The 288,358-nt window shown below is 39.1% G+C and overlaps 4 protein-coding genes and 1 long non-coding RNA gene across 12 annotated transcripts; 3 read left to right on the forward strand and 2 right to left on the reverse strand.

The window, feature by feature from the left end:
- Positions 1-13,980: 13,980 nt before the first annotated feature.
- Positions 13,981-32,811, forward strand: PLCXD1 (phosphatidylinositol specific phospholipase C X domain containing 1). 4 transcript variants are annotated; one of them, XM_053971301.1, is made up of 8 exons: positions 13,981-14,087; positions 18,600-18,742; positions 22,048-22,184; positions 25,429-25,557; positions 26,085-26,240; positions 29,642-29,825; positions 31,133-31,175; positions 31,699-32,811. In XM_053971301.1, the coding sequence occupies exons 2-8, from the start codon at positions 18,631-18,633 to the stop codon at positions 31,736-31,738; spliced, it is 801 nt and encodes a 266-aa protein (XP_053827276.1). In that variant the 5' UTR covers positions 13,981-14,087; positions 18,600-18,630; the 3' UTR covers positions 31,739-32,811. The 4 variants fall into 4 exon arrangements, with proteins under 4 accessions (XP_053827276.1, XP_053827274.1, XP_053827275.1 ...); XM_053971299.1 differs by having other exon boundaries at positions 31,133-32,811; XM_053971300.1 differs by lacking the exon at positions 13,981-14,087 and adding an exon at positions 18,036-18,137 and having other exon boundaries at positions 31,133-32,811.
- GTPBP6 (GTP binding protein 6 (putative)) lies at positions 32,799-44,109 on the reverse strand. 2 transcript variants are annotated; one of them, XM_053971296.1, is made up of 10 exons: positions 43,770-44,109; positions 40,844-40,981; positions 40,347-40,417; positions 38,704-38,834; positions 37,929-37,999; positions 37,321-37,479; positions 35,750-35,958; positions 34,277-34,425; positions 33,813-33,965; positions 32,799-33,512 (listed from the first exon to the last, which is right to left on the reverse strand). In XM_053971296.1, the coding sequence occupies exons 1-10, from the start codon at positions 44,107-44,109 to the stop codon at positions 33,371-33,373; spliced, it is 1,563 nt and encodes a 520-aa protein (XP_053827271.1). In that variant the 3' UTR covers positions 32,799-33,370. The 2 variants fall into 2 exon arrangements, with proteins under 2 accessions (XP_053827271.1, XP_053827272.1); XM_053971297.1 differs by having other exon boundaries at positions 40,844-40,970; positions 43,770-43,980.
- A 95-nt stretch (positions 44,110-44,204) lies between these two features.
- LOC128803341 (cohesin subunit SA-2-like) lies at positions 44,205-103,017 on the forward strand. 2 transcript variants are annotated; one of them, XM_053970211.1, is made up of 33 exons: positions 44,205-44,299; positions 44,423-44,591; positions 48,781-48,865; positions 49,501-49,647; positions 51,097-51,193; positions 52,202-52,278; positions 56,242-56,313; positions 58,029-58,233; positions 59,301-59,452; positions 60,710-60,783; positions 61,216-61,339; positions 65,400-65,498; positions 67,542-67,621; positions 74,969-75,076; positions 77,018-77,126; positions 77,943-78,060; positions 78,932-79,035; positions 79,474-79,566; positions 79,652-79,741; positions 80,757-80,960; positions 82,506-82,582; positions 83,581-83,668; positions 84,697-84,774; positions 86,501-86,593; positions 87,253-87,421; positions 89,921-90,066; positions 90,951-91,052; positions 92,372-92,526; positions 92,629-92,757; positions 96,609-96,799; positions 97,889-98,048; positions 99,040-99,124; positions 100,666-103,017. In XM_053970211.1, the coding sequence occupies exons 2-33, from the start codon at positions 44,548-44,550 to the stop codon at positions 100,672-100,674; spliced, it is 3,564 nt and encodes a 1,187-aa protein (XP_053826186.1). In that variant the 5' UTR covers positions 44,205-44,299; positions 44,423-44,547; the 3' UTR covers positions 100,675-103,017. The 2 variants fall into 2 exon arrangements, with proteins under 2 accessions (XP_053826186.1, XP_053826188.1); XM_053970213.1 differs by lacking the exons at positions 96,609-96,799; positions 99,040-99,124; positions 100,666-103,017 and having other exon boundaries at positions 97,889-97,999.
- Positions 103,018-103,849: 832 nt separating this feature from the next.
- PPP2R3B (protein phosphatase 2 regulatory subunit B''beta) lies at positions 103,850-148,170 on the reverse strand. 2 transcript variants are annotated; one of them, XM_053970214.1, is made up of 14 exons: positions 148,024-148,170; positions 146,518-146,880; positions 118,543-118,728; positions 116,789-116,892; positions 116,153-116,255; positions 115,328-115,402; positions 111,780-111,866; positions 111,201-111,357; positions 109,783-109,831; positions 108,597-108,686; positions 107,724-107,899; positions 105,682-105,800; positions 105,464-105,570; positions 103,850-104,159 (listed from the first exon to the last, which is right to left on the reverse strand). In XM_053970214.1, the coding sequence occupies exons 2-14, from the start codon at positions 146,863-146,865 to the stop codon at positions 104,015-104,017; spliced, it is 1,746 nt and encodes a 581-aa protein (XP_053826189.1). In that variant the 5' UTR covers positions 146,866-146,880; positions 148,024-148,170; the 3' UTR covers positions 103,850-104,014. The 2 variants fall into 2 exon arrangements, with proteins under 2 accessions (XP_053826189.1, XP_053826190.1); XM_053970215.1 differs by lacking the exon at positions 148,024-148,170 and adding an exon at positions 147,579-147,599.
- A 355-nt stretch (positions 148,171-148,525) lies between these two features.
- LOC128803647 (uncharacterized) lies at positions 148,526-164,087 on the forward strand. Of its 2 annotated transcripts, none has more exons than XR_008435797.1 (5): positions 148,526-148,596; positions 154,335-154,417; positions 161,730-161,802; positions 163,426-163,501; positions 163,595-164,087. It is a non-coding gene; the product is annotated as an uncharacterized LOC128803647 (long non-coding RNA). The 2 variants fall into 2 exon arrangements; XR_008435796.1 differs by having other exon boundaries at positions 148,536-149,030.
- Positions 164,088-288,358: the final 124,271 nt, after the last annotated feature.

Here is a 288,358-nt window from a genome sequence, read left to right on the forward strand (position 1 = left end):
AGTAAAGTGAGTGAGTAAAGGAGAGATTTTTGTGTATTCATTGACAATTGTGAGGAATGGATGAGAATTTGAGGCTGGAAGGTCCATTGAAGAGTGGCCATTAGAAAAATGATTCATGATTATTCCAGTACAAGATGGAGGAATAACAGCTGAGTGACACAAGATAGACTTCAATAAAAGCTGTTGAAGAGTTAGTGCTTTACAAAAAATACACACAATAACACAATATCCATCCACAGGCATATACTACCCCACTGTGAAAAAGAGAGAAAGTACGGTAAGAGATCAGCTTGATTAAAGAATGAACTGTGCATGAACCTTAAACATAAGAAAGGATCAAGCTGGAAGCAGAAACTAGGTCAGGCTACTGAGGATGAGTGATAAATATAACATGAAGATAGAGGAACAAACTCTTACAAAATAAAAGCTCAAAACAAGATGCATCTGCCAAGAGGTATAATAACATAATTTTTTTAACAGAGGGAAGGTGAAGGCAAGGATGGATTAGTCAGCTTTTCAGAAGAGAGGAAAAGATATTTCTAGATGATACTCAGATAGTAAAATTCTGTAATAACATTTTTTTGCCTCTGTCTTTAGTAGAATGATCAATTTCAATTGAAGGATATTATAGTCCATATCAGTGATATAAGTAAAGATGTTAACTTTGAACAGGAAAAGAAAAATTTAGAGTTTTTCAAGTCAAGTCAGCAAGGGATTATGAGTTTCCTCATGAAGATATTAAAGAAGTTCACAAGGAATATTGGATATTAATGTTTTAGCTGAGAACCTGTTATAGGCAGGTAATGTCTTGAAAGGTTCAGGAAGAAAAAGATAGCAATTGTCTTTAAATAAGGAGAAAGGAAGATTAGGGTATGATTTAGCCACTAGCTTAATTTCTGTATTCAGAAAATGTTTTAAAAACTGAGAAAACAAATTATTTGTTACTACTGAAAGAAAACAAGGATGTGAGCAGCAGCCAATAAGAAGTTATCAAATCTATGTAATTTCTTCCTACAGCAGAACTAGATTAGAACTGTGCCATGCCATGTCATGTCAGCGAGGCAGCTACCTCTTTATTCTGCCATGGACTTGTTCATCCCCAGTAGGTACCATTTGAAAGAGCTGCAGATTAAATTTATCTAAGATTGTAGCTTGTTTGAGCTGCATAAAGCACCAGTTTATTGAGTTTGTTTGTGTAGTGTGCTGCAGTATTGACAACCTGAAAGTCAAAGAAACAGTTGGTGTTGATGTTGTATTCTCCTCCTGCACCAAAACAAGACTCATGTAAGCTTTAAATGGGTGGGTGGGTTTTGGGCTACCTCCCAAATGCTTTGCCAGATTCTGCACAGCAGGGAACAGGCAGATTAACTTTGGCTGTAAAAAAGAGTACTATGGACACACTTGACTGTGCTATCTTGTATATTTGCTGGCCTCGAACAATTTGGCATCTGGAATTGTGTCTTCCAGTCTGGGATCTCTTAATACTTTGCAGACACTTCTCCTGGGGTGACTACCCACAGCAGTGTGCTCTTGTTGAAGACTCTGCCAGTCTGCAACCTGGGCCAGAGCTCTTTTCACTGGAAGACACAGTTCCAAATCTCAGTAACCTTCAATAAAAGGTTATTGCTTTGAAACCAACAAATTCTTCACTATATGGTCAAGAGAAACAGGCAGCTTTAGGGTGCAACTCAGCAGACTGATTTTAGAGGTTGATGAACTGCACATTTTTGATTAATTACTCCCTTTGGTTGCAAAAGGAATCTTAACTGTGTAGTGCTTAGCTGGGTAGTGCATCAGTAGATGTCTCTGCTGCAGGTACCTGGGAAGCTTATTGAGCTGAATCCCACTTCTGTGTTCTGGTGACCTGGACGTGTCCCTCAAATGTTGGTAGCACTGGTCAAAAGATCAAAATGTTACCTGGGAGATCACTGAGTGATGTCATAGGCTTGTGCCTTTGGGTGGTGAGGCTGTCTAGTGGCAGTGGTCACTTCCACCTTCCCAGTGCCTGGAGGGTTCTCCAAGCTCTGTTCTCAGAAGGAAATTTATGTAGTTTGGCACAGGAATAATCTCTGTTAAGGGATGATGGAGCCTGACATTGCTCCATTTGTTTCCCCTCATTTGAGAAGAGCTTTCTTTTTCACACTTAATAACCCTCTCTGCATCTTGTTATGTCCATTACACTGCTGGTATGAGAGTGGGGTGTAAAGGATACCAAGGACACTTGATAAGAGAATCATTAAAGGGTTTGGGTTGAAAAGGACCTTAAAGATCATCTAGTTCCACATCTCCTGCCATGGGCAGGGACACTTCCCAGCAGACCAGGTTATTCCAAGCCTCACCCAGCCTGGCCTTGAACACTGCAAGGGATGGGGCAACCACAATTTACCACAGGACAATAGAATGTTAATGGTTGGTTAATGGTTAAAAATAATCTAATCTGACCCCCTCCTGCCATGAGCAGGAACACCTTCCACTAAACCAGGTTGCCCAAGGCTTTATCCAACTTGGATTTGAGCACTGACAGTGTTGGGGCATTCACAGTCTCCCTGGGCAACCTGTTTCACCATGCTCATGGTAAAGAATTTCTTCTTAATATCTAACCTAATTTTTCCCTCTTTCAATTTGTACCCCTTATTCCTTGTCCTATCATCACAACTTCCTTGAGCATACCCTTTTAGAGAAAACTTTGTACAGAGACACAAGGAGCCTCTTCCTGGAAGAGCTGGAGAGGCATCAGCATTATCATCTCGACACTCTTGGGTAGCTGGTGCACACACAAGATTGTTTAAGAACTCTTTAGCAGATTTGAAGAGCCCCAGCAGAGCCCCATCTGCTGTCTCCTACTTCAGGAACACCTGATGGGTTTTGGTGACTGGGGACTGCAGTAATTGGAATTAATGAGAGTAAGTGCTGAGAGAGGGGAAGGTAAAAGTTAGTGCCCAGGAAAGCTGATAGCAAGCCCTTCAGACTCCATCCTTCCTGCTCGGGCTGCTGCTGATGTTGCTGCACTCTCCTACTCTCTGCCAATGCCAATGAGGTCTGTTTGCATCCACTTTCACAAGAGTGAGTGGGAGTAACATGAGTCAGCTCCTTACCACCTCTTCACTGTAGGTGATCTCTGCTTGGCATGCAGGCATCAAAGCTGCCAGAGTGGTTTTAGGGTAGCTATCCTAGGAATTTGCTCTTGGTTTTCCTTAAGAAGCAGGTTACTGAGAACAAGTTGCTATTTTCTACAATTTGTTACTAGGGACTTTCCAATAGGGCAGATAGCAAACTTTCTGTTTAACAATGGTTTTATCCATTTCAACCACTCATTTCCACGTACAGTTGATTGTTGATGCAAAGACAGTGTCTTAGGGTGAACTGTAGTTCATAAGGTGTATTTCCTGTCATGTTAGTGACTTTTCTCATAATTAAATCCACATAGGATAATTTTATAAACTTCTCATTTATTTTTAGCATCTGCTTTAAATGTTTGTGTAGTTGAGGGGTGAGGAAAAAACTGATGTCAGTAAGTGCTAGATTCATAAAAGTTCTTTCTTCTTTTTTTTTTTTTTTTTTAAGTAGGGAGTTTTTATTGTTCATTCTTCCTCTATCATAATTCTCAGGATGAGCTAGTGACTAGGATGATTCCTCTTCAAACATGTCACTTATAAATATTTTTAAAATCACTTCCCCATTAAAAAAGCTTCATAATCTGCAAGTTGAACTTTTTTATCAGGTAAGATAAAAGAGGTTGAGTACGGTGATGTACTGACCTCTGCTGGCATCATCCTTTCTTACTGAAACTCCTTTTAAATGCTGAATTTGATACTACAGAAAATAGATTATACATCTGAGACAAGACCTGAGGCATTCAGGTAGGCAGAATCAATTAATGATGAAGCTAAATTCTAATGCTACATTAAATCTAGCACTGTGACTCTTCGACCAACCCAAAGTTCTTGGGCATAATGACACACGATGTTGATTTCCTAAAGAAACTCTCAATCTTATGTTTTAAATATGCCATAAGAGCTGGATGATTTCTTTTGTACCAGGAGGCTCCGAGTTGGACCAGGTATTGGCTGTCTGTCCATCTGTGGCAACATAACGCTGGGATGTAAAGAAAAAGTGTGTGCAATGTCTCTGTCAGATGCTCTGGCTCGTGATGAACTGTGTGCCCCTGCCTGACTCCAGCCTGCTCTGTACTGCCACGTCACCCGGAGCCAATAGGAGCCATCAGGCACATCTGTTCATGCACTGCTGGCCTGTGTCAGCGACCTTCTCTGCAACGCCCTGAAGCAACTGCGACCAATTTGCTCCCATTAGAGCTGTTTCTCTCCTGGAGACGGGGTGCTAGCTGCCAGAAGAATTAAAGGAAGCTGGTGGAGAGAAGTGGCAATTTCAAGGCTGTCATCCCTCTGATTTTAGTTTGGGATGGAATGACTTACTCTCTAGAAATTGCTCTCTACTGTAATTTCTGCTCTGTGGCTCTGATCCTCCTCTGGTGGGAATGACTTCCAGGTGCAAGCCAGGTTTGGTTCAGATGAAACTCCAGGTGATACAAAGAGCTGATGGGTAAAGCAATCAAAATGCTGCTGGGGAGCATAATACCCTCAGGAAACTGAAGACTGTGTGCAGGGAGGAATGACAGTGGGACACGATTATGTGAACTATGGCTGTCCTAGTACAAGGAGCCTTTCCTTTGCTATTTGCCCACACAAGGACTAAATACCTCAGAATTTACTGTCTAGAAGATATCTTTACTCCTTTCCAGTCTCCTGGGGGGCACCTGCAAAACTTGTGTGTATTTAAGAAATTCCCTAAACACTTCTAACTGAATAACTGTAGGAAAATCCATATTTTATTAGTACACCTGTCAATCTGCACACATTTCAAAGTGAAGCTGTGCCTGTTGCCTGTGAGCTAACCTTTGGAGATAAGTTTTAAAGTAGAGTGGAGAAAGAAACAAGTTCCCCAGCCCTTGTTTCTTATGCAGTGAGCAACATGGTTGGCTTTTGTTTTGGAAGGAGACCTACCTAATTGAGCTGAGAGGGACAGGAATGAAGGGACATGAAGGCACTGCTCAAAGTGGAGGCTGAGCCTCAGCTGCTCTGTCAGAATATGAGTCATGCTTTTATTTGTGTTTTTCTGACCCTCAATTGAGAAAGCTTGTATAAGAAATTTTACAGCCCTTGACATCACTCTGCACTTTTGCAAGACAATAGCCTGACATTTTGCCTTAGGTGTTGGATTAAATAGTAACTGGAGATTGTGCAAATACTTCTCTTAGCCGCTATTATCATGCCAAGATCTTGTGCAAACTGGGGACTTCTGTGGCTGGGGTGGTTACTCTAACGTGTGACATTAAGATAGCAGCTCTGTATGTCTGTCTGTCTGTCTGCATAACTGTTGGCTGGCTTTTCTTTGAAAACACCAGTAGAAAGCCCACACAGGATGACCTGAGGGAAGAACCACATCCTGACCAGCAATGCTTGCCATCAGGGTGAATCTGGGTGATACACAGGGCCCATAGTGAGCAAAGGTAAGCTGCAAGCACACCACCCTCCTGCTGTACACCAGCATTTTGACATAAGCATATCACTGATTTTGGTTCTCTAGGGTGTCACACTCCAGTAAGCAAGGCAATGAAAAAGAACATAGACTTCTGCATAAATGTGCTTGCACAGTTGTATCCTATATTTCCTTTAAATTACCCTCTCCTAAACTCTGTCTGTAAGAGCAAAGGGAGTTGAGACTGTAAGAGCAAACAAACTTGCATTTCTCAACCTTGTGCTAATAGCTGTAAGCCTGAAATAATTTGGGGATTTTTTTGCTTACACAACAGCTGAAGTCTGTGGGGTGAAGAATGAGTTTCACATGTTTTGATGCCTTATGGATATGCTCTCAGAAAAAAAAATATCCTTTTAGGACCATTGTTTTTCCCTTCACACAGCCCTGCAGTGGTTTATTAGCTTTAATGAAATAATCTCACCATCTCTTTTCAAGCTGCAATAGTAGGAATGTGGCACCAGCAGTACACTTAGTGGGTAAAATATGAATGCAGAGACAGCAGAACTGTGTTCCCCTTTTAGCTGCCCACTTGCTCTCCAGCTGCTAACTTTTGGTTCTTGCGTGGTGGTATCTTGTGATCTCTTTTCCTCACAGTTGCCTTACAGTGCTAATGTGAGCCACTGTAGGTGACCGTTTCAAATTTATCATACTTCCTCTCACAGGCAAAAAAAATGTTCAATGTCTTTGCCTCTGAGCTGAGGTTCTTCTCTTCTGGTTGCCCACACTGGGGGACCTGCTCAAGCCCCTTGTACAGAAATGAGAAGCACAGAGATCTGTGTGCATGAGACAGATCTGGAACACTCCTGACTGTGCTCCTCAACACCAGAGCTGAGAGACAGCTCTGTGCCCCAAGCAGAAGGCATGGTCCTTGCAGATCACAGGATTCAGCGGGAGAGAGCAGGTTTGGAAAGGAGCAACCTGACATGTAGGAGGCTCAGCTTTCTGCATCCCTTGGTTGACTGTGTTAAGGAAAGCAGGTGTTTTGAAAGGTGACTGAATTTCCCTGCTGAGATGATCATCAATGAAAAGGAAAGGGACAAGCAGCAGGAAGAAAAGGGGGTTGGAGACTATGGTCATACCACTGAAAAAGTAAGGGCACTTGAAATGTGAGTCTTTAGTAATGTGGTGTCCTTAGGAAGGAGGTCGAAATCAACCAGAAAACTTTGGTAGCAGTATGTGTCTGTTTGAGCAAATCTGAAGAAGGTTAGATTGTGGGCATGCTAGATGTGCTCCTTTACCCCTGTTGACTTTAGAGGGTTTTTAGCTTGTATCCAGAAGCAGCTGGGAAGAAAGAGAAGATATGATGGCAGTAGGAGTGGGTATACAACAGTGTGGCTGCATACACCCTACCTGCTAGAAAGAAACCCCATTTTAAAAATCATGTTAGTCTGGCTAACTGTATGTCCCATGAAGCTAGGACTATTTGATTCTAACTGTGTTGGCCTCCTTCTAATTCTGTTTTTCTGGTCACATCTCCTGGCCTGGAACGTGGCTGCAGCCTCAAAGCACTGCTGGGGCTGCAAGAGCCCCTGCAGGGGTCTCCTTCTCAACCTCCTGCCAAAGCCAGGCAGCTCTGGGATGGGATGGGCTGCTCAGGGCATGGTCCACTTGGTGCTGCAACACTACATGAGGAGATGCAGCAGAGTTTTAGATGTAAAGGCCTACTGATGTTTAAAGGTGAATCACCAGGACCCTCTTAGACAAGGTACCAGCAGCAAGTACACCCTACAGTGTACAGCCCTCTGCAAGGGTATCTGCCTCTACCTATGACAGTAGGAAGAAAGTGAAAAAAATCCCCTTTCTTGAACCTTCTGCCCTCTTGGTCTGTGGATATGGCACTTGAGGACATGGGTTGCTGGGCTAAAGGCTGGACTCAATGATCTTAGAGGTCACTTCCCCAACCTTAATGATTTTAGGATTCTATGTGACCTCCACAAGAGGCAAGCAATGTCCGTTCCTTTCCATTTGGCCTAAAACCCAAGGGTCTGTTAGTCAGGTTATCAAAACATTGAAGAGAAGCTTTCAAGAACCTCATGATATAGTTGATAAGATTTTGCATCAATTTAGCTTGTGGTTTAAAAAACGCTGTGGGTAAGAAAATAGGAAGAAAAACTGTACCAGATTAGGCAACTGCATAAATCTTATTTCCCTAAAAAAAAAAAATTCCCTTCCCCTCCTAAAAACCCCAAACCCAAACCTAACAAGGAAAAACCATACCAAAAAAGAAATAACTCTCCTAGTTGCCAGGTTCTATTTCCTATAAACCATAAATTGTTTGGTTTTGTGTTAATCTCCTTTCCCCCCTAGTTAAGCCCTGACCTTCCTTTCAATAGGGTGCAGAGACTGAAAATGTGGGTCAAACCCTGCAGGCCGATACGAAGTTTTGTCTACATCAGAGGACCTGAGGACCATTTCAGGATCAGAAATGGTCCAAATATATTTAGAGCAATGTCTGAATTTTTAGTTGATGGTTCTTATCACACCCATGAACTTAGTGAAATTCTTTCATCTTTCTAGCACAGCTGTTCATATAAAAAAGTCAATAAGTGCAACAATGAGCAATGGGTGTGACATCATGTTCTTCACTTGTAACCAGAGAACAGGAAAAACTTGCATTTCAACTTGCCAAAAATGTCCTTGCTTCCTGTAGTTTTTAACATGTGTGCTGTAAAAAAATGTGTTTATATTCTTCTGTAAGGGAGATTTATTGCTCAGCTTTATTAATATATACTGATTAGTTCCCTTGCCATGATAATACCTCCATAATAGATATGGAGGTATCTAACTGAAAGAAAAAAATCCAGCTTTTACAGAAAAACCTGTCAATCAGGAACACCCTAATCCATGGAAAAGCCAATTGTGAAAACAGTCTTGACATTTAAGTCTTGTATAGGATTTATTTTTTTTTTTATAAGAGGCAGTGGATTTTTTCCCTGGTAAGGCATGGTGTGGTTACAAGAGTCTCACTGCATCTGCAGTCCAACAGAAAGAAAATTGCCATGGAAAATGAAACATGAACACAACTATAGTCAGGTAGGGATTGGTCACTGCTAGAGCTTCTCTGTGTCTTGCTTGTGACATTCATGCAGACAGCTGCTGAGCTTCCAGTGCATTGGAATGGATTCTTAGTACTGCTTTTAGTGGAAGGTGGTTTGTTAACATTTTGAGGCTTGGCAAATCTGTTTTTATGGCCAGACAACATTGCAGGCTGCATGTTCTACACAGTGATAGCAACACCCCCTAACTAAAAATGCTATGTGACAACTTGAAGGGTACTTATTATACTATTACAGAGTTTTAAGATGGGCATATTTAGTGTATGTCTGAATACCGATTAATTAGCTCAGGCACAAAAAAACCCATAACACAAACTTGGTGGGAAATGTTAACTGGAATATTTGTATGAACCCTTCCAGCAAAACTGCTATCCTGGGTGTGCAGGAGTGGGACTACCCTGGTAGCTGCAGCCCTTGTGCAATTTTTCACCTCCACATTCCTGACACAAGTACCACTGGAAAACTACCAATGGACAGTGGAATTTAGGAGATATGTATAGGGAAAAAAAAAAAAAAAGGGCCCAGTAATATGTATCAAGTAGTTTATAAATGACTATGCTATTAATTACTGCCCTGTGGTAGTGTGGGAGGTCAGCATGGTGCTTTGTTACCCTGCAATAAAATAAGTAAATGTAATAAGAGATGAAGTACTTAGGTTATCTGTCCCCTTGGGAAACATATATCATTTTTCTGTTGTAGATTTTAGCATCTAATAATAGCAATGTTTGACCCAGACTAAGCTCAGCTTCTACCAGCCCTGCACCTAAATCCTCTGCCATGGATGACTTGTGCTGTTTGCAGAGTGAAGTTCTGTTGGAAGATGAACATTTACTGCAGATCACTGCAGATCATGCCTGCACACTGCCTGAGACATCCATCCTTGCCTGCTTTTGCTATTGTGCCCCAATAGGTGTGAAAAGCAGGCAGAGACCAAAAAGAAGCACCAAGTCTATGAAACTGCAACAGATGCAGCTCTGCAGGGCACAGAACAGGATTGGCTCTTTACTGAGGATCCAGTTTATCTGATCTGTATCTGTAGCTTGTGAGTCATCTTTGTTGCTGAAGCGTGGACTTTAAAAGGTCTTGCTCCATGGCAGGTTATGGTTGACAGTACAAATCAGCAATGCACGGGAGAAAAAGAACTCACCAACTTTAGAAGAATATTCAGTTATTTCCCAGCAATCCACTATCAACCCGAGGTCACCAAGATTTAACTAACATGAGAACCACAGGAGTTAAAGTCTGCATGGCTTAAAGACCCAGACATTGTTACCTCCAACCTTTGCCCAGTACTGGAAATTTGTCCTGAAGGAAATGGGAGCCTAATTTTCACAGCTGATCAAGGGAAGAAAGTGGCGCTGAAGGACACATGACTCACTGCCTCAGCTTCATCAAAGTGATGAATTTGAGCACAGAGTCCTTCCTCCTCCTCCCCATTGTTGCCACCAAGTTAGAAGCTGCACACAGGAAAGACATGGACATGGAACAGTGTCTTGATGGTCCTGCTTTTCCCAGGGCAATGCTTCAGCTTCATCCTGCCCAGGCAGCTGCCTCTGATGCTGAACTGAGAGCTGCTTTTGTGGATGAAAAGTGTGAGTCTATAGTCACTTCAGCTTCTCCAGGGATTGGGACATCAGAGTAGAGGGCTTTGTTTCTGACCTGTTCCAATTAGGAAAAAAAGACAGGGATTCATGCAGGACAGGGAGTTCCCACAAGTTTGAAGGGTTAGGTAACAAACTAATGGCAAAGGGAGGAATGAGGAGGTTTCCTTTCTACCTGTAACTTGAAATCCCTTCTAGTGGACGGGAATGCATTTAATTTTTTGTGTCTCCCCAGCTTATCTGTTAGGTTCTAGCAACAGCTCTTTTCTAGCCCAGTTCTCTTCTTGCTCATGTTTTCTCAGATGCTGAGGAAAGAGTTTTGTTTATCTCCCTCTTAAGTTTCTCTTCCTAGTAGAACATTATGAGCAGCCCTCCTGTGGATGTTGGAAGGGCTTTTCTTATCTTGTTTTAAACACTGTTAGTACCAGACATGAAGTAAGCTGGCTGGACCAAAAGTATTTTCGGGCATTTTAACTCTTCTTTTCAATAATGATGTAGTTAAGTTGAAATTAAAATCTCACTTGCTTCTGTTTGAGAGGAAGGTTATTTTGCCTGCACCGTGATCCATGCCCACTGAAGCCTCTCTCATATTGGTAGGAATGGATCACAAAGGAAGAATTTGAGGATTTTTTTCCCCATGGTTTTTTTTTTTTTTGTTTTAAAAATTTCAATTAAAGTTTTTGCTAATAAAATTCAACTCTATTTTTTCCTCTCAGCAACACTGTACCCCATGTCTAACCACCCCAGTAGCATTTTTACCAGCCACCGAATTTTATCACTGGCTTTGCCTGTTGCAAATAAAGCCAGGGCTGTTTCTTCATGGTGGAATTGGCATGCTGCAATGTGTTTGGGCGACCTAAATCCCACCCCCAATGCTTCTGCCTAAGGTTTCCTGCCAGCTGGTGCCAGATTATCAGAGGCACATCACTGATAGCCAGCACTGTGCACAAGAAGGGTTCCAGACCGCCTCCCATCCGTATCATATCCTGCTCACAGCATTGCAAGCTTGAGTAGCCATTGTGGTCTCATAACTCTAGAAGCAAACACAGACAAGCAGTTTCAAACTCTCAGCAGGTCTGGGCTGCATTTTTCATCCCAGGTCTTTTTATTACCCAGAGTGACCTCTCTGGCGCTGCAAGCTGCCTCCTCAATGATTCCCCCGCTCTTAGGAAACATTGTGGCTGCTGCCCCTAGATATACAGCCTCCTCTCAGAAATATTAAGCTGCATGTTTGTTCCAAAGCCAGAAATTAGGTGAAGGTTGAGAGGACTTATCAGTAAGTCAGGACAGGGAGAAATACACACATTGCCCAGGGCGTTGCAAACGTCCTCAGAACAAACACCTCAAATCCAGGCAATTCAGTTAAAGCTGTTCAAATGCTGAGTGGTATTTCTGTACATTACAGCATGGAGTAAAGGTGATCCATATCTGAAAATAAAAAACTGTGTTGGAAGACAAAAGTCTCATGCAACATCTCAAATACTGTACATTTTCAAAAAAAAAAATTCATAAACCTCTAATTCATCTGAACAAATCAACTGATTTCTCTCAGACTGAGAACATCATATTTTGGTATTGTAAAGTGTTTAAATATATAAAGTCCAGTTTAAGGCTGTATGACTGCTACCTCTGTGACAAACTAACCAGAAATTTCACTCTGATCCACAGCTGTAAATCAGACCTGCACTTCCATCAGTCCCCACATTGATGAATATACCTGTTTTGACTCAGATGCTACCAACTTCAAACTTCTTCAGTACTGAATACTTCAAAACGGATAAGCTCCTTCTGGGTAAGTTCTTTTCTTTTGAGGTCTGTCCCATCATTTTAATGCAGACATTTATTTTGTGAGGAGGGTAAATCTTGGGCTTTTTCATGTCCCTGCTTCCTCATCTTGAAATTTGTTTATCGTTATTTCTGCAAATACTGCTAAAAGTTATCCTTGCCTTGACTGCTCCTCAGAAGACATGCTTATTCAGGGCTTTAATAATTTGCTGATTAACTTCCTGTCATTCATTGGTTTATGGAATTCCTAAATCCCTCCTGAGAGATTGTGATCTCAGAACTAAACCAAAAGCAACTGTCTTGACATCTCTAGTAATTCCAGTGCAAACAAAGAACTGAGACACAAATTCAGACTTGAAAGGGTAGGTATTAGAAGGGTTTGGACAGGGCTAGAGATTTCCTGATAGAGTATTTCTGTTGAAGTGAGACCTGCAAGATCATATCCACATCACTCAGCAGACACTTCACATTACAAGGGTGTAAAGTCCTGTGTTAAGGCCCTCAGAATAAAATGTGGGACTTCAGTTTCATGGTTCTTTTTGTGTTTTCTGTTACTCATTTCAAATCCACACCACAAAAGCTTTTAATTTTTTTTTTCACAGTCATGTTTTGTTTTTTAGTCCAAGCAATTTCACAAGACTGGAAAATGTCTGGCTGTACTGTATTCATCATGGTAGTATTCAGAGACTGCCTGACTGTTGTTTTGTCACACCTTCATAGTCTTAACTTTTTAAGAAAATGAAGAATTAAAGTTGACTTTGATTTTTATTCTTAGCCTTTTCTGATTGAAATACTTTCCTATTTATTTTATTCCATGAAGGGCACAATAATACTTCTCTGTAACTGTTCTCAGCTATTTTCTGTCATGGTGTTGCAAAACCACATAGCCGTCAAAGAGTGTCTTTTCTTTCCTACCTTCTCCTTTGCTTAAATTCATTCCTTTCGGTGTTTCATCCTTTTTGTGCCTAGTGCTACACCTTGGTGCACATCTATTCTGCATCTACTGGCAGCTAGTTTTGTGATACTCTGTAAGACCTGATATATAAACAAGCAGCCTGGACTGATATAATGTAAGCATCACCCTGAAGCCCAGGCAGCCCTGCTGTCCTGGGATTCCCCCATGGAAATGACTCATTTGGCTGACTGTTAACCTGATTGTGCCACTGTTGGTACCACAGCAAGTTTTGTCTGTACATATACACTGATCTGCCTCATGTAAAAATGAGTTCGTGAAAAAGGCCTATCTGGAAAATACATCCTTGCATTAAGAAGCATAACACTGCAGCAACCTGAAGTATTGCTAATCCCGACTGCAGTATGATCCCAGAGCACTTAGATCACAGTTCCATTGTAGATGAGCCTCTAGGAATGCTGCCCTGTGGAGAAAGGGCAGCTAATCTTCTCTATCCATTCTTTCAGTTGGAGTTTCATCTCATCATTCTTTACTTAGGGAACTGTGGGTTTTAGTGTGCTTTTGGAACACTAAGGGGTAGGTGAGATCCTTTCTCCATCTCTCAGAGAAGGCTGAGAACACACCCTGCTTCAAGAACAGCACACAGGATTCGCATGTTTGCCTCTACATGCCATTCACTCATCTATTTACCTCCTGCCTCTTTACACAGAAAAGCTTTTTGAAGAGCTTGCCAAGATTTCTGCCAGGTGGCATCATAAGTGAATTTCACCACAGCTGAGGGCCTGACAAGCTTTGCTGGACAGGAAAGTAAGGTACTTTTAACATATATATATATATATATATATATATATAGTAAGCTTTCTTGCATGAATAGATTTCAAATGCAGCAGCAGGATGGCATACCTGGCACTTCCCCCGCCTGTCCCTGCCCGCAGGCTCCTCCTGGAGCAATGCCCCGTCGGTCCAGAGAGCGGCTCTGCGCTCCGGGCAGCGCCACTCCACCAGAACCACTTCCCCTCCTCTTCTTCATCCCTCCCACCCCTTCACCTTCCTCAAACCTGCGGCCACTTGAGCCGGGCGGGGCAACTCCGCCCCGCCTAGGTGCCGGGCCCCGGGCGAGCTGGGGTGCGCACGGCTTCCCGAGGAGCCGACATGGAAGCGGAATCGTTCCTCGGAGTGAGTAAAGCAGTGGTGAGGGGCAGGCAGGGAGGGAGGGAGGGAGGGATGCGGCTCCTCGGAGGGTCCGGCCGCGGGAGGCGGGGGCAGCGCGGAGCCCTGGTCCCCAGCGCCCCTGAGGGGCTGGCGGCCCCCTCCTCGCCGGGGTGCTCGGGTACTGCTCCTCACAGGGTTTCCTATAACTCCCGTGAAGGATTTTTTAGCTTCTGGGTCGGCTGCAGCATATGTTTTACTGATGTCATCATGAATCGTTCTTTAATTATATCTGCCTCCCGGAACTGCGTTGGCCGGGGTTTGGCCGTGTCCCAGCGCTCGGGGCCGGCGGGGCGCAGCTCCTCCGGGCGAGGGACAATCAACCCGATGCTCTCGGTGTCCTGGGGCTGGAGGATGGTGATCTCTAGCGGCTTTACACGTCTGCATGTTTTATTGCTTGTTTATTGCATGTGTCCCGGTAAAGTCCTCAGAATGTAATTGCTGCCTGTATGCAGAACACCCAGGGAAGGTCAGACAGCTGATGTGAACAGGGGAAGCGAGGGTAGTTAGGGTGGACTGCTCCTGACTGGAAGCCAAGTGTCCACCAAGAGTCTCTCTATTACTCTCCTGCTCAGCAAGAGGAGAGAAAAATGTAATGAAAGGCTCATAGGCCAAGATAAGGACAGGGAGAGATCACTCACCAGGTATCATCACAAAAAAAGGCAAAGCAGACTCAGCTTGAGGAAAATATTGAATTCATTACCGATGAAATCAGAGTAAGGTAATGAGAAATAACCAGCAAATCTTAGAACACCTACTCCCCACCCCTCCATTCTTCCAAGTGCAACTTCACTTCTGATTTCTGGATTTCCTCTACCTGCAGTGGCACAGGGGGGTGTGGAATGGGGGCTGAGGTCAGTTCATCAAGTATTATCTCTGCTAATCCTTCCTCCTCAGGGGGAGGACCCCTCACACTCTTCTGCTCCAGCATGGGGTCCCTCCTATGGGAGACAGTCCTCCACAAATTTCTCCAATATCAGTCATTTCCAATAGCTGCAGTCCTTTGTGATCTGCTCCATGGGGTCACAAGTCCTGCCAGCAAACTTGCTCCATCGTGGGCTTCTCTCTCCATGAGACCACAGGTCTTACCAGAAGCCTGCTCCCACATGGGCTTCCCATGGGGTCACAGTCTCCTCTGGGCATTCACCAGTTCTAGTGTGGGACCCTCCACAGGCTGCAGGTGGAGGACTCTGCTCCAGAATGGATCTCCGTGGGCTGCAGGGGCACAGGTGCCTTACCATGGTCTTCACCGTGGGCTGCAGGTGAATCTCTGCTCCAGTGCCTGGAGCACCTCCTGCTCTTTCTTCTGCACTGGCTCTGGTGTCTGCAGAGTTGTCTCTCTCACATATTCATACCTGTCTTTTCCAGGCTGCTGGTGCACAGCAATGTTTTTCCCTTTCGTGAATCTGTTACCCCAGAGGCACTACCACTGTTGTTGATGGGCTCAACCTTGGCCAGCATCAGGCCCGCCTTGGAGCCAGCTGGCATTGGCTCTGTTCTACTTGGGGAGACTTTCTGGCAGCTTCTCGCAGAAATCAGCTCTGTAGACTCCTCCACTACCAAATTCTTGCCATGCAAACCCAACGCAGTAGTTTATCACGGTACTGTGTGTAGGGGGGACTTACTTGTCTGGAAGAAGGGAATAAAGAAGGAGTTCTCATTTGTGAAGTTTAGGATTTAGTCATGGGGGGCAGCAGCTAATGGTTGCAGTTTCATTTCTCCAAGTAAGACTTGGTTTCTCCCTAAAGGTTGCCCCTCAAAGACAAGGCAGCAGCTGAGTTTAGAGGTGGCAGTGTGAACATCTAGGGCTTTGCATTGCGTGGGGAAGCAGGACAAAACCTGGTCCAGTCACTTTTGTATTGGACTTGATCAGCAGATGGCCATGGTGCAGTTCCTGCCATGCACTGCCAGTGGCTGCCATCCCCAGTCTCAGGGTACTGTGGAAGAAGAGGAGAGTGAGATGTGCATCTCATCTCATGCTTGCAGGACTGCAGTGTGTCTTGGTCTTGCTGTTTCTGCTCTCTGCTGGCTTTCCTCAGGCCCAGCAGGACGCTCTTTATGAAGTGTCCTGATCCTGCAGAGGCTGGGGCATTGATGGCAGCTGTGCTGCCCGTGGGCTCTGGCTGGACAATGCCAAGGGATCTTTTGTACAGCTCAGTAAAGGCAATTGCAGGGCTGATGCCTCTGCAGGAACTTCCTCAGAAGCTGCTATCCTGTCTCCGTGGTGAGCTGGAGAAAGGGACCAGCATGGCAGAAACCCAGCTTTATTCTGTCAGCTGTGAGGCTACGCCTGCATTAGCCCAAGCAAGGCAGTGAGAGCACGTGGCAGGAGGAGAGTGTCAGCAGGCAAACCTGCACCCTTGGATGCATCCCAGGGGTGCTGTAAGTGCAAAGGAGCCTGGGCCAGGACAAGGTGTGACTGCCTGGCAGGGTTTAAGGGTCTTGCTATGGGTCCCTGGGGTGATGGGTGCCTGCTCTGGGGGAGTGTGGGTGGCTTTGGGGCATTGGAGAGCCCCAAAGGCTCTGGAAAGGGAGCTGCAAATCTCCCCGCTCAAAAGAGGAAAAACAATGCTTATAATCAGGTCTCTAGTCTGCATACAGGACCTGCATAAGTGCTGCCATATGCTGGGGTGTTGCAACCTTACAGCTCCCATCAGCTTACATCCATCCTTACAGCTCCAGAGCTGGAGAAGAAGAGAGACCATCCAGTTTTTATAAACAGAAATGCTGTTTTAAGCACCTGCTGCCCCTGTCCACACTGATGCTACTTGGTACAGAGACCAGAGGAGAGCAGCTGTGGGTGAGCAGTGGTGTGCAGTGTGATGAAGCATGAAACAGCAAAAGGTGACAAAATGAACTACAGACATCTGTTGTCTGAACAAGGGTCTGTGGGGGACAGAAGCTCATAATTTTAAAGTGCAGAGCCAGAGAATGTGTGAGTTGATCTGCCCAAGAGCTGAATATTTTTCCAAGAATAAGAATAGCTGACATGGCCTGTAGAGACCATATGTTTCTTTCAACTCAAAAGATGCACCAAAGGCACAGCAAGGCAGGCTAGGCAGGTAATGCTTTGTGCCTTGGCTGGTATAAAAGCAGATTGTATCTTTTTGTGTAGTATGGGCATAAAACTTTGGAATGCAATTCCTAAAATTGCCTTTCAGATGACCCTATGTGACTGTCAAAAGAAAAAAATAATGTTGCACCATGTTTAAGGAAATGTTCTTCATATAAGCACTGTGGCTCTCCAGTATATGAGGAAAAAAAAAAACAAACAACAATCTCCTAGGAGAAACAATCTTGAATTAATATGCTAAGATACATCAAAAGGGACCAGGGACCAGTGAGGGTGCTTGCAGAGTACAAAACCTCAAAAATACATATCTGACTGAGATTGCTGTAGCAGACAAGAAGGAATCATTTACATTAGCAGCTTTTAAAAACAGCATTAAAAAGGAAGCTGTGATGCTGGTAATTTATTGGTATTGGTAATCACTGTGCCAGAAGAAACTCTCACACTAGCTGTGACAAAATAAGCCTTGAAAGCAGTGAAAAGAAGGAAGGCTCTAATTCCCAGACCACCACCTGAACTAGGAACATCCTAGGAAAAAAAAAAACCCAAAACACGGAGAGCTTATTTTTGTGTTCTGCACAATCCAGGAGATCATAAAATGAAAAATGAACAGGATAACTCTAGTAGGTCCTGGTGATGCCATGATTTCTCATCTGGGTTTCCTCCTCTGGCACTCCTGCATGACCACTGTAAATTTTGCAGAAGATTCCAGAGAAGAAGAGTTCCAGAGTAGTTTTGGGAAGGTCAGACCAAACTGAAATACTTATGGTCATGGACTCGTAGGGGTGATAAAAACATCTTTGGTGTTCTCCAAAGCAGGAATAAGGAGAGGAAAGTTTTCTTCTTTGACCCCAGATGCTGGCATGACCTGCAAATCCAGTGCCCTGACACCTTTGTAAAGGCTTTTCATAGAGGTACTCCTGTGGCACCTGATTTGATCCTTCAAGGTAAGTGTTCTGTAGGGACCTGAGGGTAGCAGACCCAGCCCCTTGTCCCAGCCTTGCCATCTGTCCCATTGCTATGCTCCTGGGACTGCAAAGGGTAAAGGAATGGATGCAGTTCCACACTGGAGGGAGGCAGTCCTTGTGATTTTGCAATACCAATATGGACAGCGATTTCTCCATACCAATGAAACTGTGTATATTTGTCTTGGCTTGGTTTTTTCTTTCACTTGGTCAGTTTGCAAACCTGAAGCTGGAATCCACCCTTTGGCATTGTTCTGGGAGACAGTGTTATCAAAAGCAGCATATGTTGTGGCTGACAAGCTCTTGACATTTTTCTGTAACTACTTGAGAGAAGGGTTGGCATTTTTTAACATCTATAAATTCTTCCTATGCAGGTGCAATGTTATTAATTCAACTGCAGTATATAGAATTGTTTATTGCTTTTCTTTTCTTTTTCCCTCCCAGAACACCCTATGAAGTTCCAGAGCACATACCAATGGAAGGCCCTTTGCAAACCTTTGTTCATGTGTGCCATCAAAATGGTCAGTGGATGTCACGGTTACCAGAGAAGCTGTGGGATATTCCCCTGTATAACTTAGCTCTTCCAGGTAAAGATTAACTTTTGTTCACCACTGTTGTGTTAGCTTGCCATTTAAGCATTGGAATATCCTGTTTGTCCCATTTCAGGATGTCTGTGTTTATTATTTGGGTCAGTGTGTGGGGGAGGGTTTGTGTGATGTTATGTGAATAATGTTGGTCTGTAATGTTTGAGGTTTCTTAGAGGGGAGGGGTAACAAAGGAATTTTTTATTGTTTTTAGAAATGAAAAGAAAGAAGCACTTTGCATGATCTTGTCAGATACTATTAATAATCTAAGGATTAATTTATTTGGGCAATGATAAAATTTCCCTAATTAATTCTTGTGATTTCCTATATAATAAAATGTTTCCAGGAGAGGAGAATGAATATTTTACCTTATTATTTGTTCTTTGTACTGCCTAAAAGAGGCTGTGAAGTTGCAGCAAAAGGAGAAATGAGACTTGTAATTAGCATGTTTTTATTAAAGTAGACTGTTATTTTTCTACATGATCCAGCTTATAAAAACCATATTCATTGTGTTATGTGTAAATGCATTTAAACTATACCTGTGTATTATTAACGTTTCTTTGGTCCTATTATTGCTTCTTTCTGCTGCCTTGATTTTTTTCCCCCTCTCATTCTGTCCAAAAAATTTATTGTATAATATGATTTCACTGACACGTGGGGAGGCACTGAAGGACCATCAGCTCTTGAGTGATTCCCTTTGCCTCCACATCAAAAATGTCACTAAAGAAAAGTCTAGCCTGTGTTTTCTGTCACACCTGTAGATGTGACAGGTAGCTTGTGGGGAAAGCAGCACAGTGTGTAGATGAATGTTTTATGTAGGCCACAGGATCATAGGTTAATTTTAGGGAAGGCATATATTTAGAGATAGCTGTCTTCACCAGGTAGAGCCTTGAGAGAATCCAAGAATTGTAGTGTTTTGGCTTTTTTCTGCCTGTTGTAAACTAATGGAGTGTGGAGTTCCCATTAAGATTGAAACCCAGAAACTTATTTCATGGAGGCTTCTTAGATAATGTAATTTGAATTGATGTTAACTTAAAAACAAGCACATCTCTGTTTAGGATAAAGCCTATGTAAGAGGACTAGGACAGGTGCTATTAAAGAAACCCCTCTAGATTTCTTATGTAACCATCAAGAGAGAAAAAAAGAAAATACATATCTGTCTTATGACTGAAGAAAGAAGGCAATAGTCTTCTCTTTTTCTATTTTTGTTCCTATTGCAAAAATCATTCAATGCTCAATGGGATTTTGTTTTGCTGGAAAAGGAGCCATGTTGTTTCTATAAGACTTTTACTTGGTGTTTCTTGGCCATCATAGAAAGTGGAGAACCTGCTGATGGGTTTGTTTGCCTTCCTGGCTCTCCTCCTAAGGGTGACCTTGTTATTCTTGAAAATGTTTGTTGTTCTTGTGAATATGCCTGCAGGGAGAACAGGCATGAAGAACAGTCGAAGGCAGGTCCATTTCAGCAAACCTTAGAGGACTTTTACAGAGCATTGCAGGCTATTGGCTTGGAATATTTTGGTGTCTGTCCAGCTGACCTACAAAGCTGATCTAGTCCAAGTCAGAACACAAACAGATCAAGACCAACCAGGTCAAGACAGCTTTGGCAGGTTTCCAGAGGGAGGAAACCCAGTTTGGAAGTGGAAGCTTATCTAATAGAAGGCATGCAAGAAACATGACAGAGTGGATTCTGAAAGCGTGATGATGAGACAGTGGCAAATCTCATTAATTAGTGTTGTGCTTGCACCAGATTCAGTACAGTGCTGCTGGGGAGGTGTGGATTCAAGGTCTGGAGCTACTTGGCTTGGTGCTAGCTCACTATCTTTGCATCATATATGTTGTGTCATGGATGTACCCATCTTCCTTTCATTACTGTTACTCATGACATCACAAAAGACTCACGAGTAAAAGATTACTATCCGTTTGCTGGTTGGCATCCATGGATGCAATACCCATCAATGGAATCCTGCTCATCTCTCTCAGACTTGGATTTGGTCCATGGATTAGTTTGACTCTTACATCTTCTAGCACATACTTCTTTTATTGCCTGCCCTCAATACTGATCTTCCATCTGCAGTGAGTGTGTTTTGGGTGTTTAAAGCAGTAAAATAAATAAAAAATGGCTTTTAGAAGGTGAAAAAAATTGATTGAGACGTCAAACTATTATTGACAGTTCCAAATAATTTTTACTTCCAAACCAATAATTTTTACTGTGTTTACTAGAAATATTACTGCTGGCACCAGTAAGACTGACAATTCAAGAAAGCAGTTCCTAGCACCAATGAACAATTAATTTGACAGAAGACTTAAACCCCAAAATGATAAGCAAATTCTTTGCAGATACTCTGTTAAGATCCAAGCACGTCACTTCACTGAGTTGTTAGCTTTTCTTATTGATGCTTTATAAAACTGAAGGAAATAACAGAACAGAAAAGCTAGCAAAGTCACTGGTTCCCTGTCCTGATGAAATTGTGAGTTGCAATAGTTTCATCTAAACACGATACAAGAGATGTGTCAGATTTATTAAGACTTCAAGGAAATAAAATATTTGGGCAGATTAGTCTTGGCTCCGATGCCTGCATAATTCCCTGTGCTGGAAACAGTCAGGTAACTTTTGAAGTCCATTAAATGAGGATCTTGTTCATCTTTCACTCTTAAACTTAAGACTTGGATTTGCCTCAGAAACCTTCAAGCACCCACCTTGTTTGTTGTTTTTGTAGGGGAGGTGGGGTTGAGTTCAGGAGGACATTTTTAGCAGATATTTAAGATATAAGTAGTTAAAGTGCCAAGTTAAGTGTTGGTCCAGTCAAAGGTGTAAGAAGATTAATTTCTTCTTTCAGTCATATTTTCCCGTGCAGAGATGAGGGTATTGGACAATGAAATCCTGCATTTGCACAACTCTGAAAACAGGACAATTTCTAGATAAATTCAGCCTTCAGCTGAATTTTTTCCCTGAAAAAAAAATGTTTTCACATCAAGATAATTATTTTGAGGGAAGATGCCATTTGAAACAGACCATTTTATTGTGGTTTGGGGCAAACAACAGCGATATGTAATTTAGATGGTTTATTGAAAAGTGTCAATGCCTTCCCTTCACAAGGATTTCACACTAAGCTTATTAATATTAAGTGAACAACCTCTGTAGACAATTCTACCTTTTTGCCATAACTACAGAGGCTCTCAGACAATATAGGTGTGTGGCTTGCAAATATGGTGGCCTATCAGGTGTGCACATGAAATGTAGCCATGGAATGTGGTCTTGAGTAGTTAAGAAATGAGATTTTCTGTACATTCGTTTTTGTATTCTACAGGGAGTCACGACACTATGACCTACTGTTTGGATAAAAGCTCTGCTGTTAGTGGCAATGAGTCCAAGCTGGTGAAGTTTTTAAACAAATGTCTGCCCTGCATTGTGCACCCCATTATCATGAAGTGGTCGGTAACACAGGTAACCGTCGTCTGGCATTCTCTTCTTGCCTTGGCAAAGTTAAAGCTTGTGCTGCAGGGCTGAGAGTGTACAATGACAGAATAGCCCGCTGCCCAGAAATATGTGCTCTCATGAGATGCCATGCTTGGGTGTTGTGGTTTAAGTCCAGCTAGCAGCTCAGCCCTGCACTGCTGCTTCTCGCTGTCCCTGGGTGAGCTAGGGGAGGGAATTGAAGGGTAAAAGCTGGAGAACTTGTGGGTTGAGATAAAGACCTTTTAATAGGTAAAACAAAAGCCACATGTGCAAGTAAAGCAAAATAAGGAATTAATTCACCACTTCCCATGGACATGTATGTGTTCACTCATCTCCAAGAAAGCCAGGCTCCATGACATGTAACAGTGTCTTAACAGGACAAACACCATCGCTCTGAACATTCCCCCTCTTCTTCCCCCAGCTTTATGACTCCTTATGATGTGGGATATCCCTGTGGTCAGTTAGGGTCAGCTGTCCTGGCTGTGTCCCCTCTCAACTTCTTGTGCACCCCCAGCCTCCTTGCTGGTGGGGTGGGGTGAGAGGCAGAAAAGGCCCTGACTTCATGTAAGCACTTCTCAGCAACAGCAAAAACGTCCCTGTGTAATCAACGCTGTTTCCAACACAAATCCAAACCACAGTTCCATTCCAGCAAATATGAAGAAAATTACTCTTTCTAAATCAGCACTTTGGAGTATGAGATAGGAGCCATACACATCTGATCATCTTTTCTGGGGAAAAAGCATGCAGGTGAGGCAGGGATGATACTTAAAGTTGTTGTTTAAAGCTGATCACTTGGTACTAGAAACCATTTTTCATATGTTTATTGTGGTGGTCAATAACATTTAATATTAATGTAAGTTACAGAGGTTTTTTTTCTCTTGAACTTTGTTCATGAACTTTGTTTGTCATTTTTGCTATCACTGTTCTGTGAGATGTCAGTTGTTCTCCCCACCTACACTGGGTATTTCACCAGCATCAGAAATAGAAGAATCCCTTGTTGAAGGGATTTTTTCCCATAAAGATTAAGAGAGTGAAAGTGTGGTCCATCACATAAGGTTTAGTTAACTTTTTAAAATGTGCAAATATTAAGCTAGTAGTTATCTCTTTACATTTACCTCATAAATGTATGTTAAAGACAAAATTGCGGATCATGATTTAAGCTACAGCTTTTGAAGATTCTTCCAAAGAATAGACTTTCCTGAAGTCAAAGAGGTACCAAAAATCTTTCTGGTTTTGTTCTTATTGAAGGAGTAGTTCATGATTAGACAATTAAACGGAATAATTGATAAACAGCAATAAGCATGCTAAGGTTTCTTTATTTATTTGAGCAGCTCTGGCAAAGTGGAATCTTAGACACTACCAGGTATCAAATATGAGCCGGTAATCATGAGCTGATGTTGAAGGACACTTGCTTAGCCCAGATCTTTGTTTATTTTGAGCTGCTTTTTTGGGGGGGGGACTTCAGCCAATGAAAGATTTAGAAACCTCCTAATGTGTGGGTTTCTGGCTGGCAAAGTGACCATGTTGGTGACAAACAATCTCTTAACATCATTATAATAATTTCCTGGTCCAAACCCAGTGTGACAAGCAGGAAGTGGCCCAGTGCTGATAGGGAAGAGGCACAGCTACAATCCTGCCCCTCCTTAGTTCTGCTGTGCTCCAGTTATCTGTGTGGGGAGATGACTCCACCCATTGGAATGCAGAACAGACACCATGGAGCCCTTCTGATGGTAGGATCCACAAGTTCCTGGACGGTCCAGTGCCTGGGAGTTGCCTGCTTGACAGTTGCTGTGGCTGTCACTCTAGAGGGCCAAATGTTTCCCGTGTAATGGCTGTGTAGCTTCCAGTCATGCCCTGGATGCCTGGTGTGAGATTGAATCACTGAGCAGCATTGCTCCTCAGGGCTTCCTTTTGAATTTTGCCCTTTATGGGGCAATGTTCACACTGCCTAATTCAGTATCCAAACCCAGGTCACTAATTAGAGTGTCTAATTTGTTTTGTTTTCCTGTGTAGCCAACAGATAAGAAATGAATTAATCTGAAGGGCAGTTCAGAACAGCATTTTCATTTGGTCCTTTTTCTGGCCACAGAGGTTATAAATGACCTACAGCCATGTACACTCCCATCTCCAACATACTCCAAGCAAAGGGGTGTGGATCATCCCTTCAACTGCTTCAGCCTGGTGGAGACCAAGCAGGCCCAGGAGGAGCTGTTGGCCAGACCCAGTGCACCCACTGGAACCTGCGGCACATGGAGCTGCTCTGTCCTAGCTCAGTCCCTCAGGCACAGCTTGGGGAAGCAAAATTCATGCCCAAAGAACAGGAAGTTAGGGGGTTAAACTAAGCAAGGTGAGCATCCTGTCATGTGTCTTAAGCTCAGCCACAGTGCTAAAGCTACAAATTAGGATATTCAAGAGCAATGCCTTGTACTGATTTAGCTTTCACTGAATTCTTTCTGACTTAAATCAGTATAATGTATGGTTTTTGAAGCCTAAATTTTTATCCCTAGCCGGTTGAACTAAGATGAACTAGTGTTTAAACATATCTAATTAAATTGATTCTATTTTCTTTTGCTAAGAGAGTCTTGATATAAGGAAAAGACATATCATTTGGAACTTCATGCCTCAGAAGCAGCTTTATCACCTGTTCTATTCAGCCCTCAAATCCTGTGGAAGTGCTCTGAGAGAAATGGATCTAGAGGAGTGCCTCTGTTTTGTAGGACTTCTACAGGTTAATTCAAACTTCATAAGAAACTATATCTTGAAAAAGAACAATAGCCAGTAGTTTTTTCTATTTTTGTTTTGTCTTCTGTTGAGGATGTGTGAGGTCCGCAGAGACAACCATGGTAAAGTCTTTGATCTAATAAGATAAATACGGCATTTCTAACTTGCTGATCCTGCAATTGTTTTTTAAATGAATAGTTGTGTGAAGAGCAATCATGTATTTATGCACAGGTTAATTGATCTTTAACTTTTAGAACACAACAAGGGCAACTGTCTGAATCTAATCTAATCTGTACTTGCAGTTTATGCTGCAGGGAAATTGGAATCCCTCTTGTCAGAGAGCAAAATGCTTCCAAGTTGCAATTTGGTGCCATACAGTGACATTTTAAAGATGAAAGACCTGTGAAAAATGCCATAGGGCTAACTTTGTAGCCCCCTGTTAGATTTCTAAACTAAAGAAACAAATTTCTTTCAAGCTCTCAGGACCTTTGTCTTCTGTTTCACCTTTCAGGTCCTGACTGTGACGGAGCAACTTGAGGCTGGAGTTAGATACCTGGACTTCAGGATCGCCCACAAGGCTAATGATCCTTCTATGAATTTGTACTTCGTGCATATGGTTTACACAACTGTTACTGTGCAGGTATTTTCCTTAGCTTTGTGATGGCTATAAAATCAGTGCCATTTTTTCCTTTAAGGGCCATCATAATCCAGAAATGCTGGCTCAAGGTCTTCTGAGTAGGTTATTTGTTTTTCTTTTGTGAGGACTTAAAACTAGAGAAAATGAGCAGGGCTGGAAGATAGTTTCAGCAGCTGCATGTGATACTAGAGCATGAATCTTTTCTTCACCCCCAAACTAGACTCTTTGTGCCTGCTTTCCACTGCCTATTCCCTACCACATGCCCGATGGTCTGGGGTTTATCATGTGTTGTCCCAGGAAGATACACAGGGCATTCCTGTTTCCCTGGTAAGGAGAGAAGTTGTTAAAGGGAAGAAGACATTAAAAGCCCTATAGAATTACAGAAACTTTTTTTTTTTTTTTTTGAGAAAACACAGTTTTTCATTATTGTGATTCTGAGTCTGCTCCACCATCACTACTCTGTTGATTGTATGCCCTTTCCCCTGCATAGCACAGATAACTTTCTAAGCTGACATATCTCCTTCTTGTAGGATATTCTGTGGGAAATATTGAGGTGGTTAGAAACTCATCCTCAGGAAGTTGTTATCATAGCCTGCAGGAATTTTGATGGATTAACCAAAAGACTTCATAATCATCTTGTTGCCTGTATAAAAGAGATTTTCCAGTGTAAACTGTGTCCTAGAAATGTAAGTATGAAATCCATTTTTTCTCATTTTAAAATAATGATACACCACAGTGAGATCTTTGATTGCAAATTCTTAGATATATTCTACTTTCACTGTGTTTTTAACCTCAGAAAGGTACTGTTTGCTGCATCAGACATAGGTCATTACCTAATAGAACTGAGGAGATAAAGCAAACCTACATTCCACAGTGTGGAGGAGGGAATTAAATTTGACTGTTATGTCTGTTGAATTGTGGGATAATAGTAGAGACAACTGTCATCCATTGTCCTGTCTGAGTTTTGTTAGAAAGGAAAAGGAAAAAAAGAGAGAAAAGAGAGGAAAACGAAAGAAAAAAGAAAGGAAAATAAAAGTTGTGCATCTTACATATTTATAGAATTTAAAGAATCCATTTTCTGCCTTTTCACAGCAATAATTATAATTAATTTTTAAATTAAATTTTCTATTTAAAACAGTTTAGATTGGAAGTGACCTCTGGAGGTCATCTGGTCCAACACCACCATGCAAAGTAGGACCAGCTTCCAAGTTATGCTGGGCTGCGCCCTGTTCATTCTTGATTATCTCCAAGGATGGAGATTTCACAACCTTTCTATGCAAAATTTGAACACTCTCACAGTAACCGTGTTTTCTTTCTCTATCTGATCAGAATCTCTCTTGTGTCTGCTGACTTCCATCCTTTGCTGTGCATATCTGAGGGGTCTTCTCTACATTTTCCCGTTGCATATTTGCAGATGGCAGTAAAAGCTGTCCAGTCTTCTCTTTTCATGCTGGACAGACACAGCCTGTCCTTGTGTGTCATGCTCCAGCCTCCGCTCGCTCTGGTTGTGTGCTGCTGGATTCACTCCAGCTTGTCAGTGATTTCTTTGTACTGGGGAAGCCCTAGCTGGAAACAATACTTGAGTTGCAGTCCCACAACTGCTGAATAGAAGGGAAGATCCCCTTTTCTTGATTTGCTATCTGTGCCTTTGCTAATACAGCCCAGTTCACAGTTGACCTTTGCCAGGTGAGCACTAGTGGCTCATGTGCAACTCGATGTCTATGAGAATCTTTAGATCTTTTTCTGCAAAGCAAGTTCCTTGCCAGCTTCCACCAGTCTGTCCTGGTGTGTGAGGTTAGTCTGTTCAGGACTGTGCATTTGCTTTTGTTGAGCTTCATGAGGCTTCTGTCAACTTGTTGAGATCCCTCTCTGCCCTCAGTGTCTTTCTCATGGCATTGACTTTCCTGGTGCTGACCTCCTAACCAGTCTTACAGTTACCCATACCTCCAGAAAAGCCTTAATTTAAATAATCAGAAAATATTTGATTGCTAGATTTTAGAAGTTGAGACTTTTAGCTCCCTCTGTTTTTTACAAGGTGTTGGAGATTTTAGTAGTTAAACAATTAGCATTTCAAAGATGCAGAGGAAGAGAGGGTTTTCTCTGGAGATGTGAGTGGTACAGGAGAATGATGACCCTGTTTGTGATTCAAATTCAGCCTTTGAAGCTGGTGTATCAGTAACATGTGAATATTACCACTTCAAAGCAATTTGTACAGCAGAGTTAAAATAGAACAATTCTCAGCAAAACTAGGGGATTCTGAGTATTCAGGCCTCAGCTGAATAACTGAAGACCTGAGTGACACTGTTTTATTGTTTCCCCAAATAACTTGAGCGTGCAAGTTGTGGATAAGCAGAGATACTGGAGAAAGTGGTCAGATTTACTTTCAGACACATGGCCAGCTCTTAAACAGAAGAAAGTTATTAACTGCAAAAGGGGCAAGTTGCTGATGACAATTTGTTGAATGAAAGTATTGAAAGAATAGTCTAAGATCACTTCACGGAAGAAACAACATTTCTGAGTTGCGTCCAGGAGGATGGAGGAAAAGAACTGGAGAAAAGACAAACCAAGTACTTCTCTTGAGTAGGAAAACTTTGTATCTGTGGGGTCTGTGACCAGCACAATGGATCTCACTATTTTTGCTAGTGGTACCATTGCAGGTTAGGCATCTGTGGGATTTTTCAGGATCACAGATTTAGATTTGCCATCAAATATCCAAGTGCTTGCTGACTCATTAAAAAATAAACAGCTACCTACTGTCTTTCAAGACCACATCTCTGTTGTCATACAGAATTAAGTGTCAAAGTGTTTATGAAGCAGCTGCTCAGCAAGGTCTGTATGTAGTACTGGCACAGGCCACAGCGTGACAATATTACACTGCATTTAAAATTTTAATTGTCTTAACTATTCGAGGTGTCTTCCTTTGATCTGGATTACTAGGGTTTAAAAATCCCTTGTTAGACTTTAATTTCTGCTGTGTTTGCAAAATATGCACCTGTGTTCAAATACACATCTCTGGTAGCTTTTTTTTTTGGCTTTTATTGCACATCTTTGTTTGTTTAAGAAGTTCCAGCTTTAGAAAGGCAGCTGGAGTAAAGCAAAGGCTTCAGTCAACCGCAAAGTTTTGTAGCTTAAGAAGCTCGTGCCTCAATTTTGCAATATTTTCTGACCTAATGGAAGCTTGCATTCTCTCTTTTGTGGATGAACTGAGAGGGATTAATTCAACCCTCAGCTTTCTTCAAATATTTACATTATTAATTTTCAAGTGCCTTTGGCTTTTATTTAAGTTAATAACATAATAGGAACATCAAAAAGCCACCATTTCTTTTTCATAAGCAGCAAATGTAGTTTTTAACCACAACATTCTTAGAAAAAAAAGTGCCTGTTAAATATGTTGGTTTTGCAAATAAAACTAATCAGAGGGCCTCAGTTCTCTCCAAGGGTAACTTCTGAGGCTAGAAAATGTAATTTCATATTGAGACACCTAAATTTAACAGCTATTTTAGCCCATCTATTCTCTGATAGAGAATATGTCTGACTCAGGTCTTCCTCTCTCTCAATTAAAAATGTCTGGAGCATCCCAATTTCATAAACTTTCCACTTAGAGAAACGAGAATTAATGTAGCTCTTGGTGACTCACATTTAGTCTTACCAAGTTTTAAGCAGTTCAGTTTTCTTTGGTGGTTACTGTGCTAAATTTGCATCAATATGCAGAATCTGCCAAAATGATTCCTCCTTTCTCTCTCTCTGCATTCCTGCAGCAGATGGTCTCTATCTTCCTCCCCTAACAAACTTTCAGCAGTGGCTTGTGCATGAGGGCTGACACAGGGATGGTTTCCTATTACACAGGTGTAAGACCTTGAGTTATGTACATGATCACAGTTGTATTGTTTGAGGAAAGGAGGAATTTACTGAAGCTCCTAGAGTCCTATTTCTCTGCAGCTTGTAAACCAGCCCATCACCTACTGGGCTGCTATTTTAAAAGTTTTATCTAAACTGAATCTGTGCCAAGGTGATGTCACACATCAGTATTTGGACTTTGGGAACACTGCTGTATTGCTGACTTCAATGTGGGCATGCTTCCTTTTAGGTGGTGCCAACACTGCGGACCATGTGGCACCTCGGCCATCAGGTTATAGTCTCGTACGAAGAGGAGGTGGAACTGGAGAAGCACTGTGAGCTGTGGCCCCCCATCCCATACTGGTGGGGAAACAAAACGTCCACTCGTGCTCTTATCCGGTATTTGGAGCACATGAAGCGGATGGGCCGGCCAGGTAGGCACAGGGAGTTCACTCGGAGGAGAGAAGGGGCACTTACAGCAATGCAAAACAAGTAGGAAGCTGGGCAATTGTTGCCTTATGGGATATAACCTCTGTGGTTATATGGTTATTGTTGCCTTATGGGATATAACCACTCTGTGCTTATATGGTTATACTATGTGGTTATGTGCCCATGGCTACTGAGTGCTCTGCCCACCCCTGGGCGAGTGCAACGCTGTCCTTGGTGGTGTGGATCCTGTCAGTGTACGTGCATGCACAGACTACAGAGATTGTGGCAGCCACCTCGCTGGTGTGACCCACAGAAAGGGAGCCCTCAGTGCAGACCTGCTCACTGGCACAGTTGTGCCCACCTCATGGGCAGGAGGCTGCTTCCTCAGTCCAGTGCTTGTTGCTTTAGGCAGCACAGATGGTGAGAGAGGTGCATTCCACTAGCCTTGTTGTTAAAGGAAGCCCCTCCAGGGTTTCTCTCAGGGGAGACATTATTACTCTCTACAGCTACTTGAAAGGAAGCTGTAGCAAGGTGGATATTGGCCTCTTCTCGCAGGCAACCAGAAGAGGGAAAGCTGAGGTTGGAAATCAAGAAGAATTTCTTCACTGAAAGGGTGATTAAGCATTGGAATGGGCTGCCCAGGGAGGTGGTCTAGTCACTATCCCTGGAATGTTAAAGAATCAATGGGATGTGGCACTTAGTTGTTGTGGTGGTGTTTGGTCAAATGTTGGACTCTATGATCTTGGAGGCCTTTTCCAACCTTAATGTGATGTAAGAGCAGTACGAGAAGGGTGTAGCTGCACATTGAACAGCAGCGCTCAAGCATGCTGGTGTAGTGTAATCTGACAGAGGTTCAGTTCAGAACCTCTGGCACACATTTGAAGTGAATGCACAGGGTGGTGACGGGGGAGCTGCTTCAGAAGCGCGCTCCCCAGCCGAACGGTGCACCCTGTGCTCCCATCCACTGCGGGGGAAGGCTAAGCGTTTGGAAGCAACCCTCACAGAAACAAACAGAGGAGTAATTACAGAGGAGGACTAGTCAGTGGAGAATCTTTAGACTGCAATGATTAACTAGACAAATTTAGCTAAACTGGAATGTTTGGATAACCGAGCGTGGCTCAGGAATTATTTACTACAGCATGCAGCTGCAACAAGGGGACAGTTGTAGGGACATGAAACAATACAGAAAGAGTAAGAAATTAATATTCTAATGATCCCCAATGGAATGAGATGTGAAGATAATGCAATACTGAGAAGTTTCTCTTCTCCTCAAAAGAATCTTTAATGTGTCACTTTCTGATTTTTGTTTCAGGAAAATTCTTTGTGGCAGGGATTAACCTTACTGAAAATTTAAGGTATATTCTTGTACACCCATTTGGATCATTGAAGAAAATGACACTCCAGAGTCTTCCATGTTTGAAAATCTGGATAAAGCAGCAGTATCCAGGACCAAAAAAAAAAAGTATTAACATCATTGCTGGAGACTTTATAGGAAACAATGATTTTGTCAAAGATGTGATAGAACTTAACACAAAAATTAATTCTCCATTGCACTGTCAAAGTGAACTGGAACAAATAACATTTAGTTCTCAGCTTCTTAATCTATAAAAGTTGAAAAGGCTTTGTCTGCATTTATTGTGCCCTGCTGTAAACATCCTGAATCCCATAAAGGTCCAATTAACTAAAACCAGAAATGCTTTCAGGGCTTAGGAGGAAAAGGTCTCAACATCATCAGGGTTTTGAGGCCTTTGGACAGAAAAGAGGGCAGGTACCTTGCTGAAGTCTCTAGAGAACTATGGCATAGGTGTAATTTTTTTGGAGATTCTGTAGCAGCTGTCAATACTGAAAGTCCCAAGAACTCAACCTTATTTTACGTAGGACTAAGGAAGAGGAAAACGTCAGTAGTTGCATGATTTAGTGGTAAGATTTTATCATTCTGACAATTGTAAGAATATTCTGCGCTACTTGCCACCCAAATTCTTACTCTTTTATATCAGTCTGAAATTGACTTGTTGGTTTTTGTAGTTTCCGTTAAATAAACAAAAGGAACAGTTAAAAATATTTTTGATATATCAGAGATGCTGCACTGACAATCAAGTTTGAAATTATTTTATATATACACACCAATGTGCTGAGTATCAGTTGTGAGCTATCTTAAGAACAAAATTATTTGGAATTTTTAAGAGGTAATTGAATTTGCACTTAGTCATGCCAGTTCTGCAGGGATAAAGATAGCAAAATGAGGCCCTTACACAGTTTGTCTATGGCAGTTAAACATTTTACTAGGTGTTGCCTAAGTGTGCCTTACAATGAAAATAAACAAGAGGAAACAAATTCCTGATCTTAACTTAAACTGCCCTAGAAATACAGATTCTTGGCTTCTATCATGCTCATTTGGGGTTTCACACCTGGTCTTTTATTTAGCTGTTTTAGTAGCTCTGTAATTACTTTTCATCTCACTAAGTAGTTTTTGCGCATGTCAAAACTAAGAGGTTTATGCTATTTCCCATCACATACTAATTCTGTTTTTCTAAATGAACTGTGTAATAGCAGATCATCATGAAGGCAAGAGAAATGTCAAGCATCACGACTAAAATAAAACCAATTATTGTGTAAAGTTCACTATGCAACTTCATCCATATACCTCACTTTTTAGATGCACTTTATATACAAAAGCTAAATTCAGATGTCTGCTAATGTTTGCAGTTTTTCTGCCTATCTTTTGTGCCCTTGTTATTCTCAATAAAACTTGATTGCTCTCTGTAATATGGAGTGAAATAGTTTGGTTTCTCCTTTCTGTAATATTGTTTCATTGGTTCTTAGTAGTAATTAATAACTTAAGAAATGGATCTGTTGTGATTGTGGGTTTTTTCCTTTTGTTTTCCTCTGTGAAAAGTTTTGCTGTACCTTAAATGTTTTCTCCAAGAACTGACATAGTAATAGGTATTGTGGATAAATTACTGTAGGGAAGAAAACTGTACGGGTAAAAGATGTTCACAGCTAACTTTATTTAATGCCTTAATTGATTTTTTTTTCTTCACTGCAATAAGACATCGCAGTTATTTTACTTACATTCATGCATTCTGCTTGAACACATATTTATCTTCACTATTTATATACAATCAACAGTATTTTCTTCACTAACTTTCATTTTCCAAAGACCATCTGAAACACCTGAACTATAATAAATATGATTTTATTCTGAAAAAGGCAATAAAAAACTTTATTTATGTGATATAAGAAATTTGGTACTTTTCTGAAGGTTAAGTCAGATGCCATTCCATGCGTTTGAGGTTCACAGCTTATAGCCAGCAGAAGGTTTAACGTAAAAAATTTAGTGCTGTCCTGGTACTTGCTGACAAAATTAAGCTCAAAGCTCTTATTGTTTCCATACAGAAGTTTTCTGAAACAGCGTCCATTTCTAAAATGCGCCAAAAACATCAAGTGGGGAAGAAAAATAAACTATTCAGCAGTGAGACTAACAGGTCATTCGCTTAATTTCATATCCTCCTGAGGAGATCAGTTTCTTCTCCTAGAACAGGATGCAGTTTCATGGCATGAAAATCTTACTGTTGGGAAAGAGGTTTTTGTATCTGCCAAAAGCAGAACTGCCGATTATCACCTTCACCCTGGCTCTGCCGTCTTCAGGCATGACCTCTACTTCCTGAACTGTTGCTTCTTTATAGAGCCAACTGTAAATGTAAAAGCATATTAGCATCTTAAAAGTATGACACACTGTACAAAATGTGATCCTTGCTCTAGGTCAGAAGGTTCCTATCTAGGTAACACTTTAAAAGATTAAGTGCTTCTCTTCACTTCTCTAATGGGGCTATTTTTTGTCAATAGGTCACAAAACATTGATAATTATATCTGTTACTCTTAACAGAGGTAGCAGATTAAAATCAGTATGATATGATTTGAAAAGCTTCAGACATGAATGATTAAGTGTTTCATATTTCTCCAACTCCTTCACAGGATTCAAAATTATTTACCTTAGCTGAGGTCCCTCTAAGTTGATATTAACTGTTAGAATCTTCTTCCCTGTTGCTGTCAGTATTTTTTTCTCTATTTCTTGTTTCAGTTCTTCTAAACCATGCCCATGCAGAGCAGAAACAGCTAAAGCATTTTCTTCAGCAGGTTTATACCTGAAAGAAAATTAATTGCTAGCACATTTCTTCATGAAGATTAGGTTGTGAGAATATTCCAAGCACGGACAATTTAACTGAGTTACTTTGTACTGACACCTTCTACAGAGGCCACTTCTTGTATGACTCAAGTGATTTCTTTGTAATTAAGAGATAATTAATTCTTTTTCAGACCACAGTTACATATGTAAAAGACTGAGAAACACTATTAAATATATTCTGAAGTGTGGGATCTCTTTTCTACACTTAAGAATTAAAAAAAATTCCAGAACATAAGACATGTTTAAGTACACTTAGCATCTCTTGCTTACCTTTCTATCAAATCCACTTTGTTATGAACTTCTACCATTGAGTCCAGTAAATGGCTAGGAAGATTGAGATTCCTCAGAACTGACAGAACAGTTGCTTTCTGGAGGATGGTTTCTGGATGAGTAATATCCCTCACATGAACTATCAGATCCTAGCAAAGATCAATATACAACACCAGTGACCAGGTTGTAGAGACTGTACCATTTTTGCATTGCTAATTTTTGTAAAATAATTTCTTATCCATTTGGTAATACACTGGCAGATTAGCAATGCAAAATTAACTACTAAAACAGTATTAAACTGTTTCTTAGACCATGATGGAAGAAAATCTGCAGCAGCTTAGTCTTCCACCTCTAGTGAGTTCAAATTGCCTCCCACAAACCTGTAGCAAATGTTGTCAGTCAAGCTAGTTACAGAATCAGAGTTCAAATAATAACCGATACATTTTTTTTCAAAGTCAAGGCTTTGAAACAATAAGGCTTCAAAACCACTGGAGATTAAAAAGAGCTATCTCTAAAAAAAAGCTTTCAGAAGAGTAATGACTGCAAAACTGTTTCAAAAACAGAGGGGAAAAACCCTCCATTTAACCTGTAATTCGATTTTTACATTCAAAATATAGAATATTATCCTTATGCTTAGCTCTTGGGATACTCTTATTGATGCTTCTCTAAAAAGCTTTATACAAAATTTACCAGTTTCAAGTATATATACGTTTGCCATGATAAAAATCAAGCAACCAAACTCAACATTTGCATTCAAATTGTTTCATCATCTTTGCTCAAGACATTGCTTTATACTTTTGAAAAATAATTAGAAGTTAGTGACAAACAGGATGGTTTCAGCCAGCTTTTGAAAGCCCTGCTATTACATGGTTAAGTCTAATCTTTAGCACCATTTTGATATCTAGCTACCACTGAATTTCATTACTTTTCATAATACAGGGTTTTTGTTTAAATGTGTGTATGTATGCAGCTTTACACTTTGTTATAGCACAATAAAACAACTTTAATGAGAAAGTAATTGCTAAAGTACATTTATATTTATTACATGCTGCCTGCATCACATCACAATCACCCACTTCTAGTTCTACAGGAAACCTTAAGTTAAAACCAGGTAATTTCAGATGCTTTATTTCATTTTTAACTTCCAGGAAAGCTAGCCTTGACTCACTTGGATGCACTGTTCAGATATTTTATCAGAAAAATCTGGTTTATCTGGTTTAGGTATCATGGAGATGGACATATATACTTCAAATAATCTCTTTCTGAAATCCCTTCATAGTTGTATGTTCTGCATAAATAAAGTATCAGAAAATTAGTTTAAGATATTTACATCATTATTTCAGGTGTATACTATAGGCAGCCAGATACTTTGCTAAGAACAGCACACCAATTAACTTCCCCTGTTTTGAAGGGGTGAGGATTACCTAAAAGCAAATTAATTTGATTTCTCAATTTTTATAGTTGACTACTTACTGAGTAAGCCACTTCTTCTAGTGTAGCTGAAAATGACTCAACCAGATTATGTGGAAGATCAGTCAGAAACCCAATGGTGTCAACATAAATAACTGCCATATGTGAGGGAAGAAAGCCAGCATGAGCTGTAATATCCAGAGTGGCAAACAGCTGATCCCTGGGTTGAAGTCCTGCTTCCCCAGTCAAGGCTTTGATCAAAGTAGTTTTTCCTAATTAAATAAAAAAGGACAATATTTTAATGGCTTGTTCCAAGTAAAATTTATTTTGCAAGGGTCAGGTGAAATGTATGATGTAACATATATTTTTACATCTATTTGAGTTGTTTAACTGTAGCTTGTGATCAGTTACCTATATGATGTTAGGAAATCCAAAGACAGTCTTACATTTTATAACTTGGAATTGGATTTAAGGTCATGTAGGTAATCACATACTGGTATCTACAGCTGTGCTGTGAAATCACAAGATGATCAAAAACTCATTTGACCTGCAAAGTGACCTACCTACATCTCTCACCTGTATGACTCTCTGAAGAGCACTACCATGACAGCATTAGGAAGCATGCACTTACACACTCCTCAGCGCTTCTGTTGTGAAATGAAATAATTTACTTGCTAAATAAAAAAAAAAAAAAAAAAAAAAAAAAAAAAAAAAAAGAGAAGTGCTAATACTGCATAACTTATTAGGCTGAGGCCTTTATTGGGCATTTCCTCACAAACATAATACTACAGACATTTATTTGACTCAATGAATATTTCACATAATTAGCCTTAAAATGCTCAGTATATAGCCTAATTAAAGTATTTCAATTATGTGTATGCCAAACTGTTTTATATCTATATCTATCTTCAGCTGGAAAGTGTGGAAGTATGGCATTTAAGAAAAACATACAGTATAATCCAAATCTTTGAGTGCACAAGTCATAACAAAATTAGTGCAAGACAGGTTTGTTTTTTTTAAAGAGGTTGAATAAGAAAATGAAATTGTCTTAAGATAATCCAACCTCAAAAAAGTGTCTAGTCCAAAGTCTATTTATGCCTTGAGTAAGAATTCACTTGTGTAAGCTAAAAAACCAAACCAAACCAAACAGGAAAAAAACCTTTAGCTTTATTTAGATTCTCCTAGGAACACATCTCTGAGTGCTACACATAATCCATGAAAAGCTACAGTGTTCCTCAAGCAGGTTTCTCAGATCAATAGCCAACTCTTAATTGTCTTCCTATGCCTCAAGTCTTCATGGTGATCTAAACACCTGGGTACTTTTCTGTACCCATTCTGATCAAGTAGTAGAGATTCATATAAAGGGACATTAACATTGCAGTCTTCAGCACTGTGTTTTAGCACAATAGGTGCTAGGCTTTTTTCCAAAACATGTCTTGGAAACTGAAAATCCAAGCAGCTTAATTTGCTTTTCCTAACTACATCCTAACTGACAAATATTCATTACACAATTAAAGAAACTAATTAAAATACGAAGCCTGTACACACACAAATGAGAATCTGGCTAGAGTTTCTAATTAAAAATTAGACAATATATGCTCTTTTGTGTTATGATTTCAGGTGGTTTTGCTTACCACAGTTGGTATAGCCCATTACTGAGACCATCGGGAACTCGCATTTTCTGCGCTGAACTCTAAGTAAAGCTCTTTTTCTCCTTAGTTTCTCCAGGGCATTCCTAATTTTAAGTTCCCTTTCTTTTAAGACACGATTCTGTGTTTCTAGAAATGTTTCACCTGAAAAATACGAATGAGTAATTGGCAGAATAGTTTACAAGAGAAACTGTAAAGTGAGTGATGTATTTGGAAATCAAGTGAGTTAGCACTAGGGATTGTGAAGTTAAAAATAAATCACTAAACCTATGTATTCTTGCCTGAAAAAGTGAGTAAGCAATTATAAAACATATGCTAACCACTCTAAAGTATCCATGTGCACTTATGAAAAATCCCTGGTGCAAGCAAATAGTTTATACTTCACCACTTACTGACCAAAAAACTTGACCAGTACAGACCCAAACCTTATCATTTAACTTACTTTCCAATAGATTTTTGTACATTTGTTTAATTAGATGCAGAACACTGTTTTTCCTCCTGACCTCCTCCAAATAAAATAAGATGCAACTAAATTTGTTTAAAAGCCATGGAGAAAAAAAATCTTCTAAATCATGAGAATATTTAGACTTTACCTGAGCCCATGATGTATCTTGAACCACCTCTCTGCTGATCTCGCTGAGACAGCTCATTTTTCAGATTTGACCTGGCAGCAGAGTAACAGTTAATTAGAAGCAATTTTTTAATCCAGTTATACAAAAATACCTAAACATTGTGAAGTAGTAGTGTTATACTCATAGCACATATAAAACCACTAAATTATTGAGTTGTAAATAAAACCTGCTCATGACAAGAAGCCTGGAGAAAAAACCTAGATTTTTTCTGGCTCAACTGCAGCTTGAAAAAGCATACAACTCTCTTGTTAAATTATAATTGCTATTCTGAAATTTCAGAGAGCCAAATATACCTCAAAAACATCCACATAACTCACACCAACTGCCATGTACACATTTCTATGCCACAGAATGCAGAAATACAGAAAATTTAAATACAAATTAATCTTCCTTGTTTATAGCTTTCCTTATTAAACTCAACAATTTTATATATGGGATATACATATCCAATTCCTACATATTCTTGCAATCCATCTTGTGTTTTAGAAAGAACTGGGACCTTTTCATGAAAAATACATTTTGCAAGATTATTGAACACATTCTGGTTTTGCCTGTCAGCACTGCAGAAGCTTAAAATAATGACATTATAGTAAATAATTCTGTGCTCTAATCAATCATTGAACACCCTACGTATTTTTTCTTTATAGTAAGTAAACATTGCTGGGTTTTGTTACTGTAAAGAAACAGTCACTAAAACATGTAAATAGGAGTATGTGATTTACACAGCCCGAGGTACCTGAGAAGTGGAATTTCAGCCAGTGCTACCTGCAGTTTTGCTTCTTTTGTCCGGGCGTTACAGCGAAAAATGTGAAGAACCACGGTGTATCTGTCAAAGACTGGCACGCCCCAGGCACCTTCTAGTTCTTTCTTTAACCATGTAAGACAAAATAATTGAGATGTCTTCTGTCTCCCACAGTATCACTAGATCAATTCCTACACAGCAAGTACAGTTAGTTAGCTGATGGACACTTGAACTCACAGGATCTCAGGATTCCACTGCAACGGACAGGCAATCATTATGAGCATGCAAAGTAAAAATCTGGTTGACCAGAAAGAGAGGAGTTAGAGAGCTTAGAGAGTAGAACTTTATGTCTAGACCCATCAAATTCAGTGAGAATCCTTCCACTGCCCTTTATGGATTCTTGCAACAAGTCTTCCATCATATCTCAGAATCAAGAATGTCAGTAGATAAATCCTTGTAAAACATAATTATGAAATATTGGAATGGGAAAGACTAGGGATAACACAGGAAAAGAAAAAAGATTACTAAAACTTGCAAACAAATAGATATGAATGCAGGAAAATTATTTAATAGCAAGCTTTTAATGAAACACTATAAATAAACCCTAAATCCCTCATCCTTGCTCTAATTCAGCAAAAGACACTTAAAATATGCAGTAGTTCCCTTATGCCATCTCTAAAATACAGAATGCTTGTATACATGTTCTCAAATACTTTCTTGAATCAACCCTATTTAATTGCTCTTAAGATCTATATTTGTGAAAACAATTTTTAGCAAAACTAGTACTAAAAGAAGAACTCATACTATAAAATAGTTTTCCTAAAAACTAGGAAATTGAAATGAAACATTTTCAACTTCCCTTTCATCAACAAATGGAAGCACTTGAATATCCATCTGTTAGAGATATTTGTCATCTCTTCATTTTATAATCAGAGAAAGCATTCAAAACTACCAGGAAAGCATTAATGTTTGCTTGCAGAGTTTGCATACACTTTACACCTCACATGATGCTGCACATAATAAAAACCCAAAAAAAGTTTTTATTTCAGTTTGCCCATGAATATCTGTAGTTCATGTACCAGTTGTTTACATTGTTAAAATACTGGAGTATTCTGCAGCCGTCAATGCTTCTTTTAAGAGTTAGGAATGAAAGTTTAAGTGTTTGAAACATTCAACTATAAGCTTGCTCTGAATTTACACCTCATATTCAAAATACAATTCAGCATCCACAGCATACGGAAAAAATATGCTATCCATTATAAATATCGAAACTTGAGCACATAGCTAATCCAAAATATTGACATTCTTCATAACAAAAGCTGTGTTAACACCATCATTTTGTAAAAAACACCTTGAGTAATGTTTTCAACATTTTAAATAGGGCCAGTGTCAAGTGTGGGAGCAGAGTCTATAATAAATTATACTAAGCTGCTGGAAAATTTCATGCACAAGCTGGAAACATTTATCAACTGGACAAATGCAATAGGTATTAAGATTCTTTTCAAGAAAACTCAGTCCTGGTGCTTCATATATTAACATGTGCAAATACAGAATTTTAAGTGACCACTTCTCCTAACATCAATAGCTTTCAAACAATACTGATGCAAAGAATATGATTTGATATTATATTTAATTACCTTTGTTAGTGAAGATATTCTTTCCACATTCAAGAAGACAGCTGTCACATGGGGCAATTTTTTAATCTTTTCTAAAAGATGGATAATGATTGCAAAATACAGTGTTAAATGTCAATTCTCTTTTTAAAATGCCCAGACTATAAACCATTTTGCACTGAGCAGAATGCTCATAAAACATCAAATGACACCATATTCTTTGTTCATAGAGCAGTTGTAATTGCTACTTTAGTACTGTGCCAAGAGCAGCATCAGTTTCAGTTACGTCAATCCCATAAGTTTACAGACTAAGTTGCCTCACACATTTTCAGTGACCAGGGGTTATGTCTATTCTGCATTGCTTTTGTAACCTTAAAAATTCTTTCAAGTTTGCCTGCAAACCTGCATGATGGATAAACATAATTCTCCCTCTCTTCAGCTTTCATACCTATCCTTGAACTTTTTGGCTGCAAAAGTCTTCCATTTTGAGTGATGCAGTGCTGAAAGATCTCAGTCCTTACCTGTCAAAACCTGAAAGTTTCCTTTGCCAAAAACAAACTTCTTGTTGGGGTTTTTTGTAGGAATAATTATTTTATCTAAAACTGTCCAGTTCTGAAGAGTATCTACAAGAGCAACGGCTTCAGCAATCTGTAATTCAGCTTCAGAAACATAACAGAAAAAAAAAAAGTATTACAATGTACCATCATAAGTCTTCTCAGATAGCAAATAACTACAGTACATGCATGAATATGGAAAGACTATGCTACACTGTAATTCTTTTAATCTCTAGCACAAGGAGCAAAGTGTCTTACCTCTAATCAGAGTAATTGAACAGTTTGATGCAAATTTATCACACAAAGCATCTTTCTGACAGTATAAATTATTTCTGTGGTTGTTGGCTTAGGAGAATTTTTAATCGTATTGTCAGCTTTTTTCCTCAGTAAGTGAAATGAATAACCAGCTGGAAAATCTATTATTTCAGATGAGCACAAAGCTATACAATTAACACTTTGGTGTTTTGCAGCAATAATTTGGGAATTACTCATACAGCTATATCCTGCTGTAACTTCACAGCCACTTATTCTTAAAGGACCTAAACTGGTTTGTGACTTGCTAAAACCAGCAGATTTGAATCCTGTATTCTGGTTCATCAATTACTTTTGAGTTTTTAACATCTACATTGCAAAGCAATGATTTTTAAGGACTTTGTGAAATCACAAAGACTACACAAAAATATGAGATTAGCAATTCTAGTCTTGGTATGCCAAACTTTTCCTCTTCAGAACAAATTTGTGAAGTTTCTCTAGACAGCAAAATATAATTTATATACTAAATAGGTTAAATTGGTCCAAAAGATAACATATTTTTAAAGAAAATCATGATCCACTCTTTCCTCATATTGTTCATGTTATTTTTGTAAAATACACAGATATCCTGTTGTATCTGTGGTGCTTCAAAAATCATTCCTAAACATTTGTTCAGACTACAGGCTCTTCATCTAGAGGGCCTAAATAAATGGAAAGGGACCATTGCTATTCTTCTGTATGTTTGGACAGAAAGGTGCCTTCTTATTTTACCTACTTTTCAGTTGAAAAAATATGTCATGTCAATTCTGAAAAGGTTAAAAACTTTACTCTGCAATGTGACAGTTTGTTGGAAATAGCAGCACTAATAAAACTAAACAAGATTTAGGTTCATCACATAACAAATTGGAATAAAAGAATAAGTACATACAAACTGTCTCTTGCCATCCAGAAGAACATGGACAGGCTCAAGAAATGGGCCCATGGAAAATTAGGGAAAACATGGATCAACAAGGGCAAGGTCCTGCAGCTGGGTTAGGGCAACCCCCTAGGATATTGATGCAGGCTGGGGGATGGACAGATGACAGCAACCCTGCCGAGAAGGACTCGGGGGTGTTGGTGGATGAGAAGCTGGACATGACCCAGCACTCTGTGTTTGCAGCCCAGAGAGCCACATGTGTCCTGGGCTGCATCCAAAGCAGCGTGGCCAGCAGGGCAAGGGAGGGGATTCTGCCCCTCTGCTCTGCTCTGGTGTGACCCCACCTGCAGTGCTGCATCCAGCTCTGGGGTCCCCAGCACAAGGTAGTCATGGACCTGTTAGAGCAGGTCCAGAGGAGTGTCCCAAAGATGATCAGACAGGTAGAACCTCTCCTGTGAGAAAAGTCTGGGAGAGTCGGTGTTGTCCAGCTTGGAGAAGGCTCCTGGGAAAGCCTTTTTACAGCCTTTTAGTACGTAAAAGGGGCTTATAAGAAAAATGGGGACAGACTTTTTAGCAAAACCTGTTTCAATAAAATGGGGCAGTGGTTTTAAACCAAGAGATTTGATTTAGATTTGATATAAATCTAAATTTACATATAAAGAAATTTTTTACAATGAGAGTGGTGAAACATTGGAACAGATTGCCCAGAGAGGTGGAGGTCCTGTAAACACTCCCCGTGAACATTCACAGCCAGATTAGACAGAGCTCTGAACAAGCTCATCCAGTGGAAGACATCCTGGATCACTGCAGGGAGTCAGACTGGATGACCTTCAGAGGTTCCCTCCAAGCCAACCCATTCTATGATTCTATTCATAAAAAGCCAACTTACAAGATGCTTTAATCCTTTACATTGCAACCTTCTAATTAGAGAGGTGTTCAAAGAGGAGCATCAAGTTCATAATGTATCTTAATTGTGTGTGATTAATGCTTATACATTAGCTAGTTACAATGATTTCTGAGAGAAAGCTAATAGTAGTCCTACAAAAAGGTCCTTACGGAGGAATTATTGGTGCATCACTAAGTAGCTGCACAAAAGAACTTAAGTCCCCGAGAGGATTTATACAGGACTTCACTGCACTCTCTTCTCTGGACAGGAGGGTATTGCTGCTCTCCAGCCAACTTCTGGGCAACCATAAGGCCAAAGGACTCCAGCCCACCTGTGCAGGCAGCACGGCTGAGGGCAATTAACATTGTGCTAATAAGGGGGACACTGACTGTTTCCCTGACCAACCTGCACTGAGGCGCTCTGCCGTCCAAAATACAGTCAGCACGGTATGCAAGTCAAAGCACAGACCTGCCAACACTCACTAACACCTCCCTGTCTTTTAAAAAGCTGTCAAAGATGGAAAGAACGACCGAGACCTTCCATCCAAGCTTGTACTTTGCAAGCTGCACGTCGCGGTCTCACCGCTGTAACAGCGGCTCTGCTTCAGACAAGCGGCACAGGCACAGAATCAGCTGGGTTGGGAAAGACCTCTGAGATCATCGAGTCCAAGCTGCAACCGAACACCACCATGTCAACAGCCCCCGGCATTCAGCGCTACTATCAGTCTTTTCTTACACACGTTCAAGAACAGTGACTCCACCGCCTCCCGGGGCAGTCCATTCCGGACCCCCTGGATGTAAAGCTCCCTGGGATCCCGCCCGCCTCCCGCAGCCCCGCACCCGTGGTGAGCGGCGACTTCTGCGGGCCCCACTTGACCGCGGGGTGCACGATGGCAACGCGCTGGGCGCCAGGCCCCGGGGCCAGCGGAGACTGGCCCAGCAGCTCCTCCAGAGCTGCCTCATCCTCCTCCTCCTCTTCTTCTTCTTCATCGCCGCCAGCGCCCGCCGTCCCGTTCCGCGGCGCTCCTCCGCCCGCGCCCGGCGGGCGCAGGGGGGCCCGGAGCGGGGCGGCGGCGCTGAGCGGGCGGGCGGGCAGCGGGCGGCACCGGGGCGCGCCCAGGGCCGCCGCCGCCCGCCGGCAGCGCAGCAGCAGCGACCACGAGAGGCGGCCGGGCCCCATCGGCACCGCCGAGCCCGGGCCGGTGGGCAGGGACCGTCACCGGTCGCGTCTTTCCGGCCGCTGCGGAAGCGCCGCCGCCGCCCATGTGACAGCGCTCCCCGCCCCTGCTGGGCCCAGCGGCCGCCGTGATTGACGCCAGGCCCGGGCCGGCCGCGCTGGGCAGCGCCCGGGAGGGACTGCGGGGTTGTCGGTAGGTTTAATTTCATTCTGTTTAATCCTCTTCTGAGGCCGTGGGGGGAGGGGGGATGGAGGGGGGGCTGTTTCTGCCCTGGTTTGCTTGGAATTAAGTCTCTTTGTGTGCCTTTCTTGACAGTTTTCGGCCTCTGCTCCGCCCGCAAAAGCCGAAGGGTTGTTAAGTTTTTAACACTCTCGATTTCGGTGAAGTTTCCTCGGAAGGTCGTGACAGCTTGTTTATGCTGCTGAAATAATGTAGCGGAAATGATAGCCGAGCCCAACGCAGCCAGTAACCTTCCCAGCCAAAAGTAAGACCTGGCACAGGTTGCCTGTAAAATCTGTTGGCGAATTCGGGTGCTGTCCCTTGGATTTGTGCTGTGCCAGATACCGTGGCAGTCTGTAGTGTGTCATCTTGGGGAGAAAGGGGAAAAAAGGGTTTGCTGTGCATTGTGCTTTGTTACTAATATCTTCATTTTATTTCCTTTCATGTACTATTTACCATCTTCTTAATGTAGCATTTTATGCTGTTTGACAGGGGCCTTGGCTTTGTAAGCTTTTCTGCCTTATTCACCACAGTGCACCTTACAAAAAAAGGGGCAGATCAGATTCATTGTCAGTGCAGGTGTTCCCTTTATTGGAGAATTTGGGGATGCTGAGGGAGAAGAGTGCTAAATAATATGCTAGCTCCCTGTAGGCGTTGATGGGGGCATTGCTTCTATATATTTTGTATTGTTTTTATCATGTCTTCTTCCTTTTATTTGTTAGTCATCTGTTGAGATGAGATAAAGTATTCATATAATTGTTTACACAATGGCAACTAGAAGTTCTACTAGAATATATATAAATAAATGTAAAGTTAAAGCATTTGTGTATTTCTTGTTTGGTTTCAAAGAGTGAAACTTCTTAGGTGTCCACTGTTGTGTGCTTTGAACTCACTGCAGCCTAGTCTTTTCTGATCCTGTCACGTTCCTGGCCTGTTTACTCCCTGTGTTTTGCTTCATTATGCTCTAATGAAAGCTGAGAGTTGTAGCCCATGATGACATGAATAGCTTCCCATATATTCCAGTATGTTTCATCTGAAACCAGCCTTTTACCTTCAAAAGTGTTAGGCAGGCAGATGGCAGTTGCTTAGTGGAGCTTCTTGTGTTGCTTCTAAAAGATGAACCAGTTATTTTGAAATTTATAAATTTAAAAATTTACAGGTAGGATTCTTTCAGTAGCATAGATTAATTGTTCCTTTTACATAGCAAAAGGAATATATTGCCTCCTTGGTAAAGGGGTACTTTTGTTTTCAAGTGTGAGTCACCAAATCTCTTCTAAATGTTTATTAGGATAAGAAAACTGAATTCAGATGTTCTCACAGTAGTATTGTGTCCGAGCATTAGATGTGGGACTTGGCTTCCTTCGTACTTCAGGTGTTTTATCTTATCAGTAATACTTCAAGTGCTGGTGAAAGGATAATACTGTGGCAGGAACATAAGGTAAAAATGAGTCTCTGAGCCATACATAGCAGGGTATAAAGGTGGAAATAGAAATGGCATTTTGCTTATGCTTTCTTACTGGTTGCTGATGGAAGCAACTAACTGGCTGAGAGCTGTTTCTTCCAGTGCATGAAGCAGTGAATGTATGCATGCAGAAGTGCTCAACGTGGTGTAAAATAACAAAGGGAGGAAAAAAAACCCCAGCTAGTTCAAAATTTGTCACCCTACCATTGCACTCCTATAGTTGAGAAGATGTTAAATGGAGATCTGTATAGGGGTTGCTGCAGAAGTGACCCCCGTGTCTTCCCCAACTAGGTACAGTAATACCTATGTTTTGCTTAAGAAGATATGAGAATGTCTTAATTCTTTTAATAGTTTCTTCAACAGAAATGTAGTTGTGCAAATGCAAGTTCCATTTAAATATCCCATTTAATTGCTCATTGGTTTCATGGGGTTCAGTTTCTAGGTGCTGGTCTAGTGGTCTAGTTTCTGCAAATGTTTGTACTTGCCTTATGAATAGCCTCACTGGAAGCTTCAAAAAAAAAAAGTGAAACACTTCAGAATCTAAATGGCTTATTAGTATTTAGTGCTTAGTTAAATTTGGCAAATGCTTAAGATAGATGTTTAGTTGCATGTGTAACAGGTACTCTAACAGGTTTTACCCCAGATATGTTTTATTTGGCTCAGCATGAGGGATCTGTAGATCTGTGGTCTTCCCACTGTTGGAGGTTTGGCTGAGCTTTGCTAACATGCTGTTCCATATGCTAGGCATTTCTTTACTTTGTTGGGCCCCTTTTGCTACAAGTACATTTTGTCTGGCATAAGAGACTAAACAAGTAGCACGAGGCCAGTAGATACTGTCCAGAGTGCTGTCCTTCAGGATATTCTTGGGAAAGAGAAGCGTGAATTAAACCTTCAAAGAAGTATGTTCTAGACGGAGATACTAAAAGCAGTACATGATCAGACAAGTCCTTCGTGGAGCTGTCCTGTGGCAGTTCTGATTTTTGAATTATTTAAGTGTTTTAAATAATAATGGACTCAAATATAGTTGCTATAATCAAATGCAGTGCATTAACCTTCATTATGGGATGGAGTAAGTTGCTAACTAGTACTTGTAAACAATTCAGAAAAGGTTTTGAAGGTGTGTTGAGTGTTATGTTGAGGTACAGTGCAGAAACTAGTAACCCATGTTACTGTGGTGTTGGCTGGCACGTGAGTTGTTGTTTCTGTGAAACAGTGCAAGTAAGAACCTGTTAGTCCAGCCCCACAGTGATGCATTCTGCTTTGAAATCAAGAGTGAAAGGCTTTAATCACATAGGAGAAACAGCTCCTTGCCAAACATGTTTGGATTCTTTTTGGTTTTGTGGTCTGTAGAAGGATCTGAGAAGAGCAAACTGGCATCAGAAAAGCAATACATATTGTTGTCCCTTGCTGTTTGTTCTTTTCAGCTGGGAAGTCTCTGGTAGTACTTGGGATACTTAATATCTGTGGCTTGCAATTTTAAATCAAAGAAGACAATTGAAAACTTTTGTGAATGATTGCTTATGGAATGCTGACTCAGCTGGGAGCTATAGTTTATCCCACTCTTCACATGCAGAAGTCCAGACAGCTGGTATAAGGATTGGTTCATCCTGAATTATTTTCTTTCCTTTTGTCTATCAAACACTGTGGCATGTTTTGAACTTTTCTATAAGTAGTAATTAATGGAGTTTAACTTCCATGGGACATTTCTCTGTAAGGAAGGTAAGCGTATGCATAATTGTATTTAGAAATTTTATACATTTTTGTGCAATTATATATTTATATAGAATTTTTATAGGAGTCTTTGGAAGCGTCATTCTACATCACTTCTTGAAGTGTCTCAGTAGATCAAAAATGTAAACAGAGACGTGTTTAAATAAAACCTGTCTGCTCTTACCAACAAAATAATGTCGGGTCCTTGGTCCTGCAGTTGATGCTATTCAGTCTCAGAATTTGCTTTGCAAAACAGTTGTGGGAAGAAAAACGATAAAACTGCTTATCTGGCATTGATAAACCTAGGTGGAGTTGAGCTTCCTCTGCATTCATAGAACAGTTAATTCTCCATCTGTGTTAGCCAACACTGGGTACTGGAGAGTTGACTGTATCTGATAGTGTAACATGCTGGTTTTTTTTGTTTGTAAAGTGGTCACTTGTGTTAGTACACTCTCTTGTTGCAGTAGTATCACAAAAATAGAAGTAATTGTACACTCTCATATTTACTTTCTTTCTGTGCCTTCCTGTAGTACAAGTCAACTGGCTTCATGTCCTGGCCACTGTAGTTTAAAGGAGGCCATTGCAGCCAGCTTCCAGTACTGGACCTGCTGCACAAGTGGGATCCAGCTCGTCTACTCAAACATGACCTTTGGCAAAGCACATTGTTAGCATTGGGAATGATGAAAGATGGCACGGTTTCATTGCAGATAAATGTATGGCTCCAGATCTCCCAGAAGGTGCATCTTTCTTTATAAAATTGTTCCTCCATGATATTAGCAATGACCTGAAAATGAAATTTTTTATGTATCTTTTTTCTTCAGCATGTTTTATAAACAAAGTAAACCAATTTCTTCCTCCCAGTTTAAAATGTAGACCCGTGAAATGTTACTGCGTTGTTTAGCTTAGGGCACCCACAGAGTGAATGCCTACTTGTGTTATTGGTTCACGGTGCAAAGCTCTTAAGTCAACAAAGGCTGCATTAAGTCAACATCAACTTTCTTTTTCATATACTTACTTTATACTTCCTTGATACCTTTGATAGCTTTGCTGGTTTTCCAATTATCTGCATATCAAGCCAGTAGCTTGAAAAAGGCCCCAAATTTCTGTTGTACTTTTAAAGTTAGCTGTTTGGCTTTTAGTGACAAAATGTCACCACTTTCAAAGAATTAATTAAAAATACTAAAATACGCATATTTGCTTTTATTTTCTTCTGGTTTTGTCCTGAAGTGTGTAGTTCTGAGTGCTCACTGCTAACCCCTTCAACGTGTTTGTTACACCTTAGAGAGAATGCTGTCTATGATGAGACTGTTCCCGAGTCTGCTACGCAGAATGGCACCTGTGTGAGAAATGGCAACCTGAAAACACCAGTAAGTCAATTTTGTACCACTTCATTCAAGCTTTTAAAAGTTTTAATTCTTTTAAGTTGTGGAGTTTATTTTGTGTCTCATTCAGTTGTTGCAAAATTGAGTATTGCATGCAGCAATCACACTGCATCTAAAAGTTGGACACTGGATACAGCTTGACTCTCAAATTCCATTGGCAGCAGAGCCTCAATGCTGGACTTTGAATGGTCAGTTCATTTCAGCATTGCTCTTCCTTTCTGTGCTTTGTGTGCAGCTGCTGTTAATTTGCAGGTAGTGAGTTTAACCTGTGAGTGAAAAGATGTAAAAGAGCTTCTGTGCTTGCTTTCTATTCTTCAGAAATGACAGCTGCCACTGAAAACTGCCTTCTGGGTAGTGTGCAACTGTACAAAAACTTCTTTCCTGTTATATTTTCCTATGCTTATGACTCATTGTTAAAGAGTAAAATTCAAACTGGTAAATGTTTTCTTTCATCCCCTTTTAGTATGGTCGTATTTGGTAAGGCATTGTTGGGATCCTTGGGGCATAAAACTGAGCAGCCTGAGGAAGTGATTATAATAAGAGCAAAATAAACTTGTATCTGTGAATGTCTGTTGTCTGTTGTGTTTTCTCACATACTTTGTTTACTTGACTCGTTTCAGAGAGAGAAGAGAAAGGTCCGAGAGCAGTGTGAAAACATAAGGAGGAATTCTACTGCTAGCAGAAGAGTGAGCCAGCTGCAGAATGGAGAAGTGGTTGAGGCAGTTACCTTGTTTGAAGTGGTTAGCATGGGGAAGCAGGCCATGCAGGTATTCCCAGCACTGAGTTCTGAAAGCACTTGGTGGAGGGAAGGTGAATAAACAGTAGTCATTTCCATTATTTGTACTATGGAACATTTAAATTTTGGGTTAGCTGGGGAAGAAACATGTTTGATTGGAAAACTGCTGTGAGCGTGGCTCTTGGAAAGCTTCAAGAAATTAGTGAAGAGGTAGCTGTCAGATATTTAAAAAGAGGAACAAAATTGTACCTAAACAGGTCTACAATGCCTTAATATACAATGAGATAATTATTTAAAAAAATGTGGAAAAGATTCATCAATAGCAAATTTTAGTTGTTCAGAATTCTGAAAAATCAGGCTTTTCTTTTTTTTTTTTTAATTTTTTTTCTTCCCCCCCTCCCTGTGCTTGCCTTGTACCATTAATCTTTTTCCTTCATTCCAATGCAGTTTGCCAGCAGCTTGTATAATAGCCAGGTTCCCTGTTCATCTATATAGTTAGCAATTTTCTTCAATGTGAGGAAGCCCACCTCCTCATAGTCTGTGAGCACATGTGTATATTATCTTTGTATATGTGTATGAAAATCTGGAGCCCCAAATATTTTTATGTAGAGTTATAGATATGTCTCTGGTGTCTAGTGATTGTAAGCAGTGTGTGTGTGTGTGCACATCTGCATGAAAAGTACATTTATATTTTGGATATGAAACCTTTGTGCTATAGCTGGGGTAACTTCAGTAGAGCTCCCTGAAGAGCTTGGCTTCTGCTGTGCCAACGATCATGGGAAGGTCGTGGAAAGGATGCTTTTGTTTCTTGACAAAAAGAAACAAAAGCTTGAATTCTGTTGCTGCTAGAATTTATTAAAACTGCTGTGTGGAACTACTAGTGGGTTGAAGCCTGGATGGCCTGTCCCAGGAGACCCATGTCACTTAGAGGCTGTAGGCTGTACTGCCCTAGAAATGAAATTTGGAGTTGTTTTTTGCCTTATGTTAGTATGTGAACTGTTTCAAACCTTCTGCACAAATCAAGTGCTAGAAGAAAAGAGAACTTCCAGGGTAAATTGCTAGTAGAATTTAATACTAATTATTAAATGGTGCAGAGGTTAAATGTATGTGTGGGGTTTTTTTGTTGTTTGTGTTTATTTCTTTGTTTTTAAATTAAATGGTTACCTCAGTGCAATCAAGAACTCAGGAGGACAACTTTTTTTTTTTTTTTATATTACATTTATTAAAACGGTGGTAATTTTCCGTGTTAACAGGAAGGAAAGCATCTGTGAAAAGCAGCATTGTCTAAAGCAGTTTAAGACTTGAAAGAGTCTTTTAGAACTACTAGAAATGGAAGAGAATTGCTTGGAGTTTATTCTTGGTTTTGTAATTTAATGGAGTTGGAGCAGTGTTAGTTTTTGTCTTTATTGTGGGTATCTTCAGTGGAGTGCAGCAAACTGTGTTCATCTCCTGACTAATGAGCTTCTTTAATCTGTTCTAGTCGGTGGTAGTTGACTGGGTTGAAGCTTATAAACAAGACAGGAATGTGGCACTTCTGGATCTCATCAACTTCTTCATTCAGTGCTCAGGCTGTCAAGGTAATTTACCTTCTTCACAGCCCATTCCAGTGTCTGTGTGTGAGAGGAGTCTGATGTGTGCTTTTTGAAATGGAGTTTTTCTCTCCAGTAAATCATGAACTTCTGATCTATACAGTTCGTTAAGACGAACTCCAGATGGGCAGGCAAAATAGAAAAGAATGCTGCTGGTTAAATTCTTTGTGCTAGCAGCATTCCAGCTCTGAGAGCTGTATTTGAACATGGTTTGCAGGGTCAGGTTTCTGAAGTGGCATGTCACATTGCTTTGGAGAATCCTCACATAGGGACAGTGCTTTTGATGAATGTTCTAATTAAAATCCAGTGTTTCAGTTGCCATTTGTTTTATATTTCCTGGTATCTTTTGTTTTGCTAGTATCCTTGTTTGAAAATAAGCAGCTAGCAAATTCAGCTCCCTGCTTTGGTGGCTAGAAAAGCAATGTCTTGCCTCATTGCAGTTGCTTTTGCTAGAGTGTTGTGAAGCTGTCTGTTTCATAACAAACATTGAAGCCTTCTGGGAAGAGTCTGCTAGTGAAATGCTTCAGGATGGCAAGTAAGAGTTTTAAGAAGACTGTCCTGTTAGTTTGAAACTTCTGAGTGTATTTAAGCAGCTAGAAATGTACTTTTTATGTGTCTTTTTTTTTCCCTAGGTCTTTGACTGATATGCCTTCTCTTATGAGAAATACTTTGGGGTTTTTGACTAGTTTTGACCTATGGGCAAAATTTTAGTCAGTCTTTGAAGTAAATGAATGAACAGAGAAAATATCCTTTTCATACAGCACAGAGCAGACTTCTCTAATGGGAATTTCAGTTTTGGTTCATCAGTACTTTTTCCTATCAATTTATTTACTTGTTTCTTTATATATATATTACCTGTACCAGTGTACAGACATAAAACAGAATTACCCTGTCTTTGGTGTGTCTAAATTTAATGAAGTCCTTACTGTGGTTTGGACTTGATTAATGTTGTAGAGTTGTCAGTAATTCTTTCTAAAACACTATCTTTTTTTTTAGGCATGGTAACAGCAGAGATGTTTCAAAGTTTGTACAAGAAGGATGTCATGCAAAAAATGACAGAGACCTTTGATAAGGTAGGTACAACTTTGATTTTGCATGTCTTTTTAATATAAACAATAGGCTCTACTTTAATAGCCAACCTGGATGGAATTCCTGTTGCTTATCAGGAGCTCTGTACCACTTCATTTATTTAGTAAAATAAACCTGTTTTTTTTTTGCAAGAGAAATTTGTTGTCATAATGACCCATTTTAGCAGCAGCAAGATATGTTTTTTTTGAAGTTACTTTTATTTTGAGAGTTTTATTAGGACTGTCTGACTGCAGCCTTCATGAATCTTTCTCTTAGGAATTCTTTTGATAATGACTTTATAGACGTAGATATAAACCAGCACTGCAGCAGGTAAATGGTTCCTTTGGTATTTGGTTGATAGGTCATTTAAAAATACTAATATGGATTACTGATTAATTATTTCAAAGATGTTTTTAGCTGATATTTTATTTGAATATGTTATTTCTGCTTTACTGACAATTAGGATTTTTAATAACTGTATTATGTCATATGGAAGAAGAAAAATGCATTTCAGATTGTTAGATAATTTTGAAAACAGTAGTGAGTATTTCATTTCTTGTGAATTGTTAAGAAAAGCACATAGCTTTACAATGCTGTTTCACTGCTTGACTGCTCCGTGACTAATTATGCCAACATGAAATTTTCTGCAGTGCTCTCACAGTTGCTTCCATGCTTTTTTTTTTCCCTATATTTGTCACTTCTGAATTGATTTGTCAAGCAGCAGCCATCAGCCTTATTTTAATTGAGCATCTTTCAAAGACCAGCTGCTGTAGAAATTCCCACAGAGGGTGAATTTGCCAGCATGGTTTTCTTAATTTTAGAAGTGTAGTAGCACTTGGGCTAATTTTTTGACAGAAATGAACCTATATGTGTCTGGTCATATGAATTAGTACTCTGGCAGTTCTTTGCCAACTAAATTAGCCCTGAATAACACTCATGATAGTGCAGGCACTCTGGCAGATACAAAGATGTGATTATTTTTACCATCAGCCTAGAAATATTACAGCTCTGTAACCATTTCACCTGTCCTGGGCAAAAAGGCAGGTTCTGCAGTTGCCTTAGAAGCTGTATTTTCCATGCTCTAGGAAGAAAGTAAGTTCTTTCTTACCTTTTTCATAAATAAGATGGAATTATAAGTTACTGGCTTAAGTTAGTTGAGAAGGAGTGCCATATGGGACTACTGTGATTTCAAAAGCATTTTTTGAAAACTAGTGGCAATAATAGTGAAAGTAGTAATGAGAGTTGAAAATATTGCCCAATATTTGCTCAATATCATCTTGCCTTTGAATTTTTGCTGTTTGTTTCTAGCATCCAGGGAATTCATTCACGATCATTTCAGTGATTCAACCATGGCATTGCTGTTCAGTTAATTGCAGCATTATATCCTTGTACCAATGCTTCCTCCTAGAATTCTTCCTAATGTTAGTGGGAAATATTGATAGAGTTCAGTATGGCAAGAAAAGAAATCCTAATATCCTCATTGACATGGTGGTGAAGTATGAGTTAGTGGTCAGTGACGTGGACTGAAAACTGGTGGAATATCCAGGCCTGTAGGTGGCAAAAAGTCCAGTTGGAGGCTAGTCACTAGTGCTGTACCCCAGTTTGATACTGGGGCCAGTGCTGTTTTACATATTTAATAATGACCTGGACACCAAGGAAGAGTTTACTCTCAGCAGATTTTCAGATGATGCAAAACGGGGAGGATTAGCTGTCAAATCAGGTGGTTGTTCTGCTGTTCAGAGGGACCCTCAACAGACTGGAGAGTTTGGCAGAGGGGAACCTCATGAAGTTCTACAACAGGAAGCCCTAGGAACCTGGGAGTGAATCCCTGTGCACCACTACACACTGGGGACTGGTTGACTGGCAAGCAGTTCTTCAGAGTAGGATCTTGGTGTGGGTGACAAAAATGAACATGATCCAACAATGCACCCTTGCTGCAAAGTTGACCAACAACCTCCTGGCCTGCATTAGGCAGAGCATTGCCAGCAGATCATAGGGGATGATCTTTCCTCTCTGCTCATACTACTGAGACTTGTCTGGAGTGCTGAGTCAAGTTCTGGACCTTATAGAACAAGAGAGAGATGGGTTTACTGGAGTGAGGTCAGTGAAGGGCCACAAAGATGATTTATGATCTTTGATATGAGGAGAGAGAGGCTGAGGGAATTGAGCTTGTTCAGTCTGGAAAGAAGCTGGCTCAAAGGAGTCTCACTCATGTGTTAAAATACCTGATGTGACAGAAGGAAGCACAGCTCCACTCAGTGGTGTGCAGTGAGATGGTGAGTGCAAAGGCAAGCCAAGATGGGCAGTGGTTCAAACTAAAATGGACAAAATTTTACCTGAACACAAGAAAACTTATACTGAGAGAATGGTCAAACAGTGGAGCAGATTGCCAAGAGAGTCTCTGAAGATAGTATTTGACTGCTCATGGCATCACCTGACAGTGAGGGAAAAGACGTGTACTTTGAGGGATCCTTGACAGAATGATGATGGCATCAATTGTAGTTAAAATTAAAGCTTTATTTCTTAACCATGTGTTATTATTAGTATAGAGCAGAATTTATTATTAAAATGGCACAGGATTTCTATAAGCAGAATCAATATAATAGCATAATATAGAATTTATAATATAGCTCAGGTCTCACTGTCCAGCATGAGCTCTGGTCAGAGTTCACCACTTAGACCTTGCAGTACCTTGATTTTGTCGACAGTGCTCTGGGTGCTGTGATGCTTCCCTGTTCTCTGACTGGGTCATTGCCACTCCCTGCCTGGCCGAATGCCTGGGACCTACAGGGTTGGTAAGGAAGGGAGTAATTGGTCTGGCACCCAGGAACCATGAGACTATGAGGGAGAGAAGTTAATCTGTTTCATTTGTCTGCTTGGTTCACAGGACCTTCAGGGCCTGGTAAGGACGTAATGAATGTGTGACCTGCTTGGTCACAGAGAAGGGCTGCTTGCCTCTTAAAATTGCATTAGTTATGGTAACTACATTTCCAGGAGTTGAGAGCATAGGTGCTGGTTGCACAGTGCACTGGGCAGCCTTTGCTGACTGACCTTGCTTGAGCAGGTGGGGTTGGATTAGATGATGTCAAAGAATCCCTCTCAATTTCAGTCTTTCTGTAATTCTGTGAAAACTTGTACTGATGTTGGAAGCAGAGAATAGCTTTAATATGGTCATTGAGGCATTTATTTCATCTTTGTGAGCCATGGTATTCCTCAGTGATGAGACAGTCTTGTCTTCACACTGTTCTTTGTTTTTCTTCTATTTTAAGATAACCTGTTTCTTCTGCTTTTGTTCCTGTTTGTGACATTTACTTCTTGCAGTTCTTTGTTCTTACAGAGTTTTTCTTTTCTTTCCTGTTTTGTTGCTCAGACATTTAGGAAGGGAAGAGTTAACTTTGGTGCTTAGCTGTACAGCTAGATGGGGATAGAAATACTTGTGCTTCGCTGAACCTGATAAAGAGCTCTATATTTAATGCCTTTTGTTTTGGAATAATTGCAGAGTTGAGAAAACATCTTTGAATTAAGTCACACTGGTGATGAAAACATTTCTCTCTTAATTTGAAAAGCTCAGAATGTTTTTTTTTTAAGGTTTAGATGTTTTACATCTAGGTACCAAATGTTGAAAATGGTTTTACATACTTAGACTTGCTGAGGAGCCTTATCTTGGAGTTAATAATGAGGGTTATACTTTGTATATGTTTGCTTATAAATTATGGAAACAAGGATTTTATACAAAAGTGTCTTTCTTCTGTCATTGGTTAAAAAAAAAAAAAACAAACAACAAAACCCAGATGAGAAGGATTTAGGTTTTTTGTAGTATTTTGGCTTGTGTGGGTCACCTGTAATGCACATTGGTTGCAGTTCTAATGGCCTTTAAAATATGTTGCGTGTTTTGTAATTCTTTTGTCTATGAATTATCTGTGCCATTTCATTAACAAGCTTTCAAAATTTTGTCTCCTGCATTACAGGAAACTGGGTTGCAGTATAAGAAATTCATGGCGTATCCTTGGATCCTAACAGTTACTTGGCCGGTGGACATGGTAGGGCTGTTGTAGCTTTCCACAACTGTAGTATAGCTTTTTCTGTGGGGAATTTATCTGAACTCCTTGTTGGCACTTCATTTTGACTTTCCTCTCTTTCTGTAGACTCTGTAGGAAAGAAGGAAACATTTCCTGGTTGAGTCAGAACAGGAGCTCACATCACTCTGGAAGAACCTGTGTTAAGGGCTTAATCTGACTTGATTTCTGGAAGCAGAGTTATTTCTCTAGTGGTTATGAAAAGAATCTAAGGGAATCCTAAGTTAGGTGCCTAAATTTAGGTGGTGTGCCCTTCATGTTGCGTATATGGTTACAGCGTGCATGCTACCATTGAAGAGTATCCTACTGTGATAAACATGGGCAGTAGAAATGCTCTTAAAAAGTGAGAAGTCTTTGTATATTTTGTACTGCTTTTCAGATTGAGGTGCAAGCTATGGTGATAAAGTAGATATTTCCTGAACTATGGCCTTTCTTCTGTCCCTGTCATGATCAAGGAGCATTAAATAAGACTTGCTGGAAACTTCCCTTTCTGTTTTGGCACTTGCTGCTACTGTTAGGCTCTGAACTGACTCTTACAGCCTGGTCAGGAGCATATTCCAAATTCCTGATGTGCTTTGGGTTGCAGCCAGCCCTGTGATCATCCTGTATTTGCATTTATCATTAAAGAAGGAGCAGCCCCTCTGCATTGGAGACATAGTTACAAGAGAAAAGCATGAAGTGTACTTTATAATACTTTATAAGCACTGAGTGTGATGCTGTGTTAGAATGTGGCTGAGAAGGTGTTTGCCCCCTGGTTGAAGGACCAGCTGAGCAGTGGCCAGCCTTTAGGAAGAGGTTTTCCACAGTGAGTGAAGTTTTGGAGTTCCTTGACTCCACTCACACATGGAAACTCTGAAGATGCAAATTAATATTCTGAGCCATTCCTGGAATCTGTGAGGTGTACATGAAATAAGTGTTCACACTTGAGGCTGCCATTTGCAAAGTCTGTCTAGTGTGCTTTCCACTACTTTGTATGAGAAGTCATTTCACCTTCCCTCTGTCTGCTTTCCTCCTGGCAGTATCAGCCATACTGTGGACACTTACATTTTTATTGTAACTTGCATGATGTCAAAGGTATTGCCCACTTACTGTTTCTGTGGGGGTCTTTGGAGACTCAAGTGCAGGTCATATAGGTGAATGACCAAGTATTTGGCATTAAGCTTTAGCCTGGTAAACTGCTCAAGCTGGCAGTGCTGCTGAAGAGAACAGTCCTGTCCTGTTCACACCACAGTTGTTTGTCTCCACTTTTCACTTCATTTTTTGCCTGGATTTTACCATACTTTTGCAGGAAGAGGAAGGATAGAAAAGTGGGGAAGCACTGCTACCTGTGTGAAAGTAGAGTAAGCCAGGAGTGCTCATGGTTTATGCCAGTGAAAGTTACTTATTCTGCTCTGCCTTTACACACTTTCTCCCCCTGTCTGTTTACAGCTGCTTTGCATACATTGTTTTCAAATGTGAGCTATTATTATGTGTAGCTTGAATAAAGCTATTTCGTCTCTCTGCTTGCTTGTATCCTAGTTGCTTGTTGCTACTTTGGAATACTAATAATGAAAAAAGTTATAGCGGATGAAATGAAACTCTCTGTCAGCAAAACTGTCTCTGATGTTCAGTGGGAGAGATGGGAATGCAGAAGCTGAGCTAAGTAGTGTGTTTTCTCTCAACTTGTCTTTCTTGTGCAGGACAATGAAGACTACCCACTGATCAGAACAGGACCCTATTGGAAGAAGTTCAAGGCCAATTTCTGTGAATTCATTGCAGTGCTTGTCCAGCAGTGCCAGTGTAGCATCCTGTATGATAACTACTTGATGGACACCATCATCTCGCTGCTTACAGGGTTAGCAGATTCCATGGTCAGAGCATTCAGGCACACAAGCACTTTGGCAGGTAAAATCACTTGCAGAGTTGCTATAGAGGTGTTGAGTTTTATTGACTTGTGTACTAACAAAACAGTTTTAAATTGAAAAACTATTTACTGGAGCAGTTCTCTTATGCACTGAGAGTACCTTCCTCCTAGTGTATGTTGTATGAATGTCTGTAATATAAACTGTTCCCACATGTATCTAAATAGAATTTGAATTTGAATGCTTTAGATATGATAGATCTAACACAATTTTTTCTTTATAAAGAAATCTTTAATGTGTGACATGACTGACTTCAGAATTTTGATGTTCTGAGTATTATATTTTTCAGTAACTGATTTTTCACTGTTTTCTGTTTTGTTGTTTTTCTCCCTCCACTAACTAATGTGATGAGGTTGCAGTAGATGCTTCACCTTAAGAAGCTTCCCTTGGAGAACGGCTGTTCTTGTGGCCTCTGTACTAAAAAGAATGTTGCTTGTTGCACATTTTTGTTTCATGCAGCGTGATGATACTAAATCTACTACTTTTTTCCCCTAAAGCCAGTAAATACCCTCTTTGTCATGCAAAGAGCACTTAAAGTGTAATTTATTCTAAAGTATGCTGTTTGCTTTGAGGGCTCAAAAAACTGACTTGAAATCTGTTCAAACCATCCAACAATCCTTAGAGGAATGTGAATTATTGTCCATTCCAGTAGTATATTAAGATTCCCAGCCATTTCTGAGCCAGCTTTTCAATTTTTTTTTTTTTTGGTTACCAACAATCAGCTGTTCCACAATTCTAGATTCTTTTGCAGAAAAATCAGAATTACATAAATATACAAGAGAGTTGCCCAGTAAAAGACTTCTCTGACCAGAACTCTGACCAAAAGTTTTAAATCACCAGAAATAGAAATTAATTTTCCCTTTTTGATCATTGTCTGCCTTTAAAATAAGCACTGTATTTTAAAGCAAATTACTATAATCTAGTAGTGTTCATATTTTCAATATAAACTGGATTTGGCTAACTATTCCCTTTTTGTGGTAAAGTAGTGACTATATTTATGCTGCATATCTCTGAGCTAAGCTAACTGTGCTGGGTTTGTTTCTTTTTTAGCAATGAAACTTCTGACAGCAGTTGTAAGCGTCCATCTGAACCTTGACGTCAACAAACACAATGCTCAAAGATTGTATGAGGTGGAGAAGAAGAGGCTAAGTGGCAAGAGGACCAGTTACAGACTTGATCAGCTAGAGAGAAAAAGGAAAGAGGTTAGGGAAGTATCTTGTATGGGAGATTTGTGAAAGTGTAAAAGGATTGCTGGCTGCTTGCTTTTGGGTCCGTGCAGTTCTTTGAGGTTTGTATGTTTATCTAATGCATGGTGCAGAGCAGGTGTGACTGGCTGGATTAAGTGGTACAGACATGACTAAGGTAAAAACTACCCTATGTACTGTTAACCTGTGATGTCTGTCCTACTGGTTGCTTTTCTAAATTGGTGTCATTAGCCTTTGATCTTCACACAAATACGGATTTACTCACAAATTTAATTGTCTCAGTAGCTCTGGTGTTGTGGAAGTGCAGTTTTGTATATGTTTGTACAAATTACAAGCCCAAATTTTAGTGATGAATCAAAAGGGACACAGGCTAAGTGTCATCTCTGTGTAAGTCATGCTTTATAAAAATGAATTGAACTTCAGGGATGTCCTGTGTCATTTTTGCTTTTCAGTTTCTGTTGTTTCTTCCCTGCTCAAAGACAACTCCTTTTCAACTCCCAGAGGCAGAGCTATAGCTGTAAATAATAATAACTCTGGCTTAAGGGAGAAGGTGACTTGATGAATGAACATCAGGTATAGTTCCTTGTCTCCTGACCTTAGAATCGCTTATCTCTGTTCTGAGTTTTAGATGTCTGTGGGATTCTCTGTTACAGAGACAATACCCTTTTTGTGGGGAGGAGTGTTTGGATGAGACGGGATATTTTAGTATCATTTTAAGTCTGATCTTATGGGAAAGACAGAGGAAATGAGTGTGTTGGAGGGAAAACCAAAACTTGTCACTCTTCTGATGTTGTTGATGAGAGAATATTTTTATTAGGTGACTTGGATTTTGAGAAATTCCTACCTACATTTTCAGGATTCAGTTTTTAATGCACTTGTGTATTTTGAAAATTCCTTTGTCTGCCTTTTTTCCATCTCTGTTCGAGTACATGAAAAGAGAATTTGAATCTGTATGTGAAGATCGCTTAATACTTGTGCTGTATCTTTGTGTGATTTCTGATAGATCAAAATTCACTGTATCACACTAGTAGCTTGTTTCCCAAGGCTAGTAGTTATCCAATAAATCTTTCCTCAAGATGTAGCCACAAAAAGGCCAGCTGCTAGTGCAGATACAGACCCCTCATTTTATGTTGGTACCATGTTTAAACACCAGCAGTTTGCATCACAGTAGTATTCCAAGGGCCCTGATGAAAATTTTTCATGTGTAGCGTATTGTGGGACCAATATTAACATTCAGTTCTTTTTGTATTTCAGTATGAGCATAAGCTTCTAGAGATACAGAACATGATGAATGCTATTTTCAAAGGGACATTTCTAAACCGTTACCGGTAAGAGTGAAAACAAAGCTGTGACGTGTATCTGCATTCCCCAGGAACTCTTGCTCGGATTGTACAGATATGAGAATCAAGTTAAACATCCTGGAGACACTGTGGTGTCAAGGAAGGTGTAACAGTTAAATTATTTTTAAGAATCTGGGCTTCCAAAAGAACCTCTCTAGTGTGTTCTTTCAATTCTTCCTGCTGGCTGTAGAGCAGTGTGTTTGTGAATGAGAAGATACCCAGAATTGCAAAATAGTTTGTGGCTAAAAGTAGCCGTAGTATTGATTGAAGAATAACTTATAATATTAATATAAAGATACTTGGAATATTTTGAATTATACATGCTTTTGAAATTCCAGAACTTAAAAATATTGCAAATAATAGAATTTGTTTTAAAATTAATTTTTAATGTATTAATATTATGATTTTATAATTTCACAGTGATGTTATCCCTGAGATCAGAGCAACTTGCATTGAAGAAATTGGCAGCTGGATTAAAACATACCCAGATGCTTTTTTGAATGATAGCTACTTAAAATATGTTGGGTGGATGCTGTATGATAAGGTAAAGTTTAATTTTTTTTTTTTACTTAGTCCATTAGGTTTTTAATGTACTTAGTACATTAATTTTTTTTTACTTAGTACATTAGGTTTTTTGTTTTAAATTTTTGAAAGAATCCTAGCATTTAAATTCTTGAGAGTAGATCTTTAAGACTGTGGTGGTACAATAGGAATTTACTTTCTTCCCCATTTCAGGTTTTATTTTAAAAGCAATTTTAATACTAAATAACAGAACATTTTTCCAGTCTGTGTGAATCCCTGTATGTGCAGTTATATTTATGTTACTGAATTAGGAATTATTTCTGGACTGTAAAATGGCTTATATCCTTTCAGAGGGTTAAATATTGACTGAAATTCTGCTTTTAGGCTTGATTGACATTTAAAATTTTGTTTAGATTTATAAAAAATGAACAAATAAATATTGCCTACTACAATTCTATTGTAGTAGAATAGTCTTCAATGTTGCATTTCTCATGGGCAGTTAGATTTAGAAAATTTTTACAGGAAGTCCAGCCATTTCCCAAAGGGTTTTTTCCTTTTACTTATAATTGAGTTGTTTTTTTTTTTTTGTTTTTTTTTTTTTTTTTTGAGTAGAGGCACTTTTAAATACAAATACCACCAAAACAGACAAGCAAAAAAACCCAAAATAAGTCAGTAAGTCCAAAACATCAAGCAGTAGAACAATAGGCAGTGGGTAAAATCTGATACTTGAGAAGTTGCACTGGAACATGAGGAAGAATTTCTTTACTGTGTGGGTGACTGTTCCCTAGAGGAGATTGCCCAGAGAGGTTGTGGAGTCTCCCTCACTGGAGATGTTCAGAGCTGTCCGGATGCAATCCTGTGCTGGGATGACGCTGCTTGAGCAGGGAGGTTGGACCAGACGGACCAATCAGATGGACCAGATGCACCAACCACTTCGGTCCCTTCCAACCTGACCTGTTCTGTACTTCTGTGAAAATATACTTTTTCTCTTGCTTCGAAGACACATGAGAGACTTCAGGGGGATAGGAATATTTATCAGGAGCGGCTTATTAGCAAAATCGACACGTTATAGTCCTGCAGGCCGCCTTTGAAGGTGTCTGTAGCTCCTGTGTAGATCCTGAAGCCTGCCGGGATCCGTGTCAGCTCTGGGCGATGTGTTGTGTAACCAGGTTGTACTCTGCCAGGCGGCCAGGAGGGGGCGCGCGAGGCTCCTGCTTCCCGGCCTCGCGCCGTCCCTCTGAAGGTGGCATTTGGGTTTTTAGGACGGCAAATCTATCAAGAACCGTCGTTTGTTCGTGCATACATTTTATCTGATCACAATATGTTTCTAGTACATGTTCAGTTTGGAGAATTCTCAAAAGAAAATGGTTTTTTTGGAAGATGATGTGTCTTCACTTGCAGTGCTCTGCAGTGAAGATTAACAGCTGGTGTCTAATTAATGCACACAGCTCCCCCAGTGCTATTTACTGGAAACTGGAAATAGTTGTTTTTTTCTAAAGCTGTTTTCATCTGAAAGCAATGCAGATACAAGGAGAGTGAGATAAAGTGAGGTGTCTTCCATATTCTGCATTTGGCTGAGACCTGGTAGTGTGCCACTACTGGTGGCTTCAGTCTTGGCTGTGCTTTGTGATTTGCAGCCAGTGTCAAATTGCCTGATTTTAAAACGGGGGCACCAACAGGGCAGCAGTATTTTTTATATATTGTCATGGATTTTTTTTGGGGGGTCTGGGGAGGGAGAGCAGTTTTTAAAATTGTTTTGCCTTGGAAGACAGTTGGGTTGTCTTTGCTATCCAGCAGTAACTCAGAAGTAGACCTTCCCAGTTCATAATCTGGGAAGTGTTGACTCAGCAGTCCTATCAAACCATCCAGGTCCCAGCCTGTATCTGTAAGGTTTTATTGAACAGCCCCATCTCTGTGATAGTGGTGGGGCTGAAATCTCATAACTGAATATGTTCAAGCAGTGCTGGAGCCTGTGCAGAGCACTCTGAGGTCACTAGAGCTGCCCACCACTTAACTTAGGTTTTCTGTCATCAGGTCAGGGTCAAAATGTGCTATGATACAGCTGAGGGACAGTGTATGTGTTCAGAGTATCCTGAAAATGTGCTTACATAATTCCCCTTCAATCTGTCACAGCTTCAAAGGACCAAACAGGGAGTTTTTTTGTCGAGATTAGAATGGTAGTTGTGATGAGGGGAGTAAGTGGTTGGATGTTTGTGTTTGCTGATGCTGCTGTTGAAAGAACCTGAAGGTATTGAGATATTCTTGATAATTCAACATTACTTCACGTCCTTCCAAAACTATGGGAAATGTTGAATTTAGAAAAGGGGAGGTGGTTGAGAAGGGGATGCAAGGAAAATGCAGATGAAAACTTAGGAAAAATAACAGAAGTAGTCATACAAGTAGTTATATGTTTCTATTTACTGGAGTTAATTTTCTCAGCGCTTAACGAAACATATATATGTGGGGGTGTGACGGAGAGGTTTTGGGTGGGAACAGGATAGCTCAGAAGGGGGATGGTACGCTTTAATATGTTACACTTTTGAAGGTGTATGCTTGACTCCACCTGGCTGAGAAATGACATTACCAGGCATGTGCCAAGAGCTATGTGACCATTCAGCAAACCAGCGCACACTGGTGTCGCTTTCCCCACACAAAAATTCAGTCCCTGTTCCCTAAGAAGAATGTTGTGACAAAGAACCAAGGGCATCTGAAAGAACCAAGAGAACCAAAGAACCAAGCCAGTTTTGCAGTACATTGGCTGAGCTGAGTTTGTGCCAGTGTGCAGTGATGGATGCCACCTTGGGACTGTCTGTGAGTGAGTTCTGTGCCGGTAGGAAGCAGCAGGTGTGGGCAACAGTCTCTTCCTCAGAGACTTCATAATTAAAGTACAATATAGAATAAGTACTGCTGGTGTGACATGGACAGATTAGAGAGCACTGTACATTGTTACCTGTTGATCTTTCATTTGTATTTCTAGCCAAAAGCTGTCTTAAAGCAAACTGTTAGTCAAAGCCTGCCATTGGGTATCATCCTTGGCTTTCCATCTAAGCAGGTGAACAGGAACTTGTAGCAATGGATAGCCTGTGTGTAGGTGGTCTCCTTTCTTGGATTTCCATGTTTATTCTTACTGCTATTGTTAGCAAGAGGAATTAAGAAAGAAATATGAAGAGTGATTCAAAGCCTGCAGTTCATCTTAGGGTCTCTGCTGATAAGCTTAACATTATAAATTTACAGAACACATGATTTTTCTATGTTGGATCATCAAAATAATTTTCCTAATGCCATTTAAAGCTTTGTCCCTTGAATGATGTAACAATATACATGAGCTAATTGAAAAGCTGGCTAAGGAAAAGACTTCTTTTTGAGGCATCTGTGAAGCAGCAGTACTAATAGTATGAAATAACACCTTGTATGGACAAATATATTTTGCCTAAATTAACTAATTAGGCTGAATTCAACCCTTTTCCTACAATTCTTAAAATAACTATGTTCTAGTGTAAAACAGAAATAGGGAGAAAGCATGATGCTTAACTCCGTAAGAATCCACAGTGATAAGGCAGTGCATTTCTAAGTTGTACCTCTTCCTCTGGGAATCTAGAGAAATCTGTAATTTCTTGGACTCCTTGTCTGTTTTTAACAATTGTCCCAGTCAGCTGTTGACAAGAAGCAAGCAAAGTCTGATGTATGGGAGAGTGCTGGTTGTATACTAAGTAGGTCATCCATACACCTGTCTTTGTATCTTTAACATGAATAGCACAATCCTTGTATCTCTTGCATTCTGTTGCTTTTATTAACTGTGGTCTGTGAGAGTTTCTTCGGCTCTTAGGGAGCCTAACACAAACTTTGATGTTACCTTTGAGTTTGGCTCGCTGCAGGCTTCCTCTGTGTATGAGGGAGAGAGATGAGTGTGTGTACACACAAACAAACTGGTACTGGTGTCACTAATAAAGAAGATGAGGCAGCATTTGGATAGTCTGCTGTAGGCACTCACAAAGAGCTCTTATTTACATGATATAAATGCTTATAGTGACTAAGAAAGATGCATGTATTTTACTGTTAGCCAATTTCTCTTTGTCTTACAGCAAGCTGAAGTGCGGTTGAAGTGTCTTCTGGGACTGCAGGGAATTTACAGCAGAAAAGAACTTGTTTCCAGGATGGATCTCTTTACTAACAGATTCAAGGTAAATAGATTACGGTTTGCTGGTTTTTTAAGTCTAGGTTGGATGTATACACAGGGCCTGATGTTTTGATCAGAACTGATCTCCCCATTCTCTACACTGAGAGGATCTTAGACTCCTGCAGAAACAGCCTTATTGACTGAATAGATGGCGTATTGCAGAGAGGGATGTTTCTATGAACTCTTCCATTTCACTTCAGTTCACACAAAATGGTGTTAACATGCACTGTGGTCGGTTATCTCCACCATTTATCCAGATTGGCCCAGGTTTTTTTACAGGATCTTCGGCAGATGACAAAGAATTTCCTATGCTAAAGATCCTCTTTTTGCTGCCCCTGATAATGGGTTAACCTTATAGATAGTGGACTGGCTGTCCATGTATCACACTGATGTGGGAATGGCTCTCTCTTGATCTACCATGTCAGTATGGATCTTGAAGAAGGATCCCTTATCTCCTTTCTGAAAAAATCAAGTGATACACTGTAGTTTTGAGAGCTTGTTTTGTGGCTTCACTGACCCTGTACTCTGCCTTTATCATATTCCAATATCCCGACTAATTTAAGAAGTAAGCCCTTACTTTTTTTAACCTTGGCCTTGCTAAGGATTTTGTCAGCTGCTCTTACCCTAGCAGGGTTGCACCTTCTCAGTATTTGAGTAAGAAAGCTCAAGATTATGTGATTGATATCTCAGTCCCTGTGAATGAGGACATGATTCATTGTCAGGACAAATCAATGCCTGCATATGGTGGCAAACCCATGGCCTTTTTGCAAAAGGTGTAGGGCTTACCTGTGTGTCGAAGCAATTCCTAGTAGTGAAAAATACCTATTACATATCCTCAAAGAACACGAAATGGATTGATACTGGTATCTTAGTAATAAATTATTCAGGATTAAACTCAGCTAACTAAGATTGACCCCTGTTTTAAATGATTATCTGGTAGTCCCTTATCTTTCTGATTACTGTAAGGTCTGTAACCAAATGCAGGATTGGTGTTCAGTAAAGAGTGATGAAATAGCTCCAGGCTGTTTGTGCTGCCATCTCCCTGTGTGGAGGATGCAGTATAAATGGATTATTGCTAACTCCATCCCCCACTCAATAAACCCCCACCGAAAATCAACTCCTTCCCCTCTAAACAAAAGAAATCCAAACAGCTACACACAAAATACCAGTTTCAAAGTTTAAAGCAAGCTTTCTCAGTGGTAGGGAGTGTAATCATATAACCATCAATCCATTTCCTTCAAACGGGAGTTACACAAGCTCCCTCTATTACCCTTGAATATTCAGACTCAGGATTTTTGGATTTAGACACCTTCCAACGGGATTGTGAGAAAAAGGAAGGTGCAAAGGAAAATGAATGTAGAGATTTAGAAACCATGTGTTAAATGGGGAAACTAAAATAGTTCCAAATCAAGCAAGTCTAAAGGTGTAATATATCTTAAAGATATAGGCCACTCTGAGGTGTGCAAGTTCCTGGTTTCATGGGATTGGAAGTTTTTCAGTTTTTTGAGCTGTTTGCATGTGTACTAGTTAAAATATTGTGAATTCTGGAGGTCAGCAGTATTGCTGCTATGCCATGAGGTATCTTTATGACTTTAACTGTCTTTTCAGCAAGGCACTGACTTCTGTAATGTGTAGGTGCAGGCACTTTACTGTTAGTGGGAGAAACTGATTAGATAATGCTTGTAATTTGAGGCTTACCTTCATTTAACATACTGAAGTGCTAGTAGTAACATCTTAGAAACAAGTTGTCAGTCACTTTTAATTTGTAGTGTGTAGTTAATTTCTTGTGAATGCATACAGTACATGTATAAAAAATATCATATTACTGCATGATTAATTCAGTTAAAAAATTAACATGCTGTTAATTTTCAGGGGCTGGGGAACTACTTGGTAGTAATCAAGTTGCCTTATGTCTCTTAGGAAATAGCTGCTGAAATAAAAATAAATCTCTGCTGTACTAGTGTAGATGATCTAGCTGTAGCAAAAATACATGTTTATTGAGAACAAACCATGTTACATCTTTTTATTGTCATTTTACATCCATTAGGATCGAATTGTGTCCATGCCTCTGGACAAGGACCATGAAGTAGCAGTTCAAGCCATGAAACTCTTGATGCTTATGTCACAGTAAATAATTTCTTTTTTAATTTACTGTATTGTTTTAATGGCAACAAGATCCAGGTACAAACCTGATGAATCTTCCTGTAATCACTTACTTGTTGGGAAACAGTTGCTTCTGGCAGGATATGAGTTACAGTTAAAGCTGCTCAAGACATGACATTTTCTTTCTGTGGGAAATGCCAGTGTTAAGAAAACCCTTGTGCTGAGATTCACTCTGAAAACTACGTTTTTATATCTTTACATTTCCCTCTGAAAGGAAATTCCACCTTTTTTAATTCTGGCTTTTCTCAAAAGGAGCATTTGACTTGGGGGAAGTTCCCACTGAAGATGGGATCCCCACCCCATCTTCTGTCCCAGGATTGCCAGGCTTTGACCAGGAGCTTGGAGAGCTCTGCCCTCTTCCCTGTCTCTGCAACTGATGCAGGAAGCTTTGAGCTTTGAGGCTGTTGCTAGAATTTGGACTTTCAGATTCTTGGCTCCAGGGCAGAGAATCTGGTAACCTTTGAGCCCATAGCACACTGATTGACAGGAAATGAGCAAGTGTGTGATTTTTCTGAGGTAGAAGACTAACAGAAGAGTTGTTTCCTTGGGAAATTTACCTGCCAGCCATAGATTTGGTAGGATAATGGCAAGCTGGAAGTGTGGGAAAGAATGACACTTAGTATTACAGAAGTATATAAATCTTATTCTGATACATCCTTGAGCAGCATGTTTATTTTAGAAATGTCTTCATTTGCAAAATATGTGTAGAGTAAATTTTCTGTCCCTCTTTTTCAAAGCAAAAGGGGAATAAAAACTTCACTGCATTCCATTGATAATACAGTTGAGATGTTAGGACTCAGTGTCTCCTCTATCTGAGAGTGTAAGTTGAATTTTGGTGATGCAGATGCTTATTTCCATGTACAGCATGAGACGTTATCCAATAGCCTTGTGGGATCTGCTTCTCTATTTAAGCCAGAAGTATTATTCATTGCTAGAGGAGCATGTAGGCTGTAGTGGTCCAACTAATATTGTGCTGTAGATAATTAACATTAAATTTCAAGTATGTTTGTATATTGAGGTGCTGCTTTATTGTCTCCTGTCTCACTGCACATTCCACTGGTTTGAATGGCATTTTTTCCAGGCCTCCTTCAATAGGCACAGCAGAACAGCATATGATGCTGTGAGCACTGCACCCTCTTCTGAAGGTAGTGCTGTTGTTTGGGCCTCACTAGTAGTAGGGAGGGCTGTATTGTTTCTGTGTTCACAATGTCCATTTCTACATCCCTTGGTTCCCCATGGTGCCTAGCTGTTGGGACAAAGCACAATGCTGTGTCCATGGATAACATGTCCCTGTGCTAGGAGGAGCAGCTCACCATTGTTGAAGTACAAAGATTCCATACACCAGTTATGGCTGCACTTGTTCCGTATCTGAATTAACAAGAGCTATATTGGCACTGCAGCTGTTTATCATCTCTGGCTTTATTATAAGGGATCACGTTCTCATTAATGCAAGCTGCAGCTATAAAAGTTTGATCAATGTTTCTTTTTCCCTGAAGCAATTTTTTCTGAATTTTGCTTAAATATGGTTTCCAGTGTGAATAAATGCCATCTAAATTTTTCTGAATATTTTTCCATCATAAGATGCAACTTTCATAAGTAAAATTAGCACATTATGAAATTGTTTTTAATTAAGCCATGTAGAGACTTAGCGAATACATTCTTTTCTTTATTTTTGCTCATCTGTTGCATAGCCATCCTCCTTTCTTCCACTGTACCCCCCCCAGTTGTTCTGAGCCCTGCTGATTTGGCATAATTATTGGAGTGGTGAAAGTGTGCACTGGAGACTCAAATAAGCAAATTCAACAACAACTCTTCTCTTTGATAAGAATAGTCCTGACCAGTCTATAACTTTGTGTGAAGAGAATGCATACAATATAGCCAGTCACATGTACAGGCTTCTTAATAAGAGCCTCCATCAAGATCCTTTTCTAGCAGGGGAAAAGCTGATGCCTTAGTACCTGCAATAGTGGCAGAAAGGACTTGCTGCTGGCACTGCAGAAACAAAGACCTGCAGGGCTGATGTGTCTCAAATAGGTGTGTCTCATAGCTCAAAAGCTGTGTCTGGATATTGAGCAGTAGTGCTGCTTGTTACATGCAGTAAAGCATGAAATTGATTTGGGGACAGCAACTCCCCTGCCTCAAAGGGGATGATAAAGTAATAAATGACAGCTTGTATAAATGGCATGGCTACTAGTATGCATTGGTGTAATAAAATTTTTGCCACTTTTGTCATGCTGTCTTGGCCTCTCTTTTAACGACTAATTTTTGTCATCTGCAAATTTGGCAACTGAATTCAAGTGGGCCAACTTGGGTTTTTAGTGAGATGTGAGAGACCTTTCAGATCAAGATTCTGAAAGCTATTTTTAAAGCTGCTGGAAAGAATCTCTGTCTGAATTCTCTCTATTTCATCTGGAATCATTAATTTTTTAAAAAACATATAGTCTTCCCTGGTGAGGTACAGACCTTCAGAACATTTCTCTAATCTTGGAGTAGATATTTTGTTATATCGTGACATGAGTCATCCAGTAATAGCTTTTTTTTCTTCCAATTACTCAGTTGGGTAATTTTTCTTGGGAAAAATACATTATGTCAGTAACTTTCTTTGACTGACTTCCACAGTTGTCTTGCGTCGGCACAGCAGCAAGACCTTGTTGCTAATTGACCGTTTTTGTGATATTTCACAGTGGCAGCAGAGCTGTGTGCCATGTATGGTAGTAACAGGTCTGAGCATCTCTCAACCATGACTGCATTCCAGTTCTGTGGAATATACACTGACTGCTCTGTGTACTACTGCCCATAAAGCTGCTCTGCCTTTACATTCTCTCTCTTGATAGCTAGAGAGGCAGTGAAAACACTTATCTTTTCAATTCACTTATATGTGTTACATTATTAAAAAAAATTCCAGTGATGATTCAGAACTCTCTTGCTATGCATATACTTAGTTTTTTTCAAATTCATATTTGTATTTTATTCTTGTGTATCTCTGTGAGCTGAGATTTTTTCCTTCTTGTTTGTTCCATGTTGTCTCAATTGAATGCCAGTCTTTGGGCTAGTAGATTTCTGTTTTTACACAGCATGATGTGATCCTGAGATGGAAATGAGCCTATGAGGTTTAGCATAATAGAAATTATTAATGGTACTGAATTATGCATAATTGTTAGCATTAATGTTGCAAAGGATCTGACAGGGAATAGAACTAGGAAGGAAATAAAGGGAAGAAAACATGAGTGACAATGAGAGACCAAGGTAAAAAAAGCGTTGCCTTTTAGGAGGCAAATTAGTTCAGTGTGCCTACTGCTAGACAATTCTGTTCATTTTTGTGAGCTTAACTACCAAAAAGCGTAGAGGGATTTTGGAAAAGAGCAGCAAAAGTAATTAGTTAACCACAGTAGATTCATGGGGAAAGGTTACAGGTGGTGTGGGTAGGGGCACAAATCTACAATTAGCTTGAATATGTAAATAGCCCAGGGGAAAATGACTTTGATTTACTTTAGTTAAACATAACTAGAAATTAAACTGAGTTTTAAACACAAAACACATCGGTCTGCCACAGCATAATCACAGTGTATTGCAACATGCTAATCCCATTGTACAGTGGGTGGGAAAGGACTATTGTTACATTTTAGTGGCAACTGTATTGTCGTTTTGCTAATCACCAAAGTGTGTCTTGAAATAACCTGCAATGAGAGCAGAGAGCGTAAAACTCTGTAAAGTGTGTCAGGTGTGTTTTTATTTTACTCTTGTGATTTTGATGGTTGTCCTTGGTGTGAGCAACAGCGTAGACCAAGTCAAGTAACTCCAGCAGTCATACCTCTTGCATGCAGCAGAATGAAACAAAAAGGAAGATACGAAATCTTTCAACTCGTGCCATATGCAGAACAAAATGGGTCTGTGATCTCCCTCTAGAATATCCCAGTTTCTTCTGGGACATGAAGACTGGGACATGTTCACACTGAAGTGCAAAGAAAATGGTATGTCATGAGATTGGTATGTGGAAGGCCATGCCTGTTTATTTTTAGGCACCTAAACGCTGGCAGGCACTTCTGGCTTAACCTTTATCTGTTGCTTGGCAGTCTGAGGGCTGTAAATTTGCAGCAGTATTACTGCTGTATTTGAAATATTCTTTATGTGGTTAATGATTATCTGATGGATGTGAAAAAGAAAGGCACCCATTTAGTATGGTAGTGTTAGTGCTGATGGTTGCAGGTGTGTAATCAAGTGCTGCTGCTTGCAGAGGCAGGTAAAATGCCTGAGCACTCATTTCAGTGGGAGTTACAAGCCTAAACCTCATCATGGTCAGAGAGTAGTGGTTGAACAGTAATATTAGTAGTAGTGCACACAGGTATTCCCTCCCACTCAAGAAAGGAAAAAGCAGAAGATCAGGTGCTCAAGTGGTGTCAGGAGTGTCTGTCAGCTTGTGTTGCAAAGGAAGTGGATTCTTCTCCCTTCCTTTGCTTCGCTGCTGTTTGGGGGTGCTTCATTTGCAGCTGGAGCAGCATCTTACCTACTTATGTCTTGAGGAGGGAGGAAATACTACTGCACTAGATTAATGTAATGGGTAAATCCCCAACCTCTTAGAAGACAAAGTTAAAAATGGAGAGGTTGGGATTTTGGAAATCACAGAATGGCTGAAGTTAGGAGGGTTGTCTGGTCCAGCCCTGACAAGAGGGCTGAAGAAGAGCCATGTAGAGCGCATTGCCCAGGACTGCAGCTGTATGGTTTTTGAGTATGTCCAGCCTCCCTTGGCAGCCTGTGCCAGTTCTCTGTCACCCTCACAGTAAAAATGTTTTTCCCAGTGTTCAATAGGAGCCTCCTGTGTTTCTGTTTGTGCCTGTTGCTTCTGGTCCTGGGTACCAGGAGAAGAAGCCTGTATCTGTCTTCTTACTCCCACCACCAATTACTTACAGACATTGCTAAGATCCCCCTGAACCTTATTTCTTCCAGGCTGATCAGTCCCAGCTCCCTTGACCTTTCCTCAAAGGAGAGATGATCCAGATCATCCTTGTGATGCTTTCTTGGTCTCTCTCCAGTCTGTCTCTTGTCTGTCCCAGCCCTGGACACAGCACTCCAGGTGTGGCTTCACCAGTGCTGTGTAGAGGGGAAGGATCACCTCTCCAAACCTGCTGGTAAAGCTTAATGCAGATTGAGATACCATTCACCTAATTTTCAGCAAGAAAACATTGGTGGCTCATGTTCAACTTGGTGTCCACCAGCATTCCCAGGTTCTTTTCTAAGGATAGAAAATACTTATGGAAAAGCAGTTTCAATAGTACTGGAAAGGAATGGTCCTTAATTTCTGTCCAGAGAGATAGGTATTGCTGAGCTCTTCAAGCTATCTGAGCAATTTAGTCAAGTAACTCTTTTAAAATACTGGAACACATTGCCAGAGATGTTGTAGAGTCCTTGACTTCATGGATTGGACACATCAGCCTGCTGTAGCTGATCCTCTTGTGAGCAGGGGGTTGGAGCAGATGATCTGCAGAGGTGCTGACCATCCTCAATGCTCTATGATTCTGTATTAATTCAGTCTAGATCACTGTATGCTTGTGAAATTTCTTATAATCCCAGCTCTCCACTGGTTTTGAAAAAAAAATATATAGAGAAAAAATGAGAAAGACATCTTCATGGAAACTAGTGCTTTAAAAGAACTCAATAATAGATTGACATTAAAAAGAATGAAAGAAACATTGTCAGACTGCTATTTTTTTTCTGTAAATTCCCCATAGCATTTTAATATTTATTATATCATGTCTTTTTATTCCTGTAAGTGCTCTTTGTTGTCATTCTTTGTTTTACTCTCACTTGTTAAACTTGTAGAAGTTTAATAAATTTGATCATTCATGGCTTCACAGGACACACCACTGCTTATTCGTATGCTCTAATGCACCATAAAACCATATTACTTCTTTCATTTTTTTACTGTTTAACATCAATAAACACATTTTTACTCTACTCTTCCAGTTCTGTAGATAGTTAAATGAGTGACATAAATATTTCTCTTTATGGCGATTTCTTGGTATGTATTCCTTTACACTTCCTATATGTTCTATTACTGCAAATATATTCTCAAGGTAATTGCATGTTTAAAGAGTCCACCACAACATGCCTTAAGTGTGTAAGGCAGCTTTTATTTCACATTATCCTGTGAGACTGATTCATCACTTTTGGAGACATACCATTAGCACTTTCATTTAAAGATCTTTTTAATGGATGCTCCAGTGATAATCTCACCTAATGTGAGCTCACTTCTTCTCAGTCAGGTTGGAGGCTATTTTGGGGCTTTGTGACTTGTGAGGATGCTAAAGGATGCAATGGGTTGGAGACAAATGGGCAAGCATAGGAAGGAGTGCTGATTTTTTGTAGACATTACTATTAGCAGGAGAATAGCATGAATCTTCAGTTGTAGGGAGGATGTTGGACCACAGCTATAGATGGTTTTAAAATGTTACTACTCAAGGATTGAATGCAGTGATCCGTAAAAACCCTTTCCTCTTGCCTGGGTGTAGTAAGTGTAAGGATCTCATATGTTGCTCTTGCATTCTCTGGAGTAGCCTAATCCAGTGACATTGCTGTGGCAGCAAGAAGCAGGTATTTGGAAACTGTAATCCTGGTTTTGGACTTCACTGCTCTGGTATCTCTTCATTGGGTTATTCTGCCTTGATGCTTCAGTTTCTTTTTTGTAAATATTTGATATGAATACCATTTCTACCTCTCAGAGAATGTTCTAGGTGTACTATTTGGCATGTGGTGTTCTCAAGATGTGTAGCTGAATGAAAAAAGTCATGACTTTGAATGTGTTTGTGCAGAGAGGTCACAGCCATAAGCGTGCCATCAAGAATATGTTTTGATTTCTTTTTGCACGGGATTCTAGTGTAATAGAATATAGGTTATAAAATACGGGAATAAATAGCTTAAAATAATTTATACTACAGAATGAAGGTTTCTAATTGTTATCTTCTATAGTGAACATCTAAGCATAAAGGCATGATTTTCCTGTTTTATTGCTATTACTCTTTTTACCATGATCACTAATAATCTGTAATTATACTTTAAATTAATGTTCGTGTCTATGCAGTGGGCCTGATTTGTCATGGCTTACACAGACCTCTGTTTCTCTACACAGTGAGTAAAAGAACGCTACCAATTTTGTTTGAGAGCATTCTTAGAAATGCCCTACAAAAATTTACACGTAGCTGTGTAAACAAGTTGCACGGTTATGGAGAATCAAGTCTAGTAAAAGCTGGACATAACATTCATGCTATTCTTTGCCGATAAACCTGGACTATAACTTCCGTTGTTATTTTTGCCTAGGAACTGTGAGGATGTGTTATCAGCTGAAGACTGTGAAATGTTATACCAGTTTGTTTATACCACTCACCGTCCGCTTGCAGTAGCAGCTGGGGAATTCCTTTATAAAAGGTATCTCTGCCTGCCTACTTCTTGCATATTCTCATTTGTTTTGGAATGAAGGTGGATTTATTTAAGGGGGACATTAAGCATTATTTTTTCTGCTGAAAGTGTGTGTCATCTTTCTTCTGGTAATCAGAAGAAAAATGCTGTCTGGGGGTGATTGCATGTTTTCCTGCACAGCCCTGAAACAATAGGCGTGAGAAAAGTTGTAAGACTAACACAGGGAATATGAAACCAGTTGATCCACAAGTGCCATGCTATGTTGAGAACATGCCCTCTTTCTCTCTACTTTCCCATTGCTTTGCTTCTTAGAAGCTAATCTGTCACCTGACATCTGCTGGATTTTCATAGTTTGGTGATTAATCACAAAAATGGCCTCCTCTCTTCAGAAGTTGCCTTATACATTGTAAAGGTTTTGAATAATGAGAGATGCAGCAGATTAAAAAGACCTCCCAGTTTCCTGTCAGATTAATGAAATACAGGGTTTATCTTCCCCAGGAGTAACTCTTATAAATGGGCTTCTTATAACAATGGTTGCATGAAGTTGTATGGAATTAGCATGCTAAAAAGGGAAGAGACAAATATTCTGTCTTTACTGCTGAGAGAAATAATCTTGACTTACAAAAATAAATGAAAATAAAAATATTTAGGCAAGGATTTTGTGGGGGAACGTTCAGAAATAATAATTGTGTTTCCAGACATACAGAATCTTTTCCTAGTTGTCTTTTCCTGTCTAACTGAAATGTTGGCATTCTGGAATATGTGGAGCTAAGTCCAACAGAAAGACAAATGAAGAGAAACTTCTGTTTTGATGAATCTGCTGTTACATTTACTAGACTTGTAGTTTGTGTTGTTCCTAATATGCTCTCATAAATTAGATGTTTCTTCTCTCAGAACTCTGCTGCATTTTGCTACCAGAGTGATTGCCCTGATAACGTCACTTTTTCTACCCAGCTCAACAGTGCCTTGTGGACATCTTGACCCTGTAAATCTCATCCTTGCTCTTGTTTGCCCAGTGCTTCTCTCCAGCACTTTTTCCAGTATAGAATGTTCATTTTGGTGTGATAAGAGATGTTAGTGACCCCTCCTTTTCCTGGTTATACTGCTAAGTTTTAGTATAAATGCTTATACTTTCCACCCCTGTTGCTCCTTCTTCTCGGTTTGCAGAAAATCTCCTCCATGTGTGCATATTTTAACTTAGGTTACTTAATTACTAAGCTTAATTACTTAGCTGGCATAAATTATACCAGCAGAAACTCTTCCTGAATGCACAAGCTTTTGCTGACATTTAGTAGAGTGGTCCAGCTCTTAAATCCAAGCTGTTTGGGCCTTAGATTAATCAGCATGGATGGCCTTCCTGTATTTATCTTGGGATTAGCACTTTTTGTGGGTAGTCAGAGTCATTTTGGATAAAAGGGGGAAATGGAAGTGTCATACTGTGCTTCATACCTCAGACAGAAGAGGAAGAACAGAGTTTCCATTGTATTTGTGACGTTAATTGCCTTTTATAATTACAAGATACTGTGCTTTCCTTAAGAAGCTGCAGTTCCAAGATGCACTGTGATGTGAATAGTGGCTGTGTGGTAATATCTCTCCTGTGTTGTTAAGGTTTTAAATTTGGCCAAGAGCAAGCCTCTTTTCAAGCATGAGCAAATGCCTACGTCGTATGATCAATTTGTGGAATCTGCATCCATCATCCAGAAGGGGGGCAGGGTACCTGTGAAACTATCAGAAATAGTCTCTGCATCCACAGGGATAGCATATCTCTCATAATGGCAAACAATCTTTTTTCCTTTCATCTTATAAAAAAGTCTAATGAGATTTGGGGTAAATAAGTAGACACTTAAGGGAAGTACAGTCCTTGTGATCTTGACAGAAGTAGTGTTACATTGGTAAATGAGTGTAAGGAGAATGTGGCAGAACTGGACTGACTTACTTTTCTTTTGGCAGGCTTCTTAGTCATGAGGGAGATAAGAAAGTTCAGCCCAAAGGAGGAGGAAAGTTTGGGGCGAGCACTGACCAGTTGAAAAGATTAATACACTTTTTCCTGGAGAGTGAGGTGAGAACTGCCCCTGCAGTAAGCCTTTTAAATCCAGTGTTGCATGTTAAATCAATTATCTTCTTGCTTTTGAAAGTAATTTCTGTTGGTGAGCTCTGAAATATGTGGTGTTAGAAATGTTTTTAGTCTCTAGGTTAAGTTTTTAGTGAAGCAATTTCTGTTCTGCTGTATTAAACCTATTTTACAAGTGTGCTAATGGAGAGAATCAGTGCTGAGGCAGTTTCTGGAAAGAGCCTGAAAGACTAATGCCATTGAGTGAGGGTTTTTTGGTACATGCCCATGTCTTTCTCGAGGCAGATGTGGGTTGCTGTACCACGGCTCCATGCTGAGCAAAAACTGTAATTTTATGAGAGTTTTATCAGCTTAAGTGCTGATAAACAGTTCACGGTTTAGCTGTTGCAGTGGTGCAGACCTCTATCTGGCCAAAGTGTCTCAGACATAGCAGTTTTGAATCTTTCTGCAAAGAATTGGATAGATGACTTGTTTCTAGTCCTGTGACTGGATTTTTGGTTGTTACAATCAGCAATATAAACCAATACAGAAACTAGTTTCAGATATTATTTAATTTAAATTCCTATTAAAAGAGAAAATTAAATTTTTATTGCCGGCTTTTCCTGACTTTTCGCCCCACTTTCCTGCTTTGTATCAGATTGTTTAAATGTTCATTGGCCTTGAACTAAATATGTTGAAATACTGCATGTGAATATATATGTGAATGACAGAGCTTTGTCATTGGACAAAGGGAGAGGAACATATGAAGCTGTATTTCTTCTACTGATGTGTTTGCTTCTGTAAGCTTGTGTTTTTAATCCCTAGCTACACAAACATGTTACATACCTAGTAGACAGCTTGTGGGACTGGGCAGGCAAATTCCTGAAGGACTGGGAGTGCATGACCACTCTTCTATTAAAAAATGCTGAAGAAGCTGGAGAAGGTGGGTAAGCAAAAAATTTAGTTTTGTCTGAATGAATCTCCCCATGCTATTTTTTGAACCTTGCCTTAGCTAGTTTAGGATCATTTCATATTGCAGTACCATTTGGTCCCGAATTGAGGTCCACAACTGCTACAAAGCAGATGCAACTCAATGCTAGTGTAATATTTATATCAACATACTTGTTTTATTCAGTATTCTGTATTTATGTAATGTTCGTTTAGAACCTATGCAATAAATACTTGTAATTAAGCCATAGTGCTTACGTAGTGTTCACTTTGTTTGTCCAAAACTTTTAAATCTAAAAGTATTAATAGATTGAAATGCAGTTTTTGTCAGACTTTTAATCCTTCTTCAAAAGAAAATGAGTAATGTATTGAGTTCACTGACATCTAACACTAGAGGGATTTTTTTTGGTAGAATTATTTTGAAGTAAATGTAAATAAATCTTTAAAGTCCCTTCCAACCCAAACCATTATATGATTCTATGGATGGTTGTTGTAGACCTGGAGTTGGTTGTGTGATTAAAATCAGTTTGTAGACCCAGTGAGTTATAGCATTTTGGTACTCAAAGAAGATTTGTCCTAAATGAGACACTAGTCAGTAGAAGATCTTATTAAAACGGCTTGTGTTTTTGCAAGCCCAACTTCCCCAAAAAGTTTAGCCATTAAGGAACTAATGGTACTCAGTAAATATAGAAAATAATTTCCTTCAAATGAAGTCAAACACTCTCTAGCTGTTTATTTAGAAACACTGCATCTCCCGTTCTTTAGTGTCCTTCCACAGTTCTTCACGTAAATGAATAGGCTTTACATCAGTTGTTGCTACATCTTCACTTTTCTCTTGTGTGATGCTGAGACTGATTTACTTCCAGCACTGAGCGATGCCCAGGAAAGTGCTCTCATCGAAATCATCCTCGCAACAGTCAGAGAAGCAGCTGAAGGTCATCCTCCAGTGGGCAGAGGTGCAGCCAAAAAAGTCAGTGCATCTTAGTCTTATTTATTGTCCTGTCATCACGTTATCTTTGCCTTATGTACTTTGCCAGACAGCTTGTTCCTAGTTGCAGATGTATCCTAGGAAATAAAATAGCTTATTTTTCTAAAATGCATTTCTTTTCACCTCTAGATCTTATTAGAAGTGGATGTTGAAGGAGATGAGCATTAGAGAAGAGCCAATTGAAGCATGTTATTGACAAATGATGAGCATTTTATCCATGACATGTAGCTGTTCAGCAATTTGCATCTAATTTAAAGTTTAAAAAAAAAACAAAAACATGTGGTTTTCTTTGTGGAAGAGTGTCTCTATCTTAGCTTGATATGCTTGAGACAATGCAATATGAGTTAAGCTTGGGTTATATGTAAGATTCCACTCAAATCCCAGAGATTTTATAATTGAAACCAAATGCTTTGTCTGCAGATTTTGTCAGTAAAAGAGAAGAAAATTCAATTGGAAGATTGCACAAAAATTACTGAACACTTTATTACGGTGCTTCCTCAGCTCTTGGCAAAGGTAACTAACAGCTGCTCTATGAATGTATGTTAAATATTTCATTAAATTCCTGCAATGTACTCATATCCTGTTTTTTTCTCTGCAGTATTCAACAGATGCACAAAAGGTGGCAAATCTTCTGCAGATTCCTCAGTATTATAATTTAGATGTTTACAGTACAGGACATCTAGAGAAGGTGAATAGGAATTGGGGCAATTGGTTCATGTGGAATGTACTAAATTTATGTGACAGTGGAGGGAGTTTAATGGGATTTGGAACAATCAGAAAATTGTTGAACAAATGAAATGGTATTATACCTTAAGGAAAGTGGTCTTATCCAGGATTTACTTTTTGGTTTGGAGCTGCAAAGAAAAGCCTTAGTGCTTTTCTTTTTTTTTTTTAGTCAGTTCTGATATGCTGGGTCTGGCCTTGATGGATTATGATTTGTGGTTTTGTGTGGTAGACCCAGCCCTGGGGTTTTTTCATTCCTGGCTGGAGGGAGGGTGGATTATGCCATGTGTCTTAAGTTGGTGTCTCCCAGGAGTTTACTACAGAATAGGTTTCATTCTCTGTGAAGGCTGACTCCCAGCTGCTGGGGAATGACAGTAACTGAAAGATAAGAATGGAGATAGTATATCTGCTGATGGGAAAGGGATGGTCAGAAATGGATAGATGAAATCCTTGAAATAGCTTAATGTCTTCTTAAGCAGGGACGTTTACAGGGAGGCAGTGTTAGGCAAACACTCTGAGGTTAATTTCAGCCCAAAACTTGAACTGGAAGAGAGCGAGTCAACAGAATGGCAAAAGTTACCTCTTCCCACTAAGAGTGAAGTCCCTGTCACTGACATGATCGAAAATATTATCAATTCTCCATTGCTGAGGGAGACAACTTCCATTGTTTGAAGACAGACTTGTCCTTTGAAAAGGCATCTTTTGTTCCCCATGTAGTGCTAGCCATGTATTGCTAAAGTAGAACGTAAAGCAGGTGCTCCATTCTTTAGGAAGATCTAGAGACATAATGATGAAAGAGAGCTATAAACACAGAAAAAAAAAAGTTGTGTCCTTTAGTCCTACCCCTCTTCTGCTTAGACTGGCGTTTGTTTCATCTTGCTTATGTGACCCAGAGGGATATATGGGCCTAGTGAAATGATTTAAAGCGTAAGAGGATTTTTGTACAATTTACCTATAAATACCCCTTTTATCACCTGCAGCATTTGGATGCTTTGCTGAGAGAGATAAAAGACATTGTGGCCAAACACTCTGATATGTCTGTCCTCGAGGCTTCCTCCAGGACTTACTATATCCTCTGCCGTGAAGAAATTGCCATCTATAGCGAGGTGGATTGTGCTCGAACTCAAATGATAGATGAGTTGATGAAACAGCTTAACCAGCTACTAGATTGCTTCTGGCAAAAGGTGAGTGTGACTTGTTGAGGGGTAAGCAGACTGTTTCCCTAGGAAAAAAAAGGGAACAAAGAAAATTATGAGGGATATGGAAGTATTCTTTGCCTGCTGTTTCTGCTTGAAGGAGGCAGAACTCTAACAGATGGGTTTGCACCTCTGAAAAGAATGGTTCTTCACATTTTAATGAAGCAGATATATTTTGGCCATATATTTTGGCAGGAACAGAGTTGGGAAAATAATTAACAAGATAATCCACACCACCAAGAGGGCATTGTATGTCTTCTGGCAGGCTTTTATTGGATGCTGATATTGTAAAAATGTGTTAAGCCAAAAGGTCCCCTAACCTCAGACTGGAATTATTTTGTTGATCTGTGCCAGTGTGGGAGAATGTGTACTTGTGAGGAACAGAATTGCTACACCAGATATTCTGGACCTAAGAAATTGCTTTGTAGTTACTCTAGTACTGTGCCAAAGATACTATGTGCAAAATCAGTTAGTGAGTGCTGTTGATCTACAGGTGATGAGGCTCTTCCCAGAAAGAAACAGTTCTGTAGTTCTCCATATTTGACTGTACATCGGATGCCCTTTGTGCTGTCACTTTGGATGTAGGGAAAAAATGGATCAAACAGCAGTCTGTAGTGCAGATTTTATAGCTTTGAGGGTCTTGGAAATAATGACTTCCCCCTTGAAAGAGGACTGTAGTCTCCCTCAAAGCTTTTCATTAGGTCTAAAAAGCAGAAACAGCTGGTGGGGATATGAATAGCTTGCTGGCTGAGCTGAACAACAGAAGCCTGCAGCTGATCTGATCAACTGTGCTGTCATGAACAGGTGTCATGCCATGGTATGAGAGTTAACACTGGCAAGTTTTTATTGGACACAGGGATATTGCAAAATGTGTCAAGCCAAAAAATCCCCTAACCTCAGATTGGATTAATTTTATTGGTCTTAAATAGAGATCTATGTCAATGTGGGAGAATGTGTACTTATGAGAAACAAGATCAGTGCAAGACCAGGGATTCTTCGACTCCTCCGTAGTGTGATCTATATCTAAATAAAGAGATTTTTCTCCTGGAACCCCTCCCTTCTAATTCCTGGTTGTATATTTTGTCCCCCAGAATCACATAGTATACTTGTGGAAACTACAGCAATTGCATCTATGGGAAAGTATTTAATATATTTTTAGCTATCTTTGAATGTGATCTGGCAGCTGGAAGCAAGGAAGGTCAGCATCATGTGAACACTTAGCTTTCCAGAGATCCTTAACAACTGTGTGAGGGACCATGTTAGACTAATTGCTACTTTTTACTCTGTGTTAGCAATACTGCAGTCTAGGGAGGCTGCCACTGGTTTATTAATATCAGGGATTTTCACTTACACAAAATTCCTGTGCAGTTATATTGTTTTCTTTTGACTGTAGAGCAGGACATGAGTAGTGTGGTTAAAGGAGGGCTGGAGGAGAGTGACCCAAGCTAGTGGGTTGGTTGGAAAGGGAGCACAGTCATTCCCTTGGCCCACACTGGCTAATTCCTTTCTCTTTCCCAAACTTTCATGATTTAGGAAGGTGGATTTTGTACGGACGCAGGAGAAATTTCCCGGATGCACTCTACTTTGAGAAGAGTAGCGGCTTTTCATAAGTGAGATCTTTATTTACACAATTTATGATCCCATATACTTAAAGTATCAACCTTACACATGCAAAGTGAAAATTGCTTGTTGGGTTTATTGGGGTTTTTCACAAGAGAATGAAAATGATCCCTATGAGAGGTGCTGCAAGTTGTAGTTTCTTCTTAATAGAACTGTACTCTTGGATATGGAATTATTTTTTGACTCATTACTGAGCATCAGCCCTATTGTGGCTGAGAAGTGTATGCTACAGAATTGAGGTGTTGGAATGGACACAGAGATCCCCTCTGTGGTGCCTCTGTCCTAGCTGGATGTTTTTCCACAGCCTTACTGAAAATACTGGTGGTCAGTCTGAAGAGGGTATAGTGAATGCAGTCGTTCTTTGCAGCAGGTGTAATCTGCTTTTTATTTTTAGTTTTTCTGATCTTCTTTTGTTAAAAGATGATTTCTCAAAACCTTGGTTCTCCAGAGACTGGTAAATTGTCATGCAAGCTAGAACAGAGGTTAAGAGAATTGGGCCTTCTTCTCAGTTTGTCTTCTACCTGTCTAGCCTGCCGTGTCTACTGTGGTTTTGCAAAGAAAAGTCTAATGTTGAGTTATATTAGAAACAGTGTTTTATGTGCATTAGACAATACATATAAATAACAATTTTTTATATATATTAGAAACAGTTTTTTAGAGTGGGCTGAGGAAATTGTTCTTTAGATGTTTTTGGGTAATTGAAGACTATGCATAAAGTATAGCAAAAGATACAGAACTCAAGCTTCTTTTTCCTGTCCTCATAACACTGAAGTTTTGTGGTAGGAATGCAGACTGTAAAGCTGTGGTCTAATGGCTGCAGTGTCAGATGATGAAAACTTAATTTTCCCCCTTATAATTAAAATTTAGTTGTTTAATGTTATTGCTCTACATTATATGAAGGTAGAAATAGGATACATGTAACCTGTTTGATCAGGTGAGTCTTCATTTCTTGCTTAGTGTATCATTATTATTTCTTTTTCACCTTCAGTGCCCATGATCTCACCAAGTGGAATCTGTATGACAAGACTTTAAGGTTCCTGGTGTTTGAAACAGAACATGGCAGTTTGCCTGTTCTGGTGAGTAGTTAATATTTAACATTTGAAAGATGTTTTTCTTGATGAAAGCACAAAGAAATACAAAGTATCAAATAATCTTATATGTCAATGTCCTATGAGGCAGGAAGATACTGTATCCATTTCTCAGTCTGGGAAACAGAGGCTGTCTTTCATTATTGGAAGCTGTAAATTCATGCCTTTATATGAATTAATTTTGGAGATTTTTCAGAACTGTGATAATCAGGACATCTGGATTGGTCCTTTGTCGTGTTTATGATTGCATATCTAATGCATTGCATAGTCTAAATTTCATTACATATGAAATTGTTGGGACCCCTTGTAGTGAGGAACCCCTTTTAGATTGCATGTAACCAGAAACTGGAATACTTTGGATCTGTTGCTTACATGTTGACTCTTGTTGTAGTGGTTTATAATTGCCAATTGTCTCAACTGCAGCCTTTTGGTTATCTGGTTGCCTCATCTCAAACATTGTGTGAAGATGGAGTTGTGTATTCTAGGAATGCAAGGTGAAATACTTCAGCAGTTATGAATGCTAACCAGCCCCTGTTTGCAGGAGAGAACTTGGGGGGCTTTTTGGCAAGGGGTGAGGTTTAGTTGAATAGAGAGAGCCTGCAGCCAGTGGGTAGAAGTGGATTCCTTTAGATGGAGCATTGGAGCACCGAGATTTGGCTTCTGCTCTGAACTGGCCTCTGGAGGAGTCTGCCTTTCATGAAAGGCTTCAAAGAACTCCCAAGGAGCTATGCTAAAGTGAGCCTCTGGGAATACACTTTTTGATATGTGTGTTGCTTTCCCTTGAACTCATCAAGATGTCAGAGAAGTTCTGCAGAAGCAGCACCTTAGTAATTAAGTTTCTCAGGGGGCAGAGCTTACTTGTATGTAAACCTGTTAAATTTATTTTAAGGATCTAAGTACAGCTGGTGTTCATGCAAGCAGCATGCAGAATGTCAGGCTTGAATACTTTGTTTAGTCTTAAACTTTTTGCTGCTGAGCCTTTAATGTAAATAAAGGACATGTGTTTTTATTTGCAGATTATCCTACCAGCTCTCCAGTGCACATATTTTTCTCTGCTGTGGCAACTAGCTGCAGTTTCGGAAAATTCTCCCAAGGTTGGTTACTGATGTAATTTTGAAACCTGGAGCCTGGAGTTATGCTTATAGAAGTTAAAGCTAATTTTCCTGTTCTGAGATTTCTTGAAAAGCAAGCTTATCTGAAGATAGTTAGTCTGTTTTCTTGAGGAAACCAAATCGAATTGAGGCATTTTCTCTCTATCTTATCCTCTTTTGTTTTTTTTCTTTTAATCTGTGTGTGCATTTTCAGTCTGTAGGAACAATGGTTCACTGCTATTTTTACTGCAAACATGTGCATCAAATTCCTAGGGCTTGATGGAGATAAGGAGCTTGTCTTACTGCCAAAGAGTGTGTTGTTTTCTTCTTTTAAGCAACAAAGAATATTAAATGAAAACTCCAGGACGTTCTGTAACTTTGTTTCTTTTTTTATTTTCTTGATTTACCTACCTACATATTTCTGTCAGAAAGGTTGAGGAAAGTGGTAATTTTCTCATTGGTTGACTATTTACTTTCATAATTTATAAAGTACCAAGTTTAGCAGATATTTCAGAAGAAAGTCTAGTTTAAGACACCAGAAAGGAAAACTCTTTAATGTTTTGTTTAATGTGGGAATGTGTGCCCTGTGGAGCTTCTCCTCTTGATGATTTCTGACTCCACTGAGTGCTGCTTTGTCATTCTGAGCCCTTCCCTGGTGCTCCTGTGCATACAGGACAGGGCGCTGACACGGACATTCGTGTGAGAAATGCTAGCTGGGACGTTACCCATTTGGCCATTGATTCACTGTCTATTCCCGTCCTGTTCCATTCCTGCGTGGATGTCCACATCTCTTGCTGCTCCAGTGTGTTCTGCCTTTCACTCCAGACATGGTTAGTTCAACTTGGTAATGGGGCAGCACATTTTTTAATTTGGCCTTTCATACAGGAGCAGATTTTGATTGGAAGCAGATGTGACGGCCCACTCTGCAGGGCCAAATCTGGATGGTTGGCAGATAGAGAAGTTCCAAGAGAAAAAAAAAAAAAAAAAATTCCTGAACAGCAGCTCTGTTATTTCCCCCTTGCTCCTCCCCTAGCAGTGTTAAGACAATGTATTGCCCCACACCTGGTTCTCCTCAGCATGTCCTGGGATGAATCCCTTTTCTTATAAATGTAGAGCTGCATTGCATGAAATCTAGCTCTCTTGTAAGAGCAGTCCTTTTGCACTGATGGCTCAGAGCTCAGTGCAGTGCAGCTGGGAGCTGGTGGAGGATCAAAGTCTTTTGTATGCTTGTGAGCAAACCAAATAGTCTCCCATACTGGATTCAGCTTAACAAAGTGTGGTGTCTTAAGTTTCTGAGTGTTAAACTCTATTCCCTTTGTAGTCATTAGGGGAGGAAGGGAGAAAACCAACTCCACAAGGCAGTGCACATTGAACATTAGGTGGGATGGACCAGAGATTCTTATGACTCTACTTCCATGTTATCACTGCTTTATACAGATAAGAAGTAGTGAATAAGAGAAAACATGCTGCCCTCCCTACAGATAGAGAAACAAAGAGTGTGTGACTTGCTGAATTCCACTGGCCTCAGCAACTGTGACAGATGCAGTTGTTCATAGCTAGTAAGCTGTTCTGTGAAATGCCAGCTTCTTTCATCATGTCATCAGCTGTGCTATCTTAAATTAATAATATGAGTGGAAGAAAGATGCAACTGTTGTTTGTTCTGTAATTCTCTGTTGAATCATAGTCTCTAACATATTGCTCCTTTTGTTTTTCCTAAATGTGTTTTTAGGAGACTCTTTTTCCACTAAGAAGGCAGCTGAGACATTTCAGTCAGATTTGCACATGGTTCCTCCACCATAAGGATAAAGATGTAAGAGAAAAGGTTTGTGTTTTTCTATCACTTAATGAGCATTTTTGCTCAGATCTCCTTTTAAATTCCTGCCTTTTTTTCATACTGATGTTTCATTCTATTAATTTTTTGCTGTGTTTTTGTCTCTTAGCAGAGAAATAACACATAAAAACCCCAGTCTTCAACTATTTATTTTAAATAAAAGCTAAAGTTAAGTTAGTTAAAATGCTACAAGTTAGTGCTGTCTGCATGAGTCCATCTGCAGAATCAAGGCCTCGATCTGAGTGAAAATCATTGTGTTTTCTGATCAGATCTATCAGTGTACTGGTTGCTATCATTGCTTCATTAATGTTTTGCTATGAATATTACTTAAAGGGAGAAATTATCCAGTGGTTCATGTGTTAAAAGAGGGGTATTTCAACATAATACAGCTCTTCTTCTTGCCCACGGAACTTTGAAAATCTCTAGGTAGTATTCGTACATGATACTTGTATATACTGCATCCTAACATACAAGTTTTTTAAGGATTTAGCTGGGGCATTTCACCACAGCTGAGGCAAAAAGAAATCTTTAGTTTGCAAGGAAGACATGGGATGGAAACTTGATTGTGTTTGATGGAAATGCAAAGTGGAATTGGCACAAAAAGTAACATGGTCTCTAAATCCTTTTTTGGCTTTATTTGCATGGTACAGGCCTTCATGATACTCTGTGACTGGTTGCTGATTTTGAGTCACCTGGATTCAAATAATAATGAAGAAGCAGTTGGACTTCTAGGTTATCTTCCTAACACACAACTTCAAGAAAAACTGTTTTCATTTATCCAGGAACACGTGTTCATGGATGGAGAAGAGGAAAAAAAAGGTTAGAAATCTTCATCACTGGAGAAACAATCTACTATTTTTGCTATCATTTGTCATCTGCAGTGAATGTATCAGGGAAAGGGCTGGCCTTTCTTTTGTTGTTATTTTGTGAGTTGCTTTGGTTTTTTTTTCTGGTTGGGCCCCTTTACAAACAAAAAAAAAATTGTAATTCTTTGATCTGTACAGACTTTGGATTAACCAATTTACCTGTTTGATGAAAAGGGCTGAATTAAAGCAGGGCTGGGTGAGTAAAAGTGTTTGGTGGACTGACTTCTGTGGTCCAGATGATGGTGTTAGAGGAAGGCCTTGCAGTGTTGCAGTGTGTCAGTGCATGGACCCTTCTAAGCCATCAGAATAAAGAGCCAGTAGATTTTGATTTTGGGGCTGTGGGGCTGATTTCACAGAATTATAGACTGGTTTGGGTTGGAAGGGACATTAATGATCATCTACTTCAAACACCTCTGCCATGGACAGAGACACCTTCCACTAGAGGAGGTTGCTCAAAGCCCTATCCAGCCTGGCCTTCAACACGCAGCTGGGGCTACCACAGGTTCTCTGGGCAACCTGTTTCGGTGTCTCACCATCACCACAGTCAAGAATTTCTTCCTTATATCTAAGAAATAAACCTGCCCTGTCAGTTTAAAGCCATTCCCCATTGTATCACTACATGCTGTTGTAAGAAATCCCTTTCCACCTCTCTAGTTGGCCCTGTTTAGGTACTTGAAGGTGCTACAGGGTCTCCCTAGAACCTGCCCTTCTCCAGGTGGAAGAACCCCAACTCTCTTGAGTTGGTGGTGCTCTCACCAGGCAAGGTGCTCCAGCCCTTTGAGCATCTTTATGACCCTCCTCTGGACTCACTTCAGCAGATCCACATCCTTCTTATGTTGGAGGCCCCAGAGCTGGGCACAGCACTCCAGCTGGGGTCTTACCAGAGCAGAGTAGAGGGGCAGTCACCTCCTTCACCCTGCTGGCCACGCTGGTTTGGATGTACCCCAGGACACAGGTGCCTTTTTGGGCTGTGAGCACACGTTGCTGGGTCTTGCTGAGCTTCTCATCAGCCAACACCCCCAAGTCCTTTTCCTCAGGGCTGCTCTCAGTCCAGTGGGAAATAGTATTTGTTGCTCTACTACCTTTTTCCAAACACATTTGAATGCTGTATTGAGGTTGTAATTATGAAGGCTGGTTTCTTTTGGGAGTGTTTTGAAAACAGATCGTTCGTTGTGGTTCTGAGGACAAGTTCAAGTGCCATGCTTTAAAAAAAAAAGAGTTGTTCTAGATTTCTCTGTCTAGCTCCTTCAGCTGTTCAGGAGTTCTCTGTTCAGTTTTGGGCACCACACTTCCTTAGGTCATGGTGTATATGCAAGAACCACTGATGGGGAACATTGCATGGCCAAAATTGCAACAGGGGAATAGTAAGAGAATCTGAATTAGTAAAGATACAGTAGAAAAGATTGCTCAAGTAGGTTGTAGTATCCTAGTTGTGGGAGTTACTGAAGCAGGTTACGCTTTAGGTTGTTTACGTTATATATCTGAAATGGATAAAATTGATCCTGCTTTGGGTTAGATGGCCTGAGATCTTTTTCAAACCTTTATTCTGTGATGCCTTCAATTTCTCAGTTCTCTCCTGAAAGGATCCCCCTTCACCCCATTGCAGATTCTTTCCTGAACAAGTGATATTGTGTGCTTGTCTGTGTGCACAGCTGGCAGCTTTTTCCTTCCAGTTTAAACTCTTAACTTTCAGATACTTCTGATCAGTCATTTGCCTTATGTTTGTTTCCAGGCCCACAATCATTCTAGAAGCAGAAACAGTCCACATCAAAATTATAGGTCAGAGACTGAAGTCTTTTGGTAGCTGATAGCTTGCATGTGCAGCAAGGGAGAGTGTGTCTTGGCTCTCCTGCTGTAAGAAACTCTCCCCAAGCACCTTTCTAGCACTCCCATGAGTTATCCAGCTAGTAACTAACTCATGTTCCAGACACTTGTTCTTAATGCTATTAAGTGACTTTTTTTCCTTTCACTCTTGTTGATAAGCACTTCGAAAATTTCATTGGAACTTGGAGAATTTAGTTGGAACTCTTGCTGACTGTGTGTGACAACTTTTGTAGGGTTTCCAGTGAGTTATGTGCTCTTTCTACCATCTGTTTTATTCTACGAAAAAAAATGTGGTTGCAATTTTTCAGGTCCCTTCCATTGGTGTGCCTTTTATTCTACTTGCTGGTTCAGTTCTGTAGCTGTGAGCAGTGTGGTACTTGGAGATTCTGACTAGTAGAAATGCCAAAGTCCTATGAAGATCAGAGTAGGAGATTGTGGAAGAAGACTGTTTTCAACTGGAGCTTTGAAATGAGAATAAACCTGTGTTTTCTGATGTACACAGGAATGAGTGCTGGCATCTGTTACTGAACAGCTGAGTCTGTGCTATTTTAGGTGAAAGTTGGTCATTTAAACTGAGATACCTTGAATAAAGTAATAGAACAAAGCTTCAATGCTTTTGTTTCCCTAGATCTGACAGAAGAGGGAAAGGATGAAACTTGCAAACTTGATGACTTGCACAAAAAGCGGAGTCTTCTGGCAGCATATTGCAAGTTAATAGTGTATAATGTGGTAGAGATGACTGCAGCTGCTGAGATCTATAAGTATTATGTGAAGGTAATGTTTTAGATAAGGTTGTTTTTCCTTTCAGTGCATTTTGATTTTTGAAAGTGTTTCCAGTGTTTGTGAAAGATAGGGTGTTAATAGTGTTGTGGCTCAGAGTCCTGGAATTATCACAAAAGGGCTATAGAATCAAGCAGGAGTGGAGCAGATCTCCTCTCTTAGTTCCACAAAGGTACCTCACTGCAGACAAAGCAACTGAAAATTGAGGAGAGGACATGTGTGTCCATGTCTGTCTGGACATCTGTTCCTCAGCTTCTGCAGAGAGGCCACTGCAGAGCAGCAGTTTATGGTAGGAGAGTGATTCCTCTATTGAGGTTCTCACACTGAAGTGGTCAGCTTAATTCATACAGCTCACACAGTGCATATGCAGGTGCCTACATTTCACATGAGTCCCAGGGTTTAGATGACCAGGGTTTAGCCTCTCTGAAGGGGGTTTCAGGAGGGCCAAGAACATCAGAGTGGGCAGTTTCCTTGAGTCAACTGACAGAACTTCGGAAATACCTGAATATGAATCTTGTTCTTTGCTTCTTTGGCAAGCACTGGTAAAGTGCAGAATTGTCTATTTGTCTATTTGATGAGGCTTTGCTCTTTTTAAAGAATTACAATTAATTATGAATTAAGAATTGACAATCAATTAGTTGTTAATACTTAACAATTTCAGTCTAACTTTGATCCTCACATTACTCTTCAAGGAGCATACCATTGCTTTATGTATGAAATATTATAAAACATCAATTTTTCATCTTTTAACTTGTGTGTTCTTATATTGGGAGTGTTTTAGGAACTTCTTGTGTCACTTGAAGAGTCATGTGGTTTGTGTTCTCCCAGTGCTAAAGAAGGGGAATGATAACTCTCAATTGTTTTGTTGCTGTTAATAGACCTACAGTGATTTTGGAGATATAATTAAAGAAACATTAAGCAAGACGAGGTACAATAACAAAATTCAGAGTGCCAAGACACTGATTCTCTGTCTGCAGCAGGTAAGGTTAAGATTAAAGCGAGAGGCTAGGGGCTCTTATGATAGCTGTATTCACAATTAAGATTTTTACCTCACCTGCAATAATTATTCAAAATAATTAGAAAACCTAGTGACAGAATTTACTTCCTTTCCTGCACTTTCTATATATATGTTGTTTTTGCATGTCATAATCATTGCAAATGATTGCACCTGTTTTAAAAGGTGCTTTAGTCCATGATTTTTTGGTCATGTTTTTAATCTTCAAGTGCATAGGATGTTAGAACTGATGTGAGATTATGAAGTATTTCTTGAACACAGTGGCTCTTAAGCTTAACAAACATTAAGGATCTTATGCTGTGTTTTATGGACTACCTTAATTCCTTCTGAATTTGAGAAGCCATAGATGTGCCTGTGTCTTGTCAGCTCCAACCCCCCGTTTATTTTCAGCTTTTTTTTTTTTTTTTTTTTTTTGCCTCTGGAGGAAAGTGGGTTGCAGGTCTTCTGAAGGGTCTCAGTTGCTGGGGCTTGCAGCTGCTGACTGATAGCCAGTTAGCTATTTTAGCAGCTGCTTTTGCCAGCTCTGCCCATGGCCAGAGCTGCTTCTAGCCTGGAGTCCTGCTGTAATCCAGAGAGCAGGCTCCTCCTGGGGATACTGACACATGAGCTTTGCTTATTTCACACACATTGCCGAGGGCTTAGATCTATGAACCAGCCCTTGAAATCTGAGCTTAGATGAGTCTAAGCAGCATTTGGCTACATATATTCTGCTGACATAGTCAGGACTTTGTGTTTAGGTATCACATAGACAACAGGCCCTTTTTGGCCTTTGCCTGACCTTGAAAGTTAACAGGTTGATGAGAACAAGCTACTTCCATATTCTATTAGAAAAAAAGAAAACCCAAAGCACAGTTAATTGAGCTCAAGATGTGCTTTTGACTTACTCTTACTCTCTCTTATGGTGCTGCCTAACTTGCTGCTTTGTATCTGCACTATGCCACTCTGAAAGCATCTCAGGCAAATTAGGCCTCTGGGGCTTGGTTCAGAAGACCCAATAGGAGATGAGGTTAGTGGGACCATCATCTTCAGGAATCAGTTTTCTGTTTATGCACATGATTTTTTTATTTTTATTTTTTAATTTGTGCCTGTCTTATGAACACAGCGGTGTCCTTTGTGTCAGTTCCTCGTCATTGTTCCATTCAGAGCTTCAGAAGCACATGACTTACCTGCTCTTCTGTGAGGCTCCTGTCTGTGTGAAGTGACTGTGCCTGTCTCTCTGTCCTCCTGGTGCTTTGTTTGCCTGTAGGATTATGTGTGTTTGCTTATCTGCGACTTCTCTTGCAGCTGTTTCAGACACATGCAGAAAGCCAAGACAGCAGTAATGGTGTGGACTTCTCCTCTCCTTCCTTCGCAAACATCAAAGAACTTGCTCGTCGCTTTTCACTAACATTTGGTTGGGACCAAGTGAAATCTAGAGAATCTATAGCCATGATACACAAGTATGTGCCACGTAACATCGTGTTGTCCATGGTCATTGCTTTTGTTAGTTGTCTATTTTATCTGTTTTATTACTCTGTTCTTTTCTGTTTTTCTTTCAATAGGGAAGGGATTGAATTTGCTTTTCAAGGAACTACTGGAGTAGATGGAAAATGCTTGCCTCCTAACTTGAGCTTTCTGTTAATCATCAGTGAATTTTCCAACAAGCTGCTAAAGCCAGACAAAAGACTAGTGTAAGTTAAATTCTTGTACACCATCATACACAGTTTGTGATTTGTGTATCCTTGTACAAAGGACACTTGAACTTCAGTGTGGCAGAATTTGCTCAAGGGCTCTTCAGAGAACCTCTGAAATCAGTCTGCCCTTCAGGCTGTTAGTTTGAGACACAATTGTTGAATTTTGTAGTCGTAATTATTTCAGATTGTATGTGCAATAAGCACTCTAGATTTTTCTTACACATAGTTGTGGCCACATATAGCAGTTCTTCTAAAGGAAAGGTTGTTAATTTGGTGGAAGAGATTTGCGACTTGACTGGTTAGTGGAATGGCAGGAATGCTTTTCTGAACAGAAAAGTAAATTAGAAGGTTGTGGAAGAAATAATGCAGGGATCATTATTTTGTAATTATCTATTTCCACAGCTTCAGGCCTCAATTATGTGGATTCCATGGAACATATTTGGAACAGAAATATATATGGTGCTCTTCATAATATAGATATTTAAATCCAAGAATTTACTATTTACATGGGAATATGCCCTGATCCAGTGGGTCCATGTTTTACAGTGGTTTAAATATTTACATTTAATGCTATAAGAGTGATAGCCTTCTTTTGGAATCAGTGGGGTATTATGCACCTGAATGGAGAGATATATGGGTATGTATCTTATTCCCTTCTTCACGTGCCTCAGCTCTGATAATTTTTGAGATGGAAGTAACATTCTTCCTTCTGTTTGACCTTTAGCATTACTTCCTTAGTCAGTGCTGTTCATTTTGGATCCAGATCTCTGCACTTCAGTATTTTAGGTACAGATACTGTAAAACCAGGTATTTCCATTTTCCTGAAAGCGTATTTGAAGATGTGGGACAGTAAGACACATCTGCCTTTTTGCATTTCTGAGCAAATCACTCCAGTACATGACAAGAAGAGTTTTACTTTTGAAAGGAAGTCAGCAGAAATGGAAGAAAACCAACTGTCACATCTTTCTGAGCTCTGTGTAACTTGGTTGTTCCCATGTCACTTTGTCTTACATTATGGAAGTTATCAACTGGGTTTTATGCAACATGGGTCAAGAATAGTAAAAAGTCTATTTTCCTGTTACTTCACATGACATAATTTATTAATGATTGCCATCAACACAGACAATTCATTTGAAAAAATTGATTCAAAGCTGGAATGCAAAATGCAGAAGAAAAAGTCAACATACACTGATTACAGACCCTGAGAAACCTAAAGTGGATTATCTATGGGTATGGATAACTTCATTTGCGATTCTTGCATTTTTCTCAGATGAGAATTTTTGAGATCTACTACTAAAAGTGGTTTTCATAGAATCCATAGGACCTCAAGGATCATCTAGTCCCAACCCCCCTGCCATGTGGAGGAACACTTTCTACTAGACCAGGTTGCTCAAAGCCTCATCCAACCCGGCCTTGAACACTTGCGGGGATGGGGAGTCCAGATCTGCTCTGGGCAGCCTGTTCCAGTGTCTCACCACGATCACAGTCAAGCATTTCTTCCTAATAGCTAATCTAAACTCACACTCAGTTTAAAGCCATTTAAAGCCTTGTCCTATCTTTACATGCCCTTATAGAAAGTCCCTCTCCAGCTCTCTTGTCAGCTCTGTTTAGGTACTAGAAGGTGCTGTAAGTCCTCCCCAGAGCTTTCTCTTCTCCAGGCTGAATAATGCCAACTCCCTCAGCCTGTCTTCACAGGGGAAGTGCTCCAAGTTTGGACAGTTTCTGTATAACTCTGTCCATGTTGTCTGTATTGTAAAGAGCTGTAAGCTTCTGTGGTGACACCCATGCAATAAGTAGTTTTCTATTAAACCATGCTTGAAAAACTGTCATTTCATTTACCTCCTGGGAATAGTTTTTAATTAAACAAGAGGAAAATATTGAATTTTGATGGAGCAGATCAGAGCTAAAGCCTGATAAATTTTTTTCCTAGGACTATATTTAACCTCTTGATCAGAGGATACATTCTGGAAGTATATTCCTGAATGTATCAGATACATTTGATACATTCAGGTAGGTTTATTCATGGAAAAGTTTTGTGGAAAACAACAGAACCTAGCAGGGAATGCACTTGACTTCTCACTGTTTTGGGCCTTGCCTCTGCTGCTGAGAACAAATGGGAAACAATAAAATTTTCTAGAAGGGAAATTGCAATTTATCCACAAGTACATTCATACTATGTTTCTAGAATAACAGTTTCTATTCTGGGAGGCCTAAAGTGCCTTGCAGAGGCTGGAGATTATATTTCCTCTTAGAAATATTTAGGTTTGGCTCCATCATAAATTATTGGATGGAATGTTTTAGGTCAACATGAACTTTGAGAAACAAACATCTGGTTATTTTCATTTTTCTTATTAATCATGGGATTGATGTCCAGGTCTATATGTTAACATATGTGAATGTACCTGTAACAAATGAGATACAGAATATGGGCATTTGTTAGAAAGGACTATATTTCAACACCATTGAAGTATAAGGACTTTAACCCTCTCCCCTGTAATTGCACAGGCTGTAGCAGTAAAATACCTGGCTTGTCAGTTGCTCTGTGCCACAAAATGCATACAAGAAATGAATTGCTGAATAGCAAGCAGCATGAAGGGCCTGATTCCTGAATCAGTAGGAGTCTTTCCATTGACATTGATAGCAGTTGGATTAGACCCTGAAACTGTAGTTACAATACGTGCTTGTTTGAAACCAACAAATTCCATTACCAGGGTTTCTTGATCCCTGGGGCCCCCAGAGTCCAGGACTCTTAATTGTTCTGGAGCCGGTGCTTACCCTGACCTCCTCTCAGCACTGGTTTTCTTGTTTTGCAAAGCAAATGAAACGGCTGATATTTTCCAGGCCACTCTCCTAATAAAAAAAAAAAAAAAAAAAAAGAATAATATGTTGCACAGGCTGGTGTTAAAACTGTCACTTCTGGTATTTGCTAAGGTGGGGTCTGTTTTAACAGCACTGGGCTTGATTTTAAAGTGATGAACTGTAGTTGAAAAGTGGTGAATATCCGGTTCCTAATCCTGAGTCAGACTTTGGTTTTCTTTTCTTATTGTTATTAAGTAGGAATGGGTCAGAAAGACTTTGTTGGAAATGTCCTGTTTTTCAAATAGAGTGTTTGAATAATGCCTTTTTGCTCCAGGGAAGGTGATAGCTTCACCTGGGATTCAGGAAGGCCCAATGTCAAATTTCTGGACTGAATCAGACAGAACAGGGATGTGAGACAATGTTTCCCACATCCCATGCATTATCACAACTGCATAGCAGTTATCTGCTTCTTGCAGACACTTGACATTTTACTGAGAGAATTGGATTGAATTTGAGATGATAATAAAGAAAAAATGGTTTAATTGGTTGTTCTTGTTTTTAATTTTGACAGAACAGTCATTTATAGTATAAAACCCCCACTGTCTGACCTATACTGTTTCCTTTACTACTGAATCACAGGGAGCATCTCTTGTCTGGAATCTCCTTTGTGTCCATGAGGCAGAACAGGCCACCAGAAGAGGTGAATCCTCACAGAATTCTGCTCTGTTAAGGTTGCTACTATCAGCAGCAATTGGCAGACTTTCCCTGCACAGGAAACTATAGAAGCTGATGTAATTTTGTAATTTCTGTGGATCTTGTGTTGTTTCTAATGCTAAAAATTCAAGCACTCTTTTATCTTTGAAGACATTTGCATTTTAATTAGATACTTCAGAGATGTCAGAGATGTCACAGAAAAATAGTGCCCTCTTCAACAGTTCTGTTTGCACCTTTGGAGAGTAAAGTGAAAATCCTTTCTTGTAATACCTGCTCCAGATATTGAAGTGGAAGGATAGTGAGTTTCCTTATGCTTGCTTTTGTTTTTGTCCCAGGTACAGTTACTTACAGAGGTACATAACAGAGCCACTGTCCTGCAGAGGAGACAAATGGCAGCCTTTGTTCTGGTACAGAAACTCTTTACTGGCAAATGAAGATGAGGAGAGCTCTGTCCTTGGCAGTTTGGGAGAGTGGCCCCCTGTGGGTTCTTCTAAGACACCTTCTTTTAAAAGAAAATTGTCTAATGGTATGAAAACTTCCCAGTTCTTGATCAGCTGTATTTTCTCTATCTGTCTGGCAAAACTATTGTATTTGCTATTTTGCTTTGCTGTAGCAAATTTGCACATGCTAAAATGTATTTCATGCTTTGCATTAGCAGCAGAGTACCACAGAGTGCTGGATGTTGAGGACTTCCCAGTTTGAACTGTGATTTTTGCCTTCAGCTTTGTTGTTGTTACAGGTCCCTTGATCACTGAATAGCAGTAAGGTTGGGCTGAGGACTCTGAGTGAGGAGAATTCAAGATTATCTGGATTCTACTGTGTACTAACATCTGGCATCTGTCTGAGCCACTGAGACTTGGTTGATTGCTTTTAATTGTTAACTTAAGGGCATTGTTGCTTTAGGCCCTGTAGATAATTGAAACAGGAGAGGTATTTTCAGAACTCGATTCAGATCTTCAGGCCAGATTATCTGGGCCAAATCATCTTCTAGGGTTTTTCTCTCTGTTTAATTTCTAGGGAGCCAGTAAGATTATCCTCCTACCTTAAAAAATATATATTTAGATGGGCTGCACCCAGGCTTTGGCAGCATTTATGGACTGCCAATCTGTAGTGAAGTATTCACTGCATGGATATGGTGGGACTTAGTTAAAATGTAATAAAGCCATTATGAAAACAATTGATAATTAAAATGCTAAGTGTTATGGACATGTGCAGTTGTATGTGGAGGAAATTTTCCCACAGTGTCATTTAGTTTCTTTCTCATTCTTTCTCATAAATCTTCTTTTCAGTGACTTGCCTTCAGAGAGCTTGTTCCTTTGTATCCCCAAAGGCCCTCCTTTCTTGAGCATTATATAGACTCAGCAGTACTGATAGCAGTTATGGACCAGGGCCAAGTTCATAAATCTAGATTGCAAAAATGACCAGTGGGCAAATTAAATGGATTTTCTTTTAAATGGCTTTTAGCTGTCTCTTTCAATAAAGGAATGCTTTGCTCCAGATGTACTTTTGAGCTTGGCCCGATTGTTTCTCTGCTGTGGGGAACATACTGGAAATGTCCATCTCAAGACCTCTGAGGGTGAGGTTGAAGAATGACTGTGTTCACTTTCTGTTGCAGGGTCTTTGCCTGAAACCAGCCAGACTGAAGCAAGAAGCAAAGCCCCTTCTCAGCTTCCCTGTGCAGCAGGGAAAAGCAGAAAGAGGCTGAAATCTCAAGAGATGCACTTGCAGGAACATTTGCCATTCCTTTGTCCAGGAGGGCTGCGTAGAAGATACTGGTGAGAGTTTGATGTCTTACAAGCTCCTTCACCTGTTCTGGCATTGACACTTGGGCTCTCCCTATCCACCTTCTGTTTTTTCATAATACTTCATGAGCTTAGGGTGTGTGCACCTCCTCTCTTTCTTATGGGCTGTGTCCCAAGGACAGGTTGTGGTTTTTTGTTTCCTTAGTCCAGTATCTACATTTGCTGCTTTCTCCTGCCACTGTCACAGGACTTCTGTGCCTTCTTGGAGTAATACCGGGTATGCAGAGACATAGGGTGGAAAAAGACAAGGAAGGAGGAAAGTTCCCTGTCCCACTTGCCATGTCCATATTGGAGATCTGTGGTGCTGGTTACTCTCGGGCTGTTTGCTGCAGCCAGTCAATAAGTGTTTTCTGCATCTCTGGAAATGAAAGAGGATTCTTGTCTCTGCATTATTAATCACTGTGTACCGTGTGGCTTTCTTTTAGAGAAGTGTTGGTGTGCAGCATGCAGACATGCCCCAGTGAAACCCCACAGAACTTGGATGTGAGAGAGGTGTTGCAGAAATAGGGAGTCTGCAGTCTACTTTTGAACAATCAAAGTGCTCAGTTGCAGTATTTTCCTTTAATTCAGTTAATTTATTGAGGTGTTAGGTGCCATTTCCCCTCTTAGTAGGTTAAAAGGTGAAACACAAATCCTGGGAAGATGCATACTTTTCCATGTTTTGAGACACTTGTTAAATGGACCTGGTGAATACAAGTAAAATAGAACAAAAAATTATTAAACATGAAGGTAGCCCCTGTTTAAATTAGTGTTTTTCTGAACTGCTTTATTGAAAATTCCTCAGAGCATAGCCTGTTTCATACTGGGAAATTCTGGGCCAGTAACTTTAGGCTACCTTACATGGATATGAGCAGCACATCTTACTATGTGAAATACACTGCCTTAAGCACACTTTTGCCATGTGCAGCCTCTATTATATCTCAAGACTTAGCTTTTTTTTTGTTTGTTTGTTTTTTGTTTCCAGCAAAGATGAGGTTAAGACAGAAGATGTCTCCGAGGAGGGTCCAGAAGACACAATTGAAGATGTTGATGTAATTGGTACAGACCAGGTAATTCTGGCTGGTTTTCCAGCTCTGAGGACAGCTGTAGTTGGTGGGTCAATGTCAGGTCAGAGTCTCCTGGGTATGCAGCAGCAAAGGGGGTTGCTCTTTTGTGGACCTTTTCAGGATGAGAAAAGGGGGATGCCCTCTTCCCTTTCCAACTGCAACTGTAGTTTCCTCCTTCAGCTCAATCTGCATTTTAGAGGCAATCCTTATTGTAGCATCTAGACATCCTTAGGTCATTTGTAAGGACTGAATGTCACTCAGGATGCATTAAGAGGAGGATCCCCTTTCTTTTTCCCTATACTGTGAAGCTTCCTTATTAAGAGCCATTTGCTGCAGTTGCTTCGTGTTACTGACACATTGCAGAGATGGCACTGCTGCATGGCCTGCAGGGAATATCTGCTTCAGAAATGGTGTTTGCATTGTGCTCTTTGGATTGAAAGACTCAGAATGTGTCTGATCACTGGACAGCCCTGGGCTCTTGCTGGAGTATCCCATGTTTCTTTCCCTTTTCCAGTCAAGGCTGTTGGGCAGATTAAATTGTCCCCGAACAAACTGGGGATTTGAAGGGAAGCATGAGAACATTGTGGGCTTGGAGTGGCAACCAGCATAGCCAGAGGCTTGTCTCCTGGGCGCTGATTACCTTTGGGATCCAAGTTTGGCAGAGCTGCAGCTCTCTGCCTGGCCTCCAGCTCTGGACTGGATCCTTGCAGCAGGGAAGGACTTTTGGCCCTTTGGGCCAGTGGAGTGCAAGGACTCAGACAGGATGTTGTACAGCACGGTCTTGTGGAGTGACTGTACAAGGAAAGGGGTGGGGGGGGAAAGGAAGGTAATGATTTTTCCTGTGCTGCAGCTAATCACAACCCTTTTGCTCCCTTAAGGTTTCTGTGTCAGCCATTACAGGGGGCTGAGCATTCCTTGAAGTTTTTCTCCTGTATTTCCCCCTGTGGTCTGCACTTCAGAACATAACTTGGTGTTTGGCAGACAGTATTTTTGCAGTGAGTCAGGCAACCCCGTGATTTCCAGTGACTGGTTATCTGGGATCTAACCACCACATTCAGACTTTGCATGATTTTTGTCTTTTTAAATGAGATTTTGCTGTAAAATTCAGCCAGTGTTTTTTTTAACCTATGCTGGGCTTTTATTTTTAAAGAGGACTAGAAGGAAAAAAAAAAGGGACTTCTACCTTTTCTTTCAGTCATATGCATGTTAAAATGTGGACAGTTTGGCCCATGTACTTGAAGCAGCTCCTACTGAAGTTAGATAATAGAAGAATTTAACTCCATGGACAAAGATTAAAGTCATACAGAAATTGCACTGCTTATGAAGTATGGTGCCTTTCTCTGTAGTGCCTTTTCTGGCTTTTTAGGGTATGGAAATGCTTCTTTCCTTTTGTGGAAGCTGCAGTTCTTTATAAGAGCTGGCTCTATGGCTAAGCTGCTGAATGGTTAGATGCCACACTGTTACTCAGATTCCTTATGGGCTCTTACATGATGTCTTCTTCATAGTAGAGGACTGACTTAATCTCTTTTTTTCTTGTGATGTAGGACAGTTAAGACACTGAGTGGATGAACAGAAGTGAAGAACACGCTATGTTTTTTCTGCAAGTTGTTTAACTTGTTAATGTGGTGTGAGAGCATCAACTAAGGTGGCAGGAGACATGGATCAAGTTGTCTCTGTGCCCATGGGCATCCATCAGAACCAGTTTGTAGCACTGTGGTTGATTTCTCACCATTGCTGGTTGTGGGCATTACTGAGGTGGCTGCTGCAGTTCTAGGGTTGGGCATTCTGAGCATCATTACTCAGCTGCATCCTCATCCTTGATGCTGCCTTGGAAAAGCTCACAGCTGCAGGATTGGAATCAGGGTATTGACAAACACTGAATCAAAGACACTGTGAACCAGGTGAGACAAGCCTGTTTGAAGCATGTGGGGGCAGTGCTCTGCTGGCCGTGTTCTTTACTGTTTGAGATAACCAAATGGAGATCTGTGTGTTTCCTTGCACCTGGTGCAGGGGAGAAAGGAGCCTGGCCCAACTGCGAGCACTGGGACCTGCTGGGTAATGGCAAGTGCCATTTCTTGCCTGTAAAATGGAAAACCTGGATCAATCATCTGAAAGTATTTCTGAATTCCGTTGCTTAGAAAGATGCGGTTAGACATCTGTAAGCATCAGGACACATTCAGGAAAACTTGTGTCAAGGCTTCAGCGTAACAAAGAAAGAAACAGTGGACCAGCTGACTATTTTCCTCTGGAAGAAGTCCTTCGTACTATGATCATGTGGTGTTTACTTGGAAAAAGCCTGGAAAGACAATGTAAATAGACTGTAAATCTGGCCATTTGAAAATAGGGGTTTTTTTGCATTAAGAATTTGCAAATGATGGTCACTCAAGAGTGTTTCAGTGGCAATAGGCTGGGGAGTGTGGGCTGCTTTCACTGACCCTTCTCACTGCTCTCTGGAATTGTACATTGCAGTAATCATATCAGCTTTATTTTTTATATATATATATATATATATATATTTTGGATTGTAACTGTGTAAAATAAACTACAGAACTATTGCTATCCTTTAGTACTGAATGTGTAAGTGATACTCCTACACTGTGTCTGGAGAATGGCAGCAAATTTGTGCTGGCCTTGGCATTTGCTGTGTTATTCCACAGGCTGAGCAGGGAATTCCCATAAAGATGGAAGTGAAAGCCATGACTGTTGCCCAGGTATTGGGTACACTGAAGTGGCCACAGTGAATTCATGGTTTTCCTTGTGCATGGTGTGCAGGCTGCCACAAGGGAGGTGGTTCTCAGGTTCCCCTGTGCTTCCATCAGTAACTCCCCCTACCTGGACTGGGGTACCGATGTTTCCCCTCATCCTTCTGGATGATTTGTGGATCTAGGCCTAAGCACTCACCAGGCAGGCAAAATACAGCTTGACTTGGAAAATAGTTATACCTGGAACCACATCAAACACATGGATGCTTTAATTTTTGTAACAATGGGCTTGGGATAGGAATTACCCTGCAGAGGCAAGGTCCAGTAATCCTCATAAACTCATGTATTTTAAAAAAAAGGACTTCTATAAGAACAGCAGGATACGTTCTACTTAGGAAAAAAGGGACTTGGTTAGCACAAGTATAATAGAGAGCAGGATTTAACAGGCACTTCATTAAACACAAAGTGGCAACAACAGCTACCGGCTCTGCAGAAGAGATCGACCCTGCACCATAGTGCTGTGTGACAGAGATGTGTCACTGCATGCTGGGAAGGCCTGTGGCTGTTTGCTACCCAGTTACAAGCCCCCTTCTTGAGAAAAGTTTTAGGGTAGGAAAATGCATCTCTTGCAGTGCAACAGGATCATCTGCAAAGCCAGTTGGTCATTCTTTCCCTGAGGGAACAGAGCTTAACAGAAATGCTCTGTGTATCTTTACTGTTTAGAAGCCCCAGACCATGGGCAGTTAGTAAAAAGTATCCAGCCAACCTTGGAGAAACTTGACATTGGTGAGTCTGTATTAAAACTGGAAGAATTAACCAAAATCCTTCAAATGGTATTACAATTATTTGAGTTTCCCTCAGTAAGGTTCACCACCACTTCAGCAATGAGTTTCTTGATACACAGATGTGTAGGTTCATGCAGGAGCTGGTGCGAGGAGTTGAGTGCAACAGGTTTCTCTCAGCTGCTCACCAAATACTCTCTTTTGGATGAAGAAAAACCTGCTGGAGGCTGATTGCTTTGCACATGCAGCTTGTTGTAATTACCCAACCAGACTGCATACCGGTGTAACCCATCCTATGCTGAATGGTTCTTTATTAGTAAGACATGAATTGTGTGCAGTATGTAAAAATTAGAACTGTTAAATTACATGTATGAAAATCTTTATTTGAAAATACAAACATGTTTTCAAAACATTTTAAAAGATCTACACTGCAAGCAAAAAAATAACTTACATCTTTTTGTACATTTTTTTCCCAACAAAACCTGTTTAACAGTTAAGAGTGAGGCAACAATTTCAAGCTGCTGTGACACTGATGAATATTCATGGAATGTGTCAATAGCAAACAAGCAAAGGGGAGGACAGACAAAAGCACTGAATGCCCACAACAAATTAGTGCACATCACTGATCAAGTAACATTTATACAAAGGAATTTAAAAAATTTGGTTCCTTCTGCATGAATTAACACACCCATTTTGGATCAAGTATGAACACTCAGACTTCATTGTTAAATAATCTTTTTATGATTAACATCAACGAAAAGACAGAAGTTTAAAAGGGCATGCAAAATTTAAGTTGGGGCAAAGAAGGACTACGCAGAGAAGAAAAACAACTTGTCTTGGGTGTTCACTTTAGGGTATTCTACTAATATGCACAGCTTGTCAGACAAAACTCTGTGAATGAGTGCTGAACTGTGCACTCATGGTCACATCTGTTCCTTGCCAAGGCATAAAAACCTGAAAGAGGGCTGGCAGTCTGAGCATGAGCACACTGCAGGTGTAAATTGTCTCCTTACCTCCCATACCAGGATAGAAATACCTGTTCACAGGTGAGATGGAGATGGTCAGTGCACCACACGTCAACTTAAAGAGAATTATACAGTTCTCTTAAAAATAGTAGATTACTTTTCTCTTAAGTCAAATAGTTATTCTTCCAAAAAGGAATTATGCAACATCTGAAAATAAATATTTTAATCTATTTTACAAACGATAAACTATTGAATAAATACAAAAATCTCATCCTTCCATATAAATGCACTTCTTTTACTTAAAAGGTAGTGTAATGATTAGATATTTTTAGCACAAAACTAAGCTGACTTCCTGGAAAGAAGTCCCACTGAAACATATCAGTGTGTAGCAGACCTGCTGCAGACTGTCTCTTCTCTTCTGCAAGTGCTGACCATGAGTAACCTCTATTCAAAATCCTCATCATAGTCATATTCATCCAAGTCTACATCTGCCAGATGGGAAGGCATTTCAAAAAATGGTCTTTTCTCCACTTGATACTTTAGAACACTGGCCTTCTGATGGTCTACAGGATTCAGTTCTGCTTCATACCTAGAAGCAGACAACAACAACAACAACAACAAAAAAAAAAAAAAAAAAAAAAAAAAAAAAAAAAAAAAAAAGAAAATGAAAGAGTCTAACTATGCCAGGAAGTGCCAAGTGCCTAAATATTGGAACATTATCAAGGCAGCTGCAGGAAGAATATAGTTCCCAATATTTTATAATAAAGAAATATAATCAGAACAGCACCAGGGTTCTGTAATAATTCCCTGAATATAAGTTAGCTTACTCTATCACATGCTGAACTTTCCAGTGTGAAATGCAGCTCTACTGAAAGGATTCAAAGCACACACTGACACACTGCTCCAGTGGAGTACTTATAGGCTAGAAATGGTGAAATGCAAGACTTTTAAGTATTTGCCAGAAACCTGTCAAGTTCTTTTCAAGAAAGCTGAAGTGAGGCTCAGTTAAGAAGAATGAAATACAGCTGCAGTAGGTATGATAAAAAAGAAGGAATACTGGATTGAGGGTCTTATGACATGCGCATGGAGCACCAAGAACTGATAGCAACTGTACTTTTAAGCAGAGGCTGGAAAACAAAACCCAGCTATTAACCCAGAAATTATTGATAACCACCTGCTGCTGATGCAGATGAATAGATGGATAATGAAATGCAAGTTTAACTAATGCAAGCCTGTGAAGGCTGATATTTAAAAAAGCTAAACTTCAACATTTTAGGTGGGATCAATCTATAATTCATAGCTTTTAAAAAAACCCACAAAGTCTCAGTGGAGATTTATGGTAGCAGATTAAAAAACTGACCATTTCTTGGGTTAGGGTGACTCAGGTTCATGTATGTCTTCCCAACCACTACTGAATTTCATCACATGTTTTTTTTCCATCTACTTAACAGGACTGTGCAGAGAATGAGCTTTAGATACTGCAGTTCTTGTTCTTTAAAACTGCTTTATAAAGACATTATGTGCTCATCAGCTGCTCTTTCAGAGAAAGACATAGGGCAAAGTAGAGTTAAATACTAAGAATCCACTATGAACACTAAACTAGAGCAGCACCTTGGGTTTCTCCCATGAGTTCACCACCAATTTAAACAGAAAACAAAAGTCAGCTGAAGGTTCAATTCACCAAGTTACAAATTTAAAAACAAGGGCTTGTAAAAAGAGATGCATATTCTAGAATAAGAGTTTTGGCTCACATGTGTACTTGGTAGTTTCATACACCATTAATTACAAATTTTTGAGAAGGATGTGTTTATTCTTTTTAAAATGAATGACAGTGGTAGTGAGGCTGTACTTTAGTAGAGAGGATTCCTATCAGCTGTCCTGCTGCATTCTTACCCGTCATTCCACTGGTCACTTGCTGCCTCTTCTGCTACCAAGATATCATACTCTTCAGCAGCATATTTCTCCCAGTCAGAGACCTCTTGACTTTCACCTTCTCCATCCTAAAAATTCATGTTGCATGTTACACAAAACAGTATTAATTAATTAATTTAAACAGTATTAATTGCTAAGCACGTAGCTACTATAAAGACTTTTAAAGCTTCAATACTCACCCGCAACATAGAAAACTGATCCTTCTGTTCATGGTCAAGGTATTTTTCAATGTTGAAAAAAGTATCAAAGAACACATTTGTCAACTTACATCGCTTTAAATCATGCAGAGTAATTTTTCCTGTAAAGAAGATTATGGGATAAGATTATTAGAGATAAAGTTATTAGAGCTGAAGTTATCCTTTCTCAAAAGTGGAGGAATCAAAAGGTACATTATCATTACTCAGTCATCACTGCTTAACAACATTTGTCACTGATCCTCAATGCAATGGGAGAGATGCAAAGAGATGAAATACACACCTAGAGATGTGTCCTTCAAAGTGTACAAAACTTCAAAATGGTTCAGATTTTTTTCCTTGCTGTGGTTGTCATATCCCACAGCTTGTCAGTATGTTGAAGTGAGATGCAGTCTACCTCCCTCAGCTATTAAAAATCATTTAAGGTATTTAAGCTTCTTCAACAGATAGAAGTCTCCAGTGAGTTAGCCATTCCTTCCCAAGGAGTGCTTGGGTAGCAGGTAGGAATCTCCTATGGCAGCAGCCCTCTCTCTTCCCTGACTTGAGCAGACAAATGTGTGACACATGACAGTGCGTGACTATGCTTCATACAGATGAATTTTTCATAGAGTCAAAGTTGCCACACTTGTCCAGTCTGATCAATATTTACTGCTTGAGAGGGAAGCTAAATGCTCAGAGGTGTTTTGTTTGATTTTTATAGTGTGATACTTTAAAAGACTCCAATCAATGGATGTGTTAAGCTTTAGAAGTATTTGTCAGGTTGCTCAGAAATGTTACCCTATTTCAAAGCTGAATATTGAAGCTTCTGCAGAAAGGCTAAAAAATATGAGATACACAAGGGAAGACAGATGACTATCCTTAAAACTCCCCTTTATTGATTCACCTGGAATACAGACAGTCTTCCATTGTTAATCAACTAGGAGCTAACTGAAGGTGTTATAGAAGAGTTGAATAAAAGCCAGATATGGAACAGTACTTCCTTAGCATAGTGTCCCAACTGCTAACAAAGTGTAACTCAAGGACATCACAGGGAGGCAAAATCCAAATCCCGTTTGTACATGGTTGCCACACTTGTATCTGTCACGAAGGGCCCCAGTGTGCTCTGCCTGGCTCATTGCTGCTGTTCCAGAAGGACACAAATCCCCCACGGCACCTGTGCTGTATCTGTCAGACCCACACAGATGTCTGATGCACTGCGCCATTTCAAGTGGCAGCAGCTCTCCACAAGCAAGCAAATGATTTGAATCCTAGTTACATAAGCTCCCAGTTTAAGTTAGACTCCTATATTTGGTTCATTGATTTGCTCTCCAGTTTCCATTTATTGCAATGGGAGCTTAGACACATAATACTCATGTAAATGCCTAGCACTGTCTCTCAAACACCAACAATTTAAGTAATTAATTCAGGTCTCCAGAAATTAAAGTTTGCTTTTTAGCACACAGAGTATTCTATAGAAACTCTATCACAGTTTAGGGATAACTTTATGAAAGTGTATTCTTTTGTTTCAAACCTACAAAGTGAAACATCAGTTTATGCTGCTAGTTTTTGTATTAGAAAATCAGATTTTTTTTTTTCTTAATCCACCCTTTAAACATAATTCAGTTTTTACTAAAAAAAAAAAAATTCAACCCTTCTCAACTGCCTTTCATTTTTGTTACCCTGAATAAGTGATCTTGGTTGTGTTCAATAGCCTTCTTTTATCATCCTCGTGACATAGAGGAGATCCATCAATCTTGTTTCATTTAAAATACAGAACAGAAATATTATAAATGCCTGTCAGAAGCATAACGTAAGACTGGAAGGGAACTATTGAGCTCAGGAGATGATTGTGAGCAACCACATAACATAAATGTGCTTCTCAGAGCTTAGCTCACTTAATTTTAAATGCCCCCTAACCCCTATGCATTACACAATGTTCTAAGACTTCATTCCACTGATATGTGTGATACCAACTGAGTGCTCTTAAGGCTGCACTAACTCCTAAATTCAGAGAAACAGAAGTTAAAGATGGAAAAGGAGTTTAATACCTTCATGTTGTGGCTTTACAAGATCCAGCATCTGGCACAGACAGTCTTCAAATGGCAAAGGTTCTATGGCCATGTTATCTAATTTTTGGCACTGTTCTTCATAAAAATATTCCAATTCATACATAGACAAAGCACCATCCCCATCAAGATCCATGCAGCGGAACCAGTATTCAATGCTGAAATTCAGTCATTAACAGCAAAGAGACAAACTTACTACAGAATTTCAAGAATTCATGTTGCCTGTTTCAAAGGCAAAACTAGACTTAAGAGTACATTCCACTAATCCATGGAAAGTCATTGAACACCACCTACTGTGGTAAGAGTTGCTGGTATTTGCTACGTCATCCATTATTGCATTTGAAAACACATTTGTTAATGGTGTGAAGAAGAAGACTAAAACACGTGGTTTTACATTAAAAAACATCAAGGGAGACAATGAAAAATTGAATTGTACATGAAAACATCAGTATTTTGGGTATGTTCCCATATTGAACAAGCTAGTGACATGTCACATGATAGGTTCCTTATCAGTACCATACAGCTGATAGTAGCTGCACAGCTTCCCAAAGTCACTGGTATCATGAAACAGCTGCAACATCCTTAACATATGGCCCTGTTCATAAATAGGCCACATACAACTTACAAAACAGTAACATTGAATAACTCCCAAAAGTCATTAAATTAGACTCCTACACCTACAACAACAGGAGACACTGATAAACAAGGATGATGCAAAGAACTGGGCCAAATTTCCACTCATGTTTTTATAGTTTAGCTTCTCATTAGAGTTGCAGCTGTTCATCAGTGGTCCCCATTTAAGGACTGGAAAAACAAAGTCAGTCTTTATTTCTGCTGAAACAAATTCATTCTTACCTAGTTGGTGTTTTCTTGTCCTCTTCAGATATCAAAAACCAGACAAAATCAGCATAGCTAATCTTCCCGTCCTTCTGTGCTTTTCTACCTCTTGGAGGCCAATGAGGAAAAAGAAAATTTATTTTAGAACACCTAGCTTTTACTGACCAAAATTAAGGATCATTTTTCTTGTTGATATTAACTATTTACTCCTAAATGATCCAGTGTTCATAAGGTGCTTAATAGTTAACAGAAGAGCCATCCCAAAAATTTTTTGCTGATATATTATATACAAATACATATGCTTTTTAGAATTTCTATTCAGGTAGAAATGATGAGAACTTAAAATCTTTACAGAACTCCACTAGCTAAAAGTTTTTGAATGAAAACATGAAGATAAAAATGAAATAGAAATAGTCAGGAAGTGTCCATGGCAAGAACATAATTGTCTGTTTCTACTCTCATAACTGCAGCAACCAAGTAAGTTGCACATAGTCAACTTGTGTAGTAACAAGTCAGGTAGGCAGTTCCTAGACATACTACATTTCAATAATGAAATTAATTTTTTGATGTTTTATCTTCAAGATGTCTGGGAAAATATATGTTTTGTCTTGGCCAAGAAACTCAGATAAAGGAGTAAGCTCTAGACATATTCTTGCTAAGTCTCTCATTTCAGCTTTTATTTCTGTTTATCAGTTGCTTTCTATCTCAGATACTGTGCTAGAAAACATTTCAAAAATTAATAAAATACTATGAATACAAAAAAAGAAAGTCAATCCCAAGGGGAGAAACAAAGAATGACTTTCAAAAATGTGAACTAACTCAACTGGAGGTATTTTTGTAAATTTATTGATGCAATAGGCATTGATTTTACAGTTAGTACTTAAAAGCTCAGTTCTCCTTGAACATTTTACAGGTTTGAGGGATGGAAAAAGAATTATGCTAGCATTTCTTCCTTCTTCATTCCCAGTCCTGCTAAACCATACAATATCCGGTGGCCCATGATCATATGGGTAAAGAGAGTGAAGAACTTGAACTGTGCCAAAGGTTCCAAGGCCACTCTAGTACTACTACAGTTTAAATCACGATACTAATCTTGAAATTCACTGCTCCTTTGTGAGGGGAAGCCATCGTTTTCCCTTGGAATACCACACAATTTAAGAAGCAAAAATTAAATGTGATTTAGATCAGCATACAAAATAAGTACCTTGTTACTGCTCCTGAGAAGATGCGCTCTATCATCCTATTTGAAATTGCTGTGAAGAAAAGTTTGAAACATTGTCAATGGTATGCAAGTTATTTTTGCTTTGTATTGTGTTGTTGAAGAGTTTACTGGAACTCTCCTCTTTATATATACAGATCAGTGAGAAAGATCAAGTGTAGTGCTCATTAATCCCTTTATGTCCTTTTAGAGAGGATCACTTAACACGAAGTCTCCAAAGCAAAACTACAACCACCCAGCTTTGAATTCAAACTTAATGCAGAAATAGTAATAAAATTGCAATACAAGTAATAAAATTGACTGATTAATAAAACTGCATTTCTCAGTTCTTTTACAGGTAAATCATGTTTTCCAGTAGCATTAAGTTTTACATGACCTTGGCAAAGAGCCAAAACAGAACTGGCACAATCACACATCATAAACATACCTTACTGATTCTGACAGGGGTCTATTTTTGACATGGTTTTGACCCATGCTTCTATTTTGAAACCGTTTCAGGGATTTTAGAGACATGTCTGAACTAAGCACTACTTTTGTAAAGGATATTCAATTTATCCTTAAGAATTTGCAAAGTTGAATTGCAGGTGGCACTGTATTAGTTGTGCTTTCTTTCTAAAATGTACTAACTTAATAGAGCAGTCACTCAAATGAAAGCAGTTCTCCTTTCTCACTGTCCTAAAGCATAGTCAAACTAAAGCAGGCAAATTTTCAGAAGCAATCAGAATTGCGTTCATCCTTTTTAACGTGGGGTAATACTCCATAATTACTTTGTGCTTAAGTAAGCTTTCCAGTCCTGAAAGGAACACTATTAAGATGGACATGAGGCACCTAAAAAGAGCCCCAACAGTTCCATACATGCTACAAGAATATTTAAAATAGGAACAAGCCTGCAAGACTACAGAATCATGGTCATTGAATATTATACATGCAGCAAATGTAAACCTGCTAACTAGTGCTAAAGAGTATTAAAGCAAAACACACTGCAGCTAAATTAGCAAAACTCCAAAATAAGCCAAGTACCTGAAGGTATATTTCCCTTTTCTACTCTTTCCATATCTTGACATAAAAGTAATGCTACTTGAATAATATCAGTAAAATGGATTGTGTCCAAGATAACAACCCAAAATTGCCAAATAAAACTATTTATAATACATCAGCACTCAAGTGATATTTGCTCTACTTCTTTGTCAAGATCAGAATTCAAATTCAGAATTTTCCTCAAATGTGGTATTCGTAGATGCAAAGTAGCATCACAGATGACTTGTCCTGCTTTAGTTCACTGACTCAGCAGGACCAGCTACACCAACAGACTCGTGAAACTGGCCTTGGCATTTAACCACTTCCTCAACTCAAAGTTTACAGTCATTTAATACATGTAAACAAAGGTGCTTCATTTGTCATACCATAATCATTATGTCGAGCTAAATCCTTCCGATCAATATAGAGGTCATGGTCTGTATCCAGCTCCCAAAATTTGCAATAGATAACGTAAAAATGTTCATATGAGAAGTATTCTGTCAGCTGGTTAATATCAGCTTCCTCTTCCAATAATGCCACATTCTATTATCAGAAGGATAAACATAACACAATAAAGAGTTTGTAAGACATTTATTGGTTGAATGATCTGAGTTCTCATAACCAAGTTAATATCTAATGCTATTTCAGTGGAACAATTTTTGTTTTCAGGGACAATGCACACCATACAGTGTGACAATGAAACCACACAGCAGAAAATGAATGCATTCACAGAAGAATAAGTAGATCAGACCAACTTCTGCCACACATTTACATGTATACAGCTCTAGATACAAAATGTTACATTTAAACATATTCTGATGTATGAGAATTAATGCAATTGGGTCTTCATTACTTTTTGGAAAAGGAAAAAAATGCTATTTATGTTACTCCCTTAAGCCTTTACTTAATGCAGTTTTAAAACTTCTAGAAATATCTGTCTTGCAAAAGTTTTAGATATTACGTACCTGCAAAAAGTTGCTTTTCCTGAGCTCATTACAAGTTATTTTCCCAGACCAGGACCTATTTACTGTATAAAATATTCTCTGTATGACCTGCAAGAAATAGAAAATGGAAAGAAACTTTAGCTGTGGTAATTAAATACCCATCCAAATATTTCTCAAAGATGTTTTAGTACAGCTGCATTAGAGAGCTCCATCTTTCCCCTATTTCTATTGTTCTAATTAGAACTTCTCTTGTGTCATATTATCCACTATTCAAACAATTTCTAACTCTACATCTAAACTCATCTGGATAAGCTTTATTTCAATGCTGCAGTACCTAAATCTCACTCAATAATGTTGCAGAATATTCATGTGCTATCCAGTATATGTATATTGTCGATTTCACCACCTCAGTCTTCCACATCTACAGGGTATAATCTAATGAATCTATTAACATATCTTATTACTTCAGATTTAAAGACCTGCATTTGCTTTAAGACTTTTTTACTTCATAATTGAATTTACAGAAATAGAATCGGGACTGTTTAAGGATCAGACTACAGCAGATGTTGCTACTTCTGAAGTCTACAAACAAATCTACATCTGACAAAAATACTTCCTGCAGGTGCAAAGAGAATGTTTTTCCCCATTTAACTTCATTCTATTTGGAAGTTCCTTGAAAAAAAAAAAAAAACTGTTAATAGCATTAAAAGTAGTACATTAATATTTTCCAAGTGAAGGAAAAAAAAATCATTTATCTTACAGGTCTTTTCCAAACTAATGGCTATTTTGGGCAACTCATGCATTCAGTATCATTTTCTTGGATTTAGTTTACAAACTAAAGACTTTAAACAAGACTTTAAAATATGTTTTTTCTGCTACTTAACTGAATTCAGTATTCACCTCAGTTTGACTTAAGACAACCAGATGTACACTTCAAGTCAGTCATTCACCACTAAACAAACAAAAAATTTAAAAAAAACCCAAAAAACCCAAGCATATTATGAACTATAACTGCTCAACTGGTGATTGATTATATCTGCTAATTGGCAATACTCAGTATTGCATGTGTAGTGTTTCATTTGCAAGAGAGCAGTTACTAATTAAAATCCCCTCTCCTTAGGAACCCCTTTGCCACAGTTAATATGTCCTCCCAGCTACAGGCTAAGCTTTTTTTTTTCCAGACATCAATTGCAGTAAATCAATAGTTTAAACTAACCAATATTTTTTAAATAACAAATAGAAGAATAATGTACTGATGAAGTTTTGAAAGAAAACTTAAACTGTAGAGCACCAAACTCCTCAGTTCTTAGTATGAACAAGAACAGCTGGCTCAATGACTCCACACAGAAGAGTAGATTATCCTGCTTCTGAAACTTAATTAACTTAATTCTAATTGTGAATTTATGGAAGACCCATTTTTGGCTTATACTACAAAGCAATTTTTTCTAAAAAGGTTTTGCCTTAGCTTTGCAACTTAATCCTTCTGCATGTCATTATCTCATCTGTTATACATTTAACTGGGCTAAAAATAAAACCAAAATTGAATGTTTGGTAAAGACAACTGGGAACAGACTTATACTGTTTTCTAAAGTAAACTGATGCAGAGTATAAGTAAATTGTCAGAGAATTGCCTTTACTATTCTGCAGAGTGCTTTGTCAGAAAGGAGAAGACGTGATGCAATACAGAGACTACAATTTCAAGAACTCAATAGTTCAGGTATGCACCTAACATCCTGGCAGAATAAACGTAGTACCTTATTTGTCACAGCAAACATTTTTAACTTATTTCAGCTCTATCTTGGCCATATGTAGACTTGGCCATAACTAGACTGACCAACAAACCTATAACATATCTTAGCAGACAGAACAGATTGCTTTCATGGCTTACACAACATGTGCTAAAGAGATGTATGTAATGTATATGCATACACACATACATATATGCATGTATCTACAAAAACCCAGCAGAAGAATGGCTCATTTGGTTTGCAACTGGACATATCCTTTAGATAAAACTTCATGTAGCAAGGTTAAGCTAACTGAATACAGGTATGAAATGGCTTCTTTCATCATAGGTAAAATGATCTATTATTATAATGAATAACTTGCAGGACAGAATTTTAGAAGACTGTAACAAGCTCAGTTGGTCAAAGCATGGTGCAAATAATGCCAAGGTTGTGGGTTTAATCCCTGTATGGATCATTCACTTAAAAGTTAGACTCCATCCTTGTGGGTCCCTTCCAACTCAAAATATTCTGTGATTCTGTGAACAGTTATGCCATCCTAAAATATGACAAGAAAAAGGCAAAATGCTCCTATCATTTCTTAATCTGCAGAATGGCATTCCAAATATTGTTGACACTTTCATACTAGTTTACTCTCTGATTTAATACCAATTTTTTGATTAAACACCAATTTCTGTTGAAGACTACGCTAAATTTTGTTAATAAAATACTTCCAGTAATAATTTATTCAATATTGCTAGACTCAGACCTACTCAAATAAGCTGTCCCTCCAAAGAAAAGTAACTGGACATGGCAGGACCTTTTCCTTCCTACTGTTCTTCAGGTCAGGCAGCAAGCTTTCACAGTTTTAACCAGAGCAGGCTTTGACACAACCAAGAATCCATTAAGAAACAAAACATCTCACAGGCAGAACAATTCCTTCAGTCACTGACAAGAAAGTTCTGTGAGCTCAGGTAATCATTATAACAAGAAGCAAAACCTAATGCAGCAGGACATACTTGATAGGCCAGCAAGTCTCTGTAAAAAGGATGTAACGAACAAAACCCAAATGCTCTCAAAAAAAATCTTCAACAATTTTAACCTGGGTCAAAGTATAAGATGGATAAAAGATGATCAATGCTGCATGCTTTTTTTTTTTTTTTTGTTGGAGTATATTCATTAAGCTAGTTTTCATATGCACAAAGAAAGTGAACTGAATGTCATTTTGAAGAATTTCAATCTTTTGAGACTGCCTAGTCTACAGTTGAGAAAATTTAATATCACTGATTTTTCCCTTGGGAACAGAACAAATACTTCAGTCATGTAACCCTGGGAAGATAGGAATGAAACTTTTCATGTATAAAAACCTTTCTTGGAAGAAAAGTCCCCAAAGAGAAGAGTGGCAAGCAGCTTCAATATTATCATTATTTCACTTAATACTGAACATAATCATATTAATATAGATGTCTCATTCAAGATTTCATTTAATTAATCCCAGACTAAGGTCACAATCCTAATGAATGCAGTCTACAGCCACAATCATGTGTTTAAGATAACAGCCTGCTCTTCATTTAATGCTTATTAACTTATCTGACACTATTACAATTCATTGCTTCTCTTACTAGTATTAAATTCAGCAATTCCTTAAAAATGTTAAGAAGAACTACCCATGCCTAAGAAAGACTCTTTTTCCACAAAATTGCTAGTTATGTAGAAATGAAGACTGACAGCCTGCTGTAACTCTACTCTTCCCAAGGGACAAAGATACTTAGACATATTGACTAATCTTAATTTTGAATTTCTTAGTTAACCAAAAAATAGCTCTTCAAGATACAAATCACTTACTGTTGTAATATACCGAGAATGGAATTCAGATGCTTCTTTTAAAAATGAAAGGCCTGGATGACTGTTCACCACATCCTACAAAAAAAATGGAATCATAATATCCCAAGGAGTATTCATTAGTGACCATGTAAGACAATTAGCAAAGAATAGCACACTTGCTTCCTTAACCAAAGCAGTTCAAAGTAACTACCACAATCATTACCGATAACTTCATTTTCACCAAGTCTTCAGACAAATCACATTACAAACCTTTTTAAAAATAATTTCATCTTTCAAATAAATCAGATAAACAAAGGCTTTCCTATATTTTAGAAATATTATAGGATTTTTTTTCCTATATTTTAGATAGGCTGAGGATTTTGAACACTGCTGACTGTCATAGCTTGTAATTCTGTGGCTATGATTCAGTAAAGTCAATTCAGCTTTTATTCAGTCATTTCTATAGGTGGTGTTTGCTGCTCTTCCAAAAAGATTTACTAGGTTTTGAATTCATATCCCACTTCTCCTTTGCCCTCCAAAGGGCTACCCTGACTTAAATAACTTTAACTATCTTATGAAACATAAAATATTCCAATACATGTGTTATTCCTACAATTGATTTTTAATCTTACCATGGTGCTTAAAAAACACCTCATCTTATGCAAAACTATTAACTGTAAAACAAGTCACTAGCATCTTAGTGGATCATGCAAAGTCAGTTGCACTAAATATTATCAGTAAACTTTAATGATGACCATGAAAAAGTATGTATAGTTCAAACAACTCAGGGCTTTGCCAGTTCATCATTTTGTTGTGTTCCTAGAAATAATTTCTGTTCCAACTTACTTGTAAAAAAGGAATGAAGTCTTCTTGCACCAAGTAGTTACATCCAGGGTTCATCAGAAGGTGAACAAACTTTGCAGCATCATCATAGCAGGTCTGAAGTACTCTGAAATGTAAATATTTCCATTTAGTATTCTACACAGCAAATTGCTCATGCTACCTCATGCAGGCATCCTAGAGCAAGGCCTATGAAACAATATTTATTCAAAAGGTCATTACAAATGTCAAACCATGCTCCAAGTGAACTTATCAAAGCAGTAGTGTCTCTTGAATTTATGTTAAAGGAGGTGGCTACACCATGTAATCAATTACACGAAAGGACAATTTAAAGTTAGAATTAGAAAAGAACTAAAAATTAAAAGCACTTTGTTCAGAACTGGCATCTACAAGTAAGGGCCATGTTTTTCACTTCTCATGAACTGTCAGTCATTTACCCAAACATTTTAAAATCTATAAACCCTGTAAATGAAGGTTTGTTTATATTCAAGTATTATTTAGTTACATTTTCCCATGTACAAGCTTGCTGACAATAGTTGATAATGGGAATTCCCCTTTACAAGACAGGATCACATTCAGAGCTTAAAATATCACATTTCAATTAAAAAAATGCAGTACTTATAAAAAAAGTAATCTACTCACTTCCGCCACATTGCAACAAATTTATGAACTGACACATATCCTGTTCGTTCACCTCCAGCACAATAAAACAAAGGACCTTTCCAGTAGAGTGGGCATTCACAAGCCTACAATTAAAGTATACATCAAGTCAGGTTATTGATTGCTTATCTGAGGGCTACTCTTTTATTTATAGATCCTTCAAAAATTACAAGTGTTAAGAAGAAAGCATTAGGGAAGAGATTTTTTAAAAAACAGCTTCTGAAACCAGCTTCACCTTCTGAAATAATCCATTTAAAGCAACTGCTTTAGGCTGAAATCCAAAAGTGGAGACCAAAACACAGGGCAACTGGTAGCATTCCTAATAGACTAATGCAGTGAGTCACATGTCTGTCCATGCTCCAAGCAGCTGAACAGAGTCCATCTTAAGCTCCACTCAAGAGCTGGGTATTTTTAAGCAAAGCTCAAGACAGCACACTTACAGACCTTCTGAACTGGAGCAGATTGACATTTGTCTGGCTCAGAGGATGGCTCAACTCGTCTGCATCCTTTGCACGTGCATGGCACATATTCTATCCAATTTTAAATAGCAGGCCAGCCTGCCCTGAGCAGCAGTATCTTGCTTTATTTAGCGTAGTCAACAGCTACACATTCCCAACTCCAGTGCGACCACATGCACCTGAAGGCCAAGCATCCGCAGCCCTAACAGCCAAGAGCCCAATTTGCCTAAACTGACTCCAGCTGAGAGCAGTCAGACATGCTGGCATCGCCAGGGATCTCCAAAAATACTGTGGGTCCCTGGAGCAAAGTACAATTACCTCTCATGCAATAGTTTAACTAGTACTTTAAACAAATTAAAAGAAATGGTTTTGATGAATACTGTCCTCAGACAGTATTCTTCAGGAAGGTGTCTTTCATCACTGAATCATAGGTGACTCGACCCTTTCAGCTTCCTTGCTGAGAGAGCAGGGTCTCTTCCCTACCTCCTCACTTCTGTGTTGGAAGGACAGGGATCCTATCACTCAGCTTAGCAGTAAAAATGTTTTGGTGAGGCAAAGCCGCAGTCCTACTGTTGTGAGCAGCCACAGTTTCTATTTTCTAGACCCTGGACAAAGTGACAGGAACATGGATGAGAACCTGAGACTCGTTACCAAGGCCATGACTTGCAGGGAGATTTCAAGCAGTGATTCAATATAACAAAATGGAAATTCAAGTTAATTTTAACTAGTTTATTGTCTTTAAACTTACACAGAAGTTTAAAAATATTTACTGCTTTCTAAGCTGAGTATTTTGTCACACTGCCATAACTCTAAAGTAGCTCTTCAGGAATAACTTGAGAGCTATAATCTCAAGTTACCAAACCATGCTGCCTTTACCAGTGCCTTTACAATGGAGGTTTAGCAGAATGAGAAAAAAAAAAACCTGTGTGAACATCTGAAAACAAAACATATATCAGGAACGCTTTTGCCTTAAGTCTCTTGGTCAATATGGAATAGAGAACAACATACAATGTTGTTCTTTAGTATCTGGTTGTTTATGCAGCAAAAAAAAGTAGTTCAAGTTTTGGTTTAAATGTTTTGTTTCTTTTTATAAAGTCATTTGATACACAGTTAATGCAGAAAATTTCACATAACTGTGCTATCAACAATGAAGAATATCAAGAAATACTAATGTGTGGGAGATGGAAACACACAATACAAGAAAACCAAGCACAAACAACTCATCTTTGCTTTCCATAGGAGTACAGTACAAAAAGAAGATGGCCAGCAAGTTCTCACCTTTGCAACCTTACCCATGTCTTCTAACGTTGCCCTCTCATTTGGAAATTCAGAAAAAGTCTTCTCAATTTTGGCAATCACAGCATCTATATTTACTTTTTCCTTAGGACATCCTCGAGGAAAATAAAAAGTTGGAATGTTTTGACTATGTGACGGTGGCAAAGTTTCTTCCTTCTTTGTTTGAACCTAAATAAATAAATACACATTTGACAGTCAAGTACCATGAAATCACATAGTCCTCCACAGATGACTTAAATCTCTTGGTATTCTGTGGTTCAACACACCTTCAAAAAGATTTCAGCTTATAAATGGAATAAACTATTACAGAATAAGAGCACATTGGAAAAATTAGTTACTATTTCCAAAAATGGTCATTTAGAAAGACTTCTAGGATGTTAAATATTTAATAAAAAACTTCAATCTTCAACATATCAAATTTCAAGACTGATATATTGGACAGCTTCTTGAGGACATCTGAAATTACTCAGGTTCTATTATCTGTTTTAGAAAAAAAACTTTCAACCTCTATGTTAACAGACATTATGAAAGAATTTGTTTTGGAAATACTTCTAGTTTTACAGCTTCAAGCTTTTGAAGTAAGTATAATAATTTTGTTACAAGCCACCAACCTATTTAATGAAGTTATGATGAAGATTTTCTTTTTTTTTTTACTCTAAAAAATGATAGCCTATATAAAGGTAGTAAACAATGTCTGCTGAGGGATTTTTTTTTGGATAAAGTATATACAATGAGAGTTTAGAAATCTGTTTCTCAAGTATTGTGATACACCATATCACTAAAAAATCCCCCAGATGACTTGTAAAAAGAAAAATTTATTTGAAATAATTTAAATTCAGTAAAGAAGAATTTACCTTGTAGTCAGTTTCCAAAAGAATGTCAAATAGAGAAACAAAGATAACAGGTAAAGTAAAAACAGAGTTAGGAAACAACTCAAACTTAGCAATTAAACCAAACTGAAGTTTTTATTCCCAACACTACTATTCAAATGTAAAAACATTGCTATAGGGTGACTTGTCCTAATGATGAATGTGTTCAAGATCCTGCATCTAATCTCTTATTTTCAACCAGAACTGGGGGAATATAAGCCCAAAATCCCTCCAAAAACCCTAACCCTTGTTTTACTCCTTATACCTTTGCCAAAGTGCCTGCAAAGATACTCAGCTCTCCTACCACAATTAAAGTCCTTCCTTATGTGAGTGGGAGAACTAGTTGCTTATGGTCAACAGATTTTAATTTGCAGAGTTCCAGCCCACGAGCTTTCACGGGAATACTACATATGCAAAAAAAAAAAAAAAAACAACCAAAAAAACCCTCCAAAAAACAAACAAACAAACAAAAAAACCCCAAAACAACAACAACAACAAAAAAACCAAACCAAAAAAACCTCACAACCAACAAAACAAAAAAACCCCTGAACTAACCTTTTCTTCCCTTCCTCTGCATTTGAGCCAGAATTCCTGTTCACAGCTGCAGAATTACCTTAACTATGTTACAAATTTTATTTCATAGAGGAAAATGAATCTGTAATACCAGGAGTCAATGTGTCACTTTCTAAGAATCCTGTAAGTAATGACTTTTGATAACTTATCATTGGTTCAGCAGTCCAGTTGATGAGGCAGCTTGATATAAGAGTGCTATGGGGTATCAAAAATTCCTTCCAACTTCAGATTTCCAAAACTTTAGGAAGTCTAAAGACTGCAATGTTTTATTCTCTAGGTAAAATCACCACCAGCACTACAAATAATGTCTGTAATGGGGTGAACCTTGTTTCATTCTAAAAGCCCAGCTCTACCCATCAGCACTTTACAAGAGCCCTTGCAGTTACCCCATTTCCAAGAACTGCCTGGACTGACATAAGATTAGCTCAGTTGGTCAGAGCATGGTGCTAATAATGCCAAGGTCACGGGTTTGATCCTCGTACGGGTTGTTCATTTAAGAGCTGGATTTGACAATCCTTGTGGGTCCCTTCTAATATTCCTCAGAATATTCCATGATTCTGTGACAACCACTCCCATGTGAGCTGCTCAAATGGCCACAGAGCAGTAGGTGGTCCAGTTCTTCAGAGATGCCCGATGAGGAATGCCTCATCCAAGAAAAGGGAAAGTGCAAATCACAGACTACTAACATTCCCTGAATGTTGCCAATATAATGAGGTAAATCATAATTTTGAGGAAGCTTAGTACAGAGAGGCAAGGCATTTTTAAAATCCATAACCAGGGAAATTTAGAGCCTCAGATGGAAAATTTATTTTAAAAGGAAAGGTAGAAGCAGAGGGAAGACTACACTGGAAAAGCTCCCAAGAGAAAAAGAAAAGCTATGATCACAACCATTTGATCATTGAATACTATATTTTTTCAGAAACCACAAATTTAGATACCTCAGTTCCACAATAAATTATTTCAATTGGTCCAAGTTAAAAGCTGTTCTTAAACGCACATGGAAATATCAATTCGGGATTTGTAGTAAGACCTATCCAAGCCCAAGTTACTTAAAAGAATTATATGATAAGGGCTTTTTATTTATTTTTTGTCTTCTAGTCTGGAATAGATAAAGATTATAAGGAAGAAGTTCAGCAACCAATTCAGAACTTAAGATAAGCATATAGCTGAAGAAAAATGATTTTTTCCAAGATGAAAATGTTACATTGAAACAATTGAATTCAGCATGATTACTGTAAAAATATATAATATTTAATCTATAAGACAGAATATTAATTCTAAGACCAAATATAGACTAAAATCTGTCATAGCAAGACAAATTAACTCTCCCTATATTGAAACTTATCTGTTTTCACATGCTGGTTTCTCAAAGTTGGCAAAAGAAGAAACTATAAAAAGGCGTCATTTGCATTAGCAAGTGTATGATCACAATCAATTCTGCTAGAATTATTTGGTGCCTACATATAGGCATCTAGTGAGAATACCATCTAGGGCACGAAACAAAATGCCCTTGAACATTGCTTGTGGTATCCAGCAGGCAGCTCCAAGCACAGCTCTCACTCTGCATCTGCCACGTGGATGTTCTGAGCATACTAATGCTTCTTAAATGCCACCAGCAACTTGGAATGGGACAATTGTGCTGTTAATGTCAGTCAGCACAGGGATAGGAACTGTACCAAAGAGAGAAGCACATCGTCCAACACCATTAGCTCCAACTAATGCACTATAAAGTTGATATTACATCTCCTCCCTCTTCTCACTGTCCCAAGAAGGGCCAGAGTCTTCTCTCAGTCTGAATTCCAATAACCAAAAGGCTCCTTGTACAACTAAGGCCGCTCTGCTGTATGTGCTCTAATGAAGGAATGTGTGATGTTAAAAGGGCTCTAAAAATGTCACTATTTTCTGTTCAGGTGCTAGTTACTTCTGTAGAGGCACATATGGCATAGCTGATGAAGGAGTCAGTTCTGTTATTTCAGGACAATCAAAATGCACTAATTGTGTGAGATTAGGCTGTTCTACAATTAATTATAATTTTAACTGGGGAATTCCTTCATTAATAAGAACTGCCAGAAGTCTGCTAACATTAAATCTTTGACTAGAAAATCTGCAGGAACAGTTCATTAATCTTTTTGCAAAACTACTCCTTTTCAGCAGTCAATTTAACATTTCGAAAGTGATCTACATTTTCCTGTGGCTTTAAGTTAAAACCTTTAAAACTTGTACCAAGAAGCTAAGCTCATAAAAAGAGACTCGTTTCGTCAGTGAAAATTTTCCCTGAAACTTGCTGAGAAAGAGTATCAACAAGAGCATGCTTGGAATTAAGGAAAACAGCTCTATAAGCTTGTAAACAACTCAAACAGATGCGTGCTGAAGTGCCAGGACTGAAGGGAGCATTAAACTTTGCAATAAGTATATATGAAGTGCTGGATCTTTAAGTGTATTGCAAAGTTGCCAGTGCAGTTTAGGTTTTATATAACAGATGGAAAGCAAGGATTCCTTGAAAATGTCTTGTTTGCAGTAATATAAACAAACTTCTGTGGGATTTGTCTATAGGATAATTCAAGAAAACCTTTAATACACAACCAGCTTTCATTCTTGACATACAGAATTGTAAGGACTGTCCACAGCTACCCAACATTTACTTGCCTTGATTTTTACAGTGGAGGAAATGGAAGTTTTCATCCCATTGAGGTCACTGTTCAAAGGGCAAAACTTCTAATTTTGCAATTAATTCATTTTGCAACTTTCCAGATCCTTTTCTAACCATTCTTTCAGAAGTTGTTTATAGTAATAAAGATTACTAAAATCATAGCATAAAATCAGCATTATAATTACAATACAGTAATATATTAGCATATACCAGAGAACATGGATACACCATATTCCAAAGGGAGAAATTAATTCTTCAAGCTAGACAGTCTTCTTCCATCTACCACCTGATGAGTTGCATTCAGTAGTTACCTTTGTTACAAGCAAAAAATAAAGACAGCGGGAATTTTAAAAGAGTGGGCTTTTCCTTCTCTCTTAACTGTAAGAGCTGATGATATGATACAATCATTCAACTACAGGATATATTGCTGAAAAATCAAGGAAGGGAGGAATTGTTCCCAGATATTTTAATAATGTATGCTCAGTAATGTCTAGATCTAACATTTGCATGTAGCAACTGTCAAAGTAGAAATACTGAGCCCCATGAAGGGGTTGAATATGTGGATTCAAATGCAAGTGAGTAAACCCTCACTTAAAAAGGACTTGCTGGAAAAGGAAGCCAGGTAAATACATTTGTGAATTTAATACTCTTTTAGACATCTCTGACATTAAGATATGAACTTGGGTTTGAAGGGACATCTAGTTCCAACCCCTCCTGCTGTGGGCAGGGATGCCACCCACTAGATCAGGCTGCTCAGGGCCCCATTCAACCTGGTCTTGAACACTTCCAGGGATGGGGGATCCACAACTTCTCTGGGTTGCCTGTACCAGTGCCTCCCCACTCTCATAGTAATGAATTTTTCCTCTCCTCTTTTAGTTTAAAACCATTCCCCCTTGTTCTATCACTACCTGGATTGATCTGATTGCTATTTATATTGTTTTGACAGGACTACAGAAAAAGATAACTCCATTCAGAAATGATGATTATACCAACATTTTTTTTGCCTGTTTCTCTGGAAAAAAGCCAAACCCTAAACATTTAAAAATATTTACAGAGTTCGCAGTCATCTCTTGCTGTAGTATTTGACAGGAATTTCCATGATAATGTGCATACTAGAGAAAAGTCATTGGAATGCATACAACAGGGTTGAAAAAGGACCCCAAAAAATTATACCTCATATTTACACCCAACTTCACATTAGGATTTTACTAAGTTATGCACTACAATCACCCCCACTAAAAAAAAGGGAATTAAATACTGAAAATACTATAAAGAGATTTTTGCCTATCAAATAAATAAAAGTCTGGTTCAATTCTTTAGTAGTTTTTAATTAGGCATTTAAAAGAAAAAGAGTCTGTTGTAATGCTGTTTACGATGTGCAATACATAAGTTAATCTAGGTCTTCTAGTCTTATATATTCTACTTTCTGCTAAACTTACCTGGATGAACTGAAGTGCATAATAAGCTAAGAGGATTTTCTGCAGAGATATGCTGTTCAGCCTTTTAAATACTAATATCCATGCAACCACCCACGTATAAAGCTCATCAACCGCCTAACAATGAGAACAGGTAACTGCATGAAGTTCCCTGACACACAACAGAAAACAGAAGCCAACATGGAGATTCAAAGGATAACATTTTTTTTTGGTGTGTCTTTCCTTTATTAAATTCAGTGAGTTCTTAAGAATACAAGGTATATTACCTGATCAGTTTAACAGTAATTGTGAATGCAATAAAGTGTTATCAGTAAGCAGGCTCACAAGGGACACCTGACCAGCCTTCTCATCCCTCTGCTCTATTCTTGCTGTCAATCTAAGTCTGACCAATAAAATTACAGAAATGTTTCTTTTTAAACTTACTTGACTTAAAGGTGAAAGTCAACATTTCCCTCTAGATAAACAACTGACATTATCAATAGTTTTATGGAATTTAAATCTTGAAAACATCACATAACAGACCTGCACTACTATCATTTAGAAAAGAGTTCATTCTTGTTTGGAGGAAAGACAACAGTTTTGAAAACCCTGTTCTAACACGTCAAATACTTTAACATGCTGAAGTGCCTTCCAAAAATCTGTTTCAGGGTAGACAAAGTAAGGTTATTACCAGAACATTCCTCAGAAGAAGCCCAGAGAAACATGTCCTCTGTAACATAAGCTCTTTTGACCTTGTGGTAGACATTTACAATTATTTAAGTTGAAGTGTGATGCTTTTTTATTGCTTTCTGTGTCATCCTCATTAGCATCTTTCCAGCCAAACTAATGAGATTTTTTTACTGCAAGAGTTCACTGATTGTACTACTTCCCATTCAGCTTGATGTGCTAAATGGTGTTTTTTCCTCTGTGAAAGATCATCCTTGGATGAATTAAACCTTTGAAAATTTATGGGTTCTTCCCCCAGTTAAGTTCTATTACTCTAAAATGAAATTACTGCACTGGAAATCATCTTGAAAACAGTAAGTTTATCTGTAATCTTGATAATGAAGTTTTACAGCACGGCATAGGGTAAGCTATACCACAGCACACCTGCATTTTCCCCTTCCCCCTTAGAATTTACTCGCTTCACTAGTGACATTGAAGCAATATGGTGAATTGCCTCAGGTCACCAAGACAGCTAAAAAGTAAAATTAAAGCTCCCCATTTGTCTTCATCAAGTTGGTACCACTTAGAAGCAATGTGGTTCTGCTGCTAACATAAAGATCAGGGAGTACTGCAGCAGGATTGCTTAAAATCAGATTACATTGGGCTTAAAACCATGCTAAGATTGTGATTAATTTTGCATAGCTTAGTCAGAAATCTAAAACAGATCAAACCCTGAGAGATACCTACAGAGAATGAACCCATGCTAAACCAGTCATTAAGAGTATATATATAAAACAGTCTTTCCTCTGGCAACAATCATTTTAGTCCCAATTGTTTCCTTCTATCCTGGACTTCACATTACTATCCTTCAGTCACTGTCTGGCAGCTGTTTTTAGATGGCCTACAGAGACTAATTTTATCATACATGTTCCTCTTTCCACAGTACGAGATAAATATTCATTAATTTTAACCCTGATGCAGTTTTACACTAGCATACTTTTGCTGTTAGCCTTAACTCTGAAAATTTCATTCATCTACTTCAGTCTGCAGTCAATATTTGTGCTGTGTGAGGGGAAGGAAATGGAAAAATTAATACACTTCCCCATAAAGTTCTAGCAATATACCATTAGAAGAAAAAAGGTACTTTAACCTACACTGTTTCCAATTTTATTCATGTGACCTGAGTTAACGTATGAGAGCAGGGTTCAGCAACTCTACCAATGCAGTCTATGCTCCAGTTAGCAATCCTGCATTCAGATTCTGACCAGAAAAATATGGTGGGAGTCCCCTTCCTGCATACCAGATCATGCACTCATCTCTGTTTTAAATAAATAGGCTATCATTCTCATCTCATTTATGCATATTCTTGGCCATTCACTATCAAGTCTATTTCTGTAAAAAAGTATATGGTAATCTGGTCTTGTGCTCAATGCTAAATCAACTTTACTCTAGATTCAACACTGTAGACTGCTCTGTCCCATTTTGGGATCACTGACATGTTACAGCATGTAGCAATTCCATAAACAAATCAAAAGAGATTCAGTGAGTTACCTAGGAAGAATCCTAGGTAACAGTAAAAATGAAACTTAAAGACAACCCTAACTTCTGATTCTGAGGTAAAAAAAAAAAAAGATTTTTTTTTTTTATGCTGTTTGCTATATGAAGCTAATTTCTCCCCTTATTTTAAGTCTTAAGACAGCAGAGTAAACAGTAGTGCTTTTAATTTGGTGATAGCCTGGGAAAGAAGCACCCTGTCCAGTTTGAATGAAATTGCTGGGCTAAAGGCCACCACTTGGATAGTCTTGAAAGTCCACTTGGATAGTCTTGAAAGTCTTACTATAAGGCATAAAGAATTATGGTACGACTATCATTAACACTTTCCCCCTTTATTTTAACCAAGCCAAATTGAAATAGCCAAAATGACCCTCAAGAAAAGGCACTGAAGTGTCAGCACTGCAGCAGAGCACCCAAGACTTTGGACCATCTACACAAACCTATCTGGGAAAGCATGTTCTAATGTAGGAGGAGGCAGTAGGCAGTGGCATCCAGCAAAAGCTTCCACCTGAAACTACAAAATGCATTCCATACACACTATCTGGGGTATAGAATTTAAAACCACATTCAACTAAAAGCATTTGTGAATGGCCACCACAGGCAAGTCATATCACATACACACAAACAAAAGTAGCACTAGGAAATTTTCAAATGGTCAAAATCTGATTTTTACTTGTTAAAGAAAACTTGCCAGTTTACCTCAGCTGGCATTTTTCTGCATGATACCTAACCATTATAGCACACACTTACCAATCTCCTCTCTTTCAGTAATATATATGCTGCACTAACAGATGTGTCACTCAAGTTCTTCTAAACTCTGATTTTGGAAATACTGGGATTCTCCCAATTTGCAGCTTGGTAGAGCTGACACAGGTAAATCACGCAGTCCTGCTGGGAAGAGGAAGATGCTATTGCAAAAGCATTATTGCTGTAGAAACATCTCCAAATACTGCTGCACACTTTTTTCTTTATACAGTCACACAGAGCTTCAATATCAAAAGTATGCAGTATGAAGAGCTTATTGATTTATTCAGAAAACACTTGGGTGGGGACAAAGTGGAAGATGTAGTTACCTGTGCACTCCCAAAGCCATGAACACAATACCTTTCTACATTACATCCACATCCATTAGTAACTTGATTTTTTTGTTGACAAAACTTTTACCAAAGGCTTCTAGACCGAGGTTTCCTCTGAGAACGTGCCATCATTGGTAGTGATGACATTTTTTATCCAGTAAAGATATTTTTTCTCTCTTTCAATGCCTTACTAATTTAAAAATAGAAAAGAGTACACAGTATAAAATGGAAAAAAGCAAGATTCTTCAGAAAAATCTACCCTGTGAAACACAATTTTCTAAAATTTTCTAATTTTCTTCTATATTTTGTGATAAGACAAAAGTAGTGGAATAATATTAGTCACAGCTAGTATGACTGCTAGTTCCTGTGAGTTGCTGTCAAACAGGCTACAGTTTATGAATTATGTCAAATTAAGTATTCCAATCGCTAATATATGCTGTTTGTTATATAGTTGCAGCTTCCTCAGAAAATACTCTGATCACAGATTAAATCAGTTCTTCTATTCCTTCCGAGTGTATTCTGACCCCAACTGTTTCCAGGGCGCAAGCTGGTAAGTTCCTCCTTGAACATGATTATTTTGATTGTACACAGCCAAGGGACTGACAGGTACACCTGAGGCAATTCTAACATTTGTCTACAGAAAACAGCCCTTGTCAGGACAGGCCATCAGTTCAACATCAAAAGTAACACATACAGCTAAGACATCCACTTAAACTCTGCAATAGCTGTTTATCCTTACATGTTTGCAACAAAGCAAGCTTCAATCACTAGATGCAATTGACTTCAAGACGAATCTTCTCAAACCACAAATGTCAAAAGTTCAAATGAATAACAAATGAACAGAAGTTCAGCCTTGCTACAGAGCTGCAAAGTCAACAGCTGGATCAAGTATTCTGTCAACTGCTTGTCTGCTGATGGCCTGAAAATTTCTGATTTGGACAATTGTGAAAACAATCTCATATCCCCCTTGCCCTGTAAAAGTTGAAGGACATTTTATATGAAGATGTGCTAAACTGTTTCCGGCTTTCTAGGACTACCAATAGTCATACAACATCAACTATTAGTAGTGTTAGTTGAAATGGAGAAAAGAATAGTGAATCTTATTTCAAGAGAAAAATACGTACATCTGAACTCCTCCATGTATGAATTGCTGCATCACAAAACTTAACTGCAGAAGGAACCGACATCTAGACTCTTAAATCATGAATGCATGTAAGCTGTAACAAACTTCCACCATATTGGCTTTTCTATAGAAACAGTACACATTTTCTGTAATAATAATTTAAAAAATAGATTTATCACCAGACATGAGTGGGTAAAGAAGCTGCTATCACAGGCAGCCAATACATTTTACATTTGAACCAGGAGTTTCTATTACAGAAGTGGTAAGAATCTACCAGCTTGCTTGCTTACAGTTTCTTTTTAAGAGATTAGTGCTGAAAACCTGGCAATCTACTAGCAGTGAACCATTTATGGAAAATCTCATCTTAACTATTAAGTCTCAGTGGGCAGCCTATATATTTTCATTCTGTTTTAAACATTGGCATCTGCTCTGGAAAACTGGCATTATATCAGCAAGCTAGCATCAAGTGTACCTATTAGCTACAGTCAGAATGAGATTTGTATTCCATCTCCAGCCCTCCCAGCAAATACTTGTGTTCTTTAATAAGGCATTTGTCTGCCTGATGTAAAAGTATTATGTTAAAACGAATATTGGGTCCTCCCCCTGTGGTGTTAAAAGGTCTACAAATTATGTTAAATTAGAAAACTGATGTTAACAGGAAAGCTGTTGTGCCTGAAGCCTCTAATTGTTACACAACCTTCTTCTGAGACTATAGCTGTAAACCCAACAGCCTCAATTAAATTTTTTGAAAGTACTGTTGCGTCAGAAATGAGACTTATCTTCATGACTAAAAGAATTACTGTGTGCACTACATCACAAATATACCAGCCCAGCAGACATTAGTACCTACAGACTCAGTGTTCGTTGCTGTCTTGAACATGCCACAAGCATTTATGTAGCATTTTGGTAACAAAGGAATGTAAAAATGAACAAGAGGCACTAACGTCTAAAGCTACTTCACTAAGAAGGCAAGCCAATCTCGTGAGGCACTGCAGAAGCTGAAGAAATAGTTCTCATACAGCTGACATAAATAGCATGTGTAAGCAGCATTTAGTATCATTAACAGGTGGTCATGAAACGAGTAGCTCTCTGTTTTCACACTGAGTCGTGATGCATACAACTACACCAAGGAATCACCCAGTAGGCACAGCAGATAAAGACATAATTCATTAAAAGTATTGAAAAATATGCCTGCACGGGTCTGTCACTAACATTGAGAAGACTAATTAAAAACTTAGGCCAGGATTTTTTTAAGCTCCTTTTAAAAAATCATTATATTCAGCATGAATTTGAATTTTTAAAAAGTTTAGTTTTAAAGTTAGAACTCCACAGTATTGTAAGGCCTTTTGTAAGGGTACTTGTGGCCTCTGAGTAGCAAAAAATACTCATTTTCCTAGTTTAGCTAACACTGAGTTACAAATGTATAAGCATGTTAGTGTACACACATGTATTTTATTCTAATTTTGTTTCAAACTTGAGGTATATTTTCCTCATATAGCACACATAATGGTGCTGCTTATATTCCAACTCTGACAGGTAGGGATGTCACCAGATGTTGGCTAAAACACAGTGCTCAGCCTTTCAGTTCACATCTGTAAGTTGCCAATACATTTGACAAGGTAATAGTTTCTTCTCCCTCCAAAGTTTCAGATAAATTGACAAGCAAGGTGGACACAGTGACTCTTCAAGTGCTGCATTCCCAGTTCAATATATCCTGTAGGTATTAAGTACTTAAGAAAGACCTTGGTTTTAGAATCAACATCAGACTAAGATGGACTGAAGTTTTACTTCATTTTATGCAGAGATACCTACTAAGAAATTTAGCTCCCCAAGGTAATAGAGAGCATTTCAACAGTTATGTATTGCTCTGTCTTTCTTTTGAGAAACAGATCTTTCCATAAAGCCCTGCTTTGCTCAGGTTTTTTCTATTTTCATCAATAAATGAAACTAAGGAACTGCCTATTCCACCACTATCCAGAACAACCCACCTCACTACTGACGGTCTATTTAAAGATGTTCAAGAAATCTGATGTGCTATGCTCTAATGACCACCCCTTCTAAACCTCAGGGGAATACCTACACAGATTATTTACTTACATGGCCCTATATGAAAAGCCATTGCCTTAGAATTCTTGGAACATGTGGAAGACCCAGTCGTTCCAACCCACCTCAGAACAGATTCTGAACCACATGTTATTTCACCATCCAATACCATTACTAATTTTTTATTTTAAGATGCTAGTTTTAATATCACAAACCTCTTAAAGAGAATCTGTAATTTGTTTAACAAATTATAAAATTACAATATTGTAGTAGAAATATGGAAGAACAGATTGGCTTCCATTTCTGCTTGATTTCAGCATTCAGTGGAATAGGAGGTTGTCAATTCCAAAAGCAGCAAAACTTAGCAACTGAAGTGATAAAGTTTTGTTTCAAGTTATTGTACAAAATCTCTAAGCAGTCTTCAACTTTAACATGAAATTTCTTCAATGATTATGTAGCTGATAACCATTCTTTGAAATGCACCTAACATATGAGGATAAATTCAAATTAATGTTAACATAAAACAGCAGGTAAAGAATACCCATCTTCTATATCAACAGTTACTAGCACCCATATAATTTTTATGATACTTCCAAAAAGGTCTCCTTAACATTGTGAAGTCGAAGCAAACCACCACCTAAAAAAGCAACTTCAGATAAAATACTTTCTATCAAACTGAGCAATGACAGACCTCATAGTCTAATTTTATACTACTATTAATTCTGTTCGCTCAAAAAAATTTGTAATCTATGTCATTTATTATACATTATTCTATTATTCCATTTACACAGGAAGTGCAAGACTGGTTAAAAATGAAAAATATCTGCTCATTGTCTTCACTGCAAGTTTATAGCCAGCAGCATCCTAGAACAGAAAAAAACCCCTACAGATTAGACAAGCTGTTTTCTAAAGCAGTTAGTAGCTTGGAGGTATGCTTAACCATACTACACTGAGATGTTTTCTAGGTCAACATAAAAAGGCCCTGTAAAAGTACAAGCGATCCAACTATCGCTCGATGAAAGACAGATCAAGTTAAGGGACACCACACAAGGTAATGCTGTGTTTGTTTACAACAAGATGCCATGACTAGACTGAACTTGCCTCCTCCTGTGAGGTGCCTAAATATTAACTGCTACCACTACTTCTGGGCAATTAAGACAGTATTTTCTTTTCTTGCTATCTCTAGTCAACAAGTTCTGGTACTTGTCTCCAGTTTAGCACTGAAGACACAAGTCAAAATTCCTTTAACTCACATGTCTGTGCTGAATGGTATAAACTAGCACAGTCAACACTGGCAGTCTGCTTTGCACAAAGGAATAAACATTGCTTATAAAGACCACTTGAAATAAATTTAAAATAATCATATTTAAGGCTATTTTAAGACAGAAGGCTAGTACATTCTTAGGGTCATAGGTGTCTATGTCCCTCTCTTGAAGGTCACCTGAAAGGGACACTAGTGCACTGAATTAAAAATTAAGTAGCAGGCTATATTTAGAATAACTATCAATGCCAGAAATTCTAAGTTAATGTAATTTTTATTCAACTGCTAAACTTTCCTTAATTAAAAAAGGGTGGAAAAAAATTCACACATGCCTTCACTGACATACTTTTAGTATATGAATTAGAAGTGAGGGTGAGGTAAGGTCAAAGTGAATGCTTTTCGATACCACTGTATATCTTAAATGGTATTCAAAGAAATACCAAATTTCAGTTTCTCAAAAAAAAACTGTACGCTTTTTCTCACTCCAAGAGATAACACAGCTCTTTGAACATTTATTGTATAAATAGCTTCCCTTCTGATTTTAGTTTTCAAATACTTCTATTCTCAATTTGAAGCACACTTTAAAATTGTAGCTTTAACTCACTGCTATAGAACAGCAGCAGTACACGTGTGAATCATGCAGCAGCAACTGATCTCATCCAAATAAAGAGTTCAAAATAAACATAATCTAAAGGAATTCAGGATCATCATGCAAGTATGAAAGCACTTTTTACCATATTATGTTTGAGCTAGTGAAGTTACAGCCTATTTCAGTATATTTTTTATGCCCAGTTCCAGTAAGAGGTAAATTAAACCCCCCCAGGAAATGCATGTAGATTACAATTATGCAGATTAAGGAAAACAGTCTTTAAAAGTCTAATAGCATTAAATGCACCACTGCATATAACTCTGTGCAAACATCATACTTTAGCTGCACTATGTGCTTCAGCAAACTCATCTCTTCTTTGCACAAAGCTACATGCACAGTCTTTTAAAACACAGAAGAAATCAGCATATACAGAACAGACTATCAAAACACTGCTAGTTGAGTAACAGCTTATTGCCTGCAGTTTGAGTGGTTGAGAAGGTACAACTGACAACAATAACTTAATTGTATAAGAACAGAAAGACAAACCTGAACCTGCTGAAAAGCTTTCAGTCTCTTCTTGAATCTAGAAGGTAAAACAAAATCACATCCTCGAGCTAGCAATGCCAATTCCTTTCTTAGATCAGGATCTTGTCGCAAAGAAATCTCCTTTATCCTCATGCTTTCAGATTTCATATAATGTCTCTATGTGCTAGTCCAGGCACTTGAGTCCCAGTAAATAGCAGAGCTGTTGTATTATCTCTCAGTGCCGCTTAAAGCAGCAGCTGTGCCCGAGTTCTGGGATATTATAAGAGTCAGCTCAACTTCACCCGCTCCATACATTAAAGGGAACTTGGCTGGAATTGCAAAAACAGATTGGGAAGTCACTTTGGGGGCCTGCCCTTTCATCCAGGCATTCCAAAGTCTAAATGGGACAGTATGGAAAATGAAAACCGTGTTTGGAGGAGCATCTATAAAGGCAGCTTCCAATTTTAAAAAAGGCAAGCCCTACAGGAATGCAGAGAGGCCAGCCGTGGTTATTTTCTAGCTTCCTCCTCCTCCCATCCCCCTCAACTTTCCCTTCTGTCACAAAACACTCACTGTCTAGCTTCAATGAAGTACCTCACCAAAGGATAAGGCTTATTACACAGCAATTAATTCCTTTTAAACTCTTTCGTTCTTTACTGGGAACCCTATTACCCTGGGACAATGAAGGCAATGACAGAAAAAGCTTCAGACAGGCTTTCAGAATGGCTCACTCATCAATAAATAATTTTTTAATGTTAATCTATATCTAAGTTACTGTTTCTCAAGAATCTAAAATTTTAAATGTTAAGACAAAAACTATAGCAGAAATGAAGCTAATGTTACCATACTGAAACACTGCTTTAAATCACGTTTTACCAAAAGGTTACATTAGAAATATAAATGATGTCACAAAATTTGAAAAAATTGACAGGATACTTTTTTCTTAAGTAGTTTTATAAACATTAACATCCACATACTAGATTGCATACCTGTCACATTTCACTAGCATTAAAGTTAGACTCTTGCTACCACTATTTTCAGTGTATTGAATCGCAAATACATTTTATGGGGATAGTGAGGCCAAGTTTTAGTACACATCAATATTCTTCATGAAAACAGAGATCTGATAAGCTTCTGTGAAAATTAAAGTGACCTTCAGTTCCTTCTCCTTTACAGTTTTAGCTACATTAACTTATAACTAGTGGAGTTTTCACATTTTAAATGGATAAACCTTTATCATAGCAATCATTAGGAAATGCTGCTATTTTGATGGAATTTTTTTTTCCAAATATTACCATTACAGTTATGAGTATGGCAACTCTTATTATTCCAAACTGTGAACACTGTTAGCACCTCCAAATTCTCTAAAGATAGAGGTGTTGGCTGCTTATTACCTGTACCTTGTAATGCACAAGTTTACTTACTAACAGCATAAAAGAAAAGACCTGGCCAAATCTTCTCTATTTTCATCCCTCCTACTTTAAATAAAGCCATTCTTCTGATTACACAAAATGTACACAGCCCAAAGCAACTCTTTCACCACTATGTCAGAGATTTCATTTACTGGATGGCACTATTTTACTCCCATATAATCTTTAGCCCTATTTATCCATTCATAGCCGTTCTATATGTAACACTGTTTTAAAACCCCACAGTAAATATTCTTGTTCAATTAAGAAAAGGAAACTATGAAAAAGTGCTAGTGAAACATGATTTGTCTTATTTGGATCTTTTTTTTTAGTTTATCAGACACTGTTAGAAAGTAAATTGTGGCAAAACACCTGCTTTCTGGTTTTTAATTTAGTATCCAGTCCTGTCCCCGCCTCCCACTTCTTTACTGTAGCTCGTTATGAAGATATTTATTTCTTTCGGAAGTGGGAGAACAAGAAAGGAATTGACAAGGCAAGAGTCAGACATGTTGTGGTTGGCATGACCAGACTATCCAACTGCATTGAGCAAATCTGGCTGTCACTCACTGTCTTTTAGGATGACTAAATCAACTAATCTGGGATAAACCTTGGCCACAGGGAAGTCAGCAGAAAACTGGGCATGCAGTACACAACAACAGCATGCCTGGAACTTGAGATGAAGAACTGAGGTGTTAGAGTAGGAGAGGAATCCTATTCTGGCAGCAGATAACCATTCCAGACCAAAATGTGGAAGGTCAGGAAGGTTGTATTGCAAGGCAGATTGTGTTTCAGGTTAGGCAGAACAGGCCTTGAGGTAAGGAAAGGCATCTTCTCACCTAAATTGCTATTTTCATCCCTTTCAACCAGGTGATGCACTTCCATTTGCTGCTACATTCACAGTCTTGTCTGATGTGGCTGTATTATGTCATTAAGGTGATAGACTATCACATGGAGAGCTAACCTAAAAGAGTGAAGTACCAGTCTGGAACCTAAAAGGGCTGGAGCTCCTGAACCTGCTGAAAGAGCCTCAGTAACAAAGAAATATTCTGAACTCCATTTTTGAAGGAGTTGTGTATTTCCCTCCTTTATTCAAACGGAACTCAGAATCCATCATAACTTAACCAGCAAACCAGGTTCAGTATTTTGAATATTCTGCATTGCTTTGTCATAATATTTCTTCATTGTTCCAAGTCAATCCCATTGTTAAAAATCAAACCATGTTTTAGCACTATGGTTTCCAGCTTAGTGGTCATTTATATACCTGGGTATTTGTTGTTCACAGGTTGCAATTTGTTGTTCCACAGATTGCAACTGCCTACTAACCGCATCATTTTTACCATCTAAATGGAAAAGGGGTTTGTATATTGTATTGTATTTAAGGAGACCAAGCATTTATAAAGCAATGTGGTCATGAATCCCCTAAAATCTGTTTTAACCTTTTCTGTCATGAATTAATCACAGGGGAAAGTCAGCTTTCATCCATATTGAACTGCAAGTGTTCTAGTGTTACTTTTATTCTAAATCTGAATTCTCTCCAGTGAAAGCTAAGGCAAAATCCTTTACTGGGTGAAGGTCTGGGTGCCAGCCATAAACCTGTTCAAGTATCCTGGCAGCTTATTATTAGCTAGATAAACAAACGGGGAAGAGGTGTGCTCAGAGCTTCCTTCCAAAGCTAAAGATACACACTATGAATGGATTGGACTCAAGGGACTGTGGCCAAAGAGTTTACCACTTTAACAAAGATCTACACAAGAGGAACACAATATAAATAACACAATATTCTGGGTATTGTACAGGAAATCCAATCTTGAAGACTACTTTAAAAACCCCTTAAGTATTTGCCTAGCAAACCAGAATTTCTTGTCAGCAGCATATACCAACAGTATGTTAAAGTCTTAAGAGATTAAGTGGAAGTGACCTCAAATCTGGAAAAAGAATCTCAGCATTACAGGAAGCCCCCAATAAAATAATTTTCAGCCATATAAAAATTTTAGTTGCTGGAGTCTAGTCTTCAACCCAATAAAATGTGAACCAAGATGACAGAAAGCCTATTTGGCTTCTGGAGGAAGTTCAAGTAAGACTGACTAGCCAAGCCGAATGGCAACAGCATGGAACCCAATAGCATCCCTCAGCCTGTGATGATGCAAAACTAAGAGCGGCTTCTGGGTTAACTGTGGAAAGAAAATTGCTGTATCTCCAAATCAGCCAATGTAAAGGGCTGATATGCAACTAAGGCAACCCTTTACAAAAGTAACTTATTAGTGAAGGGCAGAACACAGCAGTTAAGAGAAGTAAGGCAAGGTGGCACCTTTTCAATACAGAAAAAAAAATATGGCATGACTGATGTAGTATTAAAGAGATATTTCAGAGGTTTAAAGTGAAAAGAAGGCACTAGTAAAAACAAATAGTTCAGGAAGATACACAAAAAGTCAATCAGCTAAGGATGCTTGCTAAAACACAGCTACTATGAGGCAGGAAATACAAAGAAGAAATGACAAATATACTAGAAGACAAACAAAAGAAACAATTCTTTGCTAGACTAAGAGAACAAGCAGACCCAAACCAAACAACCCTGAAATGATGAGTTCTTTTTTTTTTCCCCCCTCAAAAAAACATTGTGACTAGACTATCACCATTATTTAATGTTATCAAGAATTATTTCTAAACCAGATAATCCACACCTGGCCTTTGCTATACTGAAAGATCCTGAAACTAACTTTTTGCTAGCAACTTCCCATTTTTAACTGCTGTGCATGAAAAGAGAACAAGAGGACAATATATTTGTGAGCTGAACAGAATAACAAAGTACTACTATCCATCCCTAACTGTCCTTTGGATGGGAGTCATCCCTTTTCAGCAGTACACTCGCAACACCCAAGGGAGCTAACACGTACAATGTGTACACAGCAGAAGGAATCAAGTTATTAGGCTCATATTGAACAACTAGTTATGGAAACTGATTGCTTTAAAGTTATGGACAGTGTTGCTAGAGCAAGTATGACATACTGATGAACTGCTAGATGTTGACACTGTGCAGTTAAGAAATCTACCTTCACAAGAAGAAACTGATCCTTTGCCCTTGGAAAGGAGTTCATGTGCATTTGGGCCTAGATACATAATTTTTTTCTTGTAGGATGCAATGCCTCCCCACTGGAATGGGAAGTCTTGCATGTAAATGCCTTCTTGAATGATTATTTAAATTTTCCAGTACTCTTGGATTAGATAGAACAATGCCTGGCAGTTCTTTCCACAGTAGTTAAGAGAATCCAGAATTCTTTGGAGGGAAGACAGCAAGTAAGTAAAAAGACAGCAGTTAGATGCCAGATGTGTGGTCGTGTTAGTAGGCCAGGAAGGAGGGGCTGATCAGATTTTCTGCACATTACTAAAAGAAAGCCATGTATGAACACCATGGTATGGGCCATTATCAGATTGCAACTAAGATAAGATACATGTCACCTTGCTATGATTACACAGCCTGGACTCCAATGACATAGCAAGGGCCTTTTTCAGTTTGTTAACTGCATCTGACAGACTAACTTCAGCAAGCATCAGTAAGTTATAAAACCAATGCCGCACAATAAAGGAATGGTTTACAAACCTCGAGAACAATTCTAATGTCCTCTGCCATCTTAAAAAAAGTTACTTCATATTTTATTTATCTGCGTAAAGCATAAACTGAATTTTAAGGGAAAAAGGTTGTTGGAATAGTTCTGCAGATGGAGCCTATTTACTATTCATGATCTTCACATGACCCTATTCATCAGATCATGAAAACCAGGACCACCCAAACAGATGCTGATGAGGTGAGTATTAAAGAGAGAAAGACATAAACAAAAAATCTACTATGGATTACACAAATTAAAGTCATATTTCCTCTAATAAGACGCTGTGTTTTTACATTTTAGATTAACTGTGATGCTACAGAGACTATCCACAGCTGAAGCTACAGTCCACAATATATGCACTTGTAACTTTACTAACATAGGCCTCTGAAAGGCAGACTTAGATTGAAATGAAGAATCAGTTCAGGCTCATTCAGAATGCCACAGATTTTCCTACAACAGACAGCAGCTTTTACAACTAAGTCAAATTATATATATGCATTATGGAACTTTTCAAAGTCACACTGGCCATTTTGGATATTTAGTAATTTCTAGATTGTTATGGTTTACATTGTGTCACCTTAATTTAGAAGACGACAGTAATTTAGAAGTTTAGTATTAAGAACATGAATGACATTTTATAACTGTCCAGCAATTTATTTAAACATTGTATAAGCTGTTCAGTACTTCCATCTTTTGGACATTAACTGAATGTTCAATTAATCCTTTCAAAAGCATCTTTTCCCAAACTAGAATGATTGCTGCGTGGAAGTACAACTGCTACTTTCAATCCAGCATCAGAGGCTAACTTCATGTGTAATTTAGTCCCTGAAATCACAAGACAGTAATTTTGAGTCAGTGACAACTGCAGGACAGCTTCTTGCTTATGATTTCACTTGAGATTTCCCTCCCTGAAGATCTTAACACAAAACCAACAAATCTGAAAGCTTAAGACACAGACTTTGTCCTACAAGTCTGTCAATAAAATCACAAATGGCTAACTTACCAACCCAAACCAGGATTTCTGATAGAACTTCTATGAAGACTTACTGTGAATCTAATACTATTGTCTTGTTGTATCAGTCTGAAAGCATTGCTGATACAGGAAATGGAGGCAACAGAAATTATATTGATTTCTACAGAACTAAATGGAAAGCTGTCCAAAATTGCAAGCAAGGTACAGTGCCAAAGGACAAAGCAAAGAAAGAAGGCAGAGCAAAGAAGGTGGTCACTGTTAACCACGTGATCTTTAGCTTTCAGAATAACCAAAAGCGCAATCATTACATATGAAGAAAAAAGACCCAAGAAATTAGACATCTTACAGAGGCAGACCACCACAAATACATTGCCAGAATGGAAACAGTACTCCTGACTTTCCTCCAATCTCCATTACTGTAAGTCTTATAGTGAATTTTTATATATGTCTTCAAACATTCTAGAAAAATTGTTCTAAAATACTAGGCTTAAATTTGTCACTTGATAAATAAGCAAGGAGTCAAAATTTTAGTGTTTTTAGTATGTTAAAAGTAAGAGAAGAAAATTAATGATCTTTTGTTTAAAATCTGATATTACAACAGGAGTCTTACAGCATTTGCTGTAAATGATTACTCATGAAGATTTAGCAGGTGGAAGAATAATCTAGCTCATCATTGTTTTCAATATTGCATAATTTGCATAAATAGTTTGCTTTACCTTTTGGTAAAGTATGCCACAAGGATTATTATTTACAATTCATCAGTATTCATCATATCTACTAGAAATATTTACAAAATTTAGAATATTTACTGTTTATAATATAAATCTAGCTTCTAAAGAAATAAAACTCATTAGAAACTGTTCTCCTGGTTCTGCTGAATCAAAAAAACCTGATAAAGTCAAGCTACTTGATAAGTTCTACAAGCCTTGTTTTGTCAAGAAGATCAAACTGAACCTAATTCACATTGAGAACATCTTGCAAATATATGGCAATGACTTCCTCAGCACCCACTCAATGTTTCCCCCTATTTTTTCCCATGTAGACTTCATGTACATTTTCCTTTTAGACTTCCAGCCCATCCCACTTAACCTGAAATCAGGCAAAGTTACTAGTAGGATCTTCATAGGACAAACACGCAAGGCTAGTTCCATATGAAATGAAACTAAACAGCATGCAAAAGTTTAATGGGACACATACCCCAAGAGCTCATCATTCTTGCAAGTACCTGTGGTCAAGAAGCAGTACATGGGTGGCTCTACAGTTTCTAGCTATTTTTCACATGATTGCTATGCAAAAGGGGCACATCTAACATTAAATACTGGAACACACTTTTAAAAACATGTCTTGGTCACTGTAGTTTCAAGGGACCCATTTTAAGTTGTATCTGCTGTTTGCAGAACACAAATTAATCTTATCTACCAGACATTGGTACCATGGGGGTAACTGGGAGACAAGAACACCACATTAACAGCCCAACACAAAGGAGTTATTTATATATTATGCCACACTGAAAACACTAAATTTAGTAACCATTTGTTGCTGACTGTGAAAAACAATGAGTATGCTTAATTAGTATCTTCTTGAATCAATGCAATGACTTAAACATAATGAAAGCAAGGCAACGTTAAGACAATTGTGTGTGCAAAACCTCTTAATTTGCCAAGACTCATCATCTGATTTTACCACTGGCATTTTGAAGATTTTTCTCATAACATGGCTTGCTGAAAAATCCTGTGCAGCCATTGACTAGGAAACAACAGTAGAAAAACTAGTTCACTGGATGAGCTGCATTTATGATTCTATAACAAAGTAAACCGAAGTAAGCCCATACATACTTTTGGCCTCAAGTTTATTTCTTGCTGACACAGTAAATGTAAGGCATATGAAGAGATTCTCAAAAAAAGGTTCTCAAGCATCCCTGAATAGAAAAAAAAAAAAAAAAAAAGGGCTATTACCTCTATATCAATACCTAATTTCCTCATAGATTGGACACCCATTAAAAAAATACACTGATGTAAATGACTGATGTAAAGCTGTAAATAAGTTTACTTGTTTTGAAAGACTGAACATGGAAGCAACTGGAAGTAATGATCTGTAAGCTATGATGACATAGCTTTGAACTTTTTTTTGTTTGCTTTCAAGTGTCAGTTACTCACAAAGATGTGAGTGTCATTAATAAATGTCATAATTAAAAATTGAATTAATTTTAATCATCCTAGATCAGGATTCAGGTGAGCTTCAAACTTGAAGAAAGCCACACAATTCTGATTTCCATTTCTCAGTACTAGAAATGTCAAAAACTTTAAAGACTGGATGCAGCATATAAAATAAGTTTCCAGTAGGACACAAGTGCAGCTGCCACTTTGAAAGAGGACAAAAGTTCACTATTTTTTTTAATAAAGCACCAAGTGTAAACAAAATCAATATAACTGCTAACAAGAGTAACATTTACATGCCAGAGTAACAAGATACAGTTAGAATAAGGAGCACTATCAAAACCCTGCAACAGTGAGTAACTTTCAATTTCTCAATTATAAATAAAAAGAACAGTTATTTAATCAGGATAATGGTTCTTCTATTCCAAGCTATTCAGTACAGCAAAGCTTAAGATGAATAACACAACATACTACCAGTGCTGCTTATGTTGACTACTATTATGTCACTCCACTCAAAACTAATAATGATTTTACAGGAACACCTATAGCTGCACTCTTCCAGGCTTTAATATGAACTTTTGGCTGCCCTTCCTTTGTTGGCACCATAGAAGGAGCTTTATTGAGATCACACTAATGCTGACATCTCTCATAGTACCCAGTTATCATTGTAAAAGTACATCAGTTTGATACCAGGTTATTTACAGTCTCCCTTTAAGTCACGGGCTTGAGTTGAAAGCCAAGTCCACCATCCTCCCCACTTAGTGATAGGACATGGCACTACTAACACTATCTTTGCATGATACAGAGCTAGGGAGTGCCTGTGTTAGACCACACAGCACAACCTGGTGTGCAGAGCAATGCTAACACAGCTCACGCAGCACAGGCTCTGGAGTTAACAGTGCTTCTGGTACGAACGTGTACGAGGCAGCAATTCAGATGCAGACACCTTCTAAGATGATACCCTCGAGCTCTCAGAATTCATTTGTTTCAAAAAACAACTGTTAAATGTTATTCAGACTTCAGTCAATGTTAAAAGGTTTCATTCTAAAAATGAAACTCCCTTTAAACTAAAATGGATCATGGCAGTACCACTATATTTAAATCAAGTAACTGATTACAAAAATTTGGCAAGAATGTTATTCATGATAAAGCTAAGCAGCCACATATTAAAGAAATAAAAACATTTACAAGTTACAGAAATAGGAGGAAAATTAGCTTTAACTGCCAGAGGATAACAAGCAGGAACAATATGCTTATCAAATAAAGGATATAGTGAAACCACTTCAAGAAGTACCTTTATATCAAAGGTTGACCCTGCAGAGAAATGGAAAATAACTTTGAAGTATTTCTGATTATACCACATTCTCTCTGCACCATCATCCCACAAAACGCCAATAGGGAATTCTGTAAATTGTTTCCCCAATGCCTTGCACACCAGCTGGTCAGGATTAAACATCTTGCCCATGGCACCTTTTAGGCCTTGAGGACTAGCATTTTTGAAAGTGTGATGAACAGTGTACAATTGTGCATGCCCCATTTGTTTAGGATAATCTAGAGTCCCAGAAACACTATTAAATCTATCTACAGTTGTGATAAGGGTTAGAAGAAATCCACCACAGCTATCCTTCTAGTTTGAAAGTTACAGCTCTCAAATTTCTTCAACAATACACTCAGAAAATATTTTGGACTTGAATGCCAAAATGTCTTAGTCTCTAAATTTTTTGTTATTTGAAGCATGTAGTACATAGAATACACAGCCCTACTTGCAGAATACCAAGTGCTAGCAAGCACTTCACATCACATAACCAAAGTGACCAGAACTCTGCAATTAACATGTTTACAACAATGGGTACAGTCAGATATCCACCTCACTGTGAATGGCACCAGGCAAGTGAAGAAAAGTACCTCCCATAAAGGGAAAAAAAAAAACATTCCTAAACAAGCACTGTTTTGTTTTCATTTGCATTAAAACACACTGAAAGATGAATTTTCATGGTAGAGTTCTGAACAGATTTTAAAATATGCATTTGGATTAAGTCAACAGTTTACTCTCAACATGGCTTTAATGACCTGTCCAGATGAAAAAATTCCATAGAGACCATGTAGGTTCTTACATTATTGGAATAAGTACTTTTGACTTGCTAATCAGGGGAGGGCTTCAACTATCTTGAAAGACAGCAAATTCTCCTCTGACAAGACATCAGTGTTTCCACAAAATAGATAGCAACTGCTCAATTTTGGATAGAAGTATAACTCACAGGCTTCAATTAGAAGCTAATCTTTTGAAAAAAGCAAAGATCTCCTTGAATACAATAACTGACAGCTACAGTACATTTAATGCTGTTTAATGGTTGCCATCAGCACACCAACTTATTTTGCTCATATGCTACTGTATAAAGTATAAAAGATTACACATCTAATTAGATTCTAATTAAGATGCTTTCTATTCAGAAAAACATGTTTTGCTAACAAGTACAGAAACCCGTAGCATGAAAAAGTTGTTTTTCTACACATTCATACTTACTTCCTGGTAATTACTTAAATACGGTGGTTTTCTGTTATCAGCTTTATCGTTTGGTATCCTTCAAAAAAGTTGCAGGAACATTTTAAGAAACAGGAAAAAGGCATACAGCAGCCTTACCCATAATCAAATGCAGTGATTTAGCTCAGTGATACTGAAAATGTATCATGCCGAAGTAAGTTAATTGTTTGTATGCTGCCTTATTTGACTTCCAGTGCACAATGAGAAAAAGTTCAGTAAGATGCTTAAGTTGACTTACATAGTCCAAACAGAAATAATTCTCCAGCTCTTTATGACTGGATGTAAAAGCCTTTTCCTAATAACACCCTCATGCACACAGAGCTAAGCACATTCACTTTGACTGTTTTTTAGGACTGCTATTTAGAATTTAAATCTGTATTAGCTTGTACTGTAGGTCCAGTATCTGAAACATTTTCTTCCACTTACAGAAACAAGATGAGGGCCTCGAACTTACTTAAAACTCATATGAGGTAGGTAAAACCATTGTGGCTTGATCTGAAAAACATAGCAAGATGCACAACAGCAGAGGCATTCGTTTTGACACTGCATGAAGTAGTTTGTGGAAGAAAGCGGGGTACGTTGTGCTAAGAGAAAATACACTGCCATGGCAGAACACGCAGATCTTGGTGGTATTTAAGAGCTGATGCCAGCTGCAAATGCAATTTACACTTGGAGATTAAGAAACTTTTGGATGAAGATTCAGTTCACCTAAATAAATTTCTATTGCTTGGAAATTCCCCCTCCCCAACCTACTCAAGCAACCAACAACCTAACCCCTCTACGTTCTCTCAGCACTGTGCTAACAATTCCAATTAAGTCAAGGATGTTACTCTTCATTAATCTCTTCTAGTTCTTCTTCATGGGATTTACTTCAAGTAATCAACCAAGACACATGAAGAGAAATTACAGTACACAAGTTAGTGATCAAGTATAGTAAATAACAGTGGGTTTTCACAGAAACTCTTACTTTGCTTGCTTTTATCTGATACAAGAATAAACTGAGCATCTGCTGACTGACTTTCTGCATTTCACTAGAACAGGAAATATAATAGTGTGAACAACAACAAAAAAGTAAATCAATTGCCATGCCCTGCTGTCTGGCTGGCGATTATACAAAAACACAAGTCCCTATTATTGTAAAGTCAATCTAGACAAACACTAGACTGGACATGTGGTGTTTTGGAGCTAAGAAGTTGTCAAACTAGATTTGAAAATTAGTATTTATGAAACCAAGAGATCACTTTAAATGTTTAAGTGCAAAAGATGCTGTTACTCCTATGGGTTAAAGGGTAAGTCTATACACTCAATGCATATCAACAAGAAACAATAAATAACTGATACTCTTAAACATCCCAGCTTTATCCTCTCTACCCTTACCCAACTGAACAGGCTTCCCTGGGATACCAGGTTTGGACATTGTACTAAGATACCAAAGTATATAAAGCAATTGGGAGTTACAACTGCTTAAAATTTCCCAGTACTATTAAAAGATATTAATTTATACTCCTACAGCACAAACAGCATATGTCTTTATGAATGTCATGAAGTTATGAATACAGTCCTTATGAATGTCATGAAGTTCAGTGAAGTCAAGTAGAAGGTCCTGCATCTGGGACAAGGAAATCCAAGCCAAAAACAGGCTGGGTGGGGAATGGATTGAGAGGAGCCCTGAGGTGGAGGACTTGGAGATGTTCCTGGATGACCCAACAATGTGCACTTGCAGCTCAGAAAGCCAAACATGTCCTGGGCTGCATCAAAATCAGCTGGCCAGCCTGGCAAGGCTGGTGATTCTGCCCCTCTGCTCTGCTCTGGTGAGACCCCAGCTGGAGTGCTGAGCCCAGCTCTGGGGTCATCAGTATAAGAAGGATGTGGATCTGCTGGAGCAAGTCCAGAGGAAGGTCACAGAGATGATCACAGGGCTGCAGTACCTTGCCAAAGATGACAGGCTGAGAGAGTTGGGGTTGTTCCACCTGGAGAATAGAAGGCTCTGGGGAGAACTTAGAGCAGCCTTCCAGTACTTAAAGGGGACCAACAAGAGAGCTGGAGAGGGACTTTGTACAAGGGCTTTAAACTGAATGGGTACATTTAGAGCAAATATTAGGAAGAAATTATTCAAATTCTTTACTGTGAGGATGGTGAGACACTGAAACAGGTTGCTCAGAGAAGCTGTGCATATCCCATCCCTGGGAGTATTCAAAGCCAGGTTGGATGGGGATTTGTGCAACCTGGTCTAATGGAAGGTGTCCCTGTCCATGGCAGGGTGGTTGGAACTAGATGGTCTTGAAGGTCCCTTGCAGTCCAAACCATTCTATAATTCTATGGTTGTTGATCATACATAAGCAACACTTAAATTAGTCAGTCATGACAACATTTTCTATCCAGTTTTGTTTTTACAAATTATGAAAAGAGCTAGAAACTAGATTGAACTGAATTGCAAGCTTAAAAAGAATATTTCAGGTTGGGGGCAGGGTTGTCATCCTTGCATAGAGGGCATTGTCTGTTATAAATAAAGAGCTCATTAGGAAGGAAGTCCCGAGTGTACCATGCAGTACCAAAACAATTACTTTGTTAATATGCAGATCCCGTGAAGCCAAATTTGAGTCTTGTACTAACAACAGTGCCTGGTATCATTAGACAAAGGAATATTTGCAGTCAAGGCAGTATGTTATAAAAGGAACACAAACACAGGACTTAAATTCATCCACAATTAGATGGCAAGGACTCAAGATAATCTTATGGAAGCTCTGACCACCTATCCACCAACATTAATGACACACAAACATTGGTATTTTAGGTTCAGTGCAGCTGCTTCAGTCCACTCCTGATAGTTTCCTCTGGGGAAACTATTTACTTACACAATTTGCAAATACCACAAACACAAAAGTCAGTTCCATTTAAACAAATAAATCTAATAAGAAACAAACTTACTTCTTTGGTCCCTGAGGATCGACGCGTTGCTCTAACATTAGAAATGCTCCTTGAGCTAGCTGGAGTTGCCAATGGAAGAGTAGTAGAAAGCTGAGGAGGACTCAAAGACATCAAAGGCAACCTGGTATCTCCTAATATGCACTGTTTGGAATTGGAATTTTTACTGATGAAGCTCTCATTTTTACTGTTTCCTGAATCTGCATTACCAAACTCTGTTTTCTCCTTATTCTTGATTCTTCTCAAGCAGTCCTTCAGTATTAGCTGAGTTGCAGGCTGACTCAACCAGCACAAAAAGAGTTCATCCACCTTCATTTTCACTGCAGGTTGCAGAACTTTTCCAGGTGACATTTTCTGACAGTTCCCCTGTTTTGTTGGTTCAAATTCAAAGTAAATATTTGACAAGCATATAAATATTCCATTCACCATTCAGTGTTTCACAGACATTATTTAACAAAGTGTTAATATTTATTCCTTCAAGGTACCAACAGAAGTTGAGAATTATATTTTAATGTGCGACTTCAACAACATTTTATAAGTGTAAGCCAAAAATCAGTCAGAGTCAATTCCAATAATTTCTTTTAAATAATGGATAACTTCTTTTAAAAACATACTTTTAAATGGTGGCGACTAGAGAACAAGAAACTGCACTTGGGCTTTCTCAAAGAGATAGCTAACAAATATTACAAATATCCTCTTAGAATATGTGTTAAAAACATATGTATTATGAAAAATAAGACTTCAAAATACTTAAAATTGAACATACTAAGAAGTAAATATCTAAGCAGTTCATGCTAAATCCTGGCAATAGAACAAGTAGGATTTAATTAGCAAGTCTTTCAGTCAGGAGATTTAGAACTAAGACTGAATAGTCAATTTCCATTCTGAGGTTGTGACAGGGACTTAAAATCTTGCATCCCCCCATGTGAGGGATCCCCAAAGCTTTGTAATTTGGTATTTTAAAAACCTCCTATTTGACACACTTTTGCAGTTTTTCAAAACTATTGTAAAATCCAATGTAACTCAAGAATTGCGACAGTGTGATTTCAGGTTCAGTTACTCACCTGAAACAAACAGGTTTTTGGTGTTTTTTTCCGTAGGTTTTTTTTTTTTTTTTTTTTTTTTTTTTTGGTGTTAGAGAGAGAGGAATGGAATGAAACACTGAGAACAGAACCAAAGTTACCATAAAGATTTTCGGCATCCAATTACTTAACGATTTGGTATAGTTCAAATTAAAATCTATGCTTCCTCACTTTTGTGTTTTTTTTTAAAGTCCTTCACAGAATTTGATCTATATGCGTAAAATCATATGATAAAAGATATATGATTGATGATTTAGATGTCTCTTCCAACCTAAATGATTCTATATACAAATACTTGGCCGAACAAGCTTTAAAACAAGCACTTCAATTTGGAAACGAGTAACACCTAGCAAGCGAACATCCTACTAAGACCTAAAGCTCATCCTCGTCCCGCGGCAGAACTAGAAGCCTTTTAACACTGCACCACCTAAACTTTCCAAACCGCTGTAACTTTTCAGTTCAGTTATTGTGTTTCTGAAAATGAAGGCAAACTCGTTTCCCTAGTTTTTTAAGCTCAACAACTTCACGGCGCTGGCGGCTGCACTCAGCCATCCTCAAGCGCCATTCGCCTGGAAAGAAACGGTCCTGGGGAAGGGCCAGCCCGGCGCCGCCCCGGGCACGGGGAGCCGGCGCTGCAGCCACAGGCTCGCTCCCCTCGGGCGAGCCCCGCACTTCGTCTTGCAGCAGCGGCGCAGCAGCGGCTCAGGAGCGACGTGACTCCACAGCACGACACAGCCACACTCACCTGCCCCGTTCCGCCTCCGCCACCGCCCCTTCCCGCCGCCGCCGTCTTCAAATCCGCGCCTCCTTCCGGCCCGGCCCGGCCCAGCCCTGCCGCCGCCATCTCGCGAGAGCGCGGCCCTTCCGCCCCGCGGGACGCGGCCGCCGGTCGCCATGGCGACGGAGGGGCCGCCGGGCCGACGCGGCGATGCTCTGCCCTGCCCTGCCCTGCCCTGCCCTGCCCTGCCCTGCCCGAGCCACCGCGCTGCCGCCGCCGCCGGTGCGCAGCTTAGAGCTCTGACAAAGTCTCGGCGTCTCACGGGCTGCTCCTCACTGGCTCTCTGAGAGGAGCTGGCAAAGTTAAAGATGAAGGGGCAGAGTGTCTCGCTCAACAAGTTTGCTGATGACACAAAGCCGGGAGGAGTGGCCGATAGTGCAGCCCTTCAGAAAGACCTCGACAGCTTGAAAAAAGGGTCAGACAAGAACTGCCTGGAATTCAGAGGCAAATGCAGAGCCCTGCACCTGGGGAGGAATAACCCTGCCACCAGCACAGGCTGGGGCTGACCTGCTCTGTGGAGAAGGACCTGGGGGTCCTGGTGGACAACAAGCTGTCCCTGAGCCAGCAATGTGTCCTTGGGGACAAGGCCAGTGGTATCCATAAAGAGCATTCCCAGCAGGTCGAGGGAGGTGATCCTGCCCCTCTGCTCAGCCCTGGTGAGGTCCCATCTCGAGTGTCCAGTTCTGGGCTCCCCAGCCCAAGAGATGTGAAGCTTCTGGAGAGGGTCCAGCAGCGGGTGACAAAGAGAATAAGGAGAAAGGAGCATCCCTGTTAAGTGGAAAGGCAGAGGGAGCTGGGCCTGTTCAGCCTCGAGAAGACATGATTAGGAGAGGAACTTATTAATGTGTATTAACATCCAAAGAGGGGGTGCTGAGGAGATGGGTCCAGACAGTTCTTGGTGGTGCCAACCACTAGGACATGAGGCAAGGGCCAGAAACTGATGCACAGGAAACTCCACCTGAATATGAGAAAAAAAGTCTTTAATGTGCAGGTGACCACACTGGAACAGATTGCCCAGATTGCCCAGACTGTAGAGTCTCCCTCATGAAAGATGTACAAGAAGCATCTGGATGCACTTCTGTGCCATGTGCTTTAGAATGACCCTGCCTGAGCAGAGATATTGGATCAGATGACCCACTGTAATCTCTTCCACACAATTTACCCATTCTGTGGTTCCGTGAAAGTGAGCTGGTTCCATCTGCTAAATGCTGTTAAAAGGAGAACATTAAATGCTCTTTCTACACAGTGGCTATGGTTACCACTAGTGTTACAGGATTGCAAATGATAGGATGACACAGGAGGTGGAAGTAGTAACAGATAGAAGGATAATCCTCTTACTAAGAGAATGATGTGTGCCAATCTGTTTGCAGTCCCTTTTTTGTACTGGAAAACATACACTGGGATTTTGTGGTTGTCAGCTTTCAGGGGCACCCCTTTGAGGCTCCCTGGGTGCACTTATCAGTGGGGTTTAGGTGGTTGTCCATTGGCCCATATGCTTTTTTCCTTTGGTATTTTTTCTATCAATGACTTATTGGTATTTTTACATCAGATTCCCTATTTCCACTGCGCTTACTTTTCCTCATGTGGCTACACTTCACTTCTGTTAATCCATTTTACATTCTGCCAATTCCTTTACCAGCAGAGACACTCCAGATTTATGGCAGGTTATTGTTACAAATTGTTGGAACGTTAATGCTATGGAAATGGGGCTGTACCGAACCAAAGATGATACAGTGGTTTGAAGAGAAGGCTTGAAAATGCAAGTAAGAGTAAAATAGGGTAAGTGAAGAATGGGCTTGTTTTCTCATTTTTGGAAGCTTGTAGAGAAGATACAGAGATAAGAAAGGCCTGAGGAGAATCAAAAGCCAAGATGCTGTGAGAGAAATCTGGTACAGTCCAACGCAATTACATTTAGGTAATACCAGAATGATATTTTGATAATAACAGTCATCTGGCAAAACCCAGTATTACTCTAAGTATATCAGAAGGCTTTAGCTTCCAGCTGTAGACACTGAAATATATTTTCACAAGTCTCAAAATGAGATTCTGCACTTAAGAAGACATTGAAAATTCTTGAGGGAGTCTCCACTTTTTGAAGTAGGGTAGTATTCTGTTTCCTGCCCATTGGTTGGTGAAATTAGAAAATATGTTTTTGGGAGGCCACAGTGTACAAAATGGCATTTTTTAAACTGGAGTAAAACATTCAACATAACACAGCGGAAGCAGATGTCAAAGTATGGATAAATCTGTATATAATATGGAAGTAGCTTTTAAGTAGAGAAAAGAAATTTAAAACCCTGTGTTATGGATAGCAGTAAGATTTTTGGCGGAGAACTGAAGGGCTGAATTAAGAAGACTGATAACAGAGCAAGAGACATGGAACAAAGAGGACTTTTAAAACATTTTGAATGCCTTTGAAGCATTCCTTAGTGATGGTGTAGCCATCTGTTGATTGACATGCTGAAGACAGCTGGGAAGAAGGGGATCAGAGACTGACTTGACAGAGTTGTAGAGTTGGATATCATCTGCAAAGAGATGATGCCCTTTGTTGAAACTGGCAATGAGATCTCCCAGAGGAACATGAGAAATAAGAAAAAAAGAAATGAAAAAACCCTCTGAGAGATGCGCACAGTCATAGTGTTCTCTCATGCATGCTAGTGTAGATTCAACGCAATTTTAGCTCTGACTTCATTAGACTGTGTCACAGATAATAGTGGTGTGAGAGAGGAATCAATTCCATCTGCCTTCTGTTAAGAGGAAAACACTTTGGGCATCCTCACCAGATTGTACCAGAACTGGTAATTGAGGCAGATGTTTTGAACTTGTGTCTAGATGAATCAGGTCTACTGATTCATCTAGACACTCCTAGTGTCCTGGCTCACAATGTCCCATGTAGTATCTACTGGTAGGGGTGTATCTACTGGTAGAGGTGTGTGTTTGTAGAGATACAGAGGCTAAAACTTGGCCAAAAGTGGAGAAATACCTAAATTGAACCTCTTTGTTCAGATCTTCCACCGAGAATTGAAAATTGAAATTCTTTTTGGCTGCTATTTCCTTGTTCTTGCTTGACATGGTGAGTACAGAAGCTGAACCTTTTTTATGTTGCTTTCAATGTATGGAAAACAAAAATCTGTTCTAGTGTCTTACCATTTTTATGAAATGTATCCATCTGGTTTAAGGATGGTCTCCTTTAAAAATCCACTGAATAATTATTAAATATTAAAGTACCGAGCATGCAATATCCAACTGATAACTGAAAGTTTAGTGATGGGATCACACTTAGTGCTGTAAAAGACACAGACTATGCTTTAGGTGAGGCACTTCTTTAATAAGTGCAACAGAGTGGTGCATTGATGTAACTCGAGCCAATTAATAACAGGAGTGCTTGGGCCTAACAGCCCAATGCAGTGGAGTTAGTACACCGTACTGGTGTACCCGTGTGGCACAGTACCTCCCTCCATGCTGTGTGTGGTGGTACTAACCCTAGTGCACAAACTGAAGAGCCACATCCAGCTCTTGTTGGCTCTGTTGCCTACAGCTCTTTTCTGATCTTGCTTCACTAGTATTGACTCAGGAAGTGTGATGTTAGCAGTACTGTCAATATATGTTCCTGGCTAAATATCATAGTCTTCCTTTGCCTTTATTTGTTACTGTGTACAGTGGCACAGGGCAGTGGTGTTCATAAGGAATGTTCCTAATCAGCATTTTGCAGTGAGAGCTGGGCTTCTTTCTGATAACCTTGGGTCTGTACAACTTAGACATACAGGTAATAAAAGAGGTGTGTCCAATCTCTCTGTGCTAAAGCAACATTTCTAAGGCCTGATAAATGTTACCCAGAAGTAGACATCTAACCTAGATCAGCTGTAACATGACTTAAATGTGTTCCTCTCCACTACTTAATAAGAATCTCAATTAGTATTTGAGGTATACATAACCACATTTTAGAAGTCTAAAGTTAGATAGGATACATGTGTTTGGAGAATTGTATTTACTTGCTTGCACAGGGCTGTGTCAGATATACTCTCATCCCGTCTCAAAAGCAGTCATCATCCTTAAACAGAGTGGCAGGATGAGGGGAACATGTGCCTGAGATCAAAATACAGTTCACTGCAGGATCTTTCTGAGTCCTTATTCTGGAGTGTTTAATGTGTCTTTGTCCTGGTTTATCTGGGGTAGGGTTAACTTTCTTCACAGGGGTGGTATGGGCTTGCTTTGCATTTCTGTTGAACATGGGGTTGGTAATGGAGAACTGTTTTTGTCATTGCTGAGCAGGGCTTATGCAGAGCCAAAGCCTTTTCTGCTTTTCCTACTGCCAGGCTGATGAGCAGACTATGGATGCATGGGACATTGTGAGCCAGGACAGCTGACCCCAACAGACCAAAGGGATATTCCTGACTATATGACATCATGATCAGTATATAAAGAGGGGGAAGAAGGAGGAAGAGGGGGATGTTTGGAGTCATGATTCTTCTCATGTCACTATTCTGTATGATGGAGTCCTGCTCTCCTGGACATGACTGAACATCTGCCTGCCCATAGAAGCAGTGAATTAATTTAATTGTTTTGTTTTACTTGTGTGCATAGCTTTTGCCTTTCCTCTTAAACTGTGTTTATTCCAAACCCATGAGTTTTCTCACTTTTACCTTTCCAGTTCTCTCCGTGATCCTGCTGGTGGGGGAGTGAGTGAGCAGCTGTGTGGTATTTGGCTGATGTTAAACTATGATAGCCTGTCACTCAGGGAAGAGAACTACAGTACCTCTTTTGAATGCTGCTTTAACGACAATATCGCATTTTGATTAGGCTTTTGCTTTTATAATTATTTTATAATCCTTTTGCTGACATATTTCACAACTTTGAAATTTAGGCATGTGAAGTCCAGTTCTAACCTATATATAGACACTAAAATAACTGTGTTTCGATTTCCTGATGTGCTAACTTAGTTGGAAGCAGGTGTGCTGAATGTCTCTGACAAACCAGCCACTTTTATTTAAGTTGTTGTTATTGAAAATTTTGGCCAGATGGGTTCATTGAGGTAGTGCTGCCAAGGTGATGTTCCTTGTAAACCTGCTTATGGTATGCAGTCAGAGACACTTCAGGGGAGTGTAAATGTTGCTTTCCATCAAGTGAAGGATACTGGCCCTCAGATTCCTAGTCCTGGTACTAATGTGGGGGGAAACTAAGAGGGTTTTGCATGCCTTATGCTGATGAATGAAGATAAATATTAAGAAATGAAGATAAATATTAAGAAAATGGTAGTAACTGGTAATCCATTGAACTATGTACCCATACCAGCTAACCATACCACTCCATCCTTTCTTGCAGCAACTTACCAAAAATAGACCTGGAATGGTGAACTGTAGGTCATATGGCCTCCAGAAGTAGCATCATAAGCAGGCAAAAATATGTCAGCAATGCTGACTTGGTGCACATGTTTGGCAGCCAGCAATGCTCTCCGAAGAGCCTAATATTGTGATGTGAGGCTTGAATTTTCTGTCTCCTACCACCTTGAGGTAGAATACTGCAGTAATACAGAGTCTGGTTGTGCTGGTGCACAACTCCTTAAGAGCAAATAAGATATATAATTACAAATTCTTTTGTAACCTGCCAGCTTTCGTTGTGAGTAGAGGCATTTAAACATTCTGTACTTGCAGACACATTGTGTTTCCTCCTTATCACATGCACCATGTAGTTAGAATAAGGCCTTGTCCCTGGCTCTCTCCTTACCTGAGCAGTTGGTTTAATGCAGGAATATTACATCTCTGCAAGAAAAAAAAAGAGTATAAAATGTTGATTCTGTAAGAGCAGGTGCACTACAAGCCAAAGAAGAAAATTGATTCAGCAGTTGTTTGCCATCATGTGTTTAGATTAATTCCTACTGCATTTCACTGTAGGGCTCTAGCAATGAGCAGTTCTTATACATTTTACTGAATTACTGTTGGTGTGTTGGTTTTTTTCCACAGGGGCCTTGGACTGAGTGATGTTTGCAGCAGTCCAGATGTGAAGGCTGGTTCTGCATTAAGTCACCCTGATCTTCTAATCCCAGGTTCACATACTTCTAGTGCTGTATTTTATCCGATGGTTTTATCTAGCATTGTATCCAGGTCACATGGAGTTTATGGAAAACTGCTTGAAATGCAGTCTCTGGGGTGGTGTTTAACAAGGTGTGCATGAGGATGTTTATGGGGTGTGAGAATGGGAGTCCATTCATTCTCCACGTTGAGTGTTACTGAGCCCAGTTCTCTTCTAACCTTGTCCTGGTGCAATCATTAAAGGGGAGAGAAGACTCTGAGCTCTTGTATCCAGCAGCTTGTAATGTCTGCCAGCTACTTGTCTGCTACCATGCCCAGGTGCTCGGCTCTTGCATCTCCATCACCTGGCTAGGACCCAGTCTGAAGAACTGAGACCTAAACTTGTTTTGGGATAGAATCTACTTTTATTTGTTTCATCAGAGCAGTCTTCATCAGATTATCAATCAGGCAGCGTAAAACAGCGCCTCTACTCTTTTTCTACTTTGGCAGTTCTAAAGAAATGTAAATTGTGTAATGGACAAGTATATTTTTATTACTTGGTATCCACAATTGTTTCTGTAATAACATGAATATTTATAGGGCAGGGTCTTTTGAATATCCATATACATAAATACACGCAATAAATAGAAGCTGCAGTAAACCACAGAATTTTGCCAGCTACCACTGCTCTAATTAGCTCACGGAACTAAAAATAATTAATATAGTTAGTTGTTGGATGACAATACAATGAGAAGTACACACCTAATAAATCACATTGTTTTTATTATTATTTGCTAAGTATCTGTCTGCTTGAGTAGTATTTTACAACTTTGGCTAAATTCACCTTGTGCTCTTCAACGTCAGTAGCAAGATTTCCAGTTTTCATAATACTATGAGATCAGACACCTATGCTCTGGGGGATTTAATTCACTGCTGCATTACTCTATTTATAAGATCTGATCTGTGATTTGACCTCTATTTTCATTCACCAAAACTAAAAGATTAACTATTTCTAAATTTATGAGCTAATTAGTACACTAATACAAACCACATTTATAATTTTCCTGAGTTTGCTTAATCCTTTTTCATTACGAAAGTCAGTTCAGATGTCCGTAAAAGCTTACAGGAAAAAAAAAAAGAAAAGTATTTGTTTTCATTTTCATTAGGGAAAAGTGAAAATTCCAAAAGATTCTGGGCAGACAGAGCCACATTCTTTTGCTCTCATTAAAGTCCTTTTAGTTACAGTAGTTAGAGGAGGAAAACACTGTGCAGCTCTTGCATATGTCTGCAAGGTTGCCAACACCAATAATTTTATCACAAGTTTAATAAGATTTAGTGTTTTTCTTATAAAGCTCCAGAGTCCCATGATTATGTAATAATGTTATCTTCTATTAAATGTGCATGTTAAAAGGAGTCCTTGTAGTTGCAAAGAAAGTATTGGAAATACAAAATTATTGGTTCAAAAATCCTCATAAAAAAATGAGCCCCAGATTAATTTATTTAAAATCAAGGTTTTAGAGGCAATCTCAGATTTTGAAAAGCGTTTTTTAATCAAAATTAGTGTCAGTAGTGGCACTAATTCCAGCAGTATTGCTCTTTGAGTATTTTTGTATAGAATCTGGTGCTACTTTCTTGATATTCTTCTCCTACTCTAGAAACTTCACTTAAGACACAGAAACCCTACATGTTTTTCTGATTTAAGTGCATCAGAATGCTGAGACGTAGGGTTAAGAGTTGGCTACATATTTTAGATATTGGAGCCAGACAGCAATTCAGTCTAATAATGTGCATGTCTACTATTTCCTGAAAATTTGCTGGTACATGACCCTTTATATGCATATATGTGACCCTACAACAAACTCTTTTATGTGGTGCCAAAAAATGGCATTAGCTTCAGCTGCTTTATTAAATTGCTACCCAAGCTGGCGTACATTCAGAGCGGATCAGCAGCTCACACGTGCTGTGCCAGCTAACATGGGAACCTCTGCTCCTCTCCGGGCTTACTGGGGTTAGCACACAGACGAAGAACAAAAGCCTCGTGAGCGCTGGGCCAGAGTATTTAGCACACTGTCACAACCATGTTTGTCCTTTGGTCTGAAAGGAGCACTGGAGGGGCACTAACGATAGCTATCTTGAGCTGCTTTACTCCCCCAGTCCTCAGTGAGGCAGCATATCCAGCAGACAGGGAGTCTGGCTTTTAACAAGCATTTATCAAATAGGCTGCAGCTGTGATGAACGATACTGTTCCCGATTAAATATTCTGTCCCAGAGACAAGGTTAGAGAAATAGTCCCTGCAATTAACATTTACCTTTTAATTCTACCAGCTGAAAAAAGAAGTGACTGTGACAGCAGTCAGCAACTGCCAAGGTATAGATCCAATATGGGACTATTATGGAAATGAGAAAAGTACACACTGGAAGAAGACAAAGCTTGCATAATGTTCCACATGATCCTGGGCAAAATAATTGCAGTTAAAGAATGTAATCTGAATGTATGAAGAGTATTCACAGTGGCTAAATTTATCTGGGTGATGCAGACTCCTCTGGGCTGGAGCTGGTTTCCTGATCTGAACTGCCCTCCAGAAGAGCCTGTTGGTATCCCTTGGTTGTGAGAGTTCTCCCATGGGGCTTAGTGGCCATAGGCTAATATGGCCTTTGGGAATAGTCCCCATGGTAACATGAAACTAGCTTGTATTAGTATTTCAATGCTGCAGTTTCCTGACTTTTAAGCACTTCCTCACATAGCTTGACTGTCCTGACTCAGTACTTAGCCCTTCTGCAAGGACTAAGAACTCTTCTGGAAGGAACAAGATTGGAATACAACTTTTCAACAAAATTAAAATATTTTTCCAATTTTCCTTTTTACTTTGTGGTAAAAATTGCTGTCACATGTGTCTTACACTTCTAATATTCCCATAGAGGTGTTTACAAAAGACCTTCCAAATAACTCAGCAGAAATAAACGCATGCCGTAAATGTCCTTAGTTCTGGACCTTGAAATAATAGATTTGTCAGAACTATGCACTTGTTTTCCATCCTGTTCAAGACAAAGGACAAGCTTCTACTTAAATTACTTGAAAATCACATGCTTAAATCCTCTTCTATGACATCTTAAATTAATTTTTGTGTTTCTGATTATATAACACACTCCAAACTGTGCATCTATTTGGTATGTATTCACTTTTACCTATAAAATAGTGCATTTTAGTTATTTATATTCCTGCAAGTCCTGAAGATGTAAGGGACCTGGGAATAGTAGTTGGGCTCTTATTTTCTTGTTCATCAGTGTACCTATTAGTGACCTCCATTGCAGAACCACCCTTACGCCATATGGTGGTGCATGTAATGTTTGGTTCCTAAATTTCTCTTATGGGAAAGGTTGAAGAAATGTATTTTTTTTTTCTTTTAAATCTGGGGCTTGGCTGAAATGAATATATTTTGTGTCTTCTTAGGTTTAGCTCTTTGCAACTGCTGGTGGGTCACAGGTTCTTGCTAGCATTCACCATTTCTTGCCAATATCTCTTAATTTAAGAGTTAGTTCAGCATTAAGAGCTTTAACTTGTAAGTATTTCTAAAAAAGCCATTATCCTTGATAGTCTGAGCACTCATCCTGCTCCTCAGAGTGCTTCTGTGCATACTTTTTCCACTTGCCTCACACTCCATCTTTACCCTGTGGCTGTGAAGCTGCACAAGCTGATAAGGCAAGGTTATTAGAGAACATAAATTCCCTGTGAGCATGCCCAGCATCATGCAGAGCTCTCTTTCCCCAAGGGAAGAAGCAGTCTGAGCACTGCTTACTTGTGGTGTGGAGGAAGGAGAATTGATGAAAAATGTTCTTCCCCAGTTCTGAAGGTATGTCTGCCAGGTATGGGGAAGTTTCTCTGATCAGGAGTTCCCCTCATCCTGCTGTCCTGGGTAATGCCTGTGCACCAGGTTCGTATGTGTGAGGTGACAGCAGAAACATAGAGGAGGCACAAACTCTAGTACAGTCAGTAAGGGCAGCCTAGGACTTATTTTTAACACAGTGCCTTAACATTTAGGTTGCTGCATCACATTTTTGATTTAGTGTTAGTGGTGCCTATAGTTAGGCATTCCTTGTGGCTTAAATACTCCAAATAACTAGTAAAGAAATAACTGGTATGCAGTATTTGAAAACCAAACAGTGTAATTCCGTGCACCTCTAGAAGGGAGGAAAGTAACTATTGGTGAAATTTTTAAACCAAACTAAATTTATGCAGTGTCATTATACACTTGTTTTCCTGGAGACGTCTTGTCCAAGCCCAAATGTCCAAGTAAGTTTCATCAATAGTGTGGTGCCAAGCCAGTGTTGTTCAAATAAATTGTTGTTTTGGGGTTGAAATTCACAAGTAGCAAGAGGATTTTCCAAAATTAAGTGATAGTCCTTGGAAAAAAATGAGATACCTGATGACATTATTTGACAAAACTTTAAGGGATGGAAATGAAGCATTGCAGTGGTTTAGTATATCAAACAACTTGAAGTGATTAAAAGGACTGTGTTTCTTTCTCAAAAAGCATTTAACACATATTAAAAGGTTTCAGTAATCCACAATTGAACATTGCAGGTACATACTGAGAACAGGTCTGTTTTTCCCCCAGTTTTGTACTCATTCATTTGAGCACTCTTACTACAATGCCTGCATTTCCCCCCAAAGGTGGCTGCTTTTCACATCTTCTAACCTTCATAAATTCTTAATGTTTTACTATGCTTTTTGCGGTGGAAATGTTATTGGTTAGATAACAAGAAAAAACCCCAGTTCTACCATGTAATGTGCATTTTTTGCACCTTATGAGAATATTGAATAGACTTCATTATTTTTTTCAATACAAGTCTGAATTCCACCATTTGATTACCTGAACCAAAAGCATTTCAATTTGCCATCCATCACCCTGACCAGTGTAAAATGCTGAATATTCAGATTAAATTGGAACTTTTTTTCTATGAATAAGGAATTTGATTCAATTCTATAATATACAGTGTCTCTGGGGAGAGGAAATTGAGCTGAAGGTCGCTGAAGGCAAGTGAGAAAATTGTATTATCCAAATACAAAATTCTTTTTCTTATCATCAAAACCTGAAATACAGCCATGGGGAATAAGGGGGTCAAGAGAGAATTCAATTAGAGATGAAAATGGAAAAGGTGCATTTTTCAACTTACCTTTCATTTTTCCAAACAAGTGGCAGCAGTGAGCTGTATAGGGACAATGAAATATTTGTCAAGCATTTTTTTTTAAACTTTAAAAAAACTTTTTTTTTTTTTTTTAATTATAAATCAGAAAACATTCTCAATCAGAGACGGTAACAGTCTCTCAAAAGAGACAGTAAAAGTCCATATGAACGTGGAATGGTCAATCTTTCACAGCCTTAACCATTGCAGTTTTAGCTTGTTCATCAGTGGTGGGGAGAGGTAATGAATATCTAGTTACGACAATTTGTATGGATAAAATTGTCTTGTTTAGAAAGACTTCTCAAACATTTGTAATCAGTTCTCTCTCTAAGACAGTTTGTGATAACAATTTCTGCCCTTTTCCCTCCTTAACTCCTAATTTTAAATGATAAATGTTCAAAATCATTGTGAAAGTGTGATGGTGTTATGCCATAAAGATGCATAATTTTCTCTTTATTTTGAAGTTTGTCTTTATTTGTTTTAGTGTAGATACCAAGCACTTATGAAATAAGCCATATATTGCCCAGTGTGGGCATCTGTGAAACACGAACAATTACAGATACAGGCAGTGATTTAGCCAAGAGCTGCTGCGCTTGCTCAGTTCTCAGCTGCACAACTGGGATCACTGCACTGTGTCTGCAGGGCAGGAGGTCTTGATAAAGGTCTTTGAGCTAATGCTGAAGATAATGGTAGAGGAAAGGAGATTTCCAGTGAGATCCTGGAATGCTAATTTATCAACTTCTTAAGCTCACTCTGTAAATTACAGAGTGATTTATAAAATCAGCTTGAGATATCTCAGGAGTTCTTATTCTATGTCTGTACTTCTTAGTTTAGTTTGCAGTAATTTCCTAAATATTTATTCTGTCCAAGAAAAAGTCATTATGATATTTACAGAAACCTTTCTGTATTTGGTAAGGGATAATTTTTAAAAATTTATCATTACATAACCACTTATGGTCTTTCTAGTTAGAATAGATGGTGTCATATATAGCCAAACATTCAAATATATTTTAATTCTAAGGACCCTTTCATTCATATTACAACCACCAGTTCTGAGCTTGGGTTTTCTCCAGGGTTGGCTAAAACTTGGTGAAGGTTTTATCATATTCTATAAAAAGTAATTTGAAAATGTTGTTACTCTTGAAGACAAATGCAGTCGTCTCTGAGAAATGATCTGGAAAGAAAATCTTCAAACTCAGTGTAATAATTCAAATCTGATAATTGCCTTTTTGGTGTATTTGTAATACTGTATAATTATTAAGTTGTGAATGTCCTATCTCTGGAAGTGTTCAAGGCCAGGTTGGATGGAACTCTGAGTAACCTGGTCTAGTAAAGGGTGTCCCCTGCCCATGGTAGGGGGTTTGGAACAAGATGGTCTTTCAGGTCCCTTTCAACCCAAGCCATTCTATGATTCTATGATTAACAGCATACTGTATTGACTATGAAGCTATTCTGCTCTTCAACAAAATAGTCTCCTTTTAAAAATCTGAACTTAGCAAGCCCAGCCTTGGTTCTTTAGTGGTGCAAGGATTGTACGTGCAGATGCAAAATGAAGCCTTTTACCTCTTTGTGAGCACCTGCAGTTGGTATTGTTTGGAACTGGAAACGATGCATTACCCACCACATCTCAGAACACATGACAGAGTTCAGAGAGATGAATTGTTTTCTCACAAATTCAAAGGTCTTTAAAAACAAATGTCCATTCTCTGAACATTCTCTAAATTATCCTTTTCTTCTTCCATGGGAGAGAGATTTCAATCTCTATTTTTTTTTAATGTAAACCAAAATTATGTTTCAGTTTTTTTTGCCCTGTTTCATCTAAAACATAACAGGCTTCTGTTATAGACACAGAAATGAGCTGGAGTGTTTCTGTACATTTTTTTTAAGATTTTGTTACGAGCCAGTCTGCATTTTAAAGTGCCAGAACACCTCTATAAGCCTAGTGCCTAATAGATTCACTGGCTTTCAGTGGAAGTGAAAGGGCTCTTCTGTTCAGATTGGATTGCAAGATTGGGGTCTTTGTAAAATAAAATGCCTACTAGATAGACCAGGACTGTCTGCATGTTACTTATATAATGCAATATGAATAATTTTTTTTAAAGTGACAGAGAGTTTTATATTTTATATCTAATGAAATAACACTTACTCTAATTTTCATTTCAGCCTGTCACAGGAACAAGAATTTCATCTACAGTTGCTGAATTTTTCAAAGTGAAGGAAAAAGGACTTTACATAGGTAAGATTATTCAGTCTAGTTCTGTTTGAATCTACTGAACTTCCTCCTATTTGACAAAATGTAAAATTAATGTTTTTGGAATCTGGGGACTTCAATAACCTACGAAAATTAAAAAATAAAGGGAGTTTTACTGAAATGATATAGGTTGTTAGAAGAAAATCAGCCTCTGGTAAAGGGAAGGGAAGAAAAATGATAAAGAGAAATCACATTGACAGAAACCTCAAACATTATGGAAAACAAGTAGGTCAAAAGAGTTGTTCAAAACAATATACCTTTGGAGTATATATTATCAAAAGCACCACTAATTCTTTAGGCAGAATGACACCTGAGATCAAACAAGCACTAATTTGTAGCTAACCATTAAACAGTTACTTGGGTGATGGGAACAAAAGAATATATATAGTACAGAAAATGAAACCAAGATTATTCAAATGAAAAGGTATTATATGAAAATAATTGAAAAGTAAATATAAAATGCACTTGATTTTTCAAAATAAACAAAAACCTCAATTTTTGGGCATCAAGTTCTGTTGGATAGATCTTCTGTAGAAATTTGATTATTAAATCCTAAGATATGGGAAAGGGAACTAAAACCAATGTCAACCACCTGGACTGTAGAGAGGAGCTTCCTTTTTTAACTGACTTTTATGGACTGCTGGAGAATGCAGCAAAATAGAAGTTATGTAGTAAAGTGGCAGTTGGCCAGAAGCAAGATGTATCAGCAAACCTTCACTTCCCCTCAGAAGTATCACTTTAAAAACAGATAGGTTGGAAGATGTAGGCAACAAAGGAGGAAAAGGGTTTTACGAAGGCTCTAAGCATGATTTGTGAGATGTTTTAAGATAAGTGCTGGAGATCTTCAGCTCAGGTTTTCTCAGTGAGAGTTGAGGCTGCGTACCAACTTGTACGTGCAAGGCCAAACCAATGATGTAAAAGGCCAGATGTATTTATTTGTTACCTTAATGCAGATAGATAATTTAAATGGGAAAACACTGCTTGAAACTGCAGCCTAATGGCTGCTCTGTAGTAAAGTGAAGGAGCTGTGTTGACTAGGCAAGAGACTGACCTACTTAATCGAATACCTTTGGGAAGAATTTTTAAGTATCAAAATTCTTTTCCACACAGTGTTAGGTTTGTGATATTAGGCATTCAATAGTCAGCAGCTCCCATTGGGTAGGGTGGTAAGCTCTGCTCAGTGCTACTGTTTTTCACCATGTGGAAAAGATTACACAGGGGGAGCAGGAGACAAGTGCTTTACTAGACCACCATGTCTGGATGGAACTGCCTGTCCCCAAGGTTCTGGGCATCATTAGAGACAAGTTGCTTGTTCAATTGCTTTTGAACATTCTACATCTGCTTTTGACCATTCTACATCATGGACTACAGCCCAGGGGATGAGCCAGGCTCCTTAGAGCTACTCCAACTCTAGTCTTTGTCCTCTGAGACTATGTTGCTCCTGGAGAAGGGAGAGAATGGAGTGATAAAAGTACAAAAAGAAGTCACTTTCCCTCACATGACCTCTGCTGGACTCCCATAAAATAAGCATCAATACTTAAGAGGAAAGGACTACCCTTTCTAATGCAATTCTTTAATCTGCTTTTGTTTTATCTGTGGTGAATTTAGATAAGCCAGATATTTAGAAAAGTCCACAAAGAGTAGAAGAGATATTTTTGGAGAAGGACACTTGGAACTCACTTGAGTAGGTGAAAATTTTTTATGACATGTGATACAAATCTGTTTTTCCTCTGAAGATTTCAACTTTAGCAGCTTACAGATACTGTTGGTTTTGCAGGCCAGGATATGCTGACCAAAGGAACCATTCCAGCTCCCCTTCATATTGCTGGAAGAGTCGTCTTTAAGGGTCTTTAATTGCCTTAGCCAGCGGTATGCAGCGGTATCTTGGGCATAAAGGAATTTCTTAGCCACATGTCAACACCACGATTTCTGAACAGTTGAGTTCACTGCAAATGATGTAGAGCATTACAGAATGCCTGGTGGAAAAAGAGCCTGCCCAGGTGATTGTGATGTGATCATACTCTGGTAAGAGGAATGCATCAGTTATCTCATTATATTTTGGATCAGAGTCTAAATGAGATTTGAATACCTTGAGATACCAATGACTTCAGCAATACCTAATGATTTGACCAGCAGGATATTGCTTTACCAAGACAGAGAGGCATTGTAGAAGACAATTTTACTCAGTAAAATATAAGTGGAATAAAGACAGGCAGAAGCTGCCAGAACTGGGAAACCATACTTCATGGACTTGTTTCATCTATTTAACAGAAATTGGCAACCCTCTTCCTGTTTCTCCATTTTTATAACTTTACAATACCAGGGAAACATGTTAACATGAATATGACTGTGTTTCTTTTATTTATAAGAATAAACCTCTTTTCTTTCAGCTGCAGACCCATTATTGCAACAGTAAACAAGAAAAGAGGGATCAATTTTAAACTGATAAACAGAGAACGTTTTCACTGGGTAGAATAAGTTATGTTGAGATTACATACTGAGAGCAGGAGAAAGCCAGCACTTGTGTTTATTGAGTTTTTCTAATGAAAAGTAAACTCACAAAGCCTTGTCTATTAGTTTTTTTTAATAACAACAAATTGGGTACTGTGGTATGCACATACACATATTGACAGTTAAATCTGAACTTGTTCTCCCCCATGCATGAATATATAAACATGTACTAATAATTTTACATGCAGAAACAGCTGAAAAGCCCAGAGAGAGTCTGGCTCCAGCAGAGCTTTTCCTGTTTACTTTGTTTTCTGTTGGATCATGGGCTTATTAAAATACAACTATAATTTGGTAAAGCTCTCAAGTAGAATTTGTCCAAGAGGTTGCTTTGCACAAATGCACAGTCTAATGATTAGTTTGCCATTGGGAAGAAAGAAATGCACATAAAAAGATAAAACCAATCATATAATTGGGTTACATGAGTGTATTGCAGAACAGTCTGTTTTAGAAAAGATACCAGATCGGTAGATACAGAATTTCAACACTAAATTATTTCTTTTGATACCCATCTCTTACAAAAAGAGAAGAATCATCCCTTTTTTTCTTTTCTGCTTTACAAGCAAATAAGAACCAAAGCAGAATCCTCTTTAGGCCATACCTTTTATTTACCACAGTCTGATTGCCAAAGACAGAATTCAGCTGAGGATAATACATATGCATGATGATGGACTTGTCATCCTTGCTTAATGGGAAGAGAGGTTCTGAATGGGGAAAGTGAAAGGGTAAAATTAGGCACCAGCTGAAAACTCTGAATTTTGAACTCCAGGAGATGGTGTACAGGATAGGACTTTGAAAGCATCCTCTTTGGACCTGAGAAGTGGGAAAAACTAGAAAACCTAAAGTAGATCAAACCCATACTGGTGGGTCCATAGTCAAGTACAAAAGCTTGTACTTGTGGGCAAGGTACTGATAGATGTAGAAGGCAGAAGCCTATTAAGCTTTGGAAAACTCTTTCTTGTATTCTCTAATGACCATGCTGCTGTCTGATGAAGAAAGAACATGAAAATTATATTGCTAGAGATGTGTGCAGGGACTCCTCAATGGTAACTCTGTGCAGTTCATCAAGTAAAGCCTCCCTTCTTGCCATTCCCAAAGGCTGAAACACAGTTACTTGAATGGGCTTTTATATAAACAGAACATAAAATACCCATCAGCATGTATGCTACTGATATAATTTTAAGTGTTTTGCTTAAAAATGCATAACTGTGAATATTGAACTCCTTAGACAACTCCTCTTAAGATGAATAAGGAAACTTCAAATTCATCTGTTCTAAATAACTTGAGAGGTAAAGGATCTGTGTATGTTACCTCTACCTGTTCCTCTTCATTCTGTAGAAACAAGATTAAATACTTGTAGCCATATTGAAAAAGCACTAGAGTCTCTAAAGGCCTCACAGGTGAATTTTATTTTGAAAGAGTATGAGAAAATCCTTCTCCATTTTCCAGGAGTCTTCATTTAACACTTGGAGACTTGTATTAACCTCATTTATGATCTTGACCTCAGTTGCAAGACAGCTCTTCCAAATCCTGAAGCAAAGAAAAACATAGCAAGTCTCCCATTACTGCTACAGCTAAAGAACCCTTTTTGTTCCCCTGCATTGTAGGAGCTGGTGTATGTGCTTATCCTGTCTTTCGGGAAATGGGAATGATGTGAATGTGCTAAAGGGAAAGGATTTTCTTGCTTCTTTTCCTCTTTGGCACCTGCACATGCCAGACAGAGGCTGTGCACATACTGTATCTGCCATGCCTCTAGGTCACATTTGTCGAGATACATTATGTCGTCAGCACTACAAAATTCCTGAACATTTACTGGGGATGTTAGATTTGCTTTTTCTGAAGTGAAGCTTATAAACTGCATCACTAGCTATTAGAAGATATGCAGTATATTTGTAGCTGTAAGTTAATAAAAATCTGTATATATCTATGTTTTCTATTCACTGAAGGAGGAATCACCTCTTTCCTCCTTATCAAATCCGATGCATCAGATAAATACCTCTCTTTCCTCTTAAATGATAATGACATAGTACAAATACTCTCCTATCATATAAAAAGACATGTGCCTGCCTCTCTTTTTCCTTGTAATGTTTCATCACCTCTTTCATTCACTTAAAATATGTAGTAATTTCAAAATCACAAGAGAATTTTTGTATTATTTGTGATGGGTTAGGCAGCATTAAAATGAGCAATTCCAATCTAGTGCTTTAATTATTTTCTCTTTTATTAGAAATTTCAGCCCTGAGCTACTTGTGAGGCAGTAACATGTGTATCTTCATTACTGACTGACCATTTTGTTTGGTTTTGTTACTGTTTTCAAGATAGTTGAAACAGCAATGTATTTGTGGCAAATCAGGTCAATGATATGTTGGAGACACATAAAACTGTCTTAAAAAACATTAATAAAAGACTTCTTTCCCAGTAACTAGTGGTATTTATATTTCTTACAGCAGAATATTCCTTGCTCTGAATGTCTAAATAAAACCCATGATTGTGCAGAGGAATGATTTTTGAATGCTGCATCGGTCTGGACTATTTATTCTCTCAAACTGCAATACTGTCTTGGTGGTCTATTGAAAAAGCATTTTCCTTTCCTTTTACACTATTTCATAATATAGCTATAAAAGGGAGTATTACAATATTCTTGCAACATAACTGTTCCCTGTAATGCAATGCATATGAAGTGCAGTCCAAAAAGATACCATGAAACAAGAAGTCCATTTTTCATGTGGCAAAACTTACTGTCACAGTGGGTTTAGTTGTTGAATTTTGAGTAGAAGTGTTATGTATATCTGTCTCACAAGCAGAGGAGCAAGTTTTGTTATTCCTAGGCCTTGTACAAGTGAATGTAATATTTAGCAAAGGTAATTTTATATTTGTATGGAGAGAAAACTTTTTCATGACCACTTGATTCACATAAAACAAAGATGTGCATTATGGCATCTCAGCACTGTCTGGTCTTAGCATGAGGCCCCTGGGAGGTATGTAAGAGAGCAAAGGGAGAAAGAGTTGGATAAAGATACATGAAAAATTAAAAACTGCATGTTTATGTGTCCAGAAGTTATTGCAAAGCTAACATCCCTATCACCCCCTAATATCATGTAATGATATTAGTATCTATTGATTTTTGTGATAGAGAGAATGCCAGAGGAATAGTTCATGGAAAATGAAGAAAAAACAAGCCAAAAAAATAACACATTTAAAAGCAGCCTTGCTTTTATAGAGGTGATAGAGGGAGGAGTAAAATTAAAGATGCCGCAGTCCTTACCCTTAAATGTGGTAGAAATTGACTATATTTTCTTTCTCACACATACATTGCACATAGCAAATACCATACCAAACCTCCTTTTTCCCTCTTTTGAACTCCAAACAGGGTTTTACACTGATAGACTCAAGACTTTCTTGAATGTATAAGAGGCAGAGAAGCCCTAAAAAGCCCTAACACTAGTGTGCTGTATTGCAAGAATACAGCTCTGTTGGTATCTTCTTTTCCTGTGGATTGCATTTGCTGAAGAAGGGGGCAGGATACACATGATCGGTGTTTGAAATGCAAACATGGCACACATTGGATTCCTACAATGTCGACCTGGGCCTGAAAGATTTGGGAAATTTGGGTGGTATGTGTATACCTGTGCTTCCACAAACACATCCAGAATGGGTCTGCCTACATTATCCACACTGGTTTTTGCCAAGACCCTCAGTTGAAACCCAGTTCAGAAATATTGACTGCCTGTAAAAGAAACCCTACTCCAGAGCTGATACCCACTGGTTCCGCAAAAACAGTTCACTGTTCATTTCAAAATAAGAAATTTCCAGAACTATGTACCTCTGCCTGTAATGCAGCTGATTTCTCTACCACTGACATCACTTACTGTCCTTTTTTGCTGTTGCTTATTATCCTCTGCAGTATCAGACTGTAGTCCTGTAGTTTGTCAAACTTTTACATTTTCTACCCTATTTACCTTCTTCTTCTTATATGAGCAATGGTCTGTTTGGTTTGGGTCCCCAAGGGCTGTGGCTAATGGTGCTTATGTGTCATTCAATCAGTCTTCCTCCCTTGCTGGAAACACTTTTCTCTTCATGCTCATAGAAATGCACATATATTTAATAAATAATCAAGTGCAATTAATTCTGAGTCATATATGGGGCTTCATTTCTCCAGTTATCTTTTTGTTTAGAAATATCTTCAACAGGGATTATTTGATACTTTGTTTTTTTAATATTTTTCCTCTCAGTCTTATACCCTCAATTTCCTCTTTCAGATGCTCATTTAAACTTTAAAAATACGGGGTAACATGCAGGAGGTGATCAGATAACAATAAATTTCTATGGCACAGCTCTGCATACTCGGTAGTCTTCATACTTAATTCCAGTTAATATATTTTCTGTTGGAAGTCATACCCAGGTGATACTTTAATGAAAGGAATTCTCTTGCAACAGCTGTAAACAAATAAACACAAGGTCCCAGTAATAAATCATTGAGATGATCTCACATGTTAGCTAAATGTTTATCTTCTTTTTCCCCACTTAGACTGTCATGAAGGAGAGAAATAAGAACATGATAGACTGTAGAACATAGCAGAGGACAACATGTACAAGCAATTTAGTTGTGTTTTCCTACAGTCCTTCTTTCTGCTGCACTTCTATGCAAGTAGTTTGATCTCAAGCAGAGAAAAAAGTAATTTTGTCAGCTCCTGTGGACCAAATTCCAGCCTCAAGCCAACTTGTGCCTCTTTGAGCTGGGGTTCATGTGGTCTGAATCAAGGATGGCAGAAGCAGCAGCCTCCTCTTCCTGTTTCTGACCAAAAGATGAATGGATGTGGTGCCAGATGAAAGGCAATGCTGAATCTAATGGAATTCGTTTATGGGACAAGCCCCACCCAAAAGAATTTTATTTGTCTCCCAGCTACAAATGAAATTCATTTGTTTTGCACTTCCTGACAGATTCAAATGTGTCAAAACATTAGGGTCATGAAGGTGGGTGGTTTGCATTGACAACTGTGGTTTTTTGTGGCACACTGGTTTAAATCAGCAGATTTCAAACAGATTTTGTATTGAAGTTTAGGACAGAGTTGAACCCAATTTTCATGAAGAGAGTTGTGGTGTGTGAACAGATTTATATGGCTGGTCAGTAGCTGGAAGCAAGGCCATTAATGGTTGAATGTCTCTGGATGTTATCAGGGAAACTTAAAAAGCAATTAAGTATTTAGAGAGAGATTTAAGGGACAAAAATTAAATCAAATACAAAATAAAGGCTTAGAGAATTCAGTGACACAAGGCAAGAAGACTGAAGAAATGTTTGAGGAGAAAGCTGCAGTAGAGTGGGAAAATACTGTTTAGAGAACATGAGAATTAAACTGAATAAAGTTGAGATCAGCCAGACAACTCCAAGCCCTTCATCTTTAAAGCAGTTATAAGTTAAGGGTGTAAGTGCTAGGCTTTTTTCCTGTATCAACAAGAGATGCAATCATTTAAATTTGGCAGAGGTAAAGATGTGCTAATTAAATGCACACCTTGCATCAGCTGAAGAGTGTGAACTTGATCTTAACAGCTCTTTGTAATTTTTCGGATGAGAATCTTACCTTCTCTTGCAAAGGCCAGTATTGTAAAATGCAGGTGAACCCAGTGGGAAGAAATTATGATGTCCAACTCCAGTTCAGAAGATTGAATGATTTCTTTGTTGTAACTATGCTATAATACATTAATATACTATATAAAGGAAGATACTAAAACTACAAACCTACTTGTTCTAACTACCATATCTAACTAACTCACAACTTATGACCTTCTCTCGAGAGTCTAGACACAAGTAGATTTGATTCGCCCTCAGGCTCAAACAATTCTCACCAGAATCCAATCAAGCAATCACCCCAGGTAAACAATTCTCCACACACATTCCACATAAGAAAAACATGGAGCAGAAATAGAAACTGGTTTCTCTTTGTTTCTCTCTGTACACCTCTATGAAAAATCCTGAGAGAGAGAGAAATGTACTTACCACAGGCCAGCTGCCAGAATGATAGTGCTTCTTAGGGATAACATTAGGACATTTAAATAAACTATCTGTGAAAATTGTAACATGATGTATAAGGACAAGAAGTAAAACTGGATATATTGTTGGTATTTGCATGTTGAATGCAAACTGGACATTTGGTATCACATGGAATTTCTAGCATATCGATAAACTACAAGATGAAAGGGAAACACAAGTCTGATGGTTGAGTTGGATACCCCCATTCATAAGTGATGTTTGTGTAATGGCTAGTGGCAAGAAGCTAATATATATTCATTTTGCTTATTTGTGTTTGAGTGTACATATAACTACAGTTTGTTTTGTTGACAAATACTGCTAAAAGCTGTGGTATTTTACCTCTGAGTTTTAGGTTCCAATAAGGTGCAAAACTAGATCTTTAACGGCAACTCAAAATACACTTTTTCTCTGGGGATATTAATTATCCAGATTTATGATGTATATAATTTATAAAAGTACATATGTATGAAATACTTTAACTACACTGCTCATGGAAATTTGTAATTATAGCATACAATGAATATTTAAGTTCTTGAATGCTATGCTCCCGTTTTTGATATTGAAAACATTTTGTTTAATGAAAACTTCTCTTATAATAAAACTGATGAACTCATTACAGCAACTTTACTTAGTCTCCATAACATTTATAGATGCATTTACACTACAGGTCTTTTTTTATATTGGGATGTTATGGTACATTACATTCAGCTATCTAGGTCAAATCATATTAGTTATTTATATTTAATAGGTTTAAAAAGAGTTTGAGCATTTGGTGTGTACATTTTTCCTGAGGTAACAAGCTGAATGGCAGTGCAGATACTGGGTGGATCTACTGGTTGTCATGGCGCTCAGTGCAAAGGAGCAGAGCTATCTCAGCCCCATGCTGAGGGAATTAAAAATAAAAATGAGAAAGATTAGGTAATGTAATGTTGATTTTTCTTGTAATTTCTACTTCCTCTGAGAAAAACAAATGCAATATTTTTAATGCGAAAAAAAATATCTCTCAGATACTCTCAGCTGAGCATGAGATGTCAGCATTTTGTGTGACAGCTTATTTCTAGCTTGACCGCATTTCTGTTTATAAACCATCACTAGAGGTTTATTTGGAAGCAGATGATGCTGCAGATGATATGTGCACACTGCCTATAGTGATACTGTAGAAACTAGCCAGATTTAACTCACATATGTAAATAAGATTACTTCTATACTCTGTGGTGTTTTACTCTCTGTCTGTCTGACCCCCTTCTGTGACTTCCCTCACACCAGCACAACCACCCAAAGCATCTCCAGAAGCTGCTCCCACACTGCAGCTGGTGTTGTGTGGCATGTGTAGTATGTGGGGGGCTCCACCCCCTCACCTTCCTGCTGCTGCTCAGCCCTGGGTGCAGCTCAAACACACACTGCACTCTAAATGCACACTCTTTTCCTGCCCCTTATTTATGAAGTGCAGTTAAAGGAACCTCAGATGATATTCACTAATTTTAGTAATCCCTCAAGAGACACTCATGGGTATCATGAAGGGAAGAAGAGTTTTGGGCTTAATCTCCAGTGGTTTGGGGTGGGGAAATGTGGAGATCTGGCTGTTTGCAGATCACATATCCTGTGGAAGCTTTTGTCAGCATGATTTTTTTTTTTAATCAGCTCTGGACCATTGCCAAAGAGTAGGTATAACCCAAGCATAGATGCCATGCTGAAGGCTTCCAGATAGAAATCAGGTGCCAGTCCAGAAGGACCTTCAACTTCCACAAATTTTCTATTTTGTCTGCTGGCCCTGGTCTCATTGTTTTTGATATCTGCTGTCCAAAACACCAATTCTCCCATACATGTAGGAATTGCTGTCTTGATGTCAGGTCATAGAACAAATAGAGAATAAGCGGGCTAATCTGGGAGTGGTCAAACTTTTAATGATCTTCATATGGCTGAGAGCCACCTGCTCCTTTCCTGCTCTGTGCCCAGCACCTCATTCCCAGAGGATACCATCCTGGTCACTATACTCCAGATATTTAGTAGCCTGTGGACAGTGGATTAGGATTAAAGAATATGGGAAAAGTAATCTTGGTGGTTTGTCTACAATACTCCCATAGTCTCAATCTGCTCTGCAGTACAAGAGAATAAAAATGTTAAGTGTTAACAAGTGTTCAACTCATCTCCAAATTACCAGCAGCATGATCCTACAGGATTTCCTTTTCCCCAGGTACATCTGCAAATATGTATTTACATTTACTGGCTATAAGTCAGTGACAAAAATGATCTGAAATGAAATTGTGAAATGTGCTCCTTAGAACAGTCAGCATCATAGGGGAAACAGAGTAAGCTGAGAGCAATCTATCCAGGATGTTGCCAGGCCAGGCTGCAGAAGGATGACAATCTGTATTCATTAAAGATATTTAATAATTTTCTAAAAAAATAAATGTAAAAAATAAGTCAGGAAATATGAATGTTATTATTGATTAAGCTTTTGAAGAGGAATTTTTCTCAATAAAAGAAAATGTATTTCTACTCAGTCTTTTTCTTGTGTTTTCATTAAGCAATTTAATATGTCTGAATCTTACTTTATGTTGTATTTCCTCTTTATTACTTTATATTACATCTCTGTGTTCAGAGATTGAATGATATAATGCCTGGCTAGAAAGAAAGTATGCCTTCTGTTCAAACGTATAATAATTTCTGACCAGTTTTATTGGGGAAAAAGTTATTAAAAAGCCCATAAGGTGTATTTGTTTTCTTTTTGATCAGAAACTTTGGTACTCACATTTTTCTATTTCCTATCCAGAAATAAAAAGGTGCTCTGTCTGTTCTGTAAAGGCTCTCTGTTGCACTGTTAAAGTCAATGGGAAATTTGCCCCTAACTTTGATGGGAATGCTACCAGACCCTATATTTATAGCAGAGGGCAGTATTCATCTTGGTGTAATGGAAAAGATGTACATTTCAAATATCTGGCAGTCATTCTTGCTTGGTTTTTCTAACCAGTCAAAATGCATGTATGAGTGCTTCCTCAAGACAAATTAAAAAAAAAATCAATATCAGTTTTGGAGAACATCAGATTTCTAAAAAAAACAAATTTCCAAATGTATTTTTTCTTACCATATATTTTTCTTACAGAGGTATTGCTGTGGTAATGACTATTTAAAAAAAGAATAAAAAGAGACAAATGCTCTGAGAAAATGTTCTTTAAGCCAGCCTAAGACAAATAAAATCTCCAAAGAAAAATCCCGCTTGCTTAGGAATCTTCTCTGCTGGATTGTGCACAGTAGCAGCAGAATGTGTCTTGCTTGTGCCATTCTGCCACAGCAAATGTGTGTGTTTCCTCAGATATCTCTGACAGCTTGATCATCTGTATTATTAATCAGTGCAGGGCAAACCTTAGAGTCAAAAATGATGACTTTCCACCTAATTCTTTGGGATTTTGCCTGGAACAGACCATAAAAATGATGGAAGATTTGCTTCTGGGAGATGTCCCTTCATAGGAAATGTAGAAGAAGAAGTTTCTGAAGACTGGGGCTACTTCATGTTTCAAATTAACTTATTTTATTGAAAGTACAATAAAAAACGTGATGGAAGATTTGCTTCTGGGAGATGTCCCTTCATAGGAAATGTAGAAGAAGAAGTTTCTGAAGACTGGGGCTACTTCATGTTTCAAATTAACTTATTTTATTGAAAGTACAATAAAAAACGTGGTCTTTTGATAAATTTTTTTCCTCTAATCTATTTAAAATCAAGGTATTTTTATGTTAAAAATCTGGATATCATAATAGCAGGAAGAGCCCAGCAGGAATAGAGACAGATATGGCGGTACCTAGGAGTGACAAACAAGAAGCCTGCAAATACTAATGTGCAGCTTTAGAGTTCCAAGAAAAGCTGTATCATGTGAACTAATTATCAGTCTTCTGTGGTATCTTCAGAACACCTATAGGACATTCTAAACACAGTTTAAGTACATGAATGAAAGGTTGTCCATACTGGCATGCAGTGAAGGGAGGCAGGTGCTGAACATTTAGCATAGAATTCAATCAAAAATTTGCTGTAGATTTCAACAGGAATTGAATGTATGTCTTTAAAAGTAAGCTTATATGACTATTGCAGAGGGTATCACCTTATAAAACAGTGTCTGTATAGAAAAGTACAATACCCTGTTAAAAATATGTATTAATGGTTTGGAAACCTGGAGAGATTCCCTCATCCACAATCATGATCCTTCACTGAAAGAGGTATTAACAAATGTAACAATGTCTAGTCAAATTTAGGGGTTTTCATGCTAAACACATATTTTATAGAGTTAAGCATACTTTTTATTTCTGTAAGAGAATGAGATGATAGAAGACATTCTGTGACTGTTTCAGCAAGGAACAGAAAAATCTGCATCTATTCCTAATTAAAAAGAAAAAAAAAAGAAATATGGATTTGGATTGAAAAGGAAGTTCATGCTTCTTCTGACCTCTGTTCCAGGAAGAATTCTAGAAAGTTGCTTTGCAAATTCAATAATTTGCTTGTCTTTGGGTGGAGAATAAAATCCCACTTCAGTTCAGCAAAGCAGCTAAGCCTGTACTAGAGTCCTGTTAAGAATTTGTGAGGTATCATTGCTGGAACTGAACTAAAACGATGAAGTTACATAAACCATTACCCTCAACCAAACATCATCTAATTTAAAGTGTTTAACTAATAACATCTCCAAAAATACAAATGTACTTCTGCTTGGAGAACTGTTTTTCCATTTGTTGTTATCACAAACCGGAAAATTATTAAACAGATGGTCTTTGAGCTATGAAATCTATTAAAACCCAGTCTCTAGTAGGTACTCTGCTTTCCACAGAGATTGTAGGTCCTGCAGGTGACCTGAGTTTCACCTTGATTTCTAATTTGTGTGTAAGTGCTTTTGAGTGTGGTCAATACTCTCTCCTGGTACTCATTGCCATAGTTTCATTAAATGCACATCAGCTGAATATTTACCCCTTCATGCTTTTGAACGGGCTCTGTCTGCTTCTCCCACAGGCAGCAGCTGCAGCCTTGAGCATGTGATGTAGCATCCCATCCTTGAGACAGTAGCAGTGACATTCTCTCTTTCCCTCCCAGATAAGTTTGTTGGTGCCCCCAAGGTGTTCCAGTAGCAGTACAGGAACTGGAGCCAGAGCAAGGGGCTGGATGTGGGTTTTAGCTGGGGCAGTCGAGTGCTCTGCTGGGCAGCCCCGTGTCTGCCTGGAGCTGTTACCACATGATGATTTAGACTTGGCTGTCCTGCCTGGGGAGAGTTTAATGGTGAGGATGTGAGAGAGACTAGTCCCTGGGCTGTTTTATTTAGGAGTTGAGGCAGGACAGAATAGGATGGTTTTCCTGGTCCTGGAAACAGTGCAAATGGGGCAAGAGGTCATTTACATTGTAGAAAATAATCCGTGTGTAATTTACATAAGCACATTTGTTGAGGTTCTTATGATTAAGGAGCCAAATTCTTCCATTTGCTACAAAATGAAACCCACAGATACTGGGAATTGTCTAATATTTTTGCTCCTTGCTTGTTGCTGGAAGAGAGAGTTTTTGTCTTCAAATACTTGAAAAATTGCACTACTTGTGCAATGGCTGCTTGTGCAGTGGCTGCTGCTGTGCCCTGCAGCAAGGCTGCATCCCTCACAGGTCCCCTGGGAGCAGAGGCCTCATGTTGTCCCTGTCCTGTGCCACCTGGCAGCCCATGTGTCCACCAAGTGTCATACAAAGCAAGTAAATTTAGAAACTTGCTGTGTGTAAATACCTTCCTGATGGCTTACCCCAGTAATTGATACTGCAAAACTTCTGAGAGGTCCCAGAGCACAGATTAGGCACAAGTACCTGCTTCTGTGTGAGCTGCTTTGCCTTGCTGGTAATGGCCTGTGCCAGAGGGTTGGTGTTTTATTGGTGATTAAAGCTCAGTTGTGGAAACTCACTTAATTTCCTTGAGAGGAAAGCAAAAAGCATGAGAATGCAGTAGGTGGGGCAAGAGACCTCCCCCAGCAGGGAAGGAATCATGTACTGTACTGTGCGTTCAACAACCTTTCTCTTTATTATTTTTCAAAGTTAAATACAATTATTTTTGAAGAAAACACCAAGGGGCAAGTGTGAGCTGAACAGTTTAGGAATGCTTACAAATACGCTACAAAAATCCCTTGATTACTTAGAGGAATGGAAATAACCGCACCAACCAAGCTGCTGTAATCCATACTAGGATAAAAATACATGTAAAGCACTACTTTCCCAGTTAATGACAATGACATTACAGGGCAGCTTTGTTACAGATAAACTGATAAGTAAATGACAGTCCATACTGGTAAATGGTATTCTTGACATGAGATGATTTCAATACAATCCAAGTGAAATTCAAGAATATAGACATGGAAAGTGAAGCACAGATTGTTGAGTGATGTACTCAAGGTCATTGAGGAAACGTTGTCAAAACTGGTAGTCAAATTTAGGGAGGCAAATATTTCTTAATTTCAACTACTCACAGTTAAGAAGCTATGGGTTTCCTTGAAGCTAGTTACAATGGATTTGAAGATTTTGGTTTTAAAAAACAATGCCAAGACCAGCTGGCTTCAGGCAATTCCTTGCGTTTATTTGTCAGTTTATTTAACCCTTTCTTACACCTCTTTTATGAACCTCCATTGAATTTGTAAGGAAAAAATGCCTTTGCAAATAGAAAACATCAGTGTCTTATTTGGAAAATGAGGATACAAGGTGTTGATGTTTCTGAAAAAATATTGAGAAGTGTTTTGACATTTCTGACATTCTCTCTTCATTTTTTTGTGTCTAAAACAGTCTGTAAGAGTTGATTTGACTTGACAAATACTCTCACTCCTTAGAAGATCAGTTTATGCCAAATTTACTGTTTAATGATGCTATTTCCTGCAGATCTATGGCTATGCAGCCTTATTTAACATAGTTAACAACAGTTAACTATAAGACAGCACAAGTTAACCATTGTACTTTCATTTAATATGTCTGTCTTAAAGCCTTAGATCCTTGGAGCAAGTGTCTGTGCAAGACAACCAGTTTTCATTTACAAAAGCAGAATGATTTTTTAAGTCTTTAGAATGAAACACTTAAAGATGGGATGTAAGTATATTTGAGTCTATGGTCTCTAAAGACCAGAATGCAAACATCTCATGTTGTTACTATTTCAAGACCTTGCCATTTTTAGATAGAAAATTAATTTCTAGAAGTCATGAAAAAGTTTATGAAGCTGGGGTTTGTCATCATACAATTGAAGGGTTGAGCTGGACTTCGACTGAAGTAACAAATCAGTAGAGAAAAGGAAAGGCAATGCCACACTCATCAAAAGTAAAGGAGATTTTCACTGTTTCAGTGAACTCTGGATCAGGACCCTGAAAGTTTTTATGTGTGAGTTTATTTTATGCATAACAGAGGCCCTAATAAGTTTCCCTGTAAAAGGTTTTTTAACCAGCTCCAGAGGTTAAAAAGAGTTGACTTTAAGAGTTGACTTTATATGGTACCTTTGTACCAGCAAGTATCTCCCTCATAGCCCATCATGCCCTGGGTGTTCAGTCCTGCAAGCACATGATGTGAGAAAGAGGGTACCTGATACATGAAATTATTCCTAGCAGCTATTACATTAGTATGTTTGGTATAGCTTTTATTGTGTCTTCTAGAAAGAATTTTCATGGGTGCTTTCCTGACTTATATTGTGCAATACACTTTTCCAGGAGTAACTGGAAACACACAAATGTGCACACCACCCCTGCTTTTCTTATGAGATCATTACTGTTGTTATTGTTTTATGGTGGTTTCTTATAAGCTCCCCTAGGCACACTAGCTTATTAATTTTATTTCTGTAGTCCTAAGTTCTTAATTTTATGATTTTTGGCCCTTATTCAAAAAGGTACTTAAGGAAAATCTTTAGTGAAGTTTCTGCAGAAATATACTGAATGAGTGTAATTTTTAGGTGAAAGGAAAAGAGGAAAAAAGTGACTCTTGCAATTCTGTGTCTCTGTGCCTTACAAGAATCTCAACTGTGTATACAAATAACCTTATTTTTTAGAGATACCACAGCAGTATAGGCTAGAGCTGTCTGGATGCTGCAATGTAAGAACGTGAAAGAAATTTGGTTACACTCATCTTGCATTTGACAATGTCTGCTGGCCTCTTAAACTGTGGCTTGTCAATTACATTGGATTTGTTCATTAACAATCTGGGTTTGGGGCTAAGTAATGTGTAATGCAATATTAATGTAAAGAACTATTATTATTCATTATCTATTTGTATCTTCTCTCATTAAATTTTATCATCTAATCAAGAAGGACAAATGTCTGACTATTGATCTAAGGTAGGAATCACCCAGTGTAAATTACAAATGTCAAATATTCAAAGTAAATGATCCAGGCAAACCACCTCCTGTTTGTTCAAGCTGTTTGCAGCAATTCATGAACAAAAACATCAGTAGAAATAAGAACTGGTTCATAAGCAAGGAAATATGCTTAATGTATCAGATACTTTATTTGTAATTAGAATCAAGTTTGAAGGGACCCATAAGGATCATCGAATCCGACTCCCTGTTCTTTGCAGGACTTCCTAAGACTAGAACATATGATCAGTTCTGCAGGAGACATGATTTTGGGGATTATTAGAAGATCCATAGCTGTGGAATGTGTTATTTCACTAGAAGGGCCCGGCTCAAATCTTCTCCATGCCTCGGAGGGACCAGATTAATCTGTGAGCTCTGCATTAAGAACAAATCCCTCTGAGCATACTGAACAGCAAATGCAGCCCAAGGGACGCTCACATCCTTCACAGTCAGGACCAATCTCCAGTTAGTAACAAACTGCTGAGATCCCTCCTTTACATATATTTAGCTGAAGCCTGGAAATTCATTAGAACAAAACTTCCATGAGGCTGTCACTTCATGTCTCCCTGGTGTATCAAGAGAAAAATAGTGCACTAACCATCTACGCCAAGCATTCACTTCAAAGATACATAATTTATTAGAACAATAGAAAACTTATTGCAATCAGAGTAGGGAATAAAATGAAGCAACATTGTGATTTTGATGGCCATACCAGTCTGGGATTCCTAAATAGAAAGCACTATTCCATTTTCTTTCATTAGCAGGGTGACATTACATAGCAGACTAAGGGAAACTCCATCAGCAATGCAGAACACCTGCCCTACACCATTCATGTGAGGCATGGCAGCCAACAAGATCTTGCTCTGTGGAAGAATATAGGTTCCTGAAGAACACTTAAAGGAGAGTTATTTTGCATTCCCACCGTGCAAGGGAAGTGACAGAACAAGTGTAGAGTGCTTCACTGCATGTATGGCCAGTATTAATGTCACCTGTGGTTCTGCTTCTTCTCTGCCATTACTTCTCAATCTTCTCATAACTAAGATATTGCTGTTCAAGATTGCTCATTCTTGTAAGAGGGGTTGTCTAAATGAGGACGAGTCTTGATATACTAGCACACAGTTATGGCACATTAGTTTCATCCCAGCCTCAGCCAATTGAATGCTCTTTAGTTTCCCTTGGCTGGCACTGGTGCCTAGCCAAGAGGAAGTCCTGTGCTGATGAACTTCAGCAGAAGTTTAGCTGTACCAATCTGCACTGGACACAAGACTGCATTGTTTGTTCTCCTATTAATTCTTTAAATTGTGGCAGAGTTTTTATATTCAGATGTAAAATTTAATAACCTTTGTAAATGAGGCAAATTATAAAGTAAATATATACAATTAAAAGAGATATTTGTAGGTAAGGCTTCAAATCAGATTCAGGAATGTAAATTGGATTTCTAATTCTGTGTAATTTGAGGCTTTGGTTTCACATTTGTAAAACTGGAGTCCATTTGTCTCATCCATTTTGATTGTAAATTCTTTGAGAATATATCCAGCACCAGGCACATTTCCAGTTTTCTTCTGAAAATTTGGAGCAGTGCAAAAAATAAATCAGGTTCTTTGGGAATGGCCAAAAACTCTTGAAGTAAACAAGTTGGTTTTTTTTTTTTTTTGTTTGTTTTTTTTTTTTGTGGTGGGGGTCAGAAACCAGAAGGAGCTCTTGAATTAAGTTTCTGTGTTGCAGATGAAGCCTTGAACTCTAAAATCTTCCAGACTCACTGATCATGTGGCACTTTTCCCCTGTCCTTCTCAGTCAGTATTGAAAACAGGCCCTATGTTCTTAAGTTCTCTATTTTCTTAATTGGCCTTGTTTTCTGGGGTTGGCCTTGGGGACCAGGGTTTGGATGGGACATAATATCTTTTTTAAATGGTAGGTTTTCAGAGCAGCTTTCAAAATGTCATAAAATCTCCATGACTTTTCTGATTCTATTACTTTTACTTCTTTGTTAGAATAAAATTCAGAGTACCACAAACCCTTCTGTGACTGCAGTAGTAAGACAGAGGAACTTCTACCTGTATTGTGAAAAGCTGGGGCAATGTTTATTGTTGGCTGTGGCAGGAAAATGAAAAGTCTTTTAATTTTATTTTTCCTTAAGTTCTGAGGGAATAAAGCACAGCTTGGTTTTGTAGAAGCGCCCCAAAAAAGACTGTTTAGCCAGCCTAGTATTTGTCTCAGTCCAACAATGGATGAGAATGCTTTGAAAAAAGTGAAGCATGCATGTGCAGCCTGGGAGCTGCCTTCCATTAGTTTCCATCTCCATAGGTATGTGGGCCCCTAGAAATTTTATAGCCTGCAAAGCATTAGCTACCAGTCATGATTTCTACTGTCACTAACTACAAATTGAGAAACTACATCCATGGGAGACAAGATGTCCCTTACCAAGACAGATCAGATTTCAAGTTTTTACCCTAGTTCCCATAGTCTTAGGCCTAAGCAACCAAAGGACTGGAATTTTTGATCAGAAGAGCAGCAGTGGAGCTCACTGCAGGTGTAAACATGGACAATCAACTTTTGATTACCTGTGTGAAGAATGAGTTGTGGATTAACCACTTACACCTGCCACTTCATTTTTATTATATTTACTGCATCATTCTTCATATCAACTTTTTCAAAATTGAATATATTTACTCTGACTCTTATAACCTAATATACATGTCTTTTGTATTCCCCATGTTATTTCTTTATCTGGATTATTCTGTCTCCAGCCTTCCCCATTGCCCTGGCAAATGAAAGATAATGATATATAAAAGATTATCATTATATATATATTATCATTATATTATCATGTTATAAATGATAATATAGAATATATATATTTATAATATATTATATATATTATACATAATATATATTTATAATATATATTACCATTATCATTATATATATAAGATATAAAGATAAAAAAGATAATGAAAAAAGATAATGAAAATGTGAAATGCGTGATCAGTACAAGATTGTAAGAGTGTACAAAATGAGCATTAGGTTGGTCCATAAGGTTGTAATTCTTGTGCTGTTACAGCAGTTAAAACTGAAGTTATCTAGTAGTGTGTCTTAAATGATAACATTATAGCAGAGAAGCTGTGTTGCAGGGCTACCATCCTCACTAGTTAAGGCAAGGGGGTGAGAATAGGCACAGTCAAGCCAGGCCCCTGCTCTGTCATGAGCTGGGCAGGGCACAGAATGTGGAAGAAATGTTTGTGTGAACAGCTTATGCTGAAATGCTTTTGGTTTTGGACATCATTCCTGGACAGTTGAGGCAGCCTTGTGGGGTACCACAGGCTTTCCTGACATGCATCAGTACAGCACAATCATCAGCATCATCTGTATGTATAAAACTTGTGCTTATTCAAGGAGCATTTTTGCTGAGATCATCTTGCCATCTATGAAGTAGAGACAATTCATCATATTATCCCTTGTAGAGGGTGTTATTATCCTCGATTAAGTGCTGTTCTCAAAGTGCAGAGTGGAGCTGGGCTGCCCAGCTCTGGGACTGGTGCTTCCCGCCTGGCCTTGAAGTCCTTGCAGAACATGATCTATCTCCATCCATCTGATGTCTCCTGCGCGGTACCTAAGGAAGGCCAGTGTCTTTCTGTGCAGTGCCTAGCACAGGAGTTTCTTGTTCAAGACTGCTTGCTTTTGTGGCAGTGAGTACTGGTAGCAGTAACCATATGATAATACAGGTCTAGAAACACGGGATGAAAAATTACCCCTTCTTTTGCACTTTTCTCCTCTATAAACCTGAGCTACAAACACAGGTAGATGAATGAGTTGTCACCCCTTGGTTTTGATTTTTTGGTCAAGCCTTTCTGATGGCTAAAAGATAATAAATTTTTCATTAAGAAAGAGTGCTGTCAAACTTTAGAACATGTTCTAGTTCTGAATATTTTGGTCTCTTGTTTGTAATTCCCTATGTTTCAGATCTCAATTAACTGTCTTGCAGAGCCAGCATTGTTAATTCACACCAAGATATTGCTTCTCTTATTTCTTCACTGATTAGCTAATGTAGCTTAATTTCAGTGAGGGGTATGCATGTTAAATGGCCTGCTGCAATCAAAATGCTTTTTAGTTTTGAAGTTTCTTTAATGCTGTTACAAATAACAGTGATAACATGTATTTATACTACTGAAAATCCCTTCCTGTAGATAATTTCATTTGTGCAAATTGCAAAAATATAAGTGTAAATAAATCGTGGAACACTGCCATTTGTCATGAGTTGTGAAAGCCGTAAAAAGCGAATTCACTGGAGAACTGGATGGTTTGGGAGAAGGATAATAGGTAATAGAGAACACAGGATTTCACAACCAGGACATCTGCACAAGTCCAACCCAAAGGTCTAGTCCAGCAAACATTAATATCTCTCCCACAGCAATCCACAAAAGCAAACAAAATATCAGAATGTGCAAGACATTGAATATAAAATAATCTGGATAAACAGTGTAGCCATCTGCCCAGAAAAAATCCCAACAAAAATTTACGAATAACAGCAACATATCTGAAAAACCTCCTTCTTGGTGCAGGCTAGATGTTATTTTTCATGCCTGCTTTTTCTTACACATACACTTTATAGGTGAGCTATGGTTACGCTGGCACAGTGCTGCAGGCCAAACCTGACTGCAAGAGTCATGACCTGTCTTCAAAAGGGCTGGTTAAATCTGTGCTATTGTGAGCAGAAAAAAAGAGCTGCTTCTTGGGTGTACAAACACCTGTTCCCCTGGGCAGATAGAGCTTTATCTATGGGAGAGGGATGCAGGGGGTCTGTGTTGCAGGACAAGAGCACAGACAGGGCTTTGCATCTTCCCTTCCCCCAAGCCTTACTCTTCCCTGTCTCCGGACACCAGAATGATTGAAGAGCAATAACAGCATCTGTGTCCACACTCCTCACTTCCAGTCAGCATCTGGCCCCAAAGGTCTTGTACAATTTTCTCTAGGGCTCATCCTTCAGTGCTTGCTCAATCTGCTTGCTCTTTCCTGTTTTCCCTCTTCTTCTCCTTGGACTTCTTTTTCAGATCTCTTTCATATCTGCATTATCCTTCAGAAAAGTAAAAGATAGCAGAGTACTCTAGACTGTATGCTTTGGCTGGTGGCATAGGAAAATTGAAAACTACTGGTTTTCTCTGAACATACTGGTCAGTACTTTAGCTTGGCAAACTGTTTAATGCCACTGTACTCTTTCTGTCTGGCTCTGTCAATATTGGATTGATTCTAACAATCATTTAATCAACTATTTTATGGGCAGTTTTATGTTAGAATGAGGTGGACGCTTAGAATTGTGGCTCTTAAACAAGCTTGTGGTTTTTTAATCATGCTTAAACCACTGCTCATATTCATCTAGTAATGATTTTGTCCTTTTCCTTCCATTTACTTCTGTTCTCTGAACATCTGGAAGTTCCTGTGAAGGAAAAAAAAATAAGTTTATTGCTTAATCTGTTTCCAAGTTAGTATTTGATTTTATGCATTCTTATCCAAGTAAAATGCATTCCTATAAAAAAAGAGTAGAATAGCACTGGATAGTTCCTAATGTGATGTGTTAGGGACTAGTATGTTTTCCTTTGCACCTTGATAGAGGACTCTGGCTTTTGTCTAACTTTCAGCTCATGATTTTTACCTTCCACTATTCAGGAAGTAGGATAAGTTTAAGGGGGGGTATGCATCTTCTGAGATAGTTTCTAGGGGCTTTTTATTTTCAATGTGTGCAGGAGGATAAAAGTCACAATGTATGTCGAGTCTTCCATTATTATGGTGAAAGACCTTGAAAGTTTCCTTGAACATTTGGCTGGTTTTGAGAGCTGGCTAAGAGAAAATTCCATGGTAGGAATGTGCAGTGTGTAGATTGGTCTCCAGTATTTTGGAATGCAAGTTAAGTAGTTGCCACTAGATGACAGTATAATCTACTGATACGATACCTAAATCAGCATTTCAATACATTATAATACTGAACTTGTTCTTTGCACGAGCAGTTTGTTAGATTTATTTCGCTGGATCCAGTCAGAACCCACTGGAATTCAGCAAAATGTGAAATTATCTGCTTTAATTTTTTTCCACCCTAAATGCTATTAGCTGGAAGGGCAAAAATATTATCCACAAGTCCTGGGCAAGTGCTTGAGGACAAAAACCTGCAAGAAATAGACATTCCTAATTACTTGGATGTAATTAATTTCTGAATCTCTCTCTGAGCTCCTGGTAATGCTGCCTGGCATCTCTAGTAGTTATTTTCACTGAGTGTCGTCCTCCTGGCTTGATGGTGCTTTTCTCAGCTATCACTGTCTGAAGGAGAGGAAGAAGTGATGAATCAGGTCCCTTTTAACTAGCTGCAGTACAGATAAGATTCACGTCAAGGAAACACTGGCAAACTGGTGTAAAAAGACATTGAAAGTATACTATTGTTTTTAACCTAACCTGAGTCATGAGTATGTTCTCTCTTGCTCTTATATAATGACTTGTTTCTCGAAGAGTTAAAGAAAAAGTGTTTAATGTGAAGTTGGACTTCTTGGATAAACAGAAGCAGTGATCGTCCTTGTATTCACCTCACTTGTTTCTCTACCTTGTGCTCTGCAAAAATATTGGATAATATAAAAAAGAAGATAATTAAAGAAAATTTTTGCACTCTTTTAATATGTATGGTTTACCGTTCTCAGTTGCAGCTTTGAAATTGCATTGTTTTTTTCCAAAACATATTGAGCTGGGACTTAATGCAATGAATATGAGTTTGTTTGTGAGACAGAAGCAGCCTTGCTGTTACTGATGTGGTTGGGACAGTCACCTGTGGGTTAGTTTGCCTTCTGCTACACAACTTTTACACAGAGCATTGCTTCAAAAGCCAAGGGACTTTTCGAGTTTACTTAATTACTGCATCTTTGTCTATATTTGACATTTGTTTCTAGGCTGCTCAGTGCTGTGAACAAAAGAAGTGCTCTATCACAAGAGTCAGTTGTCACGCAGGTTTTCACTGTATCATAAAAAACAACAGAGAATCAAGCTACCCAAATACTACAAAATAAACCTAAGATTTTTTTTCCACTTTATAATTTCAGATTTGTTCAGGAACTGTGCAATAAAGAGCAGTGAATAGCTGAGAAGTGTCACATGCAAATCCTCTGAGGGGAATGAGAGTTAGCAGTACAATAAAACAGTCTAAGCAGTCTCCAGGAAGAGCTTCCATTTCCTAACATGATCTTTTGGAAGTCTACCTTTGCCTTCCAAAGGTCACCTTTAAAATTTGCTATATGAGGTGATACTGATAAAGGCAGCCTCCTGTGAGACTATTTTTGGATCAAAGTCCTAGCCTACCAATGACACAGAACATTGACACAAATGGTCACCACTAAGTACTTGAGAGAGTCAAATGTTCTTAGCCTAATAGTCACATGAATTTCTTTTTCCTTGTACTATTGTCATGGAAGAAGTTATAGTTCTGAAGATATCAATACTACAAATGTATTTAATTAGAATGGTGGGAAATTATCAATATGTGCCCATCAAGCTGAGTGGAAATGGAAAAATGAATATATTGGGCAAGAATAAGCAGGGATGAGAGTGCACCCACTGACTGTTTATATTGTCTGCTTGCTTTCTGCTGGGGGCCTGTATTTGGCTGAACTGAGAAATCCTTTAAATAAATCTCTTGAAATAAAAATGATCAGAGGTACACAGCGATGTTTCAGAGTCTGTGTCAGAGATGATGGAACAGTGATTTTTTACCTCTTGCCTTCCTGCTAATTTTGTCCTCAACAAGAACTTGTTAATGTGAACAGCAACCACAGCCTGTTCTGCTGTTTGTGTGTTGACTTTAAACCAGGTTCAGCAGGAGGGATTTGGAAAATGTCTCGTAGCATATCTGTATGTGCAGATTGGGGCTGGGGGAGGAGTCCTCTGTGCATTCTTATGCTTAAAATCAAGTTACTGTTACTGAAAAAACTTTGATGATGTATGAGACTCAGAGGGAGTGAAATGCAGGCCTGCATTTTAAAAGTTTTCTTTCAGAATGGAAAAAAAAAGAACTTGTCAGTTTCTCGGCTTCTTGTCTTCTGTTGAGATGCCACAAGCAATTCTGTGTGCAGTGTCTGCAAGTGGCTGAAACAGGGCAGTGATAATTTCTGTAGCCTCACGTGCACAGACTCTGCCTCACTCTGTGTGCATAAACAATACTTAGAAGAACATTTTTTTTTCTTGAAAAAGTCTAGCACAAAATTCTGGCTTAAAACATAGAGTGACTGCAGCAAAAGAAAAGCATTTTTAAGCCAGAAGGCCACACACAGCAGAGGCAGGAAGGGGTGGGCCTTGGTCTCTGAAGGTCTACTTGTCACAATGCTGGGTTTTTCTCCTGTGTGAGCTGCAGCAAAATACCATTGATCAGGCAGAAGAAAGATGTTGGCTGCACTAGAAGAGGGGTCTGAGCTTTGCTTGTGCTTTCTGGAATGCCACAGTACCAAGGATTTTTTTAACTATTAGAAAGGACTAGTATTCAGTAAGTAGCAGTGGGGACTTAGGGCAAGAACTGAGGCAAGAATTAGTAAGTGGTGTGATATGATTCACAGTGTGTCCCCTTGTGCATTCATGGGGAGAGCAGAAGTGCTGGTATTATTTATTTCCATGAACTGTGATTTTCTTGATAGCACTCCTGTAGGTATTTTGCATACCTGTCCTCACAACTCACCTGCTATTCCTGCAGGCAAATGTGACAAGCAGAGCTTCATCACAAGAAAAATGGTTGAGAGCAGGGTGGGAATTAGGCCAGCAGAATGTTTTCCCATCTTCAAGCATGTCTGCTTTCATGTGTGCGTGCCACCCAGCCTATTGAAGCCATCTGCTCAGCTCTAATGCATGTGCCTATGGAACATTTTCCTCAGCTTCATCTTTAACCTACACACTAAAGTCTGAGAGAAAAAAGTAAGATCACATGCCAGGTGATGTTTGTGGGGATGTTAGAAGCTGGAAGAGAACACAATCACATGGCCTTGACAAGGCAAGTGTGCAGGTGGGTTGGTAGTAATTGAATATCCCATAATGCTGGGTGTCACATCCCATTTTCTTGGTGAATTCAGAAGTGCAGATACACACTACTCTGTCTCATGTTGATAGGCACATAAAACTCGTTTTAATAAAGCACTCAAAGAAAAGGCTTGTTTTATTGAGAAGCTGTGCTGTATGTTGATGCCTGTTGGTACCTGTAATGTAATGTTATGGATCAGAATTAGAAATCCAACAGATGAAGAAGCACCTTCCATAACTTTCACTGCCTCTGGATTAAGCTAACAGGGCAGAAGTAATTCTTCTTGAAACAAACAAGCAAAAATCACACAAAGGAAGGAGACACCTGTAATTAAAAAAAAAAAAAAAAAAAAAAAGAGACATTAAAAAGTAGATGGCCAAGTTTCTCAAAGCACCAGCCTCTCCTGTTTTTAGGGTTTCCCTTGGAATTCTGCCTTTGTGGATAGCATACATTGCCTGAAGTGCTTGGCTTTTCTGTCCTTTGTACATGGTGCATATCTTTAGGTTTAGGTAGCGGGCAAGGATGGATTTTTCTAACTAGAACTTTGCTTTACCTTCACTTGCATACATGTAAATCCGTACAATAGGAGGGGGCTGAGGAAGCATCCCACTATTTCCAGGTGTCTATCTTGTTAGCCTTGAACTTACTCTTCCAGCTAATTGAACCAAAATACCTGTTGCCACACAGAAGGAAACATGACACCTTCCAAAGCCTATTAAATGTGGACTGAAAGGCTGTCTGCTTTTAAGGGGATGTGTAACACATCTTTACATGCTCCTCGTTGAGGAGACTGGAGACTGTGTTATACATTCCTCATTCTGAAGCACACAGGTGCCAAATGGCACTTATCATGACCATATTGCTCTAAGACTTCTGCTCTTAGAGTCCAAGCCCTACTGGATCAATCAAATGCACATGGGCTGTAAACCTTGGAATCAAAAGCCACACACAACCTCATGGGAAAGGCACAAGATCTCCCTGTTTCTGACATGTCATGAGAAGAAAGGTACAAGTTAAAGCACTGCAGATGAATGAGAAGCCACAAGGTGTTATTGCTGGTCAGTGTAATAGGAGCAATTGGGGATGGCAGAGACTGCTGTGGGAAGTGAGAATGTCCCTAGTTTCAGATTATAAAAACCCCATAAAACAGCATTGCTGTTTCAGTAATGCTGCCCTGCATTAATGTCTTCCTATTTATAGCCTCTGTCTAATCATAACAAAGTCCTCACTTCCCCCCTCTTCCACCCCCCCTCTCAAATATTCTCTGGAGAATTGTCTAATCTAGCTTTAAATAACTTAAGTAAGAGTACTTTCATAATTTAGCTTTGGAGATGATTACTTGGCCTAATAGCAATAATTGTGAGAATTCTGTAGGGTTTGGTTCATGACTATTGCAGACTGAATTCTGCAATTCTATTTATAAGGAGTTTGTCATAGATAAAAGCATTCGCTGCTATCTTGATGTTCGAATAGACCAATTCAGGTGCCTTACAGTTTATTTCTAATGGGAGCTTAGGTGCTTAAATAGCCATAATAACCTGTCCCTATATGAATACTCACAGCTAACAAGCCCTTCCTCTACTAGCCTGCCCTGGTACAATATTGTGTGGAATTATCCTACTTACCCAATGACCTCAGTCTTTTTTTTTTTGGCAGATGACTGATGTCAGCATAGATAACCCTTACTATTTATGTCCAGATATAGCAAGACTGCATAAGAAGGAGAGACTTTTTAATTTTTATTTATTTTTGGTTTTGTTTTTTTATTTTTTTAAATTTATTTTTATTTTTTGTTTTGTCCATTGTTTTCTTTGAGGTTGACTAAGCAGGAGTTATACTCATGTTCAGTATTATGGTGGTGAAACAGTGGCTGGGCCTCCTGGTTAGACTTTGTGTTCTTCAGAAGAAGTGCTAAATGGATGACCCCTTCTCCCTGTAGTAGTGGTGGTTGCTTTCAGCAGTGATTCCACATTTTTGGACAGTGATTCCACATTTTTGGACAATGGTCCACTATGTATCCTAAAACAGCACAGACCATCTGCATTTCTTGCAGATAAGTGTTTGTACACAGGCTTTTCATTGAAAATACCAACTTGCTGATACAATCCCATTAGCTGGCTAAACATCGGCTACATAGTCTTTCTTCTCAGTCTGTAGCTGAGGAACAAAACAACCAGAATTACAGGCAGAAATTTTCTGGTTTAAAACCAAAAGAGATTGGGTTCCTTCACTAAGGCCTTAATTCACTCTTAATACAAATAGTATTTTCTTTCATCTCAGTGAGCGAGATTTAGGATGCTCAGAAGGATCAAGCTCTGTTACTGATTTTAATAAAAGGCTCCCTTTGGTAGCTGGGATAGCACAAGTTGCCTGTAACCCAAGAGAATGGTTCCTGCCCATTGGAACTGCAGTTCTTTAGGAGTTTCATGACGGAGTTCATGAAAAAGTAGAGTCTTCTAATTGAGCTCAAACTGAAGAAACAGATGAGTCTGGCCAAGGGCCAGTGTTTTCAGAATTGTTGATCAAAGATAAGTTTTATCACAGTTGGTCTTTAAAAAATACTGACATCTCAGACAAAAAAATGAGCTAAAACAGATGGAATGTGAGCCCTTACAATTTAAGCTGATCTGGCTTTTTCTTTCTTCTTCCCTTTTTTTTCTTTTTGCCCTGTGATCACAAACATAAAAAGATGGAGGTAATACAGGTGTAAAATTTATTATCACTACCAAACTCTTGAGGGTCTTTAGAGAGCAAAGTACATACAAAACCTGCATTTGACCTTAACCATTACTTGTTCCTGTGGTGGTTGGGAATGATTAAGTCATTTTTAATGTAGTGGAAGCTGGGGTCATGCTCCACTTCTCCTAATGCTCTTTAAAGAACAAGCTGCTATAATTACTATAATAAATGTTGTAACCTATAGAAAAGTGCAACCCACAGCAGACGTGCTGCTCACAAAAACACCCAAGTTCTGCTCTGGGCACATGCTCAGGATTGTCACCGGCTTAAGCACCATCGTGAGTGTGGCAGCTGTTAGGAGAGCAAAAAAAATATGTAGGAAAATGTAGACATTGCTGTTAACTACATCAGACTTTTGGCCCAGTCAATTTCTTTTTCCATTAATACTGAGGCCATAGAGTCACATATTAGAGACATGTACAGATTCAGGTCAGAAGGGACCTCTCGAGGATGTTTGGTCCAACCCCCTGCTCCATGCAGACCTAACTTCCAAGTGAGATCAAGCTGCCCAGAGCTTTTCCAGTCTCTGTTTTGAATGTCTCTACGGACGGACAGATTGCACAGTCTCTCTGTACAGTCTGTTCCCATTCATAACCACTCTCACTGTGGAATATTTTCCCCTTACATGCAATCAGAATTTTTGCGATCTTACTTAGCATTTTCTTCTTAAAGGCCTTCCTTGATTTTTGAAAAATGCAGTCAGCTTCAGACTTCTCAAGCTACTATTCTTTCTATAAGAGGGATGTCATCTAACAAAGAGGAGAAGAAGCAAGCCAATTGACACATATCACCACTTACACAATCTGGGATTTGAATTCTATATAGAGAAAGCCCTGTGGTACATTCATTATGAATTCTGGTGGAAAATCTGTAACCCCAAATATGTTAATAAAGCAGCCAGTAAAACAATTACAAATTGAAAAAAAAAAAAAAAAAAAAAAAATCTTGCTTCATGAGTGGGGAAGTTGTGAGGGAGAAAAGAAAAGGCCCCAGTACAGGAGTCTATTGTTTGTAGCTCATTCTGATAAGGAGTAAGTAAACTGGAATCAGGGGGAGCCACATGCATGTCCTAGAAGGAATAAATTTGACTCAAAAACAGAGGTTTATATTAAAAACTTACAAATTTCTGCTTTTTAGTTGGTTATTTATTTGTGATTAGAATTTTACCCTTCAAAGAACCAACACTTTCTTTAGTAATAGATTTCTGCAGTAGTCACACTGGCCTATGTTTCTTTTTGCTGTGACAATTTCAGGAATATGTTGCTTGCACACTGGCACAAGGAAAAGAAGGAAGGTCTGGCAAATCAGTGGCAAATGAAGAGATGGCAGCTTGCAAGAGGAATTGTACAAGGACAAAGTGATCTTTTAGATGGGTGACTGCAGAATAAAAGCTACGTAGATGACATACTGAAAAAAAGTCAATGGATTTACTGTCAAAACCAAGAGACATGAGAGTGTGAAATTTTTTCCATTTCTGTTTCATCTGGTAAAAAAAAAATATCCTTTTCCAGTGCAGGATATGTGAAACGTGATAAGCAAAATGAATTTGAAAAGTATTGTAATATACACAGGTCTGTGCCTGACTAACACTGTATTTTAAATCACCTATTTATTTCCACTATAACTTAACTCAAATTCTGAAATGCTTTTTTTTGAAATTCATTATGTCAACATAAGTAGGTGCAGCTTATAATCACTTGGATGGTTGTTATTTTTTAGCTGTTTAATTCATTGACTCACATCCGGCAATAATTCATGCAAAATGGGCTCTGAACTCCTTTCCAATATGCAGATTTGTGTGCAAATGAGCGTTACCTATGGTGTTCATACTGAAGCGTTTTTCTTTGATGTACATTTCTGACATTCTGAGATTGTAAAGAAGAAAATAACTTTAAAAATTTTAAGAAACCTTAATTGAAGTTAACATAAAAGAAGATACATGGTGTTAATTGGTCTGTTTCAGGCATAATTTGTGCCTTTGAGACCATGTCCCTTACCCCCCGCCAAAGTGTCAAGACTCACATCTTTAATTCAACAATCTTTGTATTAATTACCTCTGGATAAGGTAAGCTTTGATTGGGAGTCCTTTATTGTAAAATTACAGTACATTGCCTGCTTTAAGATAAATAAATTAGGGTTGAACTTGAAAAAAATCTCCATCCAACTGTGCATGGGAAAGTGCATTTGAGTATCAAATGCTAGATGAAAGAACGCTTTTTATCAGACTTCCTTACTAGGGGAAAAGTGTTTTCTTTTAGTTCCTCTTTTTTCATTTTTTTTTGCACATTGAAAATTATAGCTTTAGATGGAAACATTTGGGTCCTTGGGCTGCCAACACTTTCCTTCCAAAAGGTTCCTTTCTGCCTCATGGGATCTCAGCATTCTCCTCTGAGAAGAATTCCCAGCATCTGGTCCATTCATTAGTCACAGGATAATCAGTGAACTATGGACGGCATTCCCTCCTCTGCTGCTCACCGTTCCCACTTCTTAATTGCATCTAGTTGACTGTCCATTAAGGCCAAACCTGATTTTGCTTTCATGAATGGAAGGATTGAAAAGGGCTTTTTACCCCCTGCATGTCACCTGGATGTGTTTTGGGGAGTAGGTGTTACAAGTTTTGAGCAGTACAGAAGCAGCCACATGGACAAGAAAGTTGCCAGCAATACAGGCAGACTGAAGACAGCTTGTCTACCTATCCCAGAGGAAGATTACCCATTCCTGGCTTTGCTGTAATGGAGCTGCAGAGCTGAGTTTGGGTGTTGGGGCTTGTGTGCTCTGCAGATGGTATACTTTTTGTATGGATTATACTGGCTGCAATATGATGACCTCACATATGCTTCCAATGCAACTAAGTGGTTTGAACAGCTATTGTCGAATGGTGACAGAGCTTTAAAGCCCATAGGCTCAGTTCTGACCTCTGGTGCGACTCTTTTGAATCCGTAGGATGTGCTGTGTGCCTTGTGTACCTTTCAGGGTTAATGCACATTGTTCCATGAGTGCTCATCTGAGGGAAGCAGAGACTGAGCTGAAAAATTAGATGTGCCTGTGTGAGGGTGTTAAGGACACTTATTCTAAAGTTTCAGAGCTGATACCTTAGTGATTTCAGCTCTACTGTTTCTCAGTAAAGACACACTAACTGCTTTTCAAAAGATTTGCAGCACGTACATAAGAGACTTGCATATATAGGTCTGTTTTTTTGTTCTTTGCGTAATTTTGGGCGTAGTCTTCCTCTTCCCTGCTGGGACACCTTGGTGAGTGCAGAGCTCCCACATGTGCCCAGTTAGCACAGGAGGTGTGCCAGTGATAAAGGGATGCTGGAGGCTTCAGTTTTGCCACCTGACCTGTCAACTGCATCAGTAAGTCAGGTTTTACCCTGTTTTTGCAATGTAATGTTTTTGGCCCTTTATTTGCATTGAAATCTGCTGAAATAAAAGATACCCAACAAGGAAGAACTTTTGATTTATTAAAAGTTCTAGAAATACTGAGACAGCAAGACACATGATACCTATTCAACCCTCCCCTGCTCTGGGAATTGTACCAACAATATGTTGAAACCACTGTGGGATCTTGACCCAAGAACTGGTTGTATACTGCTTTCTCATTGTACTAGGCCACTGTGATTTTCATCCTGCTACGTTTTCCCATCCCCTAGAGGCAGACTTGTCAAGAAGCCTTTTGTCTGGCACAGTATTTTCAAATCCAAACTCTGATAATTATCTGTGGTTCTGCTGCTGAGTTGAAAGGCAATTTCTAGGCATCGAATCCACATTCCCTTCAGTACTAAAATTAAGAGCAAGGAGCAGGGGCCTTTCTGTGACTGCTTCTCTCTCCAACACTTGACACCGAATGCACATGTGAGGCTGACCGTCAAATATAAATGAGTTCAATAGAAAAGAGGAGACACACACTTGGATCTCAGTGAAATTCAGTACAAATCAGTAGAAAGTGCAACACAAAGGCTTTGCATGGCAGACTGCTAATCAGAAGAGGTGAGTATTTTAGCATATTTAAATGAGGAAAGGGCATGCACTAATCAAACAACATATTCCAGAAGTACTGAAAGAGCAAGGGAAAGAATGCTGTTTAAAACTTTCCAGCATGGATGGAGGATTTTTAAAATATAATTAAATATGACGATCTAGGTTTATAGGAAGATAATGAGGTAAGTAACAAATACGTCAAAACTAAACTATCAAATACTGTAATTATGTTGAGTACAGATTAGTTGCTGAAAAAGTTTCCCCATTACTGCACTATATCTGTCAGAAAAGCATATTCAAATAATAATGGGTTTTCTTTTGATTTGCTTTATTTAGTGAAAAGGTGCTATGTGGTAACTTTCCAATAGCTTCCATGGGATGAATTAGAATTACATCATGAGCCTGCTAGGATTCTTCAATATAAATTGGTGTGAAATACAAATAAGTGACAAAAAATAATTTTTTACATGCGAGATTTTAAAAGCTTTCACATCACCTAAGTAGATTATTTTGAAAGCATGTTTATTTAGTTCTCTTACAGGCTTTGTCTTTCTTCTACAGCCTGGGTTGCTGTCACATTCATTGACATTTCTCCTTCACAGCAGCAATATTTTTTTGTTAATCAGTCGGAAAAGAGAATTAGTTTTACATCAACATTTAAAAGGGATATTTTCTTAAAACCTCACAGGGAAAAATAACTTTACTGAGAATTATACAAAAGGTACATGCTTCCTAGGCCAATAGATCATTGCCATATGAGTATAACAAAGGTTATTTAGCAGTCATGGGTTTTCTTTGGGAATATTGTCTTCACAGAAGCAGTTCTCTAAGGAGATGAGCTTATTTTAAGCTGATATTCATTAGAAAGCTGCTAAGCCGCTAGAGACATTCTGGATACAAAATAGGATATCTGGCTTATATTTTCTTTTGCAGGTAACAAGAGATAATATGTGTAATCATGATCAGAATCTTTGATTTATTACTCTGATAGGTTGTATTGTGCTGTATGATATTCTGAGATTTTTTTCACTATTTCTTTACAGGAGTATTTTAATGGATTTTAAGCACATGTGAGCATGAGACTTGTAGTTTCAAGGCTGTTGTCTTCCTCCATTTATGGAAATAATGTCTCCATCTGGTTATTACCTGTATTTGCTGTAGTTGTTTGTCAAGGGCTTGAATGATCTGCTTTAAAGACAAAATTTATATTTTCATTGTCTTCAGTAGAAACTGAAGGCTACATACCTCAACATATTAAGAGGGGGTTACATATGATCTTTTGAAGGTAAGAGGGGGTATATATTTAATCTGTTATTAGATATTTTGGTGAAATATGAATCTTCCTTGAGGTACAAACATTGAAGAAAAAACTGAGCGTTGGTCAGAAGAAATACATGACTGTATGTATTAAACAGTGAGACTCTTCATGCTAAATACTGGAGAAAGGTGATAATTTAATTGGATAGAATAATTGAGTTAGAAAAGAAACAGGAGTTCAGAGAAAGAATCAGGAAGATTTTGTCAAGAGTAAAAAGAATTTATTGAAAAATTGAGAAATGGTAGTTTCAATAAAAACATAAAGAAGCTAGAAGGAAGAGTGCTTGCATATACAAAATAATCTCATCTGTGATAAAAATGGAACAATCAAATCTGAAAGGAGACTTGGGAAATATATCTTTTCAGCTATATAAAAAAAGCTTTGGCTTATCATTTTTGACACTGTGGATACAATGGGAAAAGAGAAGAATGGTATCTGGAGGGACAACACAGTACAGTCGGGGATTGACTAAAAGGTAAATTCTGCTCTTTTTCCTTTATGTTTTGGGTGGCAGGATTTCACTGTCTGTACCCTCATTCTGCAGTACTTTCAGGCATGCAGAAAGGGGTAGTAATGGCAAAATAAAGGGAGGCGTTACCTAGAACTTCAGTGCCAAAACTCTGAAGATTTCTGTTTTCTACACAGAGTGACAACAATTCTGGATCAATAAAGCAGGGCAGGAGTATTATGGAGAAATAAAAACCAAAAAAAGGAGCACAAGATTGAAGAACTGCACAACCAAAGAGGGAATATATTGCTCCTCTGTGACTTTGGGTTACTGGCAATGACAGACTTCTCCCAAAGCCTTTGCCTTTTCTTTAATTTTCTTTTGTAGACCTGGAGGTGCTATTGATCACATACTCCTTGTGTCTTGAGCACTGCTATCAAGAGATAAAATATATATTTGGGATCTCATATCTTCAGCTCCTGGAGATACGAGAGTTCCTGGAGAGTTCTCGTCCTTGTCTTGCCGTAAGCTCTTTCTGAAGGTCTCAGGGGTCATTTTGTCTCTCATTTCCTTGGTTTGCCTTTTGCCACTCTTAGGAGACAGCTGTGTGTTCATACACCTCTCAGTAAAAAGGCGTCTTGCTGAAGAGTTTCAGAAAGAGCAACAGGCTATTATGTTTTCCAGAGCTGAGTATTCTGACAGGGTGAAGGAGTAGGGGCAAAGCACTGTGAAATTATTCTGCTTTTATATTTAAAAGAAAGTACTAAAGAGTTGGATTTTTTTTTTCTTAACATTCTGTAATATAATTGTTCACCTCACCATTACTCTAACAGAGATGGGAGAAGTGAAAACAAAAATCTGCGGTATTTTGAAACTTTCTGCTTTGCTGCTGCATAGCTTGTCCAAAAGAATGAAGTATAACTGGTGGAGCTGATTATGGAAGGTGGAGAGAAGAAGAACCTCAAGTAGGTTCCTTTGTAGTATATAACAACCAAAAGTCAGTTCATTGGCAATATAATTATTCACAAGATACACGCGCGTGATTTTTATTTTTGTCCATTTACCTCAACAGGTTTGTCTTAAACCTGGAACTCCATATATATAAGGGTGTACAATGCAATTCAGGAATGCAGTTCAGTTCCTTTGCCAATGTTGACAAGTGCCCACCCTCATTAGGGTGAAGATGAATGAGTAACAAGTACTAGCCTGCAACAATGAACATACATATCTTCAGTGCAGAAGCATGGAGATTCTTGGAGGGTATCCCTGTGTTGCCTTCTGTGAAATGTTCAGTCTGTCAAAGGAGCAGGCCTTAAGATGAAAGCAAGATTCTGTGAAGGTGTATTGCAATATCCAGCAGTTTCCTGGTCCAAGAGTAACACTCTTAGTAACTTTTTCCTACACAAAACACAAAATCTGGTGTTTCTTGACAGAACTTCCTCCCACATTACTGACAGATAACCATTTGCACAGTTACTCTCCTGTGACTTAGCTGCTTAGAAACTCCTCCAACATTGCAGGATGATAACTTTCATGAAATTACCACCAGTATGAAAAAATCTGTTTGGCAAATTACTACGTGTATTATGATGAGGTGACTCAGGATGAGGTTTTCCTACAATAGATTTACAATTAAATAAATTGAAGGATAAAAGGAGATAGCAGATTTAATGGAGAAAGAGGTGATTTTTCTATAAGTGAGACATTCAAACATTGCTTGAATTTGGAGACAATATCCTAATTCTACCCTTTATAAATATTCTTAAAATGTTCTCATAACATTTCACATCAAAACTATTTTTACTATTGGTAAAAACCAATAGTACTGAGCTATAATTGAATGAAGATGCATGGGAACACTGAGTCTGAGTGAGCATGTCTTTAAAGATTCATTTAAAAACTCTCTGATCTGCTTGTAACTAAATTAGTCGGCAGCACTGTAGGACCTGCTCAATGGTGCAGTGGAGTCAGTGAAAAAACTCACTTAGGCAAACATCTGTACGTAACAATACTCTTCCAGCAGTCACCAAGATGAGCAACTATTCCTACCAATCGCCAAATCTGTAGAATTCATAGAATATATTCAGCATTGATTATCAAATCCAGATCTTTTCCACTGCTATTTACAATAAAGCATAAAGGATGAATGATTCATTTTCATGACACACTTCTTTTGGTCCACCTCCAGACCAGAAATTCAGTTATTCAATATGTTATTTAAGCACCTGCTCACTGAGCCCTGAATGATGCAATACAAGGATACCACCAAGATGTATGTTAAAACACCATTTGCTTCCCCTCACAGTGGTGTTCTCATTTCTTTATGAAATATTTAAGGGGTGCATGTTGTTCTGACAGCATATTAAAGCAATGTCTTCTTTGATGATGTAATAACTGTTAACAGCTTAACGCTCCCATAACCAGCTAGTAATGGGAAGGGTATGTTGGATTCTACTAGTTTTGAAGTGATGTCAGCCAAAGATTTGTAGGATCGTAGTTTTCCTTAGCTTTTAAAAATATCTCCATCTGGCATGCTTTATATTTTATTCTACTCTGCTTTGGATTGTAGTTTTGCTGTGCTTTGTGACTTGCCTTGCAAGATCTATGCTTTTTTGCCTTGATGTGACCTCTGTCTTGATAACCTTGGACTGGTCTTTAAGGATTCAAGTTGCAAATACAGGACCTGTTGTCATCCTTCATTAAACTTTGAATCCCTCAAGTGCTTCTTGACTATTACTGTGTAAAATCCTGCTCACTGAGCATCTAACTTCTTTCCATTGCTGGGACATGGGAATTTTTTATGCTTACCACATATTTTAAAGGTTGTCAGTGATGTGTTCAGCCAACTTGCAACCTGATTCTGTAAAGCTATAATGCTCAAGTCCCAGTCAAGAATTGATGTATTGTATGGCTAAAATAGTTTAACTCTTTCATCCCTCATTAATCCTACCATATTTAAAAAGTCCATAATGATATCTAGTCTTACAGAGAAGTGGGGAACTTTCTTAATATTTGTGAAACTCTTTAAAGAACATGACATTGGAAGCAAGCTCAGGAGGGAGTAACGTATTGCCAGTGTTGTTCTGTTTGGACTGTGAAGGCTGAAGCCAAGTGCCACTTAGGCTAAAAAGATACTGTATTTTAGAACATTCAAACATTTCAGGTACTTACCAGAGTGCCAAAATGCTGTTGAACAAGATGAGTAGAAAGCAATGTATTGCTAATCATTCCGAGAAACTTTTTTTTAGGAACGAAGCAACAGCTATTCCACTCCTCCTTGAAACCTGGAATCCGTCACAAAAATACACATTAAGTTTTACCACATGTAAAAATGGAAGAAATCAGAAATGGCAGATGAGCTTTTGAAACAGGCCAGCTTTTCAAGTGTCTCAAATTTACCATGTTCTCCACAGGACAAGTCAGAAAAGGGGTATGTTTTTGTCTTCCAGTATAAGAAAGGACTACCAGGTGGGATGGGAATCTTTCTGGCAAAGCTTATAGCTGAGTGTGAAAACAGATCTATTTCTGCTCATGTGTGACTCTTGCACTGTTGATATCAAAGTATTCAAGGCATTGAACTCACATCTTTTCATCTCCAGACCTACACAGTGTATTTTTAAGGGAACATAAGGGTATAGGTGCCAAATTTGTCATAAAATCTTGGTTTTTATAACTTACTGAACTCTAAAGCTCTGGGACTATATGTCTGATGAGTGAATGACTTTGGTGGCAGGAGCACTTTTCTTCAGATATACTTTCTGGTTCCACTGAAATCAGCAGGTGTTTAAATGCTGATTTTACTGGGTGATGTATCTGACTGTTTGCTCTCAAACAGTTTGAAAAATGCTAATGCATGCTTACAACGTTTTCTGGTTGAATTGAGAGAGTTCACAAAGTGTGTATCTCCTTTGTGTTAGTAAAGTCTGGTCTATTAGCACTGAGAATTTCTTTGGCTATATCAGCTACAGGAAAATTGTATGAGAAAAACATGGAAAAAAAGAATGCATTGATGAAGATGATCAAAATTGTTAATGTATTAAATTCTGCAAAACATGCTGGATTGAGAAAAATCCAATTCTAGTTTAATAGCTTGATTGTTGACTGAGAGAAAGCCTTTTGTTCTGATGAACAAATGAGGAGGAGCAGTTTTACAAACAAAGCAGACTGACATTACATTTCTTTCTTTCTGCTTGTAGTGACTAATTGAAGATTCTGTGGATCTATTTTCAGAAATAATGCAGTCAGCTCCAGGTACCTGTAGTTAAACTGATTTCTTAATTTTGGACAATAGACAAGGAGAAAAAAAAAAATCATATTCCTGCTTGGGGGGAAAAAAAGGAAGAAGGAATATAACCTTCTGTAAACTCTGCAACCCTGGGAATTTCAGGAGGTACTTAAATGAGCAAAGGCTGTTCGGCCGTGCTAGGTAGAAGATTGCTGGTTAGGAGACAAGAGTTTAGCACTGCTTTACTTCTAGAATTGGGATAACTTCACTAACATCTTAGAGGACAAGGAATATGGATTTTCATATATTGACTGGGCAGTAGCAAAACAATTCTGTTTCTTGCCTTTCCAGATTGAAAGTCAAGTATATTGAGGTCTTTCAGTGGGCAGGTGCTTGTTTTTCCTAAATAGCACAGCTGATAAATACACCTCTGGTACTACTTACTGTTATGGGTTCATCATGATGTCCTGTTTAATTCAATTTCAGTTAGCAAGATATGAATGCAGCAGGGATAAGAGAAGGGAGAAGGCTGGAGAAGAGATGCAGAAGTGCAGAAGTAAGAACCAGATGTCAAGCCGCTCATCCATGAGGTGTTCTTTGTTGTTTGATGTATTTCTCTGGGTATTGTGGTAGGTTCAGATTCTGTAGAGTTAAGGCTTCTATTTAAAGGGAAAAATCTGGAATATTTCTACTCTAGCCAAAAAGATAGAAACTTTTAAATGTAAACAGGTCCAGCCATTACCCTTTCTGAGTGAACACACCAGCTAAAACAATGCCTCAAAACAAGAAATTCCATTCCCAGCTCAATGAACACTGAACTTAAAAGTCAGAGATAGAATGAATTATGAAAAAATGTGAGTTACTAGGAAAACTGTACATTCAGTAGGGGCAAATGGAGAAGAAAAAAGACAGGGACTAAGGATCAGAGGCAGAAAATACTTGGAGAATAATTGAGCACCAAAAAGTCACAAAGAACAACAAATCTGAGTTGATAGAGTGCTAAATCACAGCTAAGCTAGTGGCTGAGTGCTGGCAATGCTAACCACAGATCCCTGTACACCTTAGTGGTCATGACCCAACAGGGCCCAACATGCAGCTGTTTGTCATGTCAGTCATTTCTCGTCCTTATATCAGGTAAACAAGCGCTGTGCTTTCCCCATCTCTTGCTGAGGGAAAGTTGAACTCTCACAAATCTTTTGAGGAAGGGTAGGAGTGTGCAGTCAAATGAAGAAGTAAAATTGCTGTGTGCCCTTTTTCTTTCTCTTTTCTTTCTGTCCCTGTGGAAATTGACAAGGGTGACTATTTTTTCCTTCCTGAAGCTCATTTCTATGTTTATGGACATGAGGACCAGCGCAGAAGCTACCACCAACACACAGCAAATTAAACAGCCTGAGTGAGCTATGACCAGCAACATCCTGGTAGCTGAGGGGTTTCAGTGGGAGCCACCAGGGCCAGTCACTGTTACTGTGCTCAGATGGGTGCAAATCCTTTGGCAGGCTGCACTCTCAGCATAATCTCTATACAATCTGCACCCAGCCCTTAGTTCCAAGTGTTGTAATTCAACACCTCCAAAAGGGAGGATATTTTAAATCACATAGTTAAACCAAGTCAAAGAATATTAGTAGGGGTTTTGTTGTTGTTGCTTGATTGTTTAGTTTTGTATTAAATTAACACTATGTTTTGGAGCCATTAGTGATCATGTGGGTCATATTTATAAAGTCTTGCACATACGCACCAGGATTAGAAAATGGTTTACAAAGTAAAGTGAAAGCTGAGATTCTAATTATATAATTCCAGGAACTGAGGCTTCAATAAAAATACAGATATTATAGTGCGGAGTGGGTTTTTGCTCTCCCCGGCTGCACGCGGCTCTTGGGAGCCTGGCTGTGGCGTAGCTTCCACGTGCTGCCGGGATTTGCTGCCGCGGGTTCCCGGACACAGCTCCGTGTCTCGGGCACGTGGGCTGGCCAGCCTCTGTTACCGTGCGCTAGGGACCCAGTAAAGAGGTAAGGAATTTGTCCATTTACTCCGTGCTTGGCAGGAACGGTTTATTGGTCATGTGGCGTGGTTCGATGGAAAGACGCGACCGCTCCCGTCACTCGCATGGGACAAAATGGCGCCTGGGTGCCGGCGGGGTAGGATTTTATGGAGGGGCGGGGCGAGAGGATCCACGGCCTGCCGGCCAATAGGGGCGGCTGCCGTGGTGGTGACGCCAGCAACCGCGACCAACCCGAGAACCCCGCAGGGGCGGGCACCGAGCCTCGGACTGAGCGGGATCGTGGGGATTGGGGTGGCAGGCACGGGGTTTCCCGGGGCCAGACGGGGGAGTGGTTACAGGAGCGGCAGAGGGGGAAGATCCGGCAGCGGGCAGCTTGGGGCCAGAAACCGCGGGGGGGGAAACGACACGGGGGAAGCGCGGGGGTACACAGGACTTGACTTATTTTAACATAAATTAAAAACCCTAATCTAAACCCAAACTCCAGGATGCAACATTATAGAGCTTGTGCAATTCAAATATCTGTGAGTCCAGGGGGGAATACATAATGCCTCTTCAATCTTCATTTTGGGGTGTTCTAACTCTATGTTGCCCCATGCTCAGAACCTTAGATGCTCGATCCAGCCCTAAGCCTGATTCCTTTGCTTATGTACTTATTACTTTGCCTCTTGCACTAACTCAAAATAGTAAGTTTATTGCATAAACATCTCACTTGGGGATTTGGTTACATTACATTTACTCCTTTGACTATTCCTTTACTGCAGGTATTGGGCCTCAGAAATGAAAAGAAAATCAAAGTAATGTCAGGAACAATTTTTACTGAGGTCAGGGTATCCTCTCAGTAGGGCAGAACCAGCATTGGACTTTATAAAAGGGAGGGTGCTTGTCAGACTGGCCACCATAATGTTTGAAAATATCCCATGTGTTCCTTCTGGAAGATATATTTTTTGCTATATGTATCAGGGGAGATCCAGACATCATACATGCTGATCTATATTCCCATTATGTCTTTCCACTAACAAGAAATATTATCTACACAATTGTTGCAAAGATCTATCTTTCTAAAATTCCTTTCCCTTAGGATATGTTTTTATAGAATCAGAATGGTTTAAGTTGGAAGGCTCCTTTTAAACATTATCTAGTCCAACACCTTACTATGAACAGGGATATCTTCAACTAGATCAGGTTGCTCTGAGTCCCATCCAACCTGACCTAAAAGGTTTCCAGAAATGGGGCATCCACTACCTCTTTGGACAATCCGTTCCAGTGTTTCACTTCCCTCATTGTAAAATACTTCTTTTTTATATTTAATCTAAATAGATCGTCCTTAATTTTAAAACATTTATTATTTATCCTACCATAACAGGCCCTGCTAAAAAGTTTGCCCCTCTCTTTCTCATAGCCCCCTCCAAGTACCGGAAGGCTGCAATAGGATTTTCCCAGAGCTTCCTCTTCTCCAAACTTAAAACCCCAACTTTTTCCATCCTGAGGGAGAGAGTTTTGCCCATCTTGAGGGAGAAACAAGAGCAGAAAAGCAAACTCAGCCACCAAGTTGATGCAAATGACCCTGTGTGCCTGCTAAGGAAAGCAGGCCTGAACTGGGTCTGAGCTGGCCTCTATGGGAGACAGAAACTGGATGCCAGGTACAAGGGAGTAAGGGAGGAAATGGATGCAAACAGGGTTGCATGTGACATATGGTTCCTTTTGCTTTCAGTCTAGCAGAAGTTTCTTAGTGGATATGAAGTCCTGTGCCTGATTGTGTAAAGCCCATTAGCATATGTCTCTGCAGTGGGTTTCTGTGGCAGAGTTCCAGTAATTACTGTTCATTAGTATTCATTAGTACCAGGTCTTGCCTGATCTTGAGTTCATGTTGAATCAGCACTGCTGTAACATTTTTGATATGGGCTGGATGTAGAGGTCAGTGTGGAGGCATTAATTAGGCCTGGTAGTCAGAAGTTATTTTCATGGCTCTTCAGATAGGGTTTGTTTCAGATGCACCATGGCTTTTCCTTCTGAAGTGAAAAGCATACATGTAAAGTGGAGCAGTGGTGAGCCTGACACTCAACCGCTTGTGAATATAAAAGCAAGGATTTAAAGAAAGCCTTAAACTTGCTCTCTCTTAACAGTGACCTGTTAAAAAAATCTGCAGGGGTTTCAGTGACATTTCTTGTTGCTTTCCTTACTCTTGCAACTTAGGAGTGTTGACACTGAAAAGAATTTAAAAGTGCAAAATATGGATAATAATGTGATTTGTATTGCTGAATGCTCATTCCTCTTTTGATCAGCTACTGCAGATAATAAAGTAACCACGAGCTTCTAGGGTATACATTCTGACCTCTACAAAAAGAAGAACATTGAACAACAAACCTACTTGTCTCTTTTTAAGAACAAAAAGGGGGAAAAGATTGTGTTAGAATAGTTGCAACAATAAACAGGTAAGTTCAAGGTACTTTTGGAACAGAGGTACTTTTGAGAGGTTACAAGTGAGGAAGGATTGAGTAAAATATGAATACAGGTTGGCCTTTTTATCTTGTATAGTTAAAGAAAGTGAAATTATTTCAATTTCTATTTTTCTTAGAGAAAAATGTATTTTCTATCGATATCTTAGACTGTACATTTATCTAAAAGCACAGCTCTATTTACCTTTACTTCAACAGTCTGGAAAATCATGATCCTCAAAATGCAAATCCTTAATTCTAGTAATAACCAGTCTCAGTAGAATGTTACTCACCTGAGAAGGAAAAGGTGCACAAAGATTCATGCATTGAAGCATTCAGCCAAGGTAATTTCTTTCTCATAGCCAATGCCTCCCTTAGCTGAATTTAAGCCTACAATACAGAGACACAACTGGTGTGATCACAGTCTTTTAAATTTCAGTAACACAGAGTATTGCCATTACTTGGGAGTTACTCCAAAGAAATCTGGCTGAAGAATGGCAGGAAAAAAACCCTTTTTTTCAGACTTTCTCATCTTCAATAATGATGAATGAAATATTTAAGACAGAACAAAAAAAATTCTCCTGGTAAAGGAGATGCTGAAGTTGGGACTGCTCTCCTCATAAAGTCTTGTCTTTCTACATAAGAACACTAATAGAGTTGTAGATCTAGTTACACTTCAAAGTGAAAAGCACAAAGTCCTCTCCTGCTTGGAATAATCAAAAGATTCCAGATGATGACAACAAGACTAGACAGTCTTTAATGCTTCCTGGATTCCTTTAAATCAGGTTCTTTTTGACATTCGTCTGCTCTTTTTCCACGTTATGGATGTTGGGTAAACTGCTAAAAAGTGTGTACAGTGAACTGGGCAAATGGGCCTCTGACCTAACCCGGCATGGTCACTCATATTCTTGTAGTACGTCTCCAGATAGATCATATTGAGATCCCGATGGCAAAACATTTCTGCATCATTTTCAAATTGAAAGAGGATGAAGCAGATACTACCATGCAGAAAGGCCTTTGTTTTAAATGAAAACAAGACAAAGCATGTATATTAGGAAAGTGTAAAAGTAACACCTCATGTAGTAAAGTATGGAGTCAGTAGTATGGAGTACACGAAAAGTCACTGCCTGTACCTGAAACCTTTTGGAATATTGCATGATGTAGTATCAGAAACATATCAGAAATAAAGATGAATGATTTTATATCTTCAAGAGGTCCAAGTATGTCCATGAGCCTAAGCAGACCAGAGGTATGTTCGGTGAAGGAGCTGGAGAGATTTGTAATCCACACTAAAAAGGGGGATGAAAAAGCTAGTATCACATCTTGTTCAGGCTGGTTCCCCAGCCTAAAAAATCTGGCACCCTCTGGGGTGACCTTTGGCACCAGCTGGTTTATAGCTCAGACTCACACATCTGTCTCCAGAGCTGAACACCTCTTGGGCCTCACCTTGCCCTTCACCAGAAAACGCACATGCTCTGGATCCCAGCTGAACTGGATACTTTTCACTTCCAAATGATTTAAAAGGAGAGACAATCCTCTTTTAGGGCTTCAATGGATGAGATTCTTTCACAGTAATGCTAAGTGCTTTTTGCAGATTAATGATGTAAACTTGTTTGAGACACAGTGTGGAACACAGATTAATGACCTCCCAATACAGTTTGATTCAGGTTTCCTTACTTGCATGTCATATATAGACTGGCTTCAAAATAGATATGCTCTGAGCCAGAACATTTAAAGTCAAGAAAGTCTGAAATGCACAACCGATTTTTAGGATGTTTTGCTAGGAGTTACCTGAATCTGAGGCACTATGAATGTTGCAAATGCAACCCTTTCCTCCTGTAAGAAAAATAAAATGCAGACTTCACTACATAAGAAATACCAAGCCTTTTCTGCCAAAAAAAAAAAAAAAAAAAATTCTCTTTATCTAAAGATATGAAACAAATTAAGTTCAGTGATGGCACATTCCACATAGAAGGCTCCTTTTCTTTCTTGTCATGCTTGGCATCTTGTTTTACCGCTCTGATGTGGTACTCCTGTTGCAAGAGAATTGTTTCTAGTTCAGGGAAAGAATGATGCGTCTTTAATAAACAAACCTGGGAGCTAATACAAATCCATGTTGACAAATGCTTGTCAAGAAGAAAACCAAAGAAACAAAATCAATACATAGTCTTGCATTAAATCACATTGTTTACAGATAGATCTCCTGAAACTTTTTTTTTTTTTTTGTTTACTAAATAGCTGTCCCTGATTAATTTAGGATAGACCAGAATTTGGCTTTATAACAACAGAAGTTTTTTTAAAAAAAGTTTACAGCCAACCTCTTCAAATATTCTGTCGTTTTTAAGGAAAAAAACATTCCTCCCAGCCTTCCTTATTCTGACACCATTTTACTTTAGAAGATCTCAAAGTACAAGTGAATACATGACACTTGCAGTGTCTCCAGTGTACACATTTTACGTTTGATTTATGACATTACTATATAGGTGCACTTGACAGCTTTCAGATTGAAGCAGAGACAAGAGAGCTTTAAAGTGAGATGGGTTATCTGGGTAAATCTATCAAGGGTTCGTCCTGGGAGAACAAGGAGAGAGGCTTTGTAGAGCCCTGCTGTGTAGCAAGCCTCCATGCTGAGCACATCCCAAGCTCCCTGACAGTTGCACTCAGCCTTCACTGTAATAACGAATAAAAGGGAGCTCCCTGTAGATTACAGATCTTCCGTGTTTTGACATTGACCTTAATACATAATTTAACCACAAAGCCTGAGAAGTGTGGAACAAGATAAGAAAAGACCACAGAACTGGCAAATAAAGTGATGTTCAATCAGAAATCATATTTGTTCCTGATAGTGGAGATGTGGGCATTAAAAGGGGAGACAGAGAGGGATTGAGAGAGAGAGAGAGAGGGGGAAAGAGAGAGGGAAGAACAGTCTGGTTTATTTGAAGACTTATGGATCTCTTTTAAAGGACATATGGTTGTCAAATAAAAGTTTGTCCTGGATTTGCAGTAAGAAATAAAAAAAAAAGTCAATGGTTATTAAATTTTCATAGACACCAGGTTGCTGCTTTTCTCAACATACAGTAATGGCATTTTCCATGTTTGCCTCATGTCTGTGCTTTTGCTTTTAACTCAATGGACTGTGGAGGGGGCGATACATATAATTACCATAAAGCTGTCCTTAGGCATATATTTAGACTAATCAAGTTTAATATCTGCCTATTCTAGACCTTAGCTTGGGTTTCTACATTAAAAGAAACAATTGTTTGGATGCTAGGAGTTTGTAGATTTTCCTTCTTATTTACAGAGAACACTCAATGCACAAATGAAATGCACAGTGGGATGGGCTGCTTGCATGCCAATGCATATTTTTACTTCAGCAGAAGAGGCTCATGCAAAGGAACAGGACTTTTAGCATTAAGGGTGTAAATGTGGGTACTGTTAAAATTAGGCACAATTCTTATGGAAAAATGATCACAGATAAAATGATGTACAAAATAAAAAAATACTGTTCAAATATAATGGAGGAGGAACAAAATGTTGGAAAAAAATGTTTTTTCATCATTTGTGTTGCTTCTGATTTTTTTCATCCCTATTGGATAATATGTATGGCCAGCTAATTGCACATTTTTCCTTCTAATTTTTTTTATATGGTTCATGACTTACCAGTTTTTCTAATGCTACAACAGCTGGATGGTATAGGCTATGAGAAAATTCCCACTTATCAGTTATATTTTAAATTGAAGATATTTACAATTAATGAAATTTAATTATAGATTTTACTTTGATTCTGGTTACAAAATTTAAATTTGGTGCCTTCTTTTAGGTAGGTTTCCAGACCCTTCCCTAATTCCAAAATCCTTCAATTCCTTCTTGGGAATACATGCAGGCACCTAAGTAATTTGGGTGGTTTTGTATGAGAATGGGATTCCCCTGTATTTGAACATAGATACATAATTGGGCTGGTTTGAGATTAATACCTTTCCCTGAGTACAAATATTTGACCCATAATATAAAGTCAAACCATGAGAATAAAGAATTAAACATTAAAGACAATACACTCTTTCATGTATAAGGATGGAATTGTGTTTCTTTCATTTCCAAAAGCAAACAAGTGAGCAAGCCACTCTAAGGGAATTAGAGTACATCAGTATTTTCCTTTGGGATCATTGTTGCATGCACACTTTCAAACAGTATGTTGAAGTATGTTTGGGATTTTTTTAAAATACATATATATATATTTAAAATAAGTTATCAGTATGGTTCTTCAGAGCAGTCTGCAGATCAGAAATCCTTCACATTCAGGATAAAGTTTCAACTCAACAAAATACAATGGTCCTAACATTACCTCCCTCTCACCACAGCACTCCATGTAACCCCTTTGACATGCTCACTTTTGTGTGAGCAGTACAACCTATTTAAAAAGGGCTGAATACTTAGCCTTCAGCTGCCTGCTACATTTTTGAAGAACACAGTGACAGTTAAAGTCCCAAAGCTACAGGGCAAGTTCTTCTCCAGGATTAATTGGCCCAATATTGTCCTAAGGGTTTTGATCTAAATGAACTTCAGAGTCCTTACACGAGGCTTGTTAAGTCTACAGTTAACCACCTCCATGACAATTTTTCCATTTGAAAGAAAAAGGAAAGAATACATGGGGAAAAAAACAGAACTTCAACCCAAACATCTCAACTATTTCTGGTCCACCTATGCAACTTTCCATCTGTGTGCTAATAGCAAATATGAGGCAAAACTCTGTATCCATATGGTGAGAAGTGAAAAGTTTCAAGAAATAGCTCATGGAGATGACAGTCACTGAGGTGTTTTCTTACCTAGGAGAGGAGACAAAACAATTTTGTTCTGTTCAAAATAGTTCCGCACAAAGCCTGGCAGGTTCAGAAAAAAGGGAAAGACAAATTCCTTTAGGTTTGCTGAGATTAGCTGCAGTATATTAAATACTTGACCGTTCATTTGAATCCAAATGTGCTAGCTTGTCTTTCAAATCTTCTGTTACACAAATTCATCATTTTTCATGGTCATTTTTGTTTGATTTATAAAATAATGCCACAGGTTTCCTGGAAAATACATTACTAAAAGTAGGAAGTTACAGGTGATGCCTGTATGTATGTGATGCATTGCCATAACAGCTACAACTCCAAATTTAGTAGTTTGCCTTACTGGCACACCAATCTGAAGGTATGCCGGTGCAATGCATCACAAACCAGGGTCTTGAGAGTCCAAGAAGGAGAACAAATGGTAAGAGGAAGAGGTAAGTGAAATAGAGTGCTTTGGATTTGGCAAAAATCTGGGGAAGTGTAATCTGGTGTGACATTTCCCTGTCCTCATTAGGACTAACTTTCACAAACTGATGGAGGGCTGGCAGATCTGCAAATCTTCTGTGACTGCCTGTAGAGACATAAGGACTGGAAATGCAGTGATTGCTCACAGGGTGGCTTATGGGGTTGTTTCTGACTTATGGATGGGAGATGTTGCTTTCATCAAAAAGAGACACCATTGTGGTAGCTTAGCAATTTTACCAGCAGGCCACCAAGAGGATCTATTTCTAGGTCTAGAAAAACACAAACAAAAGAAGAGAAAACTGGCTCTAAGCTTTCCTTGAGGAGAAAAATAGAAATTTATTTTTCTCCCTGCTAAAGAACCAGTGCCTGGAGTAGATAAAAATCTCCAATATTTGAAAAGGATGGTGAATGCTGAAAAGGTAAGAAGAAAGCTCAAGCAGATGTGTAGAGACTGTATGAATACTCTAAAATCAACTAAACCATATTTTTCCCAAGAGCAAAGTGAATGAAATGGACATTTGATCTTCAAAGTTCCATCGGGGGATAAAAATCCTCTAGAAGAGATATTATCGATAATATAGATGGAACAAGAGACTAACTTAGCGCAGACTCAGAGGCCCTCAGACTTAGTCAGCCCTTGTGAATTTAGGGCAATGAAAATTGCCCTTGTTCAAAGCTACGCACTTTGAGGTGAATCAGTTGAAAGTTCTCAGACTAAATGCTTGAGCCTATGTCTGCAAACACTAGCCAAATGGGTCTGTAGGAGAAATGCAGGTACATTTTCTTTAAAAAAAAAGACAAAAAGTAGCTTTTTCAGCTCATGTAAATGAATAGAAACCAGTATATAAACCAGTATATGTGCCAATATCAAGAAAGGAAAACAAGCCATGTGTTTGCAAAATCACTCAGACTAGAGCAGGTAATGAAATGAATAAATAATGTGCAGAGGTGAGCTGTGCATTTGCTCAACAAAGAAAGATGCTGCAAAGTCAAAAGAATGCCTAATAAAACAAAGCACAAATGGCCTCCATGTGATGCACAAATTAGGCCCAGGAGCACAAATGAAAGAAGTGAGAAAAACTGAAACACTCTTGTTCAAAAGAAAGTATGGAGTTGGAGAAGTCAAAGGTGAGACTGAAATCTGAAAGCAAGGGACAAATTCCAGGCCTGGCCAAGTGTGAAGTGTCACTGATGTTCAAAGGCACAAAGAGTAAAACAAGACGTTGTGGTAATGCATTAAGGAGAGCAAGTGGTCCATGGGCATAAGCTTGGTCTCGTCACTGAAATGTGTGCCAAAGCCCAGTAGATTCATAGCCCCAGGAACAACCTGAACCAGACGTGAATGTGCCAATGCGTGAAGTGAAGTGTGCTTGCAGAAAAAAGGGGTCACCTGGTGACATTCCAGGTACAGTTAATGGAAGACGCAGAATGTCTTACATGTGGCACTAATAAAAGTGCAGCAAAACATGACAACAGATGGCTTCATTCACAGGATCAGTCAGAGCAATAAAACAGGCTTGTTCTTTGTAGCTGTGGAGAAAAATAGCAAAAAGGATTGGTCTTAGATTTTTGCACTGACCACAAGATGCTGAACAAGATCATTTAAAAAGGGAAACATTTCCATTTGCTCTCAAGGAACAAAATGTTTGCTGAGATGGCAGAAGTCAAGTTCTTCAGAATATTAGATACAGAGGGAGGGTTTTGGCAGGGTCCCCTGGACACAGAACACTTCAAAATTTGCTTTCAAATCAGCATTTTGCAAATGCTGCTTCCTGGGATTGCCTTTTGGAATCCATCTAGCATACTGCAGAAAACACTCCAAACACCAGGAGGTGTCCCTGGGGTGAAAATACATGTGAATGACATAAGAGAAATGTGCAGCACTGCTTTGAACATCAGGAATGATTGTGGAGAGCACTAAAAATTGCAAGAAGCATCCTCAAATTGAACAACTCCAAATTGTCAATCTCTAGCTAATTAGAGAAGTAGACCACAAAATGAATGATATCTTATTCACCTACAGCAGAGGCCTCGAGGGCTGTGACAGTGACACAGGACAGATATATGAATGTATATTCTTAATAGAACATGCAACAGCCATAAAAGGTTCTGTGATTTTTGTCTAGAATCAAAAGACAAAACATTAAGTATAGATAACTATTTATGAAACACAAGAATGGACTCACTGAAACCAAGCAAGCTTATTGCAATTGCTTTTATTACCAAGCAAGCTTATTGCAATTTTTTTCCCAAAGGCTGAAAGAAGGCTGTGAATATGGAGGTCCTGCTAAGACATTAAGTTGTAAGCAACCAGGTGACCTAGAATGAGCTATAACACAGTGTATGACTACTATAAATGTATGAAGCTCTGTATTTACCCTGGATGTGGGATGAGTTATGCAAGCAGTCATATGAACTATAAGCAGAGAATGATAAAAAACAAAAACATTTCTTATGCTCACATTGGATCATCTGGAGATTAGTCACAAGAAGTACAAGAATGGCAGTTATCACAGTAAGGCAAAGTAAAATGTAGGGAAGATGTTCATCAAGAAGGACACTTTGGGATGACTAGTCAAAAAACTTAGCAGTGAGGTTGCACTTTACTCACAGACGAGGCAGATATCAGAAATGGTGAACATCAGTGGGGACGGATTTAAGTGCATCAAGTAGGCCTCTGTAAGTTAGCCTGTAATGCCTATATTGTTGATATGTTCCAGGTTCCAAAATCAGAAGTGAAACATGATTTATGTGAATAAGCATAGCATCTCTCAAGGCGTATCACTAATTGAAAAGACCACAGGTTTAGCTGTGATCAAGTGTGTTACAACTGATGCATAACTGTTAAGAAAGCGAATGGTTATTATTGTACTTCACAAATCCTGAACTCCCAAATGTTTCTACAGCGTATGCATTTTAACATAAGACATCAAAGGCTTGATTCTTCTTATTCCATTTAAGATGCACAGACATACCTGAAACATCCACAAGGAATGATGCAGGACTTAAAGGAGACCTGTGCATTACTACAGTGTAAACTGGAGGCCATGGTGGACACATTAGGGCATCTCGAATCCCATAGATACCCATATATACCTATAAAGACTCCAGTAATCCTTTAACCATAGATGTCTGAGGCACACTAGAGCACACTCTCTGCATAAGGAAGAATTTGCTCTGGAAACACTTGGCACAAGAGAACCCTGGAAAAAAAAAAAAAAAAAAAAAAGGAAAGTCAGCTATACAAGTCTACATAGGTACCTGAGACATAGAAATAAGACTAAATCAAAGAACAATGTATAACTGTGATTTTTGGCAAACAGCCTAGAGAAGTCAAAATGGACAAAGAACTGTAACAGTCACCAGGTGTTTGCCACAGCCTAGAAATACAGACCTCGGCAAGATTACTGCTGTCAGAAAAAAGGAGTGAAGATACATCACCTGCTTTACATTCTGGGACTTGAGCCAGTGAATGGACTTCTCAGACAAATGTATCATCTCAGTACTGGGCTTATAGGAACACTTATTTAATTTTTAGGATTTGGCTGATATCCCTGTTCTTCTTTTAAATTAGAGGTACAAGGTTGCTGTATGAAAGAGCTGGATAATTCCCCTGGTTAGCCATCCCAGAACAAGCCTGGTACATCACTTGTGGGTTGTAGGGACCTGGTGTTTAATGTGGTTTTGGCTATTGCCAGGGTGAAGGTCAGCATGACCTTGGTCTTCATGACATGACGAACAGGCACCAAAAAGCTTCAAGAGCAAGATGTCTCCTTGATCACCAGCACTTACCTGTCAAAGCTGGGCTCAAAGTCACCTTTGTACTTCCATCAGCCCTGCAACTGAGATTAATTTGGCAAATAGTTGGATTAATCTGAAGACCTGTTTCCCACTGTCATTTCTTTGAGTTTTCCTTTCACTCATGCTATGGTCAGTTCACACGTAAAACTGTCTCCTGCTGCCACTGGCAGGCTTAGTCAGAGCTCTTCATTCCACAGGCTTCTTCCTCACCTTCTATATCTAGGGCAGTCTCTGGCCATCCAAAGCAGGTTTTGTTAGACCTGAAAGGTTGCAACTGAGCTGTGTTGAGCACTGTGATGCCTGCTGAAATGGAAGATGCACACGTGTAGTCCCAGGGAAAGAAACCCTTCTTGTTCAGGAGGGCAGAGATTGTTGTGACATGGGAATTTTTCCTGTGGGGAAGGATATTTAAAAATGCCCATGGCCTTTTGCAGATAAGAATGAATCTGTGCTAGCAGAGAGTTATCATTTCAAAGTTGGTTTTGAATTACAGATGTGAAGAAAAAGCAATGAATCCCACAAAATTGCTATATTTGTTTTTTCTTCTCTTTTAACTTGCACACAGCTGAACCAAATTATTTTATGTCCAGTAAAAGTCCTCTCCCATAAATGTGCAGGCTGTTTCCTTCCATATGAATTTTTTCCGTATGCTTTATGAACTTTTGAAAATGCAGGGAGAATAATTGCATTGTTGATAAAATATAGCATAAGTTGTGGAGACTGCTACATTAATGAAGAAAGAAAGAAATAAAGAAACATTTTTTTAGAGTCAGAAAGCCTGGGGCAAATGAAAATCTTCTTGGAAACTTCAGTAGTAGTTTTGCTTGAGTGCAGATTATGGACTCATGAGCTCTGTGAGTGGACAGGCATGCCCATATAATTTTTACGACATGTGCATGTTATTTAATAGGATGGTTGCACACAAAATTCCCAGGCTGGAAAATCATTGTCCTGAATGGAACTGAAGTTCCAGCTTAGATCAAAATCCATCCTCTGCTGCTTTGAAAAATGATCAAAAGCTTTGGTGGAAGTTTTCCTGTTTCTGCTGCCTACATGTACAAGGTGAAAAGGATATTAACAGGGGTCTCTAAGCATCTCGTCTGCTGTCTGGAATTTGGGGTCTAGGACAAACTACATTGTGCCCTCTGTCTACAATCTCTTCAGATGAAACCTAGGTAAGATGGGTGACTTTCTTTGTGTGGAAGAAGAGGAACACATGGATACACAAAACTGGTAAGAGGCATGGCAGTCTTCCTAATGTCCCTAATATATTTTTCGTAAGTAACAAATTCCCTTCTACTAAAAAAAAATAGTTGAACCAATTTAATAACATGTTCAATTGAAAAAAATTGTTAAGAGGAGGAAACCTTTTGGGTCCCAATTACTGTTAATTTGTAATCCGGTGAGGTCAAGTACCTGATTAAATATTTATATAGGAGAAAGGTCATAGTCTTTTGTGATCTTCTATGCCCTGTGTTAATTTTCCGTCAGATGCAATGAGTTCCTTTTGGAGAACACTTTATCAGAGAAAGTAAGCCTTAGTCTTGGCCTCTGAAAAGGCAACTGTTGTGTTTTGATGTCAAGCAGCTGAAATCAATCTCTTGCAGTTAGGTACATTTTTAGCTCAAGTTTTTCCAAAGCAATTTAGTGTTTTTAGGTTTCTCAGCATTTGAATTCTCATCTCAATGGCTTTGAAAGGCACTAGACTTTAAGGAAATGAAGCGTATCTGACCTCTGTAAATTGGGACATTTTAAAGAGGTCTCTGCTGGACATGTGTGTGTCATATGGAAACCTTTCAAAATCACTTAGTCACTTTCGAAAACCTTGCACTCAAAGGACACAAAACTTTATTGTTTTTTTTTTTTTGTCTATTGTATTTTGTTTTGTGGCTTAAACCTCACAAAAGAGGCATGCTGTATCAAGTTCAGGGGTGTCTGATGAAAAAAAGAAATATCTGGGTGGAATTCAGGCAAAATCAAATGGAAACAGCAGAGATTTGCCAAGATTTGCAGTTTTCCCCCTGTATCTGTGGAGGAGCAAACCACCTTGTCTGCTCCTCCAGCTGAAGAGATGGGACAGATGGAGATCAGCCAAAATTTCTCCCTAAAAAACCTCTCATCCTAGGCACTGCATGGAGCAGTGCACTCACTGCAGACAGGATGTGGGCCTTGGACATCCTCTGGGTGAACCCAGCATCTTCCAGGGAGTGGTCAAATGCCCCAGGTGCTCTGTGGGTGCACCCTAAGGTGGGACATATTTTGTTGGACAAAAGAGGATTTTCTGCAGAAAACTTTTGCCATTCTCATATTAAAATTTATATATTTTTCCCACTTTTTTTTTTTTTTTTTTAATTATGTGTATGTTTATTCCAGTTTACCTAGATGTATTTTAACTCTTCTCTTTTACAGCATTTTAACTATTGGTGCATATCTCCATATGCTATAGACAACTGCACATTAGAAATGAACATTCAATGTAAAGGATCTACTCTAGGCAAATATATTAGCTGATTTGGAAGCCACAGAAACCATTCAGGGTGTAGAAGGGTTTCAAAAATTCTAGTTTCTAGAGGCAGTTGATTTGCCATAACCAGTTATATCATGTACCATGCAAAAAATACCCCTGTGATTATAAGACAGTTATGGTGTTTTGTGTTTATGATGCATCTTTTTAGCTGTGGGAAATCTGTATGGAATAATTCACAAGTGCCACTGGACCTGCTGTAATGCCATGCAGAATTCTGAATTAATATTATTGGAATGACCCAGTTGAGAAGAGCCTGGACTGATAACTCTGCCTTATTGTACTGTTATTTTTTTCCCTTTGTAACCCATGATTGCTTATTGATTGAATTAAATGTCTTTGGCCGGTGAACATTAAGTAGTACTGGGAGGAAGATATGACATCCACCTATTTGCAGTAATTTATTCCCTCATTGTTGATGAGATTGAAAGTGATACAGACAAAGCAAGTAACTGTATCCTTAGGAGGATAGTATTCTTACTAGACTGCCCTTTCCTGAAGAATAATTGTAGAATCAACAGAATATTTGGCTGTTGTAGTTTTGGCTATACTTCTCCCTCGTTTCTCAGATTTGAAATGTGGGCTCTTGGGAGTAGTGGTTATTGGTATTCCTTGTTTCTATAATATTGAGTGGAATGGAATGGTGACCCTGTTTGCCTACTAGTGGGCTAAATTTTCTAATCTGATATTATATAATAATATACTCAGTGGGAAGGATCAGGGACTTAAGAATGAGGTGATTTTAAATATGACTATTTTAATGTACAGAGCAAATCCTTGTTGAAGAAATTGTATCTGTTTTTTTTTCCCAGACCATGTAGAGTTGAAGGCCAGGAAATGATCATGTCATCTAGGCTTTGTATTCTCACAGACCCATACATATCCCAAATTACAGATATAAAATCCAAATAACTTGTGCTCAGTGAAAGAATATCTTCATAATGGTGACCAGTCTTACAAGGAAGAAGTCCAAAATGTGAAAGAATACTACTATTTCAAGTGGAAGAGAGTTCCAAAACTTAATCACCCTCCTGCAGCATAAACCCCAGATACATTTATTCTATTGTAAAGCTTAAGCTTCCCACTCTTTGGGTTCTTGCTATACTTCTCTCTTCTAGGATTTCTCACAGTATTTGCTACCTAAGAAGATATTTACTTACTGAAATCATATCACTTCTCAGTCTTGCTTCAAAAGAGTAAATACTGAGCTCCTAGAGTGTCTCACTGTAAAGCATTTTCTTTAGCTCTTGGGATGCTTTCTCCACATTTTCCATTTTTTCCATTTCCTTCTTAGAGAATGGACACCACATGTGATCGTCATTGTCATAAATCCTCTCTTGTTCCTTCATTCCCTGTTTAAGCATCTAAGGGCTGTTCTTTTTTTTTGCCACTGTAAGACATTTTGAGTTCCCATTGAGCTGTACTCACAGTGGAGTTTGTTTGTTTTATCTGCAGATATTTCTGAGTAATATTCTGCAGTTGCATGCTACGTTATGACCACAGAACTTCAGGGTAAGTGCCTGCTAGAGCATTCTATGCAACATAAGAGGTCCAATAGCTTTCACTACACTCCCAGCAGAAAGAGCCTGAACACTGGATATACAATGACATTTTTCCAAAATCTATCAAATCTGAGCATTAACACAGTGACAGACTTCTGCAGAGTGACACTAGCCAAATAATTTGACTCACCATGTTGTATTAGATTTTTGTGCATGTCAACATTCTGTGCTGGGATGTGCCAAAACACTAAGAGAAACAGAGCTCTTCCAAAAATGACAATTTAAGCCCATTTTAATTCTGTTACTTCACTAAGCTTAAGGGTTGGCAGCTGAGAATCCAGCTTACCCCTTCAATAAGACAATTGTTTTCAGCCGAGGAATTTGCAGTATGGCTTAATGGGGTAAATTAATTATGTAATAAAGAACTTGGTGACTTTTGAAGCCAAACTGCACACTCCTTAGAAGAGAGTGCACTTTCTAAAATAGAATCTTAAAGAGCACATTCCTGTTCTTAAGTGCAAAAAAAATTAGCCTGGATTCAGAATTACGGGGTGGTAAACTGCATTTTTCTCCTTGTATTCTGGCCCAAGTAAGGATTTCCTACTGTCATATTAATATTTCTCCTTGGTCATTTCTTTAACTGGTGCAGTTTGGAAGAGAGAAATACTATGCTTGCCCACTCTCTCATAACATCTGTTACTAGAATGGGATTAGGAGATCCATGGAGTCCTCAATCCAACAGAACCCTAAACTTGAAGAAAGCTTAGACTGAAAACTGCTAGGGACAGGGCTGTTTTGCTGGTGTCCATACAGTGCCATTCTTGCCCATGACAAAAAGCTCCCAGGTGCTCAAGTAATAAAACTGAAAAATATGCAAATAGTCTCCTTGAAGATCCAGTGCTTTGACGGATCAGGGCCACGACTCAGCAGATGAATGATGTTGGCTCACAGCAGCTGAACAAGTCCTATTGTTTTAGGAAGCTGTCATCTTGTGCTCCAAATTCTAATCCTTCATTAAAAATAGCCTCTAGCATATAATTGCAAAAATAGCCTTCCCCACTTGGACTGACAGCAAATTGATGCCATGTTGCCTCTAGCTTCTGTAATAACTGGAGACAGCAGCTCAGAATGCCCTATATTCAGTCCTTTCACTTCAATATCTTGTTGACTCTGAAGCCTAATGATGATTGTCTCAGAGTTCATGCTATTATTTAACTGATGATCAAATATGCAAGAAACAAGAAGAAAAGTGATCAACAGGGGTTTGTGTCTTTAAAGCACCCAAAACCTAGCATATATGATTGTTGTTTATCATGTGATCCTTTACCTCAAAACACGGCAAGGGGCTTTCTTTTGAGGCATGGTATATCTCCATGTTAAATTCTGTATTTAAGAAAAAATATATTTTCTGCTATGGAGGACATTGGAACTTGTTCTTAAACAATCCCACTTTTTTGATTACACTTTTTAAATGTTCATAAGAATGTAACTCTGGGTAATTTTTAGTTTATTATGTTTGCAATAAAAAGAGATATGTGTTTGTTCAGAGTGTCTTGAGTTTGTTTTCTAGTTCATCTTCTGATTGAAAATGTGCATAGAATGCTCATGTGAGCTGCTGATTTTTCCCCATTCAATTTTTAGATGAAAGACTCATCTAAATGAAATGAACTGAGTAAAATAAATTAATTAATTAAAGAAAAAGTATCCAAGACAAGACCAACTGTACTGCAGCCACTTGAGAACACTTGTTTTTTTCAACATCTGGTCAAAAAACATCTGTGTTGTTGGTCTAAGAGCAGGTGTAGCATTCAGGAACAAGGGTATTAGAGATGCAGATGGACAATGTGTGTAAAGGTTTCAGGGAAAACTCTTGAGAATCCAGCAGTTAAAATATCTTCCAAGATAGCCCTGAGAATTAGAGGATGATCTTTTCCTGAGGCTCACTCTTGAATTTGTTGATTATGTGTGAATAAAGGGGATGTTTTGAAATCTGGATAACACCTAATATGGTCTAAAGAAAATATTTTGATTTTGAATGCTGCAAATAAAGCCAGTTACTGTCCTATACAAACCTTTTATCTATCAAAAATCTTTTAGACAGTGCACCAGTCCTTGTGAAAATGCACTTTTATTCATAAAGGATATATGTGAGACTGTGAAATATTGTCATACAGTATGACAACAGATGGTATTTTGTGTGTTACAGATACCAGAAAATGGGCCTAAAAAGACAACTGAATTAATGTTAGAGTTCTGTGAGAATATCTTCATGCATCACCTTAAGGAATTTATGAAAGGAGCCAAATGAGTATGAAACGCCTGTTTTTTCTCTCTCCTGTGGAATCCTCCAGGTGTTTGTTAATTTTCTAATGACTTTCCAGAATTCAGTCTTCTGTGACACAGACGGTATCAGGGGTTGCATAAATTCTGTAATGTCATGGAATGACACATTCTGTGATAACTTCTGTAGACTAGAAAACCCCACTTAATTTCAAATGTAGGAAGAGGAAGAAAGTTTTGTGGTTTTGATTGGTTTTTGTTTGTTCACTTGTTTTTTTTCCAAGATAAATGCTTTTTGCTGAATACTTCTTGCCACTCAAAAAGCCTGGTTACTTGAGGCAAACAAAACATAATATGGGGATTAAATACATTTTTCTATAATCTCTGCAGGGCTCTGTAGTAATAGAATTTTTCCATGATGCTATGAAGACTATTTCAGAATTTTCAAAATGTTTAGCATTTGCTGTAGTGGAAGTACAAAGAAAATTACCTATGTGTGCAAAGGAGATTAAAACAGCTATTACCAAAGAATTTGTTTTATGTGGTTTATAGTTTATTTTGTCAAACCACTTTTGTAAAATACTGATATTCTTCTTTTCAGGTGGATTTTGAGTTGCCCTATTTCTAACAATATGTTATTATTTTAGTTGTGAATATCTGTTCACCAGGGTGATAATAAACATACACTCTGCTTTCCTGCCTCTACAGAGCTGGAGGCGGGTTTTCACCTTGTCCTAGTTAGACCAGTCATTGATACAATGTTGAGGCAATCATTAAATACAGCTGTATACAGAGACCCTATGGCTTTAACTGTATCAGGCTCTTCTTGGTCAAGTAAAGAAATGCCAGAGGAGCTTGCCTATACGCATAATGACACTTTCAGGAATCAGCTGCTCCCCTAAACATGTCTGACAAACTAAGTATTAATTACCTAATTTCATGTAGCTTGGCTAATCTGTTTATCAGACAGAAATTTTGTATATCACATGTGTCTTTTATTATTGCTGCATGTCATACTGAGGTGGGATTTGCCTCAATTTTTGAAGGCTTGTTTCAAAAGAACATAGCTAAAGTTTGCAAGAGAATTATTTTTTGTAATATTTTCCCACAAGGCTGGCTTGTCAGCCTTATCAAGGCGCTTTATGCTCTCTCTTATAATGTAATATTTAATACCTTTGTTTTTTGCATTTGGTTTCCTTGGTACCATTAGGGTAGGACATGAAAAAAAGGCAGATACAAAAGTGTAAGTGTTGCTTTGGCAATTATCTGCCGAACTGCACACAACCAGCTGGATGACTGAAGAGTAGGGTCCTGATTCTGCAGGCACCAGCCAGAGAACTTCTACTTCATGTGGGCAATCCCACCCATGTGTTCTCACGAAGAAGAAAACATTGTCCACTTTGTTGCGTGGGGAAAAACAATGCAACAGGTTTACAGGTTTTACATAACAGACACGAGGTTTACTGCAGCAGTTTCTCCCCTTGATTTAACACTGTAAAGCTTTTGAAGGGGTAGGGCTCAAATGAGAGGTGTGTATGCCTGAGTCAGCCAAACAATTGCAAATGCAGGGGGTCTGCTGTGTGGGCTTATTGTAGCCTTTAGAAGCCTGCTCAAGTGCTTCAGAAGCAATGTTTCATTTCTGTGCCTACTTGGAGAGGCTGAATTCAGTCCATATCCTGACTTTTTGGATTGCTAAATGTAGTGCAGACTGCAGGGAGAGCTTATCAGAACTGGTGTTACCAGAAGCTAAGAGAACATAATTCACATTCCCAAAATGTAAGGACTTAAAATAGACTATTGTTAGGTGTAGGGGTCTATGTCCTGGCTATTTTCAGCTTTACCGAGAGGTTCTCATCCTGAATTTGTGGATGGTGAATTTAGATTTCTACCTTTTGTAACACTAAAATGCAGGCCTTTCCTCTTCCTGCTCATTCCCATTGACAGTTCGCTGGAGCTTCACTGTGTCTCAGCTGCATCCTCCATAAATTGGGAAATATGCTTCACTTGGATATTTGCTAACTCCTTCATTTTTCCTTCTTCTGAAACTTTTGAATCTAGCCCAGTAGCGCTGTCCAAAAAAGACACTACAGTGCTATTTCTACCTCCTACTTTATATATTTACTCTCAGTCTTTGTCATCTATTTCTTCAGTTCCCCATAGGGAAAGTATAGGGGACTCTAACCTCATTTTTATTCTTTGGTTCCTATCCACTACAATGGTCATCTCTACTAGAAGCAACATCCTTTGAGTTAAAAGAGACAGGCCTTTTAAATAAATTGGTCATTGCTTAGAGAAAGTGGGAGAGGACAGCCATTTTCAGACACAGTCCTTGAAGGGAAGCCAGGCACTCTGTGTAGATTTCAAAGCCCTTTATTGCCAGAAGAACATTATTTTACATTTGCAAATGTCAGTCCTTTTTGTAGCATTCTGTATCAAATATGAACAGTATTTTGAAATATTGTTCTTCATTTTTGCTAAATTGGCATAAGTTTGTTAATATGAGAATGCTCATCCAGTGCACAGTCTTTCCATGAGTTTAATTGCTGCTACCTTTTCTGAGTGCAGTTGATAGCTCCTACAGAATTAATATAATCCAGAAAAATCTGGTGCAAAATGCACCTGGATTTAGGTTTACTTTCTCTGGCTTTTCTGTTATTCTCAACTCCAAGCAGCAACTGGCCCATTACAGAATTTGTTATGAATGCAAGATATGATACTTTAGCACATATTGGGTGATATGCCAGACTCAAAAGGCAGAAAATGTCCAGCGACAGTCCCAAAACAAATAGAAAACTAGCATTTTATCTTACACTCTTGTGAAAGAAAACAGTGGTAAGTATCTGCCTGAAATACATAAGAACTGCTTGTGTTTTTCTTCTCTTACAGAAATATTCTTGGATTTCTTTTTTGTTGTTTAAACAGAACTAGTGAGACCATATATACAAAGAAATTTTTTTCACCCAGTAAGATTTGTCATGTAAGTCTCACAAATTACATGCCCTCATTAGCCACATTCTCAGAGGTGCTAGACACCTGAAAACTCCAGGGTTCAGAGTACAAATTATTAATCAGCCCAGAAAATTGAGTTGCAAGGGGTAGAAATTTTTTTTCTTACCAGCACTTGTTTCACTAAGCAGCGTTTCTGGCCATATATGCTCTGCACAGGGAAACTTTTGTAGTGTTTGCAATATTGTTTCAGAAATGGTTTTATGATTTGTGGCTTCCAGAAAAAACATATTCCAATAAAACAGCTTTGACACTTGCTTCACCTGGATACTCAAAATATTAACATCTCTGTTGAGTGAAGGTATGGCAAGAGCATTGAGGACATAGTAATCTTGGGCACTTCCTCTTTCATCACAGACAACTGACACAGAAATGGTTCCAGCTAATTTCTTTTTTCCCCCGGCAACATGGTAATCAAAGACTTTAGGGAGATACTCAGTACGCAACCATTGAGATGTTGGCATGACCCCAGGAGATTTTAGGTTTGCTTCAAGGTAGCAGTACAGACTTGGGTTATCAAGATCACTGAGTGCCACATTAACACATGTAAATGCTCCTACCATATATTAAAAAAAAAAAAAAATTAAAAAAAATAAAGAGAGAGAGATATTAATTGAACTGTTTGGGTTCTAAACAGTTATTTATTTTCCTGTTGGGCACATGGGAACAAAATCAGGCCCTCCCCTTGTGATGTACTCCACGGCTCTGAGACAGCTGATGGTGGGGCAGCTTTTCCTCCAGAGCTGGCACACCCTGTGGGTAAAGCACGGCCACCAGAAACTTTAAATTACTTTAAATGACATAGAAACCTCTTGGAAATGTTTCTAAATCTTGTGCCTATTTTTCTCTGCCTTAGCTCAGCATGTAAAGTGGCTCTGGTTTCAAGATTTCTCAGGCACCTTCCTGTCCTGAGGTCACCCAAACCTTTTGGAAGTAGGGAAACAGAAAAATTGAGAGCTCCTCCTGTTTTCCTCTTTCCCCCTGACAGAAGAGCACTTTGGGGGTGTTACACACCCCACTCTTTAAAGAGTTGGGGTGTTTCTCCTCCCTAAAGTCAGTGTCTCTTTCTTGTACCTCTCACACCCACTCTGGGTGTGGGCACTCCCTCAGGTTGGGGTGACATGGAGGGCCCTTTGCCCAGGGAAGGAAGGAGCTCCAGGGAAGAACCAGCATGATTTATCTGCAAGAGTTTCAGCCCTTCTCCTTGGGGTGATAACTGGGGATTTTCCTCATTGTTCCCCAGGTCTGGGAAGAGGTGATGGAACTGAAAGTCCTTCCTGGACAGAGGTGTCCAGGGAGGCGTGGGGAGAGCTGGGCCCATGGAGCAGTGTGTTGGTGGCTTCTGGCATCTTGGTGATGGTGTCAGATGTCTGGGTTGGTAAAATACATGAAAAAGGAGGAAATAAGGGGGAAAATGCTGGGCACAATGTTGCTATGGGGCGGCGCAGAAAAGTGCACAGGAGTCCTGATGATTTTGGAAGGCATCAGCTCCTGAAGCAGTGCCCGGCTATCCCCCTCAGGGACCCGTGGTGGCACCAGGGCAGGCAGTGACCAGTGACTGAGGGGGAATGGTGCTGAAGGTGGAAGGATGGGACACAAGTGGGGCAGGACGCCAAAGCCCTCACACGCTCCTTGGCTGTCCGGTTAAGCCTTTCTCTGGTTAGGACCACACGGATAATGCAAATGTTAGATGGGTGAACATTACAGATTTTCTCAAGGATTTAAGGGTTAGTTAAATATGCCCCTCTAACAATAAAAAAAAAAAAAAAAAAAAAAAAGAAAAAAAAAAAAGGAAAAGTTTTCTCACTTTTTTGATACAGTACTTCTGTTATCATGATATTAATAATTTTGAGGACACTGTGGAAGACTGTACTAAGCTGTTGCCGTGTCAATTACACAGAGCTATATTTTTGTGCTCATTATTATTCTTGGATGTCTCTAATTTACATCTAAATGTACTGACTAATTTTGATTCAATCATGTCAAAAATGATAGGTCATGTGTGGGAGGAGATGACAGCCCTACCATCAGGAATTGCCAGAATGTGAATTCCTCGGGGCAATGATTTAATGCCCAAGTCAAGCAGTGCTGTCAGAATTGGAGGCCAAATTATGACACATTATGCTGTACTATGGACTTGCACATACAATGCATATGAAAAAAGTGACTGAGATTGGAGTTATTAAACTATGCTTTAACCACTGCTACATTTTCCTTCTCACTCTCACTCTCTCTCCCTACTGCTTTTTTTTTTTTCCCATGCTCACTGCATTTGTTCAGAGGTACTAATAATGGTACAGAAATCTCTTCTGTAACAACTAACATCCCAAACCATCCTGAACAGCAGCCTGTGATTAAAGTGGGTGATAAAATAATGGCACTTGATGTACATTTCTGCTTAGCCTTTCTTTAAATCATTTACACTCTTTTAGCAAGCTACATGTCAGCCAGATGTTCTGTGAAAGGGCAGGGCCCATTTGTTCCATTGTGCCTTTTTCCCAGGATATGATTTTTTTAAAAGAATCCAGTGTCTGGATAAACCTGCTTAATAACCTTCAGCAGCTCCTGCGCAATCCATGGGAGCTGATTTGCATGTTGGATAACTCATCCTAATTATTGCTTCCTATTTGCCTTTTTTTTAGCTTAAGGGGATTTATCTGTCAGAAGTGAAGTGTTTTTTTGTTCGTTTGGTTTTATTTTTTTTTTAGGAAATACGTGCTTTTCTGTCTCACCTTTTAATACTGGGGAGAAGGTGCAAAGCTGTTTAACATGAACACTGTATGGGCAGTTTGTTGCATATTCTTGTGCAATCAGTGTTGTGATTCATGCTTTAAAATTAGGGGTTAGAAGTTAGAGGTTAAAATGATGGTTAGAGTCACTGTCAAGCTGTTGAATTTGATCTTCTATTTTCATATCAATATTATATGTTCATTTATTGTAATCCTAAAATAAGGCAATAAGATACTGTGATAGATAGTTGAGTCAAAGTAACTATATAGAATGGCTTTAAAAAAAAAACAACAAACCTTGAGGTTTTAAATAATTGTGTGAGAAATTATGGTAATTGATTTTATTGGCACAGGAGTGAAAAATTTTAATGGTGTGCATCTAACTTTTGAAACATTTTTATGAAATCCATTATCTCTTTTGAGGTATTGGAGATGAAGAAAAAGGAAATTGTTTTGTGTTTCCACAAATATAGCATTTTAAGCATTCCTTGAGAAGTAAACTCTAGAAAAAACAACTGATATTTAAGCCTATAAGCTGAGAATGGACACTCTGAGGAAAGACCATTGCTGGATTTGGGAAAGATTGGTTTGATTGTCAGCAGGTCTGGATTGCTTGGATGAAGTGCAGTGACATTTTCAGAGAAGATTTGGAATCCTGTTTATAAACCCTTAGGCTTAATGCTCACAGAGCTCTAAATCCTGAGGAGTAACTCTCTTCCCAAGCAGATCTGCCTTGCTCCAGGCATGTGATTTCTGTTGTTCTTTCCTTACTTCCCTGGGAATATTAAAGTCAACCGTTCTGAATTTCTCAGTCAGGCTAGGGTTGAATGCCAGCCTGGGAACTGTCTCAGTGTCCAGTGTGGCTGTGGCCACTCATAACTCCAAATACCCAACTGTGTCCTGAAAGTGCAAGAAGTTTCCAAATGGTTTTTGTAGCCTGTGTGCCATTCCAACAACTGTTCTTGATCTCATTTGAAGCCATAGAAAAAAAAGACACTGGGATGGATGGACTGCACAGGTCAGATCTGCCAGCTGGATTGATCAACCCAATTTACATTATTGCAATGCAAGTGACAATTTTTGTTGCTCTGGGAGGAGAGTGTGTTACCTCTCATGGAGGTGAGATGAGTACCCAAAGTGTTAAACAGCAGAGAAAGGTCCCTCCATCTTCTGGGAGAGTTCTCAGATAGTTGGGATGGTTCTCAAAATCTCAGGTTTTTTTGTGTGGTTATTGATGTCTGTGCCAAAGCCACAGTGCTGGATGTTCCAAAGGGTGGTACAGACAGCAGTAGAAATGAAAAATCCAATCCAATCAAGTTCCTGTTTCCCAGGGGTCACTCTAAAGAGGAGAATTTGTCAGGATTTGGAAGGAAATCAGTGAGAGGTTGTATGGACTGGATCAGATGTTGGGATTGTGAGAGGCAACAAAGACAGTCTAGATATCTGATTTCACTTCTGCAGGCACGCAACTGAAATTCCTCCTTGCACTGACATGGTATAGAAATGATCTGCAGCCAAGTGGATTTTATACTTCAGTCTGCATTTCCCTGAATGTGGAGAGTTCCTACCCCTGATAATTAAACTTCAAAGCTAACACTCTATTAAATGAGTACAGCTATTATTTCAGTCTGTTTGGCAACAGTTAGTTGACATTGCAAAGGCATTAAATGGGGCTATAAATGTCACTGTTTTCAAACAAAAGCAGTGTTTTAGAAAATAAAGCAAAATCATCAGGAGTATTTTAATCTCATTATGTCTGCTGATTTTTCTGTGTGCCTGAATGTCTCTTTTCATTGCTTAGGAAAACATGTACTAAGCTAGTTTCCTGACTTCTGATTGCCATGGGCTTACTGAAAAGCCAGGACAAGGAATCTCATTCCAGTTGCAGAGGGGAAGCGAACAGCTGACAGGGACCATGCCTGTAAAGGCAGAAAGCCATAGCTCAGTAAGCTATCCTGCCATTTTTGTGGTAGCTGAAAAAAACACGTTATTATATCAGACCCATGTAAACTTGCACAGATTTATACAAAACCATTTTTGGATTTCTGTTTGTGATCCTATCTAAAAAGGGCAATTCCTTACTTCGGATTTCTGAGCTCTGGAGACCACTGAAATGTTGCATATGTAACTGTGTCAAGTGTTTGACATTCCATTTTTGCCAATTAGCTTGATTCCATTAATTCCCAATTTTCCTGGAAATTTTATGCCTTTTTCCAAACAAAGTTTGCACTATTTCACAAAAAGTGAGACTCCTTAAGTAAGCTGGTCACTGGCTTATCTAACAGTCTTGTTTTCTCAAGATTAGGGTAGAGGTAGCGGAAGAGCCAGAGTAGGCCCTGAGATGCTGTTTGAATAGCTTGCAGCTTTATTAACACATCTGGGAACTATCCAGCAATAACTTGTACAAAAACAGATCATTCTTCCTTCTATAATCCACTCCACCTGTTGGAGGACGGCCATCAGGATGATTGACCAGTGTGGCCATTCTGGCATGTTTTCCAATATTGTTTTCCATGTGGTCAATAGACATGTGGACAGATGATCAGACATAACCTCATTCAGCAGCTTCTTTGGACCCACAAGTCCTCTACCCCTTTGCTGTTTTCTGTTTGACATCCTGCTAGATCTGTTATCTCCCTGCCCCACACTGGGCTCTTTGCAAGTTCTAAAACACGGAACATTATTTTTCCAAGCTCTTTTCTGTGTTTCTGAACTGCTGAAGTGACTTTCCTCAACTTGTCCCATCTGTAATTCCATACCAGTGACTCCCTGGCAAAATGGAAAGGAAGGGAAGAAATTTTCACTGGTCAAGAAGAATGTGGCTTCAAGTGAACACGTCTTTCCTAAGCTTTGTTTTTTCAAATGCACTGTAGGCTAGGACCAACATGTACCTGTTTCCTTTTCCCATTTACATATCTGTGAATTTGTTTTGTGCAAAACCAGAAGATGGGTGGATTATCTATGCCAAGTACAAAGAGTAGCATCTCATTGTTTTCTCCCTTCTTTTCAGTCTTACTCGGTTGACCTCGCTGGGCTGGCACAAAACTATATTTCTGTTGTGTTTCAATATAAAATGGCCTTTGACCAACTCATGGCCTTGGGCATGAGCATAATTTATTTCTTCCAATTTAGTTATTTTAAAGTCCAGGTAGTCTATATTAGTGACTGACCCCTTCTCCACAGCTAGCTGAGAGAGACACACAAATTCAGAGGGGAAATCCCCACATTCTTGGTGACATATTTGCCTGACACACCTTTTGTTCTTGATGTACAGTGGGCAAAAATGGCTAGATACAGGTTGAGTAGCACTGATTCACTCTAAACAGCACTTGCGACAATGACAATAAAAAAACCTGGCCTTAACTGAATTTTTCCTTAGGGAAGTTTTTCTTTCTGCCAGCTGGACCAGCAGAGCGCATCTTGACTAAACATCTCTGCAAGACTACATGTATTAAAAATAGCTGTTAAAAACAGACATTGAGAGGTGCTTAGAAAGCCATCCCATACTGAATAAAAAAAGAAGGATTTTTCAGATGTATTTATCCCTTTCCTTTCCTTTCCTGCAATTCCTGTGCAATACAATAGCAATAATTCTTAGCAGTAGGGTAACGTTTTTAGCTACAGAGGCACAAATCTTCCAGGATACAAATTTTTGTAAATTTGACAAGCTATTTTTCGAAACCTCAGGATTTGCCAAACATAGCCTGAACTTGCAGAAGTTTCGTAACTTGATCTCTAGATACATTTTCAGTCACGTTATCCACAGAACCCATACCAACTGTCCAGGGAAGACTTTCTCTTAGCATCCCCAGTTATGTTTCCTCTCTTCTCCCAACAGAGCTCACGAGCCACTGATAGAAGCCATTTCCTTCCATGTTAGCAACTGACCAACAATGCCCTTTGCTGAAAGACAGGGGAAGAGCAGGAAGCAGAGTTTGGCAGAAGGGTCAGAGCTCTTCTTATAGTGTGGGAAGCCTCCAAGGATGGAGGTGAATCTTGCGAAAAGGAAGTCTAACCTCAAAAAAGAGAAGTAATATCAGCCAACAGAAAAGCTGTGCTTGGATGTGGGAGTAGGAGAATGGTGGGGAAGCCAGCCACTGATGGAATAGGATGTTTGTAAAATGTTTTGCACAGAAAGAGTAGCTCTTAGGAAAAGACCTGGAGGTAATGGGTTGCCTCCTGGTGGAAAAAGAGGGTAGAAGGACAGCAAATCCAAGTCCTTCACAGAGGATAGGTTCAGTTTGCATTTGGTACTCCTCTTCTTACTCATTTCCCACCCACATGATGTGGGAAATCTATCTTCACTGGTGTATAAAAACATTCCAAATGAAAGCTCATAATGAGCAAAGGGGCAAAAAAGCAGATGTACTAATTAAATTGAATGGTCCAGCTACAACCTGGTACCGGAGTTTCTGAAGATTAGAATAGAAACAATATTTCTTCAAACTTACGTATTTCTATACAGAAATCTTTCCTGTTTGTTATTATGGTAAGATGAGTTTATTACTCAGATTCCAACAATGCTTATTTCCAGATGTGATTTCACTAGTCACTCCAAGCTATTAAACTCTCAGTGCCCTCAGACTTGACACGTATTTGACATATAAACAACATTACACAAATAAAATAGAAATTCCTTAGAAAACTGATCTAGTAACATTGGAGTGATAAACTTTTAATGTTAGTTAAGGATAATATGAATTACCAACAGCAAAGGCTAGGAAATTGTGTTAACAGAAGAATGCCTATGATGTAAAAAAACCACAAACAAACAGAGCAACCAAAATACTGTGGCTGGAATTTGATTTGGAGATCTGCTCTGGTGAGTAACTGCATACAAGGCTTTGCACAAGCATGTGTTTTTATGTGGGCAATGATCACATTATTTTGTTTTGAATAATCAGTAATTGAAGAAAGGCTTCAAAATAGCTGATATGATGTACTGGGTTAGAGTTGACTCCATTGGTTTCAGTCACAAAAACGAGTTGAGATTGCTGAGGGCTTCCTTTGTACAGCTCACACAATGGGGAACTGATTTAGCACTTTCAGCTTTCTTTCTTCCTCTTCTGCTTACACCTTCGTTTGAAATGAGTAATGCTTTTGTTTCTTCTGCTTGACTTTGCTGAATGATTTACATTCAGGAAAAATGGTTCCCTGTGGAAATAACAGTTATTAATTTCAAGTACCAAGGCTAAAATAGTCTTGATACCATCACGATAAAGAATAGTGTGGTTAGAATCACTGTGGTATAACATTCACTATGACTTTTTTAAATGTTAATTTGGTCTCTTAATTTGACCTCCTGTTAGGCACTTTATGAAATGAAGATAAAAATGGAAAGGGTAATACATTAATGCTTAATCCACTTAATGAAATAGGATTTCCTTTGTGATTCCATATAAATTAGTGTAGAACTTAGACTATTTTACCTGAAATAATAATAGAGATGAAATTAATCCTCAGCTGTAAATCCTCACAGTTAATGTTGTAGTGGTCACTTTACCCTTGTGGATTGCTGCATTTTACTATTGTTCAGGAGACTCAGATTGTAGTTTTACTTTGTGCTGCTTTCTACACACACCAGTTGTTTCTCTTCTGCGTCTGACACCCTACAGATGCGAAGAATGTTGTGGATTAATATATATCAAGGGGAAGGTCAATAACAGTACATTCCTCACACAGGATTGTTTTGAGATGGGCTGTAAAGGTCACCATGTTATTTCACTTCTTTTCTTTTCCTAAATCATGGCAAATGATGAAGAAATGCAGGGAGAAGAGAAGGGTTGAGTTCTGTGATTCTTTCCCTTTGAACCCCACAGGGAATAAATAATTTGCACCTAAGCATCTTTCAGTCTTCATGGCTTGCTGTAAGACATCCAGGTTTGAGGGTTGTGCCCAGTGGGTATTAGCTATTGCCCCCTGAAATTAGTCTTTCCAGGGTACATGTAGGATTACTGGTGTGGGAAGTGACACATTATGGATTGAACCAATGATGTCAAAAGTGTGAACGGCTTTGGTTTGAGCTAAACTTGCCTCACCCTGGATGGTCATTGATTCTGTGGAGCCTACATACAGGAAACACCAGTAGCACATGCATAACTGGGTCTTCATGTTGGAGGGCCTGTAGAGCCCTTAATCTGCGTTAATCTTCCCTTGTCAAATCTGTGTATTTCAGACCAAAACAAGAAGACAGGGAATTGATTATTAGGGCACATTGTTTATGGAAACTGTTTATGGGACAGGCACATTATTTGAAAGAAATGAAACACACTTGACCATATCTGTTTGACTGCAGTATTATGTGTGTTTTGCTGATGAGTTCATGAGAACTTGATGGAGTTAATTACACCTCAGGCTGATTAAGTTTTCTCCACAACTGTTTTGCAATCTTGCAGCCCCTGTAGAAACACTGGAATTACTCTTCATTTGTAAGTGTGAATCTGTTCACTCTACCACCACTGGCTACAGGCAGCTGCTTTTAACATAAATGTGCTCTCCCCTTTTGCCGATGGATTTGATGTGTACCAATTCTGTATATGGTTTTGGTTGAGTAATAAATTCCCAGTTATTTAGTGCAGTGTTCTGCCTCTACATTTACATCAGCAGGACTTTTCCTTGTATTCAGTTGGGACCAAATAATATTCCGTGTGTACTGATTTTAGTCTATTAAAATATTACACATTTTGTATTTTTAAAAGTAACCACAGGAAATTCAATTCTTTCTTTTTTGAGTTTCATTATTCCTATATCAGAAACCATATGTGCTTTTCTACTCTGTTGTTTATTGTAACATGTGGCTGAAAAATAATATAAAATTGGGACTTAATTGGACTAAATGCTTGGCAGACAAGATGCATCTGGTTTAAAGAAAACCCAAATATCTTCCTTTCTGAAGACTGTGAGGCCTTAAGAATGGTAAATTGAGAAGGATTTAAAGCAAATTATCAGGCTGTTTGGGTAAGAGAGCCTAACAACCATGAGGTTTGAGGCCTGAATCTGATGTTACTTTCCTTGGTAAAAATATATCAGTAGCTTCACTGCAGTCAATGGCATTAAAGCAGTACAAAACCCATTAATGTCAGATCAAGCTCTGGTCAGTTATTTGGAATTGAAAGTACTGTAGTTGAAGATCTGCACTCTCTGCCTTTTGAAGTGTGATGGCTCAGTGCACCAGGCCCCTACAGCTTTATATGCTCTGCTGGTAAAATTCTGCTTCTGACTTTTAAATTCAGAGGTCGTCTAGGCCCTGATTTATTAAGGTATTAGAGTAATGTAAAAGGAGGGGGAAAAAAAGGGAATAAGTACTTTTAAAGTGTAATTTTCTACTGTTTGAAGTATTGTGTAAATTAAATGTGGTCTTCCTTAATCTAGAACCTCAGTTGGCTTAATCAAATATCAAACCAATGGGAATCCTTACATAAAATGGCAAATTTAAGTGCTCTCCCTCTCTGTATAATCGACACTTTCCTTTAACACTAAGTCATTTCAGTTGTGTGTGCAGCAAGCATTGAAACAGAAGTGTGACTGGGGCAAGAGCTAGACAGGTTGTTTCACTTAAGCAACATTTATGCCTTGCTTTCCGTCACGGCAGAGCATTCCCAGGCCTGCCTTAGTGTTTCTCTGTGCTCCTGGCATTCAGGGGTAAATATCCTAAAGCTGCTTAAAATTAAAAAGTGAAAGTATTTAGTGCTTGTATATAGTAATTCCCATCTGTGGAATTCAGACATGCTATTGTGAGGGAGAAGATGAGGCATGGAAAAATTAAATGTTCTGCATATGATGAAATAGTAAGTTGGTAGCAGAGCCTGGAAAAAGGAAATTGGATCTTCAGATTGCCAGCCCATTTCCTTCACAGTATGGACTCTCAGAATGGGTATTAATACCAACATTTGTATTTCCATGTCAGGTTTTTTTCCCAATGAATATTTATCTACATATGGCTGGGGGAGGAGAATAAGTGTAACCCTCATCTTCCCCAGGGTACTGCCTTTAACCATTCATGGGTACATTACAGAGGAAGATGGAAGATTTGTGTGTCAGTAAGTTAATGGATTTCTTTATCACCCACTTGGGTTTCAACCTATTCCACTCAAAACTGATCATTTGCAACAAACATGCCAACACTGAAAGCTGTAAATTCTGAATGTTAATTCTGTGAGTGGTGATCCAAACTGAGAACAAGGAATTAAATGGTAAATGACCAAGCAGAAGAGAACAAAAAATCTGTCTGTGGCTGGATTCAGGTCTAAAAACAGATAGATTGTTGTCTGTTTTGTGACACCAAGGATAGAGTGTATTTCTGAATATTTTTCTCTTGATTGTTATGAGGTATTTAGATAGTGCCACTTGTATTTTTTGAAAGCAAAAGACAAGCAAGCAATTTTTTTTTTTTAGTGTGTAAGAGAAACAAAGAGAAACTTATACATAAAAACTTTTGGAGGGATTCAGACCCAGCAGGCCAATCTTCTTTCCACTGAATATAAATGAGTTCCATTACCTTCACTAGACTCAGGAAGTGGAATAACTTTTGTTCATTTTGCTGTGTTTGGAAACTCACAACAGCTACCCAAGTTTTGTTTATACTCACAGTGCTGCATATCAGGTCTACACTCAAGTGGAGCAAATGCCAAAAGCTGCAGAAACTCTGCATTGCTACATGTGTTTTCAAAAGCAGCTTGCTGTATCAAACAATAAAATGCCGTAAAATGAGACACAGACTCCATCTCTAAAGCACCTTGTGAGAATGGCAAAATAAAGACATTCCTACAGTAAGAAGTCTTTTTCCTCTCTTCGGCAAAGCTGAACCCTTGGAAAAGGAATATACTGAAAGACTTTAGACTATCTACTGAAGCTGCACTTGGGAAACTGAAGTTTACTTCATTAATTTTTCATCTAGAAAATTGTACCTTCTCCCACCACCTGATGGAAATAAAGTTTATGTTGCTGGAATCAGGTGGCTGAGATCAATAATGATACGGTGAATGTAAGCAATTTTTGTGTAAGTTGGCCTTTATAACAGATGAGGCAAATAAGTGTAAAAGAAAAAAAGGGAATTGTCTGGAAGTACAGGTGCTTAAAGTGTTGCTAGACCTCAAACTGGATTCCTGGGAAGGTTTCAGGAAGGCCAGTGGCTTACAAAGGCAAGTGATTTTTGTTGAGCATACAAAGGGTAGCCAAGTCTTGAAGCAGTGTCCTTGCTTGGTAATGGTACATTAAAATGATCCTTCCTGTTTTTGAAGCTAAAAGTTGTAATGAACATTAATTGCAAGCACTCTTGCATGCTTTGGCTCCAATTTAGTCTCCACCTAAATTAGCTAGAAATCTATGGCCCTGATTTATTGCATTTGCAACAGTCGCACTAAAGGAAGGTAATTCCTTCTGAAAATGCCACATGCAGGCAGGAACAGGAAACCAATTAGGAATCAGTGGATGATAAATGGGCATTTTTACCAGCAGTTTACTTAATATCCCCATTAAATAAGCCTCTTTGCATTTATCATTTCATTCTCCCTCAGTCTATAAGGTCCTTTAATTGCTGCCTAAATGAGCCCTGTGTTTCAGTCCAAATTTAATCTTGGATCGGGAGAGAGAGATCCTTTCCAATGCTTGCCTGCCCAGCTGCCAAGAACTGTCAGAAATGATCACATAACTTTGCACATTTCTCACAGTCTCATTGGAGAAATGTAAGATTGACAGAAAAAAAAAACCAAACCAAAAAAACCCAAAAACTCAGGTCATATTTTTGCTTTAAATTGTTGTAAACTACAGTGTGAGCAGTCTTTTACCTCAATTTCTTGTATTATTTTTTCTTTTTTAAGTTGCACTAAAAATAGATGGAAGTTGTAATGTTGCTCTGTGCTTTTTCGTTTTGGAAAGGTACCTTCAGTGGAAGTAGATGTGTGGCAGAACTAATGAAGTGTTACAGAGTTTGTGCAGCAAACAATTACTGGCTAGCTGTGGCTGAATGGGTTGGTTACTGAACATGTGATTTGTGGGCGGAACATTGCGTCTCCAGGCTAAATGGCAGTCAATGATAAAGAATCCCAAAGCAGTTGACTCAGCCTGCCTTGTAAATTTTTTTTTCTGTAACACTCAGATTTTGGGGTCTAGGGTTGGGGCTCTTAAAAACAAAAAAAAAATAGTTGTTTTTTAAAAAATTCTGTTATTTCAGAGGTCTCCTGACCTTAGACCATAAGCAGATGTTCACAGCATATGTAGAGTTCATGGATTACCCCCCAAACATCATTTTTGTAAGGGGACATTCCCATGTAGAGTCAACTATTTTCTGAAATGCAGTGGACTTCCACCTGGGTGGTCCAGATGTCAGACCTCGCACCAAAAGCACAAAGCCAAATCACCAATGCACTAAAAGTCACATATTTCTGAAAAAATGGCAACAAGCAACAGGCCCAGAGGAGGGATATTACCTGAATATTCAGTGCTGATTTATCTTCGTACTGTCAAAAGCATACACATCTGTCATGGTACAAAGAGCAACCCAAAGTCAATGCTGTTAACTTGCCCTTCATCCAGACCATTCAGCTTCTAATTTAAAGTACGTATCAATGTGGAGCCTGATGTTAGTGCTAGCGGACTTTGAACTGATGTCAATGAGACAGTCTAGGACTGAGTCACTCAAATCTAGTGTTAAATAATGATGAATGTTATAATAATCTTTAAAACCAGAAGGGTGACTGAATCACTTTTTGGACTTGTCCTCCTAATACCATAAACACACAAATATCACAAGAAAAGGAAGAAATACAGCCTCTGTGAAGCTCTGACCTCAGTCATGGGGTTATAAACTATTTGCTTTATATATGTGCTTGTCTGCTATTTTTCTTCCTTAAAAAAAAAAAAGAAAAAATTGTAAGTTCAGAGCATATAGATAACAGCATAGGAAACATTAGATGCATCTCAAAAATATTTTTCTCTTAATTCATTGAAAGGTGGTTGAGTCCACTGTCATGTGGATTCAAGACCATAGAAAAAATCATATACAAAGGTAATTGTATTCTGTTGAGGAAGAGGAATGATTGATGGGCTCGAGGGTGTACTAATATAAGATTTGTCTTATTTTACTGTCTCCATTAAAGATTTGAAGGTGAGAGTAAGCAGGAAGTTATTTACATTCAGACGTGATACAAAGCTGTCATCTTATGCCATCTGAAATCAGTCACTTTTGAGCATTTTTGTCTTAATGTTTTCTTTAAATCATTCGTCATCACAGGGAGTCTGGGGAAAACCCAACCTGAAACCTAATATTTCAGATAATGAAGATGGGATTACTGCATAGGAATGGCTGTACCAAAGAAGACCATAGGCCCATTTATTCTGTCTTCTGTCTCAGAAGTGGCCAATAGCAGATGCCTAGGGAAGAGTCTAAACAGGGCAAGCATTCAAGGATACTTTTTCTGACTAAGGAAGCAGAGGTGTCAAAAGATGTGGTATCCATCCAAATTAATATATTCAGCACCTGAGAGGTTGGTAAGGACTACGTGTTACTTGTGTTCAGTTTCTGAGAACTAGCAGGTACAGTTTTTATTTCTAAAAAAAGTTGCTAAGAAAATTAAGTCAACAAAATCCCGCCATTCTAGGAGAGATGAGAGGGGTAAAATTCTGACACCAATTATGGCTGGTTTTCAGGGAAAAAAAAGAGTTGGAATAAATGGTCCATTTTCAGCATGATATTATGATGCTTCTTTGTATGATCCTAAGCATTTAACAGACCCATTTATAATCTGTGAGGGCTAGGGGAGGAAAACCTTGACATCACAAAATCTGCAAAATTATTTAGGTTAGTCCAGATGAAATGAGACTGTGAAGAACTCTGATGGGACTTAAAGCTAGGTGGCTGGGGAACACAATGTCAGATGAAATTCAGTGCTGACAAATACATGGTAATACATATTAGAAATAATAAATTGATCAGTGCCTTCTTACTGAACTGAAGTCGCTGCAGAAAAGAGTTTGCAAAAGAGTGGACAAATTAGGGAGCAGCAATAATGAAAAAGCAAAAAAAGTGTTAAAATCAAGGACTAGAGAACACTGAAAGTATTGGATTGTCATGATATAATTTTAATTGGAAATACAGAGCATAAATAGGATGGGCAATGGATAGAAGTTATAAAAGGCAATGCCTGAACACTTTATCTAGCGAAAATGAAAAGGATACAGCATGAGAGGACAATTAGAAGGGAGCATGAGGAATGTATATAAAGAGATGAAGGACATAAAATAGATATATCAAGGGCTCTTATTTATATTTTTTCCTTACATGAAAACCAAGAATAAGGCTACAGGAGTTCAAATGTCTGTTGGGCCTGTCTCAAACTAATGAAAAACTCCCATAAAAATTTATATGCTATCAAGGTACAACATCTGAGAGCCTTTATTGAGTAATTTCCTTGCTCCTTTCCTCCGTTTTGCATCAAGGAAAGCTGAAAATAAAAAAGGCACCTAATCTTAGATTGGTAGATGTATCTTTTTGAATAATAATGAAATATTACTTCCCATTTGGTAAAAATGCAATTATCAGGCTTCCTGCTGGCCAGTTTTAACATCTGATGGCCAAATATATTTGCCATGCTACTTCCCTTTTTCACATCACTTGAATCTTGAAGAGCTGTGACAGGGTGATGATGTAGTGCCAGAGCTGAGGTGTGTTTGGGAATGAATGCATGGACTGCCAACCCTCACAAAGGGTTATCTCAGCTTGGAATGGAGCTCCCTTGCCCACAAGTCTCTAGGGATTTCAGCCCCTTAAAGGGGTAATTCATGTGAACCTAAACCACTATCTTGCAGATACTGCATGACTTATCCATGCCACTCCTTGACATTTGATGCTGTTGAGGCAATAACATTACCACTGAAAAAAATACACTTGTACGGTTAGAAAGTTCTAATTATGGGTAGAAATGTCTGGTTTTATGTGACACAGGGGAAAAACTTATTTTCTTGATCATATTAATTGACAGAATTTGAAAACTTTTCATTAACAATATGATACTATCAGCTTTAGGATGCTGAAATTGACATTGGCCAATGAGGCCAAGACAAGCCCCATGCAAAGGGATATAGCCACTGGTAGCCACTGGTTAGTGACATAAAATTTCTTGTCATGGCTTCACACTGTCTAAGCATTCCTCTAAGCTGGTGACTCTGGGGGCAACCCTTCAGGTGGGTCTACAGCTATGGAAATGTCATGAAATTAGAGCGTAAGAATGTCACCTGATGATCTTATGCAATAAGAATGTAGAAGGTAGAAACATATTTATAAAAACTCCTTTGGTTTACTTTTGTACTACAGCAATAAAGGTAAGAGCCTGACTCTCAGTGAGTGTGGGTATGTGGTGTGCATGTGCTCACACATGTGTTCTTTGTGACATGGCTGCATCTGCTATATTTCATTCTTCATGCCTAATTGTGACCCTTTCTCTCTTTTGCAGAAGGAGGTCTCTAAAAATGGTTGCTGGTTATATAGCATATATACATATATTCATATATATTTATATTCAGCCTGGAAAAGAGAAGGCTTTGGGGTAACCTAATTGTGGCCTTCCAGTGATTGAAGGGAGTCCACAAGAAAGATGGAGAGAGTCTATTTACAAAAGCATGTAGGACAAGGGGAAGTAATTCAAACTGAAAAAAAAAAAAAAAAGTAGGTTTAGATTAGGTATTAGGAAGAAATTCTTTATTTTGTGGGTGATGAGGCATTGGAACAGGTTGCCCAGAGAAGCTGTGGATGCGCCATCCCTGGAAGTGTTCATGGTCAGGTTGCATGGGTCTCTGACCAACCTAGTCTAGTGAAAGATATCCCTGCCCATGGCAGAGGGCTTGGAACTAGATGGTCTTAAATGTTCCTTCGAACCCAGGTCATTCCATGATTCTATGATTCCATGGTACACAGCAGCTTGTGGCTGGCTGTGTGTATAGACTTGTGGAGGGACATTCTCCAAAGCAGCTGCTATGCAGGAACACTTTGAAGTGAGGGGGAAGCCCAGGTCCCAGATATATCCCTCACACTGGAAGAGACCCCTAGGCCAGAACTGTGCAACAGCTTGATGGCTTTAATGAGGAGAAATCCTCCATGGTTTGGTTTGTAGTGTTCCCACTTGCCTCCATGCCCTGCCCAAATTCACTCAAGCCCTGAGAAGGAATAACACTCCTGAAAAGATCAGCCATTGCACTGCACTCCTGTTTTCAGCCATAGAGCTAAATGTATGCTGTAGCCTTATCCCTCCCCAACAGATGAGATAACTGAGGGGCTGAGAGCCAAGGTGAGTGCCCAGAATTGCTAGCAGGCTGCTGGCAGGGCCAAGAATAAAAGCCTGGTCTGTGGCATGACATCTCGCCTTTGCAGCTTTGCATAAACTGGATTGCAAGGTCACTTGGGTAGTGCTTGTGCCTTCCTATTTGTTCTATAAAACATGTCTCTCCAGATTAAAAAATAATAAGAAATGTATTGGGTGAATTTCTTTACAAAGTCTCTGCCCATTATTACTTGGATTTTTTTTTTTTGACAGCATAGCTGTTATGCTGATGTTGGCCAGTGAACTTTGACTATACAGAAAGGAGGAGAAGAAAAAAAAAGAGGAAAAAAGTGCATAACTATTTTGTGCCTATGCTAAATATCTCTGTAATTTAACAGTATGTATGTGCCCTCATGAAAATCTGCACACTGCATAAAACAAAATCCTGAGCATCTTTGAAAATGCAGACTGTACTAGAAGAAATATAATTAAGAGAAAATACTAATCGCATTTTTATCCAGGGTGACATTACAGGTTAAGAGTGGATATATGTTTGTGTCAGGATTTCAGTCCTAAACTTAAGGCTGAATCCAAACAATGTAACCTCAGAACAGTGGTGAATAATACAAGAAATCATTTTCCTGTAAAATATCTTTGTCTTTGAGAAAGTAACTGTCATTAATTTGCAACAGTACATGCTGCTACTCTTAAATAAGTTTTTCCCAGGATAACAATCTGTCTAAATGAGAAATAATGAGAAAACTATTTCTTACATCATTTCTTGAAACCAGTGCTGGCAACCTGATCAAACCATTCAGCAGTGAATTGTTCACTATGTTCGTGCTGCACAGACCCTCACTTTCAGAAGGATTTGGGTATGTTTTCATAACCTAGCCATCTTCTCATTGATTTAAGCACCTGTGTGTTTAAAATTAACAACTATTTTTCAATTGCCCATACAACTGTAGTTTCATGAAGACAATCAGAACATGAGGCCACCACCTTTCCATCTTGTACAAATAAAGCTTGCTCAGTCTTGATGCAAGACTTTCTAGTGTTGGGGATGAGATGAGCAATCATGGGGTTTTGTCATGATGTTCTGCTTTGGACAAGCACTGGAACAGAAGTAGAACACTTTGGGATCAAGGATAATCATTTGAATCTCGTGGATCAAAGATATGGTTGCTATTCTTGACCAGACATAAAATAGTGGCTCTAGGGCAATTCAATGGAGCTCTGAGGTTTAGCATGACATGGTCCATCCATAGAGAGTCCATGAAATATGATTATCTAGACTGTAGCATGTGGTGGAGTACTGTGTGGTAAATACTTGATGTAGAATTACCTTCCTTGTGGATTACATGAAAATATAAAATGCTGACATTTCCCAAATAATTTGATTTAGTAAAAATTAAAGACGTTATAAAAAAAATCCTAAAATATAAAGCACATTCCTCAACTAGACTCTTGGTCTCTGTTATGTCTTTCAAGTATTGCAAACTCTATAGTCCTGTACTGTATTCCCTTGTGTTGCAAATTGAGATGATATGGCGTTTTTGGGTAGCCGGTCAAGGTTGAGCTATGATTTTACAAAGTCAGCAAAATTTTCATGCTACATACTGTCTTATCATATTCTTTTTCATTCCTGTCCCTGAAAATCTTGTCATACCTTATTGTTTAATTATAGAGCAAGATACAACAATTAATCTGTAATGTTAACCATTGTGCTTTCATTTGTTGACATAGAATGTTCAATAGTAATGAACAAGTGAGTAAACTGAGATTGTCCATAAACTACTATTCTTACCCAGCTTAGCAGGGGTGGCAAGAAGGAAGTGTGGAGGGCTTTGTATCACCAGTCCTCATCACAATCTTTTGTATTTTGACTATAAAATGTGTGCAGCAAATCCATGGTGACTCAGGAATGCCACGGTTGTCACTGTGCTGTGCACTGTGGCCACTCAGAGCTGGGTGGCAGTAGCAGAAATGGGATTCTATGCTTCTGTTCTCACACTCCAGGTTTCTCTCACCTGGAAAACTAGCAGTCATGTGGGGCTTACAGAGAAGAAAAAGGTGTCAAGTCTGTCTGGTGGAGACTGATTAAGTACTGGAAGGATGAAAGTAGTGTCAGTGTAACACAACATCACTGAATAATGGTTATATGGTAGTGAGTCCCCCACAGTCAACCAGCCAGTTGGGAAATCTGATTGATACGTAAGGTTTTGGGGAAAAAAAAAAATCAAACTTTTACAGTAGTCTGAATATACAAGTGATTTTTCCTACTCCCTTCCTCAATAGGAACAATGCAGTTTATGGCTATCTGCTATAATAGTATTAATTTAATGAACTACTAAAACTGGTGAATTGGTCAATGGGCTAACACCTCTGTCATATCTAACTTCAATAACTCATCACTTTTGTCATTCTGTTGCTTCTCAGAAGTAGGGGCTTTCAAAAAAGGCAATACTCTTTCCCATGTTGATGGATAGAGGACATGGAATGAGGCCAAGAAGAGAGTCGTGCCCCCCCCCCCCCCCCCCCCCCGCCAATTCTTGTACTTTCCTAAGTTTTGGAATAATAGGGGCCAGCTGGAGGGAGAAGTTTGTAATGAACTACACTTGCATCTCTTGTCTGATGATTTATAAACACTCTTGAATATAGACAAGCAGTAGTATCAGTGCCATTTAGTGTTATACCATAACTGTTTTAGGGGCATTATGGGGTGTGACATAGTGGTCCTCTAGTTTCCTCTAGATTTGTCTAGGACCTGGTACTTAGCATATTTGCTGGCAGTCTTAACAGAGGCCTGAGAGCTTAAATCTTAGTGGAAGGGATTCATCAGGGTTACTGTCAAGGGCAGCATGATGAAATAGGCATTGCCTTCATACAGAGAGCACTGACTGCAGTGCTATCAAATAAACTGGTACCTTTAAAATGTGCCGGGGCTATTAAAGAGACAGGCTCTTAGATTACCCCTAAATGCTGTGCTTCTCTCCCTCTCATGTCTGCTGCTATTTCATTTTTATTGTCTTTATGGAAAAAAATTCAAAGGGTTGTTCAAAGGGTTGGAGGACACAAGAAACATTCTTGTAAAGTTACTTTGTAATCCATAGAGTTAGCCCACAGAGGGAGAGAGAAGGGAAGTATTTTTCAGAAGCTTTAAAAGCTTGCAAATTCTCTGCTTTAATGGTCCTGTTTAGGCCCTGTATTTACAGATGTGTGCATACACACATGCATAATCAATGTGTGCTTATGCAACAAATTTCTCCTGAAGTATTTTAGGAAGATGCTTTTATAATACAACTCTTGCCTAAACCCAGTGCTGAGAAATAATGGTATTTTACTGTCACCTTAAGTTTTTTCCTCTGGATTTCCTGCTCACTCTTTTGCACTCTCTCAGAGAGTCAGATCCTCAGCAGTGAGGGATTAAAGTCTCGTGCTGTAACATTCATCCTTCCTGCTGAATGAATAACATGATTAAGGTATATGGGGAAGTGGAGTGACAGTAGCAAGTTCCATAGGTACAAACCCCCTCAGGGGTTGTGCTGCAATATACAATGATTTATTTGGCAGCTATTTGCATACAACAAATGCCTGTGAAAATTTATCTGGGACTCTGGACAATTTCTGTGATGGAGGAAGCAGATGAAGGCTGATATGGAAGAAAAGAAGAGTTTCTTTCTCCACTACATTGACAGCTCAAATCAGGAGGAGGATGGAGTGAGGGACTAGCATGTTCTGCATGTGTTTTGTCCTCACATATTGAGTCCTGTACACCATGGTGTGATAACAACTATCACAACACATAAGGTATTACAAATGAGACAGTGGTGTTCAGGTATCACAGACTAACTTGTGGCCAGCCAGCACAGCCCTGGGCTAAGTACAAGGCCTTATTGCTCCAGAGTGAGCATGTTTTTTTTCTGGAAGTTTGCCATTGGCTGAAGACCTACTTTGCAAAATCCACCTATGAATTGTAATTTCTCTTTCAAAGGCTTGCGCATCTCCTGTAAGGCTCATCCCCTCACAGGCTTTATTGCATGCATTTTTTCCAATGTTCCTGTGAAAAGAGTGCTCCTGTTCCTCTTTTGAAGAAAGAAAATGAAGGTGCTGAAAAATGAGAGTCAAACTCATGAAGGGACCAAAATTTCCAAATGTGTCTTTGGTATCTTAATCTCACAAATTCTGCTCAACTACTGCACAAGTTTTTGACATTTGATTTTTTTGGGAACCTAAGTTCTTCTCCTGGTCTTTCTCATAGGCACTTCATTGTTGACAGTCTTAGCAGCTCACACTCTGTTTCATGTTTTAATTCTCCTTGGATCCATAAATTAGGTGTTTCTGTTTGCTTGTGTGAAGGGCTCAATCCAACAGAGGCTCTCCAAACACACCAACATGACTGAGTTTTACACAAGATAGAATTGTTGGGTACCTCTCCATCTCCTCATCCTCGTCCCCTCAGCCAGGTGATGAAGCATTTGTCTTGGGTGTGTGAGAAATCTGATATCTGATCCGACTGATACCTAAAGAGACTCGCAGTCAAATCTTTGATGCAGAATGAAATAGCTTCCAAGATTGGCTGAAACTACATCCTTCTCTTGGCAGATTAGCCTAGAGGGAGAAAGGAAGAACTATCTGTGAAATAAGGCACATGAATCATATCAGTTAAAAGGCAATAAGCCCAGAGTTCCCAGATTTTGGTGGCTCATGTTGTGAAAACTCCAATGTGGTTATGAAAGAAAGCTGCAATCTACACTCAGATTTTGAATGAAAAGGTTTAGACTGCTATCCTGGGAAGAGCATTCAGGGCTTTGAGTGTATGAAAGAGGAGCTTGAGTCACAGAGAGGAGAAGCATATCCATCTGGAGAGGCCAGCATAGGTCCTAAAAACTGCAGATCTGCATTAGCAGGGTGATGTTCTGGAGCTCTTCTGATCTTCTTCGCATGACCAATATCATAATATGGAAAGAAATAAAGTACAAGATGATAAGTGAAAATGGACTGGGGAGAGATTCAATGCTATGACAAGAACACATGGCTAGGGAGCAGCAACAATGAAAGTCTGGTCCAAGAGCTTTTCAGCAGTAAGCAAGACTGACAAAGTTTATCTTCTGCCTCTGGATGTGTGCGGTCAAGCTAATGGTTTGATTATGTCAGTGTACCAATAAGATTTCAAAATGAGATAAAGCTAAACTGTTGTGGATAAATTGCCACAGACACTTCAAGATGCAGACTGTGGGCCAAATTCTATTCTATTATGGACTTTCTGACTCTGTGTGCTTTGACTAGTTTTCTGTTGGTGTGGCTTCTGTCACCTCTCGTATGACCTGTACTTTTTTCTCCACTTCTTCATGCAAGAGGCCAGGTAGCTACCAATATATATGTTCTGATTTGAAGACTGAAAAGATGAAAAGATAATCCACAGCTAAAATAATATGTGTTTAATCAACTGTCCATTGGGAAGAAAACTTCCATATGGAAGAAAAATGTTTTTTTCTTTTGAATGCCTAGATGTATAATTGCCTGGTAGACCCGAAATATGTTTTAGTCTCTTGTGCAACTAAAAAAAAAAAAAAGTCTGTCTAAATGTTTTGGAAACAGAAACTTCGTCTGATCTCTTGGGTAAATACTATGCATTTTAGAACTAAACATAAAAGATATACTAAGAATATTTTAAGGGAGAAGCCTGAGTGTACTAGCAAGAGTTGGCATGAATCAGAAAGGCCTGCATGACACTATCTTCTGTAGTGATCAAAATGCTCTAGCTGTGGTTGAACTCCTTTTGCTCAGTGCCATAATTTCAATTCTTTTAAAAGAAAAACTGGATGTGCTTGAATAAGTGATCAGCACATTCCTGTTAACAGAGTCTTAAAGTGCTTTGCTGTGTTATAGGGGAAAGCTGCTTGCAACTTCTGTCACTGACTCTTCCCTGATGAGCCACAATGCTCCGCCAAGAACTTGGAGTCTCTGCATAATAGGGCAGGGGGCTGTGAAAAGCTGCACTGTGGAGATAGGAAAAGCAATGGCAAGGCACAGCCATACTGCTGCTTGACCCCGGGGTTTCATCTGTTTGTGATTTCAATTTGCTCACATTAGTGCTGGAAAAAGTTTTTTGAAATCTCTCCAGATAGACGAAGTGATCTTATTTCTACTTTTTTCCCTCCCATATTCTCCAAAAATAACTACCTGATATTCTTGATAGGAAAACTATTAAACACATTTTCTTTGTGTGTATATCGGTATTTTTCCCCTGTTACAGAATGGAGAGAGTTGAACACACTCAATTTCCATTTTCCTGTAAAACAACTGTGTTCTCTTAGGAAGTTTAGTAAACCTTCATTAGGTATTGGTACAACATTTAAAGTTTTGGCTAAAGAATTTGTGCTACTCAACAATGTTTTTATATTTTTGCTATCTTTTTAGAAAACAGACATGAAGATTTTTATTAATGTGCAATTTGAAGGAGACTTACAATTTAAGAAATGTACAATTTTAGAAGCTTTTTTTGGTTTGTGGACTTCCTATCTCTATGTACATGAAACTGTATACTCCATTTCAAATATGGGGATTATCTGCATTTTCTGCAATTTTTTGCTTCCAAGGAAAGAGATGAGCTACAGAACAATGTTAATACCAAAATAAATGAGCAGAAACTGCTCATGAATGCTTTGTGCCTGAAAATTTTATCAGAATTTCTATTGAGTTTCTAGCTGTTACAGGACGGCTACGGAGCAATCTCGCCATAGTATGGTAAGCCCAAAATCTAATATACATACACATAGGTATGTTTATATGTAGAAAAAAAAAAAAAGTTAGAACCTGATTGAACTGATAAGCTTCTGAGGAGTTTCATGAGAGAGTTTGTATGATTAGTCCTCGAAAGAGCAAGGAACTGGACTCTCAGCCTAGAAGTCCTTTCAGGTCTTACATTCCTAAAACATGATTGCATTTGGAACCCTACAAGCTTTGTTTTTGAAGGGTTCAGTTAACATTAGTCTCTGGATAGGGAAGAGATTTGGAAATGGGGGAAGGCTGTATTTCAGAAGCTGAAACCCCTCTGGGACTGGCATTGGTTTGGACCTTGAGCATACCCATGATGGGTATTAATAAAGGGGTTACAGGTAGAAACCAATGTTCAAGAAAAGTACTTGAAAGACATTGAGGCAGGAACAAACATGGGAGTCATGAAGACCCCTGGGAACTTATAAGTATGCAAAACCCACTACTGAGGGCTTAAACAGCAGCTAGTCAACCTAAACAGAAAGTCCAGCTGGCTTGCCCACATTTCAAACATAGTAATGAAATTAAAGAAACTTTCACTTCTTCAGCTTATTTAGAAGATTATATTTTAAAATCAAGACTTTTGAAATGAATCTGCTCAGGTAAATGGGGGTGAATGGTTCTGAGGACTCGCTGCCTGCTGTGGCTTTCCACCCATACACTGAGGAAAATCACAAGCTGTGCTGTAGCATTTCTCCAGAAGCCCAAACCTCTCATTGCCAAATACTGCACCATTTAAGCAGGTATGTACTGAAACTGTTATAATATTTCCTAGCGGGAAGATAAACTAGGAGACCTGTAAGTTTGGCTGAGTGAAATCTTTGGGTGTACCTCACCGGGCAGATACTGTGGATGGAGCTGCTGCCTTCCTGGAGCTGTTTGCAAGAACCTGCTATGGCTGTCACTGTCCTTTTTGCATATAATCTTGAAAGCCATGTTTCATGATAGAGCGTATCTACTTCTTGGCAATGATAAAGTGGTATTAGCCACACAATTAAGATAATTACTGCCTTTTTGTGGGTGGATGGGCATGGTGCAGATAAGGTTAGTGGGGTTGGTCACTATTTCGTTCTGGTAGACTTGTTATTGCATGTTGTCACAATCTGCCACTCAGGGAGTATATGTAGACCTTTGTAAATCTTAGACACAGCAAAACACAACAAGCTCCAAGAGGGTTCCTCTGCATTTATGGTCAAAGTCAGATGCTCCTGTCTTTACTTTTCTTTCTGATTCTGGTGGGTGGAACTTTTGTGAAAAATCTCATGCTTATCTGTTTGAGTGCAGAGGGAGCACTGACACATTTTGATGTTTCCTTTGAAAGAAAAGCAGATCCTAGGAATAAATTGTATGCTTTGAAAATCTGGTGCTAAAATACAGAAGGAAAGCACATTAAGAAAGGGATTTCACACTAAAATGAAAAGAGAAGTGGCTATGAGATGATCATTTCAGTGGCAGCCTAAGTAGTGTTATGCCAAAAAATTCCAAAGGGCTTTGTGAACTAGGGATAAGATGTGCTAAAGGAGAAAATAACCAGCAAGAGAGTGGATGGAGTGGAAGTCATGTAGGATTATATTACAAGGAGAATGTAGAAGTCTGTACATAGTTTCCTGCCTAAGTGGATGCTGACAATGCCTACATGAATTGCCAGTGATTTTATGTTTAAGATACCCTAGGGTCTGCTTCAAATGAAGCAGGATGAATTATTTCAGGAATTGCAGAAGTCAAAACCAACAGAGAATATGGGTCAAGTGCCTGTGGAGAGCTACCTGCTCAGGTGAGTGCCATCAAATCCCCCTCCACCATCACGGCAACACATCAGCCAGGTGGATCATAAAGTTTGCAACTTCCAGTGTTGTTTGCTATGCCCCTCCATTTCTGTATTACAAACCTTTTTGGCCACAATTTCTGTCACTTTTGAAGAATGGCAGAAATTTTGAACACCCTTCTTTCCAGGGCTGCTTTGGCTACTTAAGTAATTTTGGATTGTTTAAGGAGGGACAGTGTCCACTCCTATGCAGAATCATTTGTTACACCGTGTGTGTGTGATGTGTCGGGGATCTGTAAGGTTCTTGGGCTGTTGCAGACCATGTGTCATACTGTTATAATTGATTTAACCTCACCAAGAACAACTGAGAATGCCTGCTTTTCTGATTCTTTTTCTTCACCTATGTCACAGCTATTCTCATTATTTACAGTGCATTTTTAGAATTCTCATTTAATCACAGTGTAAAAGTGCAAAAGTCTATTTTCCACAAGAAAAAAAGTTTTTCATTATCTTATGGTTTTTTGTTGTTGTTGTTTTTTGTTTTTTGATTTTTTTTTTAAAATAATTGTATCATGTTTTTGACAGCTAAATAAATGGATTTTATTAAACAGGATTATGGGCTGAGTTTATTTAGTATTCCTTTTTTATTATCTGGTGTAGCCTCTGCTGGGAGCTGTGAGTTTCTTTTCTTCATTTCCAACATTGATTCTTGCATTAGATGGTTTCATTGAATAATTAATATACTTCCTGTGATTGATGATTTGCATGGCCTGAATATTAGGTTATCAATCATGACCCACTTGTTCTAATGTAATCATATTGAAAACGTGTCAAAAGCTGTTTACCCAACAATGACAACAGGAGCTGTGATATTGAAGGTGCTTGATACACTACAACAGAAAATATCCTGGTTGAACATTCATAATGCAGAGATTATGAGTTTCTCAAATTGATGTAACAAAAGCCTGGAGCCCTTGGTGAGAGTTATCAGATCCAATAAGAAAAGCCCTTTTTTCAGCTAGAAAATCGTACTGATTTCTTTGCCTTTTATCAGCTGCTTAGTGACTTTTTGAGCCTACAGTGTAAAGTAATTATCTTCTGTGCTGCACAGCATAAAGAAACTGAACAAAAAAAAATGGAAAATTTTCCTTTCTTTGAAAAAACGAACGATGCTGCCTGTATCTGTTGTTACTGGAAGGATTGAACATTGTTAAGGTCTTTCCACAGTTTGCTTTTAGTGGATTACCACAAACATTGAAAAAGTGAGTTTTACTTCTGTGGGAATCATTAAAGCAGAACATTACATTTTAATACTCAGCATATAATGTGCATTTCACTTGCAGCGTATTTCTTAGCTCATAGGGGCTTGTTTCTGCAGACCGTATTGGTTCCATTTCAATATCCTGTTGCTCTTTACCTCAGCCAACTACAATGGCAGGTTTAGTTGTGTATATTCATTTCATTTTTTCCTTTTTGCTGTGACAAGTCATATTAACATGGGAATTATATTGTGATTCAACTTCATAAACTCATACTGACGGAAATGTTTCCTATGACCAAAGTAAAATTGCTCATGTAAGACAAAGCTGCTTGGGGTGGAGAAGTCTAAAGCACTGGGCTTTATAATTCTAAGCAGCAAAGCAAAGCCATTTCCTTCAACCTCTGCCTGACTTCCAGTTTGGACTGTAGCATACACAGATTTTTTCAGTCTGCTTTGTTCACGAAAAGTCATGCAGTGATGCCTTTCCTAACATTTGACAGTGCTTTACTCCTCATGTCACCTTTTGGCTTTGATGGAGTACTCGAAATCTCTGCTCCTTCCAGCTCCCTGTTGCTCCTGACATTAGACAACTTAATTGGTGGATATAGACCAAAACCAGACTATTCATCAAGCTTAAGAGTACTGCAGTTTTGTCCAAATGTGAGGACCCTACTAGTCCTGGCTAGCCTTCAAGCATATAATCATGGAGTTCATACTGGTCTGGTTTCTGAATAGCTGGCATGGTTGACCATCCTAAGAAGAAAGACAATTGGAAAATTTAAAAGCTCAGGAAAGAAAAACCCTACAGTTTGGCTCCCCCCCCCCTTTTTTTTTTTTTCTTTAGTCAATATTTTACTTTATTCCACCAAAAAAGAAAGTTTATAGGAGCTATGTAATCTAAGTGATACCACCCAGCAGGAGGGGTAATCTCCTGGGATGTCACTACAGTTGAAGGCTAAGTGTTTCAATTACATAATATATATGAAAATACTAGCCTTGTTGAGTCTCTCAATGATTAAAACAGAGAACAAGTATGTTCATTGTTACAGGAAAAAGAGTTCCTAAAATAATTTGTAATAATAAAACCACAGAAATCTGGAACCAGAGAAAGTGTACATGAAAAAACCTAGTCATCTAATTTCTCTGCCAGTGTAGGATTTCAGTGTGCATTTTTGGTATATTAGCATAAGAGGGTTACTTAGAAAATGATGCCCAAACCTGTTGGATTTGAACCCACAGTGATTCATGGATTTTATGATTTCTTTTCTTGAATCTCTGTACTTAACTCAGAATGCTTCAAACACTAGTGCTTCTACAGCCATGGGAAATAAAATAAATTAATTAGATTGTAAGAAAAACTAAGAGGTTTTTGGCTTCAGCAAAGAATAGTCTTCTGCTATTGCTTTTTATCACACTATATAGTTCCAGGATTTCCAGTGCAAGTCGATTAGAAAAATTGTCTTCAGTTTCCTCTAATCTCTTGTTAGTAATGGACTTTAAAATGAGGCACTAGAGAAAGGGTATGTTCTGAGTTTCCTTTATTTGCCTGATGTTTCTAAAGCCTCTAAGGCCCATTAGTTATCTCTCCTCCACATCTAAGACAGTTTACAACTGTTTATTATTTTTAAAATAGAAGCAGGGGCTGTCTTTTGTTGAAAGAAAGATCTCTGTCTGGAGAGACACCTCCAGAAAGACTCCCTGTATCTTAGACTGACTTTGAAAGAGTTAGTGAAGGTGGCATTATAATTTCTTTCTCTCACTGGTAACTGATCTTTCAAGTATCTGTGTATTTGTTGTGCCACTACATCTTTTCTTGATTGCATCATATTAGGTTTTTGCTTGCTGCACATTATGTATGAAGCAGGGCAGAAAAGGCCTGTACATAAAAGAGGAGCGAAAAAACTACACATCTTGTAAAACACTGAATTGTTTTATAAAGCTTTCCTGCAGGAAAAGCTGTTCTGCTTTCTGAATCACCATTTCTACATTTTTTTAATTATCATTTTTTTGGTTATTGCCTCAAGAGTAAAAGCCCACTAGTTTTCAGTTGTTTAGTTTTTCAGCCAGTAGTAAAATTTTCCTTGGAAAGAAGCAGCATTTTGTGGAAACCGTCAGTAAACTGTTTTTCTATGGAAAATATTTGAGTAGCCTTCCTCTGTATACATAGCTATAAAAATATTAGGGTAATATGTGCTAAGTGGGCAGTACAAGTGTTTCAGCATAGAGCACCCATGTCTGCAATTTGCTGCCAAAAGCAAATTACTCTAGCAAGCCATTTAACATAATAGGACATAGCAGGTGTTGGGCCACATCTTCAAACAAACAAAAACCAGGCAATGACTAATTCACTGGAAGGAGCAGTATAGCCAAAATTTTCTTCTTCTGACCCACAGGAAAGCAAATCTGCTGTCCTCCAGTGTAGAGTTCATATGTGCAGGATACAAATCTTTCTAAGCAACCAGTGACATATCTGATACCATGCTTGGAAAAGATCAAAATAGGCGTGGACATCTGAGATGAGATGCCAAAGACATCTCTCTGGACATTCCTCAGTATACCACAATTATAAATAAGTACAAACAAAGTCTATTCCCTGCTGATTCTGAATGGAAAAGAGCTGGAGAGAAGAAGAAAAAAATAGCTGTATATGTTTTCTTTATAATTTTGGAATGCATTCAGGCTTCACACCAGGCAGCAGAGAGAAAGAAGCAGCAGCCACCATTCTCAAACTCAACTCATGTTTGGAAGGAGTGCAAATTTTGTCATCAGCATTGTCCACAGTGGTATCTTGACTCTGAGAACAGAATCTTTCTCTGTCTACATTTATGAACAGTGAAGGATTAAATTGGAAGTGGACAGATGAAAGGTAGGTTAATAGGGCAAAAGGCAATTTGACTCATTGTGGTTTGTGAAGTTGGCACTTCAGGTCTAAGCCAGCAGGAAGGTGGTCCTGCCTCACTGGCCTCTGCATTTCCATGATTTGTAGAGCCTGCAGCACCATTCTCCCTTAGTCTACCAGAAGACTGATCATGCGTGAGTTTGCTAATGCACGTGACAGACACTTTACGTTTGATGTCACTGATGTCAGCCTAAGGTGACAGAGTTGTCTTATTCTTGGCATCCTTGCAAATCCTGCTGCTGCCTGTGGATACTTCCCATAGCTACTGTAAATGCTGTAATCACTACAGAGGGGATGACAGGATATTTCCGCGTTGTTTTGTTAACTTCTCCTATGAACAACAGGAAATTAAGCTGGGTGTTGTGTGGTACTTGGCAATCTCTTTTCTGAGGCTTTTTTTTTTTTAATATTCTATTTCCTCCTTTCTATTTCCTTCCCTGCTAGATTTTCCATGGCAATATTAGGATGAATGTGTCTGTCAGTTTCAAGCTGTGACTTTTTTTTCTGTTTTTGTAGAGCTGTCCCAAAGCATACCTGGGAGCTGGGAATGTTAAAAAAGAAAAGGAAGCAGAGGCCTCTGTAGTGTAAGATCGCTGGCCTTGCCTGTAACATGAACACCTGCTGAAGTAAGAGGAGGCTCATTAGGTGACTCTGACTCCTGCTGCCTTTGCTATTTTTGGGCCAGCTGTCATGTGCTCAGGGTGATCTGCCTGGCCTTGACGTTTGGTATAACATCTCAAGACCAACCCATTGTACATTTTCCCTCTCACACCCTGCAACAGGAAAAAAAGCAGCCAACACTGTTATGGGCCAGACGTCCAATTAAGCAAGCATGGGCTGGATGTGCCCAGGCAAGGGCTCTGGTGGGCAGAGGGGAGGAGGATGTGCAGAGCCATTACCTCAGAATGCCCTGCAAACCCTCCTCTTCACTTCTGCTGCATCCCTGGGAACTACCAGGAAGAGCATCTGAGCTGCCTGCAGCTTTAACGGTATGGCACAGGGGAGTAGAGGTCTCCCAGGATTAATTAATGGGTATCCCAAGAACACATTCTCATTATAGCTATAGCACTAGGGCTTTTCCTCATTTTGCACAACATCAAATGTATTAGATAGCGTGTGGGATGGAGGCAGGGAGAACTGGGGAAGGCAGAGGCTGCAGTCAGAGGGAAGCAATATGGACTAGGAGATTTAATCTGACCCTGTCAGAGGCTGTCACAGGACTTAATATTGCATTTATTTAAAGTGGATTTTCTCTGATATAACGCGTCTGACTTTGGGGGAATGAGTCTTGGTTTTGAGGGGTGTGCAGATCCCTCGGGGAATGAAATGCCACTGATAATAAAGAGCTTGTGCTGACATCCTGCACCACGATTTTTATTTGTTTGTAGCTGCTCATTCTTTGTTAGAACACAGAAATGGCCAGGCACGTGTGTTTTGTTTCTTTCATGTGATTTTCCCCGCCAGTCAGCATGGCTTATGCTCAATTAATTCTATCAATATTCGGTCCCCTCCAGCTTCATCTGCACTTGTGTAGCGTGACAGGCAGTTGTGAATATACCACTAACTGTGTCCAGACAATGGCGTGAGGAGGCTCCACAAGGGGTCTATTAACTCCACAGACAGACTGCGGCTTCGTCTTCAGCACAGTCCCTTTGCAGGAGGGGTTTCTTTTTTGGTGAAACATTTACTGAAACGTGTTTCCTCCCTCCTGGTGAATTAACTGGCACTTGGTTGCTTGTGAGCGGCAGCGCTGCCGTCTGAACTGTGCCCGATGAAACACCAGGGTAGCTGGACGTGCTTCTCCAGTGCTCACAAGCACACACAGAGCACAAGCTCCCTGCTTGGGAGAGCTCAGGAGTCGTGGGTGATCAAGTGGGGCAGGTGATCAACTCCAGCTGAGTGTGTTGATAAAGAAGATGCTCTGACCATGTTCTGTCCCATCAATATGATTAGGCAGTGATGACTTTCTCTGAGAGAGCACTGTAGTACACAGCCATCATTTCATCTTTTTCCTCATAAAAGGGCAACAAATTTACTGATATCTCAGGGCCATGTGATCTCCTCAGCAGTGAGACAACATGCTTGCAAGTGGACTTCAATGTTCTGAAGAACAGGGAGGAAAATTAGAACAGCAGAACAGCAGTTTTTGACTGAAAAAATTTATCTTTTTGCGCACTGGGTATTTCAGAGGCATGAAGCTGTACTAATTGGGGTACAGTGTAATGGCTAATCCCATTAGAGGTACTGTTTACAGATTACCTGCTCGTTTGAGGGACTAGAAAGCAAAGTAGGAATAAAAAAAAAATCAAATAGGAGAGAGAATATTATTTTAGAACTGCTGTGACATGAGAATGTGAGAGATGTTAGTTATATTGAAACACTCTTTCAGCCGACAAGGTCACTTGTGGCAATAATCCGCTCATTAGAGGTGTAATCCATCACTCAAGTAATATCAATTTAGTGCCAGGGTTTTAATGCAGGTTGTACTAATCATTAGCGGCAGTTTGTCAACTGCATAATTCACCAGGGATTGTGGGTATGCATGATTTAGCAGGTGACCCTTGACCTCAGTGGAGTAAGAAGCCTGCCTTAGAGGCAAAATCAAGAGGGACAAAAAGCAGCGCTCACTCATGAACAATTATTATGCTTAACAGCATGACTGTCATTTTAGAGGGAAAGGGAAAAAACAGTATGTACTGAATAATGAAGGATTAAAATTCACCTGAGACTTGGCTCCAGCTACAATGCTGGAGTCACCACCCTCGCTTAGGGGGGCAGGAAGAAGACAACACTTTTTTTTTATTGTTTACTTAATGGCCCCTTAGCTAATATCTAAGAGTGAGAAGCCCTTCTGCCATGCAAAACATGAGCGGTGATCACAGCAACAGACTCATTTATTCTTCTGCTGTGAAAATGTTGATTTGCTCCCATCTCTATCCCAGGTGCCAAGCACTGGGATTGACCTGTGACTGTCATAGGTGAAAAGTATTAGTTAGGAAAGTCTGCATTAGTGTCAGACAGGTAGAAGATTTCCCCTCAGGCTGTCAATTCATTTGGAGGGAAGAGGAGAATAACCTGAAGTGAATTTCTGTGCCCACCTGAAATCTACTCAGAGAGTTAAATGCAGAGTTTGATTTACCAATCATTATAAATGTAGTATAGCATCATATTCTCTATTTCAACTATTGGAAAAATGCATTTCTTTTCACATCCCACTTGGGAAGTTATCAGTGTCTTGCCTTGCTGTGTTGCTGCTCTGTTTTATAATAGCAATAATCCTTCTGAAATCTGGCAACTAGGATGAGTTAAGTGCCCTAAGCTTTACTATAATTAAGGTACTTTTTTTGCTTGCAGTAATTCAGAATTGGCTCTGACTTTAAAACTGAAATTTAACAAGTGATTTAGCCTGTAATGTGCTCTAATTGCTTTTGGTATTTTGAAAGTGGGGGTTGGGTGGGAGAAAGAAGAAAGGGGTCAAACAACTCAATAATTTGACAGAAAAAGTGACAAGTGATCTTGCGTGTTAGGCTCATTCCAACTGGAATTTTAATATGCACACCAGCTTCCTGGTTGTAAGGCTTTCTGATAATCTATCTGTACTTGATGTCTATGCTTACAATTAAAAATGATGCTTGGAAGGAGAAAAGGGGCTGAGCAAACCTCTTTGCTAGCTAAACATTTTGAAATGTCACTGGCACTGTTAACAACAAATTTACATCACAGCCTTTGCCAGCTCTGAAAGAAGAGGCAAAGTGTGTGGTGTCCCATCCTGAAGGAAAGGGAACACACAAGATTCATAGATGTCTTCAGTCAAAAAAAAAACAACAAAAATCAGAGGGCCCACAAAAACTTGCAAAGTTTTATTGATGAATTATACACTTGGCATGGAAATTGGTATATTAGTCCCTTATCTTCTAATATAGACACATGGTGGTTGGGTTTGAAGAGCAAAAGAAAGAGAGAGACATAGGTAGAGAACAGGTAGAGAGAAAGAGGAGATTAAAGAGAGGAAGGAAGGAAGTTGCGGAAGGAAGGAAGTTGTGGAAGGAAGGGAGGCAGGGAGGGAGGGAGATCCCCAGCCCTGGTTCCAGCATCAATGCAGCTGATGGGGTGTCAAGGGCCCTGGAAAAACTGGGCTTTGTGGGGGCACCTTGTATAGATAAATTTACCCATGCTGGGGCTAAGTTTCTTTCTTTTGATGCAAATTAGTTATCATGCAAAATTTTTTCTTCTAGACCTTTCTGGAAGAGGGTTTGGAAGGCTTTGGTTGTCTTTCTCCCTTCTGACAGTACATGTCTGCCCCTTAATCTCATTCCTGCCCTTGTGCTGTAATGAATTGTTCTTACCTCCAGGAGCCAGAATGAGGGTATTTGTCCCAGAAAACTGCTGCCCTTCTCCAGCCAAAACCTAATCATTCTTGCCTGATGTACAGCATGTTCTTACAAGCAGTCTTTAGCTGGCTCCATGGCTATCTGGCTGCTGGTTTTTGGGAAATACACATTAGCGCCTTATGTTCTGGGCTTCCTTAGGAAGGCAGGTAGGAGAAGGCAAGAGATAGCCACCAGCTACCAAGAGCAGCCAGATGGCAAAAATATCAGTGAATAATAACACTGAGGATTAAAATTTGTGACTACTGTCTCTTTCAGAGAGACCTAGGACACTGCTGGATTGTTCCCATTTCCAGTGCAACATAGGCAAAGACAGGCAAAATAGGAATTTTCCTGCTGTTCTGTAGGAATTGCCAGTACTTACCAAAAAAAAAAAAAAAAAAAAAAAAAAAAAAAAAAAAAAAAAAGAAAAGTGAAAATTGTCCATTAAGAGGTATTGACGCCGTCTAATTTGAGGGATCTATTTCTCTGCAATGCAGGATAGAGAGCTAAGGTCTTTCAGCAGAATTCAGTCTGCATAAAACACATTCCTGCTCTAAATTATCTCCCTCTCCTCTATGTCCATTGCCTTTTGTAGATGCACCAGAGTCTCATGTCCAGGGCAGTCTGGGTTCCCTTGCTGGCTTTTGCTGAGGCATGATGCTGTGGTGTGCTTTATTTAGCTGCCATGTGTGTTTTCTTGGCTGGGAAACTGTCTGAGGGAGCTCCTGTCAGTGCCATCAGTGGAGCCCTTAGCATTCAGCTGCTCTGAGAAGGGTGCCTACTTGAGCTGAATTGCTAAATTTAGGTATTTGAGCTGAATCACATCCAAAGTGATTTTTCTCTTGCTCAAAGAAGGGGGAGAAGCAGGAAATGGAAGTTCAACACTGGGTCAAGCCTTGATTGTAGTTCAGCCACACTTAGTGATTACTGTTGTCTCATGTATTCAGGTTATATGGGTTTTTAGGTAGGAACTGTCCCCTACTGCAAAGGACACTGCATTTCCACAATCAAAAAATAATTAAAATTCTGTAAGAATATCACAGAGTCAACAGTTAACATGTGAATAAAAGAAAGCTTTCACTCCATCAGATATAAGATGCCAAAGTCCTTCTTCATACAGAGAAGACAATGAATCCGGCCAACATTTGTCTAACGAGTTAGCATTCTCCTCTGTTGGAAGTCAAAAACATTCATGGCTTCAGGCAATATTCTTGCCCATGGACCTGAGAAGTAAACCTCACGTCTCCTGTGGACTGATCTGAAAAGGAGGCAGATATAAGCTGTGCTTCTATTTACGTGTCTACATTTTGATCAAATCCTTCATATAACTGTAGTTTCTGTAAGTAAGAGTTCCTTTTCTATTCAGTCTTTTTAAGTTCAAAAGCTACTGTTAGTATGAAATTTGGAAGAAAAACCCAAATGATGCATTATACTATCATCAACATGTTGATATTTGGATATATCTGAGGATAGCACAGTGCCCATCTGGACTGCCTTAGCAGCGCAGTTAATTGCATTATATATGGAGAAGGGATTCAGAAGAACAAAGAATTGAAGCTATTCTGTTTAAGTAGCTCGTTGCTGTGGTATCTAAGCACAAGAGTAGATCAGAGCACAAAAAAAGCAGATTGCTAAAAGCTATACATCCCAAATCTTATGCATAACTCTGTATAGAGATTAATGAAACAAGCTGAGCGGCAAGCTGGAATATTGGTGACAGCAGATTTACTCCCTCTAAGTGTTTACAAGGACACTAACTTCAATGATTTCCAAAGTGAGCTATATCCATCATGGATGGGCTCCACAATATTTGCTGATGTTTCTTGCACAGCTGCTAGTCATATGGGACAGAGTTTTGAAGGTATCTTCTAGCCTCAGGAGGCTGACCTAATGTGGGTTTCAAAAATATCTAGCCACTAAACTCACAGGAAAATCTCATACCAGCATTCCCACAAGATGTCTATGGTTAGGTATCTAGATACTCTGCAAAAATCTGGGCTCTCCTGGTGGCCTGTAGGTGGAACCTAGCTTGTGAGGGATTTTTTTGCAGAGGAGGGAGAGGCCACATGGGGGGATGGTCTGCAGAATCTGCTGACAGCCCAGGCCAGAGGTGTAGGTGCATGTTGTTTGCTGCTGCTTGTGAGATGCTGCTTAGGGCAGAGAGGTGTTGGGAAGGGCACATCCCTGGATGGCAACTTTTTCTGCCGTGACTGGGGCAAAGGGGGAAAAGCTGCTTGAGCCTCCTTGCTGGGCTGAGCAGATTGAGGGATGATGTTTCTTTTTGACGGAACATTGCTTGGGGAACTTGTTGGGTCCCCAAATCTGTAGTTAAATCAACCTGATGACTGTGGGTCTGCTTTTCCTCCATATTTCAGGCGCATCACAACACTGAGGATCATTAGCTTCTTCTCAATGTACTATCCTAACACTGCTGGTAAGCAGCTGCTAGTTTGGTGAGGGACACCAATTAGCGGTGATCTGTATGACTGAAAATGGAAGAGAACTGGGTTCACAAGATATGAGAGCTGTTGTTCCCTAGTGTTTGCATATAGAATTTTGCTGGATGGCTAAGAACACAGCAGGTAGCCTCGATGCTGATTCAACCCCCATGGTCTCTCCTCGAGATAATGTCTCCCTGGGAGAGCTTGAACCATGTGGAAAGCATACGTACAAACAACTGCAGCCAGTGAAATTATGTGCCAGAAACAGGGAAAAACCTGTGTCTGTGTAGGATCTTATTTACAAGCCCAACCTTATGTCACCACAGAACCAGCAGCATCCCAGCTTCTCAAGCATACTCCCACATCGACTTCCCAGAGGAGCACTGCCCACAGACATGCCAGGTGATCTTCCTGGGGGGATTAATCAGCCAGTGTGTAGCACCTGGGGGCATCTGGTCTGCATGAGAGCAGCTGAGACATCTGCATGGGCAGATTAGTGCAGCACAGCATGTGTAGGGCAGAGACCCTCCCTGCCACCAGCTCCATCTCATCCAGCAGTTCCATCTCTGCTGGAGTTGGGAAGCTGCAACAAAGGATGTGGTGCCCATCCTACCTTGTCTGCAAGCCTAGGATCTCATTCAGCATCAACATCGTCCCTCTGTGTGGCAGTGTCACTACTTGATTTGATTGAAGCCTTCAGTATATTGATTTGCCTGTTTTGATCTTCCTGGGTTTAGTTTTGTTTCTTTTGGATTTTTTTTTAATCTGCTTGTTTCTTTTGAGGTATCTTATTTCCAACCATATTTCCTTTATTTGTCTTTCTCGGGTTTTTGTTTGTTTAGTTTTTAATGGTGGTGTTTTTTCAGACGCTATCTTTTCAAAGAACTGTCATTGCTGCCTCCACAGATGCTCCAATATACCAGGTATAGAAGATTATGGGTGTCCAAAAGTGTAACAATTTTCTAGCAAAATTGGATATATAAGATAATGTGTCTGTACACTGAATTGAAACTTTTTAAATGGCTCTGTACATTCAAACCCAAGTTGTTGGACTCATTAAAACTGACATATGCAAACATTTCAACTACAAAAATTTAGTTACTGATCTCTGTTAAATTCCAGGCAGCAGATGACACTTGGAGTCTGCTAAAGAAAAAAATGCTCATCTTTTTTTTCCCCCACTGCTTTTAGTATTTGCTCAGTATCATTAATATAAATATGCAATCATCGACATCAACACAACTGAAGTTAACAGAGCAACTCCAGATTTACATCAGTGTAAATGAGAGCAAAACTTGATCCCTTGCATGTAATTTATCTTTAATTCTGGTTTAAGTCTCTCTCATCTTGCTGAATAAAAACTGATGTTCTTCTCACACACAATCTGTATACCATTCATTAGTGTCTTTTCTGTTTGGAAGAGAGATTGGAGCCTGTGGTAATGAAAGCTCAAATCCTGGGGAGCAGTACACATGGTATTTTGTTTTAACTAAATGCTGTATTGGTATTCTCATGAGTGGCTTTGTAATACTTGAACATTTATGAGTAACTTGAACTAATAAATCTCTAATTAGCACTAATTACTAATTAGGTTATTGATTCCTCTGACTGTGGACTCCTCACTGGCTTTATTCATAAGCAGAATGTTATTTTAAAAATTTTTGTGGATATATCTTCAAACGAGCTCACTCCTGCCACAGAAAGAAGCAGTGCAGCAGGCTCTGGGCAGCTTGCTTGTCAGAACAATACCTGAACTTATTCAGACTCAATAGGTCTACTGAGGAGCAGAGGTACTTTTTTTTTTTTTTTTTCCAATTGAGCTGTCAGAGCACTGCCTGCTTGCCCAAATGCACTGGAGAACCCCAGCACTTTTCTGCTTTCTTGTCCAATGGACACCTACTGTTTGCACCCTGTGGAAACATGGGCTGTGCCCTGCTCCAAAGGGTGGCTGATGCTTTTCTGAAGGCGTTTTGGGACAGTCATGCTCTTTTTGGTCTCATTACGAGACCTAAAGCAGATCTGCTGGAGCAAGTTGATGTACTCTGCTTTGCTTCCCACACTCTGGCTTTCTTTCTGTTTGTCATCTTTCTGGTAAGAAAAGCCCTTCTGAATCCTCGTACTCTCAGAAGCGTTTCCCCTCCCATTCTCCCATCTCTCTCCAGCAGCTGTCCTGCTCACTACCTACCTGATGAGCCAAAAAGGGTGTTAAAATCTTTGTTCTGGAGTCTGCATTTACATGGCATTCCCAATATCTTTTTGCAGAAACAGCCCTTCCCTCCCTAAAAGGATCAGGAACCCCATAATCCCATTTTTCCCCAAAAGCTCAGAGAACAGGACTCCCAAGGTGCAGTACTCATGTAGGAAGCACTTTCCCTATTGCCACTATCACTGCCGCACCAACTCACCATACTTCTCCCAGTTTCCCCCACCTACAAATTAATTCATAAAGGAGTTTTGGTTTTATATGGTTTATTGAGGATAACAGTTAGCACACTGTCTGCTAACTTCTTTCACTTGAAGGCAGATCACACAAATGATTGAAGAAATTTTGGCTTTCTTCACTGACAGTAATGATTTTATCTAGAAATGACTGATTGCTTCTCTGTTAGGACTGGCAGGAGAGGTCAAGTGCAACACTACTTTATTCAAGCATCAGGCCGTTTCGCTCACAGAGGTTTTGCACATGGTACATCTTCAATTTGCAAACCTAGACAAGTGCAAGATGAGGCTTACTTCTGGTTGGCATTATCTGTGAGAAACATGCAAAATCTCTTTTTTGGTGGCTGCCTTTCTCTTTTTGTTTATTTTATGCAACCCACTATGTTTGTTTTGATCCCTGCAGCCCTGTGCAGGTTCTGTGATGGGCCACGGTGGCACCACGATGATGCTACACTCATGCTGACGTTCTCACCAGCAGACTCCAGGCCCTGCTGAGCTTTGCTGTTGCATGCACATAACTCCCTAGGACAACTGTGGGAGATGTCTGCGTGTGGCAATGAGGGGATGGGGCTCCCTGCGTAGCAACATCTGGGGACCAGAAATTGAGTATTCTTGGCTACAGGCCTCGACTCTGAAATATGATCTTGCCACCCTTCTGGTCCATCTCTTCACAGAGCAAAGGAATAAAGAAGGGAGCTAAGTATCTCTGGATGGAAGTCCAGTCAGCTAATTAATATCAATGAGGTGCATGTTATTTTTAGCTATTGCAGATGTGCTCGTACCTCATTAGCTTAAACACTTTAAAGCGAATAAATAACAGCTTCTGTCATGCTCTAAGGAAACATTTTATAAAGGGGTTATTGATCTGGACTTCAGAGGGACCTAGTGGGAAATCTGTAAGGCTTCTTCTTCCAGAGGAGGGAAAGGAGGGAACGACTTTACAGAAGTAAACTGAATGTGTTCTCTTTTGTAATGCACATCAAGAAGCCAAAAGGCAGATCTGTTTCCAGGTGGGTCTGGTGGGTTTGAGTTCCTGGATTGGTTCCTCTGGTGGAGACAATTGTAGATGCTTTGCAGTGAGGCAATTGAATATCTTCCTGTGAGTTGTTTTGAGGAGACAGTTGGTCCAGAAGAAAGGGTTTGTCCTGAGCCTGCAGGAGGAATATTTCTTTGGCCCTGATTACCTGATATTTTAATTTCTGTATTTAGCAAGTACCTCAGATGTGTGTTGCAGGAAATAAGTAACTTGTCAGTGGTTTTGAGGTTTCTCAGCAAAAAGAAGATTACGTCGTTTTACACTGAAGTATTGAAGAGAGTGTTTTATATTTTGAATGCTAATAAGCACAGTTTTTTCAGACGGGAGCCATAAAACTGTCATTATGTCAGTGGTATGTCTTTGTTCTTAGCTTTGCTCGTGCTAATCAAAGACAACAGTGGTATATTTTGAGTTAATACTGTAACAAGAGGAATGGCATTAGTGGTCATCATCATGAGTGACTCCTGGACATGTGGTAATAATTTCTTAAGTGTTTCTGAATAGTAAATGAGTGAGAGAGAGGGAGTTCAACTCCAGTGCTGTGCAGAATGGAATGTATCATTCTGCTGAAATCATAGATCCACAGCTCACATTGGAGGGGCTGTAAAAACAAAATCTTCTTTTTAATATAATTAACATATTTCCTTCCTCAGTGCCTCTTCTTCAGCATCTGACTTTGCCTTTTTATTTGGGATAAAGCAGTGACTTTTAGCATAAGGACTGCATGAGTGCAATCCTCTCTATGTTCTTAGGGAAATCATTCCACTTGAGAAACCAAGCTCGCATCCTTTGAGTATTTTAGCTTTGCGTAGTTGGATGTAAGTTTGAGAACCTTCAGTTTAAATGGCATTTTCCTTCTTGTTAATAGATGCCCCCAGACTTGGTAAATATATGGACATAGAATTGGTAACATTATATATTTAAGTGCCAGTTTTCTTAGGGAAAAAAAATACCACCCAAACATTTTTTATTATCAGTCAAGCAGTTTTCATTTATTTGGTGAGGCAGTATGTTTGCATTGGCTGGCAGGCTCATGAATGGCTCCTGCATAACGAATCATACATTTTAAGAATTCTTTCCAAAGCTTTTATGAAAATACAAAAACTTAAATAACTTTAACACAGTTGTGTGATCAGTCTGATTAAGTTAATGCATTTAGTTTAAGTAACCCCAGTGGGGTTTCAGCAGTACTGTATGTTCCAGAGAAGGGAACAATTGGTGTATTTTCACTGTCTGACTGTGTTTCTCAGAGAATGCTGAACAATATTACACATTCAGAGGCTGCATTTTCCCTTTGTTTTGACAAATGCTAATAAGTAGCTAACTGCAAGAGAGGGGAAAAAAATTCCTAATTCAAACCAGTTGTGTGATGGTCGAGCTCAGCAAATTCCCTGACCAACAAGATGTAATCTGGGAAGAAAAGAGTGGAGTGGTAGCCTTTGCTAGCCTTTGAAATCACTAATAAAGTCATTAGACAATGTTTAGCTGAAGAGAAATGACTAAAGCCAGAGAAAGACTATTCTGAGGAGCTCTCAGAAGGAACATTAGTGAGCTTTGGTTTCTAATTAAGTGGTATTATTAGGAGCTTTGATAGAAGCCCTCGTGTGTGTGACATCTTGTATTTCTCTGTGTATCAAGAGTTGAAGAAAAACTAAAAAAAGAGAGACTTTTTAATGATAATACCTGAAAAGTGTTTTTCAGCAGACCCATACATCATTGTCAAGTGAAAAGATTAAACTTTATTGTTTCTTTTTGAACCAAGAACTCAAGGTGAGTGGAAATGTCTTGAAATGCAAAGTAGTTTGGCAGATAAAGTAAAATAGAGATGAAAAAAGACAATAAAAAGACATTGGCTGTAATAGAGGAAAGAGTGGGGAAGTTCACTCTCTAACGTTGCTGGGAGAACTTTCTTTTTTGCTACTAATGATAGCATTTAAGTGTTACAATTACAAGCTTTTATTGAAATGAAACATTTCATTTAAGGAATGGCACCAAAATCATTTTTGTGTGTAATATGAAGCATTAGTTATGTGATGCTACTGCCAAAATAAACCCCACCATTCATTTAAAATATCAGGAAACTCCATTTGAGAGGGTAGTTATACATCCATTGAGGATACTCTGTATATTATTTTTCCTTGGTATTAATAAAGTCTATTAACAACATAACTGCAATTGATTCATAATGTCACATTTGTTTGCAAGTAATGGATGTAAGGTTAAAATGGTTTAACTATTACAATGTTTGAAAATGATTGCTGTTCCCTAAAGCCTCCTTTATTTTTATTACAGTTTTTTTCCCCTTCAGCAACCAGTTGTTTTGCAGTTGTTAAACTGCTTTCAGCTGTAGATACTCTGCATTATCAAGATAGATGGGGTTTGGTGTGGGATTTCCGCAAAGGTTGGTTGCTGAAAAAGTGACTTCAACAGTGTGCCCTTGAAAGATTTATTTAACTTGTCCCTTAATAGGCCAGGCTGCACTGATTTCTACAAAAGAAAGCAAGTTTTTTGTCAAATTCTGGGCCGTTTTGGGAAGCCTCATCTGCCTGCCTTTTGGCACATGAAATACACACCTCTGACCCCAAAGAATTTGATCTGCTCATCTTGGCACTGGTGGCTGGCGACGTCTGTGACTCAGGTTGCCTTTGCTGACCAGGACACAGAGGATTTTGTTTGCCTCTTTGTGCTGTGCTTACAATGGCCATGAGGACGCGGCCACGCTGCGAGTGCCTGAGCACTCCCTTTTGCTTTGGCTGTGTGTCATTCCCCTATCTATGCCTACCAGTTGTAGAAAAAAGCAATTCCTGAAAAACTCTGCTGGGGAACAGGCAGATGTGAGGAGCAGGCATTGGACACTTGGACTTTCATTGCTAACTTCTGAGTTCCTGGGAAGAATATTGCCAACTCTATCAGAGCCTTTCTTGTCATTTTAATTCACAATTCACTCCGAGCACAGACTTTTTTTTTATCTGGGGTTGAGACAAAAATGCATATAAAAGCATCACTTGGCACATAAGTCTAGCCTTGAAATGGGTTGGGCAAATACTCCATGCAGGTACAGGCACGTAATTTGTAAAAACTTGTTTTGCCCAATATCTTCTTTTAGAGTCACATTCAACAATAATTCTATTTCAGAGAGAGTCATGGCTTCTGAGTCAATTTGTACTCTATTCATATATGTAGGAAGGGTTGGATATTTTTTTTAAAGGAGAAAAATAGAAAAGAAATAATTTTATTTAAAGAAAACATATATACTTGAAAGAAAGAACACCCCTCAAGTTCTTTCATCTAAATCACTGTCAATAACATAAAGTATCAGAAGTAATTTTTTTTTAATCATATTTAATTCCTTCTCACTGTACAGTTGCAATTTCATGACTTTCTAATTGGACAATCAAAATTTTACAGATTGGTGGACTTCATTTTGTGTTGATCACCACCAGTTAATTTTACTCTTTGGCTACCATGCACTGTCAGAGGGTTGCAATTGCTATAGGTTTTGTGTGGATGGCACTCAGCAAACCTTGTGATGCCTGGCAGTTTAAAAAATTTGGACAGATGGATTTTTGGACTGCAAATGCAACAGGGGGAATATTTTGTTGGTTTTAACAAAACTATTTTAATAAGTATTTTCAAGAAATTGTGGGTTCTCTGATTAGCAAAGGATATGTATTTCTAGCCCCCAAAAAGCTCAAATTCTAATTGTTCTGCTTCTTTGAAGACTGTTCTGAATTTTCACATCTTGTTATTACATGACTTTCTACCAACATGACCACATAACAGGGCTACTCCTGGCACAATTGCACATGCAGAAGAGGAATTGCATTCATTAACTGTATCAGTTTCCAAATGGCACATAATCTGTACACAGACTTAAGCCCTGGCCTGACAAGCCGATCCAGTGCATCAGTGAATCCAGAAGACCAGCCTGTTTTCAAAAGATCTCATCTACTTTGTACAGGGTTTCAAAAAGGAGTTCTGTTTGGGGTTTTTCTGTTGGTTTTGTTTTCCTCATTGAGGTTTGCAGAGTTAGTTCCAGATCGACTCATATGCTCAGTCAGGTCTAGTGAGTATTTTAGACACTATTTTTAACGTTTTTTAAAAGCAAGGCAAAGTAGCCCCAGCACATTTACAGAGCAGTGACTCCACATGCAGGCAGCATTCCCATCACACAGGCAGTGGATGGCACACCAGGAAAATGATACTGCGGTGGAGAGCAACTAATCTTTGCCACCACTCTCTGCAATGACAACACTGGATAACACTGGAAAGGGTCTGCTCTCAGATTTGTTAGCTTCAGAGAGCTTTGCCTCTTCAGTGACACGATAGTGTTAAAGCCAGGGCTCCTGTCTGGAAAGAGCAGAAAGATGGAGCTTAAATCTGTGATAGTGTCATTGTTCCCAGAGGTGCAGTAATGGGCTTCACTGTACAGTGCTGTATCGCACTTGGAAAGCACCTACTCTAAGTGACATAAACTCTTTGTTAATATGTATAATAGACTTCAGCATCACTTAAATGTCTTAAGAAAATAAGGCTTGGGCAGTTGAGAATATTTACCTAATTTCAAACACTTTGTTAAATGTTTTCATTTCACTTTTGCATGGCTTGCCAACATTAACATTAAACTTTTGACTGTTTAAGCCACTTCTGTGATAAATTATTTTTTTAAGCAGAATGAGTCCTTAAAAAGCTACAATCCAAACTTTGAGACTACAGCCACAACCTTCTCAGATCAGTAGCTCACGCAATTTGTTAACATTGGGTATGACATGCCACATTAATAACTTTGTAATTAGGGAAAAAAGGTATTGTCAGTCCATTTTTAAAAATAACTTTATGGATGTTTTTGCATAAAATAAAATAAAATAAAATAAAATAAAATAAAATAAAATAAAATAATAAAATAAGACAACTAGCTTATTTTGCCTTTTTTTCTGCAATGCTTTGGCTACAGTGATGTCCATCCTGGGCTGATTTCTTTGGAGCTCAGTTTGGGATTATCCACAGTGACTGACAGGTACTGATAAGAAAAGCCGATGGTGAGAGAGGGTGAGGGTTTGCTCAAAGGCACAGACTGACTCCTAGCCTGGCATGGGGCTTCCCCAGCTCCTTGCAAGCCAGATAAATCCCAACTGGGTAAGGCAGATCCCTGGTCTGTGCTGTATGTCCTGGAGAGGTCCCCATTTTCAGCTGCCACACATCCTGGGCTATTGGTGGACTCCTCCTCCAGCCTTGCTCTCTGTGGGAATGGTGGTTTAGTTTTCTATCTTCTGCCTGACCACCAACTTCTGTGGCAGTGACAGCAACACAATATCTTTGAGGCTACTATCTCCTGCTCAGTCAAACAGGCTTTAATTAGTGCAGACACTCCAAAATTATTAGGATGTGGTAGAGAAGCCACATTGAGTCCCTCAGAAGATCTGCTAAAATCTCTTTCAGCAAAGCATTTTAAGTGTGCCTGTCATTTTCTACTAACTCCTTATCCCCCTTTTGCTAAAGTAAAACAGAGTCGCTGAATGGCAGATGCTCAGCACAAGTAATATGTATAAATATTTACCAAAAAATAGGGGTTGACTTCCCTTTTTATGATCACTGATTTTCAGCTGAGAGAAGGGTATGTATTCCTTTGTGAACTGATTGTAGTTGTAGAAGGAGTAAAAGACTCCAACCCATCTGGAGTTCTAAAATAACACACCTTCTATGATGTATATCTGATTTTCTTGCCTATTTTGACTACTTATGGCATAGGAAACTAGTCTGAGGCAGTCTCTAGATAGCATCTATACTCAGGTGTCCACCCCAGGATGATTCATCATATCCTAAAAATGATGTCCACTACCAAGGCTCGAGGTATTGATCCCTCTGTTTACTCTTGAGGGTGTTCATACAGCTGCTTTAACCCGGTCTATAGACAGGTAATATTAAGTGGGATGAATGCCACTGAATGCCACCATCATGATTAAGATATGAACTTCATGTGTGCAGATGTATCAGCACTGTCACATCTTCTCAGTGAAAGAAGAAGTTACTGTCTCGCACCGGCAGCTCAGTACTGCTGTCATACCTGCCTCTGCACACCGTGTATCACAAGTTCAGTGACAGTCAATGACTGTCATTCTGTCAAATGGCCTGATTCCCTTTGACATGTAATGCCCTTTACCCCACTTTGGCAGTGGCAGGAAGCTATGCAGAAAATGTAAATAATATTAAAAGAGACCTTAGGGCACTGACGCAATTGCCTGAACAGCATAAGACTGGTGTTGTGTAAGAGAGAATAAAGAGTTTTGCTTTTTTTCCTTGAATTCAAATGATGCAGGATGGATCCTAGATATTGTTAGAGAGGGGTTAAACCAGCTGACTAATACCAGCATTTTTTATTCATCACATGATATTTGGTTAGGACTATTATACATAACATAGTTCCACAAATTCACAGTTTTAGTTACATTTGGCCTTTTCAATATGCTTTACAAAGTCCTTATACATTTGAACAATAATATGTTCTGACATCCCAGTGTTCTCAGTAATGATTTCATTGTTCCTCACTTGAAGTTGCAATGTTAGCGTGTTTCTGAATGTGTTTAAAGCGCAAGGATTTCCAGGTTGCCATTGCTCATGCACAGGAGAGGCACAACACATCTGAGCTATCCTTTTTGTCCTTTTTTTTGTGATGACATACATGTCATACATATAGAAGCTATGCTATATAAATGACTGTGGGATTAAATCCCCAGTAGGAAGAACAGAAATGATACTCTTAAGCATTTGGAAGGAATGCAGCCAAGGCCCAAATGCTTTTATTTTTCAACTTAATCGATCAAAAGCTACTCTGTGTAAGATGCTAAATGATATCTGACATATATGAAATGCTAGGATAAAACAGCAATAGTAAAAAGAGCCTAACCAATAATAGGCGAGGTTTTACTGCTAGTAAAGCAGGTCCTCTGCTGAGGAGAAATGTTAAAACTGCGTGAATTACACCCGAGGAACTGACAACTTTACTTAGCTATTCCATACATTAGAGGATAAATCTCCATTCTAGGAAGTTTCAATGCCATTTTAGTTATCCATTTAATCCACCTATTCATTTAGCAGGAATGGTAATTACGGGAAAATTGCTGCCAAACTATGATGTGCAATTAAAATTCAGGCTATTTTGTGTGATGCAAAATCTCCCTTTTTTACTATCATCTTACAAATCCTCTGATAGAAAGTTTGTGCCTTTTTGAAACAGAGCTTGTAATAATAAGCCATCTGGCTTACTTAAACATGAAAGATTAAAATGATATACAGTATGAAGGCTTCCTATTCAATTGCTAATGTCCAAGAACTCAACTCCAGTGGTGAAAGCTGTCATTTGGGGGGAAGAGGTAATTAAAAGATTTCCTTGTAGAGATGGGTCCTAGAGTAGGGAACTGGCACATCCAACAAGCAAAACTAATTTTCCAAAAGAAAGCAATGCTGGCCAAATGTCTGGCAAGATAATCTTCTGTATCCTTAGTTCACTCACAACTGCTTGAGTGGGGCTGAAAGGTGGGTTGATGACTGGTGGCACAAAAGCAACCAAACCTTGCTTTATTTACCATGCTAAGCCAGCAGTGCTTCATAACACAGGCTTGACTGAGGCAGACAACAATAAGAGAAAATGCATTGTGATTAAGTAGTGACCCAGTCTTTTTAAAGAGAGGGAGAAAAAGGTGGCAAACATTTTAGACAAACCGCAATGCAGAAACTAAAAATATGGATTCTGAGAGATGACATGCAGAAAAGCACTTTTCAGAGATGAAAGAAATACATTTAGTAGCCCTTACTACTTTATAATTGGCAAGAGGCTAACTGGGGGCACAGTGCTTGGGCTTGTGCAGCATACATGCCATCTGATAAAATGGGGTAATTGTCAACTGGTTGCAGAGGAAAAACAAGGTACATCTCAGCTGTGACGGTGGCATATTCTGTTGCTTTCAGCTTCCCTCTGCTTTCCACTCAGAGGTGGATGATGAATTTCCAAATGGGAGGCAACTGAAAATCCTGTTGATGAGATGAAGAACCCACCCTAGGGTCTCAACCTTAAGTGGAAGCAGAGGTGAGTATGAATCGTTCCCAGACAGTTATCCATATGGTCTGGAGAACTTGTAGGGAGTGCTGTACCTTTGACCTACAAAACAAAGCCTAAACGTTATTACAAGTAGACTGTAACCCTCCCGGATGAAGAGATCATGTCTGATTCCTTATAGAAAAAAGAATTTAATACAGAATTTAAAACTCTCTAAATAATTTTGAGTTTAATGTATCATAGCAGGGATTTTCTCTGTTGGGTTTTATGGAACTACAAGTCTGGAGAAACATAAACTTCCCGATTTTTATTCTATTGTCACTGTTGCTCCTACAGGGCCCTACTTAATTACCAGTGAAACTATATTATCTCTGTCTGCATCAGACTTTTTCAAAAGGGAGATGTTTTAAAGTGCTGTGTGCAGGTACAGTACTCTATAAATAAAGAAAGAGTGCTAAAATGAGAACCCTTCCATTAAAGACACTATCCTCATCAGCTACTTTTCAGAAGAGCCTATTTAATGAAGATCTTTTAGCTATTAATTCTACTTTCAAGCTCCATTTAGGCTGAGAGAAGGAAATAATGAATCATGACATAATGGAAGTCCCTGTAAAGCACTCAGCTTACCACACAGGAAACCAGACTTGCATGTGCGTTTGTTTTTGTTTTTAAGGCTAGTTCTAACAATAGCAGCCAATGAAAGCCTATTAACTTCATTGTGTCTTAACTTTCTGTTCAGTCCTTGGCTATCTTCCAGCTTAATTCCTCTGAGTCAGCAACACATTCAAAACAGGTTAAATGAACTCTTGGATAAGAACCTCCAATAAAGGAATAATTGATCTTTCCACTGCAGCTCATCATCCCTTCCAAAAACACAAACAAAAGCACATGCAAAGGCGACATTTAAATATTCAGCCTTATTCAGAGGTGACAGGATGGGCAAGAAAGGGGTGTGGGGATGGATGAGTTGGGGGAAGCAATGGTGTGAGAGTTGTTAAGCAGCCAATATGAAATGCATACTTTGGCAAAAGTGAGAAGAAAGGCTCGTAGGACTAAGGAAAATGAATGGACTATATTTGCTTCTCTTAAGGAGCTCTGCTTTGCCTTCAGCACAGTTTCTCATAATCTGATTTTCTGACTCTCTTGCCTTTTTACTCTCTGTAATTCTATCCAGTAAAGTGATAAAGATTGACATGCCTCTTTCCTGTCAGAGGAGAGGAGCTCTCCATGTGCTTAGGACTTCAAATATCTACAGGAAAATAGATGATGTTCTTGGCCTAGATCTTCACCCAGGAGGACAGAGTGGGGAGGATAGCAGCTCACTAGATGGGTGTCTGCTGATCTCTCTATAAGGGGAGGGAGGGAAACAGATCATTAGGAGTGGAGTGCTGAAAACATGCGAAAATAGAACGTGATAATTTACTTTGTCTTTAACAAAGTATCATATCAATTGCTGGTCCCTCATTTTTTTGTATTTTCATGGAAGAGGGATACATGATAAGCCAAAGAGAATAGGCTTTATGTTTAAAAAAAAAAAAAAAAAAAAAAAAAAAAAAAAAAATTAGACCTAGAAAAAAAGTGGCCCAGTAGCTGTAATGCTGTGATCCCTGTTCATTAAACTTAAGTAGACACCTTCTAAAGCAGCACACTTATTGTGCTCTGGCCTTGTCACTGCTTTATTCTTGCATCCATAGTGCATGAAGACTTGGAGTCACTTTACCTAAAAGTCTGTGCATATGCTCCAGGGTGGTAGTTTTGCTGTTTAAATAAAATTTGAGCTGTGCACTGTAAGAGTGAAGGGAATCAATGAACTAAAATCAGCTTTCTTGAGGATTTCTCTACAATCTCCATGAGGAACTTGGAGCTATCATAAACTTCATGTTCCTCTCTGAAATTCGGGCACTTTTAAGGGAAAGAATAAGTTGTGTAATATGGATGTATCTCTCAGCAGCAAGAAATGACAGTCCTGCTGCTGAAGTCTCTGCTGAAAAGTGTGTAAGTTAGAAGGTGATGAAAACATGGAAAGAATCTGGAGAAGATGCAAAAGTTATGCAACAATTCCTGTGGGCTCCACCTTGCTTTGTTGTATTGTAGCAGTGGCTCTTTGAGAAAGAGACCAATGCTTCCTCCTGTGTTTGCCTAGAAGTGACACAACAGAGGTTTTGACTTGGATTTCAAGGTAGTATCAGAATAAAAATGTGCAGTGATGTATTCAAAGCATGTAATCCTCGCTCTAGAAAACTCCTGCTCTTTGCAGAGAATTTCCAGACACAGAATACTAATTTTCCCTGGCAGTTTTTTTTTTTTGTTTTTGTTTTTTTTTTTTTTTTTTTTTTTTTTTTTTTGTGAGAGATTATTTGCCTGTTGAAAGGCTGGTTGGGAAGGGACACTGTGTGTGTCTAATGTTTTTAGCCTTTTCTGTGCTAGCTGATAGCTTTATGTATGGCTGTGTGGACCAAGTCACTGACCAGGCTTTGTTCCCTTCATTTCTCCATATGTCTACTCATCTCTTCAGTCTTCGGAAGAGTGAGAAATTTGAGAACATCTGAAAGTGTACCACACATAGAATATACAGAACAAAAATTTCCAGGAGGTAATTGTTTACATTGTAAAATATGTGTTAAAACCCAAAATAATTACTCTCTGAAGGGTATTTGTCCTTCCTAGACCTCCTTTGTGGAGAGTAGTAATTTCTCCTTTGATACTTGCAGTGTGTCCCATCTTGTGTATAATAAGTTATGGGGAAGGAGGTGATTAGGTCTACTGACTTAAACTTTCATGTCACTATAGAGCCTTGTATTTCATTTGAGAGAACTCCAGGGTATCTAGTCCAGACAATAACAGTGATAACAATAATGTTTCTACTTTTTTTGGTACCAAAACATGTCTGTCCCAGCGTGGCCAGGGGCTCAGCAAAAGAATCACCACTGGGAGTGGCACAGCTCAGCATCCTGAATGTGAACCAGTGCAGAAGCATTGTAGCTCTTTCAGCAATGGCACTTGCAATTGTAGTTCACTCAGGGAGATCTGACACTACAGAGGTGTTCCTATGGCAGCTGATTTCACTGATCACTGACACATGCCATAATGAATCTGTTGGGTTAGCTGAGGGACACAGACTGATCAAAACAGCAAGGAAAGGATAGAAGGAAGCTTTTCTGAGGTGAAACGTGGTCGAGGTGAGAACCTGTTTTACTTTTAGAGAGATCTGAGAAGAAAAAAGCCTACAACCTAGAGTAACAGAGTGGCTGCTGCTTAATCTGCAGGAAAGAGAATAGCTCTTAACTTCAGAGTGCCCCAACAAGTAGGCAGGATTCTTTGAAAGAAAGGTTGCCTTAAAATGAATAAAATTCATTATGTGGCTCAAATGAAAGGTGATTTGTCTTGATTTGACGACATAGCTTGGAAATGAGAGGAAAAACAGCACCTAAAGGCTACTCATTAACTAATTTTTTGTCCAAAGCAACACAAATGTACTGCTGTGCTTCCCACCTTCCCTTTCCTCTTTTCAGGAGTGTTCTGGATTGTATGTATGTTACCATTATATGTTTGTACCCACAATAAAATACTGCTCTTTTTCAAACCCCTCCTTAAGCTTTCCATCTGTCACAGCCTTTCAAAGCACTGAGGAGTGATCAGACTGTCTTAATAGTAATTTTGATACTGATCTTCATTCTACAAGACTAGCTACTTTATCTCCTCCTTTTGTCTCCTTATGTCTCCGTGGTCTCTCCATTTTATCTCTTTCATCTTTACTTGCTATGTCCAACAGCTGCAAACTGTGGGACAATGAATGTCACTCATTCTAGCAGCTATTGCAATTAAAAACTAATGAAAAGCTATTAATAGCTAATTCAGTAGTAATTCAGTAGCTAATTCCTTTACCTGTTCAGGGTAAAGGAGTAGGTTCGAATTGTGCTACCAGTTACAACTGAGTATCCCCAACAAGGCCAGCATCTGCTCCATATCAACATTAAACCTCTAGGAGACTTTATGATATGCTGCAGGCACAAATACAGACAGGATGCTGATGATGCGTGTTGCTCTCTATTTGAAACAGACGCTGACTTCAGTCATCATGGAAACAGAAAGATGTGGTTGAAGAGAAGCTGATTCACATGGATCTCAGAGAAAATGGTTATTCCCTCCAGCACTGAGGAGCATTTTAAAGCAAATTCCTGGGAGAGCCTTGCAGTTGATAGGATCCTTCTAGCAGGTGTGGAGGAGTGCAAAGACATGTGATTGCTTGACTTTGTTTGGTAGCGTCACATTAATGAAAGAAATATGTTCATCTATCATCTTGAATCAAATGTATAAAATCGTTCTTGAAGAAAAAGGCCTGAATGCAACCATGCATGTCTTCTGAAGCTAGTTTACAGCAAAGCCTTGCAGCCAGGAGGGTCAGGAGTATCCTCGGGTGCATCTGAAGAGTGTGGCCAGCAGGTTGAGGGGGGTGATCATTCACCTCTACTTGGCCCTAGTGAGGCCCCATCTGGAGTGCTGAGTCCGGTTCTGTGCTCCTCAGTACAAGAAAGGCATGGAGCTCCTGGAGAGGGTCCAGAGGGTGACAAAGATGATTAGAGGACTGGAGCATGTCTCTTATGAGCAGAGCCTGCAGGAGCTGGGCATGTTTAGTCTGGAGAAGACTGAGAAGGGACCTCATTAATGCATATGTCTCAAAGGAGGTTGCCAAGACAATGATGCCAGACTGTCTTCAGTGGTGCCCAGAGATAGCATGAGGAGCAATGGCCATAAACTAAACTACAAAAGTTTACACCTCAACATGAGGAAGAATTTCTTTACATTTGAGGGTGGCAGAGCAGTGGAACAGGATGCCCAGGGAGGCTGTGGAGTCTCCCCCTCTGGAGACATTCAGAACCTACCTGGTCATGTTCCTGTGTCAACTGCTGCAGGTGATCCTGTCCTGGCAGGGGAGTTGAACCAGATGATCTCCAGAGGTCCCTTCATTCCCTTACAGTTCTGTGATTCTGTGATTCTAGTCTGGCAGTCAAAGATAAGATGAAATTGTAGCTGACTTATATCACAGCAGTACACTGCATAGTATTTGTAGATTACTGCAGTTTCAAAGTATGCAAAGTACTAGACTCTCACTACAACAAGAAGTTTTTTTGTCCTACATTGGGTTTTACAAACCCATGATGTAAGCACTGCTGCAGGAATAGGTCATGCAATAGCACTAAGGCTTGTAGTGGTAGGACTCCCATTTTCCTTTCCCACATAGTAGCACCCCTGTAAAATTTTATAATATATCCAGTAAAAAAGCCCAGTGGGACTGGGAGAGGGAGTCCATCCACTGCTCTGCCAGACTTCCATTGCTCTGGGGATCCAAAAGGAAATCTGTATTTTTTAACCTCTTAGGTTTAAACCTGAGCTTTAGCTTGTGCTTTTGTCTCTACCAAGGCTCAAGGCATCAGGCTTTTTTCAGTTAAAAAAAAAAATTAAAAATTTGCAATGAGTAGCAGCAACAAAAAGAGTCAAAATAGCAGATCTTCATATTAAATGTCTTTTGGAAAGTCCTTTTTCCTTCTGCAGCCATCCCACATACTTGGAGTTTTTTTGATAAATCATTCTTCCTTCCTATCTTGTCTTATCACCACAATGACTTCTGTCACCATGAGAAGCATTTGTTTTCTGAGGCAGGATTATGATGAGCCCAGAGGCCCCCCTTAGAATGTGGCCATTTTAGCGGTGTGGGAAGTTCAAACTCAGAGGCTGCTTTCTGCTCTTTTGGTAGATACGCTGCATGCATGATGTGATGCCACTTCATGCAGAAAAGTGTAACCCACTGTCCTTGTGTTTTATGGCATCACTTGCTTCTGTTTTGTATTTATTTTGTTATTAATGCTGGCTGCTTTCCAATAGCTTCTGGCCACAATGACTGCTGCAATCTTTTGTCAGCTAAATCAGACACAATCTGCAGACAGAAACATATTATCATGTACATCATTTTCAAATAAAGCAATGCACATGCAACACACTGTTGTTTTATCTGGAGGTGTACTGAATTAAATGGAGAATGCTGTTGAGCCCATCTAAAAGAATAGCTGTAAAAAGTCATGATAAAATTATATATCATCTGGGTTTCAAATAGAATAAATATAGGAAACTAAGATTTTAAATTTATAGTCTCTAAAAGAAGTCAAGTAATTAAACATGATTCTCCATTCCTTGCCCCAAAGAATAATTTAGGGAAAATGTAAGATTAGAAGGTTAAAACAATAGACAAGTACCTATCTTTTTAAATGACAAAAAGTAGACTATGTAAAACAACAGAAGTCTTAGGGTCTGTGAGAAACTTCAGTGATTTGGGAGTTGATGGTATTTTTATTAGTCAATGGGTGTTTTTTCTATGGTTGTCATAGAATTGATGTTGTGTCTCCATTGCTTCAACAACCTTTTCTCTGGCACTGATGAATGCTATGCCCCTGCCCTCATATCCATTCATAAAACTGTGAGACAGATGATGATTTTCCTAGTTCATGGCTTTGACTTCCTTCTCTCCACAGACTCTCTCTGCTCTTTTGCCTAGAACTTAAGCTACATGCCCTCATTTCCTACACCCACCAAGGCCTGTCACTGCTCTTCCTATCATCACAGGCTTGACTTCTGCCAAACAGAAGGATGCTTGGGATAAACAACAAAGATAATTGCTTCAAAACCTAAACCTCAAGGAAATTTCAACTTTGTTTCTAGGAAAGAGTTTTCTGAAGGCCAGTGGATAGGATCTCCTGGGTTTTGAACACCACTGGAGAAGTTAATTCAATCTCCTGAAATTCCTGCCCTTTCTGACAGCAGGCAGCTATCATTATTTATTTGAGAACTTTTCCAGTCAGAGGACGGTGTTGGTTCACAAGCAGTGAGGGGGCAATGGCTCATGCACCTTTTGCTAAGACCCACAGTAGTCAGCCCAGCCCCAACCCGTGCCTGCTGGGTAGCCTGACCCTCCTGCACCCTTGTGCCCTCCCATACTGTCAAGGGAGTGTCTTGGCTTTGTGTGTGAAGGACACTATGGCCCCTTCTCTTGGGAGCAAAGCATGGAACAGCAATTGGCACTTGTTCTGAGCCCAGGGAGAGGGACAAAGTTTGGGTGAGCAAAGCAATCAGTATATGCATGTTATAGCATTGTCATGAACTCAACTAACGTGTGCTGACAGATGAAAGTGAAGTAAAGCCAGAACCAATATTCTTAGGGCAAAGAGAGGCAGTGAGGGAGATGGGATGCCAGGTGTGTGGAGCAGGGGCCCAGACTCAGATATTGCTTGGTGTTGCAGGAGCTTCAGCATGGTTCCTACAGGCTTTCAGTATCTTTTGCTTAAAATACGCAGTCAGTGCTCCCATCCTTTAAGACTGTGTCAGATGGAAGACTTAGACCCATAAAAGGCAACATCTGTCAGCAAAACCATGTGAACTGTGCTTGGGTACTACAGCTCAAGAAAGGTGGCAGATTACACACCACAGTGAGGGCCACTGGGTCCCACCATACTTTTAGGAAAATTCTGGAAATCATGAACATTTGGTTGTATGAAGGGTGGGGGAAGACAGGGAAGGAGACTCCAGGCACAGCTGCGTGTGGGAGTAATAGGATGGTTTGAGTTGGAAGGGACATTAAAAATCATCCAGTTCCAACCCCTTTGCCATGGGCTGATACACCATCTACTAAACCAGGTTGCTTGAAAACCCACCCAACCCGGTCTTGAGGCTGATTTAAAGTATGTCATGGCTTTTGGCAGGGGGTGAATCTTACTATTCTTGAATTCCCAACCTGTTTGAAGATCTGAAGCAGATTGATGCTGTGAGCAAAATGGGTCTGTGCTACCATTGCCCAGGCTGCCAAGGTTCCCTGGAAAAAGCCGGACCTTGGCTGAATGTCTTTAAATTAATTTTAAACTTCCCCAACAAAATCCCATTTCTTCCTAGACAAATATCCTTTGTTTCAGTTGGTGCCTCCAGCAGGTTAGCAGAGTTCTTAGCTATTATTTTTGAGATTGTTCACTTCAGCTCTACTTTCTGTCCAGAATTCACAAGATATCCTTTAATTTATTCTGCCTAAAATGAGATAAACCATGAGTGACCAGTCTCCGGGGGCTGTGCCATTCTGTAGTTAGCCTTATGTAAAAGATACAGGGCACATTCTCAGCACGGCACGTTGTTATTAATGAAGGGTCTCTGCACAACTCTTTGTCCATCACAATGAAAATTTACCCTCACGTATCTCCTAAATCTCAGATGTAGATTTCATTTGCAGCATTTTCGGATATTCTTTGATTATTTTTTTTCATGTTAGGGAACCATAACGATAAGTCCCTGTTCAAGTGAATATACAACTAGACCTCATCTGACACTAAAATTTGCTAGTTTCTCTTTTTGGACTTAAAAAAATTTGCCTTTCAGAGCTATTCAATAAGATAAATGTTAATGAGAAAAATTTTAACAAGGCAAGCCCTGGCAGTGACCCTCTCGGATCTAAGCAGCGCTACAAACTCAGGGCAAGCCTGATGCATGAGGAACATCTTGCAGAATATCACTGGCCTTCTGTTCTATCAGCACTATAACTCTAGAAACAAGGCTCTTAATGAGGAAAGATCAATCCCAACAGGAAAACCTGTGATATCTGACATCAGTAGACAAGCATCCATGCTGTACAAACCACCACCCCCCCGATGCCAGCCCCTGCTTCCAAAAAATAAAATAAAATAAAGTAAAATTGTGTCATTTTCATTCGAAGTTTAAAGACTCGGTATCACTTCATGTAGCATTTAACTATCATTTCAGTCAGGCTTTTGAAGCTGTTTAAGTTCTTTTATACCCGAGTTGTTTAATGTTACTCAGACAAGGTAAATCAAAGTCTAATCGAGTGGAAAAACAGTAAAGGCAGAAAATAGGTAAAAGATAAATCACACAGGAAGTTTTGCTTTTTTTTTTTTTTTTTTGTTATTATATTCATTGAGATCAAAGTCCTTGTTTCAGCTCTAATTAACAAAAGCTAATGCAGATTGGAGACCTTCTGGCACTGAGCAGAGCCTTGGAGGATACAGTTGAAATCTTCTGAAGATTTAAATAATTAATATGACACCTTGAGCTTTGGATGGGAAAATAAAAAATAAAAAAAAAGAAGAGGGGAAAAAAAAGAGCCCCATGTTCAAGTTTAAGAACAATGCCATTGCCAAGTTTGATACCATTTGTTCTGATGAAAATGAGCTGAGTAGACTGCACCGACTTCATTGTCTGGTACATTGGCAGTTCAGTGGATTGTTTCACCTTTTGTCATGCTAAGGAAGTCTTTTGTGCAGTACTTTGTTACCCCCAAGTCTGCCCCAGTTGAAGGAGGATAGAAAAAGGCAAATCTGCTTTAGGGACTTGGAGGATGGTCATTTAATGGTTTTTAATCCTCTTAATCCACGTAAGAATGGAGATCTCTGAGTGAAAATCCCATCCCAGAAGTCCTTATGATTCAAATGCCTGGCTCAGGAGACTGTCTTTTGAAAAAAAATACAGCAAAATATTCTCCACTACTGTGGCATTGTGGTTTATTTCTCTCTGGTTTTCTGAAGCTGTCTGATGCAATATAAGCAACATGAAACTGAAACCTACTTCAAACCCTGTGAAGTAGGAGAACAGAGAGTGCCCGGTGCCAGTCTGTGTGTTTGGGGTACTCTGGTGATTCGGATTGATTTCATAAAAGTGATGAGGACCCTCTTTTCTGATTGTCTCAACTGTATGCAAATCTACCCTAGATTTTGGTGTGCATTAATGCCCTCCCTGAGCTGTTTTCCACTTGAATATTTTTTAGGTAAATGAAATCCTCTATTGAGGTTGGATATAGAATACTTCTAACTACTACATAATTACATCCATAACTACTATGACATAATCATAGCTAACCCTTTCTTCTGAGCTCATTATTACTTCATAAGACCATGATTTCCCTTCCCTGTCACCATAAAAATATAAAATCAATATTACTAATTCGATAAACCACTAAAGAAATGCTAAGAGGAAATTTTCATAAGTAAAATTAAAGAAGATCTGAAGACAAAATGGGCTTTTCTTGCTCTCAATCTGTGGATTTGCCATTGGCCACCAGAAGCTGACTTTAAAATAATTTTTCAATTACGTGCACAATGAGGCTTCTCATTTGTTCATGTATTCATTACTCAATTTTTTAGAACTGGTTAAAAATGGAAAAATACAACTTCCAATTTGTAAATTACTATGTAACAGATACAGAAGAAAAAATACAAAATTTCTTTTAAAAAGATGTATTTTAAAACTTCTCTCTGCAGAACTTTAAGTGGAAAGAAAATGATTTTAGCAAAATTGCACTATGAAACAAAGCATGTCTCAAAAAATTGCTGCTCATTAAGGCAATGCTTTCTGTTCTAGTTAGTTCACTGACAGTTATTTCTGAGCATCTATTCCTACAGCCGTCCCATGTCTCTGAAACAACAGATACAACTCCAACAATGGCTTCCTAGGATTTTAATACAGGTTTTCTGAAAATTCAGCCTGCATAAAACCACAATCTCTCTGAAGTAATTTCAGCTAGATGTTAATATCAAACTACTCTAGATCTGCTTCAAGAAAAACTGGGCATTATTTTGCTTTTTCTCTACAGAAAAAGGTAGACTAGTCACGCTGTCTGCAGCATCCCATAAAAACTTTGGCTGTCCCTTTGATGAAATTTCTGTATTTCCATCTGAATCAGGTTAACATCTCATTTGAGATTAGAGGGAAAATAACTGTTATGTGCAGTTGCAGCCTGGAAAGCCAGCTGCATCTGGGCTGCACCTAAAGAGGCATGAACCAGCAGGTCAAGGGAGGTGATTCTGCCCCTTTACTCCACTCTGCTGAGACTCCACCTGGAGTGCTGTGTCCAGCTCTGGGGCCTCCAACACGAGAAATATCTGGACCTGTTGAAACAAGAGGAGAGCCACTAAGTTCATCACAGGGCTGGAACACCTCTGCTAATAAAGCGGGCTGAGAGAGTTGAGGTCATTCAGCCTGGAGAAGAGAAGGCTCTGGGGGGACCTTATAGCAGCTCTACTTTTTAAAGGGAGCATACAAGGACAGGGATTTTTCACAAGAGCATGCAGTAATGGGACAAGAGGGAACAGCCTTAAGCTGAAGGAAAGTAGGTTTAGATTAGATATTAAGAAGAAATTCTTTTCTCTGAGGGTGGTGAGATACTTGTGGACAACCCATCCGTGAAAGTATTCAAGGCCAGGTTGGATGGGGTTCTGAGCAAGCTGGTCAGTGGAAGGTGTCCCTGCCTATGGCGGGGGGTTTGGAACTGGATGATCTGTAAGGTCCCTTCCAACCCAAACCATTCTATGATTCTGTAATTCTATGTTTTTGGGGAATCGTCAGTGCTTTATGCTTCCTCATTTTTCTACTATTTTACAGCTTCCATTGAAACTTCACCTTTGCTGGGCTGAGCCTTACCAGGGATATGCTGTCTTTCTTGGATCTTCATGGTATTGCCTGGAGATGAAGGACGCACAAAACAGCAACCTGGCTCACATTTCCTGGCTCACTGCATCACAATGACATGGCTGCAAATGACAAATGTTGGATGAAGATGTGTGCATGAGAAAAAGGTGAGTGCTTGTATTCAGTGGTGGGAGGATAGCTACAGGTAGGCTGTGATTCCTTGGAAGTAGCATAGTATAAGTCATACCAGGCTGACAGCAACAAAATTAAGGGCTGAACTCAAATGGTAAGATGTTTTTATCCTCTTTGGAAAATAGGGTATGTGGAAGTTGATTGAGAGAGTTTTTTGTCATTATGGAAAGGAGTAATGAGATGATAGTGAAATATTTGTAAGAGGAAACTGAGAATATAGTGCAGATATGGGGGAACTCCAGCACTACTATTATGTGCAGGAAGTAATAAACATGTGGAATATATTACGTGGAAAGGCTATTGAGAAAAATAATACAAATGACAGACAAAGTCACCTAGCTTTTCTAGAGGGAGAGGGAGTTGCGGAATACAAAGGAAATACATAAGGGGGAGAGAGATGAGCCTCCAGCAGTCAGGTGTGCCGACCAGAGAGAGACCTTCCTCGGTTATAAACCACTTTGTGTTTGCAAAAAATGGATGGGCAGCACTGGCAGTGCCAGCCTGCACACTGTGAGGTGCCTTGTACCAAGCTACCTTGGACACAGTATTTTCAGGGACAGAGCTGCTCTGGACATGACCTTCTGGCCAAAAAATGGTTATAAAAAGTGACTCTTTACATATTTTCTGGCCCTTCATACATCAGTCAGTTATCCCCCAGGAAAGTTGCTTTTGTCCCTCTGGCCTCTGCAGCTCCATCAGTGGGACAAGTCTGGGAACGCCTCCAGGAGGGACCACTCCGGGAGTCAAGAGCGCACACGTTTCACACAAAAACTCCCTACACTTGAGACAAAAATGGGCTACATCTTTGCCTGTGTCCTCTGTTTTCCTCCCACTGGTGGTGGTAGTGCTGTGGCAGGTGTTGGGGGGTGGAGGTTCAGCATAATCCCCCATGACCCACAGCTCTTGAATAGGCCATGTTTATTTCTGAAGTGAATGCTTTTCTTTTCTTTTGGACTCTGCAGTATTGAGGCCATCCTGCAGCATGGGCTGGTACCAATTTTTTGTTTATGGACTATAATCTCCCCACAATGAGTACTTCAGTGTTAGAAAAGCACAATACGAGAACAGTTGGTCAACAATCTGATTGAAAATTACCTGCTTTAAAAAATGTTTTCAAATCTATTCTGGAATATCTTGGAGTTTTCTTTGAATAATAACCCTTTTGGAAAGGAATTATTTTTGCTCTCTCTTTCTTCTGTGAAAGCCTTCCTCCTGTTAAGGTGATGTAAATTAATAACAGCCCCTCTTGGCCCCCAGGATGAGAACACACTTTTTGCAGACTGCTCCTATTCTGCCTAGAAGCTGTCATTTTTAATGTGACTTTCCAAAGTTTTTTAGCAATTCCCATTCCTTATGCACTATGTACTTCATAGAAATGCACATACTGTTCTTCAGACTATGTTATATATATTCAATCATGTGAATCATAAATTTCTTAGTTCTCATGAAGATTGCATGTTTGTCACTATTTCTAATTTTCATATCCTTACCTGACAGGATTCTTTTGGAATGAACAAAATATAGCAACAGCAGAAACATCTTGAGAGAGGCTTATGTGGGAGAAGATAAGGACAATAAGCAGATATCACACACAACACAACATAATGTAACAAATAAGGGTCTGACTCAAATTGCTTTAAAGGACAGAGAGCAGCCCCTTATTACCAAACTACAAAGGTTGCAGTAACTCCTTTCCCTGAGGTAGCACTGCTATCAAGGAAAAGACCCCTAGTAATATTTTTATAGCCTTTGTTTGAAATGTTTTTGAAGGAAAGCTCTGACTTCTAAAGAGTTCTGAAACTGTGTGGTGTCTCAAGATAGATCTTAAGGAAATTTGCCGCTATCAAAACTAGACTGCCTAGAATATGGCAGAGCCTATTAGGACCGCAATAACAACATTGATTTTAGGGATTTTCCCCTCCCTCCAAATACACTGCACACTTTTTTGATGTATGAAGAGACTGAAGCTTCTTAAAAGATATTTTCAATGGGATAGTTCTGAAGACTTCAGATAAAATATTTCAACACAGTACCTGCAGGGACAGGAGAAATTGCTTCAGTTCATTTTGCCTTAGTTAGAGTTGTGTTAAATCAACTGCCCTTGGCATTTGCAGGACTTTGTAGACATTCTTTCAAAAGTGTTTGAAAAGCTTCAAATAGATGAAGGTTTTCAAAAGGCAACTATCACATGGGATCGACATCAGTAATGCTCCAAAGACTGTCCAAAAGGGCCAATACATTATATAAATGAAGCTTTATTACCTTTTTATTCATCTCAGATACTAAGCATGGTCTGTCTTTGTTGCATGATCCATTTGCTGCTAAGAGGATACCTGATACATATCCTGATTACTAGGACACATGAGGGCCTGATTCTTCATAGCCTTGAAGGAGATATAGTATATGACTTTCATGTGCGACAGTTTAGTCAGTAATTTGCAAAGTTTTTCCACCAGGAGCAGTGAGAATCAGACATGGTGACACCTGTTCCCATCCACTGCCTTTCCTTTTGGTGATGTGTAATGTGGCACAGTCCAATATAAGTTGAAAAGAGCAGTATTTCAGTCTAAGCAGCTGCAACGTAAGCTGCACTTCTCAAGATATGCAGAGGCAGGGATCTTGCCAGCCCCATTCACACAGGCAGCTCCCATTATATTTTAGCAGATCTATTCATATAAATAAGGATTTAGTTACTGAAATTCACAAACAGCAAGACATGAATGGCACACCACTGGAAAGTCATACTTGTAATAGTATAAATTCCTGGATCCTAAACAAGGGGATGTATTTACTCATCCATACTTTTGTGTGTGTAATTAAGCCACGCTTATTCTAACAGAGGGAGGAAGCATCTTGCTGCATTACTGTCTGTTTCTAGTGGGAAAGTGCGAGATGCTTTCCTTCCTACTGGAGGCAGGAAGATCCAGTGCAGGTCCTTGTAAAAGACTGTACACCTGAATGCAGGATTTGCTTTCCCATGGAAGCAAGTCTTTGTGTTTATACAGGGACAATGGTGACTGGATGTGTATCCTGTGGTAGGAAGAGCTCCTTTAGATAACCATTGCCTGACTCTGAAATTCACTCCTAGAGCCTGATCCAGGCTCATTTATGAAAAATCAGTTTAAACAACACAGAGGAGTAATATAATCATAGGAGTGCCTCTAACAGAGATATCGCACCACAGTGCTGTGGATTTTCCTGATAGATCAGTGTGCCAAACCCAGGTTTTCCACATCATTTTAACCTTGTTATGATGTGAGAGAAAGCTGTATAACTGAAATAAAGTGGTGTCTATGTAATAAGTGGTGTCTATGTAATAAATTTGGTCAGCAGTCTGGAAATTCTGTTGCTTGTGACAAACTATCCTCAAAGTAGCATATTCTCATAAATATGCAGCCCTTGCTGCGCAACTTTAAAGAAAACTTTTTATTTCTCTTTGATCACGGACTTAGAGACATACTTATTCTTCTTAGTAGGAATCAGTAGATTTATGGCAGGAATGAGTGTGAATCACAGAGTTTCCCAAAAGTGCAGTAAAAAGCTTAGATTCAATAATATCAGGAGTGGCCTTTAAAATGAGCTATAAAAGTAAGTTAAGATAAAAGATTCACACAAGATGATGCCCTTTCTCATTAATCTTTATTGTATTTACAGATTGTTGCTATAGAGACCAGAGAAGCAAGGTATTTACTTTCTCTGGGAAAACAAAGTCATCTTCATATTTTCTTGTCAAATCTCTCTTGCATTTTGGAGCTTTGAAGCAGCTTTGATTGAAGCATTTTCAGAGGGAATAAGAGCAGAAGGCAGTCTCCCCATGATGAAAGTACCTGTTGTCAACCTCTAACCTAGGTATCTGGGAAAGTTTAAACTGAAGGAAAAGAGGTAACAGGTATTGTTCATTTCTGTTCACTTGTTGCTCCTTAGTATATTCAGTTCATGTTGAAATTTTACTATATAATCCTAGAATGACAGTCTAGTTATTTCTTTGCACTCAAGAGCTTTTTACTCTTAATACTGCCTTTACTAAAACATTTTGTTATTGCTCAAGATGAGACTTTGGGATGGATCACTGGTCCTTTAACTTTTGAAGAATTCAGGTTGCACATTGAAAGTATCTGCTCCAGACCTTTGCCCAAAGCAAGGCCAACTCTGGGATCAGTCCAGGCTGCTCAAAGCTTTGTCTACTTGGGTTTTGAAAACCTCTGGGGATGGAATAGCCTTTCAGGGAAACTTGGTCTGCTGCCTGACTATTGTCATGGGGAAAAACTCCTTGGACACACCCTGGATAAATCTCTTTTGTTACTATTTTCCCCATGATTTTTAACCTCTGCCCATGTGTCACTGTGAACAATTCAGTCCCATCTTCTTGATGATCCTCTGTAGGCACTGAGGCACTGGTAGCCAGTGGTATTGTTAGGTATCTCAGTCCAGCTCCTCATAGGACAAGTGCTCCTGTCCCCAGCATGTCTCCCCTTGAGGTCACTCCAGTTTTTCCATGTCTGTCCTCTGCTGGGAGGATCAAAACTAGATATAGTATGTAGATGTGGTCCAAAGTCACTGTTCATACAACTCAGAGTGCAGTCAACCTTGTGTCTGCTAAGAAGCACTCTGGCTCTGAGTTTGCTCTCCACCAGGGTCCTTCGGTTCTTTTCAGCAGAGATGCTTCTCAGCAGTTGTTCTTGACATATTCGTCAATGCGTGACTAGTCCTCTGCTCCCACATTTTTTCTTTCCATCTTATGCTGAGCTGTCCTTCATCACATCATGCAATGTCAGTAAACAGTCTTTTTTCAAACCTCAAGCTAACTGCCCATAGTAATCTTTGTTTCTTCCTTCTCTTGAAGGTGAGCACATTTTTTGTGCTGTTGTAGGTCTAGGTCACAATGATTTGAAACAAAAGCCTTCATCTGAAATACCTTATGACAAGTCTTTTACTCATTTCAGTTTGCACTTGATATAGTGTAACCATCTGACCCACCCACTGAATTTACTTCCAACAGTACAGGCATTTTTAAAATGTACTTTTTATTTAAGTCCTTTATTTATGTATCTGGCTTGAGATATTCATCCTCTGTAGGCATATCACTGACCAAATCTCACTGTGATCTCCTCACAGACCGCCTGGTCAGGGTAGAGTTATGCTCCACCAAAAAAGGAGAGACTGTGAGCTTACCAGCACAGTGGAGTTTGCATGAGAGACAAAGTAATCACTTAGACAGAGAAGTTCTGTCTTCCCATTTCTTCACTCCTTGAAGTACAGCATCAAAGATGGGAACGAGGAAAGGTCACTCACCTGCCTTCCCAGGCTTCCACCATTAGTACAATACCTGCCTGGAAATGCCGGGCAGGCAATTCAGGAAATGCAGTGCTGTCTTTCTGTTGCAGGAGCCACTGGCACCTGCAGCCTCCTGTACATGAAGGAAGCCAGTGGTAAC

This window comes from Vidua macroura, chromosome 2, assembly GCF_024509145.1.
Source record: "Vidua macroura isolate BioBank_ID:100142 chromosome 2, ASM2450914v1, whole genome shotgun sequence".
NCBI lineage: Eukaryota > Metazoa > Chordata > Aves > Passeriformes > Viduidae > Vidua > Vidua macroura.

Coding starts and splice junctions, on each gene's coding strand:
- PLCXD1 (XM_053971298.1), top strand. CDS start 18,535: ATGTTATTAATTCAACTGCAGTATATAGAATTGTTTATTGCTTTTCTT. Junction 22,185..25,428: donor TGAAGTGGTCGGTAACACAG/GTAACCGTCGTC, acceptor TTCACCTTTCAG/GTCCTGACTGTGACGGAGCA. Junction 26,241..29,641: donor GTAAACTGTGTCCTAGAAAT/GTAAGTATGAAA, acceptor GCTTCCTTTTAG/GTGGTGCCAACACTGCGGAC.
- PPP2R3B (XM_053970214.1), bottom strand. CDS start 146,865: ATGTCACCTGGAAAAGTTCTGCAACCTGCAGTGAAAATGAAGGTGGAT. Junction 116,256..116,788: donor TTTGTTGCAATGTGGCGGAA/GTGAGTAGATTA, acceptor TTTACATTTCAG/AGTACTTCAGACCTGCTATG. Junction 105,801..107,723: donor TGTAAAGCCACAACATGAAG/GTATTAAACTCC, acceptor TCTTCTTTACAG/GAAAAATTACTCTGCATGAT.
- LOC128803341 (XM_053970211.1), top strand. CDS start 44,548: ATGATAGCCGAGCCCAACGCAGCCAGTAACCTTCCCAGCCAAAA. Junction 67,622..74,968: donor CTCTTGATGCTTATGTCACA/GTAAATAATTTC, acceptor ATTTTTGCCTAG/GAACTGTGAGGATGTGTTAT. Junction 75,077..77,017: donor GGGGAATTCCTTTATAAAAG/GTATCTCTGCCT, acceptor TTCTTTTGGCAG/GCTTCTTAGTCATGAGGGAG.
- GTPBP6 (XM_053971296.1), bottom strand. CDS start 44,109: ATGGGGCCCGGCCGCCTCTCGTGGTCGCTGCTGCTGCGCTGCCGGCGG. Junction 38,835..40,346: donor GAATATCTTCACTAACAAAG/GTAATTAAATAT, acceptor ACATGGTTAAAG/AAAGAACTAGAAGGTGCCTG. Junction 38,000..38,703: donor GCTGAAATTCCACTTCTCAG/GTACCTCGGGCT, acceptor CTCTGCTGCCAG/GTCAAATCTGAAAAATGAGC.